The sequence below is a fragment of the Pleurodeles waltl genome, chromosome 12, assembly GCF_031143425.1.
Source record: "Pleurodeles waltl isolate 20211129_DDA chromosome 12, aPleWal1.hap1.20221129, whole genome shotgun sequence".
Classification (NCBI taxonomy): Eukaryota; Metazoa; Chordata; class Amphibia; order Caudata; family Salamandridae; genus Pleurodeles; species Pleurodeles waltl.
Genome location: NC_090451.1, coordinates 99984216 through 100272573, shown reverse-complemented (window position 1 = coordinate 100272573; position 288358 = coordinate 99984216). Strand labels below are relative to the sequence as shown.

The 288358-nt window shown below is 45.6% G+C and overlaps 1 protein-coding gene across 1 annotated transcript; it reads left to right on the top strand.

The window, feature by feature from the left end:
* The first annotated feature begins 80526 nt into the window (after window positions 1-80526).
* Window positions 80527-277707, top strand: LOC138267070 (NXPE family member 3-like). The gene is made up of 5 exons (XM_069215918.1): window positions 80527-80805; window positions 91749-92476; window positions 226860-226927; window positions 246211-246429; window positions 277169-277707. The coding sequence occupies exons 1-5, from the start codon at window positions 80527-80529 to the stop codon at window positions 277705-277707; spliced, it is 1833 nt and encodes a 610-aa protein (XP_069072019.1).
* Window positions 277708-288358: the final 10651 nt, after the last annotated feature.

The following is a 288358-nucleotide window of genomic DNA, read 5'->3' as shown; positions in this document are numbered from 1 at the left end:
CATTCGTTATCTAAAGTTTCCCCAGAGACAGAGACCCTAAATAGCCAGAAAAGAGGGTTTGGCTACCTAGGAGAGAGGATAGGCTACTAACACCTGAAGGAGCCTATCAGAAAGAGTCTCTGACGTCACCTGGTGGCACTGGCCACTCAGAGCAGTCCAGTGTGCCAGCAGCACCTCTGTTTCCAAGATGGCAGAGGTCTGGAGCACACTGGAGGAGCTCTGGACACCTCCCAGGGGAGGTGCAGGTCAGGGGAGTGGTCACTCCCCTTTCCTTTGTCCAGTTTCGCGCCAGAGCAGGGCTAAGGGGTCCCCTGAACCGGTGTAGACTGGCTTATGCAGAATTGGGCACATCTGTGCCCAACAAAGCATTTCCAGAGGCTGGGGGAGGCTACTCCTCCCCTGCCTTCACACCATTTTCCAAAGGGAGAGGGTGTAACACCCTCTCTCAGAGGAAGTCCTTTGTTCTGCCATCCTGGGCCAGGCCTGGCTGGACCCCAGGAGGGCAGATGCCTGTCTGAGGGGTTGGCAGCAGCAGCAGCTGCAGTGAAACCCCAGGAAGGGCAGTTTGGCAGTACCAGGGTCTGTGCTTCAGACCACTGGGATCATGGGATTGTGCCAACTTTGCCAGGATGGCATAGAGGGGGCAATTCCATGATCATAGACATGTTACATGGCCATATTTGGAGTTACCATTGTGAAGCTACATATAGGTAGTGACCTATATGTAGTGCACGCGTGTAATGGTGTCCCCGCACTCACAAAGTTCAGGGAATTGGCTCTGAACAATGTGGGGGCACCTTGGCTAGTGCCAGGGTGCCCTCACACTAAGTAACTTTGCACCTAACCTTTACCAGGTAAAGGTTAGACATATAGGTGACTTATAAGTTACTTAAGTGCAGTGTAAAATGGCTGTGAAATAACGTGGATGTTATTTCACTCAGGCTGCAGTGGCAGGCCTGTGTAAGAATTGTCAGAGCTCCCTATGGGTGGCAAAAGAAATGCTGCAGCCCATAGGGATCTCCTGGAACCCCAATACCCTGGGTACCTCAGTACCATATACTAGGGAATTATAAGGGTGTTCCAGTAAGCCAATGTAAATTTGTAAAAATGGTCACTAGCCTGTTAGTGACAATTTGGAAAGAAATGAGAGAGCATAACCACTGAGGTTCTGATTAGCAGAGCCTCAGTGAGACAGTTAGTCACTACACAGGTAACACATTCAGGCACACTTATGAGCACTGGGGCCCTGGGTTACCAGGGTCCCAGTGACACATACAACTAAAACAACATATATACAGTGAAAAATGGGGGTAACATGCCAGGCAAGATGGTACTTTCCTACAGCGCTGTTCACCCGCCCCCTCTAGAAAGCAATAACGAATACACCAAGGCACTAGGGGGGTCATTACGACCATGGCGGGCGGCTACCACCGCCCGCACTCCCGCGGCCCCCATTACGACATCCCCACCGGCCCAGCGGGGATGAGGCCGCAACATAGGAGCCGGCTCCTAATGGAGCTGGCGGTGTTGCGGCCCTGCGACGGGTGCAGTAGCACCCGTCGTGCTTTTCACTGTCTGCTATGCCAGTGGCATGGGCAGTGCAGGGGCTCCCAGGGGCCCCAGGACACCCCTTACCGCCAGCCTCTTCATGGTGGTGCAAACCGCCAGAAACAGGCTGGCAGTAGGGGTGTCATAATCCCCAGGGCAGCGCTGCTTGCAGCGCTGCCCTGGCGGATTATCACCGCCGGGGCTAAAACGGCGGGAAACCGCCGGCCCCGGTGGTGCGACCGCGGCGCTACCGCTGCGGTCGTAATAAGGGCCTCTGTACCGCCAGCCTGTTGGCGGTACGGACGCCACCACCTAGATCTAAAATGGATACTTCACACATTCTTACCTACTCTTATGGCAAATGAGTGATCTGGAGATAAATTAATATGGATTTTATTATAAGTAACGGCGCGGCATTACACGGAACTGAGTATAATACAATTAATTTACAGCCCAGAACTCCAAGGCAGTTACGGAAGAATTGTCTCCTAACGCAGAGCCACTTATGTAACTGTTGAGGTAGCAACTCTGTTTAACTTGCCCATTTTTGTTCATATTTGCAACCACTGGCCTCAGCTATCCATTGGCTTTTAAGTAAAAGAGAAACATGCAGTCAGCAACACGGTATGAGAGACACCAAATCAATGTTTCAGTGCAAATAAATTGAGTTATAGTATCAACTAATATTTTCAGTGCTAAGAATGAGCAGGAGTGAGAAGTGAAGCGCTACATTATTATTGTCATCAATAATAATAATTAATCATTTACATTCAAGCCAGCCTTTAAATGACATATCAGGAAGGCAGATGCAGATCACTCCCTGTAATGAGCCCACTGCTGTGATGTAGTTTGTATGTACTTTCCCAGCCACCATACATTCTGGGTGTTATGTAATGTTATGTACGCGTTCTGGGATGTGGAAGAGGGGTGAGAGAGGCAACGCGAGGTTGAGGACGCTTTCCTTCCTGCTCCCATGTCAGGGCTTTAAGTGGACATAAAGGGCCTCATTTATTAGGAAATGGCACAGCATGGTACTGCAAGCAATATTACTGGCCAGAGCTGCTTCATTTCCAACACGCAGAGATGCGCCGTATTTTCAAGGCTACCGCACATCCATATGTTTTCCCCTGCACCAGCGGTAAATAAGCTGCCTAGAGTCATCGCAGCCAACCTTGCATCAATGCCCAAGGATGACTGCATTGCCGGGTGATTGTTTATGTGCAAGAAGGCACAGGTTTCTGCACATAAACAATTTTTAATGGCGATTTGCTCCTCTGCAGCACACATAGAAAGAGCGAAAAATGAGTGGAAATAAAAGTATTTCTCCTTGTTGCGCCACCTGGGAAGGTGTTAGTTATTGGCGCTGCCTCAGGTTTATAATTTCTCGTAAATCTGACGCAGTGTCAAAAAGCAAGGGATGTTGCGTGGGTACGCCCACAGCAACACTGATTGCAGGCCCCTTTGCGGCAGAAAACTGCATGGGGCGGCTCATATTTACAAGGCGGCGTTGTTAGAAGGAAATCTGTTAATAAAATAAGACAGATCAATTTGACAAAGTAATATAGGTTCAATCGATTTTCAGCTGGGAACGACAGGCAGTCTCAACATAGAGGCCATGACTGAAGCTCAAAGTTCTAGTTCACAAGCAGTGGTATTTATACTGTAAAAAACACAAAAAACGACGGTCACAAGTTCAGTATTTACGTAAGCAAGAACAAGCAGTACAGATAAGATAATAGGGGAGAGGTACCTCTTGACAAGAGCACATGCATGATTATTGGTCGCCTCATGGGTGGGTAAGTAACATTGACGTCATTCAGCATCTCCATCTTTTCTGCACAAGTGATTATATGTTACATGATGCTCAAGGTTGCCCTGCCTTGTGCAAATGCTTATCTGACCCTTACACAGTTCCCCTCACCAAGATGTGAATGACTTGTGGTTTTTAGGACCCTTGCGCTAAGGCAGGATACACCCTTTTGTTCCACCCTGTTCATGCTAAGTGAAGATTTTGAAAGCGACAGTTGGTGCAGCTTTAAAGAAAAAACTCTCATTCTAATGTGGTTTGGGCCTTTTGTGTGTTTCAGCACAGCTAACTTAACAATGCATCATGTGTATAAGTTTCCTAAGTAATAAGTGTTTGTTTGTCCTAAATATGACCTGCCTTTTCTATTAACCCCACAGTCTGTCTTTTTTAACATGTCATGTATTAAGCCTTTCACTACTTACATTGGTTTACAACTATCCCTAGCCTAAAATGTTTGTATTGGGGTTTGGGAACTTATGTTTGTATGTATGTGATGTATATGATGTGTTCCTATTCTTCCTACATCATCCCCCCCTCTATTTGATTATTCAAGTACTATTCCTACCTTCCCATCTACTAATGAAACTAGGGGAATCACCACATACCCACTAATCTGGCCATCCCAATTTAGCTGTCATCCTTTTGCAACATGCCATTATTGCTGAAAAATAAGACACATCAAGAGCAACAACACGATCAAAGGCAACATGGCCTTGAACAACCCCGACATCCAGGACGGCACCCATTCGAACCAGCCCTCGAACCACCATTCAGGGCCCCCCCTCTTAGATAATTTTCTTTCTTTTGTAGATCATGCAATGTCTGAATGGCCTGAGTTAATGTGCCATTGTCCGCATCATTGGTTGGCACATAAGTACAACAGGCCGATCCAATCTGCTTACACACCTCTCCTTTAATGGCCATCATTAAATCAAGTACATATCTGTGTTGCATTACCATCAGCCTAAGGGCTTGGAGTTCTTCCTTAATAGCATTGAACCCATCTTCGGTTGCATTTATGGTCTGCATCAATTCAAAGCCCGTGATCTGAAGCCAGCGTGCAGTTGCTTTCGCCTGAATAAATGGTAGGATGCTACCAAAAAAGATTTGGGCATCATTAAATAGTCTATGTTCCTGTGGAACGTCTTTCCACACTGCAGTACCAAAATACTCAGCCGCTCTTTTTGTCCAGTAATGGTGAAACAAGGTTGTTGGACGGCTCATAGGATGGTCATGTAACTGAGAGATGTCCACACTTGGTATTACCAGGGAGGGGGTGTGCAAAGTCACTAGGGAGCAGAGGCCATTCCATTTCGGGGGTAGTTGTATGTGGAGCTGGGCCCCACACATCCAGTAGTGATCCATCAGGCTGGAGGTGCCGCCCAGCATATCAGTGTTGTAGGTGGTGATGTTACGGTTGAGGTTACTCCCCACCTTCACTGTCCCATTCCCTCTGAAACAAAGAGAAAACTGTGTTAATTTCATTGCTATTCTAGGGTGTATGGTAGTTCCTGTCCATGTATATCTCTGTATGTTTGCTTCCTATATTTCCTGACATTGGCCTATTATCTTGTTAAAACTTAGTGGACCTTGTGTCTCGGTGCCATTCCATAATGATATTGCTCTACATAGGACCTTGACCTTGGTATGCCATTTATCATGAGCAAATACTGATCCTGTGATACTAACAACAGGCCTGCCTGCGCAATCAGGGGGCAGGGGTTTAGCTAAATAGTTACTACATTCAGATGATGGGTAAGACCTTCCAAAAATACCTTGACGTAATACCCCTTTTTCCCAATCTGGGTGAGACCTTTTTTGCCCTGCTTTCTTTATTTTTGATATCTCTTCCATTATCTCTTGTTTTTCTGTCAGGACTTGTAGGACTTCTGGGGTCAAATCTAGTTGTGTTAACTAGTGCAGTAACATGACTAACGTGAGTTGGTTGTAGCTGTGCTCTCATTCTGCATAAAAATAGGTGCAGGAGACAATGTGTAATGTTTGGGGATACCTCTTTTGGGAGATGCAATCTATCTACTCCAGCAGCATGGGGGATGAGAGAGCATACATAACAACTGGTGTTGGACGTGGATGTGCCTATACTATGCATGTGCTGGTACAACATACTATCAAATAAAGCAGTATGGAGAGGGTGATGGTCAATATCATTATCAACAGTTCTACGCATGCGTGTAATAATTGATATAGGATCAAAAAAATAAAAATATCCAAGGGCTAAAAACATCAATATCAGTGCACCGAGGAGGAAAAACAAACATAAAATACATAACTGGAAAGAAGAATTGTCTAATATTGGAGCTTTAGAGGGAGGCTTTACTCCGGTTGCTTCTCCTGTTCTCCCCCCTCTTTTTCCTGCTCGGTGTCCAAAGGAATGGATGCCATGGTCGGGGCCAGGCGGATGTCCTGGAGGTGGTACCATGGTTTGTGGCCTTGGACTTTCACTGCTGTAGTCGTGCTGTCTGTCACTGTGAAGGGTCCATTGAATTTGCAGTCCATCCACTTCCTGACAAAATTGCGAATATATACTAAAGTTCCCAAAGGTAATGGTGTTTGTTGATCCTTTACAGGAGATGTGTGGGCGCGTTTCTTGGCTGCATGTGTAACCTGTTTAGAGAAGAACTTTGCAACTTTGGATAGCTCAGACATGTATTCATTCATTTCAGTTTGTACAACTTCAGGTGCACTCTCAGTCTCCAACGTATTTCTAGTTGATGGCACAAATGTGCTCATTGTTCTACCTGTCACTATTTGATGAGGAGTCAAATGGTGATCTGATCCTGGGGTATTTCTCAAAGCAAAGAGTGCTAATGGGAGACAGTATAGCCATTTATTTTTCAATGTCACACATAATTTACTTATTTTGTTCTCGAGGAGGCCATTAAGGCGCTCCACAGTTCCATTGCTTTGTGGATGATAAGCTGAGGACAATTTGTGTGTTATTCCTAACAAGGTGGTGAGGTGAGAAAAGATCTTATTGACAAAGTGGGTGCCGTTGTCAGATCTGATCCACTCAGGAACACCCCACTGCGGTATTACCTCACGGATCAAATAATTTGCAGCAGACTTGGCATCACAGTGAACACAAGGTCCTGCTTCAATCCATCTTGAGAATGGGCAGACTACAACTATAAGATAGCGATAATGATTGCATCTGTCAATCATATCAATGTAATCAATATGCAGTTCCTTAAACGGACCTTGTGGGCCAGGTATTGTGGAAGCTATTACCTTAAAGGTGGGACTTGGTGAATACTGCTGGCACACTGTGCAGGTGTGTATGTATATTGTAATCATCTCATGTAAGTTAGGGACAAACCAATCCTCACGTATTGGGAGGGACATATATTGTCTCTAGCAGTATGTGAAGGAAGATGTAGCTGGTTTAGAGCTATCAGTAGCAATTCTTGGGGCATGACAGGCTTCCCTGTTGATATCTGTCTGTATATTAAATTGGTTCCTGTCTGTGTGTATCCACTGGCTTCCCACAACTGTTTCTCATGCTCTGGGGAATTTGCTTGTATCCTCTTATATGCAGATGAGCTGTCTCTGTGTAATTTCTGAATGCATTTGAAGGGCCTGAAGGTGTCAATGTTTCACTAGCTAAAAAACTGTTGTATGTGTGTCACTAAGAGGGCGTGTTGCTGCATCTTTGGCTGCCCAATCAGCCAGAGCACTTCCACAGGACACAAAATCCTGACCATTAGTGTGGGCTGCGCATTTCACTACTTCAACTGCATGTGGCAGTGTTAAAGCTTGTATCAAGTCCTCTAAAAGGGGGTGGTGCATGAAAGGGCTTCCATCAGACTTGAGAAATCCACGTCTGTTCCACCGCATAATGCTGGAATGCACTGTTGTAGTGACATAGACTGAATCAGAGTATACTGTTATTGTTTCTCCTTCCCCTTGTTTAGTGGCTGCCATTAAAGCTACTAATTCAGCAGCCTGGGCTAAATATTGAGATGGCAAAGTTATTTGTTCGGTTATCTGAAGTGTGTCTGAAGAGTTGTGCTGCATTGCTCTGACCACTGCAGCACCTGTATCTCTTACCCCTGTGTCCTGATCTATTGTGGAAGACCCATCCACAAAATATACAACACTACCTGGAATGGGGTCTTCTGTTGCTTGGCTACACTCATCTGGAGTATATGTAGCACAATCATGGGTATAATCGTCAGTGTCTGAAATGGGGTGTGCAAAGAAGGTAACAGGATTGACTATGTGGCATTTAACCACCTTCAAGGATGGTAATGATAATATTATCTCGTAGCCTGATACTCTCTGTGTTGTTAGTGTTGTTTTAGTTTTCTGAATTATTGCAAACACAGCCTATTCAGCATACAGTGTCAGAGGTGCACCCATGACAATGGGGGCACTTTTCTCTACCGCAAAGGCTGCTGTGGCTAGTGCTTGTTCACAAGGGTAAGGGCTTTTCATGACAGAATCAAGTAGGACACTAAAATATGCAATTGGTTTGTGGCCTAAAGGATACTTTTGGGAGAGGACAGCCGTCATCACCTGGCCATTACAGTGGCAAAAAAGAAAAAACTCTTTGTTGTAGTCTGGTGTTCCTAACACTGGTGCATTTGTTATCTCTGTTTGTAGCTTACTGAAGGTTTGTTCCATCTCCGTAGTCCATGTTATCATGTCTTTCTGTGTTTTCGCCTGTTTGATAGATGCAAGCAGTGGGTATATTAAAGTACTGTAGTCAAAAACCCATTGTCTGACATAATTACACAAGCCTAGGAACTTCTGCATTCCTTTCACAGTCTCAGGCTCTGTCATCTGCCGAATGGATTCTGCTCTCCCGGGCATAATTTGGCGGCCTGATACTGACATAAGTACAACAGGCCGATCCAATCTTCTTACACACCCCCCCTTCCATGGCCGTCATTAAATCAAGTACATATCTGTGTTGCATTACCATCAGCCTAAGGGCTCGGAGTTCTTCCTTGATAGCATTGAACCCATCAGTAGTTGCCCCAAGTATTGAACTTCTTCCTGGCAGTACTGTAATTTATCACTGTCCACCTTGTAACCTCTTTGAGCAAGGGTGCACAACAGGGACACAGTGTCCTTTCTACACTGCTCCTCTGCTGGACTACAGATCAGTAGGTCATCGACATACTGTAACACTGTGCTGTCACATTGAAAATTGGTGAGGTCATTCTTGACCGTCCTGTTAAAGTAATGAAGGTACTGTGAACCGCGATAGGAAAATGCAGTCAAAAAGTGACTGTCTTGGTGCAGGGGAATGCTGTAAAATGCATTCTTCAAGTCTATGACTGAAAAGTATTTAGCATCTTGGGGTATGTTGGTTAGGATGATGGAAGGGTCAGGTACTACAGGGAATTCTGGTATCACTACGTCATTAAGGGGGTGCAGGCCTTGAATCATGCGCCACACATTTCCCTTGGCCTTCCTTATAGGGTAAATTGGGGTGTTGCAGGGGGTACACCTGGGTATATGACTCCCTGCTCCGCCAATGCCTGTATAACAGGTGCAATGCCCTCCTCTGCTTCTTTGGATAAAGGGTATTGTCTTACTCTTGGCAGTATTGCTCCTTCCTTCAAAATTATTCTGAATGGTACTTCTGTGCGGACGAGGCCTACATCATAAGGGCCTTTTGTCCACAAATTGGAGGGTACTTGCGCAACGTCATTATCTTTGATAGGACTGGAGACATGTATTGGTATCACAGGCTTTGTCTCCAGTGTGGTGCGTAGAGGTACACTGTTTTGAAAAACAATCTCTGTCCTTCTAAGGTCATCAGCAAACAAATGGTCATCTGATATGTCGCCCATCTGCATATTGGGATCATAAAAGTTGACACATGCCCACATCGCACCAGTGTGGTCACTTGCCATCAGTGTCCCATAGGTGGTGGACACTTCTAGAGCCTCTATTTCCAGAATTAGGTCTTTGTCTAATATTTCAAAATAGGGGCCATGTTGTCTAAAGAGAAAGCTCTTGGGTAATTCAACTAGCTTCCCTGTAAGTTCCGGTGATTCTGCTATGATGGTGTACAGTGCTCTAGTAAAGGCTAAAATGTCTACAGGTCTGGATCTAACTTGGTTACCATCTGGGGGGTGTAACCATTGTCATGATGCGTGTACTAGATACTCCAGGTGTTGAACAGATAATAGTCCCATCCTCTTCAAAGTGAATAGTCATGTTTAATTTTGCCATGAGATCACGTCCTAGCAGATTAGCTGGTGCATTCGGGGAGAATAAGAAACATCCATCAACATACCTCCCCCTTATTTCCATCTCCACAGGTTTAGTGAATGGAACCCTCATTACAGCCCCGGAGAACCCCTGTGTGTCCATTGATAAATTTGACAATGGCAGTCCCCTCTCACGGATACAGGACCTAGTGGCCCCAGTGTTGATGAGAAAGGTGTACTCCTTGTCATTTATGGCTACCATCACAGTGGGTTCCTCGTCTGGCCTGTGGGTTACCGATAAGACTGGACTTCCCCTTGGGCACCTTCATTGGGCATATCTTCCCATGTAGTTTTGCTGGAATGGGTTTCCTCCCCTGACAGTTACCCCTCCTTGTAAGTTCTGGTGCTCCAAGGTGGGCTGCACTGTCTGCTGTGGACCATACTGTATTTGGGGCACTGATTGCTGTAACTGCTGAGGCTGTATCTGTGGTTGAGGCTGCAGTTGTATTTGGGGCTTTGGGAGATATATCACTTGGGGACTCGTGGCAGGTTGTGCTACAATGCCACCAGGCGGTGCCATTTGTTGGCCATAATTTGCCCTTGTCTGGTTGCTAAGTTCATCTTCCTTTTTAAACCTACAGTCTCTAATGTAATGTCCTGTCATCTTGCAATGGTGGCATGTCTGTCCACTCTGGAATGTGTTTACTCTATTTCCCGAAACCTTCCTCGCCCTCCTCTTCCATTATTCCTGTTATTGCTTCTCTGGGCATACTGGTAGGGTTGAATTAGGGTGCCTGAAGGAGGCACTCCCAGTGACACTGCAGCTAACTGGGTGGTAGCAGTGGCAATTCCTTCCTCTGTTTTCTTAGCCAGTTTCTGCTAGACCAATTTAGCTGCTGCTTTCTCTATTTTATCTTTCTCACTCTTTTCTTTTTCTTGTCTCTTCTTACAAAAATGTATTATGTGTGCTTGTATCTCTGTCCATGGTTTTGGCCTCTAAGGCCACTATATTATCTAATTTATCCTGCACTTCAGCTGGCAGACCCTTTTTCACTATATTGTAAAATAGTATTGCGTTCTGTCCAGTTACATCCCAACTCTTCCCCACTTCCTGTGTCCATTTTTCCTTCATTCAGCTAAGGAATTGGCTGGGTTCTCATTTGGCTGCATTGTTTGTGCCATAAGGGACCCAATGTCTGGCCTGTCTGGATACATTTTCCTCAGTTGTTTCCAAACAACTCCCCTTACTCTATTAAAGGGTGCCCCATCACATTTTGGGTTGGTCAATGTCACATCCTTTACTCCTGCCTTTGTGAACAGTAGGTCTGTCTGATCTCCTATAAGGGTATGTTTTTCCAGAGCTGCTATACATTTACCAGCACCCTCAGCAAGTTGTGGCAACAGTTTTTTAAGATTTTCTTTGTCCATCTGGGGCCATGGTATATACTGAGGTGCCCCTGGGCCCTTGAATATCAAGGGCAGTTGTGACAGGACTGTAGACCTATTGCCAGTAGGGTGACGAGAGTCATACTTATGAGCATATTTCTGCCACACTCTTAGACTTTTCTGCATATAGGGATAATCCCAGTACGGATCCCATGTGCCCTGAAAAATTCACATTTCTGCATTAGCCATGTCTCGGGGTTCAAAGGTAGCCTCTCGCGGCCATGGTGTCATCTGTAATGCCAATCCTTCTGTCCAACCTGCTAGGTTGTCAGTAAAAGGGCCAACATTAGAACCAACTATTTTCATACTGAGCTACTATTTCATTGGGCGTCAAATTATTGCCAGGGCATACAGGGAATGCATGTGCCATGTCTTTCCTCAGTGTCATTTTTCCTGCCATATCAAATGTTCCCTTTCTCTCATATGGGCGTGCATGCGCCCCATCAAATATTATTCTCTGTAATTCCCTTGGCTTCTTTTGTAAAGTCTGTCCTGTCTTATTGTTTTCTTCTCCCTCACAGGCATACTGTAACTGTTCCCTGTTATGGTCCTCAAGAAGGGACATTCTTTTAACATGTTCAGTGATTTCATCTAATGCCCCCTCTGATCCTTTGTAGGATTTTTCTAAATCCAGATCTTCTTCACCTAAGCTGCTATGTGTGGAGACTGTGTCCTGGAGTCCTTCTTGTTCAATCATTTGTGGCCCAGTGAGGGCCCTTGACTGCCTCAAGGGCCCTTTCTCCTTTTCCCAAGTCGCTCTTTGGTCTACCTGTCTATCTTCCTGCACTGTGACCCCCTTGCATACACTATTCTCCTCTGCTCCTGGGTGCATGAACCTCCAGCACTCTGTGGGAGGACTTTCTGGTGTGTAAGCTAACTTTCTTGTCTCATTTTTAATGTTGGTACTTGGTTTTTGCAAAACACCTTCTTTTTTTCTAGCCCCATCCATTCTCTGTGCATCTCTTGACCCCTCATTAGGTATACCTTCATTTTTCCTAGTGGGGGGCATCTCGTCCTCTAAATGAAGTGTAAATGTGGCATCTACTGCCCCTATGTATTTAGTACTGTCCACACCTAACATTTCCCTTGGTGTACTGGCCATTTGAGCACATGGAGATGGGTGGACATATTCTCTATGTTCAGAAAAAGATTCTAATGGTGGGCTATACTCTGGGTCTGTATATCCCACAGCAGGGGGATGTGAAGAGATGGGTAGTGCGTGTGGTGTACCAGGTTGCATCGTATACATGCCCTGTACCTTTGCACTGCCTAACCTTAATTGCACGTCTTGATAGGGGGGTGGAGGAGCTGAAGAGAGGGTCTGAGGCTTTGTCTTTGACTCATTCATATTTGTTTCACAAAACAAAAGGTCTAGTGTGATCTTCCTTTTCTCTAGTTTATTTCCCTTGAATTTACTCTGTAGGAAGGTGGCCATGTGTTCTATTGTTGTATTATCAAATGTGCCGACTTTGGGCCACGCATGTGCAAGTTTTAATGTTGCTTTGCATCAATCCTTACACTATTTTCCTATCCTGTCCTTGTCTCCTGAGAACACTTTAACCATGCGTTCTAAAGGAGACCCCATGTCTGTTTAGTGAACTTAATCCTTTGTACTATGTGGTTTACACTCTAAATAGAATTGTATTTACTTCCTGGGGTATTGCCAGACTTTACTAGGCTGTGAAGGTGAACCTCAGATATATATATATCCCTAATCTCTGAAAGACTTTGTTCATTTATATATATATATGTTAGGTAAGTGCATTTATGTGTTGCCTAAGTGGCTTGTTTGCCTGACACAACAAACAATAATGTTATTGTGATATATATACATGTTTATAAGTTACTCATATCCTAAATTCCACACTGGGAGATCCCTAATAAATGCATACAGGAGGAGGTCAGTAGGAGGTCTAATGCTAAATATGAGTCTGTTATTATTGCAGGGAATTCACGCGACTGTTGCCCATGGTTCCACTGAAAAATTGCAGTGACTTCAATATATTCACTTTCTGGCCACAAGGTGGCACAAGTGTCAGACATAAAAAATTGAACTGAATATTTTAGAGGCCTTCAAAGGGGTGTCTCACTCTTGGAAAGACAACTGCAACAGGTTTTGTAGATTTCAAAACAAACTCTTTTATTCTAATTATGCAAAGGTCCTGTTCACATCTATATGAAAAGTATATATATATTTTTATGTAAAGTAGCTGATAATTCTTATTCTATCTGTATACCCTCAAGATATGTGTATATGTCCCAGTCTATACTGTTTGATAATTCATCTTGCTTCCAATCTTGATGCTCTATAGTTTCATAATGGGGATAATAGTTAGTAGTGTCAGTATTTGTTATGGGGTTCATGAGGCTACTACACGACATTTAACTTGCAGGCCAATGTCCTTATATTAGTTCTTTACATAATTATTTATAATTGTCTAACGGGCATTTCTCTTATGTCATTGTAGGTTGTTTTAAGGCCTAGAGGTAATATACTATAAATACCTAGACATTCATAAACTTCTGACTTAAAAATAAATGATTCTATGGTATTGATATTACTGGTCTACTAAGGTCAGTTCTGTTGCAGAGGGTGACAGCCTGACCGTTATAAAAATAAATAAGTAATTCAGGGATAAGGAATTAATTAGTTTACTTTTTTGAGACATTTGCTCAATCCAGTCAATTACTTTACTTTTTAGTATACTGTTATAATCTAACCTTCATAAGAATAGGAGGTCTGATACTTATTCCTAAATTATACACTAAATAACATAAACTTATATATTGACATTATTATGTTGCCACATTTCTATCAAACATGCATATACATACACAGTAATTCTTAATTTCATACTAGGTCTTACAAAATACTACTGGTCACTTCCCTCCGGATTCATAGAGGGGACAACTTTTCACTATTTGCAACTACAAATTGTGACTTCCAGACTTAAGGTCTGGGTTAGGTTGACTTGAGTGTTCTTTAGAACATACACTGATTGCTCAGCCCCAAGTCCAACACTACTCCGGACCACTTTTGACTACTTAGTCAAGCTCCCTGTATCTTTCGGACTTACCACCGGGATCCCTTAATATTGTATCAATTTATACACAATCTTGCATGCAAACACCAAAATTATTTACACTACAGTGTCAAAATTGTAAATGTATTTATAAAATAAAAGGAACAGACCTCGTACTTTGCCCACCTCAATGCCAACACCTGAGTCCCATCTGTCCCCACGAAATCAGAGATTTTTACTTAAATGTTGGCATCTCCCTTACCTCTTTAAAAAATGCACAAATCACCTCGTGGAGACAGGCAGGGCCCCCAGTCCAGCAGTTGGTGAGATCAAAGTAGAGCTCCTGGCTTAGCTGGCCAATATCTTAGAAGGAAATCTGACACAGTAATATAGGTTTAATCGATTTTCAGCTGGGAACGACAGGCAGTCTCAACATAGAGGCCATGACTGAAGTTCAAAGTTCTAGCTCACAAGCAGTGGTATTTATACTGTAAAAACCACGAAAAACTACGGTCACAAGTTCAGTATTGAGGTAAGCAAGAACAAGCAGTACAGATAAGATAATAGGGGAGAGGTACCTCGAAAAGAACACATGCATGATTATTGGTCGCCTCATGGGTGGGTAAGTAACATTGACATCATTTTGCATCTCCATCTTTCTGCACGACAAGTGATTATATGTTACATGATGCTCACAGTAGCCCTGCCTTGTGCAAATGCTTATCTGACCCTTACACAGTTCCCCTCACCAAGATATGAATGACTTGTGGTTTTTAGGACCCTTGTGCTAAGGCAGGATACACCCTTTTGTTCCACCCTGTCCGTGCTAAGTGAAGATTTTGAAAGCGACAGTTGGTGCAGCTTTAAAGAAAAAAACTGTCATTCTAATGTGGTTTGGGCCTCTTGTGTGTTTCAGCACAGCTAACTTAACAATGCAGCATGTGTATAAGTTTCCCAAGTAATAAGTGTTTGTTTGTCCTAAATATGACCTGCCTTTTCTATTGACCCCACAGTCTGTCTTTTTTAACATGTCATGTATGGAGCCTTTCACTACTTACATTGGTTTACAACTATCCCTAGCCTAAGATGTTTGTATTGGGATTTGGGAACTTATGTTTGTATGTATGTGATGTATATGATGTGTTCCTATTCTTCCTACATCAGCGTTAATGCCACCTTGTAAATATGAAGCAGGGCACAGTGCCACCGGAGCATCGCTATAAGTGACTCTGCAGTTTGCAAGGGCCTCATAAATGAGGCTCAAAGTATTTAAGATAAACTTGTGTGGTGCCCGTTCTTACACCCATTTTGGCAAACAGTAGTAATTCTATTTTGAGACAGCAAAAAGGAAAGGCGATGCAGCAAACTCAGCCTTTGCAAGCCCTTGGAGGAAGTGCTTGACATTTTGAACTAGTGGTTCCATAGTCATGCAGGCCTATAAGTGTGTGTGCACACATGGTCTTGAAGAAGTTTAGTCTAGGCTGCAGAAAGGCGACAGTAGTCAAATGTTGCTTGGTAAGGAACAGGACCGTTCCTGGGGGCAGTGAGGAGAAGCGCACTTTTATTGTTTAAATGTAGGACTCACGGCCGCGCAGTAGCGGCTTCTGTCGAGTGAGGTGGCAGCCTGATAATTATCTGTTTCAGATTTCATACTTGGTCATTTTAATATATCTTATTCTAGCGCTACAGGATGCGAGACTGAGTGCAGCACAGTGCATTGACTGTCACTTGTGTCATAATATTAGTATATTATCATCAAATGGCATTGAATTGTATGGTGGTGAAAGAGACTGGTCCAAAGTGATACAAGCATTGGCAAAGCCAATAGGTCTCCCTTATGCAAGAGCTGTTGGTTTTGCCAATATGTTTTAGCTTTGTTGTACACCAGCGTGACTTCTGTTCAGCATAGCTAAAAGTTAGTTGGGTAACGGAGAGTGATTTGGAGTGGTGTAAAGTGTTGTACAGTGGAGTGTTATTTAGTAGAGTGGCGTAGAATTGAGTGAAGTGAACTAGAGTGCTGTGTAGTGGAGTGATGTAGAGCAGTGGTTTGACTTCTGTGGAGCCCCACTTTATCATCACTGGAACCTGGTGACCCCCACTGAATCATTATTAGAATCTGGGGACCCCCCACTGAGTCATTACTGTGAGCGTGACACCCCAGCCTAAACCTTGTTGATGATTTGTAACACAAAACAATAAACAGAAAATACAGAAACAAGTATTCATCAAACACATGCATAAATGATAACTCGTTATTTAATTTGCAAACAAATATAAGTACAAAAAAATAATTTTAATAGGAAGGTTGGAGCTTTTCTAAATTCAATTGAAGCCACACATCATCCATACTATATTCTGTTAGATGCACCTGCACTACTCCCATGAATCAATCTGAGGAAACTAATTTATTTTTTTGCCTCCAATTTAAAATTCCTTGACATTTACAGTATGTTTTAACATTTTAAATTTTAAATTTGTCCACTTTATTTATATGCCCTTTATTAATCTGTTAATAAATATTATTTAATATTCTAAGCAGTGACGGACCCACTGAGGAGGCTTCGCGGACCCCCAGGGGTCCCCAAACCACAGGTTGGGAACCACTGGTGTAGAGTGTTGGTGACTGCTGGGGGGGTAGTAGAGTGTCGTAAAGTGAAAGGGGGTAGAGTGGAGTGGCATAGAGTATTGTGGTGTAGAGCTGAGTGGAGTGGTGAATAAGGTATTGCTTTGAGTGGAGCACAGTGTTGTAGAGTGGCGTAAATCAGAGTAGACTGTTGTGTAGTGGAGTACTGTAGGAGAGTAGAATGGCATAGAGTGGAGTATAGTGTTGTAGATTCAAGTGGCATACCGCAGAATGGAACGGCATAGAGAGTCATGGAGTGGACTGGCATAGAGTGGAGTGGTGTCGAGCGGAGTAGTGGAGTGGAATAGACTGGAGTAGTGTGTCGTAAAATAGAGTGGAGTGAAGCGGCATAGAGGGAGTTGCGTAGAGCATCATAGAGTGGAGTAGAATTGTAGATTTGCATAGAATGGAATAGAGTCTTGTAGAGTGGATTGGCATAGATTGGAGATGGGTATCATAGGGTGGAGTGTCATAGAGTGAAGTTGTATAAAGTACAGTGGTTCAGAGTAGATTTACGTTGACTGCAGTGAATAGAGTGCATTGGTTTTGACTAAAGTGGTGTAGAGTGCATTGACGTATAGTGCAATGACCTAGAGTAGAGTTGTGTATAGAAGAATAGTGCAAAGTAGACTGCAGTGGCGTAGAAAGCAGTGGCAGAGAGTGCAGTGGCATGCAGTAGATTGTTTCGGAGTAGAGTGAAGTGGCGTAAAGTGGAGTGGTGCAAGGTAGAATGGAGTTGTACAGGGTACAGTGCAGTAGCGTAGAGCAGAGTGGTGTAGAGTGTATTGGTGTAGGGTGTAGTAGAGTTGAGAGGTGGTATGCAGAATGCTGTGGTGGAGAGTGCAGTCTTGCCTAGTGTGGTAGAGTGCAGTAGCATAGGGTAGATTGGGGCAGAGTAGAGTGGTGCAGAGAGCAGTGGTGTAGAGTACACTGATGCAGAGTAGAAAAGAATAGCGTAGCGTGCAGTGATGCAGAGCACAATGGTGTAGAGTGGCATAGAGTGCATTGGTTTTGAGTAAAGTGGTGTTGAGTACATTTGCGTACAGTGCAGTGGTTTCAAGTAGGGTGGTGTAATGCACAGTGTCATAGAGTGGAGTGGTGCAGAATGGAGTAGAGTGTCCTAGAGTGCAGTGGTAAAGAGTACAGTGGCGTAGAGTAGATTATTTCAGAGTAGCATGAAGTGGCGTAGAGTGGAGTGTTGCAGAATTGAGTGCAGTGGCATAGAGTGCAGTGTTGTAGAGTGGTGCAGAGTAAAGTGCAGTAACCTAGAGTGGCTAGAGTGCAGTGGCATAGAGTATATTGTTTCAGAGTAGAGTTAAGTGTCTTAGAGTAGAGTGGTGAAGGGTAGAGTGGAGTGGTGCAAGGTTGAGTGCAGTGGCACAAAGGGCAATGTTGCAGAGTAGAGTTGTGTAGAGTGGAGTGGTGTAGAGTGGAGTGGTGCAGCGTAGAGCCAGTATCTTTTGCACTAGAACTATCTCCTAAATTTACTCTTTCTGGTGCTTTGGTATATCGTCCACCTGGCAATGCGGGTTGTTGTGTTAAGTCCGTACCCGATTTCTTAGCTCCTTTCCTCCTAAGGTCAGCCAACTTTGTTGTGCTGGGGGATTTGAACATTCATCTTGATGACCCTATGTGCATCACTGGTCAGGCGTTTATAGGCGATTTATGAGCTCTGAATTTGAATCTTCTCAGTTCTTCCCCCACTCGCCAAGCAGGACACCTGCTGGATCCAGTCTTCTCAAATATAAATATCCGACCTCTTCCTTTGGTGCCCCTTCTTTGGTCAGGTCATCGGGCTGTTCCTTTTACAATACCTACCCCAGTGGGTGTCACCAGGGAAAGGAATAGACCTCTGACCAAGACAAGGATTTGGTCAAAGCTGGATATCAGCGCTCTAAGCAGCCAGCTGAGGAATTGATTTCCTTATCTAGGGGAAGGCATTAAGGTTGATCAGCCGTGGATGAATGAGTGTTTGTGCAACTCCCTAGATCATGTCCTACCATTAAAAACCAGTCACTCTGCTAGGCTTCTTCCTCCAGCTCAATAGTTTACAGAGGAACTATAGGCCATGAAAATGAGTTGTAAAAGGCTGGAGAGACTTTGGAGACTCAGCTATGATGACACTGCCAGGAATAATTATAAACTAGCACTTAAGAACTAGCATAGCTTCTGTAGATTGATCCGTTCCACTTTCTTCTCTGATCAGATAACCGTGGCTCGTAACTGTCCTAGAATGCTTTTCAGAATAGTTAGTGAGCTTTTTGATCTTGGCAGGATTGTCCCGGCAACTGCTCTATCCCAGGCTTAATGTGAGGAACTGGCGTCTTTTTTGTGAGCAAAGGCAGGACATTCAGCAATCCCTGCTGAAAGGAGGCAGAGATCTCCCTCGGACAGTTACATTTCCACTGCCCTCTGATTCGATTGTGTCGTCTCGGCCAATTCTCCACCCAGACACCATACATTGGTCTCGAGGGACACTTTGGATTTGACTATATTTGTGTTGTTGGCACAAACCTTAAGATCGGGTCCCCCGAAGGACCCTCTTCCTTCCAACAAGCTTTGTCTTTTAGTAAAACTTCTCAACTGTTCCCTGCAGCAGGGCTCCATCCCCCAGGATTGGAAGCACACCATGGTTCTTCCTCTTTTGTAGAAACCTGATCTAGGTCCAGATAGTTAGTCTAATTATAGACTTATCTCCCGGCTCCCCATTTTGTCTTACATTTTGGAAAAACGTCTGTGGACAACTCTCTGACTTTGTAGAATCTCAAAATCTGTTACATGGCTCCCAATCAAGGTTCAGACCAGGACATTGTATCGAGTCCGCACTTCTAAGAGTTACAGAACATCCTAGACAGCTCCTAGATAAGGGGGAGCAGGCCACGTTGATCTTACTCAATCACAGCGCCGCCTTCGATACTCTGTCCCATGATAAACTTAAAGGGAGAAATATGCAACTGGGGATCCTGGGGAAAGCCTTGGTTTGGTTATCCTACTTCTTGAGGGGTCGTACTTTTCACGTTTCTTCTGGCAGAGCTTTGTCCATGTATTATGCTGTGGATTATGGAGTTGCTCAGGGATCGGCTTTAAGCCTGGTGCTTTTTAATGTCTATGTGAGCCCTCTGGCCGAGTTGGTAGAGCATTGTGGTCTTACTCTGTTCTCCTATGCCGATGATATGCAAATCATCTTCCCTCTATCATCTGCTCATGACCACAGCTCTGCCTCTCTTAACTCCTGTTTAGCTCAGGTAGCCTCCTGGATGAGTAATAACTCACTGAAATTGAACAGTGAGAAAACTGAAGTGCTGATCCTTGGACAAATGCTGAGCCTCTGCGGGCCACATCATTGGCCAGTGGTGTTGGGGGAGACTTTGACGCCCGATTCTAAAGTCAAGAACTCAGGCTTTTTGGTTGATAACAAGCTCTCCATGAAGCCACAAGTGGCAAAGGTATCTGGAACGTTTTGCCATCATGAAATGGTTACAGAAATTCATCTGGATGCTTCCTATATATGCCCAAAGAACTGCAGTCCAGGCACTGATCCAATCTCGTCTGGATTATGGTAGCATCCTTTACATAGGCGCAAACAAAACCTCTATAAAACACCTACAGGTGGTGCAGAATCTGGCGGTAAGGCTCATTTATTGACTGTCAAAATGTACCTCAGTTTCTTCCCTCCACCGCGAGTTGCACTGGCCAGAGGTGGAAATCGTATTAAGTTCAAGGCTGTGTGAGCTAGGGCAGGTACTGCCCCATCATATTAATGGTTTGATAACATCGTATCAACTTCTCTGTGCTTGCATTCTAGCAACCTCTCCTTGTGCGTACTTCCTAAAATCAAGTTCACCCATTTGCAGGCCCTAAGCTTTAGAATTCTAAGCCAGAACCGCTGAGGTCCTGTACTTCGCTACCAGCTTTCAGCAGACAATTAAAAACGTGGTTGTTTTGAAACATCTATGTCAGACACTTCTACCCGTAGGCTACTAGCGCCGGAAAATCCCGAGTGGGTAGCTGTTTTGCGCTTTATAAGCATTTTAACATAACAGAGAGAGAAATAGAGCATGAGGCTAACGGTGGGAAAGGCAGACAATATTGAACAAAGGCACGAGGAAATAGAAACGAAGAGGGGTGGTCAGAACATAATTCACATTTACATTTTCATTTTGCAATAACTACGCTGCTAATGAGGTTATCAACCCATACGGCATGAAGATCTTTTGGCTTTACCAGCCAGGTGCAGTGCTGGGGCAGCTGTGTATGCAGATAAGATAATTAAAAACCTTACTTGTTGCACTGTACAACTTCCACGCTGCAGTAGGTGTTGGACATATTTCATGCAGTAAAATATGGGGCAGTTTTCAATGCATTTAAATATTTCAAGACTACATATTCACAATTGCGTCATAAACCTTACATTCTCACTCAGCTCTTTGTTAACATTTACTTTGAAATCCACCATTTTCAACTCTTTTTCAAAATGTTCGGGCTAGAACCCCACCCCCCTCCGATCCTTGCTTCTGTTGGCCGGGCTCGCTGTCTTTACTTGCTTGCTATGTACAACTCAGCTCTACCCTTTACTGCGCACAACTCTGAAATGCCACCAGCCACCACTGCGCATGTAGTTAGCTGTATTGATTGGAAGTGAGCCCACCACGCCCCCAATATCCTGGGTTGTTTCCAAGCACATCCGCTTGCCTTGTCTCCTTTGCTACAGGTCGGATGTCCAGACCTCTAAGCCAATCATCGATAAGGGGGTGGGATCAACCTCCAATAACGAGCCTCTGACCAATACCAGGCCTAAAAACACCAGCTTCTGCCCCCGCGCTCCATCTATTTCTGACAGTATTAATAGTGCAACTCTGGGATCTCTCATCAGTGGTATGTCGGTCACCTGTTCTAGTACTGTGTGAAATGTGTGAATTTTGGCGCAGTAGTTGTGAATACAGGACAATCACATACTGCGAGGAAAAACGTACCTTCCTCCGATTGCCACCTAGGACATCCTTGTCCGAGCCACTTCCCGTTTTTGTGACCTTGCGGCCGTATAGTAAACACTATGGAAATACTTAAATTGAATAAGACATATGCGGGCTGGCACTGCCATTTGTCTGGCCACCATCATTGCTCCCGCCTATTCTTTTTCTCCATGGGGCGTAAATGACACTTCCATTTTTCTTTTAGTAGTTTTAGGGTGTCTGGTGTATTTACCACTAGGGCTCTGTATATTTTGGATATATCTTTCCTCTCCAGTTTTTTAAGGGTTAATTTGGATTCTAGTGGGTTGAACTCTCGGAGATGAATTTTATGTTGTATACTTCTAAGGCATTTCTATTTTGTAAGTATCAAAATAACTGCGATTTATAGAGGTCAAACTCTTCGGTCAACTGCCCCAATGTTTTGATGTGACTAACTACTCAGATATCTCCAGCTCTGGAAATCCCTATGTTTTCCCATGTGTGAAAACTGTCATTTAGTTGAACGCTGAAAGCCACAAACTATACTACAGGGAGGTTTAGTTTGTTATTTTCCAATGCCAACCAATTCGTTTTTAGTGCCCATTGCCAGCCCCCTAGTGGTATTCTGGTGATTGGGGATAGTGCCAGGGTCAGTTACTTTCCATGCATCTGTGACTTCAAATCTGGAATGCCCAAGGAATTTATTTCCAATCTTACAGTGGGATCTACCCAGTCACAAAGAGTAAAGGGGCCGCTCAGTAGTACAGCCTGAAGTCTGCAGTCCCTAGCCCACCACCGTAAGGCGCCTGTTCACATTTAGTGATGCCAACTCGCAGGGTCCAACCTGCCGACAAGCAGCTTGTTATTGATGAGTGTAGTGTTGCAAAGAAGTCGCGAAGGGGTATGTAGAGGTAGCATTGAAGGACTTAGAGCTGTTGGGTAGGGCTTTTATATTAAATAATGCGCCTTACCCCATGGTAGACATAGAAAGATTACTCTGCATGTTCATGCTTATTTTGATTTTTGTATTGGCGGGGTGATGCTTTGTTTCTGCGTGTCCTGGGAGATAGTACTGTCACTTCAGCATTTGCTTATTACTTTAATGCCCTTGTTCTGCTTCACCCCTCAGTGGAACTAGTATAGATTTCTATTTCCTCAAAGGCCAGAAGCTTCACCACCGACTCTAAGCATATGCATCAGACGTGGGATGGATTGTCCATGGCACTGCACATGTAAGCGGACATCATCTGCATAACGCGCAATGCGATCTTCATATCCTCCAGGCCATTTCATGCCCCAGACTTATGCATGTTCCTCGCCCATTCTTCAAGGTGAGGGCAAACAGAAGAGGGGAGAGGGGACAGCCCTGCCTTCTATCCCTTTGTATACTGAAAGGAATTTACGCCACCCTGTTAACCCGCTTCCAGACCCACTGTGCTGCGAAGACCAATTTCATATATGCTCTAAAAAGAGGGCCAAAGTTCATTGCCTCCAAGGCCTGTCCACAGAATCCAATGCTTTCTCAAAGTCTACCAAGAGAAGCACTATTGGGTCTTGAACCTCCTGCACATGGCTTCAAACAAGAAGGGTCCCCCCAAACATACTATTTTAGGTTTGGCAACCAGGGGGACAAAACATCAGTTAATAATAATCATTCCAGCTCAACCTGTCCACACTCCCAAATGGAAATAATTCAGTATAGTCTGACTGAAAAAAATCATTAGAATTTTTTTTATTGTTCACAAATTAGTTTTTTTTGCTTACAATGTTCATATATTTCATTTACTTAATAACCATTTTCTTCCTTTTTCATAAGATACTTTAAACAAACCCCAACAACTCATACATTTATCCCAAAATCAGTACAATAATAATAACAAAATCAAAACAATACCATAAAATCACTAATCATGTCACACATAAATCACTGTCTTTTATTCCTCACCATGCTCATACACACTCCATGCACACATTAAGCATGTCCCCAAAGACAGAGTTTTTTGACAGACAAATGAAGAGACCACGCCTGAGTAATCTTCCACTGTTGTGTCTTGACCTGGGATGATCAAACAGTATGTGAGTAATGAGAGATAGTGATATGAAAATTGTAAGCAAAAAAGTAATTTGTGAACTATACAATAAAAAAGAATCAAAAGAATGTTTTGGGTTAGACTATGTTGGATTAATGCCCGCCGCAGCCACATCACCCCCCCGAGATACCTGCACTGGCTCCCCGTCGACAACAGGATCACCTTCAAGCTTCTCACCCACGCACACAAGGCACTCCACAACACCGGACCAGCCTACCTTAACAACAGACTCAGCTTCTACACCCCCACCCGGCAACTCCGCTCTTCCAACCTCGCCCTCGCCTCCATCCGACACAAATCCTCCGGCAGCAGATCTTTTTCCTAAAGACCTGGAATACCGTCCCGTCTGACCTTAGACAGATCCAGGACCTGCTCACCTTCAGAAGACACCTCAAGACATGGCTCTTCAAACAGTGGCAGCCCCCTCCCCCCCTTTTTTGTTTCTCCCCCAGCGTCTTGAAACCCTCACGGGTATGTAGTGCGCTTTATAAATATTCTGATTGATTGATTGATTAATTACATTTGAGAGTGTGGATAGGTTAAGTGAGAATGTTCATTATTAATTGACCTCCTGTACGTGGGGCAATGCTGTATACAGCAGCTGAATGTAATATCAGGAACCATTACCCACATAAAGCTCTTTTGGTCTCATTGAATTCAGGTTCTAATTACTTTGACTAGTCTCTGCACCAACAATTTTGCTAATATTTTGACATCTGTGTTCATTCGTGACTTGCCTCGCTTAGAGATGAACACCACTGTGTCCCTTCAGAATGTTCAACAGTATTCCATTCTAGAGGGCATCTTCAAACCCCTTTAATATGAGGAACTATGCCAGATTAGGTTGAAAGAATTTGAGGGGAAGCTGTTAGGACCCGGCCTCTTCCGCGAAGGTATGTCCTTCAAGGCTGCTGAAATCTCCTGCTTAGTAATGGGAAGGTCTAGGTCATTCTTGTCCTCATCCTACAACCTAAGTATTGGTAAGCCTTGTAGCATAGGCCTCTCTGCATCTAAATTGTGAGGATTTCCCCTGGTCCAAAGGGCTTTTCTAAAAGTTGCTGTGTCTTGGGAGTTAGAGATCAGCCCGAGTTGTGGGCCTTGAATTCTGGAGCTGAGTCTGGATTCTGCAACCCTGTTTGTGAATCAGTAGATAAGTATGCTGGTCTTGTCGCCAGCTTCATATTTCCTGTGCTGTGTCACGTTTGCTGAGTTCTCTAACACACTTGAGCACACATCAAGAGGCAAAGCTTCACCCCACTTCAGCCATGAGCTGACTTCACTATGAGTTACAGCATGCTGCCCATTTACAAGGAGCACACCCCCACACACTGTGGCTCCCTTCAGTTCCAGGACCCCAAAATATGTTTGCCTTTAGCCAATGTGTTTTTTATAGATTCACAAAAGCCTGGAAACAGTACCGTTTTTTAAAAGCCGTGACAAAGCAAAAGAAGAATTGCCAAAAGGCTGGCAGCCGATGCCAAAACTATTGGCTTTGCCAATGCTTGTTGAAGCTGTTGACAGAAAAGTGCTTCGAAGCTATGGCAAGACGACAACCAGCGCTTTACAATGAATATTTACAATACAGCGTAGACGCTGGTTAACGTGCTGGTGTATCATGGCGGAGCGCAGCAGGCGTGGCTACACAGGGGGGCCACATCTGCACAGGGGGTCCCTGCAGAGAACCTGACATCGCGAGACAGCGGTTGACCAAAAGTGTTTGTGAGGGGAACACTACTCCTGGCGGGGTGCACGGAGAGATGCCGAGGAGAGATGCATGGGAAGCAGACAGGGCCTTACACATTACAATTAGCTGATTAAAAAAAAAACAGCAGGACTCCCGAAGATAGTGAGTGATTTCTGATATATTTCGTTTTGCTACTTTTGTCATTAAATTGACAAAGATAGACGTACGTTTTGATTGACAAATTAGCGGATAACTAAAGTTTCTGTAAACGTTTCCCCTCCTCCCCCATGGATTTTAAAATAGTTCCACAGATGTTCTATAGTGTACTGAAGATTTTGCCTGCCTCCAGTTGGGAGTTCACAGGCACGTGCAAACATCTGGAATAGCGTAAGGTAAATATAATATATTACCATCGATCTAATTAATCTCCGAGATACACGTTTACGTCCGGGGTGGTGTTCCCAGCTCCTCGGCCTCCCTTGAACTTGTCCTGCGTGCCAGGGGCCTCTGCTTCTGCTCAGCCCTGAGGCGGTGAGGAGGACCCCTGCGGCGCCTCATTCAGCCACTTATCCACTGTGGGGCGACTACCTGCCTGCCAGGGAAGTCAGCGCGCTGTAGGAGTGTTTGCAGGTTCGAGCTCAGGACCCGGCGAGCCGCAGTGCTTCATTTGTTACAAAACATAAGGCCAGTGGTCCCCAAACTTTTTCGACCCGTGGCTCCCTTGACCTATTGGCAGTTGGCTGCGGCTCCCCACTGTGTTATTTTTGTTTTGGCGAGTGGGGGGGGGGGCTTGTAAGCCCGGCCTCTGGAGTTCTTCCATTTTGTTCCCTCAAAAATACTTGGTATGAACTATGAAGGTATTATAATCATAGATGTAGCAAAATAAAAAATATATAACAGTTGTTTAATAAAAAAAAAACTTTCATTGGTTAAGACAGAAACAGTGCTCTTCAGCACTGTGGTCCACATAATGATTTTCTTTAAAACGATGTTTTGTTCCATAAAAATTGCCTCCAGCACAGAGAGCTCTTCTTCAAGTCATTCTAGTTGTCAAGGAGCCACTTCTGATATATAAGAATGCAACTCCACTAATCAGCTCTACTATATTTCACTTTCAAGTACTTTACTAAAGTACTTTACTAAATGTTCCAGCAGCCGCCATTATCTTAACTCTGCTTCAGTCTCTTCTAGCGTCTGATGGAGTCATTGCACTCTCCTGTCTCAGACCTCAGAATTTGTCTTCAGTCTCTGATTCTTTCTCACTATAGTCGTGTGTCACAGTTCGTGTCAATTCAGTTCTTAGTATGGTACAAAACGCCGATGGAGGTCCACATAACACCATATCAAAAGTAAAAACACATTTATGCATTAAACATGTTCCATACTATCATAGTTATAAGAACGTATTCATACACTATAAGAGATGTTAAAAAGTCTTCCCCCCAACTAACATTAACAAGACTAATAACAGTGCCCTTCAGGATTAAATAAAATATTTTATTAAAACAATACCACAATTTCCTTAAAAGTGACACCGTACATACCTAAGTCCAACACGTGCCTTTGTTTTTATTTCTGCATTGCTCATAGTTTGTGTTAACTGTTCTGGCAGATAGGAGCAATTCCTGTGCTATTTTGCATGTCGCACTGCCATCTAGTGGTACTAGAGGGAGTTTATCTTAGCAAAACATGTTTTAAAGCCAGCTTGAAAAACGAAAACACTGGGAACATTGAGGCTTTACGTTGTGGCGCCCCTCGGTAGTTTTGGAGGCGCACCAGGGTGCCACGGCGCACAGATTGGGAACTTCTGCATAAGGCCCTTGTCAGGAGGCCATTAAAGCTAGTGGGGAACTGCTCCCACGAGCGCTGTAAATGACAGCACCATCACCACTAGCGTCACACTCCTGCAGGTGTGACAATTCAGACTTCAAATATATATTAAAATTACTAATACTTTCCACACAACCTATTCTGATAGCTTTGGGAGGCCCGTATTCGTGATTTTAATGTTTATTAAATTATTAAACAACAGCTCTTGTGCGCTTCAAAAAATACGACAAACAGCGCCACCATGTGGCAGGTTGCCATAAGAGCCGCTGTTGACAGTAAAGTCCTAATGCAGGGCACCAACAACCACAGGCTCAAATTAAGAACAGGCGAGCTGAATCCTAATGTGATTCATATCTACCAAGTGTATTTGTAAAGCACACGTTCACCCAGAAGGGTGTCTTGAACAACAGATGTTTGCCTCCTCGCCTCGTTTCATTACTGTTGTAAAAGGTGAATATGTACACAGTTGGAGCTCACACTCTTTACCTGTGGGCTATTACACTTTTATGTAAAAGCAGGATGGTTGGTAGTGCCGGAATGCTCTGCTCACTTCAGCAGTCTGTCTTTTATCATTTGGGTGTGTTTGGTACAAAGGGTTATTGGCCATTACCTCTGTACTCTGCGGGTTCTAGTGGTTGCCTGCCACCCCTGCCTTGTTCAAGGTGCTCCATAAAGAATGCCTTCAGATAGCTCTGGAGTTAACACTGTTTTCAAAGGTAGGAGATAGTTTTGATGCAACTATCGTACACTAGACAGTCAGTCATGGCTCCTACCGAGTTACTTCCTCCTAGAAATTTTAAACCATGAAATCATTGTAAGTTGTTTTTTCAGCTGATACTGTGGGAATTTCAATTTAATTAATTTCAAAATCTACAATAGTATGACCACGGCACACAGGATAGTATGATCACAGTTCGTATTAAGGACAAGTGTCCCTGGTGTTCAGGTTCTGGACGTGGATAACAAATCTGAGAAGTCATCAGTTGGTGCTGTAAGTGTCTTTAATCGAAGGCCCAATTTGCCACAGACTTGCGTTGTCTTCAAGAAACAGCCAACACGTGTTTCGTCACACAAGTGACTTTATCAAGGCTGGGCCATACTGGCCAAGATTTGAGTAGATGGTAGATTTGATGGTGTTGTGCGCAAGTGGTATAGATATACACAGCTGACAGTAGGTGACCAGCGATCCAGTAAGAAGCAGGTGAGCAAGGTAGGCCTTAATAAGCCTCGGTTGAGGACCCTGTGAGGGTGGTGGAGCGGTCGTCAATGCAGCTCGAGCGCGTCATCTGTAGTTGTAACTCTTGACCTGTTTCTGCCCATGTGCCATTTGGGGAATTCATCAGTGCAGGATGCCTGCATGAAAGGTCCCTTTTCTGCTAGGTCTAGGAGTGACTGCTGAGGATAAGCCAAGCGCATACTGGTTTACAGCTGTCTAACACCTGCCTGCAAGCATGAGGCCTGTGCAGAGTGGTGGAGCTTAGAGGATGGCCCACATATAAGTACACGTCAGGAATTGATCCTAAAATGAACTAAAAAAATCAAGAAACGGCAGCAACGAAGCACGCAGGAGAAAACTGAAAAACACGAAGGGCTTAGTTTCCGAGGGAAGAAAAGCAAAAGCTCTCGACTGCCCTGAGCCTGAAGTGGGGAATGAAGTCCGAGGTGGGTGTATGGTGAGAGCCCGTTTTCGTGGGAGACATAGCGGCATATTCATTGAAGTAAAGTCTGTCCAGTATCCTGCCCATCAGTCTGGTTCCACTTTGGAACCTGCATTATAATAATTGGGGTAATTGTTTGGCCTGCGCAAAACACGGTCTTAAAATGTTATGATAAAATACATGACATTCTAGAAAACATTATATAGGGTGATGGAGAGAAGGTATGCAACTTGTGGAATAAATGAAGACGTACAGTGCAGTTTTTTTTGTTTTGTAAATATATTCGTTAACAGGTGACTACTAATGCCTTCATAATGTAGATGATATGTCAGGCCGGAGTCGAGGGTTATGTATCAGTTTTCTCCACTTTATTGTCCAGTATAGAACTACAACTCCCAAGATAATTGCGGCAAAAAAGTCAACATAGGCAGTCAACTCACACCATGTTTGCCTTTAAGAGCGCTGTCCGCCTCCAGCTTTCCCCTTTTTTCGATTCTACAGCAGACAAGTGCACTAATTTTACCCTCTTCTACTGTCCCTTATTGCAAAAAAATGAATTTCAAACTGTGCCTTACTCGGATTGACTTTCTTTGCCTTTGCAGGCCATCACTAAGGAGCACGGGGCTGGCTAGTCCGGACTCCTGCGTGGCTCTGCTTTACTCTTCTTGGCAGGGGGGTTGCACCTAGCGCAGTTCGCCATCTCACCACCACGGGGCAGCACAAGAGTGGACTCATCCTGCACTCCTCGTTAGGCCTTGGACCTCAGAGCAACTAAGGTCGCTCGAGTGGAGGGTGGCTGGGTAATTCTTGAGTATGCGCCGTCACGGATCCCGAACCCGTTACAGCAAAATCCAAAATACTATCACACCTGCGTCAGACATGCTCTGCTTCAACAGCACCCTCGTGGTGACTAATTTTGCACATTTCTAGCCCCAGAGAGCATGGAGGGGAACACCTCTTGGCTCGGGGCTCTGTATTAGAGGCACCAACAGTATAATATGTTTACCACAGGACACAGCACAGGGCACAAGTGTCCTTATTCCCGACTTGGACAAGTGTCCTATCATTTTCACAGTCTGTGCTCCATATCATTCTGTGTAACTATTACCAAAGCAACTCTGCATCCAAGGAGTTTTCTCAGCAACCTTTTTTTAGTGAAGGAGAAGGACAAGGGGTACAGCCTGTGAGCAACCTCGGGGAGTTCAACGAGTGGCTGGTTTACCGCCACTTCAAAATGCAGGACATTTATCCCCTCATGGACATTCTCCATCCAGAGGACTGGTTGGTGCTTCTGGATCTGAAGGATGCATACCATACCATTCCAATTTTCAAACTACACTGCAGATTCCTTCAGTTTGTCTTGAGAGGGCAAGCATGCAAATCCAGATCACCCTATTTCGGTCTATCTTCGCCCCTCTGGTGCTGCACCAAAGTTTTGAAGCAGATTGTATACTATCACTCAAGACCTATGGCATCTGGCTGGTAGTATAATTGGATGACATTCTACTGATGGAAAAATGCCTGGAGAGGCCAGCCGATCATCTGGCGAGGATGATCTCACTCCTGGAGAACCTGGGGTTCATTATCATGAGAAAAAAAAATCACTGGTGGTGCCTGCTCAGCTTGTAACCTTCCTAGGGTTAATCGTCAGCTCTGTCAAGTATGAGTCTGCTATGGAAGAAAACTGCACTAATCAGACAGGAGTTAAGTAGACCTGGACTTCTCTGGACCTGCTCTCCTCATCTATCCAGGCAATTTTTCTGGGTGCTTTTCAGTATCTGGCCCTTCTGAAGCTAAAGGCCTCAAATTGAGAACAGGCTTATCTACTCAGAAGTAGTGTCCTTCCTGAGGAGACCAAGGAAGACATTTGATGATGGGTAGCTCACATGGAGGCGAGGAACTGGAGAACCATCTTAGAGTGTGACGCCAGATATGATGGTAGAATCCAGTGTCAGCAGAGCTGACTGGGGTGCAAGGTGTGGAGATTTGTCTATAGGGGAAGGATGGACCGAAGAGGAACAAAAGCTCCATATCAGCTGCCTGGAACTCCTGCTGGTGTCCTAAGTGGTCAGATGTTGGACCATGGAAAGGTATGTCGTATGTTCACTACATAAACCATCTTGTGGGGCACCAGATAAAAAGTACTGTCGGACATTGCCAAGAACTTCTGCCACTACCTGGAGAATCAGTTAACAGTAGCCACAAAGTATCTACCTGGGTCAAGAAACATGGTGGCAAATTGGCACTCCTGACGCCTAGAGGGTTCGAGCCTAAGAAAGCTGGACCCAGAAGATTCCAACAGACTGCAGCGGATATGGACACTCATTTCAGTCAACCTCTTTGCAACCTGAAGAGGAGTGTAATTCCTGGGGAAGCATCTTTGTATGCACCAACTCCATATTTAGGAATTACATTAATGGGAAACTTCTCTACAGTTTCCTCTATCATTCTGAGCAGTATTAAGGGAGAAGCTTCCATTCTGGCTATACGTCAGAGACTGGAAGCGGTTCTGTTTCAGCACTGTGAACAGAAACTACCAAAAATAATCTCAGAAGTTGACACCTCTGGTAGAGATACCCTAGATACTCAACCTGTTAAACCACCTTTCCTAAAAATGAAAATGAGGGTTCCATTAAGGAGAAGTCTGCAACAAAGGGAAGAACAAAACGGAAAGATAAAGAGAGGAGAAAAACTGCATCACCTGCTTCTTGGGAATACAACAGTGGTGGCTATAACTTAGGAGACAGTGAAAACATTTAAAAAAAGCCTGATTGGTATCAGTATTCTTCACGTTCTGTTCAGGACACTGAAGGTAAAAGGACAGAAAGGGGAGCTGATCTGAGTACCGAAGGAAGGAGGAGTACAGTAGTAAAGGTGAAGGAGAACCCAAAAATGATGTGGGTATAAAGAGAGGAAAGAAGGGATTGGACTCTAAAACCCTGGTAAAAAGAAGGAAGTTGCAGGACTTTTTTAGGAACATGCCGATACAACTACGGGCCCTATTAAAAAGCAGGGCTTGGTAAAGAGTGCTTCTAGACAGCCCCACAGAAGTCAAGATAGTACATCAGACATTTCTGTGTGCAAATCCAACTGATGATTTTATATAAATCGGGACTCCAGATCAACACTTAAATCCTCCCAATAGGGTTTATAATTTAAAAATACAAATTAAAGGGTATATAGCATGTGAAATTAGAACAATTGCAGTACCAAGGCATAATAAAACTTTGCCTTTCATCTATGAACACAACTCTTTTTCTTGTTTCTAAACCAGAAGGAATAGTCTTAGACTATAGAAACTTGCACTCTCATATTTGTACATATGCAGTACAAAATGCACATAGCACAGGTTTAATGTCGAGCCTGGTGTGGACAAAATACAAAACAACCCTGGATATTTCCAAAGGGTTCTTAAGCCAAAACATAGAGCCTGAAAGTAAGTTTTTAATGGAATGCAGTTCGCATTCTAACAATTGCCAATGGGCTATAAGAGTAGCTCTGGCCTGATCTCAGCGCGAATAACGGAGAGCTTACAACCAGATCCTGAAATATTGTTATACATTGACAATATCTGTTTGACTGATGATAACTTGAATATATACCTCTCTAGAGTAGACAAAGTTGTGACTATGTTAACATCACATGGTTACCAAATCAATATTAAGAAATCAAAGACTGCCTGTCTTACCGTGACTTTCTGTGGATATGAGTTATCCAGTGAGAGCACATGTCTGGATGTTTGGCTCAGGACTTCCTCCAGAAGTGCTCTACGTTGCAGCCTCCCAGTACACTGAAAAGGCTGCAGTCCCTGTTTGGACATACTTACTTGCCTTACTACGTAGAGAGAGTGAAACCTCTGTATGACCTGGTTTCTTGATCGTTTTCTTCTAAACAGTGGCTGAGCACGCACACTGGTATCTTATGTGCTCTGCAAGCAAACATGCTTGAGACAAAATATTTACAAACTAGGGACAATAAAACTAACCTAGTTATCAGAGTCATACCCAATCACCATGGTTACACATACATGACTTTACAATGAAGGGCAGACTGTCCCATTTGCTTACAAATTACACTTGTTTTCTTTGGTTGAAGCATGATTTGCTTCCATTGAAAAAATACTAGCAGCTGTACTTACAGCTATTTTAAAGGATCGCCCTTTGGCGCAGGGAAAACATGTCATTATTGTTTCCCCCTTACTGGTACTAGAGGCAAGCATTCCTAATGCTCAACCCCTACACCCGAGATGGGTACAGTGGGCTTCTTCTTTAAGTGCTGTGGATGTAAAGTTTCAGTATCATCCCTCTCTCAGTACACAAGTATAAACAGGAGACTGTTCCAACTCTCAACACTTTACCTGTTGAGTCTTACCAGCGCATCATATACACAGATACCTCTGCCCAGCCAGCGGTGGGAACCGCCTGTGCAGCAGTACAAGGTGTAAATAGTGAGTTCATTCCACAACACAACCAGAATAAACTTTTGGGTGATAACACTGCACAACATGCAAAATTACATGCCCTTCTGGTTACATTACAAAAGGCTAACTCATCAGCAGGCCTGGGTGGAGTCCACGGAGTTCGACTCTGTGGAATTCCACAGAGTTTATTAAAAAGTCATTGGAATTCCGCTTAGGCGGACGTCCGTGACCTACGGAGTCCTGAATGCGCCCGATCTCGGAAGCGCTAAGCAGGATTGGGCCCAGTTAGCCAGGCCCCTCCCTGCTTAGCGCTTCAGAGATTGAGTGCATTCAGGCCAGGGGTGTAGGCAGTGAAAGCTGCTGCTGCAGGCCTCTTGTGCACCGCCCTGCCCCGTGTGCGTTGCACACAGGGCAGGCCGGTGCACAAGAGGCCTGAAACTACAGCTTTCACTGACTACGCCCCTGGCCTGAATTCAGGGCCGCAGGCAGCGAAAGCTGCTGTTTCAGTCTTTGTTTGAGTACCAGTGTGCACAAAAAAAAAAAAAGGAAATACTAAGAGATGAGGACTTAACTGGGTCCTCGTCATCCTTCCCCCAGCGGCCTGGATCGCTGCTTCCCTCTGCCCCCTGCTCCACTGCTGGCAGAGGGAGGCCTGGCCCTCCCTGAATTCATCACCAGTGCACACTGCAGCCCAGTTATGGGCTACACAGTGCAAGCGCAGACTGTCTGCATTTGCACTGTGTAGCCCATAACTGGACTGCAGTGCGCACCGGGTGACCTCCCCTCCATTAGCGCAGCTAGCAGAGTTTTTGGTGAACTCCGCACTCCAAGTGGAGTGTGGAGAGCCATAAACTCTGTTAGCTCCACCAGTGGAGCGGAGCTCCCCGCCCACCCCTGCTCATCAGTTCCCACACTCATAGAGTCTGCCGCAGCATTCTGTCTGCAAGGTTACAATGTCGATTTGGAACACTGGTGATTGAATGGATTCAAGGATTCGAAGCGAAAGCCTATAGAGAAATAACAGCTTTGGGGAAATGTAGCTGTGTTACAAGGCAAGCTGCTATTGGTCCAAGTGAGGCAAATTTAAGGGAACTGTGCAGCTGACCAAGCGACAAAAGCTGCAATCCAGACCACCAGAGCAGCAGACTTAACCAGATCTGAAATGAAGGTCAACAAATAAATATTAACAAAAAAAATGCAACTAAGCAAGCTGGGAAACCTCCAGAAGGTCTTCCTTCCAAATACAGCTACAACCTTAATTCAGAAAACATTCCAGTAGTTACCATACCGGGAGTAGGAGACAGAATATTATACAATAATCTGTCCTGAAACTAATTAATCAGAGACGCACATGAAGGGCTGCCTTTGCCCATGCAGGAATATATGCAACCATAGCAATGCTACAGCAACACTACTGGTGGCCTAATCTATACGAACAGACTAGAGACTATGTTAGACAACGTGACATTTGTTAACAGACCACGCCATGTATGGCCAAATACCTTCACCAGCTCCCCTCGTGATCTCAAACATCCCTTTCTGGGTGATTTACCTGGACCACGTCGTTCCCCTATTTTCAGGTAACTGATATAGATTTATGTTGGTAGATGTTGATTCATGTTCTTGATTCCTATGGGTTTGGCCACAGAGAAATGCAAATGCTTCAACACCTGTAAAAGGTTTGCAGTGCATCGTGTCAATAGGAGCAGTACTTTCATCTCCCTGAGATAACGGTCCTGCAGTTGCCTCTAAGGCTTACAGGGATTCAATGTCTGCTCTGGGAGTTTGTCTGCAGTTCAGCATATTGTTCAAAGCTGAATCAAACGGTGTTGTAGAAAAGACCAGTGGCACAATTAAACAAGCTTTAAGCTTCAAGCTGTTAGAGTGTTAAGTTCAGGTCTTAGTTGGTACAATAATCTTAATGGAGTTCAGAGAGCATTGCATAACTTGCTTAGATGAGTACTAGGAGGATGCACTGCTGCCTGTGATAAGAAGGTTGTCACTGCTGCTGACGGGTGGGTTCCCAAGGTTGGGGACCTAGTCCAATGGAAAATCCATGACAGTTAAGCTTTTAAGTAATCCTACAGAAATCACATCACTGTTTTTGGGATAAAAGGTAACAGAGCTGTTATCCTTCCTTCTCTGCTTAGATCAAGATGAAACAGACAGGTGTATACCGATCACGTTAAACAGCACTATGTGGCAAGTCCTATTCAGCAGGCCACCACAGAAGTCATCAAGGAGGACTCAGAGTAGTGCCTCACCGCCTCTCCCTACTGTGGCCCCTTTGCCCCATAAATAAAGCATAACATCCTTAGCTCGACTTCCCAGCCGGGAAACTTTGAGTGCAACACACACCGGTGACTCTGCAGAAGTGACAGTGGCTACTGTCCAACATAACTTCATGGTATAATATGAAATACCACCTGATGCTTGTAGGAAGCTGGCCTGGTGTGTGGTGGGTAACTATGGTACTTACACCTTATACCAGGTACAGGTATGCTCTCTCAGTGAAGTGTAGGCAGTGTCTAGAAGCCAGGCTCTTAGCAGTAGCTGTGGATGAGCAGCCAAGGCTTATCTAAGATACATGGCAAAGCTTATGCAATACCACTACAGTCACACAGTACTTACACGCAAGAAAGAAAACACTTGGTTGTACAAAAATAAAGGTACTTCATTTTTGGCACACAGTATCAGAAAATACTAGAGCGGCAACCCTCCATTAGGAGGTAAGTAAATCCACTATATATATATATATATATATATATATATATATATATATTTACTAATAAAGAGCAAGAGGCATAAAAAGGAGAGAAAACAGTGTACAATAGCAATAAGCAATAGTGGCCCTAGGGGGAGCCAAAACTATATAATAAGAAAGTGGAATGCGAACACAGGGCCCCCACCTAGGTAAGTAAATCATGTAGAGGGGAGCTGGGAGTACTAGGAAACCACACAGGTAAGTAATACAGTACCCCCCAGCGATTCGGGAATACAGGAGTCAAACGCTGGATTTCCCCCAAACCACCCTAAAGGATGAAAAGAAGAAAAAGAAGACACACAGAACAGCCTGCAAGAAACCAGCAATGGATTATCGAAGATGGAGACCTGTGGAGAAAGGGGACCAAGTCCAGAAGTGTCTGTTGAGTCCAGGGGGAGTAGAAGGTACTACCCACCCACAGGTACATTTTGGAGCTGGTCGACGAAGGCAGCCATTTCAGTACTGCAGCCCAGAAGCTGGAGAAGAGTTCCTGATAAGTGCAAAAGGTGTCCCACGCTGGAAGCTGGATTGCAGGTGGGTGTTGGTGAAGGATTTCCACCAACAAGCATTGGCAAAGGCAAATTTGTGGTTGTTGGAAAAGAGTTGCTGCCGGGGACCAGCAAGGTCCAGGAGGACTCTATCCACCAGGGGGAGTCACAAGGGACCCTACGCATCATAGAAGGCCCAGATGCAGATGCAGCACCTATGGGTGTCCCACTGGACAGGGATACAGAAGTCGCTGAAGCAGCCCACGCAGCACCACAGAAGTTGCTCCCATGTTGCCGGAGGACCGCGCAGAAGTCCAGGAGTTGCAGGAGGGAGTACTGGTGGCTGGAGCTACATGTTGCCTGAAGTTCCCCTTGGTGGTGAAGCAAACAAGGCTTGGCAGCTGCAAGAACTTACCACCACCAAAGTGCGACAGCTGGTAGAGAGGACCAAGGCGACCACTCCGGACCACCACCCGTGATGCAGAACCCACGTCACTCCGGATGAGGTGAGATCCATGCAGCTAGTCGTCGTTGCAGCCAGGTACCTGCGGATGCAGGGGAGTGATGCTTCACCCCAAGGGAGATTCCTTCTTCTTCGTGTGAAGGCTGAAGAGTTGCAGTCTTCTGAGGATCCATGACCAGGGAAATGTTGCAAAGCTGGCAGGAACTCTGGATACAATGTTGCAGAAGAGTCTTCCTCGTGGATCTGCAGCTTGTAGGTTCCTGGAGGCTTCAGTCGTGGTTCCGAAGGCCAGAAGTCGAAGCTGAGGTTGCAGAGGAGTCCTGCTGGAATCTTGCAAACTGAATCTGAGGACCCCACCCCAGAGGAAGACCCTATATAGCCCACTGCGGCAGTGAAATGCACGACGGGTGCTGCTGCACCCGCCGCACTGCTACATTGCCGCCGCTCCATTTGGAGCCGGCATCAGTGTTCAGGCCCTGCTTCTAGCTGGGCCGTTTCAGCCCACCGGCCCAGCTGGATGTTTATTATGAGGCCGGCGGGGGTTCTGTGCTGGCGGTCTTCTGTTGCCTGTCAGCGCCGATACGCCGAGATCGTAATGAGGGCCTATGTCCCTACAAGGACAATTGCCTCAACTGTGGTTCGTGAACTACAGCCCCACTCTTTATCCCACAAAGCTCAAAGAGGTTTCAACATTGCGAACATTACAGTGTATCCTCTGGCTGAAGGCATAGCCTGGGAGAAGATTTCATACCATATTATGGGTCGTACTGATACTTTGCAAGTGTCTTATGTGATAATGTTGTGATAAATGGTTATAATACCTGATTGTCTTTAAGATGATTGGGACATTGAGACTGTTAAATAAAAGATGTCTGACTTGCAGACATATGCTACTTTGAATAATGAAGATCCTTATTTGAATTCAGCAAAGAATTATATTGTTATCTTCACTAAGCACACTACTTCATGCACAGGACTAGTCATCCTAAAAAAGTTCGCAATTATACACAATGGGATAATTGGGAGTCTCCTCCTCCAGAGAGTCACTTGAATTTCTTAAAGAAATTCCTTTAGTTTACACAAAAGCCACAGCAGCTTCTGAAAAATCTAATCAACTACCAACACGCTGATTTACTTCACCCAGTTTAATCAAAGATTGCCTATTTTAGGATATAAGTTTTGGAAAGCAAATATTGAAGAAAAAAGCATTTGGGGAACCCAGTTTTGGCAAATTCAAGGAAAAGAAGCCTTATTCTGAGTCTGTATAATACCAAAATAAATGATATTTCTAAACAAGACTATTGAGCAGACTAAGGCCCTCATTACAACACTGGCGGTTGGTGAAAAAATGGCGGTAATACCGCCAACAGGCCGGTGGTAATTACCGCCAAATTATGACCATGGTGGTGTTATCTCCGATAGACCACCGATGTACCACACCGACAGTCAGGGCGGAAACAACAGGCACCACGGCAGTAGCCGCCTACAGCCAGGCGTAAGTCAATGTTCCGCCCACCATATTATGACCTAGGAAACCGCCACCTGTTCCGGGGCGGTACAACATCAAAAGCCTGGCTGAAACAGACCTCAGAAGGGAAAGGACTCACCATTGGAGACACAGGGAACAACCATGCTGCCATGGAGCCCGAGATGCATGTCTTCCCCATTGGTCTTCTACATGCTGCTCCACCACGAACACAGACGACGGCGAAGACGACAATGGTGAGTACAGCCGCCTACCACACACAGGAGGGGGGAGGAAAAAGAGATTGACACACACACGCACAACACCCCCCCAACACCATACACACAATCAGCTGCAGTACTAAAACATATTTACCCCATACATCGGATGAATAATGCAAGGACAAAACGTTTTAGAAAAAGTGAATGTAATGAGAGCAACACATCAAGATAAATAAGTGAGGCAAGATAAGAGCTATATACATATGTACATTAAAAGGGACACAGCCCAGTCCACAATGTATGTTGTCCACATGGCCACAGGCCAAATTCCAAGGCCACACATGGCACCTGCGTCAACACAGATAGAACACTGCAGGGGCATCAGTTTAGAAATAGGCAGGTACCTCAGGGGGACGGGAGACGGGGGGCACCTCAGCCAGCAGATGGAACAAGACCACTGGTTCTGGAGGGCGCAACATGCCCTGTGCTTGGTCCTGGGGAGTGCAAGGCCACAGTTTCTCACGTGGGTGACTTGCCCACATGGTCTGGAGGGAGCAGCATGCCCTGTGCTCTGTCCTGGGTAGTGCAAGGACAGAGTCTCTCAAGTGGGTGAATTGCCCACATTCTCTGGAGGGAGCAACATGCCCTGTGCTTGGTCCTGGGGAGTGCAAGGCCACAGTCTCTCAAGTGGGTGACTTGCCCACTGGTCCTGGAGGGGCATCGTGCCCTGTGCTCTTGATCCTGGGGAGTCTGGGTAGGTGGGTGTGTTACCCACTGGTTCTGGATGGGGCATCATGCCCTGTGCTCTTGATCCTGGGGAGTCTGGGGTAGGTGGGTGTCTTACCCACTGGTTCTGGAGGGGGCATTGTGCCCTGTGCTCTTGATCCTGGGGAGTCTGGGGTAGGTGGGTGTCTTACACACTGGTTCTGGAGGGGCATCGTGCTTGTGTTCCTGATCCTGGGGAGTGCAAGGTCACAGTCTGTCAGGTGGGTGTCATACCCACTGGTTTTGCAGGGGGCAGGCCGCACAGCAGTCCATGGAGGCAGGATTACATACCGTCTGCCGGCGGTGACGGCTGCTCACTGGTGGTGGTGGTGCTGCTGCTGGTGGGGGGGGAGGGAGGCTCCTGCCCATCCCTTGCAACTTCGGACAGCTGCTCAATGGTGGTGGTGGTGCTGCTGGGGGGGGGGGACGCTCCTGTCCATCCCCTGCAACCTCAGATGGCTGCTCAATGGTGGTGGTGGTGCTGCTGGGGGAGGCTCCTGCCCATCCCCTGCAACCTCGGACGGCTGCTCACTGGTGGTGGTTGTGCTGCTGGGGCTCCTGCCCATCCCCTGCAACCTCGGACGGCTGCACAACCATGGTGGTGGTGGGGGCTCCGTCACAGTTCCTGCCCCAGGCCCCTTGCCCTTCCTGCCTGCTGGTGCTGGCTCCTTGCTCTTCCTGGCTGCTGGGGCAGGCTCGTTAGTCTTCCTGGCAGCTGCTGTGGCAGGCTCCTTAGTCTTCCTGGCAGCAGCTGGGGCAGGCTCCTTTAACTTCTTACCCGCAGCTGTGGCAGGCTCCTTAGTCTTCCTGGCAGCAGCTGGGACAGGCTCCTTTGTCTTCCTGGCAGCAGCTTGGCAGGCTCCTTGCTCCTTCTGGCAGCTGTGGCAGGCTCCTTTCCCTTGAGGCTGCCTGGTGCAGGCTCCTTCACCCTCAGGACATGTGCCCTGGATCCACCACGAGTGTGTATGGTGACGACTGGGCCCGTGGACTGGGTGGCTGAGGTGCTTGGCTGGGTTTTTGATACCCTGGCCAGACGTGCAGCGATGGGGTTAGGGAAGAGGTCAGTGGTGGACAGGAAAAGTTTTTAGGGACATTGGGGAGGGAAGAGGGAGAAGGTTTGGGAGTGGAGGAAGAGGGAGTGGTTGTAGGAGGTGTCTGTGTGCTGATTTTGGGTGCAAGTGCATGGGCTGGGTGCTGTTGTGAGGTGGATGGCTGTTGGGTGTCTGAGTGCTGGCATTTGTGTACCTTGGGGGGGAGGACAGACACAGTGGAAGAGGACACAGGGGAGGTGTGCATGGCTGTAGTGGAGGTGTCTGCCAGTGAGGTGTGTGTTCTATTAGGTGTGGTGGTGATGCTGGTAGTGGATGATGGTGTAATGCACACAGGTGTGAGTGTAGACAGAACTGGGAGGGAGGAGGAGGAGGGGGAAGACAGTGGAAATTGGGGATGTTGGTATGTCTGCATCTGGATGGTGTTTGTGTGAGTGCCTGTGGAATGAAGTGTGGTGGTTGTGTTTGCCTGTGCCACTCTTGTGTCTTGTCTTGTGTGCATGCTCGTCTGCCTGTGTGTTTGGGATAGGTTGGGGTTGAGGAGAATGGGATTGAGAAGAGGAAGTTGGAGGGGAGATGGTGGAAACAATGGCTGCCATCAGAGAGGAGGCCAGAGCCTGGATCGATCTCTGTTGGGCTGCCAAGCCAGTGGGAATGCCCTCCAAGAATGCATTAGTCTGTTGCATCTGGGCTGCCAGCCCCTGGATGGCATTCACAATGGTTGACTGACCTACAGAGATGGATCTCAGGAGGTCAATAGCCTCCTCACTCAGGGCAGCAGGGCTCACTGGGGCAGGGCCTGAGGTGCCTGAGGCGAAGGAGATGCCCACCCTCCTGGGTGAGCGGGCACGGGCAACACGCTGAGGGGCTGCTGGGAGGCCGGTGCTGGTACGGAGGTGGTGGCTGTACCTGTAGCTGGGGTGGTCACCACCATGGAGCTTCCATCGGAGGAGGTATCTGTGTCAGAACTGTCCCCTCCAGTCTCCGCTGTGGTGCTCCCCTCGCCGTCTGTCTCACTGGTGCCCTCACCATCGATGGACTCTGCCTCCTGGGTCCTCTGGGATGCAGCTCGCTCTGTCGCCGGTGCCTCTGCTCCTCCGCCACATGATGCTAATGCACAAAGAGACAAAGGATACACTTGGTCAGTGGCTGTACCAACACCACCGTTGTCGTACACAGCACCGTCACACACAGGGAACAGGCCTACGCACTATGCATTGCACTACCAGTGATTTTACTAGCCTCTAACGTATGGGGAGGGGCACACACCAGCAGATCCAGCGCACCTGGGACCCACGCAGCCCTGACCAGTAGTGGATGCCTATGAGCTAGATAGCAGGATTATCCCTTCAGAACCCTAGCCACCAGGGGGCCTACGCTGCAATGTCAGTTCTGGCCTAGGGGCACCCACTGGCACACATCCACCACCCGGATACCACCCCACCAGGCATTAGTAGTAATGATGGGCACTGTACTCACCCCCTTGTGGCTGCTGTGATGCCCTCAAGCGCCCATCCAGCTCTGGATAGGCCACCGCCAGTATGCGGGCCATCAGGGGGGTCAGGGTTCGACGGGCACTCCTTCCTCATTGGGAGGCAATACCCAGCTGGGCCTCTGCAGTCTCCCGTGCCCAGCGTCTCAGGTCCTCCCACCGTTTCTGACAGTGGGCGCTCCGCCTGCCATAGACCCCCAGGGTCCGCACGTCCTTGGCGATGGCACGCCATATACCCTTCTATTGATGGGCGCTGACCTGCAGAGGAAATAGACACAGGAAAGTGGTATTAGTCAGAGTCCAGAGGTCTTCAAACTGGGGGGCGGGCCCCCCTATGGGGGCCTCAAGTGATCTCGGGGGGGGCGCCAGAGTCTGGCCAAAAGAAGCATTATACAGATAGCAGGCCTTTGTTTTAGGCAGAAGCATGTTATTGCATTTAAACAAATATAACAGCACTTAACTGCAATGTTTACATAGGTCTAGACATATTTAAACATTGCCATCTTTATAAAATATTTGTGAAAAGTTCTGAAGGTGGGCCCAATGATTTCTATTTTACAACTGGGGGGGCGCAGCATTAAAAAGTTTGAAGACCACTGAGTCAGACAGTCTTCGCTGTTACACTTATGGCCCACCAAACCCCTTCACATCACCATTTCCACACACATGGCCCAACTCACAACCACTACACCGCCCAGAGGACATCCACCCCCCCCTTACACAAGGCCTTCACACACCACTCCATGCATTCATGCCACATGCATCGAGCCCACAGTGTCCTCACCTGTTGGTCTGGAAGCCCATACAGCAGTCCGTAACAGCAGTCCGTACTGGGGTAGGACCCCATCCACCAGTCTCTCCAACTCCGCCGAAGTGAAGGCAGGGGCCCTTTCCCCAGTCACACGGGCCATGGTAGGTTCCAGAAACAGGTCACAGTAGCACATGCAGTGTTGGTCCTCTCCTGTTGAAGATCAGGTAGCAAGTGAGGAATCTGATAAAAAATGGCAGTCACGTCCGCGGCGGTGCATACCGTCACCGCCGGCTGGCCACTGCAACCCATAGGGCCCAATTATAACCAACGAGGAGTTGCACAGTGGTTCCGACCGCCTCCCGCAACGGCGCACAACCTCAGCGGAATTACCTCACTTCCACCTGTCCCTCCACACAGGACAGGCGGACGCCATTTCAGGGGGAGGCGGGCAGGCCCTGGATAATTGCTGCGTCACTGTTTAAATTTGGACATACTAGACAATTCACACTGACCAACTACAAGTGAACAGCATGCAATGTTCTGTTGTAGCGCCTTTGTTCAGTTTGTGACCGGCTCCTCACTCTTTTGCCCCACAAATTGCTACCGCTGCAGATGAATAGGAGATGGAGACATACCCCTGTGTACCGATCACTGGTGGACTTGGCAACCATGGAGGACAGGCACATCATCCTCACCTATAGACTTGATAGGGCCACAATCACAGAGCTGGGTGCCCAATTGGAGCCTGACCTGATATCTGCTATCCGTCACCCCACTGTGACCCCCCCTCTAGTGCAAGTTCTATCTGTGCTCCATTTCCTGGCAACTGGTTCTTTCCAAGTGGCAGTGGGCTTGGCAGCAGGAATGTCACAGCCAAGGTTCTCAATAGTGCTGACAAGAGGGTTGTCTGCCCTGATTAAACACATGTGCAGCTACATTGTATTTCCCCAGGTGAAAGATTTGGCCACAGTGAAGGCCGACTTCTATGCAATGGGACATATCCCCAACATAATTGGGGTGATTGATGGAACACATATTGCATTTGCCCCACCCCATCAAAATGAACAGGCGTTCAGAAATCGTAAGAGTTTCCACTCTATGAATGTACAGATGGTGTGTTTGGCGGACCAGTACATCTCCCACGTCAATGCTAAGTATCCTCGGTCGGTGCATGATGCCTTTGTCCTGAGGAATAGCAGCATCACAAATGTGATGGCCCAACTACAGAGGCACAGGGTGTGGCTAATAGGTGAGCCCTGATCCACACCCAGTAGATGTTGGTGTATGGGTATGGTGTGGGCCATATGGGACAGTGTGTGGCTAAATGTTGTCCCTCAATATTACAGGTGACTCTGGTTACCCCAACCTATCTTGGTTGCTGATCCCTGTGAGGAATGCCAGGACAAGCGCAGACGAGCGTTACAATGAGGCACATGGGCGAACCAGAAGGATTATAGAAAGGACCTTTGGCCTCCTGAAGGCCAGGTTCAGGTGCCTCCATCTAACAGGTGGATCCCTGTGCTACTCACCCAAGAAGGTCTGCCAGATAATAGTGGCATGCTGCATGTTGTACAACCTTGCTCTGAGACGCCATGTGCCTTTTCTGCAGGAGGAGGAGGCTGGAGATGCCCGTGTGGCAGCAGTGGACCCTATGGTCAGTGAGGATGAGGAGGCAGAGGATGAGGATGAGGACAACAGAACAGCAGTCATCAGATACTGCATTTCATTGTAATTATTTTGAATTTCTGTGGCACTTGCATGCTGTTATATCCCAATTCTATGCTCACTTACTGTACCCTTTGGCAATTCATTTTACAGATGTTGGTGCCTCACAATAGTTCCTGGTGTGATCACTGCAGCCAGCGACAGGTCATTCACATATGCTCATTTACTGCACAGTTGACTTGCAATGTTTAGAGCATGGTTAAATGAATACATTCTTGAAAAACTTGACATACTCCATACTTCTATTTTTTCCAAGGGTGTTGATTGAAGTGCTAAAATATTGGGGTGATGATGGAGGATTAAGTCCAGGGTATTGTTCCAGTCTGTAGCACAGGTGCATTGTCCAAGGGGACATAGGAAGGGGAGCAATGGCAGTTCAAGGTGGACAGGGTGACTGTGTGGGACACAAGAGTGACAATCAGGAGAGTCTAATTTCCTGGCGGGGGTCTTGGCAAGTGTCTCTGGCTTCTGTCTGGATCGCAGGGAACGTTTGCAGGGTGGTTCTCCTTCTGCAGAGAAAGGGGTGCTGGTGGCCTGTTGGTCCTGTGGCGGGGACTCCTGTCCACTAGCGGCAGCAGGGTGGAAGGCAGTTCAGATGTCTGGCTAGTGGCAGGGCCCCGCTGTTGCGTGACTGCCTCCCTCATAATATTGGCCATGTCTGCCAGCACCCCTGCTATGGAGACTAGGGTGGTATTGATGGCCTGCAAGTCCTCCCTGATCCCCTGGTACTGTCCCTCCTGCAGCCACCTGTTCTCCTGCACATTGTCCATGATCTGGCCTATCGTGTCCTGGGAATGTTGATATGCTCCCAGGATCTCTGCAAGTGCCTCCAGGAGAGTCATTTCCCTGGGCCTGTCCTCCCCCTGGCGCACAGCACTCCTTCCAGTTTCCCTGTTGGCTTGTGCCTCTGTCCCCAGAACCGTGTGCCCACTGCCACTGACCCCAGGTTCCTGATTGTCTTGGGTGTGAGGTGTGGGGTCCCTGTAGAGGTGGACACACTGCTGATTGACGTGTCCTGGGGACAGAGGTGTGGGTATGCTGGGTGGATGCTGTGCTGGTGTTTCCTGATGCGGGAGGCTCTGTGGTGGTGTGTGACTGGGCCTGGGTAACCGACTGTCTAGAGGTCCCTGATGGGCCATGTTGGTCATCCAGACACAGAAGACTGGAGTTGCTGTCATCACTGTGGACCTCTTCAGTTGGGGGACTGGATATTGCTGGCACCTCCTCTCCGCTGACATTGGCTGGGGTACCTGTGGGGATGTAAATGATGTGTTATGGTGTCTGTGTCTGACATATTGTGCATCCGTGACTTACCCTCTTTGGTTGTATTTGCCTTGGCATCTTTCACTTGAGTAAGTTGGTATGTGGTGAATAGCTGATTCTCTCTAGTGTGCATGCTTTTGTGATAGGTGTCCATGCAGGGCTGTGAGTGGTGTCCATGCATTGGTATGGCATGCAGGGCTTGGCACTGGGATGAGTGAGATGTGATGGTGGGGGGTGTGGGACGTGGTGGAGTGATGGGAGTGAGGGTGAGGGTGGGGCATGTGATGGCATGCAGGTAGGGGGGTGATAGTAGTAAAGAGTTGACTTACCAGAGTCCAGTCCTCCTCCTACTCTGGCCAGGCCCTCAGGATGCATGATTGCCAAGACTTGCTCCACCCATGCTGTGAGTTGCGGGGGAGGAAGCAGGGGTCCACTGCCAGACCTCTGTACAGCAAGTTGGTGTCCTGCTGCAATGGAACGTACCTTCCACTGTAGGTCGTTCCACCTCTTCCTGATGTCATTCCTAGTTCTTGGGTGCTGTCCCACGGTGTTGTGTGAGGTGTGTAGGTGAGGGTGTGTAGGGTAATGTGTTGGGGTGTGTGATGTGGTGTGCGTGGGTGGTGTATAGGTGTAGGTAGTGTGTGGCTCCAGTTGTGTCTGTGGTCTTGCTGTCTCTCTGGTGGCAACTGTTTGTATTGGTAAAGGGTTGTGGGTAATGTGGGTGTGTGTTTTATAGTGGTGTGAGTTGGAGGGTGTGGTGTGTGTATGGGTGTCAGGTGTGTGTTGTCCAATTTGGTGTTGTTTTGTTTGTGTGTGTGTAATTTGAGCGCAGCGGTATGTACCGCCAATGGTTTACGGCAATTGAATGTCCGCTGTGGTGATTCGTGGGTCATAATGTGGTGGGCATTATTATGTTGGTGTAACGGTTTGGGTTTCGATACCGCCAGTTCATCACGGACCTTTGGGCTGATGGAATTGTGTATGTGGCTGAATAGTGACGGATTGCTGTGTATGTGTCATAGTATGGTGAATGGATACCCGCTGCAGCGGCGGTAAGTTGGCAGCAGTCAGTGTGGCGGTAAGTGGGATTTACTGCCAATGTCATAATGAGGGCCTAAATGTCTGGAGCTTGGAAAAATGAAAACTTTAAAGAAATCTTCTTTCCAAAAGTTAATCTGACCATGTTCAATAATTGGCAGTTTCTCTACAAATGTCTTAAATAGACATAAATGATAGGATACAAAATGGAACCTATGATCCCACATAAATTCCTTTCAAGGGTTTGGCCCTATGGCCTTGTAGTTCAAAAACATACATACAGCGTTTCCTTTCCAACACTGCTGGCCCCAGATTTAATCATCCTAATCCATGCTACAATACACAGACACTTGTAGTGGTCATCACATACAGTGTAGGTAAACTATGTCAGTGTTGATAAGAACATTCTAGTTCAATCCATAAAGAAACACGTCACCTCCATTAAAGAGAATATGGATTTTTCTGATTTCCTGCTGGGACCTTGTCCTCATCGACATAAGAGATTCCTGGCTACAGGAATATATGTGATATACTGTGAATTAAACAAATACTCTAAAAAAAGAAGCTGCTGAAAGAATTACACAAGTAGACCAAGAAAACATGCAAACAGTTTTTAAAGGTATTGACAACGGAATGCACAAGTTTTCCAATAGAGTTTACTCAATAAGTCACATTCTATCCCAAGCTATAGACCTCATGAAATGAGGCTTGGGGCCTCATTATGAGTTTGCTGTCCCGGGACCACCAACGTGGCAGTCTGATGGCTATCAGTCTGGTGGATGTGACTGCCATATCACCCGTTTGCCTGTCATAACAACAGAAGACCGACAGTGGTCTGCTGGCACAACCAGGCAGCATAGACCATCACAGTCACACAGAAGCACAACCAGGCCGGCGGAGCCATTTGTTTCCGCCGGACACATTACGAGGTTGCACACCGTCAATGTGACTGTGGAGCCCAACAACCATGTATCAGCAGGTGGCAACGGACAGTATAAAGGGAGACATTCACCTGCAAGAAGCCTTACACATCCACTACTGCCATGGAGCCCTTCACACACATCATGCCACTGCTGATGATCATTGACAGACAACGTAGTTAACGACACCAACAACCATACATACACACACACACACCTACCTGCATCACCAACCTTAAAAACAGCTTGTAGCACCGGCAAACACATCATGAAGGGGCACGACACGGGCAGCAGGTATACATCGCAAACAACACACACTCACAAACATACATCAGCACGGACACGGACATGTACACAGTCACAATAGGTACACTTAGGCCAGAACACTCGCACTGCAGCACTACACAAATACACACAGCCACACAGCTCTGGCACAGAGAGACTGAAGGCTACAAAACATTGTCACATACATCAACAACACACCTACAGCACGTATACAGATACAACTCACATTCACATTCACTACTGGCCAGGGACTGTCCTTACATACAACACATATATGTAACAATGTGTCATTAAACACCAACAATACCACTAGCAAACAGCCCTGCAATGGAAATACACATCATAGCACAATGGAAACACAATGCCATGCACAAAACACAGAGACACAAATAGACCAAGAACAACATGACAACTAGAGCTACGCAATTGGGATGGGGTCACCGGGTCACCCAGGGAAGGAGACTACACCGGGACACATAATACTTTGAACAGCCACCCAAGCAACATGTCCACAGGAAATGGCTCTATATGAGTCTCAGGGACAACCAATACTAAAACCAATAGTCATGCATATCTGCACAAAGGGGAAGGGCAAGTAAAAAAAGCACATACAACTCATACTGCATGGGACTTCCCTCTACAAGAACTAGCTACAAGGGACACACACTGAAATGGACACAGGCAAATGGAAACACTGCTAGCACAATTTCACACATTCCATGACTGCACCAACAAAACTCAGGCTGACACACATCTGATGAATACATAAGATATATCGGGATAAGTCTAACATCATACATGCCCACATTGGACAACACAAAAAGAAATACTCAACATACCAAACAGTACAGAATGCCATTACACCACCCTTGCATTTACAAACACATGTCTATACACACAACATATGCTATTCTCTTGGAGGGCAACAGCACTGCACACAAATTCACAAACTGCAAACTACAGCACATGGAGCTGACACAAACACACAACTGCACGCACACAGCCAAAGTCACTCAGGAACATTAAGATCGAAAAGGAATTGCAGGACAAAGGTGTACCCAATAAACCAACAACTGATGGGGTTTTATTGTGAAAAATAGATTATGAATGAAGGCCATTGGCCAGTCCATGCAATTCTGCATCATAGCACAGTATTATCCCAAGAATTGACTCCTAAGTGCCAGGGAACCACCTCAGGAAGGGGCATCAAGGGGGCAGGCAGGCGGCACCTCAGGGATTAGATTATCCGGATTTGGGAGGAGGGGTTGGGCTTGGGAGGGGTGGGTTTCTTCTTAGGAGAGGTGGGCTTTTTCTTTGGGGGGAAAGGTGAGGCTACATGTGGGGGGGGGGGCAAGGGAGACCTTGGAGGTGGAGGGGACGGCATGGGAGGTGGGCTGGGTCCTTCTAGGTCTGGGATGGGGAGGGTGGAACAGGGCAAAAGTCAAATAAAAAACGTTTTTGGGATACACCGGGACGGTTATCAGAAGGGGGTCGGGATTTGGAGGTTGAGGGAGTGGTTGTCTGATGTGCAGGTGTGGATGTTGTGGGTGCGTGCTTATGGGAGGTATGCTTGTGTGTGGTGGGTGTCTGTTGGGTGGGTGAGTGAGGGCGTTTTTGTGTCTTGGGCTTGGGGGAGTGGAGGTGCTTGGGGATGCCAAAGTCTGTTGGGGTGGTGACTGCTGGTATGGTGGATGATTGTGTGTCTGCAGTTATGGTGTCTGAGGGTGTGGTGCTTGTGGTGGATGTCTGCGGGTCTGCTGGGGTGGTGTCTGCAGGTAGGATGGGTGTGGTGGCTGTGTCAGTGACTGTTGGTGTGGTGTCTGTGGTATGCTTGATGTTGTGTGTGTGATGCAGGGGGTGGAGGGGTGTCAGGGGAAGTTGTGAGTGCTGTTGTGTCTGCGGGTGGATGTTGTTTGTGTGCATGCCGGTGTGTCTTGTGGTGCTTGTGTTTGTGTCCGCTCCGTTTGTCTGTTGAGGTGGATGTGTGCGGATCTGTTTGTGTGCTTTCGGTAGGTAGGGGAAGGGAGGATTTGGACTGGAAAGAGAGAGGTGGAGGGGGGATGGAAGGTGGGGAGTGACTGGCTGCTGTCAGTGTGGAGAAAAGAGCCTGAAAAGATCTCTGTAGGCCAGCCACTGCACCATGAATGCTTCCCAGGCACGGCATTAGTCTGTTGCAGCTGACTTGCCAATCCCTGGATGGCATTCACAATGGCTGTCTGACCCACAGAGATCGTTCTCAGGAGGTCAATAGCCTCCTCACTGAAGGAAGCAGGGGTAACAGGGCTGGGGCAGAGGTGCCAGTGGCAAAGGAGATGCCCATCCTCTTGGGTGAGCGGGCACGGCTAACTGGGAGGGGAGCAACAGGCAGGGCAGTGATAGAGCGAGGGTGGTGGATAAGGATGGTACTTGGGGAGTCACCGGTGGGTCCGCCACCACTAGGGATTGGTCACCGGAGGAGGACTCCGAAGATGATGACGATGTCCCAGTCTCTCCTGTGGCACTCCCCTAGCCCTCCAGGCCACTGGGTCCCTCAGTGGTGTCTTGACCTGAGGTCCCATGGCCAGATGCTTCCCCACTTGGCTCAGCCCTGTCTCCTTCACTTGCCTCTGCTGATGCTGCAAATACAAAGAGAAATAGGGTAATAACATGTCCATTATAACACCTCAATCACAAGTCTGATTGCCATACAACACCAATATGTCAAGTAGGCCCCAGCAACAAAATACACATAAGTGGCACATACATGAGTCAAAACATATGAATGCGTGCCATCTGGATTTGCCATAGTTGCCCACAAGAAAATCAGGGCCTCAGAGAACTACAGTTGCATGGCTGAAGTTGTGCAATCACAGTAACTATTGAACTAATAGGAGACCTCTCCATCCTCAAAGCTGTGCCACATGCAGCAGACCAAAGTTAACATTTGGCAAATAACGGATCCCATAGTAAAGTCCATTCCCATTATATCGCCCACAAGGTCTTGCACACATCTATTTAGCACATATATAATGTACCAACAATTAGGAATGATGCCATGAAATTCTGTAATGTTATTTACAAAAGTGCGGCAATCCCACCGGGCAGGGGGGGTGAAGAAAATACCTTGCCATGCTGCCGAAAATTGTACTCTATCACCAATTGATGACCTAATAGAAGAAGTCGAGAGTATGTTAGCCACCAAACCGTCCAAGCACCCTAAGGGAAGACCTGATGCTGTGACTAAAGATATAAAAGCCGCCTTTATTCCTGTGACTCCTGCGAACAATGAGACCTTGTTTGTGCCGCCACGGGGGCCCCAATTAGAGCAAATCATGCCAGATACTCTGGCTAAACACATAGAGAGCTGGAAATTGTGTGTGGCTAATCAGCAGGACAGTGTATATCCCCATATAAACTGTTCTAATCGTTTCTTACCTTTGGCTTCGTTGGTAACCCCTAGCCCAGAGAAAGGTGCATCAAGGGAACTCGAGGAGCCAATAACACATCTAGCCACTCAGATGGAATGGCCTCTAGAGGCTCAGTTAGTACAAATAAGATCCGAAATAATGAGCTTAAAAGAGTATCTCACTTCCCTTAGCCATATGGTCCATGCGAAGCTCGACGGCTTAACAGCCATGATCGGGGACATAAGGAAATCTTCTCTTAACCCCAAGCTTAACTCTTCATCCACACAAACCCAGCAAACTGACATATCTATAAAGGGAACGCATAGGGGAAAGAATGCAGGAGTGGTATCACTACCCTATCAACGGGAAGAGTGCGTAGCTCCTGTTGCGACTAAATTAAATAAATATGATACCAAATTGACTAGTGGGGCTAACCAAGAGAAGCTCAGTGTTAATCCTCTAGCCAACGTTAATAAAGCCTCCCAGTCAAGCACCCTGTCTAGCCAGTTGACGTATGGTCAGTGTGACGTCTATATGACAAACATCCCTAAATTGAGACATGGAACAAGGGAACTAGAGGATTCACTGAAGAACAAAGTAATTCACTAGATAAGGGGTGTAAAAAAATGTAGGTCCATTATACGGGATGACATAATAACCGCCCAGAGATTCACAAGCAATACCTCAGAATCAGACCTCATAGGGTTGCAGCTGAACAGTCAGATTTTAGTAAAGGGCCTTTTAGCTCTTGAGTTAAGATCGAGACCAGACACCTTGTCTCAAGTAACTCTTGTCGAGTCAATCCCCCTTCCAATGGCCAATTTGTTCTTTAGAGGTAGTCCTTATACCAGACCTTCTCCCAATACATGCACCACAAGATGGGGACGTAAGAGTAGTCCAATCACAATTGTAGATTGACGTAAAGCCCCATCAGTGGAGGTAGGGAAGGATGACACTTCTGGCATAAAGCCCTTGGAACTGTGCGATCTAAGTACTCTACCATTGGGCACTGTGGGAGCAGAGTCAGCAGTATGTTGCAACGTCCATGTAGAAGGGAGGCATAGTGGAACTATACCCCCTAAAGACAAGCGAATAGTGAGACTGCACAACACTGGGGATAGCAACGAACCTTTAATTAATTTCTAATCCTGGAATGTGGCGGGTGTGTCATCTAAGACAACCAACCCAGAGTGGTGTAGCTTTATGGATCAACATCACATCATTTTCCTACAGGAGACATGGGCCCGTCTACAATTTATAGAGCAGGATATTGGTCCTTCCAGAAGGCTGCACTTCCATCTCCATCTGGTAGAGCATCCGGGGGTTTATTAATCTGGCTCAAGCATGATTTGTTTCCCAAGGCAAAGGAGTTGCCCTCCCCCTCTAGGGATATACTAGCTGTGGAGGTCGTATTTAGCGGCCCAAGGGGGCCAGTTCATATAGTAATTGTAAACATATATATTAGGCCTGGCCCTCAAAAGTCTCAGACCGTCCAGATAAAAATGCTTATGGATTTCTTGAACCATCTACCTGGGGGGCAGGGCTTACTTGTTGCAGGAGACTTCAATATGCAGTTGAATTGTGAGGATGATTTTCAGCAAAAAAGAATCCAGTTTTTCCACCCATGGGACAGATCAGGTCCGGTTCAGGTTGCAATAAAACCATCAGGGGGAGTATTAGATTTAGCGGAGGACTTGATAAAAACAATGGGGCTTAGAATAGTCAATGGGAATACGAAATCAGACACTCCTGCATTGCCTACATATAGGAAAGGCCTATATAAGAGCCGCCTAGACTATGTTCTAGTAGATGATTTTCTTTGGAATTCCCTTATTGACATGGTAGTTTCTCCACGTGATGACAGCGATCACCCAGCTCTTTGTACATCCTTCTCAATCTCCCCATTCAAATGTAGTCTTCTTTCCAAGTGGGTGAAGGGTAGTACCTTAGTTGCGACAAATGATTATAAAAATGTAAGGTGGGAAATGGTGGCAGATGACGTAAACTTTCAGGCATCAATATATAAAGTGGTGATATCAACGCTCTTCCCTTTGAAGTATATTGACTTGGTACCGGTTGACTTATTTAATTTGCACAACATTATGGTCAACCAGCTAAGGCCCTTCTTCCAGGTAACAAGGAGGCGGGCCGAAACCAGGGTTAGATCCTTGAGGTGGTTCTCTAGCTCTTGTCGACTGGCCAAATTACGGCTTTTGGAAGCACTGAAGGCAGGGAGTTGCTGTGCGGTAAGAGCCTCCAGGTCTGTATACAAAACAGAACTGAAAAATGCAAAAAAAGAGTGGGAATCTAAACACTGGAAGGCTTTGGTAGATGCTTTATAAGTAAAGGACACAAAATTGTTCTGGAAACTAGTGGCAGATAAAGGACATTCTGATAACGCAGAGACTCACCCAGCAATTCAGCCAGCAATCTGGGTGTCATATTTTGGAGCTGTGTATAAAGTGGCTCAAATTAGTAGTTCTACTCTCCGCCATCTTTCGAGGTGCCCCTCCATCTACCTATTTCTGGGTTAGCTACTGCATCTAAATTCGATCTGGCTCCTTTCTCCTTAAAAGAAACAACTCTGGCACTCCAGACGCTACGCAAAGGGAAGGCCCCTGGGCTGGATGGTATCCCCGGTGATTTGTATTTGTCCCGACCTAGAACCTGGTCCCTATATTTAAACACACTTAGCAATGAGATTCTGAGAGGCAGGGGGTTCCCTTCCACATGTCAAGGAGCGATTATAATTCCCTTTTTTAAAAAGGGATCAAGGGAACTTCCTTTCAACTATAGGCCAATAAGTTTAATCGATATTAGCCAAAAGGTTTTTTGTAAGCAAATCTTGACTAGATTGCAGGCGTGGATAGAGGACTCATATATCCTCTCTGACCTTCAGGCAGGTTTTAGGAAGGGCGTGAGCACAATCGATCAGGCTTTTAGGTTAAATCTTCTTTGTTGGAAACGTCTGACACTAAATAAGGGCCACTTGTACGTCGCCTTCATTGACCTTAAAGCTGCGTTTGACATGGTCCCAAGGGATCTACTGTGGAACGTCCTTGAGACCTATAAACTTGACAGTGAGATGCTGAAATTGATCAGGTGTCTCCACGAGGGCACTCTTGCCCAGGTACGCTGGTCCCAAGGCGGAGATCTGACAGAAGCCATACCTATTGACACGGGGGTCAGACAGGGGTGTGTTCTGGCCCCCACGCTGTTCAATCTCTATATAAATGGTGCGGTCGACCAGCTGATGCATTGCAATCATGACGCCCCAAAGTTAGCAGGAACTTCCGTTCCTATTTTAATGTTTGCAGATGACACCTTACTGATCTTACAAACCCAAATGGGCCTTCAAAACAAACTCAATGCCTTTTCTAAATTTTGTATTAAGAGGGGCCTAGAGATAAATTCTTCTAAGACTAAATTTATGGCTTTTAATCCTCACAAGTCTTTTAGGGGGAATATGACTCTGGCAGGTCAACTGATAGAGAGAGTTAGTCAGTTTGACTTTCTGGGGATTAAGGAAACATAATACATCCCTGCGGATGCTTGCAAGTGACACAAGCGACAAGGTGGTCTTTGCCGTTGCTAGGTACCTACAAAACGTATGGGCCATAAGAACCAGAGAAAACATTGCTGACCGATTGGATTTGCTATAATTATCCTAGGCCACAGTCGATCATTATGGGCATGAAACTGTGAAGGCTCTCCTGCTAAAGATAAAGGAATCTTGACGTTAGGTTTGTATTGCTGCTACAACTATGTGTACCAACAACTCATTTTAGCTTAAGTTATTGTAGGAAGAAACAGATCACTATATGGAACCAAGTCTAGATAGGCCCATAGGATTTTAAAATTAGATAGTTGCCATGTATCATTTTAACAATTGAGTTTTAACATTTTAATCCAGTAGAATCATTTGTTTTTCTTTTTAATGTTCTATGTGGAATCTGTATTTTTCACTAATTTATAATCTTATTGTATGGTTATTGGTCGTTGTTTATTAGACACTTTTATTGCTTTCAGCCGAAATAAAGTTATTTATTGATATTGATTGATTACAAAAGTGCAATATCCTGGAGTAGCTGACCGGGAAATACCCATGTCACACTGGAACCATTTCAACAATGTGCATTTCAACAAGTATCACCTGTCCCAATAGAGTCAAGGAGGTAGTATTCATGTTACTCAAGTAGGCCACACATGTGCCACTGAAAGGAACACTTCTGACGTCAGGTTCAACAAATCAGGGAGAGATGTCTCCAGAATACACAAATCAATGGATCAGTAAGCCCTAGAATAGTCACCACTAATGTCTGACACCCATTACAATGACATTATCTGAGTGTTACTGTAGTAACCATCTGCCCTTTGCATGTTGAGGTGACACAGAACTTTCAATGACTATTAGAAGGACCACATCTTGTTGCCTAATGAGAAACAACATCATTATCCACATCTTGGACATGCCAACCCAGGTGTCTGTCTGTGGATGAATGACTGTACCCAAACACATGTTATGTCAACAGTCAGAGCACAATGCTCAACCATTACACATGTGCAGTGCAGTTTTACAAATAAATCCACATCAAGGACACAGATAAACACAGAATGGTTCCACAGCCTGGGCCTAACTGCCATGTCCCTCATTGCTACTATGGTTCTGCATGCCAAGTGACATAATATGAGGCATGAAGGTATCTGCCAGACAATAAACAATGGTGACACACTCCTGTCTGTGGCACAGCATGATATGTACCACCCTTATAACTGTAAAATTCCATAAACAGTTTTCTATGAACATATATGTGAGGGAATGCAGACATAATCCCATCAACATAGGTATAACATGCATTAAACTTGCAGATCAAGAATGTTTCCCAAAGAGAAAAGGACACATGCTGACATGTAGGTACAAGGAATGTTGGCAAACACCATGGGACAGAACTCATGTCAATGGACATTCCCCAGTTACAAAGGGAAAGTAGATTGCTAGATCTGCAAATGATTAGCCATGTAAGCCATGCCACATCTATGATGGACACCTACACATCACAGAATGCAGTGAGGCACCAGTACGCATCATATACTGAGGATAACTAGCTCCTGGTTGGCAGATGTCTACATACACATATACCCAGACACATGGAAGAGGACAGTGATCAATAACTACTTACCTTTGGCTTGCAACATTAAGGGGTAGTGATCTGTAGGTTGGAAATTACAGCCACTACAACAACAAACAGTATATGAATGATCACTATACTCAGCCATTTGTGGTCCCAGTAGAGCAAGTGGTTTGAGGAGTCCCCTCAGTTTTGTACTAGGTCCCAGGTTCAAGAGGCAAGGAACACCATTTAAATAGACATGACATGAAAACACAAACAATCTCCTATCTACTGTGTGACACATGGCTCATCCTTAATGGTCTGGGGAGCAGTCAGTACCTCACTCAATCACCTGGCAATTGGGCAGGGAGGAATTTGCTGTTTACTCATATCCTTGTGGCGCTTGTGCTGTCCTCAAACACTCATCAAGCTCCGGGTTGGCCACCACCAAAATGCGGGCCATTAGGGGGGTCATTGTCCAATGGGCACCCTGGCCATCTTGGGAGGACAGCCCCAGCTGGACCTCTGCGATCTTCCGAGCCCAGCATCTCATGTCCTCCCACCTCTTGCGATAGTAGTCGCTCTGCCGACAGTGGACCCACATGGGAAAAATCTTGGAAGTTGCAAGAAGAAATAGTCGACATGTGTTTCGCCCAATGTGGTGTGTTCACCTAGGGTTTTCTCAAGGCATTAGGTTATTCATCTGAATATGTTCATGTTATAAATGCAGATGGTCCGAGTTCAGGAACCAAAATCAAAGAAGTAGTCATAGGCTCGAAGAAGCAGCGTGCTGGTTGAGCGCCATATTGGATGCGGCTCAACCAGCACGCCACTTCTTTGAGCCCGTGACTACTTATTTGATTTTTCTTCTTGCAACTTCCAAAAATTTTCCCATGTCTGGAACTAATAAATGCACCTGAATTACAACACGTGGATTTGATGAATTATTATCTGCTTGCAACTTGCAATGGCATCTCAACTTTTCAAAATGATTAAAGTGGGTTCTCAACTCTAGTACTTCCAGATATTTGCTTCTTCAGGGGATTATTGGTCCATACCCCCACCTGAGTACCCACTTCTCAAATTAATACCTTTCTTCGGGCATTCCATAGGAAGGGAAATCTGGACCTTCTCCATTTGTGGTATGACAGTACATCATGTAGCCAACAGGAATTTGTCATGTCATGTGTGTGGCAACCTGAAGGTCAGAGTGAGTCAGCATATGCCTTCAAAACAACAGTTTAGCAAAGCTAGATGTGGTTTTAAATTTCTGTGGCCACATGCACATAGCTCACTTTACACATAACTCACACATACAACATGAATGCACAGCTCATGCTGTCATGCAACTGCATGTTGTCTCACATTGACAACATACATATGGTAAGAGATGTATGGGGATGACTGTGATGTCACCTCACCTAGTTTTGGGCATCCAACATAAGATCGATCAGGGTACACTCAAACCACACACACACCAATGTATTAGGACTCAAGTTCTGGCACTGAACACAGAGCACATTGACTCTCCTTCTGATGCCATACCGACTGTGCCTCCATGGCCTTGACTCTACATTCTAGCACACATGGGCGCAATCTAGCCTGTGAGGAGGGAATATATGGTGAAGTACAGATTAAAATATGTGGACATGAGGCACTTACCTACTCTTCTGGTGTACCATAAAGCTATCCCTACATGAGTTGGACCTCGCTGACTAGCCTCTCCAGCTCCTCCGGAAGAAGACAGGGGCCATATCACCTACTGGATGTGGCATGATTGCTCCCAGAGGCAGTACGCAGCAGCTCAGGTAGTGGAGGTCTTGCTGGCAACAGTGTTGGGAGTCAAGTGTGGGATTTTGCAGAACATGGCAGTCACTTCCTCCACATACACGCAGTAGTCACTGCCGGTGGATACAGCCATTGGCTTGCGACCACAACTAGCAGCAACGTAAGCCTATGGCTGTGTTCGCAGCAGCTGCAACTGCCAAAAAGATTTCCGCCGGCGGTCGCGGGTAGTTCCGAATGTCCAGTGGAGTAGGTCAGGAATCCGCAATTTTAGATGCCTGAAATGCACTATATGCCCCAGAAAAATGCGTCACAACTCCAAAAGTGTTGTATTTTGCAGTGATGAGAGATTGTCTTTTTCTGACATGTAGGTCCCACTACTCAAACACCGTTTTTGTACTCAAACACCGTTTTTGTTGCTTTGGGGCACGGTGCTCCCCTGACAAAGTTCATTTCAAAGCTTTGGACATGAAGTAACAGTGGGAGCGGCAAGTTTCATGCATAAATTGGTGACCAGATAGATGATGTGTACATACGTGTTGCAGAGCAAGGGGGTAACATGTTACTTCTGTGTGATTAACAGTTGTGATGTGCACTGTGTGCCATGTCCTCAACTTACAACATGCCTTGTCACAGCTTGTCATTGACGTGCATCATGTATGTTGCATGGGACACATTAAATGATGGCAAAAATCTTTTCTTGTCATGCATAGGTACCCAGGGATAGGGAGGATCAGACAACCTACTGTCGTCCACTGCCAGTACTTTAGACCACGGAAGAAAGCCACATAATCCAGATCTACCGTATGAATAGGCAAACAATCATGGATCTATGTCATCAGGTGGAGCCAGATCTGATGCCTTCCATTCGTCATCCAAATAGCACTCCACTCATTGCCCAAGTCATGGAAGTGTTGCACTTCCGGGCCACAGGATGCTTCCAAAATATAGTTGCCCTGTCTGCAGGGGTGTCCCAGCTTATGTTCAGTCTTGTACAGAAGGATGTACTCAGCAATGTTGATATACCTGGACAGCTACATCAACGTGAGGATTTTGCACAGGTGAAGGCTGAGTTTTTTAGTTTGATACATATCCCACATGTGGTGGGAGCCATTGATGGTACATATGTTGCCTTGGTCCCACCGCATGGCAAGGAACAAGTATACTGCAACAGAAAGAACTTCCATTCCATCAAAGTCCAAGTATGTTTGGCAGACCTCTACATTTCACAGGTCTGTGCCCGTTATCTGGGTTCAGTCCATGATGCCTTCATTATGTGGAACAGTGTGATTCCTCAGCTGATGTCATGACTGTAGCCAGAGAGAGCCTGGCTGGTTGGTAAGTCACATATGTTATGTTTGTGTGTGCACTGTCTGCTGCAAAAATTCAGATGAGAGGGACTCATGGTTGCACATTCCATAACAGGGGACTCTGCATACCGAAACCATCCTTGGTTGTTTATGCCAGTGAGGAACCCAACTATGCCAGGGGAAGTCCGCTTCAAGAACACGGCTTGGCACCGAGTGGGCCTTTTAACCCTGAAGGTCAGATTTAGGTGTCTGGACAAGACAGGTGGAGCCCTCCTCCACTCACCCAAAAAAGTGTGTAAGATCATTTTGGCCTACTGCATGCTCCGCCACATTGCTGTGCAGAGGGATATCTCATACATTCCAGATGAGGGGGAGGTAGCAGTGCCACGAGCTGAGAATCCTGAAATGCCAAGTGAGGATGACAGTGATGAAGAGGACGAAAGTGAACACTTGCGGGCAGATCTCTTCAACCACTGCTTTACTTGAGTGTAAGTATGTTATGTTATGTGATCACTGTGCCTGTATAAAGAACTGTAGTTGTCAGGATGTGTTGATTAGGATGTTTTTTCCTATGCTTTGCAGCATACAGCCAAGATTTGATTGCTAAGTCAGACATGAACATTTCATTAGCTTGATTTTCTGCTTTGTTTGTGTCAGTCTCATTGCAATGTAAGTGGATCCATTGATGTTTGACATGTGGTTTTGGTCATGGATATGACATTTCCTGCCTAAACCCCTTGTATTCTCTTTTGACCAGGTACCTACCATCCTTATGTAGGCATTTTAGAGCTGTGACATTGGCAGATATCTGTTGCTGTTCTGACATATGAAGTGGACATGGATTGATCCACTTCATCCACTGTGTCCAACAAGTTGGACACAGATTTAAGGCGTATGAGTCCTCTGCCAATGCAGGCTGGACAGTGGATGGGTGCAGTTCTGAAGTGCACAATACACTGGTTTGATGTGGTGTGTTGGTCCTATTGTCTCATGTGTGTGATCATATGGGCTTGAAATATGCCCTCATCAAGTCCAATCCATGCATTCACCCTTCACATTGTGTTGACAATGATCTCATTTGACCTTTCTGTAGCTGTAGATGTGTTTTCTCATTGCAGTCCACAGTGCCTGTGCCACAACACTGACATAGGTTTGTGTCATACCACCATGCGCTTGGTCATTGTAATGGGATGGACCTATGATCAGCGACTGTTGTACTGCCCACTGTCTGTCATGGCGTATGTTATGTTGGCAAACCTGGTTTTGGTACGTGAAAAAGCACAAGCTGGTGACAACATCCACCAATCTGTTAGCCTATTCTACAGGAAGAGGTCTGACAAAGCCCTTTCTTGTGTGGTCTGAGGGACAGTACATTGGGATACCTAGCCTGACTCAATAAGGTTCAGCCATTTTGGTTATGACATTCCAGACATTTTAGCAGCCCATGTAGTGAACAGTGCAATAACATGTTTGGTGTAACCAGACACTGGTGTCATTGTATTGCTAGTAATCCTCAGCATGACATTACCTGAGACATATCCCTCCTTCCATTACCGTCCCGTGTTTTCCTCATGTGCTCACATGGTCTCACATTTCAACATTTCAAAATGTGGGAAATAAGGCAGCAGGCAATGGTTTAGTAATAGGTGAGTTTATTGACATAGGTGCAGGAAACACTTGAGAGATGCAACAGAAAAGTAGAGTGGAGGAATCAGTCATGGTGAATGTAATCATACTAGTTGATGCCACAACATTTCTAGTCCAAAGTCCATTGTCCTACTTCCATGGAAATGAAAGGTGGTCATCGAACAGTCAACAGAGTGAATATGTGGCACACAAGGGAGTTCATTCAGAAACAAGTCACTTGCTGGCAGTGGTTGGTGTCTTGCCATTCGCACCTCCTTGATGCTTAGGTGGACGTCTCCGCTTGCGGGAGGGGGTGCTGTTTTGCAGCTACAGAGGCAGGGGTGTCTGAGGTGGGTCCTTCCCCTGACAGGGCCTCCCTTCCAGTGGCTTCCACAGATGTTGAAGGAACTGGTGTTGCTTGGTCAAAGGAAGGGGTGTGGAGGTTCCTGATCAGGGTACTGTTGATCTCCCTGAACACCCCTGATAGGGAGGCCAGGATGGTGTTGGTGGCCTCCCACTTTTCCGGAGACTCACAATGGAAGTCCCTCTGCAGCTGCTTGATCTCCTTGAGTTTGGCAATTAACTGGCCCATCACGCCTTGAGATTCTTGATAGGCTCCCAATGCTTGGCTGATAGTGTCCTGGCCAGGACCATCCTCAGTAGCCTCATTTCGCTGGCCCCCTACATCCCTCCCATGCACTCTATCCCCACATGCCTGCACCTTTTGCACAGTTTTCCCCCCACCACTGGTTCCATGACCATCATTGTTAGGAATGGGATCTCTGGTTTGCAGTCAGTATTCACTCTGTCTAAGCAGGGACCCTCACTCTAGTCAGGGTAAGGGAGATACACACTGCGGAGAGCCCCCACTCACCTCCTTGGTAGCTTGACACAAGCAGTCAGGCTTCTCTTGGAGACAATGTGTAAAGTATTTGTACCAACACACACAGTAATACAGTGAAAACACTACAGAAGGGACACAACACCTGTGTAGAAAAATAGCCATATTTATCTAAATTAAACAAGACCAAAACGACAAAAATCTATGATACAGAAGCAAAGATATGAATTTTTAAAGTAAAAAGAATCTTAATCCAATGAAATCAATGGATGCATTGTTTTTACACAAAGTACCTGGTTTGCCTAAGAAATAAAGCCACACAGATGAGCGTGCATCAGAAGAGTCAGTGATGCGTCGATTCTTACTCACAAGTGAGGCCGTGCATCGTTTCTCCTCCAGTCGGGTAGGCGATCCATAGCTTTTCTCTCCCACAGAAGAGCGATGCATTGATTTCCAGATGGGCAACCTCGGATCCGTGCAGGCTCACAATGATTTTGACACCCAGCGGCAATGCGTGTGAAATTCCAGTGCCTGGTGGTGAAGAGCCATGCTGCGTGAGTGATGCATTGATCTCACAGCTGCACACGGTTTTGTGTGGATTTCCCAGCTGCGAGGAAGGTAGTGCAACAATTTTTCAGCCGCAAAGCAGGTGCTGTGTCGATTTTTCTCCTGCACAGCTCCTGTGCATGAATTTCAGTCTTGGTTCCACCAGCTTCTCCTTTCAAAGCCCAGGGACTGGATTAGCTACCATTTAGCAGGGTAGGAGTCTCAGCAAGAGAGTCCAGGTGCTGGCAGAGGAAGTCTTTGAATGACCTGAGACTTCAGCACAGGGGGCAAGCTCAGTCCAAGCCCTTGGAGTCACTTCACAAGCAGAAAACACAGTAAAGTCCAGTCTTTGCCCTCTCTCTCAGACAGAAGCAGCAACTGCAGGCCAACCCAGCAAAGCACACTTACAGGCAAAGGGGCAGTACTCCTCCTACAGTTCTTCTCCTTGGCATAGGTTCCTCTTGATCCAGAAGTAATCTAAAAATCTGGAGTTTGGGGTCCACTACTTATACTCCTTTCTGCCTTTGAAGTAGGCAAACTTCAAAGGAAAGTCTCTGTTGTTCACAAGATCCTGCCTTGTCCAGGTCTGGCCCCAGACACACACCAGGGGGTTAGAGAGCGAATTGTGTGAGGACAGGCACAGCCCTTTCAGGTGTAAGTGGCAGCACCTCCCTCCCCGCTCTAGCCCAGGAGACTCATCAGGATATGCAGGCTACACCATAGGTCCCTTTGCGTCACTGTCTAAAGGGAATTCACAAACATCCCAACTGTCAGTCTGACCCAGACGTGGATTCCACAAGCAGGCAGAGGCGCAGAATAGTTAAGCAAGAAAATGCCTGCTTTCTAAAAGTGAACACACTTAGGAGCAACCCAGTATTCCTCTAGGAACTGGGTAAATACAATGCCTCACTTAAAAATGCTCCTAGAGGAATTATTTAGATATAGTATGCGTACATATGATCGAGTCTTCAATTAATGAATAAGACAACTCCGTACTGTTAAAATCCAATATATTACTCAACTGGATTCAGGAAGTTCAAAGAAATGTACAACAATTCCAATGAATGTCCCTCTCATAAACAACAACACTGTATATAACCCCTCTAGATCATAAGATTGAATCCCAACTGCAGATCCAGGAAGGGGTCATAACCCTCCTCATGACACAGTTCTGCACAATAATTGCCTGTTTTTCAGTCCCAGTTCAAGTAATATCCTGGACTTTCAATTCAGCTTGTCAAACGAGAAGGTAATGTCGACGTTTCGGCCTGAAGTGGCAGTCAGAGGTCCATCAGACCATCATCAGGATTCAGTGTTGTTAAATAATACAACAGGTTTCAAAAATAGACTCTGTAGCAACACACCAGGGGACTTCAATCTACAAACCCAAGTAAACAAATCTTTTAAATATGGGACTGCTAGCGTCTGTCTCCATTTACATCTGCACCTAAAAGTGGCGTTTTCAAACTGGCAATCTAAAATCCAACTTTACTAAAAGCTGTATTTTTAAATTGTGAGTTCAGAGACCCCAAACATCAGATCTCTATCTGCCCCCAATGGTAAACTGCACTTAAAAGATATTTAAAGGCAGTTCCACATCAGTACATGTCCCACCTTTAACGTACGCTGCACCTTGCCCATGGGGCCACCAACGGCCTACCTTAGGGGTGACTTACATGTATAACAAGCATTTGCAATGCAACGGGTCTTTCGTTTGCTCATGTTAGAGTTGATAGCGTTGTAAACTCCTAACCCGACTTTTCACCTATCAGCAAAAGTGCATTTATGTATGTAACCGCAATTAACTATGTAAAGCGCTCGACTTCTGCCAAGCGAAATCGCGCTAGTAAATTAGAGAAAAAGTAGTCCACGAGCCGGACAGAAACCAACGAGCCCCGCATGTTTTCTGTACTTGGTCGTTGCGCTCGTGGAGGGCTCGCCACAGGAAAAGGCATGACGTATGCATGCCTTTGACTGATTAAAGCAAGCAGATTTTATTAGGCAAGCCCACGAACCAATGAAAAACACTGACATGACATCGATAGGGCTCCGAGCCCTTTTCTGAACACTAAAGCGTCTTGCTGCGTTACACATGCGCGAGCGCATGCAACGCAGGCTCGACCCTAAAAAGGGAAGGTTTAGGCCTGGCAAGTGGGTACACTTTCCAGGTTGAATTGGCAGTTTAAAACTTCACACGCAGACACTGCAGTGGTAGGACTGAGCCATGTTTACAGGGCTACTCGTGTGAGTGGCACAATCAGTGTTGTAGGCCCACTAGTAGCATTTGATTTACAGGCCCAGGGCACCTCTAATGCACTTTATTACGGGCTTACTAGTAAATCAAATATGCCAATCATGGAAAAGCCAATTACACATACAGTCCACACAGAGAGTACTTGCATTTTAGCACTGGTCAGCAGTGGTAAAGTGCCCAGAGTACCAAAACCAGCAAAAACAAAGTCCAGCACACAGTCAAAAAACACAGGAAGCAGAGGCAAAAAGACAGGGGAAACCACATCAAGGATGCCAGGTCTAACACGTGTCCCCCCAGCCGAAAGTGGGGAGAACTACCCAACCTCATGGGAATTCTCATCACTAAGGTGGAAGAATTTGGACAGATCATCAGCATTGGCGTGTTCTGTACATGGGCGGTGTTCAGCATAAAAGTCCATTCCTTGTAGGGAGATGGACCACCTCAACAGTTTTGGGTTCTCCCCCACCTCATCTGCATTACCCATCTGAGGGGCCTGTGGTCCATCTGATCCTGGAAGTGAGTTCCAAACAAGTAGGGTCTCAGCTTCTTCAGGGCCCAGACCACAGCAAAAGCTTATTGCCCAGTTGCACTCCACCTCCATTCCTGAGGAAGTAGACTAAAGGCTGGTCTAGATCCTTTTCGTTTAGCTGTGTTAGAACTGCCCCCACACCATGCACTGAAGCGTCAGTCTGCACAAAAAATTCCTTGGAGAAGTCGGGAGCCTTCAGCACAGGTGCCATGCACATGGCTGCCTTCAGAACATCAGAAGCGGCCTGGCAAGCCCCAGTCCAGATCACTTTCTTGGGCTGCTTTTTGAAGATAAGCCTTGTTAAGGGGCAACAATTGTGCCATACCTCTTGACAAACCTCCTGTAGTAACAGGTGAGACCTAAAAAGGCTCTCAACTCTGTCTGGGTCTTGGGGGGCTCCCAAGCCAGAATTGTGTCAATCTTTGGTTGCAGGGGTGCCACTCCTCACCTGGTGTCCAAGGTAAACCTCAGATACCTGCCCTATTTGGCACTTACTGGCCTTAATAGTGAGGTCTGCCTTCTGCAGGGCCTTCAACACTTCACAGAGGTGTTGCAGGTGTTCCTCCCAGCTGGAGCGGAACACTGCAATGTCATCCAGGTAGGCCGCACTGAAATCCTCCAACCAAGCCAAAACCTGGTTGACCAACCTCTGAAAGGTGGCAGGGGCATTTTTCATCCCAAAGGGCATACCGTGGAACTGGTAGCTCCCAACCAATCTATGAGTTCATCAGCTCTGGGGATGGGGTGCGCGTCAGTCTTAGTGACTGGGATGACTTCACGGTAGTGCACACAGAACCTCAGTTCTTGGGTGGCACCGGGGCAGCAGTTTTTGGCACCAAGAACACTGGGCTGGCCCAAGGACTGCTTGAGAACTCAGTTACCCTTAACACCAACTTTTAGGAAACCTCATCTATGATGCTGGCCCTGACCTTGTCAGTCACCCCGTAAACCTTGCATTTCACAGGTGGGCTGTCCCCAGTGTCCACATCATGGGTAAACAGATGAGTGACTTCTGGGATCTAGGAAAACATGGAAGCTAACTGTCCCAGCATTTGGCGACAGTCTCTCCGTTGCTCTGGGGTCAGTGTTAGGGAGAGGTTCGCACCCTCCACAGACCCAACTTTCTGCTGAGCAGACAGGAGGTCAGGAAGAGGCTCGCTCTCCTCCTCCACCCCATTATTTGTTGCCAGGAGCATAGTTAATTCAGACCTCTCAAAGTGAGGTTTGAGACGGTTCACATCTCAAACCTCAAAGGGTTCCTGGGAGTCTGAAAGTTCACCAGATAGGTGACATCACTGTAGCGCTCCACCGCCTCAAAAGGCCCAGTCCACTTGTCTCAGAGAGCGCAAGGCTCCACTGGGGCCATGAACCACACTTTCCGGCTAGGCTGAAACACCACCAGAGTGGCATTCTGGGCATACCAGTGTTTCATGTCCTCCTGGCTTGCTTCTAGGTTCTCCTGAGTGAGTTTCCTGAAGCGGGCAGTCTGGTTTCTAAAGGCCAACACATAGCGAAAAATGTCCTGGGGGGGACTTACTGGAGGTCTTCTCCATACCCTCCTTCACCAGACTGAGAAGTCCCTTCACAGGGTGGCCATATAGCATTTGAAAGGGGCCAAAGTCCCTTCTGCAGGTACCTCCCTGTAAGAAGAGGGAAGGCATGGCAAGAGGACATTCTACTTACACCTCAGGGGTTCTGACAGACCTATAACCATGCCTTTTAGGGTACGGTTGAATCCCTCAACCAAACCAATTCCTTGGGGGTAGTAAGGAGTGGTGAACTTGTAGGTTACCCCACACTCCTTCCACAGAGACTTCATATATGTAGATATGAGGTTGGTACCCCTGTCAGGTACAACCTCCTTAGGGAACCCAATGTGGGTAAAAATCCCCATCAATGCCCAGCCCACCACAGGGACTGTAATTGACCTCAGAGGGATGGCTTCTGGGTACCGGGGGGCATGGTCCATCAAGACCATGATAAACCTGTTGCCCATGGCTGTCTTGGGATCCAGAGGTCCTACAATGTCAATGCACACGCGCTTAAAGGGTGTGCTGACAAAAGGGAAAGGTTGGAGGAGGGCCTTGCACTTCCCCCCAATCTTGCCACTTGCCTGACAAGTTTGGGAAGGCCTGCAATGTGTGTCAGGGTGCCTGTGCATTTGGGGACAGTAAATGTGGGTTACAAGCTTCTCAAAGGTCTTGTCCCGCTGCAAATGTCCTGCTAAAGGCATATTATAACCGAGACCCAGTAGGAAGGGTCTGAAGCACTGGGGCACCACCAGCACACATGCTGCCCCAGGATCCACAACCTTAGGCTCACTATACAAGAGGTCATCCTCCCAACAGATCCAGTGTGATCCAGACTCCTTGCCAGATGCCTGGTCTGCAGCCTGCCGCAGCAGACCCTCAAGGGTAGGGAATGACTTCAGTGCCTCACAGAATTCTTCTCTGATGGGACCCCCTTCCTGCTGCCAATGGGTCAGCTCGGGCAGTTCCCCCAGTTCAGTCACTTGTTCCCCTGTAGGCTCTGGGGCATCCCCCTCAGGTTCAGCCTCCTCCCGGACCATGGGAACTTCTGATGTGGGTTTCCTGCCCCCTTGCCCTTCCTCTTCCTGGCAGGCACCTGGGCCATTCTTTCAGGCCCCACAGCCTCCTGATCATCCTGACGGGCTACCATAGACCGTCTGTTCACACACACCCAGGCAGACCCAACATCTGCAAGTGTGACCGGCGTTCCACTTCACTCCAAGGGGAATCCTCCAGGTCATTGCCTAGCCATCAATCAGCAGGCATGGGTGGACTCACTGCTACCCTCAAGGAACCTGAGACTCCCCACTCACTCAAAGGGAACCTGCGCCACCTTACAAAGGCGCTCTGAGTTGTCTACCGCAACTACTTGGTGAAGTACATGGTGAACTACCTGCTCTTCAGACACCAGGTGACACCTCACAGCTCCTGGGTCTCTCAGAGCCTCCACCCTCTGTCCACTGATGGTCACCCACTGCCTGTACTTCTTAGTGTTTTCAGGCACGAGGGCCCTCTGGACCTTCTCATTCTCTCCTAGTGAGACAAGGGTCATCTCAGCTGGCTCCCACCCTTCTCCTGGAACCAACTCATCCCCAAGCACAATACTGGCCAAACCCTGTGACTGAGCATCAGTGGTTGCCTGTGTTCACTTGGGACATTTGAGGTCCCCCTCATGTGAACCACCTGATCACATGCATAACATTTGCAGGGACCCTTCTCTGCAGGTTTCCCTGTAGAGATCGATCCATGGTTTCTTCTCACCTGGGGGCTGGAAATCCTTACCCTGGGAACTAGATTGGGGCCCTTTAGAGAACTCCCCCTGTTTATCCTTAACCCCCACTTCTTCTGATGGGGACCCTGCCCACCCTTGGGGGAGTATCCCCCATACCTCTTTAGGACCCTGGTGCTTTCCTACAGATCCGCTTCCTTGGCAAGCTTCCTGGGGTCAGTCAGCTTGCTGTCAATTAGGTGCTGGCGCAGCTCTGGAAGACAAAGATTATACAAGTGCTCCCATGCAATCAAATTGTACAGCCCCTCCTAAGTTGTTACCTTACTGCCCTTCACCCAGTGATCCAGTGACCTGCAGAAAGACTCTACACATTCCAACCAAGTTTGGGATTCCTTTTTCATATAGGATCTAAGCTTTTCCTTAAACTGCTCAGGGGTGAGACCATACCTAGCGAATAGGGTGTTCTTCATGATAGAATAGGTGAGGCCCTGGGGATCCCCTAAGCATGTCAGGGTATTCCTCCCCTCTACCTCAAAGTGCTTCCCCAGACCTGCCCCTAGTGTATCTCAGGGACCAAGTTCATGTGGAAAGCTGACTCGACCCCCTTAAGCCACAAGTATATGTCATCCTCCTTTTTGTAATCCTTCACTAAATCCTTTGTAATGAGTACCCTCCTTTCAGGCTGCACTGTGGTATTTCTGCCATCATCTCTGCTGGACTGACTCCTTTGGTCCAGCTGTCTCAAACTAAACTCATGAGCCAAAAGTATATTTTTCTCTTTGGCTAAGCTTTTCTCTTCCATCTCCATTGTAGGTTTCCCTAACTCAAATTGGAGCATTCTCTCTGCTTGCCTGTCCTGTAACTCCTCAGGGATCAGACCTTTGGAAGAAACTCTATTGCCTGCCCTGGAGGCCCTCCCTAGGCAGGTCAGGGGTACCAAACACAACATCATGTATGCTTTGCACTTCTTCATCCACATTCTCCTCATCTGTGTGCCCCCCAGTCTCCTTAGCTGCCAACCAGGCCCTCTGCGCTTTTTGCAGCTCCTCCTTCCTATCGGACCCTTTGAGTGGGCAGGAAAGTTCTTAGCAAAATTGTTTAAGCTCAGCCACTGTATACCCCTCCAGTTTCTCCAACTCAAACACATCTTTTGTAGCAACAGCTGGTGCATCCCCAGATTGAGACGTGCTTGTGGATGGTGTTCAATAAAAATGCTAGAGTTACAAAAAGGCACAGAGATCTCAAGGGAAAAGAACAAAAAGGAAGCAAAAAAAATACACAGAGAAAAACAAGTAGTATGTGGTCACGTAATGGTCTGCACTGAAAACAGTAGTGTACACCAATCACTGTACGTCAAGTAGAAATACAGGTTCTATCCCAACCTCTCATGACCAGTGTTAGAAATGGGGTCTCTGGTTGGCAGTAAGTATGCACTCCGTCCAAGCAAGGACCCTCGCTCTAGTCTGGGTAAGGGAGATACACCCCTAGAATAACCCCGCTCCACCCTTGGTAGCTTTGCACAAGCAGTCAGGTTTATCTAAGAGGCAATGTGTAAAGTAAATGTACCAACACACACAGTAATACAGTGAAAACACTACAAAAAGGACACAACACCAGTTTACAAAAATAGCCAATATTTATCCAAATCAAACAAGACCAAAACGACAAAAATCCAACATATATAAGCAAAGTTGTGAATTTCGACATGAATGAGAGGACTGCGAAACGGCTGATGTAGGACGCACATGCAGACACACACGCAGAGGCTGCCGAGGGGCTGGAGGAGCTGGAGGCCGGCCGGCTACTAGGATCGCGGCTGTGGGCTGCACAGAGTCTCGGGAGCCAGGGGCACTGATGGCTGACTACTTTTCCCCCCCCCCCCTCCCTCCAACACTCCCCCCCTCAACCGCTGCCTCCACCACGTGGTTCCCAAGGCCGACTGCAAGCCGTAAGAAACTGCAGGAAGATCCTGCTTTGCCAGGCCTGGCCCCAGACACACACCAGGGAGTTGGAGACTGTATTGTGTGAGGACAGTCACAGTCTTTTCAGGTGTGTCAGCTCCTCCCTCCCCACTCTAGCCCAGGAGACTCATAAGGGTATGCAGGCTACACCCGAGCTCTCTTTGTGCCACGGTCTAGAGAGAATTCATAAACAGCCTAACTATCAGTCTAACCCAGATGTGGATTCCACAAGCAGGCAGAGGCACAGAATGGTTAAGCAAGAAAATGCCCGCTTTCTAAAAGTGGCATTTTCAGACTGACAATCTGAAAACCAACTTTACCAAAGGATGTGTTTTAAATTGTGAGTTCAGAGACCCCATATGCCTGCTCCCAATGGGAAACTGCACTTAAAAGATATTTAAAGGCAGTCTCCATGTTAACCTGTGAGAGAGATAAGCCTTGCAACAGTGAAAAACGAACATGGCAGTATTTCACTGTCAGGACATGTAAAACACATCAGTACATGTCGCACCTTTAACATGTACTGCACCCTGCAAATGGGGCTACCTAAAGCCTATCTTAGGGGTGACGTACATGTAAAAAAAGGGGAAGGTTTGGACCTGGCAAGTGTGTGCAGGTCGAATTGCCAGTTTAAAACTGCACACACAGGCACTGCAGTGGCAGGTGAGCCATGTTTATAGGGCTACTCGTGTGGATGGCACAATCAGTGCTGCAGGCCCACTGGTAGCATATGATTTACAGGCCCTGTGCACCTCTAGTGCACTTTACTAGGGACTCACTAGTAAATCAAATATGCCAGTCATGGAAAAGCCAATTACACATGTAGTTTACACAGAAAGCACTTGCACTTTAGCACTAGTCAGCAGTGGTAAAGTGCCCAGAGTACCAAAACCAGGAAGCAGAGGCAAAAAGACAGGGGAGACTATACCAAGGATGCCAGGTCTAACAATCATTGTCAGAGGTGTTTTGCTGTGACTCAGGATCCAGGACTGGGGGGCACAAGATGGTTGTCACAGTCCTCTGGACACAGGTTGGGGTGCGAATGGCTGCTTCGGATGTAGATGCAACCGGGCTGGTAGGAGTCGATGTGGTCACGGTGAGGCTCACTGGTGTCACCTGACCATGTTGTCCTGATGGGCCAGAACCATCCTCAGCGTCCAGACATCCAGAAGTGTTGTCCTTACAGAGGTTTCATCCATGGGGGTACTGGCAGTCTCTTGAGTGGGCTTGGTGTTACCAGTGGCAGCTAGACCTGTTGATATCAGAGTTACAATGTTAAAGGTTGTATTGTGACATCTACCTCCAATAGTTTACGGTGACATTTAGCAAAGGTCATGTACACATTGGATTTGCAGGTTTTCCGTATGTGACAGGTACACATGCTATCAATTGTATTGACCTGACATTTGAGTAACATACCAATTCCATTTCAGTCAGGCAGCTGCAGAATGTATGAGTTCATTAGCACTTGGGAGGATGGTCATAGACTTATATCTTTCCAGCAGTGCAGGCCAAACAATGGTTGGGCAGATTTTGGTTGAGATCATTTTATGGCCTAGTTGACTGTTAAGCAGACAGGCCCAGAACTTTGTTGTATATGTGATTGTTGTCACCATGTAGTCAGTGCATTGTGCATGTGTCTGCTCCCAATACCATTCAGGTGATGCACATTGAGGCCTTTGATTTTTCTCTTGTTTTTGTTGCACACAGGTTGAGCTGTCCTTCCTGTCCACAATTTTTTCATCTTAGCTTAGCTGCTCAAGTTGGTTATCCACATTGTAAGAGGCTGACCCTCTATGTAGTGTGCAAAACTAGACACACTGTGCATGGGGGCAGGCAACCACACATTGGTTTCCAGAGGTAAAAATTAGACCACCTAATGCTCCAATTTTTAAGGTAGCTGGTCGAGCAGTTAGGCTACTCCAGGAGATGTGCTAAGCATTTGTTGTACTCACAAATCCAATCATGCACCACACACACTCACTGAATAACTCAAGACCCGAATTTATAAAAATAATTCAGACTTTTTTATATAAATTGTAAGACCAGGATCTTTAAGATACGTTACGTACTTGTTGAGATATGACTTTTCAGAGCATTAATAAAGTTAGTCTTTCTGTGCGTAATTGCGCACCATAGGAATCAATAGGCTGTCACTTTTAAAAATGTAATAAAAATCGTACAGTTGGGTTATCAGTCTCTTCTTTTGCAGGATAGTCAAGGCGGTGGACACACTGTGCCAGCTGGCGAGCCTCAGGCGGCTCCCGGTTCCGCGGGAGCAGAGCTGGACAGTCTCTTGGCACAGGCAGAGGGCCACCTGGAAAAGGAGCTGGCTTTAAATTTTAAAGATGGTGCATTGGGGTCCCCTTGGGCTGTCGAGGCACACAGCAGATTCCGCAATGCAGGGCGGCCGGATGCAGGGCAAGTTGAAGGTCTTGGATGCTGTGCGCAATGGAATCCTTTGGAGCTGGAGGTAACTCTTCTTCTGGGGGCCTTGCAGGATGACGAGAGTGCTCAGGTGGATGGTCTGGGGTGTCACTGAAGTCCCTTGACTAGGGCTTCTTTCTGCTCCAGTTGCAGCTCTGGGTGAGCTGTTTTTGGTGGTGTCCAACGTGCACTGACCAGTACCTGGGGTATTGGCAGAACTTGGCCACAGGAGGGTGGTATTCCACCAAAGTTGGCACACTTTCAGGTCTCATCCGGTCGTTGGTGTGTTGTCGGGTCCAGCTGCGACTTCCGATTGCGGAGATATCATCCGCACTGTGAAGTGACCTTCACCTGTTTGCTGGTTCTTTGTAGGTTATTCTGGTTTCTTGAGTGGTGCCTCCACCCAGGAGGGAGATCTTGGGCTATTGGCGAAGACTAGAGGCCCTCAGGTCTTTTGAGGTTGGTCCAGTGGTCAGCTCCTTCACAGCGGCGATTGTCGGGACTATGGTGCAGCAAGCAGGGGTCTTGGAGCCTCTTCTGGTGCAGCACGTCCTCTGTTCTCGCCCTGTCAGGTTCTTTGGTGCTGTCTTCTTTTCTTCCTTTAGTGGATACCTACTAAATACTGAATTTAGTGGGCGTTCTAGGGGGAACCTGGTAGTGTCCAATGAGACACTTACCCTTGGGTGGCTACACCCACTACAGTGAACACTTCCTGTGGAAAGGGTCACTTCCCTAAACCTCATTGGATATTTTTGTGCCATCCAATATAGAGGAAAATTAAGTGAAGGGTCCACTTTGCCTGCAAGCCCCTAGGGGTGGTGCATGCTCAGTGAGACCCTTCCTCTTACCCTTTGTGTGGTTTCCCACTTTTGCTCCCACCAAAAGTGGGGATTGACAGAGGGGGAAGGCATCTGCTGCTAGCAGCAGGCCTGGGGGCTCGGATTTCAAGGGTGGTAGCCATTTGAAGCTCACTGCCAGGGGAGTGCACATTCGTGAGGGAGGGGGTGTTAGCTCCTCCACCCAGGAAGGGCATTGTCTTACAAACCAGAGAGCCAGGGCTCTTCCCCAGGTTTGTATGTTGGCTGTCTGGAAATGGCAGGCTGGATGGAACCAGTCAGCTATGCCAGTTAGGTTAGCTTTTGCAGAGGCACCTCTAAGGTGACCCTTGGGTTCTTTGGGGGTTAAATCCAATACTGGTACCAGTTTGGATTTATCATCCTGAGTTGTTTGATACCAAACAACCCAGGGTGCAGAGTGGCCATCATGTAGCTGGTGAACTTGTGTTTGACCAGTGTCCAGTACATGTATTTAAAATGGCTGTTCTGTTCACTCACTGTGTTCCAGGTTTGGCAAGAACATAGCGGGGGCACATTACTCATGCAGTCATGTCCTCAAATATAGTATGGTGCTCCATGCCTTAGGGCTTTAAGGCGTACCAGAGGGGTGACTTAACCATACCATATGCAGTGTAGGGTGGACAGGGCACACAGGGAGTGTGCCATGTCTAGTTTGCCTTTTTAGGTTAGCACCAGTACACTCAGCCTGCCATGGCAGTGTTGGGTGCATCTGGGTGCAGGGCCCAAGAGGATGGCACAACCAGTGCTGCTGCCTCCAGGGGCCTACCCTTAATATCCCATGCCCTGGGTACTGGGGTATCTATTTAATAGCGACTTACAGTGATATGTAAGAGTGTATCCAATTGTGCCAAGCGTCACAACAGATTTAGGGAAAGAGTTCTGGCCCAGGGAACCTGGTTAGCAGGGGCCCTGGGCACTACAACTTTTAGGACACAGTGCGGGCTAGCCATGCAAAAAGAGGCCTCCTCTCACAGTATATTTGCAAGTGTACACTGGACTGGTGTATGGAGTGACAGTAAGGGGGCCTCCTGTGAGTTGCATGTGTGTAACTCAATGTATTACAATATACTGATGGTTTACTCCTAGGTGTATGCACTTTAATGCTGATTTGGTACACAGCTGTATTTTGGGGAGTTGTGTTGTATATAGTTAGGGGAGCAGTGCCTGCTGTGAGTAGCAGTCCTGTCACTCTCACTGCTTCACAATACCTGACAGATGCCAACTCCCCTAGTGAGTATACATCATTTGAGATTTGAGATACTGTTGTCTTCAGGGAAGGGGACACTGTTCTGGTGTTTGTGGTGATTGTAGAAGCACCTTTTGGCCTTAGCAGTCCTGTCAGGTTCTGTGCTACAATGACTATACAAATATTATCCTCCCAGGGGAGTACACTTCTTTTGGGAGTTGACTTACAACGGTCTTTCGTGCAGAGGACACTTGGATAGCTGAGTGGAGAAATAATATCAGGGTCTGCTGGGAGTTGTAGTCCTGTCAGGGCCTGTACTACACACGCACACTTTACTGATGTCATCCTCTCATCGGGTACACTTTAATGTGGAGTTGACAAGCAAGGTCATTTAGAGAAGGATACACTGCTCTGTTTTTTGGAATAGTAGAACAGTGTCTGCTGGGAACTGTAGTGCTCTAAATCCCTGTCCTACACATATTATACACAGTTGTTCCTCCAGGTGAGCCTACTTCACATGTAAGATGCCAGACCGGGGTCTATGGACAGGTGGACTCTGGGCTGGTGAGTGGAGTGACAGTGAAGGTGGCAAAAGGTGATCAGTGAGCATGTATGACAATACATTTTGGTGATATTTTTGTGTTGTGATTTACCAGACTCCACCACCTCAGCTATTCATGTCAACCCCACAGGGTACAGGATGCCTAAGACCTTCTTCTCCCAGGATGTGAGTTGTAAGGCAGGAGGGGGGGGGCACCGCCAGTCTTCTGGACATGCAGATGGAGCCTGGATGCTATGGAATGGATCTTCCCTCTGAGGTCGTTCCACCTCTTCGTGATTTTGTCCCTTATGCACGGGGTGCAGCCTACAGAATTCACTCTGTTGACTATCCTTTACCACATTTTCCTTTTCCTGGTAATATTAGTGTGCTGGACTTGGGTTCCAAATAAATGAAGCTCAACTCTTATAATTATGTGCTTAGGGAAAGTTGTGGGGGTGCCTAATCTATGGTCTGGTAAATTTTGTTTGTTCTCTGGATGCTGTGTTTGGCAATGTAGATGCAAAGGATTGTGGTTAGTGAAGGGGTGTGTTTTATGGTGTGCTTTGCAGGTGTTTTGGGTGTGGCAATGTATGTCAGCTGTGTTGTGTTCGAAGCCATCCAATGTGGTGTTGTGTATTACTTTGTTCACCGTGAAGAGCCATGGTTCAGACTGCCATTGGCAAACCACCATGACTGTCCACCACTGTGACTTTTGACTTGTAATACTTTCGGTGGTTGGTTGACGGGCTGTGAGTGCTGGTGCTTGGGCTGCCTATTTCCCATTGGCTGGTTTTTGGTGGTCCTGCCTGTTTAACTCGTAATGCGGCGGTCTGTATGACCGCCAACATGACGGTCTTTTGGCAGCCGCCACTATGGTGGTCTGACCACTAAAGTCATAATGAGAAGCTTAAACCGGTTACAACTGAGAGCCATTATACAACTACATTGGGCAATACAAACACTTAATTCAGGCTTTGCGCCTTGGCAATGTTTAAATGAAACCACCCTATTTGAACCTTATAATTTGACATGTACACAAAGAACAATGGCCAAGAAAGAGCCCTGCTATACTCTATTATAGTGGTTCCCAACCTGTGGTCCGTGGACCCCCAGGGGGCCTCTGACAAAAAGGTGCATGTGTGTTTTCATATTTATTACTTCCTTTGTTGAGCAGTTTTAAACGCACTGCAAGTTTCCTTGTACTGCAAAAATAAAAGCGTCAAGCTAACTCAAGTGGTTTATGTATCTGCTAAAGAGAGATGGGAGTTTTGTGCAGTGGCAGTTTTGACTCCAAGGTAGTGCAGATGGTTAATATGCCTGTGCAAAGAATGTGTATCATGCAAAAAACAGTATTTTATGTGCATGGCACAGTGGGTTACTGCTTTTGTCACAGATATTCTTTTGTTACTATGCAGTTCATAATCATAATCTAGCACAGTGAGCTGTGAACTGCCATTAAAGAGCTGCATGCAAACCGCATGGCACAAATTAGAAAGTTGTTTTTTCCCTAGTCTTTAATTTTCCTTATGCTGCTAAAAAGGTTTGCTTGTGTAGAAATACATTCTTATTGCTAACGCAGTGCGTAATTTATGCTTGTTGTTTCCGGTGCTGAGCACCAGCACTTATTTTTTAGGCCCGGGGCTTATTCTTCTGCCTCAAGCATTTGCTGCAAGCAAAAGACACATATGGGAAAGACGGGGACGGGAAAAATGAAAAAGCTTCACAAAGGGAGAAAGTAGAAAGCTGCTAGAGTGAGCTGAAGTGGCAGGGAGTGGCTTTATATGGATTGAAGAGGCCCGAGATGGTTTAGGATTATGCTGCCTCAGTATTTTGTGTACCCAGATTTAATTGCAGCAGCCACGTGTTTAAGAGGAGGGCTTTGGGCACCGGCACGTTTTTATTTACAAATTAAGCACTGTGCTAACGTCATCGCTAATCACTGTGCTGTGTTCTGAATCCTAAGTTTGTGCTTCCCCGGACCAAGCACTCTTAGAAAATGCCTACCAGTGTGGATGCCATGTGGATCCTACATCTTGTAGTCCCCTGAAAAATGCCCTGACACCCTACGGTGGTATGAGAGGTGCTATAAAACAAATGAAGTACATGTGACAGAGAGGCTAGGGAGAGATGAGAGGGCCTTATGGTTTACTTCCTTTCCCCTTCACTTATTTATGTGAAAAAGCTTTCTCAGATCTTGCATACCTAAAAAGTAAAAACAGAAATCGCTCTGGAACTGTAGAATCTGACCTGAGGATTCACCTTTCCTAAATAAAACCAAACATTGAAAAGGTAGCTGCCGAGATGTAGCGTCAAACTTCCCAATAAAATGTTTCGATTTGTGCATATTTTTTCAATATAAAATAATTTTATCTTTAGTAATTTGAGTATTTGTTTTGTGTGTACTTGTTATATTTTTTACGAATTACTGTTTTAATGTTTGAAAATTAAATCGTACAAATTACTGGGGGTCCCCGGCTTCCACTAATGATTCATTGGGGATCCTCAGGAGTCAAAAGGTTGGGAACCACTGCTCTATTAAATATAGAATAAGTTGAGGACACACCATTTACTGTCAGTGGCATACCGCCTCGTATCTGTTAATACATGCTAATATTTATTTATCGATAACCACTTTTCATTTTAATGAGTGTTAAAACTATAAACCTATTTGGTGGTATGAAAAGATGCTCAATTCACAATTGTTCCATTCATCAAAATTCCCTTTTACCCACATCTGATTGAAAATGAGGACAATCCTGTGTACATCAGTGTAGCTGATTTCAGGAACCCACTGGGACACTCTCTTTTGTGTGACACAATATCTCTGTACGGAATATGTAGCGCTTTAATGCCAGAGATAAGTTGTACCTTATTAGTTCCCCCCCTTACATTCAATTCCCGTCATCATGAGCTTTTGAATAATGGTCTTTGTTTGTTTCTAACAAATGGTACTTACTGCGGATTGGAACCTGGCCAGCCGTATTTGATAATAGTGTCAGAAACAAAACAGTGTTGTGCAAAGGTCTTGTATCCTCCATCAAGAAATGCTATGAGAAACATCCCTTGACCTAGTGTTAGTATGAAATCCATGCATTTGGGCAATTTGAACAAACTATTGTCTGTTCTACAAAAAGTAGTCCCTTTAACTTCAATGGTTGAAGTTCATGACTTCCACACAGCCTGGAAATCCAGCAACTGTTATATACACATGTACATTCTTCAGGTATTGTGCAAACAATATTTATTCCATCTGCAACAACAGGTGTTGTGAATTTGTTGTAGAGAATATTGGGACTGGTTGGTAACATGATTTAAAGCAGTATTTGGACATTCTGTATTCTCCAGCCTTTTTGGAGGATTCCCAGTCATAATACTGCTATTTCACCGAGGTTTCATCATCTTCCTTCTGCTTTGCCATGGAAGTCAACAACATGGAGCAGCTGTATCCGACTCAGGCCTTGAAAAATAAAAATGTTACTAGACGTGCAGGTCGAGTAACTTAAATAATCTACTCGACCTAACAGTAATATACTTGACCCATAAATGGGTCACAAATTTTGTGATCCTAAGCAAATAGTTTATAGTCACTTTTTTCTTCATCCCCACATAGTATTGCACCTTCAAATATGTGAGATCAGCACTTCTGCAGTACAAAAACCTCTTTTGTTTGTGGGTGGGAGGGGACCCCTTTCATAATTATGCCAAAGTTGTAACTTATGTAAGAAATTATTTTGAAAAATGTACTTGAAGCAACTGAATTAATAGTATTTAAAAATAAATGTAACACAATGGGAAACATTAAAGAAATATGTAAAATGCACAAGACTGTTTAAGTATAATTTCCATGTTTTATTTAATAAAAATGTATTCAAATATTGTTTGTCACTATGAAAATGTTTTGTGTGCGTACAAATATATATGTAAATAAATGTAAATATATACAGTAAATTAATGTAAAAAAATGAACTGTATGTATCTTTATTCTAGTAAAATAGCTAATTAATAATATTATATATAAAAACTGCATCACCAGCTCCTATGTAAACCATTCAGAAACTTGTGCATATTATTTAAATTACATTAACTACTCCTACTCCATACAAAACCTTACTAACAGAGGTGTTGGGCACCAAAGGTTAGATTTACTGGTCCCACTCCATGCTAAACCATTTTGGGGCAGGTTCTGGACACTAAATTGATTACATTTCTATTCCTGCTCCAATTTAATTTAAACCATTTTGGGGAAGGTGTTAGACACTGAAGGGGTTACATTTATTGTTCTCACTCAAAAGTAAACAATTTTGTGGAAGATGTTGGACACTAAAGGGCTTACATTTATTTTTCCCACTTCAAAGTAAACCATTTTTGGGAAGTTGTTCAACACTAAACGGTTACATTTACTATTTCAACTCTATTCTTAACCATTTTGGGAAAAGCATTGGACACTAAAGGGCTTAGATTTACTATTGTCACTCCAGTCTAAACCATTTGCAGGTAGGTCTTGGACACTAAAAGGGTTACATTTACTATTCCCACTCCAATCTGAACCATTTTACTGAAGGTGCTGGACATGAATGGAGTCAGATTTACTATTCCCAGTCCAATCAGAACCATTTTGGGAGAGAAAGGGAATCCAAGATGGTGGCCGGATTTCCCGGCTGATTGCCACTACCGCTCTAGCCCATCCCCAGACTACACGCGGCTCTCACTCACCCGCGGCCGCGGATGCCGCGGACGCTGTGCGCCGGCAGCACGGACCGCTGCGGGCACTTTTCGGCTTTCTGGTGGTCCCCGCCATGATCGGGGCCGCAACGGCAGGCACCGGAGGGCCCCGCAAGAATATGCGAGCGCGGCGCTCGCTCCAGACCCGCGCTCTTGTTCCTCTCGGCTAAGCGCGATTCCCGCCGCTTCCTGGCAATATTAGTTGGTGTTTGGGGCGTGTGGGACGCTCGGATGGCGCCGAAGATAATCAGGACCCCTCGCTCCTTACGGGCACGGCAGAACCAAGACCCAGGAGGAACCAGAAAGGACAAAAAGCTACCGGCCCCCGGATCAAAGGAGCACAGCAATCTTCATGCGAAAGGGGGCCCGCATAAAACAACCGACATGGAAAAAGACGCAAGGTACTCTGTTCCAACAATGTTTTCTAGCATGATGCGGCTTAAGCAAAGGTCCACGGAAAAGGCAGCTTGTGATGCGCAATCAAACGTGTTAGGAGTCAACGATGAGCATGTATCTGTTGCATTTACATCTCCTGAAGCATTCACTCCTATGTTCGATGCAGGGGGGAGGGAGCCACCCTGTCAAGAGACTGCCAGTACAAGTCCAGGAAATAGCGGGGAGGGGGTGGCCCTCCCCCCAATGGGGTGTGCGAAGCTATCTGAGCAGGAACTTAAGGAGTCAAATCAGAGGTCCCAGGAATCCATTCCAGAGAAATGTGTAGTACAATCTAGTCCATCAAGCTGCAAGTTAAATTTGCAACAAATTGAGGATATGGCCAAGTCCTCAACGATATATGAGACTACCCCCCCAGCTCCAGCCCAGAGGGGAAAAGAGGCGAAACCAACAAACACCGATCAGGGGCCATTCGATACAGCAGAAAGTTTTTTTTCTCTCTCCGATCAGTCTAAAGACTCAGATTTGGACGAAGAAATTCCTTTAACAGATTCAGATATTGAGAGTAGCTCTGCTGCAAGTATCTGGGTATCGAACTACTTAACATGCAGAAGAAAATCAGTTGAGCAAACTGAAGCCAGGAGCAGTTCAGGGGCCAAGCTTAGGAGAGACCCGATTAAGCCTCAAGAGGGGGATGGTGAAATGCAGTGGGATTATACGGCCACCCAACAGGCCTTTTCGAAAAGGGATTTGGCCTGTAGTACTCTGGTGCCCCCCCACCACAGGTGACCTTGCAGAACCTCCTTCTTTGGATCTTATTTACAGGACAATGGTTCAGAATCATGAACAGACTCAGAGGGAGAGCAGGAAAATGAAAGCAGCAAGCAGACAGCTACAACTATCTATTAAAAAAGTGGTAAAATCCTGCCAGGATATTGGTGTACGCATCGCCACCATGGAGACTCGAACGGAGGAGCTGGAAATTGAAGTTAAAGCAGCAACAGCACAGACGACGACACAAGGGCAGCAGATCTCGGATATTCAATGGAAACTGGAAGATGCTGAAAACCGTCAGCGGCGGAATAACTTGAGGATTTTGGGTATAGCAGAGGACCTCGAGGGGCAGGATACTAGGGCCTATATAGCTTCACTTTTTAAGAAAGCATTCCCAGACTTGAATGGGTGGGATTGGGAAAAGGAGATTCAGAGAGCACACCGTTTTCCGTTAATGAAGAAAAAACAAGCTTTGACTGCTACTAATAGAGACCAGAGTTACCCACGGGCTATTATAGTGTATTTTGGTAATTTTTGTCTGAGACAGGCTGTGTTTGAAAAAGCTCGCCCCAACTCAAAGGTGACGGTGGAAGGTGTATCATTCTTTAGTAGGCCAGACTTCGCACATGCCACTGTAGAAAGACGGTGGCGACTCAGGCAGATGATTGCTCAATTTCAAGAGTTGGGGGCGGAAGCCTACTTGCTAAGCCCTGCGCGTCTAAAAGTTGTCTACAAAACAACTACAAGATTTTTTTTTTCAGAAATTAAGGCAGGGGAATATGTACAGCAGCTGAAAACCGGTCAAGTGCAGGGGGTACGGGAGAAGGGGGGGGAGGGACTGCCGTGAATAGTTGTTTATATGTAAATGTATGTGATACTGATTGGGGTGGTCAAACTCCCCCTCCATTCCGCTCTTCACTCCCCTATTTTTTTTTTGTACTTCTTTTTTGCCTATTTTTTTTTTTTTTTTTGAACATTTATTGGTTAAGGGTTTTGATCGGGAGGGTGAAGATGAGGGGCCGCGTGTATGGATTGGCAAGCCATAAGTGTGTGAAGGTGTTTTACGTATGGGCGGGCTAACAGGACTGGCAAATACCATCTTACAGGCTCAGGAGCCTGGCGATTCCATTTGTAGGGGTAAGGGTTGGGGGTGGGTTAGAGGAGGGTGGGGGGGGTCACAGGGACAAAAAGGACAATGGGACACGCAGCAGGGGGAGTGGGGATGGCTCTTATCAGTGGAAAAGGTGTCAGGGTTTGAAAGCAGCAAAGTCGAACGAGGCATACAGGGGAACTAGAAGGACCAGCATCTATAAAAATGAGACAGCAAAGTGAAATACGTATTGCCACAGTGAACGTTTGTGGGCTCAATAATAACAAGAAGCGGCAGTTTGTAGGAGAGGTTTTTAAGTCATGGAATGTCGATATTATTTGTATGCAGGAAACACATATTCCAGGTACACAAAAGCAGCTAATGGAGTTTTATGGGTGGAAGCTAGCGGTTTTTACACGACAACACACAACCACTAGAGGGGTAGCGATATTAACTCGGATCAGTACTTTGGTTATACATAAACAATTTGCTGATAATCTTGGCAGGCTGGTTCTGTTGGAATGCTCGGTTAAGGGACTAAGGTTCACTCTATGTTCTATTTATGGATCTAACACAGATGATCCAGAGATACTGGATTGGCTTAATTTAGAACTTACGACTTGGGCAACACCTATCATAATGTGTGGAGATTTCAATATACATTTAGATAGTAAAGAACCCATTCAGGAACAAACACTCTACCTGGGTAGAAAAAACAAAGTTTTTAGGGCACTTCAGTCATTGGCCATTAATCATGGCTTGATCGACGTCTGGCAGTTGTGTTGCCAGCAGGATTCAGGGTCCACCTTTTCTCTGCTCCGCATAAGAAATTAGTCAGGTTAGACTACTTTTTTGTGACAGCCTCTCTACAAAACCAAATAGGGGTCAATAGACTTCCTAGAATCATATCAGACCACAACCCATTGGTTTTGGCTTTTGAGACTGGGAGAAAGGGCCCGCAGCCTAGATCTTGGACATTTGATAGGACACTATTAGCTGATCCAGGGTATATCCATAAAATGAAGGAATGGATCCCAGAATTTTTTTAAGATAAATCAGGGCTCTGCTTCTTGCCAGATAGTTTGGGATACTTTTAAAGCTGCTGTCAGAGGAGAAACCCTGAGTTATGGGTTAAGAAAGGAGAAAATACGCACGGATCAGCTAAAATTAGTTCAGACAAAGCTGGTTAAAGCTGAGCAGCGACTAGGGGAAGTGATCCGCAGTGGAGTAGATATTTCAGACATTCTGTGTGAGGTGAATATCATTAAGGCAGAAGCCACCAAGATTTTTATGGATAAGGCTGCGGCAAAATGTTTAGTATATCGTCAGAAATGCTTTGAGTATAGCGGGAAAGTGGGCCAACAGCTGGCCTTAAGAATAAGACAAAAGCAGGTATTTGGGAGCATTAAAAGCTTATTGAATGAAGAAGGGCGGATGGTACACAACGGTCCTGGGATTATGGAAGTCTTTAGACAATTCTATCAAAAATTATATACCCAGGAAGAACAGCCCCAAGAAGGGGAAGGAATCGATGCTGCGGGCAATGAGATATCAGGTCAGTTAAGAGAGGAAGATAAGGCAGCTTTAGAAGCACCTATGACATTGGATATAGCAACTCGTGCCTTGGCAAGCGGGAAGGCGGCAGGGGGGGGATCTAATTCCACTAGAATTCTATAAAGTTTTTTTTGTGGAGATATGTAAACAGCTACTTAACTTATTTATTGAAGTACAAGCAGGGGCTCCTCAACCGGCCTCCTGGGGGGAGGCTAAGATAGTAGTTTTTTTGAAAAAGGACAAGGAACCCACTCAGCCTGGTTCATATCGCCCAATCTCTTTAATTAACAGCGATGCCAAAATCTACGCTAAAATACTTGCTAGCCGCCTGAGTTTGGTAATCTCAGGTTTAGTATCTTCATGGCAGCATGGCTTCATCCCGGGGAAAAGCACGGCAGATCATATAAGACGAGTTATTACGTTACTTGATGTTAGTGCAACAGCCAGGCTCCCTATGGCAGTAATCTTGTTAGACGCGGAAAAAGCCTTCGATCGGGTCCATTGGCCCTTTTTATGGTCTGTCCTGCATAAAAACAACATCGGTCCCGGGTTTGTCAAGGCAATTCAACAGCTCTACCAAAACCCAACGGCTACGATACAAGTTGGCGGGCTAAAGTCGTCCTCAATCAATATTCAGAGAGGCACGCGACAAGGGTGCCCGTCTTCACCACTGCTTTTTGCGCTATATATTGACCCCTTGATCAGGAAAATGATCCGGAATGGTCGGATCATGCCAGTCTCATTGAAAGGAGGGTATACTAAGATTTTAGCATATGCAGACGATATCGCGGTGGTGACCACGGACCCCAGGACTGCTATATTGGAAATAGAGCAGGAAGCCCTGCAGTTTGGGAAAAGATCTGGTTATTTGCTGAACAAGAGTAAATGCCAAATATTGGTGAATGAATCAGTAGATTTTAAGGACGAGCGGGTGCTGACGCAGGTACAATATTTAGGTGTTAAACTTACAGTAAACCTTGACGAAGTGGTGAAAATAAACATGGGCCCAATTTTAACAAAGACTAGGAAAGATCTCGCTCGCATTAACAATCTACACTTGTCACTCATGGGACGCTGTAAGGTGATAAAAATGGTGTTTCTACCCAAAGTACTCTATCTCTTTAGAACAATCCCTCTAGAGATTGGGCAAGACTGGTTCAAATTAATAGAGGGATTGGTTAATAGCTTCATTTGGTCCTATACAAAGCCGCGTTCGGGCTTTCCATTATATGACTCTCCCAAGAGAGCAAGGGGGGTGGGCACTTCCCAATTTTAAACTTTATTATCTGGCAGCAGTGCTTCAGTATGCACAGATACTTTATGTTACGGATAGACCCGGGCAAGATGCTCTCCCTTCGATATATACCCTGATTCTGGGCAAAGAAGCAGACGCAGTCTTCCTGCGGATTCTGGAACCCAGCTACTACAAAAAGGTTAAATTTAAGGTAATTTATGCTGCATTTAAGGCATGGACTCAGGTTAAGCGTAAGATAGGTATAGGACGAATCTGCTACTACACTCCCTTGTGGATTACCCCCACGCTTCCAGCAATATTTAAAGACCACTATTGCTTGAGGTGGAGTAATCAGGGTATTCACAAAGTCGGGGACTTGTTTCACTCTGGCAGCCACCTCAAATCATTTGAGGAACTGAGTGCGGAATTTGCGCTGGAAAAATAGACTTTTTAAATTTTTTACAGATTAGAGCCTTTTTACTAACTAGTATGACCCAAGGTTGGCACACGGACAAGATTAAGCTAATGGAAGTCTCACGACACCCCCCTAGCTGCGGTATTAAAAACCTGTATCCATTGCTTTTAAATGCTATACAAGATGACCTGGCGTCACTGGTTAAGAAATGGGAAGCACGGGTTGGAGCTAAAGAGACAGAGGTTTGTGAGTCTATGGAAATGGCACGGACTGTTTTAGTGTCTGCTGGCCCGCAAGCTCAACATTTTATGGTATTGTACAATTTATATTATACACCTGCTAAGATTGCGAGCTGGGGCAAAACGGCGGGAATTATGTGTCCACGATGCGGTTGCCCGAAAGCAGATCTCTGTCATATGTTCTTTCAATGTGTAAAACTGGGAAGTTTGATTACCGGGATATCCGATATATTGAAGAAAATTTTGAAACAGACTATCTATCTGACACCTCAAATGGTTTTACTGGGAGTTGATCATTCAGTCTGCAATAGTCGAGATAGATACTTTCTGTTCATGGCAATGTCAGTATTTCGCAACTGCATAGCATCTCTGTGGCGTGATGTTGATCCCCCACGGTTCAATCAATGGTTTTCACAACTCTTATCTATGTATCACTTGGAGAATAGCCTGTATGAACTAAAAGGAGCAGCGGCCTGTAAAAGATTCACTAGAGTTTGGGCACCTTTCTCCGTATGGCTCTTGGGCCCCGAGAATGTGCCGACTAAATAAGTAAATTTATGAGATCCCTAAGAGTAGAAACTATTATCATTGACACTTGCTTAGAATGTTTGCTTCACCTGTACGACAATATTGATGTATTTACGCTTCCTTTTTTTTCTTTTTTCTCTGTTTGTTTTTTTATTTTTTTTATTATTGCAAACATGTAACCCGCTGCGTGTCCTTAAAAAAAAAAAAAAAAAAAAAAAACAGAACCATTTTGGGATAGGTGTTGGACACTAAAAGGGTTACATTTACTATTCACACTACAATCTAAACCATTTTGGGGAAGGTGTTGGACACTAAAATGGACACATAGCCAATACATACTCCATATTCAAACATAATAAATGTTTTTTTTTTAAACAGAACATTTACTTTGCTAAATTTTAGTAATGTAAAATGTAACTTTCAAAAATGTATTACATTTATATTAAACATACACAAATATTCATTTATTTCTAATTTCATTTTGCAAATGTTTAAAAAAAAAATTGAAATTAGATATTTAAAATTATTTTCTTATATTAAAAAACGAAAACCACCATTTACAAAATCTAAAACATAAAATGCATATTTATAAAAACTTAACACACAGTCAAATTAAAATGTTCACATTTTACAAATCTCACCAAATCTTACCACTCTTATCCCCTAAAAACACAACATCCCGCACTTATAACATAAAAATGTAAACATTAATTATACACATTAAAAACATTATGAAAAAATATATTTGACATTTTACAAAAATGAATAAACTTATTTACAAAACACACTAACCAAAAAATAAGCAAAGAATTAAAATAAAACACACTACAAAAAATATATATAAAATAACACTTAAAAACTTTATTATATACATTTCCTCTAACAATATTTTTTCACAACAATATTAAAAACACTTAAAACAATATTCTTACCTTCAATATTCCTGTTGACAATATTTTTTACATCCCAATATTCGTCAGACAATATTTTTTAATCACAATATTTTTTATTCTATATTTTGTACAAACACTCCTCTGCGCACATGCTAGATTAGGCCAGAAGTCAGGATATCAGAGTCAGCAGCAGTCGGACACGCCGGACAGGGATACATTCTATATCACAATGCAGTGGACATTCCAGTCCCAATGGGGTTACTAGGATGATAAATTACCCAGTGAGGGAGATGCAAGGCAAATCTGTGAATACAAAGAAGGTCAAGTACAGGAGAGCTGAGACCCTAACGATTGGGATTTGTTTTATTGGTATTCATTTGAATCAAGATTTGGCTTGAATATCATGCCATTGTTTTTTGCCATGAGTGTATAGGAACTGGAAAGGTTGCAGCATAAGAGATCCAGGTAAACCACATATTAATGAAGGTACAAGGTGGTTAATGAAAAGTAGATAAACACTGAGGGTAAATGAATAATAGTTATGTAAGAGGTGGAAAGGGACTGACTAAAGGTTAGCAGGTATAAATAAATGGTACTCAGTAGAGAATAATATCTGATAAAAAAATAAGCTAAGTCATGAGATTGAAGACATTCGGGTATAGGGTAGGAATCTACAACAGCCAGAACAATCTGATATTGTGCAGTCACTTGCATGTTTTGTATGCTGAACTAAGGAGTCAAAAGAGAGACAGAATGGACAATTAGATTGTTAGCAGGGATATTACCCTTCTCCTTCCTTACTATGTGCATTTAGACATATTTCAAAACGGTGTCGCAAGAAATTATAGAACGGTATCCTTTTGGGGTGTTTTGGTAGCTAACAGCTGCCAATAACCTGTTACTCCTGTGTCACTGCTATCACTCATGTTCTTGTGCTGTTCCCCCTCTGACCTCTCTCCACTATGATGATCTTCCTCACTTTTGTGTTCCACAGTGTGCCTGATCACACTTCTCCTGTGTAATTATTTCTCAGCTGCATTCTCACATTTACAAATAATATGTTAGCATGCTTTGCGCAAGTTCCCTGCTTGCAAAAAACCCCCACAATGTAGTTGATAGAGCGCCAGGGATCCACATTCAGTAGGTCTCATCAGCTACATATGGGATGATGTGTTAGGTAATTCCTTATCCCCTACCAAGTCCCCCAGTCAGGATTTGCTGGAAAGGTGAGTAGGGAAAAGGGAGCAGTGATTACTGCTTCAAGCGCCTCTCCTTACCCCATGCCGATATTTTGTTGACTGAGCAGCTGAGGGGAAAGGATGTGGGAGGACTCTACCCTACTCCTTCAAACCTCTCCGCGAGCACCAACAAGCTAACCAGAACTCTAAAATCTGGAAATCGGGCTCAGAAGTAAAACAGCAGAAAAAATATTTTAGTCATGCCAGTTCAATTCCCCTTGTCCCAGTTCTTTGGATACAGGTTGTGCTCCAAGGGTCTTTTTGGATTTTTTTTTGCTGTTTTTCTCCCTCTTTCACCTTCTTCTCTCAGATTGGGTTGCTATTGCCATAAACTCTTTAACTTCAAGCCTAGCGCATTATAACACTGGCTTTTGGAACAGCTTCAAACACAAACTTTGGGTCCGATTACAAGTGTGGCGGTCTATAGCTGAGTGTGATGGTCTATAGCCACATTATAACCCTGGCATTAAACTCCTGACAACCCTGGTCGGACCGTCAGGGAACCGCCAGGATCTCAGATCCCAGCAGTTTGGCGAATGGTGGAGGTCCTAAACCACCAGGGCAGCGCTGCCTAAGGGATTACCACCTTGTTCTCCGCCAGCAGTTTCATGGCAGTGCAACCGCCATGAATAAGCTGTCAAAGAATGGGTGCAGGGGACCCCAGAGATGCCACTGCACTGCCCATGCACTTGGCATGGGCAGTGCAGGGCCCCCTCTGTTTTGCAGACAGTGAACATTGTGAGGGTGCTGGTGCATCCTGCAGTCTACAGCATTGCGCCCAGCTCAATTACAAACCGGAGACAATGATGTAGCCTGTTTCCCGCTAGGACAGCGGGCGAAAACTCAGGTTTCCACCAGCCGACCTAGCAGGAGACTTTTAATAACTCTGGCGGGGTCATTGCCGCATAGATGGCGGCCACCCTGTCAGGTGTTTAGTAGACAGGCTTTCCCGTCTCTCAGACTCATAATAGGACCCATTGGGTTGATATGGTTTTTGCTATTGTACGCAAAATATGACTCAATATTAGGTTTTCTAACACTCTGGCTAAAGTGCAGGTGTAATGCCAGCTTACTAAATAGAGACATGAAACTTGCTGAACTATAGCCCACAAACTACCGAAGCATTACATGAGGATGGTGCTTTCTGGGTAATGAGCTTGAGCTAGAGTCACAGTATTTGTTGTTAGCAAGTTTTGAACCCCTTTTTAGTATGTACTAAGAATACGTAATTGTAGAGGTTGTTAACAGTTCATTATACCCTATTCCGAAGGCAGAGTTCAAGGACAATTTGAGGTTGTTGTCTAAGCTACTCTTGTTCATGAGCTTCGGCCAGTGTTTTCACTGATTTCTCTGTGAATTTCTCTGAGATGATCCAGTGGCTGACACTGGGTTGGTATCCTGTGTGCTCTACCGACCTATACCCCTTAAGTGCTATAAAATGAATACAGTGCGATGATATGAAGGATTCCAGGGACTCCTCTCCTTCATGCATCCCCTCTCTATGGTCTCTGATATAACTATACATGTAACATACCTAATTTAAGATTTAGAAAGTGCACAGGATTTAGATGCATGCCCCTTAATGGTGTTTTGCATACTTGGGCCCTCATTATGAGTTTGGTGGATGGGAAGCATGTCTGCCAAACTTCCTGAAGTGTGGCTGCCGCCGTAGTGGCGACCACCTCCCCACACCCATTAGGAGTTTCCTGCTAAGCCAGCGGGCGGAAACTGAGGTTTCCCCCTGCCGCTTAGGGGGAAACAGGCTACGGCATTGTCTCTGGCTCGTAATCGAATCGGCTGCAATGCTGTAGCCCACAGGGTGCACCAGAATCCTAGCAATGTTCACTGTCTGCTGCATTGCGTGGGTGCTGGGCAGGGTGACCCCTGTACTACCCATGCCTAGTGCATGGGCAGCGTAGGGGCCACCCTGTGGTCCGCTGCACCTATTCTCCGCCAGCCTTTTCATGGCGGTGAAAGTGACATGAAAAGGCTGATGGAGAACGAGGTCATAATCCACAGGGCAAAGCTGCAGGCAGAGCTGCTCTGGCAGTTTACGATCTCTGCCAGTGCCAAGCCGTCAGGATCACCAATCCCGGCGGTGCTGGCAGAACCCTGGTGGTCTGACCGTCAGGGTCTTTCTTTATGTGGCAGTCGTACCGCCACAGCAGCGGCAGTCCTGACCTTCAACGCGGGGCTGGCGGTCTGAAGACCACCAGCCATGTAGTGAGGAACCTGGTATGGTAACTTGGCATTTTCCTGGCAAATCGTTGCCCTCAACCAAAACCTTTGCTCACCGCCTATCGTTACTCCTCGAAGTGTTCTTATTTTGACTCATCAATGCAAGAAGGATCACCTGGGTATGATCCCTTTCTGTGGTAAGTATTACCATCCACTATAAACTTTAGGTTCAGACTGGAACTGCCACAGTTCACTTCATTAGTTTCACAGCATTTTCAGTATTATCCTTCATTTTCAAGGGGTTCTGGGGTTTCTACTGAGCTAATTTGGACTGCCGCGTTTATGGTACTATCTGTTGTTTCCAAGGTGTTCTGGACAGGTTCATTGGTGAAGCTTTTTTCATTTGAGCCAAATTGGACCCCCTTCTTTGTTTACCTCATCCTTTTCTCTGACATCTGCCTGTCTCTAGAGTTCTACCATAGAGCGAGAGTTCTCAGCCAAGTCCATCTAATTTGTTATTTAGTAATACAGTCAGCTTCCTACCCACTGTTCACTTTAAATTCAGTAAGGTTATGTTCTAGAGATTTCCTAGTAGGCTTGCATTGCAGAGGTGTGTGTAGACAAGGACGAACTGGAAGAACTTGGAAGAACTGTGCCACCTTGTGTCTTCAGGTAGGGTTCAAAATAAGTTCTGTGCCAATGAACCAGATGTGAGCTATGAAGCCAGGCTTCAACTCTTCTGCTGCCTCCTCCATGAGGTCCTTGTTAAGCAAGTTAAGTACGGCACCCTAACTTACAATACCACCACTAGTCTCCTTACCACGATGTTATTGTGAAAAAGCATGATTTGTTGATGCTTTCATTGTGACTGCAGGACGTTTCTGGTTTCCTCTGAACTTTTATTATTTTCCTTACAGATAACTATGAAAATGGGGAGAAAGGTGTGGACACCAAAGACTTTTTGTCCCCATTCAAGGACTGTTACCACTCTCTCATCTCCGTTCCTGGTCTCAAGTCCATCCCTTGAAGATGAGGAACTGAGGGAACTAAAGGAGTTGTTAAGGTGGCCGGACCCACATGGAATCGTAAGCTTAAACTCATCGACAAGTCCGCTTAACTTTGAGTGCCACATTCTGCACCCAAAGGCCAAATATTCTGTTGGGGATTATCTGGAGGTGGTCCTCACCACCCAAGACCACTGGAAGCGACCCAAGACTTATGGTGGAGACTTTTTCAGGGCTAAGCTCCATACCCCAAAGCTAAAGGCTGGAGTGACAGGTTTGGTGACTGACCACCAAAATGGAACATACACAATATCCTTCTTGCTGCTGTGGGTTGGGGAAGTACAAATTTCCATCCGTCTTGTGCATTCCAGTGAGGTTGTCCAGATCATGAAGAAAGCAAGGGACCTTCGACCAGATAAAGTTTACTTTCAAGGACACTTCCAAAGGAATGGGACAGAGGAGACAACTGAGTGCAACATGGAAATCCCAGGAAGACCAGTGTGCAAATATGAGGACCAGAGAAATGGAGAGACATGGGTCTGTGTACGACCCAAGAACCTTCCTTGTGACTCATTAGTGTACCACAGTGTCGGAGGCTACAGAAAGGTCACAAACAAAACAGAAGACTCTCTAATGGCTAGGTAATACCTCTGTTTTTGGTCTTGACCCTTGCTTATGGTGTCCCACTGTCTCTACTCGTCCAGGTATGTTTTCTCTCTATTGATCGGGCTATTCCTGTGCCTCAGTCTCTTTGCTTTGAAAGTAGTCTACTTTTCGTTGCCAAAGCTCTATCCAAGGTAACTTAGAACAACTAACCAAGGGCATTGGTTTACTGGGTTAAAACAGAATGTGCAGGTTCCCTCCTCGTACGACAGAATTAGGGCCCAGAGACAGGCATATATATGGGGCCTGATACACAAAGGTAAACTTAGCGTTTTGTCTAAACTTAGACCAAACATCTAAGTTTACTACTTTGGGAATTCACACAGGGCATTTACGAGTAGTATCTTTAGGTCCATACTCAGGGCGGAGATGCACTCCGAGTGAGAACCTAAAGATACTATTCATAAATACCCTTTGTGAATGCCCAAAGTCGTAAACGTAGACAGTTAGGGGCTCATTTCGAGTTTAGTGGGTGGGCTTTTCCAGTCCGCCAAACTCCTGACAGGGTTGCCTCTGCCTTTGTCATGACCACCCTGCCAGACCTATTAGGAGTTTCTTGGTAGGTCGGAGGGCAGAAACCGAGGTTTCTGCCCACCGTCCTAGCAGGAAACAAGTTACAGCATTGACTCCGGCTCATAATTGAGCCAGCGGCAATGCTGTAGCGTAGGGTGCACCAGCACCCTCGCAATGTTTACTGTCTGCAAGAAGGACAGTGAACATTGCAACAGTGCTGGGCAGGGGTCGCCCTGCACCTGTTCTCCACCAGCCTTTTCATGGTGCTATGAAAAGGCTGGCGGAGAACATGGCCGTAATCTGCAGGGCAGTGCTGCATGAAGCGCTGCTCTAGCGAATTACGATCTCGGGATCAGGGATCTTGGCAGTGCTGGCAGAACACTGACGGTCTGACCGCCAGGGTCTTAATGTGGCGGTCTGACTGCATCGCTAAGCTGAAAGTCTGATGACCGCCAGCCTCATAATCAGGCCCTTGGTCTAAGTTTAGACCAAACTTCTAAGTTTACCTTTGTGAATCGGACCCCGTGATATATAAAAGCTACAGAATGTAGGGCTGCGTGGTGGTGTGTCTAAAGCTAGTGACTTTGAAACCTGGGGACCAAGGCTGGAATCAACATTGAGAGATTATGGACAAATCACTAAGGGGGTCATTCCTACCCTGGCGGTCTATGACCGCCAGGGTAGGTGACGGAGGAAGCACCGCCAACAGGCTGGCGGTGCTTCCGGGGGCATTCTGACCGCGGCGGTAAAGCTGCGGTCAGAAAAGGGAAGCCGGCGGTTTCCCGCCGGCTTCCCGCTGCCCCAGGGAATCCTCCACTGGCATGGGCACTGCTGGGGCCCCCTAACAGGGCCCCACATAGATTTTCAGTGTCTGCGTGGCAGACACTGAAAATCGCGACGGGTGCAACTGCACCCGTCGCACCCCTTCCACTCCGCCGGCTCCATTCGGAGCCGGCATCCTCGTGGAAGGGGGTTTCCCACTGGGCGGGCAGGCGGCCTTCTGGCGGTCGCCCGCCAGCCCAGCGGGAAACTCAGAATGACCTCCGCTGTCTTTTGACCGCGGTACGGTCTTCTGGCGGTTCCCGCTTGGCGGGCGGCGACCGCCACCCGCCAATCTAGGAATGACCCCCTAAATCTCCCTGTGCCCAAAATTTTTACATGTTTTTATGTAATCCCCATTTTATGTACAATATATCTTGTTTTGTCTTCCAACACCCCAGTAATGTACACAACTCTGTTGCTTCCTAACTAGGTTTGCGCTGCATAACTGTCAAAAACCTAACTGCAAAGAGAAAAATAAAGCACAGTAGCACGGGGTGCGTCAAGGCACTAGCATATTCCAATGCAAAAGATGAGTTCCAACAGACAGCAACCAACAAGCTCACGGACATCGAACACTAAACAATCCTAGGAAGGAACTGGCAAATAGAATGGAAAGTAAAGTGACATTAAAACTTGAAGCGCTTTCAGGGCCTCATTACGCGTTTGGCAGATGCCAGAGGCCGCCCGCCAAACTCGTTAGGTCGCAAGACCACCAGTTCGGTCTTCCGCCCGCTGGCCCTGTTATGAGTTTCCCGCTGGGCCAGCAGTAAACTACCCACAACATTGACGCCGGCTCATAATCGAGCCGGTGGCAATGTCACAGTTGGTCAGGTGCAAGCGCACCCATCGTGCTTTTCACTGCCTGTAATTCAGGCAGTGAAAAGCGTGATGGGGCTGCCCATAGGGGCCCCTGCACTGCCTATGCCAAATGGAACTGCCATGCAAAAACTGGCAGACACAAGAGTCGTAATCCCCAGGGAAGCGCTACACTGCACTGGCGGATTAAGACCGCTGTCGGACCATGGCGCTTTTGCAATGGTCATAATGTGGCTGTCAGACCACCACCGCGAGTCTGGCAGTCCTAAGACCGCCAGACTCATAATGAGGGCCTCAGTGTGTCGGTGTCAATGGGTGACTTTACCACTACTAGTCAGAGTCAATCAGATAAATAGAGATTAGGGCTAAGTAAATTACTGTTCTGTAACCGCAGTGGTATTAAGACCAACAAACAGCAAGGTGTAATTATTTACAAGAAGATAAAAATACATGGTAAACTCTTAGTGCCAGATGAGAGTGTAAAAAAGCAACATTGTTACACTGGCAATGCTGTTATCTCAGCGCTTAATCACGGACCCTGGGTTTTGTTAGCATTAGAAAGAGACTGATGTTTTCTCTGCCTTCGTTCCATATAGAAAGGTTACAAAAGAGGGATTTCCAAACAACACTTTTTGGGCACTGAAAGACCTGTTGTAAAAGATCTACAGAATCATTTTAATTTTTCCAATGTAACTTCTGTCACTTTTTCCCCAGTTGTAACAGCTCACAGTTAATTTTTGCCATCAAAACCACATCATTTTGAAGGAAACAAAATAGGTCATTAACCGGGTACTTCATTGGAATCAAACAGGACAGGTCACCAAAAAAAAGCACAGGCCCAGGGAAAAGCTATATTATAGCTGTGGCTCAAAAAATGCTTTCATGATCTGACTAAGCACATCAGTGATGGCCTCGGTCAATATTTCACATAGAAAAGAGGCACATTACAAATGGAAGGAGGAACACATCACTGTAACCTTATAAGGAGCAATGAGTGTTTCACATAAACTAACACAGTAACATAGGCACTCATTGACTCCTAACATTAAGTGCCTCACGTAATTAACAGAGCAAGAAATGCACTCTTCGATTTCTAGCTATAAGTGAAGACTTGGACAACTTTGGATTTGCTGCGCAAAAGTGTTAGAAACTCAGGAGAATAAAAGAGTAATGCTGTGCAACCACCAAACCCAGCGGCACACACAGCCTTCAGTCATACGCGGCGGGGGGGTCTGCTGCAGGTCCCGGCCTTCAGCCAGGCCCTGCAACCAACCCTCCACAGGCACCTAACCCCCATGCATGGCCTTTAGCTGTGCTTGGCACCCCCCACATGCATTATAACCCAGGCGGGGGGCACACAGCCCCCCTCTACAGCCCAATTACAGCCCGAGACCCCATCCCCCAGGGCTTTCTATATTTATAATTTGGGAGGAGGACACGCAGCCCCTCTCCCCAGGCTGATATTTGTCCCTGGGACCGCATCCCCCAGGGTCTGGCCAACTACTTCAAGGGGAGGGGAGCCATGCAGCCCCCTCCCTGGGCCAGTTTCGGCCCCATGGTCTCCATCTCCTAGGGACCAGCCAGTCAATGGTGGGTACACCCTGGCCCCACCCAGGGCACCCAGTATCTTTTGGATGAGGGCTAAGGGGGAAAGCCCCAATGCCACACGGTCCCTTCCAGCTCCCTGCCTCCAGCAGGAGCCAGCATTGCTCTTACACTCAGGGAACAGAAAAAACTGCTTCTCCCTGCATGCAAGAGCAAATTTTTCATCTGTTTACCAGCCCACTTCACAGCCGGCAGGGAAGATGATGAACAATCCGCTCCCAGTGGGCAGGAGCATTTTTCCTTCTGCCTGCTGGGATTGAACTTACTGTTTTCTCTTGCTTGGCGAGAGCTTTAAATTGCTCCTGTAAAGTGAGAGCAAGGAAGAGTTTCCCTGCCTGCATTAGTGTGGGCAGGGAAACTGCTATGTCCCACGGGTAGGCACCCCAGGACATAGCAGGAGCCCGGTCGTGGGGGATGGGGTCCCCAGTACCATTACTGGCTCTAAGAGGGGGACCTGCCCACCCCCCCTTCTTTGAATTCCGCTGCCGGTACTCCCAAAATAGGTTCCCCTGGGCCAAATGCAACCAGAGGAGGGGGGCCGGAACTGGCTTGAGAGGGGGCCGCACAGACCCCCATATTATGCATATTGGCTGGGGACTGAGGTCCCTGAGGCTGATATCGGCCTGGGAGGGGGGCTGCGCCCCATTCTTACATTCGGCCTGGTCCTGAGAGATGGGGTCCCCAGGTCAAATTGGGCCCGGGGAACGGGGCAACAAGCACCCTCCTTCCCTATATTGCAAAACATTATTCCCCCAGGGCTTGACCTACCCAGGGGGGCTAAATAAAAAACAAGCATGGGAGAAGGTGCTTGTTTTTTTAAATAATTTACAGTGGATTTGTGGATTCTCTGTGTATGTGCGGCAACAATTAAAATAAAAAATACATTTTTGGGCCCTGCCATGGTCCTTGTGGGACCCCACTACCAGACCTATTGGGTCAGGTTATTCCTACCCAGCCCCCTTCTGTTTTTTGAGTCTGAGTCCCAAGATGGCAGGCAACACTTCCTGGTTGAACTCATGGCAGTCACTCAGCTCTCATTTCGAAATTACTGAGATCTGTGGAGCCTCCACATCTCTAGATGTAGAGTTTGGTTTTTTCTTTAATAACTCCAAAACTATTGAACAGATTTACACCAAATTACAACAAGTATTTTTTATGGTCCAAGATCTAGCTTTCTGCCGAATTTGGTGTAATTCCGTTAAGCGGTTCGGGCTATAGTTGTGTCTAAAATCCCTAGGAGAAATCGCATGGGGAAAATGCTTTTTGTGACCACCTTTTTTTCTCGGACCCTGCTTAATGAATCATTCCAAAACTTTTCACTCAGTAGCTAAAGTGATTACCATACTAGTTTAGAAAAGTTAGTGAAGATTCGTCAAATGGCACCAAAGTTATCGGCAAAACAGAAAACGCTTTGTCTATGGGAATTAGGTCCTAACTATATATATATATATATATATATATATATATATATATATGTGTAGTTAGGATCATGCATCCATAGAAAAGGCATTTTTTGACTTGCCTATATCTTTGGCACCGTTTGACGAATCTTCACTAACTTTTCCAAAAAAGTGCCTCAGTGATTCTTGTTGCGCTTGGAAGGTTTTGGGGTGATCCGTCTGGGGGCCAGTGAAATGGGGGGGGTTTAGAAAAAGTTTCCCATGTTAATTCCAATAGGACCTTTGAAAAAGGCTACAGCCCGAACCACTGGATGGAATTACACCAAATTTGGCAGAAAGCTATCTTTCAGTACACAGATTGTGCTTTCACTTCTTTGGTGTAAATCTGTTCAGTAGTTTTTGAGCTATTAAAGGGAGAACACATTTGTATAAAACTGTCTGCAACAACTTTGTGAAGATTGAGAGCTTGTGCATGGCAAATGCACAGCTCTGATTGGCTTTCAACACTTCAAACCAAGAAGTGTGGGCAGCCATGTTGGGAATTGGCATCAGCCGAGTCCCACAAAAAAAAGTCAACAAAACTCAAACAAGGGGCCAGGGTTGAGCCACTCTGCTCCCTTAGCTCTGGTGCTCGGGTCCTAGACCACCTAAGGACTGAAAAAGCATTAAAAAAAAAAAAAAAAAAAAAAGTTACTGCGAATTCCCAAAATTTGCGAATTCATGGCAAAAAATTAAAATAAAAACAAGCGGGCTCCCACACTTGTTTCTGTGAGGACCCCTGGTGGACTAGGTCCTGGGGGCATTAACTTGTTTAATTCGGGGGGCCCTCCGGTCTCCCCACACCCCCTGGGACCACCATCTCCCCAGGGGTTTAAAAAAATAAAACAGACCTGGGGACCACCACCTCTCCGGGGCTTCAAACAGTTGTAATGTGGGAGGCTCACCGGTCCCCTCAGCAGCCCCAGAGACCACCACCACCCAGGGACATTTCTCAAAATATGTGCAGAAGGCTGCTTGGCTCCCCCTGCAAACCCGGTGAATACCACCTCCCCAGGGCATTCCTCAAATTGTATGCAGGGGGGTGCGCGGACCCCCCGCCCCTGCAGTCCCAGGGACCACCACCTCCCCAGGGCATTTCTTAAATTGTATGCAGGATGGTTGTGCAGCCCCTCCCCCCACAGCCCTGGGGACCGCCACCTCATTAGGGCATTTCTTAAATTTAATGCGGAGGCCCCTCGCAGCCCCTGAGACCATCACCTTCCCCCGGGCATTCCTGTAATTATGAGTGGGGGCCTTGCTCCCCCCTCCTCCCTGTAACCACCTCGCCGGCAAATGTTAAAAAAAGAAATGGAGGTCTGTTTCAGACCCCAGCAGTCCTAGGGACCCCAACCTCCCCTGGGCTATGTGAGTAGGAGGGGGGCCGCTCAGCCCCCCTTGAGGAGCCACTGATGGTCCTGCACACCGCCATCTCCCAGGGCCAGCTCCTGCTATGTCCCAGGACGCCTTCCCCCGGGACATAGCTGTTTACTGTGGCTTGGCTGCAGCTTTGACAACTACTGCCAAACCATAGCAAACACTCTCCTTGCAGCGAGAGCTGTTAAACAGCTCTCCCTCACTGCGAGCAGAGGTTTCCTCTGTCTCCCTGCCCGCGGCCATGCAGGCAGGGAGACAGAGGAAACTGCACTCACAGGGAGGGAGCTGCATGTTTAGCAGCTCCCTCTCTGTGACAGCAATGCTAGCCCCCACTGAAGGCGGGGACTCAGCAGGCTCCCTCTATGGTCCCCAACATTGTGACTGGGTGCCCCAGGTCACATGGCCAGGCCCTGGGGGCAAGGAGGCCCCGGAGCCGAGATAGGCAGTGGGTAGGGGGGTTCACGCAGCGCCTCTCTGGGAAAAAAAAAACTAGGCCACACTCCGGATGATGGGGTTCCCGGGGCCGAAGTCAGCCTGGGGAGGGGAGCCACGTGGCCCCCTCCCAAAAAAATTAAATAAATGATTAGTATGCTGTCCCCAAAAATTAAATGTTTAGGCCTGTCTCCGGGGGATGGGGTAACTGGGGCCGAGATCGGCCAGGGAGGGGGGGTGCGTGGCCCCCCTTCCCCCAAACAATAAATAGTTAGGCCTGGCCCTGGGGGATGGGGTCCCCGGAGCCAAGAATGGCCAGGGGAGGGGGGAACTGCACAGCCCACCTTCCCTCAACAAATTCAATATTTATGCTGGGTCCCGGGGGAAGGGGCCCCTGTGGGCCGAGATCGGCCTGGGGATGGGAGGCCGTGCAGGTCTAGGTTGTTATAGGGTTTGGCCAGTACCTGAGGCCAACCTCTGCTGCGCAGGGTTGGGTGGTTATAGATGTTGGCTACAGGCCTGGCTGCAGTCCAGGTCCTGCAGCTAACACCCGCTGTGCACGGCGTTAAAAAAAGTTTAGAAATTCACTGAAGAAAACAAAGATTACAGGGACCTTATAGTTAGGAAATAGAATTAAAAGCAACTTTGTAGTTCACTGAAAAAAACAAAGTATGCAGGGACATTATAGCTCTTTCAAGTAACTATAACTCACGCCCTAAGGTAACTATGGCTCGCACCCAGGCCATGCACTGCTAATTACCCCAGCTATTACAGCAGTCATGAGAACTTAAGAGTATAAATGAAACAGTCAAATTTTGAAGAAAAAGCTGTGCATGGCGGGAGCGCGAGTTATAGTTACCTTAGGGCGTGAGTTATATTTATTTGAAAGAACTATAACTGCTGAATTTCTATGGTTTTGTATGAGTAAGTTCAGAACCTATCTATAACGTCCCTGTAAGGTATATGTAGATCTCTGTGTGTGTATACACACAGACACACCTTAACGTATGTTTAAAAAAAACTCTGACATTCACTGAAAAAAACACAGTTTAATTGTAGTTATGGTTACAAAATAAAACTTAACAACAACTGAAATTCACAAATTATGGTTCAGTAAACCTACCATAACCTGCACCCCTATTTTTCACTGTTTCTGACCTCACATATTACATTGATTATGATATGTTAATTGACATTAATGATGACATTACGGATGGCATCTCGAATGACACTGATGATAACACTGATGACATAATTTATGATACTATTGTTAATTTAGTCCAGACCCTAACAAAACTATAACAAAGAAAATAGGAAAAAGGGGTCCTATGGTCGTCAAAAGCATACCTAGTCTGCCTGCATAGTGGTGGGTGCATGGACTGCCCATTGGCCACGCTCTGTAGCCAACCCCCGCTGTGTACAGCTGAAAGCGCATGCTGCAAGCCTTAGCTGGCCGGAAAGAGTTGGGCACAGGCAGTGCTTTAAATGGAAATATAGAAGTGCAGGTACTTCCTCTTTAGAGTACCTGTTTGCTCCTGAGAAGTGAAGGTATTCTGCTACTAAATGTATTGCAGGAGTGCAGAAAAATGCAGGTAACATCCCTTTCAAATTAAAGAAGTGAGGGTTCTCAGTATCGGACAGTACCTGCCCAGTTAAAGCACGGGGCAAAGGCATTAACAAGCTAAAGGCCGTACTCGGCCACGGTTGGTTCTTATAAATATTTCAGTGCAGGTCCTGGAGTAAATCCAAGGCCTGCTGCCAACCACCACTGCACATAGCCAAAGGTTATGCAAAGCAGGATTCCTCACCTGTAGAGGGCTGGATGTATGGCCATGCCCTGTGAACAAAACTTGATGTGGCAGCAAAGGCTGTGCATAGTGGGGGTATGTTACCTGAGAAGAACTGGGCACAAGGCTGACTGAAGGTCATGCTCCACTGCACACAACTCAAGGCTGCACACTGGAGGGGTGGGCCACTCAGAGATGGCTTGACTCATGGCGTGGTTGGCGGATGATGTAATAAGTGATGTCATCAAATATGTCACTTTAGATGTTAACATCTTATGAGTGATATAAAATGTGAGGTAATAAGCAGTGCATGGCTGGCACACAAGTTATGGTTAGTTTATTAAACCATAACTGTAGACTTTCATTGGTTGTTAGGTTTTATTTTGTAATCATCACTGCACTTTAACTGTGATTTATACACTGAGTTTCAGAGTTTTTTTTAAACATATGTTTAGGTGTTATAACCAAACCCTACTATAAGTTCACTTTAACCTTCGGCTGTGTGTAGGAAATGGCTGTTGGGTCTGTACACAACCTTTAATACACAGCAGCGTTACAACACAAGGGATTTCACCAAGAGAAGCAAGAGTTTACCGCAGATCATGACCTTTGGGTAAGACTCTGAACCCCACCCTTAAAAGGGCTGAGTAGGAAGACCCTCTTCCCTAACCACTGCTTAGGGCCAAACTCCACTGTGCATGGTCGCACATAGCACGGATGCGTCACAAGGCGTTCAGTGCAACCAGATGCTGTTCCCCACTTTCTGTGCGTGCCCAACCCTTGCTGCACACAGCCTGTGGTTGTGCACAGTGGAGTTGTGGTCTACAGCCTGGCCTCCGTCCAGTCCTTTCACCCCACCCTCCTTGGGCATTTGACGCCCGATGGGCTTGGCCCTTGCCTTCGGATGTGCAAACCCTCTGCAGCTTCCAGAGGGACAATGCTACAGTGTTGTGCTAGTCTTGCCAGAGTGGAAAGGCAGGTCTTCCTTTCAAGGGTCTGCAAAGCCAAAATCAGGGGCGCAGTCCCAGTAACTTTTTACAAAGTTGAGTTTGATAAGAAAACAAACCCATTTTTATTGTTTGAGGCCAGTGGGTTGCTAAGAGCAAACTGAAATTCGGGACTGTATTGGTAGTTTCCGAACTTTCCGTGTTTTAAACCTTCTTGGGTCCTACCAGGGCATTGTCTTGGTACCGCCAAGGGCCAGCAGTCCTTGGAGACGAATGGAGGGATTTAATTGGTTCCCATGGTTTTATTATTTGATGTCAAGTCAGTTCTTGCCCTTATTATACATATCACTACACTCCTTTCTACAAGAGATCCACAGCAAGGGAGGCAAGCTGGTTTTTATTTTTCTTCTTTTTTTTTCTTTTTTTTGGGGCTAAAACACTTTTGCCCAACTTTAGCTATGATTACTGGGCAGCATGACTAATAAAAGGCAAATTCAGGGCAAGCTGCTCAGGACAACAGTGAAGATCAGGCAGCCCACATCTGGTCTCCTCCCGAGTCTACTGTGTGACAATCCTTCTCCATCCCTGCTAGAGAAAAACTCTGATGGTGAAGTATGCTACATGCACACTATGTAACAAGAAACTCAGTCGGGGAGTCGGGAAATATTCCTTTTGAACTTCATCGATGCACAAGGATTGTAATACTTGGCAAGAGAGTTAGAGGAACTCCAAAGAGGCGGTATCTGCATTACAGCATGCCATTCCCCCTGGAGGCAGCTTTCCACAGGACGTCCTGTAACAGCAGAAAGGTGAGTGGTGCATGCGTTACTGCCACTGGCTGGCATTGCCCAGACTGCAGGGCGGTGATTTCCGCTGCAGAACAGAGAGTATGGGCACAAAGAAACCAGCAGACATGCAAAAACAACTGCTCTTTTTGTTCTAATTCAATTTCCTATTCCACTGTTCCAGTTGATTTTTTTGTTTCTTTATCCCTAAAAAAGTAAAAACACAAAACAATAAAATCTTGGGTTAGTTTTCGAATCAAATTGTACCGTTTAAAAATAGATAAAAATGCATGTTTTATGTTTTGTATATCAGTAAGTGGGACTGAGAGTTAGTGCACGAGTGAGTGAGTGAAATGGAGAGTCAGTGAGAGATCGCATGAACATAAGGAAGTCCGTGAAAGGGATTGTACTCCTGGGGTTGTCACGGGGGTCTGTTTGTATCCAAGCTCTGGATCCAACCCACCATAGGTGGCAACCCTTGATGTGCCCCACTTTAGCAGGCCATGCCCGGTCAGACTCCTTGTACCACCTTCAGCCCACTCCTGCTGTGCACAGCCAGACCTGATGAAGAACTGGGGTGGGCTGCACGACCAGGACATACCCACCACGGGCATCACCCCCCTGCGGTATCCGTCGGACTCCTACGGCGCACAAACTGCAGCTGTGTTGTGAGCAGGTTTGGGCCATTGAGTCAGTGACGGCGTGCTCGTTCAGGTGTCTGAGGGTGCCCTGGAGTGTCTGGGTGAGTGGCGGTGTGCCGGTGCGTGTCCCTAGGTGTAACTTACTACGTCATAATCCCTTTGGACTGTCACTGATTCAGTGATGGTATTCTTGTTCAGCTTTCAAGTGTCTGGGTGAGTGGCGGTGTGTTGAAATGTCCTTAAAATATGAGTCTCTGAGTGTGCCCTGGAGTGTCTGGGTGAATGGCAGTGTGGTGGTGCATGTGTAACTTACTAGGCCATAATGCCTTTGGACTGTCACTGATTCAGTGATGGTATTCTTGTTCAGCTTTCTGAGTGTTCCCCCAGGTGTCTGGGTGAGTGGTGGTGTGGCATCACATGACCCTGGGAGTGACACTGAACACGTCATACCTTTCCCTCCACTAGAGTCAGAGTCAGTGACGTGTGCTTGTTCAGGTCTCTGAGTGTACCCTTGGGTAATGGTGTGCTGATGTAAGTCGTCGAGAGTATCTCTGACTATGTCATAATACCTTTGAATTCTCCTGAAACTTGCAAGTGCTGGATATTTCATGATATTCTTTATGGAAAAAAAAATAGTTGTAAGGTTCATGCACCTGCTGTTGTATTTCTCACTGCAGCAGTTTATCAATGGTCAACACTACAGTTTTTACCATGAAACTCAGTTTTCCTTTAAGTACTTTTTCTTCTTTGATTATTTCATTAGCTTGTCACTTAAAGACATTTAACCTTAATAATACATCATATATTCTCATACAGTAATACAATGAATCACTTATACAAAACAAAAGTGGTTCTCAAACTACACAGTCTCTAACACATTATAAAAAGTCTTGGAAACATCCCTATGAAAACCTCAGTAAAGAAATTTAACCACACATATTCTCTCCTATTTTCCAGTCTTATCTCATCTTTATTATACAACAGGACCCTCATATGAATCTCCAGACGCTAATCGCTGCTGCAGGGGAGACCCGGGAGAGCCGTGGAGTGACACTGCTGAGGGAACTACAATACCCATAATTACTCTTCCCCTACAGTGCCCCTGGTTGAAAAAAGAGAGCTTGTGGGGTAGGTAGGTGATATCAAGCCGAAAGGGGCCGGCTATGATGTTGGACATGGGTGATGTCCCCAAAGTTAACCTAGCCCTGGACATGCTCTTACCAAAGTTTGAGCCATTGCTCAAAGGTCTTCTGGGACCGTTATTAATACGCCTTGATGGGATTGAGGCAAAGTTATCTAATCATCTAAGTCACTGTGTTTCTAAGAGGGGCGATCTCATTGAGGTTCCAACTGCTGTGCCCCAGGGCTTGGCAGGCCTTTAGAGTACGCAACGCATGTGTGTATGGGTGCAATGGGGTCTCTGCCTACAGGCGCTCAGTTGGTGACAGAAGAGTCTAGTCACACTTAGTCAGTGGTGGTGAGTGTGCCACTAGCTTTGCAGGGGAGTGGGGGAGGGTCATATTGTGTACCTAAAGATAAAACAACCAATGGCCAGATGGCTGTTCAGCAAAGTAGGGCTAAGGAGCAGGACACAACTGATCATAGTAGGCTGCTGTCATCAAAGGGGTGTGATACCACTCTATTACACCTTCCCCCTGAATCTGCACCATTAGTAGGGGTTTTAATCTAGGTACCCCTTTTAAAACGAGTGCAAGGGAAACAAAGGCAGATGTTATGCGCAAGGTGAAACATTGGTGGGATCATACTCTAGTGAATGGGCCTTTTCTGTCACCACATATGGCGAGAAGAGTTGGTTTGGTGGGACGGAAAGGAAAAATATTAAAGGAGACTGTATCGTAGTTAATCTTAGGCATCCGAGATTTGGAAAATACTTTATTCAGGGCAGATTTATTACCCACGATAAGGTCACAGCAATTAGGGTCTGCCCCTCATCATACTTTTACCCCTCTTTCCGTTCCACTGAGATGGTAAAGGACGGCCCGTACAGGGGTGCGGAACCATGTAAGGAAATATCACTTGAGAATAGGTTTTCGCCTCTGTGTGGCCTGGATGATAATGTCTGACTGAGCCCACCGTCAGTAAGTGTCTCCCTCCCCCTGCCTAGGAATAGCTGAGCGAGTGTATTATTCTGAAGGAGCCCAATTATAGGGGCAGAACCCCCTGCTAAATGTTATGAGTTGGAATATTGCTGGGTTGAAAGCCAAAAGGGACGATGCAAGGTGTTTGGAAGCTTTTAGTGGGAACATATTGTGGCTATGCAGGAAACGTGGGATGTAGATAATTCTTTTTATTTAGATGGTTTTTCCTTCTTTTTTGAAGCAGCATCTCCCTCACCCTCGGAGAGTGCAAAGGGTGGTCTTCTTACGCTAGTCTCACTTAAAATTCCCTGTATCTCCTCCATGGTAAACACAGTCTCTCTTAATCTGCTGGCAGCAGTGTTAGTATTTGAGAGCAGTCCATCATTGCTGGTGGTACATTTTTATAATTCCTTTGCTAGAGGTGTACTGTTAGAACATATCCTTCATATAAAAAGTTTTGTGGAAGGCTATGGGGACCTCACTGTACCAGGTTTTAATGTTAGGTGTCTTTAATGTTCATTTGTGACAACTAGGCTACGGTTTAGATAAAGGGTTGTTTGACGACAGCCCCCATGTAATACATTTTGAACACACAGAGCAGGGTGATTTGCTGGAGGATACCGTGGCAAGTAACAATTTATACTGTATTGAGTAGACGGGGAGGGTGAAGCTATGCCTTCATTCATGGGTAGGGGTTGTTATTCCATCATTGGTTATATTATTGTATCGGCACCTTTGGCTTCTCTAGGTAAGTTATTGGGCGTAAAATGAAGCAATTTTATTGATCATAACCATGTAGTGTTGGAATTGGCCTGGGGCTAGATCAGGAAGAAAACCCAAGGACAGCCCTTTCTAACAGTGTTATTAGCACCAAGGATCAGGCAAGAAGACTCAAGAGGGATAGTGCGATTCCCAATGTATTTTTAGAGAATCGTTACCTGGTGAATGCGGTGGATATTGCCCTGTGTTTGGAGAATAATAAGCAGGAAAACGAGGTCCTCAATGCCTTTAATTGATTATGTGGGCAGATGTCTTCCAATCGTATGTCCTGAGGAAGATATGGTAACAACAAGGAGAATAAGCGATTCAATAGTAACTTCTCCAGGGCAAATAGAAACCTGCTAGATGCCCTGAAGCAAATACAAAGGGATGAGGACAAGATATAGACTTGCAGGAAAGCATATAAATCAGTGACCTTTTTGCGCAAAAAAAAAATTAAAGATCAAGCTTGGCAGCCTAGTGTCTTATGTAACAGTGCTAAATTTTGGGAAATTGTAAATAGAATGTTTTTTCCGGTTCAAGGAATTCCAGGGTGGATTGTAACATCGCCCTGATCGATGGGTGTCACACCTTCAGGGGATGTACAGCAGGGGGTGTAAGTAGGGGTGTGATAGCTCCTGGGAGCCTGGTAGTAATATTTCCCCCTTGAACTGCAGTGCAGAAGAGGTGTGTAAGGCCATTGTCGATATGGATGGGTGGAATGCGCCTGGCCTGGATGGGGTCCTCCCAGACCTTTATAAGGCTGATGCCCGAATTTGGGCAAGGATTTTGGCGCAGGTATTTAATGCAGCTTGTAGGAAAGTTTTTCCCATATGTTGGTCTAAATCAATTATTCTACCCATATTAAAAAAAGGATCGAGGGATGACCCCCAGTGCTACTGTCCCAAATCTCTTATAGATTGTGTTGAAAAATCCTTGGTGAGGATAGTTCTGGATAGACCAATACCCTGGCTTGATAACAATAATGTCATTTCGGACCTTCAATATGGTTTTAGGCAGGGGAGAGGGACTCTGGACCAGTGTATAATTTGGCAGATGATCGTTGGTAAATACACTATAGCTGGGGTCTTTATATGGCATTCGTGGACCTCACCTCAGCCTTTGATCAAGTTAACAGATCTAAGCTCTGGCCCCTACTTATTAAAATGGGCGTAGAGGTTGAGCTAGTGGCCTTTTTACATAGTTTTCACTCCAACCTCTCGACCTCCATGAGGTACAATGAGGATGGTAGTCTGCCCGCTTCTTGAGCAGTTCAAAGAGGGGTAAGACAGGGGTGCGTTCTGGCGCCTCTGTTATTTACCCTCTACATAAATCAGTTTGGTGATGTATTATCAGCTGCCTGTAGGGATGTTCCCAGGGCTGGATTTGAGTTAAATTCTGCATTATTGTATACTGATGAAGTGAATTGATTGCAAGGATCCTGGTGGGTCTTCAACGTCTTTTGGATGCTTTTATTGATTTTCTGGACTCACTGGACCTTGCAACAAGTAAAGCTAAGTCACATACAATGACAATTAGCCGTCAAAAGATAGGCAATGATGTGGTGAAATTAACTAAAGTAGCTACCTTTCCACATTTGGGTGTATTATTTGATGATCAGGACACCTGGACTCGGCAAAAGACCTTAAAGAAGAATATTCTATTGAGAGCGGTGGCTGTGATGATGGATTTTGTCAAGAGATTAAGTGCCAAACTGGTGCAGGCCCTGGTTAAGGTTTACCTTGAGAAATCTATCTCAATGGCAGGTTATGGGTGTGATGTGTGGAGGTATAAAGATATTGGAAAGCTCCAAGTATTAGAAAATAACTTTCTGCATAGGCTGCTAGCGGTTCCCGCATGTACCGCTTCTTTAGTGGTGCATGAGGAACTGGGTCTAGGTTACCTTTCAGATTTTATTGCACTGGCTCCTGCTATGCACTGGCTTGGAATCTAGACCAACTCTGCAGTTTCTCTTAATCAGCTAGTGATTGAGGATTGCAGATCACTTGAAGGAGTACTCTGCATCCACTAGGCTCAGAAATGTTAAAAATATGTTGGAGAGAGTGGGCTGTTCAGAGGGAAAACCCTGATGAAAAGGGATCTTATGGAGCTAAAAAATATGTTGCTTTCACGCAGGATGGTGGGTGGAGAGGAGAGGGAGCTTTCTAAAGCTAAGGTGAAACAATGGCCCTCATTATGACTTTGGCGTTCTATAACGTAGACCGCCGAAGTCCCGTCAGCCACAAGACCGCCGGGGATGGCGGTTATCTGACTGCCATATTATGACTGGTGGCGGCTCCCCGCCAGAATTTGGGCTCCGCTTGTACCGCCACGTCATCACAACACCCCCACGCCTATTATGAGTTGGTAATAGGTGTGGCGGTGTTGTGGTGACTGGGTGCTGGTGGCGGAGCAGGCCCCAAGGATCCCGTCTCCTCCCGAACGACCACTGAGAAAAGGTAAGTGCCCGTCCGATAGGGGAGGGGGGTGATGAGTGGTGTTTGCGTGATTGCGTGATTGGAGGGGGTTGGTGTTTGCGTGTATGTGTGTGATTGTGAATGTCTGTGTGAGTGCGTGAATGGATGCAGGGTGTTGGGTGTGTGTGCAAGTGTATGTGTGTGTCTGGATGAGTGTGTGAATGCATGATTGCATGTGTGTGTATGGTGCATGCATGCTTGGATGGGATGGGGGTGAGGGTGCTCTCTATAGGCTTAGGGAGGACCCTAGCTGTATGGAGGGGCTGGAGGGAGTCGCATACTGGTGACAGGAATGTAAATTCCTGTTGCCAGTATCCTTTCCGCCAGGGATTTCTTGGTGGGGTTGCAGCCAGGAAATCCCTGGCTGAAAGGAGGCTCCAAATACTGTTGGCGGTCCGACCGCCTGTTCACCGACGTGGTCATAATCTGCTGGTCCAGCACCGCTACGCCATTGGCGGAGTTACCACCACCACCAGCATGGCAGAGATGGATCGCCAATGTCAGAATGAGGGCCAATATATTTGATTAACGGCACGCTCACTAGGGGAACCATATTTGGTGATTGTTAATAACCCCCATTACCGTTTTTTGTATAACGAGGTTCAGGCTCAATCTTATACACTGGCTTTTAGCTGTCACAAAAGGGTTTCACGAAATTAGGGAGTTGCCACCCTACCCTTACAACAGTTTCTCACAGCAAGATACTATGCACTTTATATTTTTTTGTGATTTTTATCGGACATTAAGTCATCGATTTACTGTTCCATTGTTGAGAGGAAACCACTTTGTACAAGTTAAACCAGCATTGTTGTATCTTCAAATGCTTTTGTCTCCCAGAGTCTGCTCGGGGACCCACGTTTTCTTTCTGGGTCTCTTAGTTACTAGGGGGTTCCTACATAATTAGCTGTTAATCCCCTCAGATGCAAATGCTGACACATTTGTTTTTTATCGTGGCTTTTTAGTCATTGTACTGTGTTTTTAAAATGTTTTATGTATGTATTTTTTTTTATTTTTTATATTTATTCAAGTACATGCTTTAATAGCTTTGTCGACTTTATATAGTCTTGAGTTACCAAATGAACTGAATCTCCAGTCAGTCTGTAATTTATAATTGGAGGTAAACATATTTGTTACAAACAAAGGCATTGGTTGAACTGGTCATAACCTTAATATTTGTACTTTGATGTGTCACCTAACCTTTGTTCTACTTCATGGACAGTTGTCTCATTCTGTATTCACAAGGATTCCAGCCTCATGATCAGTGTGTGGATAGGTGGCCACTGCTTTAGAAACTGGGTTTGTTATTACACAAGATCTCGAAGCATTGACAAGAATATGAGGTTGCCTATATGAATAACATCCATGGAATGAAATGAAATCAAATTCTACCCTTTGTCAGAAAGCATTTCAAATTGTGAGCAACCAGATGTAATGATTGTGCATTGCAGAGGAAATGATTTAGGTACAGTTACTGGTATTGCTTTATCATTCAAAATTAAAGAAATATTTGTATTTAATACATTTTGTGCCCCACACAGCCTTTGTCCATTGCAACAAAGGTTAAATACAGAAGTGAAAATTGCCCAACTTTTTTTGTTCACAAATAGCAAAACCCCAGAAACACATCAAAAAAGTAATTTCTGCATACCTTGGGGACCACAGCATGAAATCGATCTACAACATTAACATCCAGCTTGACATGCCTGGACTTTTCTGAAAAGATTAAGAGCTTGATTTAGGTCTTGGCAGAGGGGATACTCCGACACAAATGTGACATATGTCCGATCCGCCATATTATGATCTCCATAAGATTTAATGGGATCGTAATACGATGGACAGAAGAGCTGTCACGTTTGCAACGCAGTATTCCTCTCCGCCAGGATCTGAATCAGGCCCTAAGTGTATTTGACAACAATGGAAATAAGATCTTTCTTAGCAACCTGAACATATGTATCAGTTCTATCAATAACATTGCACAAAACATATCATGAGCCGAAAGGCTCTTCTCAGATTTAAACAAATATATATTTTACAGTTTTTTGCTAATTTAAAGGGATTAACATAATGTCACAAACATCTCTTATTACTTGTTTTAAGTTCTTATTCATTACGCCATTTCAGTTAATATGAAAAGGAAAAAAAGCATAAATAGAACACAACCACCCAACTCCCTCTCCCCCTTAAGGTGCTTGTTATAATGTGAATATCATCCCAGTGCTACATGCTGTCCCTTCGTCCGGGTCACCAGTTTTATCTTCAGGTACTCCTTTTTGTGTGTGTGCATCCACGCCCATGTACTACCAATCTGACATTTGAACTAACATTGTTTCATATTGTTTAAGGAGTCAGAGGGGTAGCTCCTACACTCCCACACACTCTCACTCCCCATTTGTAGTTTCCTCCCTGTCCCCCCTTCATTATCTTTGCAATTCAGTAATCACCATCGCCCACGCCATTAAGTCATCAGCCAAACGATAATCAGTTGTACATGTTTCATTTTGACTTCCTCTGCAACTGCCCATTCATTCATATCTTGGAGTGACCCAGTGTGATGGGGGACTTTCTCATTCATCCATCTAACAGCAATGCGTTGCTTTGCCAATAGCATACCTAGGGGCCAGATGTATGAAGAATTTGCTTTGCAAGTCCCTAATAGCGAATTTTAAGAAATCGCTATTTCCGGCATGCAAAATGTGATGTAACAAAATTGTGAGTCGGAAATAGCGATTCCTTAAAAATCACGAATGCAATTTGCAACGTCCAAATACCGAATCGCAAACAAAATTGCGATTCGGTATTTGAAAATCGCAAATTGCGAAAGCGGTCACCTGGCACAGCCTGATGACATCACAAGCAGGAAGTGAGTTAGCCCATGCTGTTTCCAGGTACCACACCCACAGGAGCAGTCAGAGAGTCACAGACCAGCCCTAGGGAGCAAGTGTGTGAGCAAGCCAGGACCTAACACCAACATGGCCAATGCTGGCAATGCAAAGGAGAAGGGAGAGAGGAAGAGGAAGCTGAAATTCAGTGAGCAAGAATTGGAGGTGCTCACTGAGGGGGTGGTCAGGAGCCATGACCGGCTCTTTGGGAAGAGCTCACTTAAGTTACCAGAGAGTGAGAAGCGGAAACTTTGGGCTGACATCCAGACCAAAATCTGCACAGTGGGGGTTGCGCAGCGCTCGGTGGAAGAGATACGCAAGAGGTGGTACGACCTGCGTTCCCGTGCCAAGGAGAGGGTGGCCAGCAGGCTAAAAAAGGCAAGGAGCTCAGGAGGTGAACCATCCACCCAGACACCCTCCACCCCCATGGAAGACCTGGTGGAACCACACTGCTTCCAGAAGCTGTCAGTGGGGTCACTTACATTGACACTTCCGGCACACCCAGCACCAGTAAAGGTAAGTCCAATAATGATATGTAACCCCATATGTGCATGTACAAATGCCCCTTAGGAAATAGCAAGTAGTGCAAAGCATTGTGATAAGTAGTCCATTCCACATCTTACATGCTGCACAGCAATGCCTTATGGGAGTGGTAGTCCACAACCCAGAGCTGAAAATAGCACATAGATTGCAATTAAGTATACCGACACACAGAAGAACAAAACACACAGTTCATAGTGATACGATGTAAGTGTACATTTATTACCATTGTGCCACATTTGGTGATACATACATAAATGACATGCTGCACATTGTCATTGCAGATGGCTAAGGCCCAGCAGCAGCAGAATGTGCCAATGTGGGGGATGCAGAAACACAGCCTCTGTCCGACTCAAACACCAGCGAGTCATTGTGTATAGCATCAATCAGACGCAGGGTAAGGGTGTTGCCTCTCCACGATTTGAACCAGGACTCTGTTGAAATGCTGGATGAAGGCCACACCACCCCCAGAAGCTAGATCCACAGGAAGGCAGCAGTCCCTGCCCCAGCATCACTCAACTCCCCGCAGGAGGCCTCACGATGCAGGCACACAGCACACAGATGAAGGTGAGGGCCCATCATTCTTTGGTGGCCTTGAAGCGTCCATGCTCAAAGTGCAGTGCCTGCAATGCAAAAACATGAGGGCAATGCACAGGCAGTTGCAGTCACACAATGCCAATATGGGGGGACTGCACAAGCAGTTGGAGTGTCTGAATGCAAACATCTGCAAGCTGCATGAGGGACAGCAAACAGCTGCTGATAACACCAAGGAACTGACAAATGCCATTAAGGAACTCTGTACTGAGATCAGGCATGAGCGTGTAAGCCACCGCAGACGCGAACGGCAATTCATGGGACTGTTCAATGGTTTTTGCAGATCTGTAAATCGTCTTGCCACATCAACTACCCTGATATCACGGCGTGCTGTGGCCGCACAGGTGGAGGCAGCACATAGCAGTGGGGACGCTGCCCAGGGATTGGTGCAAATAACCAACGTTCTGGATGCTATGCTGACAGCACGCAGTGCTACACCCAGCGAACTGGGAGTTGGGGATACTGAGGAGTCATCTAGCCTCAGCAGTCTTGCAGTCCCCGTGATGGATCCTAGGCGTCGCAGTGCCAGACACAGTACTGCCTGTGAGCCTGATACAAGAGGTGCCGGCGATGCCACTGCGCACTCAAGTGGAATGCGTGGTCGTAAGAAGTGACATTGAGGGCTACAGGGGACTACCTTCACATGTAGCAATACAGTAAACTATGATGATAATAGTGTGACACTGTTAATGGCTCATGTCTGACACATGTGTATTGCTTTGTCCTAGTGACACGTATGTTACCTGAAGTCAAGGTAATAAAGGTGCTAACTACCGGAATACAAGTCAGTGAGGTGGTGTTGTCATTACTTACATCTGAAATGGTTGTGCGTGATGTCTGCACGCCTTTGCCTGTCCTCTGTTGCACTGGTCCTGTCTGATGGCTGTAGGGGTGGTATGGGATCATCATCCTCATCTGAGTCTGGCTCTGATATTTCCACAGGTATGCCCCTCATGGTAGCTATATTGTGCAAGATCGCACATGTGGCCACTATTCTACAGGTCGTGTCCGGGCTGTACTGTAGTGCCCCTCCACTTTTGTGGATGCACCGGAAACGACTCTTCAGCTGGCCAAAGGTGCGCTCCACCACATTGCGGGTTGCCCTGTGTGCTGAATTGTATCTCCGCTCTGCTGGTGTTGCAGGATTTAGGTAAGGTGTCATCATGTAGGTGCGCACTGCGTAGGCACTGTCTCCTGGAAGGAACAGAGGGTATAATGAGTAGCTGTGCCATCTGACGTCACACTGCCATCAATGCAACATTGTAAAGTTGGAAATTACCTAGTAGATATCCTTCACCAAATTCCCCAGCTAGCAGTCTTGTGTGAATCCCGCTGTGGCGAAAGATGTACGAATCATGTGTGCTCCCTGGGTACCTGGCCACGAGATCAGTTATGATGTAGGAGGCATTGCATATCACCTGTATGTTCATTGAATGTTGGTATTTACGGTTGCGGTACACATACTCTGTGGTCGATGGTGGAAAGATTGCAACATGTGTCCCATCTATGGCACCTAGGACGTGGGGGAACTGTGCTATCTGGTAGAAATCTATTTTTGTCTGCTGTATTCCCTGTGGGGTGTGGGGGAATCTGATGTACTGGTGTATCCTGCTCAGCATGGCGTTGATAAATGCATTGAAAAATCTAGAGAGGGCACTCTGTGATACCCCTCCAGCTGCTGCTATGACCCCTTGATAGCTCCCTGAGGAAAGTAGGTGCAGGGAGCATAATACCTGCACATGGGTGGGTATGCTATTGGTCCTGTGTGTTGTGCACTGCAGTATGGGTTGTAGCTCAGCGATCAGGTCAAGTATCATGGCTGAGCTCAACTTGTACTTATCAAAAATGCCCCCCCCTTTCTGGTCAAAAAGGGTAATGCGCACTCTGAAAATGCGCTCCTGTCTCCTCCTTCCTCTCCTCAAACCTGCCAAGATCCTCATTCTCCTCGCCATGACGTAGAGTGCAGCCATTGTGGAAAAGAGGCTGAGGCATTCTGGGCCTCTTAATATAGGTTGCACCTGGTTACCACCTGGTTTCAATCCTTGGTAAATTGCATGTGCAAAAGGCCATTCTGCGAATATTCACAATTTGCGATTTTTTGATGCATCGAATTGCGACATGGTTTTGCGTGTTGCATTCTTCGTATCGCAATTTGCAACAAGAAATACAGAGTCTGTATTTGTGAGTCGCTATTCGGGCTCGCAATTTGTGATATGCAAATAGCGATTCAGTATTTCATGTTGCAAATTGCGATACGCAGATTGCGAAACGCAAAACCACGTCGCTTCGCAAAAAATCAAAATTTTTGCGATTCCTTGTTTTTGGCCTGCGAATGCCTTTCATACATCGCAAAACACGTTTTTGCATTTGCAAATGGCCGATTTCTGCGAATCGCACCGTTTGCGAATGCAAAATTGCTTGATACATCTGGCTCCTAGTAGCAAGAACCTACAACTAAGTTTCTTCTTAGCCAGAACCAAAATCAACCTCAGTAACACCACTTGTGGAGTGTGAGGTATTTCCCAACCCATTGCCCTACTCAGGCTGTCCAATACTACTTCCCAGAAAGGCAATATCTTGGGACACTGCCACACCACATGTATGAAGTCTGAAACCAGGGCACTACAATGAGCTCCTCAGAAGTTCCTTTTCCCAGTTAGCTCCCTCACTCTGCCAGTAAACCACATTGCAATTGTGCGGCCATATAATAGAGTTCCATTTTAGAGAGCTTTATTCCTCCCCTTACCTACGTTTGTTTAAGCATTGGTAACCCTATACACTTTCTTTTATTGGCCCATAGCAGATCTGTTATTAGGCTGTCAATCTCCATAAAGTATTTCCGAGGTATTTCATAGATTGTACCCTGGAAAATGTATAGACATCTCATAAACAAACAATCACTGCTTTGCCCATTAACGACAAAGGGAGTTCTTTCCACAAACAAATGATGCTCTTATTCCCTCCAGCACTCTACCAATGTTGAGATCTAGAAACATTTACTTTGAGTGGGCTAACCTGATTCCCAGATAACGTATTCCCTCAGTTCCCCAGGGAAGCCCCTCCTCCGGAAGCAAGCACGGTTGTACTTGTACCAGGCCCCCAATTGGGAGCAGCTGGAATTTCTGTACATTATTAAAGAGTCCCGATATTTTTCTGAAAGTATGTAATATATGCAGCAACACTGAAAACCACATCTCCCAGGTCACGCATGTATATAAGGGCATCATCTGAGTAGGATGCCATATGTGTAGTCTCCCCAATTTTGATACCTCAGAGTCCCATTTCATGCCGCAGGGCGAACAACAGAGGTGAGATGGGGCAACCCTGTCGGGTGCTCTGATGCAATTGAAATCGTTTCAACACTATATCACCCATCCACAACCTAACCTCCGAGTCTGTGTATAGCAATTTCAGCCACACTATATATTGGTGTCCAAGTCTTACCTTTCCAGGGCTCTCCAGAGGTATTCTCAGTTAATCAAAAGAAACACTTGTTTGATATCGAAGAAGGCTAGTCCATAGGACCCCTCCTTCAAGTGTGGTGCATGCATGATATGGGTCAACCAATGAATATTAAACATGGCGGTCCTCTACAGTATAAAGCCACACTGGTCTGTGTAAGAGCGGGCAACAAAGAGGATGCTCCTTCAGGGTTCTTACCGTGCTTCGGTACTAACACCATTAGTGCCTCTCTCATAGTGTCAGGCAATCGTCTAGTGTATGTGTCTTTTGATGGACTTCTACCAATTTCTCAACAATCAGCATATTTATGATAAAACTCGGCCGGGAGTTCATCACCCACCGGTGTCTTAGCAGTTTCAAACTGGTTTTTAATTCTATCAGGAATTCCTCCTTCGTGATGGAACCTTCCAGTGCTGTCTTATCTTCTGCCCTTAGTCTAGGGAGTTCTATCCCAGCAAGTAGTGCCTCTCCATCATCATCTGATCCACAATTACATTTGGCATAGGACGCAGTTGGGCCAGAAAAAACTAATTTATTGCCGGTTGAGTTTTAACTAGTGTTCCAGTCTGATCCCGTATTGTCAGAATGGAATACCTGGATTCTTGTTGGGTCAGTAGGCCCACCAGCATTGCCTCAGTTTTATCTCACTCTGCATGTAGCCTTTGACGACATGCAGTGTAATTGTGTTTCTCTAATCTGCACCATTCATCCACCAGGTCTCTGTGTGCCCACCTCCATTCATCCAGTCTCTGCGGCTGTGATGGTAGTATCCCCTCAATATCATGTAGTCGAGATTCACCCTTGGTCAAATCTCACTCCAGTTGTCACCTGACGCCATATGTCGTCTTAACACAAACCCCTCTGAGCACTGTCGTCATGGATCGCCCCCATTCGGTAGCCCTAGTGCTTGAGCTCCCCCAGTTTTTCCAAAAATATTGAGTGAGGTCCGCAAACGGAGAATCTGTTAATGCCTCCACAGGCAGGTGCCACAGGGGGATCACAGGGCGAGTGTGTCCCATCTTTAAACTCATCAACAATGGGAAGGGATCCAATAGGTAACGCGCCTAATATGTAATGTCCTTTACCCTGTGTGGCAGCTCAGCTGATACGAAGCAGTAATCCAGTCGGCTGTGCGTCCCTGCAGCAAGTGCATAAAGGGTGAATGCTCTAGTGTCAGGTGGTCTTTCTCTCCAAATACCTAACAGGTGTAAGCCCCACAGTAAATCCCCCAATTCCCTTGTCATGTGTGGCTTTTCCTACATGGCGGTTCTTTATCAAGCATCCCATCTAGGTCACAATTGCAGTCACCTGCCAGCATTACTTTCACAAATAAGTACTTTGCAGCTGCAGTCACCACTTCACCATAACAGATCTCACAGTCATTATTAGGGGCATAAACATTAATCAGGCATATTTCACAACCATCTAAGTCAACATACATGATCACGTACTGTTTCTGCATCTAAGAAATGTTCTCTATGATGAAAGAGTACTCTGGGAGATACACAGATCATAGCACCTCAATCATATCCGGAGTATGAGGCTGCATACAATTGACCCCCCCCCATCTCTTGGGGAGACCAGTGCTACAATCTCCCCACACATGGGTTTCTTGTAGGAATCCCACAGAGACTTAATACCTATTTAGGTATGCAAACACTCTGTGCCTCTTTTCCAACTGCGCCAGACCCCTAACAATCCAAGTGGCAAATTTGTATGTTTCACCCGCCATCATATTTAGCAATTAGAGCCATCCCAGCGGCAGGAAATCAAGGTATTCTAGCCACAGACATATCCAAGGGGACCAATAGCACCCTGTACCAGACACTCCATACACAGAAGCAGCTTGCATCCTCATAAGTCAATAAAACAGGTAGTATAACTCCCCTTCCCAACTCCCTCATCCCATAGGCAGTAAAGAGACCTGGCCCTGCCTCAACCATAGTAGTGCTAGAACTAACCTTTCCAGCCCCATTCCCTTTCGTAACTTAGAAAGAAAAAGGTGCAAATTTAAGAAAAATTGTGCCTCATACAGTGCAGCACCACTTTTCTTGCGCCCCTTAGCGCCCCCTAATGCCACCATGTGTGCGCCAAATTCAAAATACTGCACACCATGACGGTAGTAAGGGAACACTTTTGATGCTAGTCCGGTGCTTTGCAGGATTAGCATAAAAAATTCTAACGCTAATCCTGCTAAGCACCCAGAGGCCCATTGTAACCAATGGAAGCCTCCTTTTAATGCCTGCTCTGAGCAATAACAATCAAATATACCCAATATTGTCCTCATATTCATCACTACTGCTTGGCTCATTTAATTAACAGTACCTAGTAACCATGGGACCCCGCAGAACCCCACAGTCCCTCCCATCAGAGTCATAAGTTCCATGAGCTCTCAGCACTGTGACAGTGTATTTAACCATTTTAAGTTTTACAGATCTTGGCATGGCATGCCACAAGGCCTATCATCCTCAATTTGTGTTGGCCGTATTCACTGTGCGCGGGGTCGTGGAACAAGCCGGGCCACCGTCCGTACTCTGCGTACCCGAGACTGGACTTCCCTAGCGGGTCTGGAATTTCTCCCGGAAGTCCTGTCCAGCCCTGGTGTCCCTCAGCGTGCCGTCCAAGCAGGTCTATATGCGGCAGGACCCCTCAGAAGGATCAGCTTGTCTTTTTCCCTTCTGCTTCTGCAGGAGGGCAGATTGTCTTTGCCCAGTCGATGTAGGGGTCCTCACAGTCGATGATTCATGGGGGGGTTACAGACAACCACGTCCAGCAATTCACTGGCCTCGTTAGCTGAAAAAAAGAAATGCACCTTTCCTTCGTGGACCACTTGGAGAGTAGTTACCTCTTTCTGTACTTCTCCCATGGTACCCTCTGTGGCCATGACATGGTCTACAGTGCCACGAAGATTCACTCTCAGGAGGTTTATATCACTAGCCACCACATCCATTTTTGTTGCTAACTCTGTCTTTGTATTTTGGATGGTTTCCATCAAATCTGAAAGCGAGGGCCCCCACCGTCTGTGTCTTCATCTGAGTCCCCAGCACTACCATAGATCACCAGCTCATTCCGTCATGAAGGTTGCCTGAGTATAGTCATTATCTTACTGGTCCGAGTTGGTTTTGGCGCCTTGTCTTTGCCCATTATGTCTGTATCCTTAGTCAAACGAATATCATACTCTTTTGGGGCACAATCACTCGGACCAGATCGTTTGCTTATACCGGGCACCAGTGGCATGTACACCACAACCCACGCGCCATTTATATCCAGTACCTTGTACTGTTCTGAGTGCATTACCCACAGGCATCTCAGCTCTCTGTTGGTCCACAGTTGGTGGAGGGAACCGGCGTGTGCAGAGTAAACTGGGGTAGTGAGCGCCACTCCCCTACTGCGAGTCGGCAGCAATGCCCCACTCCCAAACACTGCTCAGTCTGTAATTCCTTTATTACCATTCTATTTTTCACGTTTGCTGCACTGGCATCAGGGGGGGGCGATGCTCCTCTACCCTAATGGGGGGCCGCCTCTGAGCAATGCACAGCTAGTTAGCTCTCCCCCTGGATGGGATCCAATAATGCCTCTATACCGGGGGGCCTTTCAATTCCCGATTGTTCCATGGGGTCCCTCCACTGCCGCCTCAGCATGTAAGCGGCACCATACCTTCCTCCATGCCTCTACAATCACTGTCACTGGAGGCATGAGTATGTGCCTCACATGGGCCTGGTCTTATCGCATTGGGCCCGTATTCTCCTCGGGGAAGATGCACCTCCCGCCGTGACTCCCCAGCCTCAAATTACCACATAGCAGGGCGATGGCCTTCGCTTTCCACTGCGAAGATTCCAAAGCCACCTTTGAACGAGCGGCAGCCGCGCCCCCGGGCCCAGCGCCCCGTGACTCTGGCAACAGTTTGGGCAGCTCCTATGGATTTCCAGCCCACTCTCTTTTCTCCAGCACCAGACGGGGTCAGCACGTTCCGCTCATCCGACAAGCGGTCTCAAGGTGGGGGTCCTGTCCACTCACCACCCAACTGCGGCGGGGGCCGCTCAATATGCGGGCGTAGCCGCACAACTTTCACCACACAGTCACGTACTTTGCTGCACGTCTGCCCCATAGGCTGCGATCCAAGGTACTTAGGCCACAATCACCAGCTGCTCTCTCTGGGCCCTGTAGCCTGGTGATCCTCGTCCCACAGCTGGTTCCTGGAAAGTAGGACACAGCGCTTGACGGTGTCCCAGGAGGCTTAGCTCTCAGATTCTGTAGGTTTCCGTGGTTGGGCTGGTCGGAGCTCTGGCAAGAGCGTCTATGCAGCCACCTTGCTAGGCCGCCCCCCCCCCCCTTCTCAGATGGTTGTATGGTATTACAAAACATGTCTTTACTACACATGCCTTTACCATGCAGCCTGTACTTACCAGGCATTCCTTTACCATGCATGGTTAAGTATATTTAAGGTAAGTAATATGCTTGTGTGCATATATATATATACATACAGATATATACATATATAAAGGTTGAAGTGATATTATAGTTAGGTGAATATTTCAGTGACAGCATAATGTTTAAACTCAAAAAACCATTGGAATTCACCAGTTATAGTTATCTCTAGTAACTATAACTAATGCCCTGGGGTAACTATAACTCACACCATGCACAGTGTTGTCATCAATGATGTTATTTCAAATGTTGCAGTGATGCTATCAAGGCTGTTATAGTACATGTCATGGGTGACGTAATATGTGGAGTAATTAGCTGTGCATGGCATGGTTGTTTTAGTTTAAAATATTACTTTGTCACTGAAATTTTGACCTAAATATAATGTAATTTTAAACGTTGGTGTTGTGTTGATTAATTTATATGTTATTTAATGTAAGCTAATATTTTATTACCATACGTAAAGCCAACCACACTCTGCCATACATGGCCAAAGGCCGCTAGCCTGGCCCCACTCACATCTCCCTCCCCATATATATTTTATTGTAGACCCCTGGGGCCTGGCCCACCCTGGGGCGTCATATATATTAAATTGACAATGAAAACTGAAAATGGCGGTGCAAACCCGCAGATTTGCACCTTTTTTGTTTAAATAATTTTGGCATGGGGATGGGGGTGGTGGTCCCTCAAGTACACCCCCACAAGGACTAGTAGGTCTCCTGTGGGAGCAGATTGGCCCAAAGGAAGAAAAAAAACCCTGGGGCCAATCAGAACACTCTTTTTTTTAAAATGGGTTTGGGCACTCTTGAAAGTCCTTCAAAATCAACTGTCCACATACAGAAATATTATTCTCCCTTAATATCTCTAAAACTACTGAACAGATTTACACCAATCACACAAACGCGCTTTCTGCACCAACATCTATCTTCCGGACAAATTTGGTGTAATTCCGTTCAGTAGTTTTTGCAGTAGCGCTTCTTAAAAATGTCTACATAAAAATCATGGGGATTTTGTGTTTTGGTCACAACCCCTTTTTTTCTCAGCCCCCTCCTTAACGAATTACCCCAACGCTTTCCACATGCACAAACTAGGCAACAAATCAACACTTTTTAAAGAAAGTTTCATGAAGATTCATCAAACAAATTCAAAGTTATTAGCAAAACATAAAAGGCATTTCCTATGTAAATACCGACCTAACTATAACTACTTAGTGTATGTATCTAAATACAGAGAGAGAGAGAGAGAGAGAGAGATAAAGAGAGATATTGTAGAGCTGGCACTCTAGAGCATGACGTTTAGGTTGAGAGGTATTCATCTCTATTTACATTAATGAAATTTCAACATTCAGATTTTATTATATAAAACATCTATTTTTAATATGAATAAACAATAATACAAAAATGTGTACAAACAATGTTTTAAAAGTCAATTAACATTCTGCATAAGTAAGAGGAGCTGAGCCTCCCCATGTCGCTTATAAATTGTTCAAACTGGAAAAACCAACACGTTTAGTGGTATTAACCATCCACTTCTTTGGGGCTGTACAAATTGTAAAACACAAACGAATGGCAGTTACAAAATACATATACATAATCCTGCATGTCTTCAAGTCTACCATTCTAGCCTGACTGTAGCAGTGTAATAACTGCAGCTCGACCTGTCAAACTCTTTTGACGTGTCAAAACTTTTAAATATTATTATGTCAACCCATGTAGTCCTTGTAACTTACAATGTAGGGTGCATGGTATTTAAGGGTAGGACATGTAGAAATGTAATGTTAATATGTTCTTACAGGGACTAGCACCCAAAAGTATTTTCACTGTAGGAAGTCTGTCTGGCCTATAGAGAAACACTGAGAAGTGATATTAAATACTAATACTGTATTTTAGGAATGGAATCAGCTAGAACAATAATGAAACAATTATTTTTAATAGTTATTAAAAATCCAATTCAAGGGTGAAATCAGATTTTAATAAATACTAAGGAAAAGTAACTTTTATAAAGGTACCTTTTTCCTGGCTGAGCTGATGTTCCTTGAGGTTAATTTGCATTGGATCGCCAGCTTCTCCCAGCCAGTGATTAGCCTTGAATAGGTGTGAAATGCCTCCTTGTAGCAAAAATAGGCTGATCCAAATGGGCCGAGGTGACTCCTCTGTGGTCAACAGAATATGCAGGGTGGGGGCTGTCAGCTTCCTTTTAACATCACAGTGCATATCCTACTTGAGAGGTCTGTTAGGCCACATGCAACACTTGGCGTGCACTTGAAAAGGAAAGAACAGGACACCAAGACAGTTCTTATGTACTGCCTGTCTGGTTGCTGAAGGATCTTGACAGCTATCTCTGAGTTTGCTGTGGGTACCGTGCCTATTCCAAACTGAATTTTAGAGTTAGATGTGGGAGGACACTAGGATTACCACAGCACACTCCCCACTCACATCCTCCTCCTCAGAGCCCAAGTTTAGTGTGGCCCAGGACCTTCACCATATTGCATGTGCCCAGACACTTTGTATTTTAGGCCTATTTGCAGTAAAGCAAACAGGATCTACTGCAAATGTAGGTAGGTCAGGCTCAGGGAACCACATTGGTTAAGGAGGGATCACCCCAACCCATTAGCTAGTGTCATATATAAATATGGCGCCTCTAGGTACCCACTTTAGAACACTTTATGGATTTGCAGAAGATCAGGGGAAAACTGGACCTCCTGTCTGTGACCTGACAGGGGCCCTGAAGGACTGGAACTGTTCCATCTTGTACCAAGGGCAAATAAGTGAATGTCACAGGTCAGCTGGATCGACTTAAAAGCCTATGTTAGAAGGTAAAATCTTTGAGCAGGATGAAATTGGTTGGTGCCTACGTCCCATGCTTCATCACAGTTGGCCTCAAATTGCACCTAGGTCCTAGTCTACCATTTACTATCGGGGGGTTGTCCTTTTTGGCATAATTTCTAATTAAAACTTTAAAAATTCATATCTCCGGTTCCCCTTTTTGCATTTTTGTTATTTCTCAGTCATTCATTTTCTTTCTTTAATTTGGATCTATTTTTTTAATTCAGTTTGGAATTTTTATTGTTTTACATTTTACCTCTATCACTGTTTTGGTACTGCATATGTACTTTACATATTGCCCTGCATTAAGCCTGCATGCTCTGTGGCATAGCTACCAGGGGTAAGATTAATTTAGTGACTTTGCAGGTTCACCCTGAGAAGTGTTGTAATAATTCCTTGTGAATGATCTAATTTCATGCAAGTATACTTCATTAACAAACCAATACCTTAAGTGATGACAAGTTGCATTTCTCATTGTGATAGGTATGATTGTATGAGGATGATGTACACCTCTTAAGTTAATACTAGTCACTCCATCCAAAATGCAGAGAAGAAGCAAAAATGTAACGTATAACTCTCAAACTATAAACCTGTATCAAGCTTGCCTTATATAGTTATATAAGAAGGAAACCAAATTTCTTGTGTCTTTCATCATTTTTACGAAGAAAATTGTACATTTATCCCCAAAGCTCCTTAAGTAGTACAGAATTTGTATGAATTAATTACATGACTTCATTCATCTGCAAATTAAGCCTCTGAGGAGGCATATCTGAAAAGTGAAATAATATGGGAAGGAAAGAGTTAATGAGACTATGAATTCCCCTACACCTGTTTGTGAGTTACTGTTGGACCTGGCTGTTTTTGCAGGGTCATCCCCAAACTTTTTGCCTCCTCCTTCTAATGTTGTTCCCTCTAATTAATCCTCTGGAGTTGTCTCTTTCTCAGAGGGGATCTATGCTTGGTAGACTTCCTTCCAGGCCCTAAGGGCCTTCTCAAAATTCACCTTTGTTGGACCTGGCTCTTTTTTGCAGTGTCATCCCCCAAACTTTTTGCCTCCTTCCTCCTATTTTTTCTGACCAGTTTTTGTTGGCATTAGGACTCTGGGCACTTTACCACTGCTAAACAGTGCTAAAGTGCATATGCTCTCTGTCTAAATTGTATTGGTGATTGGTTTAGCCATGATTGGTATATTTGATTTACTAGTAAGTCCCTAATAAAGTGCACTAGAAGTGCCAAGGGCCTGTAAATCAAATGTTACTAGTTGGCCTGCAGCACTAATTGTGCCACCAACATGAGTAGCCCTATAAACATGTCTCGGACCTGCCACTGCAGTGTCTGTGTGTGCAGTTTTAAACTGACAATTCGACCTGGAAAGTGTACTCACTTGCCAGGCACAAACCTTCCATGTTACTACATATAAGTCACCCCTACGATAGGCCCTATGTAGCCCCATTGGCAGGTTGCAGTGTATTTAAAATGTAGGCCACGTACTGGTGTGTTTTACATGTCCTGACAGTGAAATGGTGCCACATTCGTTTTTCACTATTGCAAGGCCTATCTCTCCCATAAGTTAACGTGGGGACTGCCTTTAAATATCTTTTAAGTGCAGTTTCCCATTGGGAGCAGATAGAGATTTGGAGTTTGGGGTCTCTGATTTCACAATTTAAAAATACATCTTTTGGTTGAGTTGGTTTTTAGATTGTCTGTTTGAAAATGCCACTTTTAGAAAGTAGGCATATTCTTGCCTAATCATTCTGTGTCTCTGCCTGCCTGTGGAATCCCCAACTGGGTCAGACTGACAGTTGGGCTGTTTGTGAATTCCCTCTAGACAGTGACACAAAGGGAGCTGAGGAGTGTCCTGCATATCCTGATGAGTCTCCTGGGCTAGAGTGGGGAGGGAGGAGCTGAAACGTACACGTGAAATGGCTGTGCCTGTCCTCATACACTGCAGTCTCCAATCCCCTGGTGTGTGTCTGGGGCCATGAAACACTATTTTGGCTATTCTAATTTGAACTATAAGAGGGGTAAGCGAGTTCCCCAAATTAAAAAAATAAACTACCCTGATTGGCCAAGAAGGCCTTTTTACCTGTCAGCCCCCTCAGTACTGCAGGAACAGTACTGGTCTAGTATAATCGAGCAATCTGATTGGCTGGCTGCAACATCAACAGGAATGTTGTAGCAGCTATTTTAGGACTCTGGAACTCTGTCCCCTTGTCCTAAGTTTTGAAATAAAATGAAGGTATAAGGCTGCAGGATATGGGTACGGTGACACCCTCACCCTTTTAGGGAGGTCCCAGATGGAGTGTCCAAAATAAAAATAAGTGTGTTGCTGGTCTCAGGGTACTCTCATGGGTCCCAGAACGTTCTTCCATGAGGTCCCATAGGACTTCCACAGAGTATTGTGGGACTGTGCAAGTGTTAAGAATTGCGACTTGCACTGTCCCTCGATAAGGAGTGCTGTTTGTGCAACGTAACAGAGGAAGCATAGCAGTACAGCAAAACTAAAATTAAAAAATAACTGAAAACGTGAGGTAGGTGTCCATGGGGGCGTTGTGTGACTGTGGTGGGTTAGCCAGCAAGAGGGTGTTGGTCACCTTCAGGGGATTGGGCGCAGGCCCAGGCCGCATTTCAGGCCATGAAGCAAACTGAAGCCCTGGGTGGTGAAGTTGTTGTCCACCCACTAGAGGTTGGATGCAAGGAAAGGTCGCAAGCCAGGTACTACTTCCAGTCCCCTCCTGCACATGGTCAAAAGCAATGCTCAGTGTAGGAAAGTAGCCTCTTTCGAGCTTGGTTACCCCTACTTTTTGGCCTGTTTGTCAGTGTGTTTGACTGGGTTCAATGGGATCCTGCTAACCAGGACCCCAGTGACTGTGCTCTCTCTTCTAAATTGTACCTTTTTGTTCCCACAATTGACATACTTGTCCACCCATGTAAGTCTCTAGTATATGGTACCTAGGTACCCAGGGCACTGGGGTTTCAAGGGATCCCTATGGGCTGCTGCAGTTATTCTGCCACCCATAGGGAGCCCATGCAAAGGGTTCTGAAGGCCTGCCATTGCAGCCTCTGTGAAATGGGTGCATGCACCCGTTTTCACTACAAGTCACTACACCAGGTCACTATAAGTCACCCCTATGGTAGGCCCTCTAAGCCCAGAAGGCAAGGTGCAGGTACATGTGTGTGAGAGCACCCCTGCCTTAGTAGAGGTGCCCCCACAAACTCCAGATCCATTTTCCTGGACTTTGTGAATGCGGACGTCATTTTACGCATGTACTAGACGTAGGTCACTAACTATGTCCAGCTATATATTGGTACTCAGAACCTGGGCATTTTGGTATCAAACATGTCGGAATCATACCCCAATACTGTTGCAAGTATTAGAAGTATGATTCCATGCACTCTGTGGGCTCCTTAGAGGACCCCGAGCATTGCTACCACCAGTCTTACAGGTTTTTCCGGCCAGCCCAGCTGCTGCCTCCCCTCAGACGGGTTTCTGCCCTCCTGCTGCTTGATCTGATCAAGCCCAGGAAGGCAGAACAAAGGATTTCCTTTGGAAGAGGGGGGTAACACCCTCTCCCTTTGGAAATAGGTGTGACTGGCTTGGGAGGGGTACCCTCCTCACCCCCCAAGACACTGGTTTCCTTTGAAGGGAACATTTGGTGCCCTCCATTCATAAACCAGTCCACACCTGTTCAGGGACCCCCAGTCCCTGCTCTGGCGCGAAACTGGACAAAGGAAAGGGGCGTGACCAAGCCCATGTCCATCACCACCCCAGGGGTGGTGCCCAGAGCTCCTCCAGAGGGTCCCTGGGTTCTGCCATCTTGTTTCCAAGGTTGGCAGGAAACTCTGGGAGAATCTGAGTGGCCAGGCCAGGCAGGTGAAGTCAGAGCCCCCTCCTGATAGGTGCTTACCTTGTTAGCTGACCAATCCCCCTTTCAGGGCTTTTTAGGGTCTCTCTCTTGGGTTGGTCCTCAGATTCGGCTTGCAAGATTCCAGCAAGACTCCTCTGCAACCTCTGCTTTGAATTCTGGTCACTGGAACCGCAAATGGACCCTTCGGGAACCAACAAACGCTGCTACAACGAAGAAGTCTCTTCTGCAACTTTGTTTCTAAGTCTCCTGCCAGCTTTGCAACATTTCCCGCGCTGTGCATCCTCAGAAGACTGCAACTCTTCAGCCTTTACAAGAAGAAGAAGGAATCTCCCTTGCAGTGAAGGAGTCACTTCCCTGCAACCGCAGGCACCTACAGCAAGCAACGACCGGCTGCATGGATCTTCTCTCATCTTGAGCTGCGTGGATCCTGCATCACAGGTGGTGGTCCGGAGTAGTCCTCTTGGTCCTCTCTGCCAGCTATCCCACTTTTTTGGAGGTAAGCCTTTGCCTCTCCAAGCAAGACAGTACCCCCATGTACCGCATCCCTTGCAGGTACCAAGGCCTGTTTGCATCTCCTCCAAGGGACCTTCAGGCGACGTGTAGCTCCAGCCCCCAGCACTCAATCCTGCCAAGCACAGCCTCCTGCGTGGTTCTACTGTGGTGTGGGATCCTCTTTTGTAGTGCTCTGTGTGCTTCTTCAGCGACCCCTGTGTCCTCATCCTGTGGCACTCCTATGGGTGCTGCCTCTGCTCCTGTGGACTCTGCGATGCTGAGGGTCCCCTGTGACTCCACCTCCTGGGTAGAGTCCTTCTGGACCTTGCTGGCCCCGGCGGCACCCCTTTTCCACCAACGCGAGTCTGCCTTTGCCAAGACTTGTTGATGGAATTCCGACACCCGTCTGCAATCTTCCTTCCAGCATGGGACACCATCTGCATCCCTCAGGAACTCTTCTCCAGCTCCAGGGCTGCAGTGCTGACCTGTTCTTCATCCCTGTCGACCAACTCCTGCATCCACAGCTGGGTCGGCTGTAGCTCCTACTCCTCCTGGACTCCTCTGTGACTCTTGGACTTGGTCCCCTCTCTCCACAGGTCTTCTTTCTTCAGGAATCCACCACTGGCTTTCTTGCAGTCTTGCCTGGGTGTCTTCTATTTCTTCTTTTCCTCCTTTTGGGTGGTTTGGGGAAAAGCCAATGTTTTACTCCTGCATTCCTGGTTGCCAGGGGTACTGTATTACTTACTTCTGTGGTTTTATAGTTCTCCCAGCTCCCCTCTACACATCTTAATTACCTAGGTGGGGGTACCTCATTCGCATTCCATTTTTTTAGTATATGGTTTGTGCTCCCCCTAGGGACACTATTGGTTATTACTGTTTGCACTCTTTTCTAACCTTTCCTATGCCTGTTACTGATTACTAGTGTATATATTTAGGGCCATATGTACAAACACTTTTTCCCATAGACACAGAATGGAGAAAAACCTTTGCTACATCTGGCCCTTAGTGTATTACTTACCTCCTAAGGGTGGGTCACCTGTCTAGTATTTTGTGGTGATTTGTTCCAAAAATTAAGTACCTTTATTTTTGTACAACTGAGTGTTTTCTTTCATGTGTGTAAGTGCTGTGTGGCTACAGTGGTATTGCATGAGCTTTGCATGTCTCCTAGATAGGCCTTGGCTGCTTATCCACAGCTACCTTTAGAGAGCCTAGCTTCTAGACACTGCCTACACTCCACTAAGAGGGTATACCTGGACCTGGTATAAGGTGTAAGTACCATAGGTACCCACCACACATCAGGCCAGCTTCCTACACTCAGTGACAAAGTTAGGTGAATATGATCAAAAAGCCCAAGAAATTAACTGACTACATAACTAACTGGTTGTGTACAGCATAGAGCAAAGTTGTTGAGTTTACATGGGTGGATACACAACATGGTCCACACATGTAAACTGTAGGAAAATGGCTCCTTGTTGCAGTTACCCCTCCCTTTTTTGCCTGATATTGATGCTGACTTGACTGAGAGTGTGCTGGGACTCTGCTAACCATGCCCCAGCACCAGTGTTCTTTCACTAAAAATGTACCATTGTTTCTACAATTGGCACACCCCTGGCACACAGATACGTCCCTTGTAAAAGGTACCAGTGGTACCAAGGGCCCTGTGATCAGGGAAGGTCCCTAAGGGCTGCAGCATGTGTTGTGCCACCCTAACAGACCCCTCACCTAACAAAGGCACACTGGCATTGCAGATTGTGTGTGTTGGTGGGGAGAAAAAGGCAAAGGTGACATGGCATCCCCCTCAGGGTGCCATGCACACAAAACACTGCCTGTGGCATAGGTAAGTTACCCCTCTAGCAGGCCTTAAACCCACAGGTGAGGGCATAGCTGCATGAGCAATATGCCCTTACAGTGTCTGAGTCCGTTCTTAAACATTGTAAGTACAGTGTGGCCATATTAAGTATATGGTCTGGGAGTTTGTCAAAACGAACTCCACAGTTCCATAATGGCTACACTGAATACTGGGAAGTTTGGTATCAAACTTCTCAGAATAATAAACCCACACTGATGCCAATGTTGGATTTATTAAAAAATGCACACCGAGGGCATCTTAGAGAATGCCCCTGTATTTTACCCAATCCTTCAGTGCAGGACTGACTGGTCTGTGCCAGCCTGCCACTGAGAGATGAGTTTCTGACCCCCTGGGGTGAGAGCCTTTTTGCTCTCTGGGGCCAGAAACAAAGCCTGCACTGAATGGAGGTGCTTCACACCTCCCCCCTGCAGGAACTGTAACACCTGGCGTTAAGCCTCAAAGGCTCAGGCCTGGTGTTACAGTGGCCCCAGGGCACTCCAGCCAGTAGAGATGCCCGCGCCCCGGACGAGCCCCAACTATTGCCGGCAAGTCAAGAGGGATAATGAGAAAAAACAAGGAGGAGTCACCCTTCCAGCCAGGTCCACCCCTAAGGTGACCAGAGCTGAAGTGACCTCCTTGAGAAATCCTCCATCTTGCTTTGGAGGTGTAGGACCAATAGGGATACGGATGCGACCCCCCCCCCCAGAGGGAGTGGACACAAGGAGGGTGTGGCCACCGTCAGGGGTAGTAGCCATCGGCTGTGGCCCCCTGACCCAAACACACCCCTAAATTTATTATTTAGGGGTGGCCCTGAACCCAGATCATCAGATTTCCTGACGACCTCAAGAAAGAAGAAGGACTGCTGAGCTGAAAACCCTGCAGAGAAGAGAAGGGGACAACAACTGACTCGGACCCTGCCCTACTGGCCCGTCTCCTGCTCCCGATGCCCCCAGCCCGTGTCCAGAGAAACCAACTATCCAGAGAGGTCCCCCAGGTGAATCCGACAACGTGTCCACTCTGGGCTGACCTCTCTGCACCCCCACGATGACGCCTGCAGAGCGGAATCCCGAGGGCCCCCGGACCGCGACTGTCCGGGACGAAGATATCCAACGCCTGGAGAAGCACTGCACCTGCAGCCCCCAGGACCATGAGAAACTGACCACTGGTGCAGCAATGACCAGCAGGCGGCCCTCACCCTTGCCCAGGCGGTGGCTTGCCCGAAAGGCCCCCTGTGCCCTGCTTGCAGCGCCTAAGTGACCCCTGGGTCCCTCCATGGAGTTCTATTGAGAACCCAAGGCCCTGTTGGCACCCTGCACCCGGTTGCCCCCGTGCCGCAAAGGGTGTGGTTTTTGTGTCTAGTTGGGGCCCCTCCAGTAGTCCTCCAAACCCCCCTGGTCTGCCCTCTGACAACGCAGGTACTTACCTGCAAGCAGACTGGAACTGGAGTACCCCCTGTCTCCATAGGTGCCCACGTTATTTTGGCTCCTGTTTGACTTCTGCACCTGACCAGCCCTGTGTTACTGGTGCTGGGTGCTTGGGGTTGCCTTGAACCCCCAACAGTGGGCTACCTATGCCCCGGAGACTGAACCCGTGAGTGTGGTAATTACCTCAGAAACTGTACTGTACTTACCTCCCCCAGGAACTGTTGAAAATTGCAGTGTCCACTTTTAAAATAGCTTTTTGCCATTTTAATGAAAACCGTGTACAATATTGAATCTATTCAAAGCACTTAGGGCCATATTTATACTTTTTGACGCAAAACTGCACCGCCGCAGTTTTGCGTCAGAAATGTTACCGCCAGCTAACGCCATTTCGTAGCGCCGTGCGGGCATCAAATTTATACTTTGACGCACGGCGGCGCAATCAACAGGTGGGAGTCATTTTTTTTTACGCACATCGGGCCGACAAGTCGTAAAGGAAAACAACGTTAACGCGGCGCAAATGACTGTGGGTCGATTTACGACACCGCAACCCGGATATGCGCCGTTTTTTGACGCAATAGCGTAAAAAAAAAACGCGAACACTGCAAGTGCACCAGAGGAGAGTCAAAATGGATCTCAGATGCCACTACAGACCCCAGGAAGATGACAGCAGACCAGGAACCAGCCAGGACGATCCATACAAGAACCAGGACATTTATAGAAAGAAAAGAAAGTGTCGCTTCAGTGCAGAGGAGAAGGAAATCCTGGTTAAAGAGGTGACAGAACACCAGCACCAACTGTTTATCACATCAAAGTTGCCAATCAGTAGGAGAGAGGACATATGGCAACAAATTGTTGACAAGATCAACAGTGTGGCTGAAGTACGCAGGACAGTCACCGAGTGTAAGAAACGCTGGCATGACTGCAAACATAGGACAAAGGAAAAAATGGCCAGGAACAGGAAGGCAGCACTGCAGACTGGAGGTGGGAGTCCAGCACACCAGGTGGCCCTGGACCACATGGAGGAGATGGTCGCAGCCGTCATCCCTGAGGAGATCGTCACAGGGATTCAAGGACAGGACAGCGCAGACTACCACGAGACAACACACATGCAGGGTAAGTCGCATGGGGAAATAAAATACAATAATGTTGACTGTAAGCAGGGGGGGAAATATCTACTACACATTGCATGTAAGTCATCATATACATGGAGTGGCATGGGTAAAGGGGCACCGCAGGGGGGCATGGCCTGCACAGACAGAAGCTGGGGCACAACATTACACTACCAACAACAGTCCTTTGGGGGAATGCTGTCATGCCAACAATGGAGCAAAGGGAAAGCCTCGATAGGAGGAAAGGCCACTACGTCAAACTTACATCCTGGCACTCGTCAGCCAACATATCTCCTACATTAACTAGGGCCCTATTAGCAATCCTCTAGCCAAAACGACAACTGCAATGTAACTGCCACAACAGTTGACACTACCACCTCTGATCTGTGTGCAGCTCAAGTAGCCAATGGCGGTAACCTCCCCATGGAACATACATACCTAAACTAGGGGGTGACGATGACATCTGCAACAATCTCCTGAAACAAGACAAAGGCCCCAGTACACGCAAATGTCAATGCCCATAGGTGTCACAAACATCAGCCAATGTAAACAACAATAGGAGCTACACAGCACTACGGACACACCCATGCTGCATATGTCAGAGTCCATCCTGTGCCTGGGTAACAGTGCAACATCCCAAATGTCATACTGCACAGACAACAGCATTGAGGGGGCGACACATGTAACTGGTCACTGAAATACACCTGCACAGTCAGAGGACGAAATAGGACACTGATACGACTATCAGGGCAATCCAGTGTAACACACATTACCCAACATCAGCAGGACACATTAACAATATCAACATCCATATCACATCATAACATTGCCATGCATAGGATATGCTACATGTCAATTACATTTAAGTCAATGTGAACGATCAGGGATTGGGGCAGGTCCTGAGAGTCAATTGTGCTGCCAGGACCATCAGAACACCCACAGCCAGTGAAAGGTCTCACCATGAGAATGGATATACACGGAGGGCCGAGTAGGACAAAAAGGTGGCTGTTCTCTATTTGGTATAAAGCAACACTTAGAGGCGATGAGGCTGACAAGTCTGATAACTCGATAACATACATGTGACACACAGGTGGGCCATATGCCTATAACAATGCCCATCTGAAGGACAGCAGATACCAATACCAAACAAGATCACAAAGTGAATTCATCAAAAGGCAGGCACGTCACGTCAAAATTGTCACAACACAGACACACTAATTGTACCCTGTTTCATTGCAGAGGAAGATGGATCACCTGCCGATATGCCTGTCCCAGATTTCCCTGATGACATGGATGACGAGCCTATAAACATTCCCCAGGAGACCATCCAAAAGGTCCTTGAAACCCTCCAGACCCCACCTTCAGTCACAAGGAGGAGCACAGAACAAGCAGCCATCACAGAAGAACCACCCACCACCCCAATTGCAAGACCTGCCAGCTCCAATACAGCCGAGGACTCTGACGACACTGGCACCAGCTTTGAAAGAACTGTAGTTGGAGTACAGCGGGAGCTGGCCAAGAAGGTGCGGGTGGGGATGCAAACTATGGCAGCCAGCCTTGAGGGGGTGCGCTCATGCATGATGTCATCTGCAGATCAGGCAGCAGCTATGCAAGCCCTAACATCCATACTGCAAGGACTACAAGAAACTGTCAAGGAATTCACCACTGCAGTAAGGGAGTTGCCACAACACCTCGCACCCCAAACATTCCACTGCATGCACGAATGCAATCATGACTCCCTCAAGGGCCGACCTGGCTGCCTACCATCGTGATGTGGCTGCTATTCTCAAAAACCAGCAGACCCTCCTTGCTGCAGTACTGCCCTTAAGACCTTCACAGGGAGCAGCGACCCGGATGTCTGACTCCACGTCTTCTAACACTGAGGTGTGTGTTGCCCCTTCACAACCAACAACAACAAGGACAAAGCAGGCAACACACACATCAGAAGAAGAAGACATGGAACAGATCACATTCACACAGAAGAGTACCCGGAAGCACTAGTCCCTGCATCATGGCCTACTTTGACCAAGGTCCTACGTTTTGTCAAATGCCAGTCTTACTACAACTATACTCAATGACTGTTCTGCTAACCACTGTATAACTTGTCAGCATTGCCAGTGAATGTCTCTCTCCTACTAATCGGCAAATCCTGTCCCTCTGCACTGTCTGAAACATCACCCCAGCATGTCAGGAGCATTATCCACACCCCTTCTGTAGGATCACCATGTAAGATTGCAGTAGAACGGACTCAGCAAACATGGACAATGTACATATTGCACTACAGCACCTATCAATAAATTGCACGTGCACACCAAATATGTCTTTGTGTAATTTGACACATCAACTGTGCAGTAGATAACACAAATGTGCCTGTGTGACAACCATGTAGCTTGTCAATACAACTGTCCTGACATCATGTAGTCAGATACATCTGTGCAGTGGCCAGGATTGCATCCTAGCCTGCCCATCCTGAGGAGAATAACTGTTGAAGAGAGAAACCACACACAATCATGCTGTGTTGTACAGAATAATGCTTCATCAAGGGAAACCAAAGTCAACTAATAGTGGCTGATAAATGTTGTCACCATGCAATACTAACACATTGAATTATGCAGTCTAATCTAAGCAAACACTACAAAACACAGCATCAATCAACCTTTCTGAGTAAACATCCAAATAGGTAATCATGCTGAATTTTAGCACAAATGATCAATGTCAGTTATGAAGACAAGAAGACAAGAGTGTTAACAAGACCTCATCTTCAAAGATGTCCCTGAACATCACACTGCAGTCCGACCTAAATATTTCCCCACAATACCAAGTCTGGAAGCACACTTTGTGACGTAGAAAACATACTCATCAACACAAATCCTTTGCGATCCATGTCAACTCCGATTGGTGGTTGTAACAAATGGTGGATACTTACCAAGGTAGCACAGGGGTAGCTGCCGTTTTACACCTCAGTTTGTTTTGGTTTGTAGCATAGGACACAAATGTCATAGAACAACAATCACCTACACTGATGACAAGGCCATGATCAAGTAGCAGTTAACACATAATGCAAAGGGTTATCTATATATTTATTCATAACTAATCACACCAGAGGCAACTAAGGGAAAAGTCATACCTACACTAATCTAACCTGACTACTCATTACCCACAACTGTCCCTAACTAACCTAAGCTAAACTTACTCTACACATATAACGAATCGATCTAAACATCAACCACCCATCCACCATTATGAGACAGGACACATGCAGGACAACACATACTAACCTACACACATACTATACTATCCTAAACAATCATATATATTTTTTTAATGTTTTGCATTTTTTATTTTATTTTTCTTTATTTTTTAAACACACAGGAACCCCAACATTGACCCCCACCCACACACTTAATAATGAAAAGTAGAAAGAATCAGGACCCCCCACCCTCCTCCCTAACACTAACTAAGCTAACAACCTATACTAAACTAACACTAATCCCCCAAGCCCACTAATCATGATAACAAGGAAAGAGGAGGGAGGGGAGGGAATTGGGTACATTGAACATTTCAGTCCTAGAGTTTGGCCCTCCGGAGGTTCCGCCTGATAGACCTGACCCGCATCTTGATGTAGGCCACATCCTGGCTAAGCTTGTCCACCTTCCTCATAAATTTGTCCATTCTGCGTTCCAAAGCCTGGAATGCCGCAGGGTCGATTGGAGGTGCTGCTGCTGTTTGGGTCCCGGCAGAGGTGCTCTGTGTGGGTGTTGAGCCTAGCCCACTGGACTGTCCTGCAGCTGTCACACTGCTGGGGCCTGGGTGTGCTGCAGAGGCAGGGACAACTGTCCCCGCTGTGGCTGGGGCCACTTGAGGAGAACCAGTGGTTGTGGTGGTGGTGGCTGTAGTGGGCAACCTTGGGCCACCCTGTGGTGAAGCCCACCATGCTCCGGAGGCCCGATCCGACTGGTATTTACGGGCCATCCGTCGGAACCCCGACTGCACCTGCAGGATGTGTCGGTACCTCATGGCCCGCTTCTCAAATTCATGCCTCTGTGCGGCACTCATGTTTGCAGCTGTGAAGACAAAGGGCAACTATTTACCATAGGAACTAAATTGTGTGGAATAGCACAAGTGGTCAATCTGACAATACATTTACTGTACTTGTAACAGCTCATATCACCATACAGATCATTGAAAGTCTCAGAGGAAGTACATGGGAAGCCTGCATACAAAGCTCATCTCACACATAGCATGTACAATAATCTACATGATGGGTAACAACTGGCAATTACTTGTCATCAAAGTACTTACAGTTGCAGCTAACAATCATGCTGCACCTCCTCCGCCTATTGCCTGGACTACATATGTCAGTGTATGTGATAACAATCACAAACTTCAAGGTCTGCAATTTGTAATGGGATTTGCTAGTATAGAACTCATGTGCCATAACTGAGTGTGTACACTAGGTTCAAAACCATATTTCATATAATCACAAGTATGTGTAACATACTGGTTGCTTCAGTCCTAGGTACCCTATTCACAAACCCATGCCTATCTTTGAGGGGGGGGGGGGGCTGGAGGAACAACAAACAATCCCAAAATAGATGCACACCCAGGAGTGTATAGAAAGATCAACATGTTTTTGCCTCCACACACACACCACCAGTGAAGGACTATCAACAAATTGGAGTCAGCTAAACCTTGTCCTATCCAAGGTCCACACATGTCAAAATGTACTGACCTAGGCCAACATCACATACTTCCAGTGAGGCATATTGTTCTACAGACACAGAGGAGCAAGAACACCCATGATCATGAATAGCATGCACACCTAGGCCGTTGCACTCTAGTCCCACACACTTCTAGTACAACTTGTGTAAGTACATGCTCCCGGAAGATCCAACCTACAGTGTACTCAGTACATCGGTTAATAGGGAAGCAGCAGATTTCAGACAAGCCATTTGCAGAAGCTATCTGGGAGAATGTCAGTCTGACATGCAGACTCAGTCAGAGACGAGTCCCAGTGCAACTCTTAAAGTAACTAGTGTATTCCACATGACTCACCCCATTTCCCATAGCGGGCCCTACAGGAATTGCCTACAGACCCAAGATCAGACAAATGGATAAGCATAGGTCAACTCAAAATGAAGTGATAACTGAAATCCCACTAATGGAACAAGACTAATGATTGGGCAGCGCATCAAACCTTGCAATCTGTTCAACACACAGTAGTCCATCACACATCACTAGCAAACACAAAACATACCACACATGGCAACACTCACTGTAGGTGTCGGGGTCCTCAAAACGAGCCACCTCGCCCACTGTGTACGGTGCAGGTCCACCTGTAAAGCATGGAAGGAAGAATATGCTCAGAATCCGTGCACTGACAAACAATTTCAAATACAAACACAATGTGATAATCTGACATGAGTAATGAAACAATTTCACACATGCTCATACTGCATGGAATAATTCCTGTGCAACATTTACATAGGATGGGTCTCCTGCTACAGTTACACACACTTCTACACACATGCAGTGGCCCGGACTGTCATGTGGTGGCAAACATGCACCTCCATTAGTGTGCAGCAACAATATAGGTGTGTATTCATCTCATCATGTGCATCCAAGAGAGACATTCAAAAGCTGGTTACTTGAGGACTGCATGACCTGTCAAACAGCCTATGTGGTCATGACACATTTGTGACAGTTAGGTACATGGTACAGACGGCCAGGTACTTTGGCAATACCTCATGTTGTTACAGTTTCATAAATTGATGTGTCCAAACAATGGTGATTGGCACCAAACATAGATGTTTGTACCCTAGTCCATACCTTTGGACTGCCATCCCTATTCGGATTTTGGCACAAGTGACAATAAATACCTGTCTAATATGTTAGCTGAGGGCACCGGAGTCCTTTACAAATATGGTTGATGTTCAGATCTGGCATGTATCAATAAAATGTGAAGGAGCACATTTATCACGAACAAGCATGGCACTTCTGTGAACACTTTCCCTACACACTAACCAGACACACATGTGACATATGTGTGGGCCACATTGCTAACTTCAATTGACGTGAAGGCAGCACTCATTTTCAGCATAATGTAGGGTTTCAAATGTCAGTCTAGCTATAGCGTCAACATATGTAGGTATGATGTTACTACATCCATACTTCACTGGCTATTGTGACCTGTAGAGTCCTGATTGCCTCATTAATGTGTTGCTTGTCTGACACAAAGGCGGCACTACATTACATTCTGCTACAAGCAACCTGTATGTGTGGAAGACATGAGCTGCCTGACTGCTAGCATTTGTCATCCTTCACATAGTGCATCAATTACCCTGTATGTTTCCCTAGCATTACACACAGTCAGCTACTTATCTGGCAGATTGGGTACCAATCATCACATGTCACTACACAGCTTTAAATTGTGCACATTTACATTATCTGTACTCACCAACATGGCCACCAATCCTGATTCCCAGGTGGTCCAGCAGATCTTGCTCCCTGGAGATCAGGTCAGCCCAGCGGTGCTTCAATTGATGGTCATTCCGTTGGCTCCCATACAGACGCACCAAGTGATGGCGCACCTTCCCCCACCTGACTTTTCGGGCCTCCGTGTGATACCCATGTATCACCCTACCCCCAGCCTCCAGCATAAGTGGGAGGAAATGGCAAACCAGCCATATAAACCCCCCCAATTCCTCCTCACCCATCCTGGAAAGCCGTGGCCTACCAGACATTTAAGCACTGAAAAAGGGGAAAAAGTAGTAGAAAAAAAGAAAAGGGGGAAATGGGGAAAGTTAGAGTGAGGAAATACAAAGAAAACTTAACAAATAGAAGAGCCCAACTATCCCCTATATCACAGTACCCACAACAGACTCCCACAGACAAGAAATACAACACTGGACTGGACAGATTTATACAACACAGACTCAGACAGTATTCTACAACAATATATTGATGACAAAACAACAAGTAAGATGGCACTCTGGACACAAAAGCACTAATACACAGGACAACACTTTGCACACAGCCACACAGTCTAGAATAATCAGAGACTGCAAAGTGAAAGTGAAAGTACACCCACTGTACAGAATCTGTAAACAGGATATCCTATTACATCACATCCTGCATAACATGGCCGCCGTTTTTTCCCATTATGCGTCATATTTTCACGCATACAGGTTGTGCGTCATATTTTTTGACGCACAGGAGTGCAGATAATGCAGAGTCAAAATATTTTTCATATTTGGGAATTAATATTTGTTTGCGGCATATTTTACAGTTCTAGAGGTGAAAATTAAGCCGCAGCCAATTATGATATCTATTTATGAAAAATTATTTTGACTCTGCATTATTTGCACTCCTGTGCATCAAAAATTATGACGCACAAGCTGTATGCGTGAAAATATGATGCATTATGACAAATATGTATTTCATTTGTCCAAATGAGAAATGGAATTTTACATGACCAAACAGTGCTAAGTGATAAACTTTGGGGTTAGCTATAGCAAATGTCCCTTATAGGATGTATAGAAGGTATTCACAGTGCAATAGTAATGATTGGCCAGAATGGATATTACTCATAATTGTGCACATATGTAGGTAATTGCTGATTGCAAATTTCAAAATATGAAAGAGATACCAGGATGTATTCCTTAGCAAAATTGTGAGCACATGTATCAAGCTATTCCAAATTGCATAAAGGCCAATTAGGTAATGCAATTGTCGCCTAAACCTTTTTTGGGGGTAACCATGTCCTAATTACGAGTTAATGTAGCTAAAATGTGTTTCACTATTGACATGTAGGGCACACATGCGCCTTATGCATGTGTGTTTTCACATGTGCATAAAAAATGTATATTTGGGGTGCAGCAGAGGGGGACTTAGGCCCCCAGCACCCTGGGGTTTGCTGTTCCTGACTTGCAACTTTATCCAAGGTTTTCCCTAATTCAGTAATGCTAAACCATTGGCAGCAGGCCCATGGAAGCAAATCGAGTATGATTCTCTGTTTGCTAATCTGTAATCCCATTTGCCCATTTGACGTTTGCCCTGTTGATTCTTTGGAGAATTCTGACATACCATTTAGCATTGATTTATTAGCAAAATCTCAACGTTCCTTATGTCATGATAGCAAATAGGTTGTTGATGTATGTGGCCCTTTATGCATTACCTGGTTTAGTGGCATGTTTCATTCTTCCTGCTAGGTTACAACTGGGACACTACTGTGATAGGCTGCTTGCAACCATTTTGTTGATTGGATGGTACATGCACATGTGTGTGGTCCAATGTTGATCCAGTATCAACTGTTACGGTGTATGTTGTCACTGTAACGTCCAAGTCTCATCATGAATTATTGGCAGCTAATCGTGTATCTAATGAGTATCGTTTGTAGCTAAATGTGCCAAAAGTCATTGAGGACATGGTAACCTACACGTGGATGGTCCCACCCTGTCACTGAAGACGTGTAATGAGACTTTCAACTGGGCAACCGTGGTGTGCTGAGTGAGAGAATGTCTCGGGTGTCTGGATCCGGCATGTGTCATTGCAACATTTGTACTCAAGTTGGCCTCTGTGGATGGAAATGCATCAGGAAACATCATAGCCTCTGTGCAGAAGTAAATGGCTGGTATTCAGCACACACGACTCATCTCTATTATTTGAACAATGTTACTCAGCGTGTGAACTGTCAGGGTCTTCATATGTGTTGACTTTTCATGGACATTATCTGAGGTTGCTGGTTCTGCTGGAGGCCACATACACCATCAAACGCTATGGGCCAGTTACACTGTCACACTTTGTAATTTAGGCATTAATGAGGCCCAGACAACGGAAGGGCCATGATTTAGCTATTCAAGGGCACTGTCACAAATATGATACAAATAACAGTCAGATGATGCAATACAATGTATTTGAGTATACATTGATGAGGCAAATGACAAATTAGCCTCTGAGGTACGAGAGGTTTTGGACAGCAAGTGTGATCCATAGGTGGACACCGGGTATCTTTAGGGTGACCCACGGACAGGTGCCAGTCAGGCTGACAGGATGCTGGGTCAATCAGGAGCCAGCTCTTTCACAAATTACATGATCAGTGGTCTGACTAGGACTGGTCACAGGGAGGAGTAGACAGTTGACATGTCACACTGTGTATGTCCTGTGTTGTCTTGAAGGTGACACATGAACCCTGATAAAGTGTTACACGGCGACATTAGTAGCAATGCTTAATGGTGTAATTGCCCAAATGTCTACATCTATGTTGTAGGAGGCATCAGCAGGGACGGGGCATGTAAATTTGGGTGGTGTGCATGGAGGGGATCACTGGTGTGGCCTCCATCAGTGTCTCACTAGTCCTGTCGGATGAGATTTGCTTTAAAATGGCCTACAGTACCTTTCACACGAGAATCAATCTACAGGTGATATCAGGCCTTAAAAACTCCAAGCCAGTGTATTATATGAGCTGAGTTCCATGCAGTCAGATGGTACTATGACAATGGTAGGCATAGGAAAGGGTGTGGCACACTGGATGACTCTTGTGAGTGTGTGTATGTAGATGAGGGAATCTCAGGGTACACATATCAGCATTCCAGGGACCTCTTCAGACAGGTGGGGTGTGACCAGCCGCATGGGTGTGTAAGGCTTTTAGAAAAGGGCTGACATGTAGATGGGATGTGATGTGCTGGATGCTTGTCATATGTGTGGCACTTGTGCTGTGTATGTTCTGCTTATGTGTAACTCTAGTGACAGATAGTCATTGCAAAGATTGTAAGTAGTTGGAATTACTGCTGCCAAGAGTCTGGTAATGCATTCCTGTTCCTGAAGCAAAAGCATGTCAACTGCCTGATGTATTAGGCCTGTTTTCCCCTAGTTGAGTGATGGTGTTTTAGTTGTGTGCCATCTGCTGCGATGAACCATGTTTCCTACATGTATGTGTGTAATAGGTGTGGTCCTCAGCTATTGACCTTCAAAGGTGAACTGTACATGATGTCAGTCATTTACATTGTGTGTGTATGTGACCGTTGTATGATAGGCATTACATTTGTAGTGTATTTTTCTGTGTCCTGATTGTTATATCATTAATGCTCCATGAGACGACATTCTTCTTCTGATATTTAGAGCTAAAGGTGTGCAGAAATGAATAGCCAGACCATGATGTGGTGTTTGTTATCAGTGTTTATTTACAATAGTTCATTAAGTGGTGATGGTGATAATTATGAAAAGAAATTGTTCACAATGTGTTGGCGCCTACGCACTCCAGCAGCCGTGTTTGGTTGTTCCCCCTCCTGTTGCAGGCCAGCATCCTCCTCTTCCTCGTCTTCAGACATGTATGGGTCTGGTTCGAGGAGGGGAATGTTCCTTTTGACACAAATGTTGTGCAATATTGCACATGTGAGGATGATCCTACAGACCATCTCAGGGGAATATGGTAGGCTACCACCAGTGATGTCGAGGCAGCGGAACCTTGACTTGAGGATGCCGAAGGTCCGCTCGACAATGCTGCGTGTCCTCTTATGGGCGTCGTTGTATGCCCGCTCTGTAGCAGTACTCGGGTTGCCAAATGGTGTCATAATCCATGGCTAGATGCCATACCCCTGATCAGCTGAAAGAGAAAAAGAATGGGATCATGTTGATGTAGCTTGCACTATTGAAAAGACCTTCAATGGCAGTAGTTGTCTTGTGTTGTCTGTGACTATTTAGTGTACTAATGTGACATCCTATACTTGTAGGCTATACCATCTGCATTGTGTTGTTTCCTTGGCTGAGCAAGTGTTTGGCTGCTAACACTTTGTCATCAGTATGTTTTGGGATTTTCAGTGCAGTGTGCCCTCCCTAGCATTGTGACTTGTGATACAGGTGTCCTTGTGTCTTCACTTGGGGTGAGTAGATAGTTCAATGTAGAGTTTCATTTATAAGTGTTGTTAGCACGTTCATATGAAAGTACCCTGGACATCCCATACCTTTAGACTTAGGCAGTGTATTAATGTAAAGGTCATTGGGACACTTACAATTTGCAAGGTGACATTTGGCTCCCACACTCATTAATGTCTTCACATTAGGCTGTACAGTAAATTCCGATGTGTGACAGGTTCAATGGTGACTTAAGAAACATGGCTAGTGATGTCAGGACCTCTGTGTGTTCCTGTCTAGATGTTGCTGTTGTGGTGTATGTGTACATTAGTAGGTTTTAGTACTTACCAACAAGTCGTCCATTGCCATACCGTCCATCCTGGAAGTGTTGGTTGATGGTGCAGTGACGGAAGATGAATGAGTCATGGACACTCCCAGGATATTTAGCCACGATGTTGGTGAACATCCTTGGTGATCGACAATGGCCTGCACGTTGATTGAATGTGTGTGCTTCCTGTTGCGGTAGAGGTGTTCAGTTGCAGCAGGTGGCACAAGGCGTACATGTGTGCAGTCGATTGCACCAAGGACGTGTGGGAAGCCACTGATTGCATAGAACCCCTGTTTAGTTTCCTGCTGCTTCTGCAGTGTGTTAGGGAAGCAGATGTGGCGGGGTGTCAGGCGAATGATGGCATCCAGTACTTTGGGCAGAAATGCGGAGAATGATGGTTGTGATATTCCGCCAACCAGGGCACCAGTTGTTTGAAAAGAGCCACTTGCCAGCATGTGAAGTACGGCAAGCAGCTTTGTTTCTGTTGGTATGGTGTGGGGTGTCACCAAAGTGGGGGCCAACTGCTGTTCAATGTTTCTCAGCAGCTGCTGTATGGCCTGCCAGTTCAACCGGTACCTCTGTTTGATGTCGTGTTCCCTGAGACCCTGAAGGGTGGTTCTTGGGCGGAATATCCTCTCCTGCCTTCTGCGCTGCCTTTGGGGTCCCTGCTGGTGTTGTTGTAGCTGCTGTTGTTGCTGCTGGGCTCTGCGTCTGTGTGCACGCTGGATAAGAATCACCTCCATGTCTCCCTTTTGCTGCTCTGCTGCTCTGCTGCTCTGCTGTTTGTTCTGTGTGTTCTGATTAAATACAGGTGTGTTTGCCCCATTTTAACGCCTGCCCTGACCCAGGCGTTAAATTTTGACGCAAATCGGGCTGTGCGTAATTTTCTCGCTCCGCTTCCCGGCCATGCGTCATTTTTGCCCGAACGCATAAATACGACGCACGGCCGGTTAAGTCATTTTTTGGACGGGAGCGCCTACCCTGCATATCATTAACGCAGGGCGGTTGCCGCATCCAGAAAATGACGCACACTCGGAATTTTGTCGTCCGCGGGCTCGGGCATCAAAGTTTAAATACGGGGCAACGTTTGCGCTGATTGTGCGTCAAAATCTTTTGACGCACAATCGGCGCAAACGGAGTATAAATATGCCCCTAAGTATTACTATGCAAAGTACCTTTCATTTAATGTACTTACCAGCTAAATGAATCTTGTGGTTCTAAAAAAAAATTAACAAAAGAATATTTTTCTATATAAAAACCTATTGGCCTGGAGTTAAGTCATTGAGTGTGTGTTTTCACTTATTGCTTGTGTGTACAACAAATGCTTAAAACTACGCTCTGATAAGCCTAACTGCTCGACCACACTACCACAAATAGAGCATTAGTTATATCTATTATTGCCTCTGTCAAGCCTCTTGGGGAACCCCTGGACTTTGTGCACACTATGGGGGTCATTATGACCCCGGTGGTCAATGTAAATGTGGCGGTAGTACCGCCAACAGGCTGGCTTTACATACCGCCACATTATGACATTGGTGGGTTGGCTGAAGCCAACCTGCCAATATACCACACCGACCGCCATGATGGTAGCAGCGGCTGGGCTGGAGATAACAATCTCTAAACCGCTGGCCACTACTGCCCTGCTGGCGGCATTATGACCCTGCCTACCGCCATAGTTTTTGTGGCATTCGTAATGCCACGAAAACCATGGCGGTAGACCCTACCAGTGACAGGGATTTCCTTCCCTGTCACTGGTAGGTGGCCCACCCCCAACACTCCCCATACAATTCCCAGGCCCCCCTCCATCCATGCTCCCCCCTTCCAATTCACCCCCCCTTACAAGCCCACACGCAGGCACACACCACGCATTCACACACTCAATCACACAGGCATACACGCATGTATCCATTCATTCACCCACACATCTGTACACACATCCAAACTTACACGCAGACATACATGAACTTTTCCATTCATTCACGTATTCTCACACATGCACACACACACGCATTCATGCGCATGCAAGCACACACTCACAGTCATGCACACACCCCCACAAACACACACACAACACCCCCCACCCCTGTCGGAAACCCGACTTACCTGAATCCAGGGGGTCTTCCGTCAGGGGACTGGACGGGGTATTGCTACCGCCAGCAGCGCCCACCAGCAGAACACCGCCAGGCCGTATTATTTTTCATAATACGTCTGGCTGCTGTCTACTGGCGTGGCGATACTGGTGGTAGCAGCACCACCTTAACACCGTCCGCCAGTATGGCCACAGCTGGATTTCCGCCCTTCCTGTGGTGGAAATCCGGCTGTGGTCATATTATGGCGGACGGATGTTAGCCGCAGCGACAGTATTTTGGGGGCTGTCGCCGCAGCGGTAGGTGGCACTTACCGCCAATGTTTTAATGAGGGCCTATATCTCATTTTGATATAGTATATCAAGAGCCAGCTTCCTACATAATCTCAACAAGATCCAAGGTAACACTCCGGGATAAAAATGCATCCTGAGTTTGAATTTGCAGTCCCTGTTATCACACATACACACCTTATGGCACTTCAAGATTTGTCATATTTCCCTGGCTCAGTTTATAATCACAATCCAGACCTTTGTCCCCTCCTACTGGGCCAAGTTCATTACACAAAGGCCTCCCCACACAACTGGGCAATTGACAATGTTTGACCTAGTTCCTGGAAAAGGAAAGGGGCAAAGAGGAAATCTACATTTGATAATTAGCATGTCACACTGCACCTAAGCTGGGACAGCCCATGCGCACTAGAACAAAGGAGGAAGCCCAAACCTCTGGATCCAACACAGGAGAGGGTTCACCTTTGAAGTTTTGGTGGGAAGGTATCAGGCAGTTGCATCAGCAAGGGACGTAGCTAAGGAGCTCAGGAGGGCTCTGATCAGAAACGACTTGAAGTCACCATTTTAGATTGTCCCAGAATGCTGTGCAGGCCCTGGACTCTGATGACACTGGTTACGTTCAAGAAGCTGTGGTGCGAGGAGAGTCTGGCAAGGAGGAGTTTTACTGGCTGGTTACTGATTGGCTGCGCAAGATGCCCCCACTAGCACAAAGCACTAGAAGCTATGCAGATGACAGGTCTGGTGCAATGAGCCAGAAGATCCTGCTCCACATAATAAGTGTTAGAGACAAAAAGACCTGAAGAAAAATGCCTGATGACTAGTATTTTCCACCGAGAGCAAAACAAAAGAACATCAAAGTCAGCCCTATGGGGACAAAGATCTGCCTTTAAAAAAGTGTGTCCCCAGGGGAAGAAAAACGCAACACCAAGTGCTGGAATCCTTAAGTATATCTCTAGCGTGGGCCAGGGCCCGGGGTTTAGCGCATTGGACTTTTAAATTCCCTGGGGATGGGACATTTGTGGAGCCCCCTCTTTGAGCCAATCTCTGTCCCCCTAGCACCCTGGGAGTTAGCACAAAGAAACACAAAGAAGGTGCCACAGCGCACAATCCTTACTGGTTCCCCTCGGTCCCCAGTTTCTAGGTTTCAAAAACAAACCTGTCTGGGCTGTCCTGCCGGTATTAAGGTCCGTCCCCATGCTTGTGTTGAAGTGGGCGGAAACCAAAGACCAAGCTGCTGTCCCAACGGGAGCAGTAGGTTTGCTCACTCCGACGTGGCTCCCCGAGCTACCCAACAGCACAACGGGGGGGGTTGAATATTGATACTGTTCCTATTAATACCAGCGGTGTTATACTGACAAAGTACATGTGATTATTGTTATTATTTTCATAGTGACAAAGCCAGTAGCTGTGCCTTATATATACCCACTGATACCCCTTTTATTGGGATGTTGCATCAAATATAGGTATTGTAATTATAGGATTGAGAACTCACTAGGGGTGTAATGTGATATGAGGGTGTCACTAAAGAAACTTCAAGCTACCGGAATGTATATATTTGTAATGTACTGCATGTTATTTAGCAATGTGTGGGTAATACAAGTATTTTTCCTTTTTTTTTAAAAAAAGCACTGACTGGGCAATCATGTATTGAGTGTTTTTGGGTGTAAGTGAATTGGAATTGCTAGCCCACACAACCTCCACTGAGTAGGCCTTGGACTACTTTGCTTCATTACACTGAGTCAGTTGCTACAATGGGTACTCGGTGCCCAGTACGAAGAAACTGGCAGACTTATTATTCGCAAGGACATAATTAATTCCTGTCATGGACACTAGGCCCAGTCACACAAGTGAAGTCACATTTTTATCGGGACAGGTGGGGGAACAGGGTGTGGTAGGAATTTTGTGGATTCCTGTTGATTCCAGAAGTGTACATCACAAAAATGCAGCAAGGAAAATGTGCAATTTAGGCAAAGTTTGTGTTTTGCAGAGCATTGTGGGTATGAAAACACTGTGGGATCGACGCGAGGCTCACCACTCTGGACTCCCCTTGAAGCTAGTTTTCAGAAATGTCTGCGGTTTGTAGGTTTTCGTGAGTGACGCTGAGTGCGGGCCCAAATACCGCGACTAATCCCATTGCCAAATCAGGTCATTTTTTGCCACATTGGGCCCTTTTCTGTCACAGGCACTGGGCCATCCAGACAAGTGATGTACCAGATTTACAGAGTAACCAAAGGGAGCGCTAGGTGGTAGAACATTTGTGGCTCCCCACAAAGTCCAACATTTTCTGTCACAGAAATTTGAGGAAAATGTGTGGTTTCAGATACTTTTTGAGGTTTTCAAGACCTTTAGGGTAATAAACCTGTAGGAGCCACACAAGTCAAACCACCCTGGACATCCCCGGGTGTCTGGATCTCAGAAATGTCTGGGTATGGTAGGTTTTCCTGTCGCGTAGGTTCTCATTATCCTAATGAGACAAGTGGATTCGGACAGCAGAATCACCTGTACTGCAGGAGACTGAGGCGGTCATTCTGACCGCGGCGGGCCATTCTGGCTTTCCCGCTGGGCCGGCGGGCGCACGCCAAAGGAGCTCCCGCCGGCCCAGCGGGAAAGGCCCTGCAACATAGAAGCCGGCTCCGAATGTAGCCGGCGGAGTAGCAGGGGTGCGACGGGTGCAGTTGCACCCGTCGCGATTTTCACTGTCTGCCAAGCAGACAGTGAAAATCATGCTGGGGCCCTGTTAGGGGGCCCCTGCACTGCCCATGCCAGTGGCATGGGCAGTGCAGGGGCCCCCAGGGGCCCCACAACACCTGTTCCTGCCATCCTGTTCCTGGCAGTAAAAACCGCCAGAAACAGGGTGGCGGGAAGGGGGTCGGAATCTCCATGGAGATTCAGCCCAGACAGGGGAAATCCGGCGGGAAACCGCCGGATCCCCTTTTCTGACCGCGGCGGTATGGGCAGGGAAGCACCGCCAGCCTGTTGGCGGTGCTTCCGTGGTCATCCACCCTGGCGGTCGATGACCGCCAGGGTTGGAATGACCCCCTGAGTCTGATCCCACACCATGTGACACCTGTCCGGCTAAGTAGCAGTGCCTCATCTCCACCCAAGAGCGGGGATGATTAGGGCAACCGGGTACATGACATAAATGACTCCTCAGGATAATCGTGGTCACTCAGATCTCATCCGTTTCTCTCAGTTACATTAGTCTCACATGTGCAAGGACAATCAGAGGCAGAGTAAAGTTCAATAATGTTTCATTGAAGTAACTGCATCTTAGATAATAAAGCCTGTATTGCAATAACTAGGATGATGAAGCATAACAGGATTAAAATGGTTACAAAGAGTAAAACACAAGAATAATGCTACCATATTGTCACTAGGATTTGTAAAGATATTTCCTACCAAGTCTATGTTACAGCACAGCATGTTAAGTTTGAATATTGTCACAAATAGCTGTTTTTTTCCTAGTCATTTTCAATATTATTATAATTTCAACAGTTTCTCTGGGAACATCTTGAGGGACCCAACACTTGCTGATTTCAGAATGTAGTCTACTTTTCAGAAATGTATAATGTTCCGGGATCACCCATGGGTTTCACACTTGTTTCCACCACAAACTTAAAGTAGTTTAGTAGTTGTAAAGAAGTACAAAAAAATAGGAAAAATAGGCTACCTCTTAAAAAATTCCAAAACTGGGGGCAATTTTTTTTATTTTGATTCTGCTTTGCATGTTCCTTTAAGCTGGGAAGGTGGTGATTTAGCCACAAAAGGACTCAGCACTGTGGTGAGTAAGCATCAGCAGTTAAGGGGCTAAGACACAGCTGGTTTGGCAAGATCCAAGTGCAGTTGCTGCACAACATATAGTATGTTTTGCTGCATGCATGGGCCCACCGATTGAAGTCAAGTGCATATTGCGCAAAGATTTCTTAATCATATGGGTCCAAGGCAGCGTATGTGCCATAAGATCCTAAAAGGCTCATTTTAATTCCATAAAAGAACTGCGCTGAGGGCGTGTAAGTCCTTCCTGACCTCTCCGAAGTGAAAGAAGAGACACTTCTGCTACAGAATATATTTCATGTGCAATAATATTCATGCTATTGTGGACCACTTGAAAGCTGATTTCGGTATAATTCCTGTCAATTTCCATTCTGCGCTCCACTGCCCATTTCTGGGAATGGGCATTTCTCAGATCTACAGCCCTGCCAAGTATCATGCATCAGGGGTTAGACTAACACATTTTAGTGCTGGTGTCCACATCACCACACTTAAATGAATTAGTGTAGTATGCTGTACACTGTCAACACGTGCTGCCTTAGGACATCCTGTGTTCCATTAGAATGTTTGTGTTTAAACTGCCTGTTGGTCAAGGAGGGCAGTTCATTCTCCAGGGAGCTGTGAAGTTGTGGTCATTAAAGGAGCATCTTACATACACCTAAGTTTCTGTGCAATTACCACAAAATTGTCAACAAGTTTGACCGTAACTCCTTCCACATGTGCAGAGGAGCCATATTTATCAAGCAGATGAGCTGCATTGGTCTGGAGTTGAATTTCTCACCTTTCACCCTCACAAGTGTGCATATCCATCGTCTTCCTGGAAGGCTATGTGGTCTGGAGTCGAGTGGCTGTTTCTCATTTTTTGCAGAGCTCCACTGCGCACCCCCCAAGGCAGTCAGGGAAGTACTGCAGCCGAAGGAGCAGAGCTCTTTTCAGTACGCTGATCACCATTGGATTCGTAGTGGGATACGCAGTGACGTCAACATTTTGAGTGTCCGACAACGTGCAGCCCCATTAGATTAAGCTTACTGACTACACGTAAGACGTGCTGACGCCTGTTGTCATTGGAATACAATGCTCATCAACTATTCAGCCAGCGTCATTTTAGTTTGGTAAAGTGCCAGGGCACATTTTTTGTCAAGGTCACCTTGGCCTTTAGGAATAGAGGAGATGGACATGTCTGATTATGATGAAGAATGCTTGATTGCAGCTGTAGACGTATGCTTAGCTGGAGGATTCTCTGAAGAGAAATGGTTTGATGAGCTGAAAAATGATACAGTATTGAATACTTTAGTTGCATATATAGTACATGGGTAGCCCAAGAAGAAAAAATTACCGGGTGAAATGTAACCATATGTAAAGATATCAGATGAATTATCTTTAGAAGAGAAAAAGATGATTATGCATGGTGGTAAATTCATTCAGAGAGTATGAGAGCACGCATAATTGAACAAGGTCATGAGGGCCATCATGGTAAAAATCCATAGGGTTTTCTGGTGGCCGTTAATGGATGTATAGAAATCTGAAGTGGTCAAGAAATATGTAATTTGTTGCACCAGTGACAAAGTGATGAAAACATTCATGCTTCCTTGTCAGTCTGTGGAATTACCTGAAGGACCTTGGATGAAACTAGATTTCACTGGGCCATTCCACATTTCGCCTACTAAATACAGATATGATGTTGTGGTTGCAGATTATTACAGTAAATGGTGGATAGTATAGTTTATGACAGATCCCAATACAGGAGGCGTGTGAAGTTTTTTCAAATCGTTTTGGCTAGGAAAGAGATTCCTAAAGAAATAGTATCTGATAATGGAGTTCAATTAATTTCAAGGAAAATGAATGAGTGTTTTTAATAGTCGAAAGTTGTTCATTGTAGGGTAGCACTCTTTCATCCCCAACCCAATGATTTTGTCGAATGGATGAACTGCATGTTGGTGGAGTGTATACATTGGGCTGTGAGCAACAGGATGGATGTTATGAAGGCGATACAGACTATGTTGTGGGCACATTGCACCACACCAAGTAGTCTTAGGAAAGGGTCCATTTGAGATGTTGAGAGGGAAAGTAGCAGTGTTTAAGATGTGTCCCCGTGGATGGGGAAGTGGGGTTTGTGGGTTACGCCTGAAGAAAACAGTGACAACAATATTAGACTCAAATAATTAATGGACAGTAAAAGACAGAAGGAAGGGAAGCAGGATTGTGCAAGAATTGAAAGTACTAAACTGCTAAGACACCAGGTGCAAGTGGGTGATTGGGTTAGAATTAACCACCCACATAACGTTTCAAAAGGATTATCTAAATTTGGTCCACCTGTGAGAATTGATGCTATGTCTCAAATTGCTATCAGGGTCAATAGGAAGTATTGATTAAATGTATCAAGAGTGTACAGGTTGCCAGATCATGTAGCTCTCAAGATGAATGGTCAGGAGAAGATGAATAATGATGATTGTCAACTGAGTGAATGCTACGAAAAGGTTTGGATGGTAGTGTATTTTCTCAGATGCAATGCTCTGTATCAGGTCAATCAATGTATTTTTCTTTCAAACTTTTAGAAGTATAATTTTATTAAAAGTGTAATTTTATTAAGTATTGAACTGGTTTCGCTTATATTTTTATTCCTTATGTGCTATTGGTTTTTGCTTGTTTTATTCATATTGTTAAGTTGTTAATAGGACTATTTGTTTAGTGATACATATGCTAAAATGTCTTTTTTTATTTGTAAAGAAAGGAGCTGTTGTAGCATGCTGTACACTGTCAACATGTGCTGCATTATGACATTCTGTGTTCCATTAGAATGTTTGTATTTAAGCTGACTGTTGTTCCAGGAGGGCATTTGATTTTCCGGGGAGCTGTGGAGTTGGGGTTATTAAAGAGCCTCTTACATACCCCAACATTTCTGTGAAATTACTACAATTAGTGACGCAACTGTAGAGTCCTGACCACCTGAGGCACGCTCTAGGAATCCGGAGCACAGCATTAAAGTGATTGCGCTGACGTGCTCTACTGCTCTGGTGAGTGATGCTGTTAACGCGTCCCAATCTAACTAATTAGTTCACTCTGGGACTCGTTTTTGGGCGATTAATCTTTTGACCCTAATTGAAGACACCTTAGAACAAGATAACTAATCAACATGTCAATCATTAAGTCAAAATTGTCATTAATAAGACTCAGAAACCACCATGACCTTTCAGTCATGAATAACCACACCAGTTTAGTATGATTTTATGATATTTATTCCCTATTGATTACAATTCTTCTAGCAAGTTTATTAGTCTCAAAACCAAGAAACACATCAACATTCTCATAATATGGCAACTTGAATAAGATTTCATCAAAGCAAAGATCACAAACATTAGAACATAACACAACGTCAACATAGGTTAACCTTAGCAGAGTATCATTAGCACGTTATTCAACAAAGCATTGATTCAGTAATTTGTATATTTGCGTCCGTTCAGTGAACCCCTTAACTAACCTCGAATTAGCATTGGCATATTGAGCTTCATGCAAAACAATTTGGTAATACCAATTTGTAAAACATCTAACTATGTCCCTGTCACAAGAAGCAGTTGGTATCTCGAAAGGAAAGTCAAACAGACAATTACAATTCATCATCATATAGTTACCCTCCGTAATGGGTCAGTATACAAAGTCGATCTTCGTCCTCAGGACATCAGTTGATTCGCCATCAGTCAGGAAGCACTGCAAAGTTCAGTAAGACGAGGAAGGAAGAACACTTCCCTCATAAGGAGAAGAAGTATAAAACAGGCAAGGTAAGGATAGGGATGATTTAAGAATAAGACAGCAAAGTCTTTAAGCAAAGTGACGTAGAGACGGGGTACTAGCAAAAATAGTTCGCGATCTCCTCCTCTCTCCTTGTGTCAAAGGTTTTTATCCCTTTTCTGTGGTACAATGCCCTAATTCCTCATTGGTCAGGTTTGGCGCACCATTATCTCCGTCCAGTAATTTAGCCGTTATACTATTAAAGTTTGTCACCCCATAACAGTTCTCACGTAGTTTATTGGTTCTTGTGATTGACGTCTTCATCGGGTAGAATGTCCGGTATGATTTCATACTCTCGTGGTCCTTTTGCATCTTTTAGTCAGTAGTTCCATTGTCTATACCAGTTCAGGCGACCTTGTACCTGTAACTAGTCTACACTGTTGCATTCAGCAAGAATGTTTCTCTGAGCAAGTCGAATTTCATGAGAACGGATCCACTACGGTTACATACATCCTCTAGCTTTGGAAAAGTACGAGTTCATGTCCTTCAGCACACTGCACGTTAGAAAAACACATTTAATATAAAACCGGGCAGCTAGGCCTCGACTTATGCTTACTAAGGCCTCATGATTGATTAGCAAAGCCTTAAAACATAACCTTTAATACTAGTTCAAAATACATTAATTAATATGTTATTTCTTCATTATTAGTCAATTTATTAATCATCATGTACATTGGTGGCCACTCCCCGTGGGCACATTTTGTGCATGCGTTCAGCAACAACACATTAATACATTATCTAGGCAGCATTATTATACATTAGTACATAACCATATCATGTTACTTTTCATTATAAAGCTACACTCTCACAATGCTGAAACTGCAACTGGTGGGACTACATGTCCCAGGGTTCTCTGCTCAGCTCCTGATTGTGCACCAGTCGCGTTGAGTGGGTAAGCACCTACACTGCGCATAAAGCACTGCCTCTTCCTCTGCAGCCCGGGACGCATCTGTGCTTGGGGCCACATTGTGAAGGGAGGCATTCTTGCTGTTGTGGGATAGTCTGTCCAAGGGCGTATTCTCATCCCTTTCTGCCTGTGGCATTGGCTGACAGCCCATCGACATTGACATTGTTGCTGTAGCAACCCTGGTGGGACTACCTGTCCCAGTGTGCACTGCTCAGCTCCTGATTGTGCACCGGCCGCATTGATGGGGGAGGCACCTACACCGTGCATAAAGCGCTGCCTCATCCTCTGCAGCGCCGGATGTGCCTGGGCAGCGTCAGGGCAAAGCCTGGGCAAGGGCGGGCCCATCCACCCCATCGGAGCCTGGAGGAGGCTGGGCCAACCCTCTTTCGCCTGTCATTTGGGTGTTTTTAGATGACTGCCTTCTTTTGTCCTGGTGACACAACACTTTAGTGACTGTGGGTGCATATGTAATTTCAGGTACACGTCTCTGTATTTCTGTGCCAAGTCGTTTTCATGGTTGCTGACGTCTGTAATTGGTAACCTGTGGCTATTATATGATGAGTGAAGATCAAATGTAATTAATATTGAATAAGTTGGTTACACAGCATATGGGCAACATATCAGGCCCGCTGAAATAAGGAGGCTTGCTTCTAGGGCGTGAATTTCTGCGTGAGACATAGCATTGGAAGTGACTGTGGTAAATATAGGAAAGCGTAAGGCAACCAAAGTGTTATCTGGTAAGGGTAAGATGCCAAAAATACAGAGAAGTGCAGGGGATAACTGCACAATTTCAGAAACTGATGACTTAATAGAGGAGGTTGAGACAATGTTAGATGGAAAGGCCAAGCAGGGCAAGTCACCTGGTCCGAAGATTACTGTCTATCAGAAAAATAAGGGAAATGCACAGAAGGGAACGAACAAACGGCAGGCCCCAGCAGCTGCTGACGGTGAAAAGCTAGGAGATCCCCAGCCTTTGTTGATAGAAGAGAGTGAGAACGCTGTGCCACCTGTAAAGCGACCACCAGGCTCGCACCCAGTGGGGAATCCAATATATACAGGGGCAGATAAGGGGGGTGGAGGGCTCGAACTTGGGGCTTGTCTGTCTAATCAGATACTCCCCCTTGTCAACTGAAGACTTGATAAAGGAAAGTGAGCCAACATTGGAAGGATGTGTCTCTGTAAGTCAAGAAAGATTGAGCCTGCAAAAAAGGGATGTACTGCATGTTTTTAATGTGTATATAAGACCGCAAAGGAGTAATCAGGAATCAAAAGTTGTAGAAAGTTTAGATAATGTTCCCAAAGCTATCGCAGGCAAATAATCGGTTATTATAGGGAGTGATTTTAATTGCACCTATAAGCCAATAATGGGTTTCATTTGTGAGTCGCAAAACCAAATGCACAACAGCGTCAATGACACTGTTTGTGATTCCCAATGGGGTCACAAATGACCAACCTCATTAATATTCATGGGGTAGGTTGCAATTTGCGACCCCATTCGGAATGGCTGCGCTCACAGTGATGGTGGCCTGATGGGGACAGCAGACCACCATGTCTGTGACTGCTTTTTCAATAATGCATTTTTTTTTTAATGCAGCCCGTTTTCCTTAAAGGAAAACGGGCTTCATTACAAAATGAAAAGTTTTCTTTTAATTTTTTCAGAGTAGGCAGTGGTCCTTTGGACCTTCAATTCTGAAAAAATATTTTCGCATCCATTCACAAAGGGAAAGGGGTCCCTTGGGGACCCCCCAGTTCCCGTTTGCGGATGGGTTATCACCAATTTAAAATTGATGGTAACTGCAATTGTTTTGCGACTGCAATTGCGGTCACAAAACAATCATACATCCCCCTGCGACTCGCAATTAGGAAGGGACGCCCTTGGAACACCCATTCCAAATTGCAAGTCACAACCCCTATTTTGCGAGTCAGTATTTGCGTGCCGCCTCGCAAAAAAGGGATGGTACATTGGGGAAGGCCATTTTGAGGTTGAAAAAGGCGAAATTCGCCTTTTGGCACAGCATAACGACATCATACATTCGGCCCATTGCCTCTCTTAGACTGTCGTTTTAATAGGTAAGGATATGGACAGCCCATGAACTGACTAATTAGAGGGAAGGCCTCGAACTTGATAAATCTTTAACCTTTCCCTGGCTTCCTTACAATCAGGTCTGGTTTTATAAACTTGGTCTACCTGCTTTTGGGAACGAACCACACACATAGACACTGAGGTCAAAGCCCTTGCTTAAACAAACATTTTAGGAGTATACTCTAAAAGCACTACATCAGACTGCGAGTCTAGGCTGGCTGTCAACACAACTTCTCACACTCAAGCCGTACCCAGGCTACAAAGAATTCCTCGACTCACTGCTTAATTTGTAAATAAAAATGCGCCGGTGCCCAAAGCCCTCCTCTTAAACGCGCAGCTGCTGCAATTAAATGTGCGAACACGGAATACCGAGGCAGCGTAATCCGGAAGCTATCTCGGGCCTCTTCAATCCATTTAAAGCCACTCCCTACCCCTTCTGCTCACTCTAGCAGCTTCCTGCTTTCTCTCTTTTTGATGCTTTTTTTGTTTTTCCTTTCCTCTGTCTTTCCCATATGTGACTTTTGCTCGCAGCAAATGCTTGAGGCAGAAAAATAAGTGCTGGTCCTCAAAAATAAGTGCTGGTGCTCGGGACCGGAAACAACAAGCACAAATTAAGCACTGCCTCGACTTGATTCGACCGCAGTTAGCCAAGACCTTATATTTGAAACTCCTTTATGATATACTTCAAGTAAAAGCACTGACTGTAAAGTGGAAACCACATGATGACCCCAGAGAAGCTGCACTTTGCACACTATGCACTTTAGATAGTATTGAAAATTTTGCACATGTGCTATTTTCTGCACAGCTTATAGATGCATAAGAAGAAACGGATCCAACCTATCTGTCAGACCTTAGGGGTCAGGAAACATCTAGCAGCTTTAAGGATTACAAAGTACGAAGTAACCACTCATATAGTTTTGGGTGTGAGCAAATGTTTACTTGCAGTATGTTTTATACGCAGAAAGATGGGTTCGAAATCTTAAATATTTTTATATGATTTGATTGTTGCATTTTAGAAATTGATTTAGTGAAACATTATCAACTATTGCTTATTTTTGTATTGATCTTAGTGGTGAATTGGGATGAAAACAATGTTAATTGTTAACAGTTATTTATTGAAATATATTTTGTGGATGCTTTAATGGTTTATAACCAAAATAAAGTATTGATAAACAGCATCACTCATGTTAAGGTTTATACATACTTACCCCATGACTATACCGAAATGAAGTCTCACACCAGCAGGGCGAATCAATGCAAAGATAAGAACCACGTGCCATGTGAGACTCCTTCTTGTCCAATAATTCTGGATGGTATAAGGTATATGCCTCCAGCCCCATGTGGCTCTGGGCGGCGCCTGACCCACTGCACTGATGACTCCAGGTCTGATTGGCCAAAGACAGATTCACTGATACAGGCGGCGGGCAGCGTGGATTCTCCTTGCCCCACCAGCAGCGGCGATGATCCTCCCCCAGCACTTGCCGCAGCACATCCAGCCAGATTAGCGCTGCGAAGCGCCAATTTTAGCCCCATAAAGCGGCGACGGTTGAAAAAACTCTCTGCGGACAAGGTGCTGCGCTAGTTGTTGCTGAAGTTATTGGGCTCCAGAAGTACCTTGGTACCTACTCTCCTGCCAAGCGCCCCATGCCTGGCAGCGAACTTCTGCATGAGTCGGGCAGAACTCTGCTATCCATCCCCAGGGAACCACCAGATCCCACCACTGCGAGGTTGCCTTGGCTGCTTGTGTTCAGTAACGGCAAAATGAGGTGTAGGTTGGGCCTGGGCCTGTCATTTAAGTGTGGGCAAAATAAGTTAATATGGAAGCCACCTTTAGTAGTGGGCAACAGACTGACATTATGATATTGTGAGACAGAAGTTAACATTGGGCTTACAGCAACATCCAGGGCCGGACTTGGAACCCAAGGCAGTCCTGGCAAATTTTGTGAGACCAGACCCCATAGAGTGCATAGCGAGTGAGCCTGACCACTACTATGGGGCTTAGGGGGGTTCTCCTCCAAGAAAATTTTGGGGTAAATGGCATAACGGTGCATTCTACAATACATTTATCATAATATTGTCAATTGTAATAGTTTTTAAAGATGACCTTAGAGAGCACCAGGATACAGCAATGTTCACTGGGGCTCTTCAATGATTCCCTCACCATCACTCTGTAACAGTATCTCTCATCTCTCCATAGCTCCTCTCACATTTTTTCATTTGATTTAAAGCGCCTCTCTTATCAGCGTAGGGTGTTGAAGCACTTTACATCACACATGCAGGGACAATGAATCATACGTGTGTAAATCAGTCCAAAGAATATGTTACATAAGACAAAGGGGACTACAAGGTGTAGGATTCACATGTCATCCCTAATGATAGGCATCTTTAACAGTGCTTGGTCTGGGGAAGCATAAACTCAGGATTCAGAACGGAACACAGTAGTTAGAGTTAACTTTACTAGTAACAATTTATTTCTACCCAAACAAACCATTTTTAGCAAAATTAAGATAATCAAGGACTGGGAAAAAAACATAACTTTCTAAACTGTACCATGCAGTGTTCATGCAGCTCTTTGATGGCAGTTCATAGCTCACTGTGCCAGATTATAATTGTAATTTATGAACTGCACAGAAAGAATAGTAGCTCTGTGGCAAAGCAGTATCCCACTGATCATTGCACATAAAACTCTGTTCTGTGATCTGCATAGTACACGTTATTTGCAGCAGACATATTAACCCTCGGCACTACCGTAGATGAGTCAAAACTGCCACTAGACAAAAATCCAATCTCTCTTCAGCAGGTACATTAATCACCAGAATTATCTTAGCAAGTTCACTGTTGCCTGAAAGTTGTTGGATGTACAAGGAACTCTGCAGTGTTTTTAAAACTGCCGCACTGCTACAAAACCGTCCCTCAGTAACAAGAGTGTCCCCCTAGCCCCCTTTCAGCCTCCTGGGAAATGTTCAATGCCCGATATGGCCAGTTTGGCCTTGGCAACATCTAATGTGGCTGAAAACAAAAATTAATGCGTGTTCGTGTAATGTAACTGGTGCACTGGTCAAGCACTACAATACTTTTGGATTGAGGTTGCACTAGATGAAACTACAAAAGCGGGGGCAGCTGACAACCACAGAGAGTGGTGAGGCAAGAAAATGGGAAGGGGCGGGTGTATGCACACACGGGGGTAAATAATGAAATTAAAAATGACCTGCAAATTTGCTGACAACACGTCCTCCTCGCTCTGTTTTTCTCATCTCCAAGCTCCAGGGCGGTCCCTATGGAACTCTATTAAGCCAATCCTGACACTGCTCTCATGATGTTAACCAACATGAGAGAAGCACCAGGATTGGAGGGAGCGGCCTCTCTCTGGGCTCTCCAGGGCACTGGAGTCCTGTGCTTGCTCTCAGCTCAGCTATCTAAGACAGCTGAGTTCAGATGTTTAAAATGTGCATGTCTGACTGGCCCTCCAATCAGCCAAAGAGACATGCGCACTTTAAAGAAGCGCACAGGCAGCCCACCACTCTTCCCTGCTGCTGGGCACTGGAGTCCTGTGCTTGCTCTCAGCTCAGCTATCTAAGACAGCTGAGTTCAGATGTTTAAAATGTGCATGTCTGACTGGCCCTCCAATCAGCCAAAGAGACATGCGCACTTTAAAGAAGCGCACAGGCAGCCCACCACTCTTCCCTGCTGCTGGCACTCAGCTGGCCCTGCACCGCCTCGGTCCTGGACCGGTGATGAAAAATAAAATGGCAATAAATTAACTTTATTATCGTTTTGTTTTTCATCTTTGGGTAGTGTCTGGGGGCATTTTTGTGAGTGGGGTGACATAACGGAGGTGTCGCCCCTGTACAAAAGATCAAAACAAATCTCGCTGCGATAAGGAGGAACGGAGGGTGGACCGGCAGACTCAAGCGTTATCATTGCACCACCCAGCTTTCACATCTGCATCACACTGACGCTTCAGCTGAGAAAGAGCACAGCGAGACTGAGATGTTTTAAATCATGGGCAAAGTGGGCTCTGCCCCCAGCCCCCACACACACGTAGAGCCAGCTCTGTTCTGAAGAGAGTCTTGCCCTCATGACCTATTTCTAAAGGGGGTTATTTAAATATCATTTTCCTTTAATTTATTTTTAATGTGGACATGTGTGAGAGTCTTATTACAGACATTTTGCAAAGAGATGATGTGTTTTATGCTTCATACAAAATCCATAAAAAAGTTTCATTTAGATCAAAAGGACCTCACATATGAGAAATGGGATGGTGTCACAGAGATGATTTTCAGTAACATTAGTGATTCTGCTGCAGTGTTACAATATTGAAAACATGCATCACTATCCCTGAATATTAGATGTAAACACATTTAGAATTTGGACCAGTGAGTCTGTGCACTGTCAGCGACCTGGCCAAAGAGGGCAAGAAACAGCTGAAACTGGATCATATATTCAAAGCTGTTCCAAAAAGGGGTCCCCAAAATCCTTAAGATGTCCCTGCAGAGAGAGAGACTGAGAGTCTGTGTCAGAGGTGAGAGCGAGGGGGGAGCTGCACTGAGGGGGAGGGGGGGTAAAGAGAGAATGACAGGAGACACAGATGAAAGAGAAACACGGAGACAGTGGCGTAACAAAGCTTATGGGGCTACCCCTGCACAGTACATAGAGGGGCCCCCTCCAGACTCAGGACCTCTCAAGTCAGTGCCTTTGTTACACCAGTGAGTAGAGACATGAAGACGCAAGGGTGAGAGAGTGCAAATAAGAGAGCGAAAAAAGAGAGAGAGATGAAAACAGCTAGAGAGGATCAAAGAGAGTAGACAGGGGGAGAAACGTACAATGACGGGGGAAAGAGAGACTAAGAGTGAGATACAATGGGAAAAAGGGAGAGTGCCAGAAAGTTGTAGATCAGGAAGGAGAGACGTGAGTCGTACAACAGGAAGACAGCAAAAGTAGAGGGAGACCACAAGAGACTGAACTAAAATGCCCTCCATTAAAGCATTGGGGACCATCTGCATTCCCGCAGGTGTCAGAGAAGAGGGGGCGGGCACAGGTGCTGCTGTTTTCATGGCCAGGCTTGCACCACATCCGGGGAGAGCACTTATCGTCATTGTCATTGTCTATTTTATTGATCAGTTAATTAAAACCATTACAAAAAAAAGTAAGAAAAAGATAGAGTGGGTTCAAATTTGTTATAAAACTGATAAAAATAAAGAAGAAAAGAAAAACAATAAATAGTCTATGTATTGTCTCATTTGCAACAAGGGAATGCTTACACACGGTTAGAACCCTCGTGTATTCTGCTATTTAGCCCAGCTGCCTGAGCTACCAGCCTCCTGAGAGCTTTCACATATTTGGCACATCTTGCCAAAGCCCAGGGCGTGTAACGTGAAAAGCAAAGGTTGGATACCTCCATGCAGGAGCGTGCTCCCTGAGCCAGCACCAGTGGAATTATTAACTGTCTTCTTTCAGCTGCTAGTTTGGGACAGTAGCACAGAAGGTGTAGCCAGCTTTCTTGATGGTAAGAGCAGAGCCTACAGGTGCGTTTTTGCCTATGTGCGGACCAAGAAGGATTAAAGTCCTTAATTGGGAGGACTAATGTTCGCATATAAAGGATTTGATGCTGCGTGCCTGCATTTATTGCTGCTAGGAGGTATGGTTGGGGGGCTCCGGCCAGATAAGAATCATTTAACGCAGGCACTGTTGTAGGTGAGTTAGGTAACAATAAATCAGACTCTCGTGAGAGTTCCTTTGCTCTTTTGTTTATCAATGTTTTCCAAACACTATAAATCACTGTGTCTGATAGCTGGATAGAATCACCCATTTCGAAAGTCTTCTGTGCTTTAATTAGTTGTGTGTGCCACAGGTTGCCAGGAGTCTCGAAAATCATTCTCATGTGATGTTTTAACGTAAGCGAGTTGGCCTTCCTGAGACTGATGTAATATTTCAAGATTGCAGCTTGGCAATCTATCTGCTGTGACCTTAGGCCCATTTCCAATCTGATTCTGGTGCGACGTGTACACTTTAGTTGTTGGAAAATGTTTAAATATGCTCTGCAGTGGGCCTGTTGTATGGTGGATTCTAAGGACCCCGGAAATGCCAGGTAGCCATATTGCGAAGCAGGGAGTAATGTTACCTTTGTTACTCTCAGTAGTGGTGCAGCCGAGGCGCTTCTGAGTTGATTATTCAATTTAGCGAGCTCATATGTGATAACAGCAGCCTTATGTCTAATTGTGTTTTTCTGTGCCCCTACCGTGTTGTTTTCTGTGAACCACACCCCCAAGTAGTTGTATTTCCTGGCTGTGTGAATGGTCTGGCTTCCTAATTGCCAGGTTGTGAGTTCTTTATTCTTGAACCTTCCAAATAGAAGAACTTTAGTCTTTTCTTGGTTGACCTGCAACTGATTGGCCTTGTAAGTATTCAGGGCACTTAGGGCTCGCTGTAATCCGGTTTTCGTACAGTCCATTATCTCAATATCTTCCGCATACTGGATGATTTGGAGTCTTATGGGGCCCATCTTGGGTAGAACCAAACTACTAGCTTTCAAATGTTTCTCCAAATCTGCAGTGTACAGGTTAAACAGTAGTGGGGCCAAAACATATCCCTGCTTTAGGCCTCTGTTTGTTTCTATTTTCTGTGATAATGACCCCGGCCCTGTGAGGACCCAGACCCAGGTACTGGAGTACAGTGAAATGATGGCTTTTAAGAGGTGTGTGGGAATGCCCCATAATGACAGCTTCTTCCACAGGGTTTCACAGTCAACCCTGTCGAAGGCCGCACTATAGTCAACAAAACAGCAAAATAGCGGCTGATGACTAGAGTTGACTGCCTGGTGCTGTAAGTATGCAAGTGCCATGATACTGTCCACTGTTGAGGCCCCCAATCTGAAACAAGACTGAAAGAATGGCTGAATTTGGCACTCTTCTGCCCAGGCTTCCAATTGGTCCAACAGCAGTCATGCATACATTTTTGCCTCCACATCCAAGAGGGCAATTAGACAATAGTTTGCAGCTAGTGAGCGGTCCCCCTTTTTATAAATTGGACACAGTATAGAATCTCTCCAGGACTCCGGGACTGTGGTCAGGTGGTTCGCATTGTTAAAAAGGTGTGTCAGCTTCTCTTCCCAGTCCGATGGGGGCGCATTTGAACAGTGTAACTGGTAGACCGTTGGGCCCTAGCGCTCCATCCTTCCTAGTCCTTTTCATGACATTCTCTGTCATACTCGTGGAAAAGGTAGACAAAACAGTGGGAGAGGGGTTATCACTTTGAGGGATCAAAGGGCACTGATTGCTGTCCCGACAGCTGCTGGCGGAATTTGGAGTTGAGTCGACGATTGTGTACAAAGTTATCACGTGCGAGACCCATGCAGACTCTGAAACACAGTTGTCTCTTGCCTTATGGCCATTTCTTAACTTGTTTACATAAACCCAAAAGTGGGCATGATTTGGGTCTTTTAGGAGCTGGAATTAGGTACCCCATTTCTTCCTATCTTTTTCCCCTCATATCAGTTTCTTAAGGGATCTCCTGCTGTTTAATACATGCACCGCTGTTTCCGGTGTGGGCTTTTGCTTGTGCCTACATAGGGCCCTGTGGAGTGCCCACCTTGTTTTAAGCACGTTTTTGTCCTTTTGGATTGTAATGCTTCTTTGGACCAAGTGAGTTACTTGTGCGTGCTGAGAGTTACCCAGCAACAGCGTGTGAAGATCACCCACCAACTTCATCCACAATTCTAGGATCGAGTTTGGTTCCCCGGGCGAGGTTCTTAGTAATAGAATTATTTTAGAGGAATCTTCTGGTCTCCATTTGATTCTTCTCACCAGGTGTACTTGCTCTGTGCCTGTTGAGGCCCCTGCCACTACATGCTGCTCGGCTGCTTGAGCTTGTAATTCAGTTGTGCATTTCAGGGGTTTGTGGTCGCTCTCCTCCCTCTCAGTGATTTCAAAGTGGCTAAGTCTCTGCTTAAGCTTTTCCGAGAGGTACATGTAGTCGATGCTTGAGCCTCCCTTGAATGACGGAGGAAGGAGGCGCCCATTCCGATTGTCCCCTTGCTCTTGTTAGACTGATGATAATCTAAAAGTTGTGAAGAAATTTTGAAGTAGTTGACAGCCTCTGTCCAAGGGGAGATCCTCTGTTTTTTACATCAAGCCTGTGTACATTGAAATCACCTATCATAACGATTTCATGACTGGGGTGACTAAAGATAACAGTTTCCAGGTTTTTCAGGAGTTCGGGGATTGTTGCTACTTGAGATTTCCTTGGGGCATTTATGTAGCAGTTGATTAATATGAGATCCACATTTTGTTGGACAATGTTCACACCACTAATTGAGATTACTTGGGCCATTTGACTGTTAATGGTGAGCTCAATGGTTGCCAGACGGACCACCTGTTTAATGAAGATGGATAATCCGCCAAAAGGCCGACCAAAAATACTGGGACGCGTGGCTGACTAGAAGATTTCATGGTAGCCTGGCAGAAGAGAAGGAGCACATTCCCAGGTTTCTTGCATACAAATAATGCCATTAGAGTTTAGGTAGGACATGGCCTCGCCAGATCTGCTGATGCTCCTGAGACCTGCCACATTCCATGACAGGAATGACAGTGTTTCCGTGAAGGATGGGACTCTATGGTCCCCTTGGTGCTAGGACCGATACCTTGGATCTTCCCAATCCCTCTGCTTGCTTTGCGGGTATGTTTGAGTTACCGTATGAACCTCTCTTTTATTTTGTGCACAAACTGTAGTTATAGTCTGCGGGGTCACAGTTGTATTGGTCCCATGATTCTGCCCCCCACCTGAGCCTCTTAAAACAGATTTCCGCTTTCGAAAGGGAGCAGTGTTTAAGAGGATGAACGGATATTTATTGAGCGGGGGATATATAGTTCAATGCCCCAATCTGCGAAAGACTCCCTTGCATCCCAGACTGCGGCCCTCTGTGCCGCAGTTTTCCAAGTTGTTTTTGTGATGTTGTTTGTTGCATTCAGTGCAGGGGCCTCAAACCTTACCAATTCCATGTCTTCCAAAATGATGTGCCTGAGATGGAATTTGAATAAATAGACGCAATAAATTCCCCCTGTTTAGAATATCTATATGACCTTTTGCGGTATAATGAGGGATGAACATCAGGTCCAAAGAATCCCGCTCTACTGGGTCTGGTATAGCCTGTCCCACTGGCAATGCTTCCGAACTGACCCAGTGAATGGGATCTCTGCCACTTGCGGCATGATGAATTGCGTTTGTCACTGAGTGGAGGGCCTGCTCTCTGTCGACCACAAAGCCAGTGGTACCTGCTGTCTCTATGAGCTGGGGCGGTTGCAGGTCTTGGTAGTTGTTCTGTATACTCTATGGGGGGAAGTGCTCCCTTGCCTCTTCCGTGCGGGTGCAGTATGTCCTTAATGATATTGCTTGCGGGCAGGGCCTTGCATGTTGAATTCTAAGGTCCTTGGAAGGGTTCTGTGCCCCTTGGCTAATTGGTAAGACGATTGGGCTGCTTGTACTACTAGCTGAAGTCACAGATGACCTGATGGCTTCTCCTGCATCATGGTCCCTAGGGGTCAGCGTTATTGGCGCTACTATTTGATCTTGTGCTTGAACCGGTGGCGATGCCTGCAGAGAGACGGCTATCGACGTTTGTGTCCCAGATGTGACTTTCTCCTCCCTGCAATGTGGAGCCGTCGTCAGATCCACCGCGTGTTCTTGTTGCTGGGCTATTGGTAAAGTACGTGCCTGAAACATTGGGAAATACTTCACAGTGCCTCTGACTTCCGTTACTTCATGGGACGTTATTTATTTTGTGTCTTTTGGCTGATCTCGTTTGGCACCTATGTTTCCTGGCTTGTTTTTTCTGTTTCTTTCTTGCTCTCCTTGTAATGGCTGTGGGTTGATCTTGGGTGGACTTGACGGAAGAAATGCGTGATATTGTAGTTTCGCAGGCGACTGTAATTGCGCCTTCGGCATTAGTTTCCAGTTTTTCGCATGCACGGGATGCTGTGTCCCTGCCTGAACTGGTAACGATGACTGGAGTTAGGCCATCAGCCCCAGGAACTGAACACCATGAGCTGCATGAGTTTGTTCTTGCTGAAGCAGTGTTTTGACCTTGAATGAGGCCTGGTTGGGCGAATTGACACCTTTGAGGAGCACTTATCTCACCTGGCTCTTCCCTCATCCTGGAGAGCATCACATGCAGGGCTTTAAATGGGCAGGTACTGTCCGGTACTAGGACCTGCCCTTCTTTAATTAGGAAGTGAGGGTACCTGTACTTCTCAGCACTGCTGCGATACATTTAATGGGATAGTACTGTCACTTCTCAGCACTGCTGCAACACATTTAATGCACTTCTCAGCACTGCTGCAATTCATTTCATGGGAGAGTATCAGCACTTCTCAGCACTACTGCAATACATTTCCTGGGAGAGTATTGGCACTTCTCAGCACTGCTGCAATACATTTAATGGGAGAGAATCGGCACTTCTCAGCACTGTTGCAATACATTTAATGGGAGAGTACCAGCACTTCTCAGCACTGCTGCAATACATTTAATGCACTTCTCAGCACTGCTGCAATACATTTCATAGGAGAGTAGTGGCACTTCTCAGCACTGCTGCAATACATTTCATGGGAGAGTATTGGCACTTCTTAGCACTGCTGCAATACATTTCCTGGGAGAGTACCGGCACTTCTCAGCACTGCTGCAATACATTTCGTGGGAGAGTATTGGCACTTATTAGCACTGCTGCAATACATTTCATGGGAGTGTACCGGCACTTCTCCGCACTGCTGCAATACATTTGATTCACTCTCAGTACTGCTGCAATACATTTCCTGGGAGAGTACCAGCACTTCTCAGCAAGGCTGCAGTACATTTCATGGGAGAGTAAAAGCACTTCTCAAGAGCAAACAGGTACTCGGAAGAGTGAGTACCGGCACTTCTCAAGAGCAAACAGGTACTCAGAAGAGTGAGTACCTGCACTTCTCCAGAGTAAACAGGTACTCGGAAAAGTGAGTACCGGCACGTCAACATTTCCATTTAAAGCACTGAACATGACTGAACATGTCTGATGTTGTGTCTCATCTGTCTTTACCAGATCAGAGCCACTGGCCCAGCTTTGAACTGGCCACAGACACCAGCCTGCTGTCACAGATGAGTGAGCGAGGATCCGCAGGTGAGGCCGCTTGCCTGTGCGAGTTCTCATAGGACAGAGTAGCTCGCCACCAGTCCAGCGCCAGGCCTCTCTGAGCAGTACAGGCTGTACCCCCTGAACCACAGCACTGCCTGCAGCTCACTGGCACCAGCTGCCCAAGAGCCCGGGCTCAGCCTGGCACTGCACCCACGAGTTATTCACGGGAGTGCCAAGTGCTGGAGTGGAGTCAAGCGCATCGCGGCTTATGGGCAAAGTATTCTGGACCTATTTTGGTATTTGGTCTTCAATGTTTCATTAATTTTAACGTGACCCAATTGTTTCACTATGAGATCATCTTAGAAGGCGGTAGTAGGTTAGTGGCCTTCGATTTCAGGTGTTGTCAGACGTTTTGCAGCAGTTTCAAGATCTTTTTAGGGCTTGTAAATGCTGAAAAGAGAGTAATTTCGGATATGTATTGCTCATCATGGACTGCGCTGCTTGGTTTTACTTGTGGGACAAGTGTTGCCCCAAGTGTCACACATTTGGTTAGTAAATGTCACACACAGGTACACTAAAACCATGGAAATGTCACACATAAGCGTTCGGAAACTTGGCGGCTATGGATCTACCAAGGTAAGTCATGCAGCAGTGACTGTCACATTTTAGTTTACTTCGGACAGAAGGGCCTCCAAGACCTTGTTTGTAGTGTGCGTGACCAGATGACTGCCATTAGTGACCGACACCACTAGCTCGCTCCCGACGACCAATCAGGGAAACGGATACAGCTTTTGTGCGGTGGCAGCGGAGCTTGCAAGTCGATAGGTGTGGCAAACCTAACCAGGTAGAGTGATGAAGTGTCATTTAAAAATATGAAGTATTGAGAGATGCATTAATGCTGCATGCATGGAGGCATGGATGATAAAGACTTCTTCCCGCTGATTGTGCCAATTTGAGGAATCTTTGTGCTGTTAAAATATAACCAATCCATAGATCAGATGCAGAGTCCATGTAGGAGTCAAGAAATGAAAATGAGAATGTAGCTTTGTCTAGTAAACAGAACCTCTGGCAACCAGTCTAGAACATGTGCTTGTGCCCATCTGTGTTCAAGTGAGGGTCCAAGTCATCAAACAATGCAGATGATTATAAATCCAACAACATATGATTGACAGTACTGATATTTCACAAACTGGCACATGGTCCTGGTGACACAATACCATCCAAGTTCAGGCCAAGGCTATAGGGAACTTGAGCTGTCTCTGTTAGAGCAAACATGTGGTAATTAATCCTAGACAAAAATTCCATCACTGACTGGAAATGCAGTGACATTCACAGCAAAAATGAACATTGTGAGATGACAACTGCAGGTGCAGCAGCACAGGAAATGGTCAGGATACTTTGTGATCCAGCAAATAATAAAACTGTACGATTTTGGTAACGATCACCATGGAGTGATAAATGTCCTTCACAAAGCCACTCATTCATGCGACTGAACGCTGTGTAAAGAACTATTGAGAGGTAGTCTGATGTCAGCAATTCTGGAAAACTGATAAACAAGCTGCCACTTCCCTGCTGCGAAAAAGTGGTGAGGCATTTAGGATGGGATCGAACCAGTGCTAAATTTGTAAAAAGAAATAAGTGCCAGGGCCCTCGTCAGGAGGCCACTACAGCTTGCACCAGCCATTACCCCGCTAGTGCTGCCAATGAAAAACACCAGCACCGCTACTAACCATCAGACTCCTACAAGTGTGACAATTCACACTATTCCATGCCCCCAAAGCTAAAAGAATGGCTGTTGTTGTGCTCATCTCTAATTAGACAGGCAGCTCCACCATGTGGTAGACTGTCATAAGTGCAAGTGCAGAGCACTGGAAACTACCAGCTCAAATTAAGCACTGGTTTGGACACCTGCCGCAGTGAGTCCTTAGATTAGTCCATAAGCTGAGCACGGAGTGATGGTTCAGAAGCATAAGGTATCTTCAAAGAGAGGAATTCCCAGAGTCGCGTGAAGCTGGAGAGTGGAGAGTCAGGAACCAGTTGCAGCTGAACAAAACTGGCCATAGAGTGACAATGAAAAGAGCAGACTGACAATCCTGGTAAGTGGAGACAGGACAACAGAGGATGTCCTTGTACTTTTATTGCTGGAATACATGAATGAAATGAAGGGCCACCAATTAATTTTGATGCATTTTTTATGCATGAATCCATCTGTCTTTGAAATCCATGCAGTTGCAGTCCGCCATGAGAAGCTTCAGTAAAGGCTTCGGCTAGACGATGAAGAGTTATTGTCTGATGGCAGGTTATATTTAAACTTATCTGGGAAGACTTCTGGCAAGGCTTTGGCGCCTGCAATGCAGACACTAGGTCTTGATCCACTCTTCTCTGCGACCTTGTTATAGCTGCAACCTCATGAGTATTCATGGCTGCCTTCGCAGCTCTCTGCAGTCGCATCGCCTTAGAATGAATTCCTGCACTCGAATGTGCCAATGTGCGCTGAGCAGGGTGTGTGCAGGCTATTCTTAAGTAGCAATACCTATTGCCAAAAATGTTTGGATCCAATCAGTTCTCTTTTCCAATCTCAGTAAATATTTTGTGCCCCATGCTCAGTCCAGTGGCCTCCCTGCTAAGTACCTGGAATGGGCCCCATCCCCCTTGAACCCAGTCAGTGTACTGTGCTGAGGGTGCCCCCTTGAGCTTGACCCCTCACCCCCCGCACCACAGGGGCTGAGGGGGCCTTTGTTACGCCACTGGCTGAACCTTGTACAAAGAAGACAAAGTCGGAAAAGGAGGAGCCTGAGAATTCACTTTCTGCAGGTTAATAAAAACCTGTATCTCTGCCATTTCAGCAGCAGCCATCCAAAGTTTTGCTGCAAGTGTGGAGTGGCACCAGAAGAGACCTATCAAATCTGCCCTCAATTGATGAGAAATCAGCAGAATACTTCTGTATTGTGCATTTAGAGGGTAAGCAGAGCCGTCTGAAGAATCCCTCTATAGTGTTTGTATAAGGGCTATAACTGTACAGTGTATGTGGAGTAGTTTCTCAACAGTGTAAGAACTACTGGGAACCAAGCCGGGCAGGCTTTAGGGCGGTACGACCGCACCGGGTGCTGATCTGGATTGCGGGGGCGCTGACCTCAGGGGGGCGCTGTTTTTAGCAATGACTTACGAAACTTGCGATTTAAAAGCACCTGATGAAAAGTTCCTTGTGCATTCAGCCTTCAGGAAACAATTAAAATGTCAAGATACCTCTTGTGATTGATGTTCCCGCTAGGGAGGGAGATGGGAGTTTTGTCTAGCAGCAGCTTTGACTCGCCATAAAGTAGAGGAGAGGGTTAATATACCTGCTGCTAAGAACAGATCTGTATTGTTGTTGTGTTTTCCTGAAATACACTGACACAGTTCACATATGGTGTGAAAGTTTATTCCAAGAGAAACGGCTCCACGCAGCATCCCCTTACCAGCCAGTCATAGTAACTGACTCAGTGAGAGAATCCTACGTAGCGCCGCATACACAATTCCAAACATAACATTCTACAAAGCATTCCTTAAAGGTACGATACAACAATTGTATTTGGACAGCGGACTGGATTTGTAAAACCAGCCTTTACTAGCGCTTTAAAACAAATGTATGTATGTGAATGGGGCGCTATTGGGAGATGAGGGGCACATTTGCCACGTGGTAACGAGTGAATTCCGAGAAGGTGGTCATGGGGTGGGGGGTGCCCAAAAAAAGACTGTGGCACAGGGCGCCACCAGCGCTAAAGCGGGCCCTGGTACCAAGTGTGGGATCGTACTTGCATCGTATACCGTCAGTTGTGTGCACGTCCACTGTATGTGCAGGGGCATAGGAGACAATAAATTTCTGGGGGGTAAGGGACAGCCTTGGGGACTTTCGATCAACCCTATACAAATCGCTCGTTGTTTACGAACTGCAGGCTCCGATAAATATACACAATCATATATATTGGAAGTGAAATAGGGAGGAAGGAAGGCATGTTTTCACAGTCTGAAAGTATCTTTAATTGTTATTTACATTCACAAAGTAATTAGCTCAAATGTGAAAATAACATGTTGATTAACCTTGCATCTTCATGCACCAAGCAAATAAAGGCAGGAGGGTAAAAAGAAGAACATGCCCTTTGCGCCCCACACCCACCATGCCCTTCGCCTCATGCCAATTGGAACTGCACTGGAGATATCAAAAGCGATTATGTACAAGAGTTGTAAACTGTGCTCGGAAACCATAGTTCTAATAACACTTCTACTCCTGTGTGTGATCTTGGGCAGCTCAGCTCCACATCAGTCATAACTAGAAGCATTTCAACTGAAGAAGCTCTTGCAGTTACAGGCTATATAAACATGGATTCACTAATCTCTGTATACTAATTTCTTTAGAAATGGCTGTTTGTGATGCACCAAGGCACCGAAGAAAAGACATCGGAAAATGACTATGATAGGGTTATTACAGTCGAGTTCTGACATTACAGTGCCTTCTGCCAGAGCTAGCAGCCAAGGTAAAAGGCAGATCAGGTTACAGAGCATAATTAATGCAGCTGTTTAAAGCAAAAAATTGAATGTTGCTTTTCTTTCTTCTGCTCTACTTTAATAGCTTGGAATGACAGAAGCTATGCACTAAGGTTTTAAGTGGTTTGTGGGAAAGTTGGTAGTGTGACCATGTATTATATGGGGTAAAATACCCCTGGCATACATAAGGATATTGCAAGTCACCTTGAAGATCATACATTATAAACAAGCATTGGCAAAGCAATAGGTCTCGCCTATGCAAGTTCTATTGCCTTTGCCAATGTGTTTTAGCCATGCTGTACACTAGTGAGACTGCTATTCAGCATGGCTCAAAGTTAATGGCATAAAGGAGAATGATGTGTCATCGACTGGTGTCGCGTAGTGTCATGAAGTAAGTAGAGTGTCCTAAAATGGAGCAGTAAACTAACTTTAAAGGAACAGGGGTCCCTTGAATAAAATGCAACACCACTCCCATAAACAATGATATTAAAGTAGTATGCGAATGGAATGTTTCATACATTTATTCAATCAAAATATAAAAGATCAAATGTACTGGGAAACCATCAACAGGGGAAATCGAGAAAGACTGGTATTCGGGCATTACACAAGTTATCTGGATGACCCAATGTCACCAATTACAAGAAAAATGTAAAAAGTAACTTATATAGTACAGTGGTTTAGAGGAGGCTGGCCTGGTTTGTATTGGGTACCTATGGTACTTACACCTTATACCAGGCCCAGTTATCCCTTATTAGTGAAATGTAGGCAGTGTCTAGAAGCCAGGCTCTCTAGGGGTAGCTGTAGCCAAGGCTTATCTAGGAGACGTGCAAAGCTCATGCAATACCGCTGTAGTCACACAGCACTCACACATATGAAAAGAAAATACTCAGTGTTACAAAAATAAAGGAACTTTATTTTAGTGACACAAATGCCAAAAATACCATAGAGACTATACTCCCTTAGGAGGTAAGTAATACAACAATTATATACACTAGTATGCAGCAATAGCAATAAAAACAGTTAGAAAAGTGCAATTAGTGAAAATCACAATGGTTAGAAATGGGCCTAGGGGAAACACAAACCATATACTAAGAAAGTAGAATGCGAATGTCTGTTTCCCACCTAGGCAAGTGTGGTGTGTAGAGGGGCGCTGGGAGTATTCGAAAACACCAAAGGTAAGTAATAGAACCCACCTCAGAGCCCAGGAAAGCAGGAGTAAATCACAGCAACTTTCCTAGAACACACAATAACACGAGAAAGAAGATAATGCAAGAACCAGAAGATACTTCAAGACACAAAGGGTGGATTCCTGGACCTAAAGACCTGTGGAAGAATGGGATTAGGTCCAAGAAGCACAGAAGAGTACAGGGAGGACAGGAGCCCCTGCTAACCCGAATCAAGGTGCAAAAGAAGAACCACTGGTGAAGAACAACAGTCAGTACTGCACCCAAGAAGATGGATGCGGGTTCCTGGTTGGTGCAGATGATATCCCACACTGGATGGATGATTGCAGTCTGATTTGCGTCGCTGGATTCCACCAACAAACCTTGGCACACGCAAAGCTCACGATTAGAAAAATGGCACTGCCTGGGACCAGGAGGGACCTGGTTGACTCTACCTAGGAGGAGGAGTCAGAGGGGGCTCTCAGCAACTCATAGAGCCCAGAGAAGACCAGCCAATGCACACAGGAGTCCTCCAGCCCAGGGACAAAGGAGTTGCAAAAGGAGGCCCATGCAGCACAAAAACAAAGGATCCCACACCGCCAGAGAACCACTCAGGAAGCTGTGCATTGCAGGAAGGAGTGCTGGGGGCCAGAGTTACATTGTGCACAAAGAATTTCATAGAAGGATGCCAACAAGCCTTGGCAACTGAAAAACACATGGTGAACAGGGTTACTGTCTTGCGTGGGAAGGCAAGCTCTTACCTCCACCAAAGTTGGACAGTGGGACGGCCAGACCATCGGGACCACTTCAGCCCACCACCCGTGATGTAGGATCCATGCAACTCAACAGGAGAGGGGACCCAAGCAGATGGTCGTCATTGCAGAGAGGTGCCTACTGAAGCAGGGGAGTGACTCCTTCACTCCAAGGGAGATTCGTTCATTCTTCTGGTGCAGGCTGAAGACCGGCTGTCCTGTGAGGATGCACGACCGGTAAACAGTTGCATTTCCTGGTAAGAGCTGAAGATACAATGTTGCAGAAGTTGTCTTTACTTCGTTGTTGCAGTTTGTGGAGTTCCTGGAGGGTCCAGATGCAGTTTCTTCAGTGAGAAGGTGAAGTAAAGAATGCAGAGGATTTCTGCTGGAGTCTTGCAATCCGAATCTGAAGAACCTCCCAAAGAAGAGACCCTAAATAGCCATGAAAGGGGGATTGGTCAGCTAAACAGGTAAGCACCTATCAGGGGACGGCTCTGACACCACCTGCTGGCACTGGCCACTCAGATGCTCCCAGAGTTCGCTGCCAACTTGGAATCCAAGATGGCAAAACACAGGGACCCTCTGGAGGAGCTCTGAGCACCACACCTGGGGTGGTGATGGACAGGGGAGTGGTCACTCCCCTTTCCTTTGTCCAGTTTCGTGCCAGAGCAGGGACCTGAACCGGTGTAGACTGGATTATGCAAGGAGGGCACCAAATGTGCCCTTCAAAGCATTTCCAGTGGCCTGGGGAAGGAAGCTACCCCTCCCAAGCCTGTAACTCCTATTTCCAAAGGGAGAGGGTGTAACACCCCTCTCCCAAAGGAAATCCTTTGTTCTGCCTTCCTGGGCTTGAGCTTCTCAAGCAACAGGAGGGCAGAAACCTGTCTGAGAGGTGGCTGCAGCTGGGCCTGCCTGGAAAACCTCAGAAGGCTGGAATGGCAATACTGGGGGTCCTCTAAGGAGCCCCCAGAGTGCATGAAATCATACAACAAGTGCTTGCAAAAGCCTTGGGTTATGATTCCAACATGTTTGATGCCAAACATACCTATGTTTGGAGTTACCATTATGTAGCTGGGAATAGATAGTGACCTATTTCAAGTACACGTGTAAAATGGCATCCCCACACTCAGGAAGTCTGGGAAAATGGTCCTGGAGCTCGTGGGGGCACCTCTGCTAGTGCAGGGGTGCCCTCACACACAGTTACTCTGCACCCTGCCCTCAGGGCTGGAGGGCCTGCTATAGGGGTGACTTATAAGTGACCTGGTGCAGTGTAACTGGCAGTGAAAGGGTGCATACACCTTTTCACGCAGGCTGCAATGGCAGTCCTGCAGAAGCCTTTGCATGGGCTCCCTATGGGTGGCAAAAGAAATGCTGCAGCCCATAGGGAGCTCCTGGAACCCCAATGCCCTGGGTACCTAAGTACCATATACTAGGGACTTATAAGGGGGCACCAGTATGCCAATTTTGGGTGAAATACTGGGTTACCAGTATGCAACAACCATAATTTAAGGGAGAGAGCATAACTACTGGGGTCCTGATTAGCAGGATCCCAGTAGACACACTCAAACAAACTGGCAAACAGGCCAAATGTGGGGGTAACCAAGCTAGAAAGAGGCTACTTTCCTACAAGAATAGCATCCACAATAATGATTTACAAGCTTTTATACACCGACTTTTACATGAATTACTCAAATAGTGAATCAAGAAGTCATTAGCTCATAGTACCTATGCTTATGCCAACTTATGTACAATATCACAAATTCAAGTCAAGGTACTTTGGCCGAAGATATTTCGATCCCCTAGACAAGTATTAGGATCATCCTAAGCCTTCATTAAGCTTGAGTTAAAAGGGTTACAGAGTGCTTGTAACCAAAACGGCGAAGATAAATCGGACTCACTTCTCATATGAGTGAGAAGGCAATCAATGGAGATCTGAGTCTCTAATCAAGCGCCAATGCCATAAAGTAGTAGTAGAGTGGATTAGTGTCACAGTGTAATAGAGTGTCATAGAGTGGAAAGGCATAAGGAAGAGTGAACTGGAGTAGAGTGAAGGTAAGTAATGTGAAGTGGCATAGAGAAAGTTGGGTAGAGTGTTACAGTGAACATAGTACATTGTTGTATAGTGGAGTGGCATAGAGGGTTGTGCAGTGGTGTTGAGTAGAGTATCGTAGATTGAAGTGGCATAGAGTGGTGTGGAGTGGCATACAGTGGAGTAAAGTGGAATGGAGTGGCGTAGAGGGAGTTGTGTAGGGAGTTACAGAGTGGAGAAAGTGTTAGTTTAATGGAATAGAGTGTCAGAGTCTAGTATCATGGAGTGTAATGTCATAGTGAAGTGTCATAGAGTGGAGTTGGGTGGTCTAGAGTGAAGTGGCATAGAGTACAGTGGTGCAAAGTAGATTGGTGTAGAGTGTAGTGGTATAGAGTGCATTGGTTTTGAGTAAAGTGGTGTAGAGTGCATTGGCGAGTACTGCACTGGTTTAGCGTACAGTGCAGTAGCGTAGAGTGGTGAAGAGTAGAGGGGAGCAGAGTGGAGTGGCACAGCATAGATTGCAGTGGTTCAGAGTGCTGTGTCATAGAGTGATGCGTTGCATGGTAGAGTGGAGTGGTGCAAGGTAGAGTAGACTGGTGTAGAGTGCTGTGGTGGAGTGCAGTGATGCAGAGTAGAGTGGCATAGAGTGTAATGGCATATAGTACACTGGTGTAGAGTGCAGTAGAGTGGCATATAGTTGAGCGTTGCAGAGTAGAGAGGAGTATAGTTCAGTGGCAGAGTGCAGTGTTGCAGAGTAGAGTGTCATAAAGGGCAGTGCTGTTGAGTAGAGTGGCATAGAGTGTAGTGGCATATAGTACATTGGTGTAGAGTGCAGTAGAGTGGCATATAGTTGAGCGGTGCCGAGTAGAGAGGAGTATAGTTCAGAGGCAGAGTGCATTGTTGCAGAGTAGAGTGTCATAAAGGGCAGTGCTGTTGAGTAGAGTGGCATAGAATGCATTGGTGTAGAGGGCAGTGATGTAGAGTGATGCAGAGTAGAGAATAGTGGCTTAGAGTACAGTGGTGCAGAGTAGAATAGAGTGGCATAGAGTGCAGTGGCATTGAGTGGATTGCTGCAGAGTACAGTATAGTGGTGAAGGGTAGATTGTTGCAGAGTGGGGCATAGTGATGTAGAGTGCAGTAGCATAGAGCGGTGCAGAGCAGATTGGAGTGGCGCAGGGTACATTGGAGTGGTGCAGGGTATATTAGACTGGCATAGCGTAGAGTTGCGTAGATTGCAGTGGCATAGAGGAGCTGATTTCAAAGAAGAGTGAAGTGTCCTACAGTGGAGTGGTGTAGAGTAGATTAGAGTGCAGTGGTGCAGAAAAGAGTGCAGTGGGACAGAGCACAGTGGCACTGAGTGCAGTGGTGCAGAGTAGAGTGGCATGGAGTTCAGTGGCATAAAGTGCAATGTTGCGGATTAGAGGGTCGCAGAATACAGTGGTGTATTGAAGAGTGACATAGAGTGCAGTGGCATAGAGTGCTGTGGCGCAGAGTACAGTGGCATTGAAAGCAGTGGAATAGAGTGCTGTGGTGCAGAGTAGATTGGCATAGAGTGCAGTGGGATGGAGTGCATTGGTTTTGAGTAAAGTGGTGAACAGTGCACTGGCAGAGTGCAGGGGCGTAGTGTACAATGGTTAGAGTAGAATAGCATAGATTGCAGTGGCGTAGTGTAGAGTGCTGCAGATTAGAGTGGTGTAGAGTGGAGTGGAACAGCATAGATTGCAGTGGCGTAGAGTTACACAGAGTGGAGAAAAGTGGTGTAGGGTGCAGTGGCATAGGGTAGATTGTTTCAGAGTAGAGTGAAGAAAAGATAGAGAAAAGATAATATACTTCAATATGTTGAAGTATGTAACGATAACAACAACATAAATAATAATGCTAGGCATAACAGCCCAAAATGAAATATGGCTTCTCCCTGTTAGCCATGCTATAATCAAGCGCTTCATTACCTAGAAAACAAAACATTAAACATAAATGTTAGAAATATATACCCTTCTAATAGCTAAATTGTTGTGTGAAAAGGTAAAATCTGGGCTCAATCTCGACTTCACTGTTTCACCAACTGGTGTGATCTTGGGCAAATACAAAAATTGTGTCTCACAGAGTCTCCTTTCTAGCCTGCAGGTTTCAGGCTGAGTGGGACTCTGTTCTCTCTTTAGATCTTCCTCATTGTCTAGCAGCTCCTCTTGAAGGCCTCCTGCAGTGCTCCTCTTCAAGGCGGCAGGTGATGCAGACAGTAATCATCCAAAACTCTTTTCTCCTCCTCGTGCCCTTTGTTCTTATGAGCACCCTTAATGCCCACAGCTGTGAACAGGACAAATAAAAGGGCAGAGGACGCAGGGGGCCTCCTGACTCACCTTCATTCTGTTACCATCAGATTGGAGGATGGTCGGTACAGGGCTATTATAAGTAGCGCTTTTGTGCGCTAATGGCCCTCTGAATAATAGATGTGAGGGGAAATTATTGTGTCCCCTTGTCCCCCCACCTTCGTCCCCCGTGTTCCCCACCCTCCAAAATCTGGGGGGGATACATCCCCGCGTCCCCCACACGCCCGCCCATGTGTATGTGGCTCTCGGATGCAGCGTAGTTTCACGCTCAGTCTAAACTTTCTACTTGAGCATGAGACTTTGTTGGCGCCAGCTCTCTGGTGTGTGACTCGGTAAAGAAAAGTCACACCCAGTCTGCCGCTCTCTGCTAGCCTGTGTGGGCTCTGAACAGGACCCTCTCCTTCAGGCTCTGGCTTGTCAGACTCCCCACACTACTGAATGCTCCATCATGCTCTCTCTAGTGTCAGTGCGGTCCCATCAGTTCCACAGCTCCAGCACTGATAGAGCGGTCCGTACTAATAATTTACCTGTATTCGGACGCTCTTTAGGCCGATGAATCTTTTGACTAAGTGGAACTCTCCGTACTCTATATCGGTCAATTGCATCAAATCAATAATCAATAACGAACATAAGCAATACCCTGATCAACATAACACTTAACAATTAATCCAGAATACATTTCGGCGAACCCTGACCTTTCAGTCAGGAATAATCACACCAGTTTATTCAAAGTTAGTGAATTTATTTCCCTATATTAACAAAGCTAGCACAATATAAATGTGTCTCAACACCAAATGATAAACATAAATGAACTTTAATAGCTGTCCATAACGTCGAAACAAGTGTAATCTATGTAGCATTTGAATCACAAGGCATTCGATAATGGCAATGCAAATCACTAATACGATAATCTGTAATGAGCTAATTGCATACATTTAGTCAGCATAACAAGATCTCAAATTGCATCGTGCGACATATGGAATCCTCGTCTAACCTCAAATTAGCATCGGCATGTGGGACTTCATGCAAAACAATTTAGCAACATTAATTTAGAAAAACTCCTAACTAGGGCTCTTATCAAAATCAGCAGTTGGTTACCTAAAGGAAACACAATGCAATTTTACAATTTCCTTTCATATTTACCAATTACGATCAGCAATCAAGGAAGTCTTCGTCTCACAGGTACCGTTTCTCGATCAGCATGGGACGGGGCAAAAGGGGCAGGGGTGGACGGGGTAATTGCCTCACGGCGGCAAGGTAAAACTATTACTTCATGCAGAAGGGATCAAAGTTAAAGTCTCTGGGGCAAGAATCATTAAAGTCTCTTTCTCTCGATTAGAGAAAGCATCAAAGTCTCTTTCAAAATGGCGTCGCAGCAAAGTGGGCCATAATAGCTACGAAGTCTGCAAAATGGCGGGATGTCCAATAATGGCTACTTTCCTCTCGTGCACCTGGTTTTTATAGACAATAGTTCAAATCCAGTAGGGTCTTCCATTGGAGGGTTCATAGGTTAGCTTCAAATTGTCCAATCAAAAACAACAGTTCTCAAGCTTTTACTTAAGCATACATTATCCTTGGAGATGGGTACGCACGTTGCAACATTTTATACCAATTAACTCACTTTCAGAGCCTCCATTGTCCGCACCTGCAGATCGACCTTGGAGTAAAGAGAAAATATGCCAGGCTGGCACGAAACCTTAAGATAAGCATGTGAACGGTCTCAGTGGAAAAGTACAGCTTCAAGCAAAAATACACGTTTAATAGCACATTGGAAAAATACGAGCATCTAAACCGTGAGACCAGGCAACTAGGCCGAAGCCTCCACTAAAGTTATGCTAAGCTAAAGCATTTCAAACAAGCAAATCATAGCACACGTTTATGATTATGTCGGATTAGTGCAATTCTAATACACCACGTTATATAAAGCACGCTTATAAATGTTGGCAAACTACTCTAAGGGCAAATTTTGTCCCCGTACAATCTTTATTAGTTCGGTTAAAGTCACACATGATTATTTCACACTACGTTTATGCGTTAATAAATGTAAAACCTTCATTTTCTGCTTCATCAGCACCCGCTCGAGAGTTATTTCTGTGGTACCTGCAGAAAGTCCAAGATTGAAGTAAGATTATTCAGTCACTTACATAGGGATTCCATTTGCATGTTTCATTTTCATTTCGCAGTTTGGCGCCTGAAGGCTGCAGTTGGGACTAGTACGCCGAGCGCAGGGGTTCCCTAGTGTTACTGGGCTACAAACTCGGCCAGGCAGCACTTAGGCCTCACCTGGTAAGTGCGTCATTAGGTGTCGGCGCCACAGCGCCTCTCCAAGGCTCTCCTCTTCCATCAGTGCATGATGTAGTGCAGCGGTCCCCAAACCGTGGCCCGCAGACCCCTCGGGGTCCACAACACCTACTCAGGGGGTCCACCATTGTTTAGAAAAAGAAAAATATTAGTATACATAAATAATCAAATTTGAAAATTAACGTTTTAAAGCGCTCTCTTAATGTGAAAGAACTTGAAATGGGAGGCAAACAAGTCGATATCTTTAGCTTGGTTCAAAGGATCTGCGCAAGTACAGCTAACTGAATCCCATACCTCCCGTTGTACACCAGCACCACCTCGAGGCCTTAGATAAACACTACTCTAGGCTTGAGAAGCTGGAGCTAGGGGTTTTACAGCACTTCGGGACACTGTTCTTTTCCTTGACAATCTCAGGCATTACGGTAATGCACGAAAAATACCGGAAATGCGTTACTCTGATGCGAGATGCGTGAAACGTGGCAGGGCTGAGCCTTGCTACGGATGCAGATAGGCCCCTTAAATGAACGAGACGGCCTTGGAGGAAAATGGAGCGGTGGTGACCGCAGCACTGTTGTGCCCCATCTCACTGCTGCAACAACTGCGCACTTTCTCGTCTACCTGGGTGTTTATTCTGGGGAACCACATCTTGTCCCTTGGCCACACTTGGTTTTGATCTAGAATACCTTGGTTATGGGCTAGAATAGATCAATCACTCTGGTCCATAGATGTCAGGGCATCACGATCTGCCAACCTCTGCAAGACAGGCCTTCTTCGCTGGTACTTAATTCATCCCTAACTCCCCAGAGCTGGCCCCTTCCTGTTTGCTGCAAGTGTGTTAGTGACTTGGAGCGTCCAAGAAGTTGTACTACTGTTTTCTGGAAAACGCCTCTCGCCTTTGATCAGCTTTCGTCTGCCAATGTTGCTTCCATAATTTCCTCAATCAATAGTGCCTTGAGGCAAACATGGTGCACAACCATCCGCACAAACTCCTCAGCTCTTTTGTCATCTTCAGTTTGTTCTAGGCACGCCAGCAATTTAGCATGTCAAGACAGGGAGTCCGTAACTTGTTTGCTCCTGGGCGGTAGGTCACAATGAATGAGTATAGCTGCGGTTGCGCTGCCCACCGCTGGATCTGTGGGGGCACCAGTCGATACGTGCCTTCGAACAGTGGGACTAATGGCTTGTGGTCCGTGACCACTCAAAATTTCTGCCAACATAAGTACAAGTGGAAGTGTCAGCACGCCCCCCTGATGGCCAGTGCCTCCCGTTTGATGTGCGCGGATCAGATTTTAGAATCGGAGAGCACAGTACTCATGTAGGGGATGCACACCCATGACCTCAGTCTTTTCTTTCAGGAGAAACGCCCCTAGTCCTACAGGGCTTGCTTCGACCATGAGCTCATTCTGATGCCGAGGGTTGAAATACAGCATGGTGGTGATAGAGCGGAACGGGGTAACAGTTTACCTGCGTTCGGATGCTCTTTAGGTCGATGAATCTTTTGACTAAGTGGGAACTCTCTGTACTATTAATCGATCAATCACATCAAATCGATAATCAATAACGAACATAAGCAACACCTTGAACGACATAACACTTAACAATTAACCCAGAATACATTTCGGCGAACCCTGACCTTCCAGCCAGGAATAACCACACCAGTTTATTGCAAAGTTAGTGAATTTATTTCCCTATATTAACAAAGCTAGCACAATATAGATGTGTCTCAACACCAAATGATAAACATAAATGAACATTAATAGCTGTCCATATCGTCGAAACAAATGTAATCTATGTAGCATTTGAATCACAAGGCATTCGATAGTGGCAATGCAGAGCACTAATACGATAATCTGTAATGGGCTAATTGCGTACATTTAGTCAGCATAACAAGATCTCCAATTGCATCGTGCGACATATGGAATCCTCATCTAACCTCAAATTAGCATCAACATGTGGGACTTCATGCAAAAACAATTTGGCAACATCAATTTAGAAAACTCCTAGCTAGGGTCCTTATCAAAATCAGCAGTTGGTTACCTAAAAGAAACACAATGCAATTTTACAATTTCCTTTCATAATTACCAATTCCAATCAGCAATCAATGAAGTCTTCGTCTCACAGGTACCGTTTCTCGATCAGCATGGGACGGGACAAAGGGGCAGGGGTGAACGGGGCAATTGCCTCACGGCGGCAAAGTAAGGCTACTACTTCATGCAAAGGGGCAAATCAAAGTTAAAGTCTCTAGGGCAAGAATCATTAAAGTCTCTTTCTCTCGACTAGAGAAAGCATCAAAGTCTCTCAAAATGGCGTCGCAGCAAAATGGGTCATAGTAGCTACGAAGTCAAAATGGCGGGATGTCCGAAGATAGAGAGAGAGCTTCCCTCTCGTGCACCTGGGTTTTATAGACAACAGTTCAAGTCCGGTAGGGTCTCCATTGGTGGGTTCATAGGTTAGCTTCAAATTGACCAATCAAACACGACAGTTCTCAAGCTTTTACTTAAGCATACATTATCCTTGGAGATGGGTACGAAATTTGCAACATTGTTTCCCAATTAGCTTACTCTCAGAGCCTCCATTGTCCGCACCTGCAAGTCGACCTTGAGTTAAAGAGAAAATATGCCATGCTGGCACCAACTTTAAGATAAGCATGTGAACAGTTTCTGTGGAAAAGTACAGCTTCAAGCAGAAATACACGTTTATTAGCACAGTGGAAAAATACGAACATCTAAACCGTGAGACCAGGCAACTAGGCCAAAGCCTCCGCTAAAGTAATGCTAAGCTAAGGCATTTCAAATAAGCAAATCGTAGCACACGTTTATGATTATGTCGGATTAGTGCAATTCTAATACACCACGTTATATAAAGCACGCGTATAAATGATGGCAAACTACTCTGAGGGCACATTTTGTCCCCGTACAATCTTTATTAGGTCGGTTAATATCACGCATGATTATTTCAGCACTACGTTTGAGCATTAAAAAATCAAAACCTTCATTTTCTGCTTCATCAATCCCTCCTCTGATGACTACTTGTCATCACACAAATTTAGCCCACAAATTTTATCCCATTAAAATTCTGTCAGCTCCCTTTTCCTTTTAGTTCCCCTAGTTTGCGCTTTGTATTCTTCTGCCATTCTTTTCATTATTTTCTCCTCCTTTCTTCTTTTAATTCTCTCCATAATCATTATTATTCCCCTTTTTATTCCCCAAATTCCAAATACACATATTATCACTATTAATATTCCTTCTATTATTTTCAATAATATTCCATTCCAAATTCCCCCAATCCAATGTCCCACTGAAGCAAGTCCCTTTCCAACCTTTTCCCACACTCCTGGTTCTTTCAGTTCTTTCAAATCTGCACTTTCTTTGGTTAGATTAGCAAGCATAGTTTTAATTTTCACACTATTATCGGGTATATAGGTGCAGCAGTGACGTGCACCAATCATTTTGCAAACGCCTCCATCCTTTGCTAAAAGAATGTCTAAAGCAAGCCTATTTTGAAGAGTCATAGCTCTTTCCGCTGCAAGTTCAGCATCCATCAGGATTATAGCACCTGAAAACTTTGTCAACATGTTATCCACTATAGTAGACAACTTTCTTATTTTGATGGAATTCAGCACAACTCCTAATGAAGGAATCATGGCTCCAAATATATCACCTACCACAGCAGCTGCGGTCTCTCTTTTCTGGATACGATGGGATCCAGGTGTCTTTTCAATCATCGATATGTCATCCAGTTGATAAACCTTTGGAAACACTATACCCAAATAACATCTTCCCCACCATCCCTTTGGAAGACGATAATAGGCATTATGCCCACAAATGTAATACACCCCTGGAATGACAGGGTCAAGTCCGTCCATCATGAATGTCCATTTGGCCTTAAAGATAAACGTATGTTTGCATTCACTCGCTCCTACAAAAATATTGTCATAGTAAGATTCACCTCGATATATACAGAATTTCCCTACATGCCAAGCATCTAAAGCAATTTTCCCTTGTGTCTTTATAGCAGCAAAATCATAATTATCTACTGAAGTCCTCTTATGCAGTTCTTTTTCTAATTTCGCCTTCATTTGAGCCCTTCTATCATCTGTGCGATCTAAAAAGCTTATTTCTACAGCAGAGACGGAGCAAGTAAGGTTCTCCCTATGAGCATGAGCCGTCTCAAAAGGTTGCATTGGCTCGAAAAAGTCCCTCATAATTTTGTAATCCCAATATTTTGCAGTCTCGCTTAGCTGCGCTATTATAGGAACATAAGCAAAGGTAACATCATAATTTGAGAAAAAATACTGTATGTTAGATTGACCATAAAACCTAGACATTACTATACTACATGTAATCCCATATGTAAGAGGCATGTGGTGATAAGTCACCCCTTCCTTTACTGATGTCGGTATCTGGGTACACACATAATAATCTTTCGCATCCATAGTCTCAACATACTCTGTTAGTAAGCGATAGAAAACGTTATACGAAAGCTCTTTCTTATCATGCAAGAGCCTCTCATTCATTGCTAGTCTTTTCAATGGTGTTAGTTCAGTGACAGTAACAGGAACAATAGTAGAAGCAGCAATAGTCTCATTCTCACCCTTTCCATGCATTCCAAACACAATTGCCATTATTATTAGTACACATGTTAGTACCAGGCCTATACAAACGTATTTACAATATTTCTTTCTATTATTCTGCATAGCGTACCCAGGCATGATCTGTATAGAATCAGAAAGCTAGAAGCACTTATAAATGAAACTACTTAGCAATTCAGTTACAAAGCTTGAACGAGCACAATGTTCACACCGTCTTCTTCAAAAGGCCAGTCACTTATCGGTTAGCAGCATTTGTCTCAATTCGGTTTAGCAATGTCTCAGCTGGTTGTTTATCTCACGTTAGATTGCAGCAAGCAATGCCATTTACTACCGTTTCAATCAACAGAGTCTATGAAACTTTTCTTTTCTATTGGTATCTCTTCTTCTTCTTCATTCTCGATGCTTAGAGATACAAACTCATCAGTCCAATCATCATTGACTGCATATGCCCATTCAGGACCGGAATACCTCTTGTTTGGTATCCTTTTCCTTTTCAATTTTGCTTCTCTCTTTGATTCTGCTTCGCTGGCACTCTCCTCCTTCGCCAAGTCCTTTTCTTCACTTGACGATTGTTCCACGACGGTCACTTCCTTTCTTTTCTCTTTCACTTTCGGCCTTCCTCCTTCGTTCAAACCTTCTTTACCCTTTTCTTTTATGGGTGAGATACTTAGTCTTCTTTTTGCACCGTGTCCATTTGATGGACCTGCGACCTTTTCTGTAGAGTTTTGAGCTTTTTCGTTCTGCTCTTCTTTGTCCCCACCTTCAGGGGAATCAGTCACGTTTTCCTTCTCTTTTTCTGTATCGTCTGTTTCTGGGAAAGCCCCCTTCTGCTCAGGCTCTCCTGCCTTCTCACTCTCTTCGAGCCCTTCGTCACCGTTACTTTCTTCAGGCTCTGTATCACTTTCAGCTGCTTCAGGTTCCTTGTCACCTTCAGCTGCTTCAGGCTTTTTGCTACCCTCAGCGGCTTCAGGCTCTTTGTCACCTGCAGCTTCGTCGTCGCTGTCTGAACTTTCTCCTTGGTCTTCCCCAAGTGAGTCGGGCTCTTCGTTCTCCAATAATATCTCCTTTTCTTCTGCTGTTGCTTGTCCGCTTTCAGTTCGCTTTTGTTCTGTCTCAGCACTCGGCACCGTTTTATCAGGCACTGGTAGTTTCAGCGCTTCAACTTCCTCATCTGTGGGACACAACACCTTCTTTGTATGACTGGCGTGAATCCAGTTGGGAACCCCCGTGCACTTCACAGCGGTAGTTGTCGTCAGGATCACTTGGAAAGGGCCTTTCCAACGGGGTTCCAGACACGACTTCCTCACGTGCTTCTTTATCACGACCCAGTCACCTGCTTTCAGTGCGTGTCCTGGACCTTGGATCAGTGGCAAGGTGGTCGCCTCCACCTGGTGAGAGAAAGAGCGAACCACGTCAGCCAGACCTTTGCAGTAGTCTAACACCATATCATCTGTAATATTCAAAAGCATGTTTGCGGGAACTGCAGGAAGTCTCATAGCCCTGCCCATGAGAATTTCGTGCGGAGACAGTCCAGTTTTTCTATCAGGAGTGTTTCTCATTGACATTAGCACTAAGGGCAATGCGTCAGGCCATTTCAAATTTGTTGATGCACATATTTCTGCCATTCTCGACTTCAGCGTACCATTCATCTGCTCCACCAGTCCTGATGCTTCAGGGCGATAGCTACAGTGCAGCTTTTGCTCAATGTTCAGTGCTTCGCAAAGTAACTTCATCACCTCGTTATTGAAGTGACTTCCCCTATCTGATTCTAAAGAGATCGGGAATCCGAAACGTGGTATTAACTCCCTCAATAATAGCTTGGCAACTGTAAGACTGTCATTTCTACGTGTGGGGTATGCCTCAATCCAATGACTAAAAATGCACACAATCACCAACACATATCTTAAACCTCCATGCACAGGCATCTCAATGAAGTCCATCTGCATACGACTAAAAGGACCGCTTGCCCTACCAATGTGGCTCGCGTTCACAACTGTTCCCTTTCCTGGGTTCATCTGTTGGCAAGTGACACATCGATGGCAAACTGCTTCTGCAGCTTGACGAAATCTGGGGTTAAACCAATCAGTTTTGAACAATCTTATCATGGCATCTCTCCCTAAGTGAGCTTGCCCATGATAGAACCGCGCAAGCTGTGATAAGAGACTATTTGGCAGAACAAATTTTCCCTCATGTGAAACCCATAGCTCGTCTTGTCTCTTTATACATTGTGATTTAATCCAGGAATCTCTTTCATCCTCCCTGACATTATTCTGTAGTGCTTTTAGTTCTTCTATTGTATCTACGACCTTCAAGGCAAATGCTTCAGCTGGTTCGAGTTCTGGTTCACTTATTGTATTCCAATCATCCCTTAACAATATACAGTTCACGGCACAAAATCTTGCGACTTGATCTGCATAGGCATTTCCCAGAGACACATAATCCTGTCCTTTCGTGTGAGCACTGCACTTTACCACTGCAACTTCAGCTGGTACTTGAATGGCATGTAACAACTCCCTTATTCTCTCCCCATTTTTCACTGGGGATCCTGAAGAAGTCAGGAAACCTCTCTGTGACCACAGTTGTCCAAAGTCATGCACAATCCCAAACCCGTATTGGCTATCAGTGTAAATGGTTACTTTCATCAATGCAGACAATTGACATGCTCTAGTAAGGGCTACAAGTTCTGCTACTTGTGCAGAATAGACTCCTTGAAGCCATCCCGCTTCCAAGACCCCTGTTACAGTACATACAGCATATCCTGCTTTCAAAATTCCCACCCCATCTCTTAGACATGAACCATCAACAAAAAGAATTTGGTCATTTTCATCAAGTTTTGTATCCTTGATGTCCGGTCGGGGTTTTGTGCAAAATTCAGTCACCTGAAGGCAGTCATGCTCGACGTCTTCAGCGTTCTCAATTTCAGCATTTTCTCCAGGAAGCAAGGTAGCTGGATTCAACGTAGTGCACCTTTTCAGCTGCACATTCGGTGAGCCCAGAATAGTCGTTTCATACCTTGTGAGTCTTGCTCCAGTCATGTGCTGCGTTCGGGAGCGGGTCAAAAGTATCTCAACTGAGTGAGGGACCATGACTGTTACTGGGTGTCCCATCACTATTCCTTCACTCTGAGTGAGGCTGATACCAACTGCTGCTACGGCGCGCAAACACCCTGGGAGTGCTGCTGCAACCGGATCCAGAGTAGCTGAAAAATACGCTACTGGTCTGTTTACGCCACCATGGGCTTGAGTCAAGACAGACAAAGAACATGCATCACGTTCATGACAAAACAATGTGAAAGGCTTCGTGTAATCAGGCATACCTAACGCTGGAGCCCTACACATGCACTCCTTTAATTCAACAAAAGCATCCATCTCATCCCCTTTCAGTTCGATCTGGTCCAAGGCATCCTTCTGGGTCAATTTCAGCAAAGGCTTCGCTAGAGACGAGAAGTTGGGAATCCACTGGCGACAGTATCCCACCATTCCCAAAAACTTCCTCACCTCCTTCCTTGTTTTTGGTGGACTCATTTGAAGTACACTGGTAATTCTTTCCTTCATTATTTTCCGTGACCCTTTCTCTATCTGGTGACCCAAGTATTTCACTTTCTTCTGACAGAACTGCAGTTTGGAAGGAGACACTTTATGTCCATTCTCTCCCAAATGGTTCAACAGAGCAATGGTATCGGCTGTGCAGCCACTTTCTGTCTTTGATGCAACCAGTAAGTCATCAATGTACTGTACTAGGGTTGACTCGAATGGCAACTCTAACTCTTCCAAGTCTTTCTTTAGAACCTGATTGAATATCGACGGTGACTCAGAGAACCCTTGAGGAATTCGACACCAACTGTATACTCTGTCTAGGAATTTGAAACAAAAGAGGAATTGGCTGTCCTCATAAAGAGGCACAGAAAAGAATGCTTGTGACAAATCGATGACTGAGAACCACTCAGCTTCGCAAGGGATCTGAAACATTATCACAGCTGGATTCGGTACGACAGGGCAGCACTTTATTATGATGTCATTTATTTTCCTCAAATCCTGTACAAGTCGGACTTTCCCACTTGGCTTTATTAGTCCCATTATCGGTGAATTACATGGGCTGCTTAATACTTCTTTCAGTACTCCCTGCTTCACGAATTCGTCGATAAGTTGGGCAACTTTCATGAGGGTATCTTGTGGCATGTGGTATTGTGGGGTCTGGGGAAAGATCGCATTGGGCTTTACCATCACTTTTACTGGTTCTACTCCTTTCATCAATCCCACCTCTTTCCCTGTCATGTCCCACACTTTCTCTCCGACTGTTTCCCGTAGTTCTGCTGGGATATCTTCTTCAGTTATCATTGGTAGAAGACAAATCAGAGGATACTCTTCGTCAACTGTTTCTATTTCATCGCCCTCTATACTGTCCTCTTCTTCCCCATCACTGCTCGTCTGTATTGTTATTCCCTCGTTCGAGCACATTATCGAACAACCCAATTTGCACAATAGGTCTCTTCCTAACAGTGCTATCGGGCTTGAGTCACATACCACAAACTGATGTACCCCTTGATAGTTACCAATGTTGACTGGTATCGGATCTGTTATTGGGTTCGTCAGATGCCTGTTTGCTACTCCCACCACTTGAACTGTCCTCCCTGAGAGTGGCAAATTTGGTACTTCACTGCTCTTAACAGTTGAACGTGTGGCTCCCGTGTCAACCAAGAATGAGACACGATGACCCATTACTCTTCCTTCTACGTACGGACCCCTTTGATCAACTTCTAGAGATGCCGCAAGCACACAATCTCCTTCCTCTTCTGAGCTTTCACTCTCCCATACATTGTTTATTCCACTCTCACTGTGTAATGGGAACTGTTGTACTGTGCCGTTTGTGCTCATTACCTGACCCGTTACCTGTGGAGGAACCATCATTTGCTGCTGACTCATTGGTGCCAAAGGTATTTGCATTTGCTGATTAGGTACCAAAGGTAACTGGTGTTGCATCGGCTGCATTTGCGTCATCTGCACACGGGGCATCTGCATCTGCTGCGGCTGCATAGGTTGTAATCCCTGCAATTGATTTATGGTCTGAAAATTTGGGTTTAGACCTCTCATTTTCGGTCCTCTCATTGTCTGAAATGCATTGACATCATTGTTTTGCTGACCAACACCTACACCTGCACCTGCGCCTTCCTGCACCACCATCGGGCACTCGCGTTTCCAATGGCCTACGTTTCCGCACGCGTGACACAGCATCACTTTCTTCATTGCCTGCACACCTGTCACAACAGTGTTCAAATCCGGACCATTATTCACAAAACCTCCTCTGCCTCTGCCTCTGGCCTGTGGTTGAAACGCCATGTTTCCTTGCAACTGCGGTTGCTGTTGCTGAAACACCATGTTTCCCTGCAACTGCGGCTGCTGTTGCAGTACCTGCTGTTGGAACCCTTGCATCCCTGGCAACCCTTGCAGTCCTTGCAGACCTTGCAAGCCTGTCTGAGCCGCCTTAAGCTGCATCATCATCACCTTCTCTTTCAGCTTTTTCTGTTTCACCTCAATTTCGTCGCTACAGTATTTCGCATAAGTCAAGACTTCATCAATCGGTTTCGACTGCCAGCAGATCAAATGCGATTTTATCATCTGACTTATCTCTGGTCTCAGCCCTTCCACAAATCTGAACACAAAATGAAGCATATCTTTCGCCTCAATTGCTTCTGTGCCACTGTAATTCTTGAACGCCTTCAACAACCTCTCATAGTAACTATGAATCGATTCTTTAGCCTCTTGGGCAGTTCGATCAATTTTCTGCCAATCCACATTCTTCGCGGCAACCTTCGTCTTCAAATGCTCAACCACCTTATAGTACAGACACATCACCATAGGTGATGGTGCACCCGTTTCTCTGTCTCTCTCTGGTTCACTTGTCGGCCAACCTACAGCTCTTTTGCAATCCTCCCACAAATCTGCCGGAACCACAATCTCGAATAGAGTGTTCAGGTCTTCCCAGAGACATTTTGCAAGCTTCACAAACCTATCAGTCTGTTGATACCATTCAATCGGCTTCTCTCTCAGTTTGGGAAAATCATTCGTAAAGGACTGAATATCACTCCTGTGCCATGGTACATGTACTAACTTTCCTCCTGCTGTCTCCCTCATTGGTAACATGGTTACGGTCTCGCTGCTCTGCGGTCTTTTCTCATTGTGTTCTGTAACACTGTCCCTCCTCTTATCCTTCCTCTTTACCCATCTGCTTTCCCACTTGTCTAAGCACCTCCACACTTGGGCACTTTGCAACAATTCTCTAAGGTGTGCCTTCATGCCTGCTGATCTCATGTGTTCAAAATCTGTGGTCCCAAAATCCAACCTATAGCTCCTGCTCAAGTGTTTCGTCTTGCCTATGTCAATCCCGTTCCTGTCTGCTACTTCCTGCAAACTTTTATGTACCTTGTTTACCTCTTTCGTGATCTTTGGACATAGATACCTCAATTCCTCTTCCGTGTAGGATTCTAACCTGTTCACACCCATATTCCCTTCCACCAATTCTTGTGCTTCCATGTTCAGCCTCATCCTGCTCAAGTAATCGTCTCCTTTCCCACTGTCTGAACTTTGTGTGGAATTTAAACTGTTGAACCATTGTGTCAGCTGTTGCGCATTTACCTCCATCAGTGTAGCATTCACATCGACTGCCATCGATGGTTGCGGCAACTTTTCAGTATTCGATGTTAAAGGTATTATCAGTGGGGGGCTCGACCTCACCAGTGTTGATTGAGCGCATACGGGACTAAACTCCATCAAGGACCCAGACCCAGTTGGCTGAGCCACTATCGGGGTTATCCCTGGAGTGTTTTCTATGCACCTTCTTTCTGTCCCATTCTGCAGCATTTGTCCCTGACTGCTCATACCTAAGTTAGGCTGACTATACAAAGGTACCACTGGACCTACAGTAATGGGCAGTGATATCGCATCTGGATTTTGTCCATTTCCCATATTCTGAGGCATGTTCATCCCCATATTATGGGCCATCATTGCCGGCATGCCCATCTGACTCCCCGTCATTTGAGCATGAACATTTCCTCCCTGCATCTGCTTTTGAGGCATCATAAACTGAGTTGATTCAGCTTGTGCCATTGTTGGGTTGTAACCATTCTGTACGCCCCTTACGGTTGGATCTAGAATCATCCCTCCATTGTTGTCACTGCTGTAGTACCCTGGCATCTGCGGCTGATAGTGTTCTGCTGGTTTCAACACGGGCACATCTGGGTACATCCTCCTGACCTGCGGTATCTGTGGGGTGAGCAGTAAACTCGGATCCTTAGATCCCGATGGTACTCCTGTATTCTGCGTTTCACTGTTCTGTACCGATGCCGGAGGGGCAGAACTGGTACTTGGACCTTGTCCATTCTCTGCATAAGGTGGTGGACGGTCGTTCAAAAATTCCATTATCAACTCCTCATCCTCTAACTCCTCTTCTTTTCTCAACTTTTCCTCGTCCTCTCTGTCCTTGGAACACTTCCTGTCTGTCTTACAGGTAGCTTTCTTACCTGTCTCCTCTTCATCCTTAGTAATTGCGGGGAACAATTTTATTCCCTGCAATACATCTGACCTCCACACCTTCTGCGCATTATCCCACCTAGCATCCGCTAGTGTCTTTTCTACCTTCCTCATCCTTGTTTCAAACTTGTTTTTCTGTTGCTGTCTAGCCATGAGTTCCCAGATTGCTAGAGCCTCAAACTGTGCTGGCCTTGGAGGCACCTTCATGTCATACATCGTGAATCTCAAATTCTCTAGGACCCTTATATTGAAGGTCCCATGTATCGGGAATGCTACGCTCCCATGTTTCTCTGTCCACTTGTGCCATTGCTTTAGCCAAAGACACGGAGCTACCCCTTTTTCCTCCATTACAATGTAAGCTGGTGTACCCTCGGGCGGCGTTTCCTCTCCTACGCTCGCTTTAATGTAAGACTCTCCCTTCATCGCGCTCCTGAATGCTTTAAGGAATTTCATTTTTACGTCTTTTATTTCACCAAATTTATAGTCAATAGGTCACTTTTATTCCACAAAGTTTGTAATCAATAGGTGACTTTAATTCCCGGAATACTCTTCACCTGCCTTTCCCCTTCCAATCGAGTGCCACGGACTGCGTCCAATCCGTGCGCGACCCTTCTCTCCAACCAACCTATCCCAGCGCGGCTCTTAGTGACGTCACACTCACACACACTGCGGCTGACAAAGCCTCGCGGCTATTCCTCCTTCACTCAGGTCCTCCCGTAACAACTTTTTGCATGTATCGCGAGCTACCAAAAACCAAAACAGATCTGTCGGTTTACTACAGGAAGGGTAACATAATCGCTTCAGGACCTTAGGGACTTTTCACTAACCTCGACCACTATTCGATCTCTTTCACCAGCCTCGGCCGCTATTCCGTCTTTCTCAGTCCCCACATTCGCAAGCAAATCTGACCCGCAGACCTACTCTCAACTTGTCAATGATCTGTTCTAGTGCACTTAGAATCTTGTCAAAGCCCGAAGTCGAAGTTTCTATCACTCCCTAACACACTTACCCACTCGTTGACCACGCCCGATCAACCTACTAAACCGCCCAGACCACAACATGGATCAACATACTCCGGAGTCTCTTGACCTCGCAGGGCCCGTCTCAACAACAACAACCACGTGGACCTTTTTATGCACAAAGCGCCAGACGCACATGAAGTTCGACGACTTCCCTACTCTCACACTCGGAGCCGCACCTCCGCTAACTCTATGAAGTTCGACGACTTCTCTAGTTCTACACTCGGAGTCGCACCTCCGCTATCCTTAAAAGAAAACCCTCGCAACCTTTTCACACACTCTGCGGCAATAAGCTGTGCAAGCGCAAAACCCTAACTTCACTCATACCATCACTAGTACCGCCAACGCTGTTTCCACATCTCCTTTCTCTCCATTCGCAAGCTTCGAGATCCCGGGAAAGTCGCGGTGGACCTAGCCCATCATCATCTTGTCAATTATTTTCATCCAAGAAAAATCTAATTCAACTTCTCGAATGAGGCCTCAAAATGCGTAACCGTTAATTCAACACCATGTACTCTACTGTTACAGGGTCCCAAAAGACGTAACCGTCCTCTGCTACCATCTACTGATAGAGCGGAACGGGGTAACAGTTTACCTGCGTTCGGATGCTCTTTAGGTCGATGAATCTTTTGACTAAGTGGGAACTCTCTGTACTATTAATCGATCAATCACATCAAATCGATAATCAATAACGAACATAAGCAACACCTTGAACGACATAACACTTAACAATTAACCCAGAATACATTTTGGCGAACCCTGACCTTCCAGCCAGGAATAACCACACCAGTTTATTGCAAAGTTAGTGAATTTATTTCCCTATATTAACAAAGCTAGCACAATATAGATGTGTCTCAACACCAAATGATAAACATAAATGAACATTAATAGCTGTCCATATCGTTGAAACAAATGTAATCTATGTAGCATTTGAATCACAAGGCATTCGATAGTGGCAATGCAGAGCACTAATACGATAATCTGTAATGGGCTAATTGCGTACATTTAGTCAGCATAACAAGATCTCCAATTGCATCGTGCGACATATGGAATCCTCATCTAACCTCAAATTAGCATCAACATGTGGGACTTCATGCAAAAACAATTTGGCAACATCAATTTAGAAAACTCCTAGCTAGGGTCCTTATCAAAATCAGCAGTTGGTTACCTAAAAGAAACACAATGCAATTTTACAATTTCCTTTCATAATTACCAATTCCAATCAGCAATCAATGAAGTCTTCGTCTCACAGGTACCGTTTCTCGATCAGCATGGGACGGGACAAAGGGGCAGGGGTGAACGGGGCAATTGCCTCACGGCGGCAAAGTAAGGCTACTACTTCATGCAAAGGGGCAAATCAAAGTTAAAGTCTCTAGGGCAAGAATCATTAAAGTCTCTTTCTCTCGACTAGAGAAAGCATCAAAGTCTCTCAAAATGGCGTCGCAGCAAAATGGGTCATAGTAGCTACGAAGTCAAAATGGCGGGATGTCCGAAGATAGAGAGAGAGCTTCCCTCTCGTGCACCTGGGTTTTATAGACAACAGTTCAAGTCCGGTAGGGTCTCCATTGGTGGGTTCATAGGTTAGCTTCAAATTGACCAATCAAACACGACAGTTCTCAAGCTTTTACTTAAGCATACATTATCCTTGGAGATGGGTACGAAATTTGCAACATTGTTTCCCAATTAGCTTACTCTCAGAGCCTCCATTGTCCGCACCTGCAAGTCGACCTTGAGTTAAAGAGAAAATATGCCATGCTGGCACCAACTTTAAGATAAGCATGTGAACAGTTTCTGTGGAAAAGTACAGCTTCAAGCAGAAATACACGTTTATTAGCACAGTGGAAAAATACGAACATCTAAACCGTGAGACCAGGCAACTAGGCCAAAGCCTCCGCTAAAGTAATGCTAAGCTAAGGCATTTCAAATAAGCAAATCGTAGCACACGTTTATGATTATGTCGGATTAGTGCAATTCTAATACACCACGTTATATAAAGCACGCGTATAAATGATGGCAAACTACTCTGAGGGCACATTTTGTCCCCGTACAATCTTTATTAGGTCGGTTAATATCACGCATGATTATTTCAGCACTACGTTTGAGCGTTAAAAAATCAAAACCTTCATTTTCTGCTTCATCAGTGGTATCATCGAGGAGGGCATCTTTTACTTGTCTGAAGGCCATGTCTGCCTGTGTGCCCCACTCCCAAGGGACACCAGTCCTTGTTAGGGCTCTCAGAGGTTCAGACAAGGTAACTAGATTCTTGATGAACCGGCTGTAGTACTTTGCCAAGTCGAGAAAACTACTCACCTCTGTAGCATCCTGAGGGATTGATGTGCTTCTAATTGCCTCCATTTTCTTTGGGTCTACCCATAGGCTATCTCTCGACAATACATAGCTGAAAAAATCGATAGAGTTCTTGTAGAAAGTATTTCTGTTAGTGCAGCATTAACCTGAAATCTGCTAGCTGCCTCAAAGTAGCCTTGAGCCTCACATGGGTGTTCCTCAAGGGTATCGGAGAAGATCAGGAGATAGTCACTGATGTTTAATACCCCCACCAGGCCAGACAGAGTCTTTCGGATGGTGTTTTGAAACACCCCTGTGGCTGAGGATATGCCGAAGCTGAGTCTCTGATACCTCTGGAGACCTATGTGGGTCGAGAATGTGATAATGAAACTGCTGATGGCTCTAGCTTCAGTTGGAGATAGCTGGCATTGAGGTCGAGCATGGAGAACCTTTGGGCCACTTTCAGGTCCGCTACAATGTCAATAGTTGGTGGGATATGTTGCTCATGCTGGGTGACCATACTTGGGAGCCTCATGTCTACGCATAGTTGAATGGCCTCTGACTGCTTGGGCTGCAGCGCAATCACTGATGGGAATACCCAGGGCGTGGAGCCAGTGACCTTCTTTATGACCCCTCCCTGTTCCAAGTCCCACAGTTCCTTTTCCACTTGCAGCTGCAGGTGAAAGTGAACCCTTCAGTGATGAAGCGTTATGGGTTTTATAGCCTCATTGATATGCAGATGGATCTGTTTGCTGTTGAGTCACCCAAGGCCTTTGAATAGCTGCGGAAAGTCTTGCATGATGGCAGCGGCATGCAACTCGCGCACTTGTGTAGCCAGGTCCTCAGCAGTAAGGCAGCTTAGGAGGATGAAAGTGTCCTCTTCGGTGATGTGAAATCAGGCTTCCGTTGATCGTCCTTTACTCACCAACTTGGCCCTCACCATTCCTTTCAGGCGCAGTGGCTCCATACTGCTGTATGCGTAGATTCTAGCTTTGGTGTGGTCAGCCTGGGACGTGGTGTTATTTTGTCAAATTGCACTGAGTCCATGACATTGACAGAGGCACGAGTGTCTATTAAGACTTTTACGAAGGTGGCCTTAATCACCACAGTGCACATGGGTGGTGACCATTTTCGGTTTCCCTCTTCGCCAGCAAATGAGATCACAAATAATTTGTTTTCATCGTCCGGATGGGCACCCCACATGCCGCTTTCTGAGAACCCTTCCGTCTCCCTCTCATCAATTGACAGTTGTCGTAGAACAGGAGTTGTCCTGCTCGGGTATTCGGACCTGGGTCCCTGTCTCTCACTCCGGCACTTTGATGAAGTGGTTTATTTGCCCGCATTTGGAGCATGCATGCCTTCAAGCAGGGCAAACGTGCGGTGTCCGGTGTTCAAGGCAGCAGTTATTGCATCTGTCACTGTGCTGCCTTGACGCCTGAGAGAACGGGGCAAGCTGATCATCTCTGAATGGCATCAACTTGCTCTTCCTTTACCTTCATGATGCGTGTGGCTCCGCTGGCATCACATACCTCGCCAGGCCCAGATTCTTCACAGCTCATGGGAACGTGACAGGACTAGAATGTCCTCCAGGGATATCCATGGCTGGCGTAGGAGGAGACGTCTCAGGACAGCCAAATTGCAGCCCTGTATTAGTTGACTTGAAGTCTCTTCCAGCGGATTGATGCTGATGCACGTGCTCACCAGCTGCCTGAGCCATGCGTAAAGTACGTCAACGGACTCCTCCTCTGTCTGTCGGGCCTGCCGCAGTTTGAAATGCTCATAGTCGGGGTTGAGCTGTGGGTCAAAATGCTGATTCAGTACCACCATTGCGGTGTCAAAATAAGTGTCCCCACCTGTTTAGGGAAGGTTCTCATACAGGTTGTACAGTTCCGCCCTGCCAAAATGTAGCAAGAATTACCTATTATTACTGCTTCATCAGTCTTGAAGGTGGCCCAGAAATAGTGTTGTAATCATCTGACCCAGGAATGCTATCTTGGTGCCCCTGTGGTGGGTCCGTCTTTTCACTGAAGGGTGGTAGTGCTGTGACCGATTAATGAGCATAGGGGGCTGGTGACTGCGGTGCCTGGTTCTGCTGCTGATGTGTCATTTTTGTGGTTGCTGTTCATTGGCTGCTATGCGCCCTCTTTCTTGCAGTTTGCAGAATGGGTTCACGACCCCTGGTGTGTGACGCAGTGCTTGCTGGCTGGGGCTTCCCTTCACCCTGGGTACTCCAGGCTCCGCACTCCTCTCAGTAGGCCATGTTCTTCTCAGGGATGTGTCTGGCAACTGGGGTCCTTTGTGCACTTTTGCTGTCACATGTTCACCTGGATTTCGGGAAGGATCTGTGGCGCGGGGTGCCTACCCGTTGGGAGGTGGTACTATAGAGCGCTCTTCCTCTTTCACACTCCAGTCCTCTTCCTGGTACTTTTCAGTTTTGGAAGTCCAGTCTCTGGCAGCCAATCTCGTCTTGCCCCCACCCTCGCTTGCAGAAGTCCTTTATTCCCCTTTGTTTTTCGTCTCTGACTTCCAATTATGGCACATGCCCAGGTTCTTTCTTGTGTCCCCACTGCCTAACTTAGTTAATGGGCTGCGGTCTGCCGCTTGACTTTTTCTCTCATCCACACGATATGCCAGCCGACCAGCCGAAGGGAGCATGACTCACCGGCCTGGTAGGCGTGGTCTCCACGTGTGACTTTTCAGCCTGTGAGTCTCTGGGGGAGGAAAAGAAGGCGCCCACCTCTCTGCCTGCGCCCACTGAGGGTTGGCCGCTTCGGCACGGCTGGAGCTGGTTGGTCACATCTCACCAGCATTGGAAGCCACGATGGGCAGGGCGGCAATTTAAAGCTGCTGTTACAACACGCCTGGGCCGTGACCGCCCTCATTGCCTGTCTCATGTGCATTTTCGTGCAAGCATCCTGCAAAGCCCTTCAAGCTGTGCTGGAGGAACAAGGGAGTCATATGCTTATACCCGGTGTGGCAGGAGTGGCCTCAAATGACCACGCTGCCTTTTTATGGGCAAGCGCAAAGCGCTCCGTCCATAAAGTAATCTCTCTTTGGGCTTCAAACCATGCCCAGGTCACATCAGTCTCTTTCATTGGTTCCTGGGCTTGCTCTTTAAAATCTGCTTGCTTTCATTAGTGAAAGGCATGCATACCTCATGCCTCTTCCGGTGTTTAGCCCACCTACACAGCAGGTAAACTACTAGAAACATACAAGGCTCGATGATTTGAGCCTGGTTTCTGGACTACTTTATCTGTTAATTTTCCCCGGAGCGCGATCGCGCTAGGGTTTACATAGCGCGATCGTGCTCTGTTTTTTCGTTTTCAATTTCAGCGCGATCACGCTGTGTTTTTTTTCTTTTAATTTGTTGGCAAGAAAAGTTAGGTTAGGAGTTTACAACGCAAATAGCTCCAACTCGAGCAAATGCGAGCCCCGTTGCATTGAAAATGCTTGTTATTTTTGCCCTCGTGCCGCACCCGACCTCCGTTGTGCATGCTGATACATTTTATTGTAGAGGCCGGGTGGCACTCTACAGTGCCTACATGTCGGGGTCCCACCTGCTAGTGGATAAATAACGCCTGCCCGAACCCAATAAATCTATTCAATGCTCCAAATAGCTACTTTTTAAAAGTTTGTTTTATTGATTTTTTTATTTTTTTTAGCAAAAGTAGGACAATGGTGAGTTGCAGTCAGGATAATAAGAGCATGCATATTGCATTCGTAGTTCACTGCATCTCAAACATCATCTTCCATAGGCAAAAATAAAACAACTGTAACGGTGAAGTCTGCTACGGATATAGGTGATCCATTCTGTTTGAAGTTGCCGGAACATGCCGGGAGTTCATAAGTGTGGGAGTTCTCACAAAAGTGTGTCACTAGCATTGTGGTGCAATCAAGGGTGGCGAATACTGGTGCCTTTGCTTTGTGTCCTTCGCCAGAGAGTGCGGTAAATGCGAGTCGCCAGGCAGGGATGTGCGGCTTGTAGGTGTGTCGCTCTCTCTTATAGGCCACCCAATGGCCCCCCTGTATTTCTCCTTCACCCAAACTCTCGGGGGGGGGGGCTCCGGTTGGGGTGATGTTTCCCCAGGGAGTTGGTCTATGATGTGCCCTATATCCTCCCACGTGTTTCATTCACCAGTTCGTGAAGGTGTGTCCCCTCGCAGCTGGAATGCGGTGAGCGCTTCAAGGTAGGTGGGTGGGTGTTATTTTTCACTTCAATGTTAATAATGTAGGTCTCCCAGCATCCTCCACCTGTTCTATTGCCCCCCTCATACATAGCAGCTTGAGGACGCTTGCTTCTGCGTGTGCCCATCGCTGGGTATGTGGGGCCGTGGGAGCCTTCCATGACATCTGTGCAGATATTTGTCACCTTTAGCCTTGGGGTGCAGACCCAGTAGGCAGGAATCAGGTGTGGGTGTGAGGCTGTTTCACGAGTTCTGCAACTGTAGCTGTGACCTCGCTCCAGGCTAGCAGTAACACGGGCACTTCCAGACCATGTGATAAAATTCAGCTTCCGGAGACTTGCACCTGGGGCATTCGGGGGATGATGCTGGGAACATGCGCTTAATGCACTGGGGAGAGAGGTAGGCTATGCATAATTGAACTGTACAAAGTGAAATCTTGGATTTCAGGACTCGTCTTTCACGTGCTGGAGCTCTCTGGACCAAGCCTTATCTAACAGCGGTTGTGGAGGGGCACAGTTCCACCTGGCCCGCACTCCCACTGCGCTCCCGGGTGGGCATGAGTTCAGCCTTGTGTATAATGTGGTGATAGTGCGACGCATGCCTCCATGTGTTAGGATGATGTGTTGCGTAGGCAGTAGAGTAGGATCCCCTCCCTGACACTCCAGCTGGTGTGTATTGCATGTTGCATGGTAAGATATGTAATGAAGTGGCCAACTCTTATGCAATTAGTGTCCATAATATTCTGGAAGGACATAAGGGTGTCATCCTGAAAGAGATCTCCCAGGTGGTCAATCCCGGCTTCCCTCCACTCCGAATAGCTACGTAAGGACTATGAACAGGGGGCAGGGCTCAAAACTGCAACTTCTAGGCTCTTAGTGGGAAGACTCAGTGACACCTCAGCCTAGGGCCTCTTTTGCTGTAAAAACCCTGCCAGTGTGCTATCCTGGCCTCCCCGCCTCCAGACACCTCACGGGCTATAGGCACAACCCCACATTTGGGAGCCCAGCTTGCACCAGGAACATAGGGCACAGTAGCCCATTATATGACAACAGCTACTAGTCCTGCACTGCATGTGATTTGTGGCACAGTGTAATTATTATCAGCGGCACTGTGAAACACCAGCTAATTAACACATTCATCACTATCTAGCCATTGACACCACTGGGCAACACAGGGAAAGCAGACAGTAAGCAGGTCAAGCGTACTTTCAATGGAAATAGGAAAGCTTTGCAATCGCAGGACCATGAGGCAGATCAGGATGGTCCCCCTCCCAGCAACGAGCCAGAGAACAAGGCAGCTGTCTCATCTCTTCTGTTGCAAATGAGAGATAATCCAGCGATGATGGACACTAAAATAGACATCCCACAAGGTGATTAGTTGATATGAGAGAGCGCCTTGATAAGCAGCACACCGGTCTGGGTTTCAGAGGTGCATCTCTGATGAGCGCAAAGAAAACTTCAAAGAGAACTGAAGTGGCAGCTGGAAAAAATAAGGACTAAGAATGGAGACCTGGAGTCCTCTGCCCACTGGAGCAATCTACCCATTTTGTTACTACTGGAATTCATAAATGTATGCGATCAGAGTTAAAAAAAAATGTTGATTGATATCTTTGGCTGAGAAAACCTACAGTCAGGGATTGTGGTTGAAATGACCCATCGCTCAGTGGTCCCCAAACCAGTTCCCGGTGCGTCACCTCGCCCTTTTATTGTAAAACATCTAAATTATAGAGACCAACATAGAATATGACAAATACTGAGACACAGAAATTGAATCATTTATGAAGGAACCTCAATATCTTTTTTTCCTGATTTCAGTCAGTCATTGCAAGACACCAGAAGAAAATTCAATCTCATCATCTGCGTGATATGAAATTCAATATGCCACGCTTTGCCTGGCTAGTTTAAGGCATACCTTGAAAGGCAGGCCCCATGCGTAACACTGGGCAAGGTGAACACTTTCATGAATAACTTGGCCAGATCTAGGAGCTTTCGAAGCTTCCCACCCAGTCACCTGGGAATGAGTATCTAAGTCTGAGGAACTCTGCTTTCTCTGTTAAATGATTGCTTTATGTATCATAGGCCCTCTGAACATAGTAATTACTATGCTGTCTGCTATCTGGGATGCTGCGCCTTAAGGCAACTCGGACACCCCTGGTGGATCCAGGAATGAGCAGTATAAGCTGTCGCTGCAGGCCCCGATGCCACCTCTAAATTAGAAGCTGTCATGGTATATGATCGTTCTCACATAAGCCACTAATTTCACAGGTTTAGAATGCCCTGGATTACATTTTCCATGATGCCAATTTGCCCTCTCTGAGGTCTGGATGTGCTAGTTGTGATTGTTAATCATGAGATTTAACTGTTAGTATAAAGTTCACACAGCAAGGGGGCTGTTATGGGGATGCTCATCAAGGACTGGGGCTTGCTGTGGGAGAGGGGGGACGGGTGGGTAGTTCAGGTGTCTTCGAACAGAGCACAGATTGCAAGGCTCTTTAATTGTGATGACACAATCCATCGGAGGGGAGTGGTCGGGAGGAGAGTGGGAGTGAGCGTCCCTGCCCATCCCAAATGTTCCATTCTAGATTATCGTGCAGGAGAAGGCTGATGGCATGGAATGTTAGGGCGGTTAATAATTATCGCAAGGCCCGTCAACTATTTACATATCTTACCCGACATGCTCTAGATACTTCTGTAATGAGAGACTCCATAGCGTGCTCCGGATCCATACATGTGCTAGTACCTGGAGCTCTTACCGCTATTTCGCCTTGTTTTCCACTTAGTGCAGCTCCGGGGTATTCTGGGTACTACACGTCACCCTGACAAATGCATGTTACCTGAACTTTGACCAGGCTGAGTTTCTCGCTGTGGTTAGAGAAAGTCTCGTGGTTGCCGCCCCATTCACGAGCGTGGGGAGATTTTAAGACCCCTCTGCACGGTGAACTAGAGAGCACATGCAGCGGTTCAGGGAGTCACAACCAGGCACTGCTGCCCAGTCCAATGGCTGCCATCTGAGAATCAACAAGGACTTGATCAATAACTCCTTTACATTTTGCAACTAAATGAACCCTACAAACTCTTGTCATTGAAAAATATATGGGCTGATTCAACAAGGTTATGGACACATGAAAGGGAGCACTTTGGAAAGTATTTACTCACATAAAGATTTCTGTGTGAGGAAAACTACTCACAGGGACTGGAAGTTGGTGGGAAGTGGGGAGCCCAAGGCTAGAATGCCCTTTGAGTTTGTGCACACCTCAAAACTTGAATGGACAAGAGCATTTACTTGCCCGACTCCAATCCATTCCCATCCTGGAAAAGGTTGTAAACTTACTCTTGACAAGGGCAGGAGTAAAGCATTATCCAGGGAAGGTACCACCCCTTCAAGAATTAAGGAGGGGCATCGGGAAAGGAGTTTCGCTGTGGTGAAAATATGGTTTTCCACCCGTGTGCTCTGCTGTAGGGGAAACAGATTCTGTCAGGAATTGTTTTCTGTACAAGTGCATCGTAAAAAAGGGATGCCTCGCCCAAACACTACCCCAGGCATGTCTACTGCTGGAAGGGAAACATCAACACGTCTGACATGGGCCTATTACAAGCTATATGTCCATGTGCGCCTATCACAAAGAAAAAACAATGTCCCACCTCAACGCTACCCGCTACTGCAAAGAAGGAAAAAAACTAACTACTAATATTTTGGCTGGTTTCACACCCAACATAAGCGACTGTCAGCTCATCTATTATGTGGGTGGAGAACCCCACACTCTATCTACTATTTTTGAGGTGTTAACACAATATATACTGATTTTAGAGCAAACAGTAAATTTGACTTATTATTCCTACTATCTACCCATCATCTGCTTTAAAAAAAATTCTCTATGGCCCAGCTCAATGAAGAAGCATTGGCAAAGCAAATAAGTCTCGCCAATACGGTATCTATTGACTTTGTCAACTTTTTTTAGCCATGTTGCATACCAACCCAGCCACTGTGCAACATGTCTGACGGTAAAAAACAAAACAAAAAAAGCTCTATGATATGGCCAGTGTTTTCTGCATTGTAGCACTTTTATTTCCTTTACTTTCAGCCATTTTGCACAGCAGCCGCTTTTGACAAAGCCAAAGATAATAGATCTCTTAAGGGAGTGACCTATTGGCTTTCCCAGTGCTTCATTTTTATACCAAATTTGATGGATTTTTGCACATATAAACAGCATTTTGTCCGAAGTATTCGACATCGTACACTCTTTCATTGCTAGTTTCGGATTCTGACAGTCAAACATGTTTTATAATTGATAACTTAGAGAAATGGTATTTAAATTTGTCTTTTTAAATGTATCCATAGTTTTAGCAAACTTGGTCACCGATGCAAACTAGTTTTTTGGCAAAGGGCAGTGCCACAAGTCTTCTTGCTGAGCTGCCTTCCGTTAAAACAAAAGGGCACGAATGTGCAGTATTTATAATATACAGCACATTCCCCTGCACTGGGGCACACAGGGCAGCCATGTGCCAACGTAGGCATCCTTGCACCATGGTGCAAGGGTGTCTGCATTGCAGGGATGATTGCTTTTGTGAGGAAACAAACATGCAACAAAACACAATCACGAGAGGGGTTTTCCTATTTCTATGTGTACTTCAGAATTCAGGACATATAAAAAAAAAGGAAAAACTAGGAGAAACAAAAGTATTTTTCCTCGCTGTGCCTACCTTATGACTCCCCTTAGGAGACGCAGACTTTTGACGCATTCCCAGCTTTACAAAATCACGTAAATCTAGGAGTGTGTCAAGTGCCATGGGCGTTATGTGGGAACACCTACCGTAATGCCCATGGCACGCCTCCCTGTCACAGGGAGAGGCAAGGCAGGGACTTGCGCTGTGCTGCTGCAGTCCATATTTACGAGTCATGGTAAACCGTGCAGGGAGGCTTTACCTGGCCTTGTACATATGGCCCTGCAGTGTGCACCGCCAGACCATCACTAAAAGTGACCTTCCGGTGGCACAGACGGGCTTGTAAATAAGCCCGCGATTATAGCTTCCTGTATTTTCTTGGAGTGCCCACCCTGATAGCTAAAGCTTTGCATTGGTACACTTTATTTAAAGTTATGATCCTCATATAAATGTGGGTGCATAGCTTACCATAGCAGCAGGCAATCTTTTTACCATAACCCTATTGCACACTATAAATTGGCAGCCTAACAAACTTTGCTGTAGGGGTCTGGGTCAATTGAACAAAATAAACATGAAAATGAGTTGTTCTTGATCAGAAACAGTATGTTCTGCGTGTCGGGTAATAGGAATTACACACCCATGGACGTATATATTTATACAGACAACAGTAACTAAAAAAAAATGACAGCCGTACTTGACTTTAAATTTCTCACTGCTTGTCTACTAGTAACAGGGTCACTGGAATTATGCGGCAGGAGAGGGCCTAATTATGTGGCAGGGCTCAGTAAATTATGCAGCACAAAGCCAAGTGACGTGGCATAATGCAGCACATGTTGCAACAGTATTACTTCATTATTTTACCATTTTTAAACATGGTAACACTACATGCGCCTTCTAGCAGTTTAATACCCACATATAGCTATAAGGAACAGAAAGGTGACCGGTCTGGCTCTCCACTGCACGGCAACACGTGTTGTTGCACTTTGAGTAACTTTTGAACCATATGAGCTAGAAACACATTTTTTTGTTAAAATCAGCAGATTATGGAGGGGATGATGGATTATATGGCAGATGCATCAAATCTGTAACTATGCAAAAATCGCTGCAGCCACACAATCGAATACTTCCAGAGGCCCCGATTATTATCCAAAACTCCCCAACTCTCACTCTGGATACTACAATAACCACTAAAGTGTTAACAGATTCCTCCATACATGAGGATGCCCGCTCCTTATAATGCCCCCCAAAGTACTAGCCGTATTGTTTTACGTTTAATCTTACTTTAGTGTATTAATGTTTTTCTACAAATGACATGCAACCCCAATGTTCATCCAATGTTCACCCACACTGAAAAATGGAAAGATGCCAAGGGTTTCTGATTTGCCCTGCAGATGTCTGAGAAAATAGCCAAAATGTGGCAAAGTGTTCTTGCAAAAAATGTGCATGAAAGGGAGTTTTCCTAAAATTAGTATTAACAAAGATTTCTTGTGCCGAGATCACCTTCACATGTGTGGGTAACCACATCACAGAGGGAAGGAAAGGCAGCAGATGGCTACAATTTCAAGAATGATCTGGAACAGAAAAAAGTAGGAAATTCACATTCAGAATGATTGCATTGTTGGGCTCGTGGTCGACCAACACTTACGGAGCCCTATCAGCCGTAGGCACTTAAGAAACTCAAAGGCTTGGGAGAATTGAGGAAGAAGTGCCTTACATGAATCCCACTTTTGCACACTAAGCATGCCCTGTATTGATCATAATGGCTAGAAAAAAAGACAATTTCATCATGTTTCCCATGAGAAATGGATGCGGTGTTTGAGTCTGGGACGATTCTGCACCTAGAGAACACTACCAACCTCCGCTATTTCTGAAAACTACTTGCCAAGGAGATTTGCAAGGAGGGTTTGCTAATGTGGACACCACCATAGTGGTAGCCAAAACGCCCCACAAAAGTAAATAAATGGCTATAAAAACAGTTTTCTCAATTCTTATAGGGAATGACTGCAGTTATTGAATAATTGGACAGGCACATTTCTGTAAATCAGAGACCGGGGAAAATTCAAGGAAGTGTGATTTACACAGATCTCATACCCTTTTCAGACCCAGAATGCCCTGCAAACATCAAAGTGTGGCTCAAAAAACTCCTGATACTTAGTTGGAATTGGCAGTCAGTGGCAATAGTACTGCTACCCTACATACCCGCCCGTCTCCTAATCAGAGCAGTACGCCCGCATGCATGGGTGTGAAGCCGATGCGGAATAAAAAAAAACACATCAGAGTTGTATAACTATCAATACAGCCCATTCGTCACTCATTTCACGGGTTTGATTCACACACAGAAGATATTATAGAAATCTGCTGCAGGCCTTTGGTAAATGCAGTTCAATCAGTTCATTTTAGTGACCTATTAATAGTTTTAGCATTAAATCACTTGCTCAGCCCATGCTGAAAATCTCAGATGTTTTTATTGGTTGATGTGGCACAATAGAGAGGAGTATTGTTTTCATTTGAAGGTGCTTATACGTTGCTTTGACAAACTGTGGTGAAATTACAAAGCATAGATGTGTCATATTGTGGGAGCATGGTCTGGCACCAAGCTATCATGGCCACGTATGTGAGAGATCCCATTTAGAGAGCGGTGGCCGCTGCAAATATCAAGGGGAGGGGCAGGTGGGGGGTCTGGATTTTAAGGGAAAGGGGTAATAAAACATAATTAAAAAAAATGTTACTTCTTCCCTTTGCCGCCGTCATCTGCTGCTTCGATCATCTTCTGGTGTCCCAGCATTCACTGGGACACCAGCACAGACTCCCCAGCAATCCTGATGCTGCTTTCATGCTAAATCTAGCATGAAAGCAGCACCAGGACTGGTCTGAGCGACTTGGACTGCCGCTCAGACAGAACCCTGGCTTCGGTGCAGTTTCTCCAGCCCGGCTGTTCAACACAGCCAGGCTGGAGAAACCTAAGTGCTCATGTGTGTTTGGACGATCTGAGATGGCCTGCCAAACACACATGCACACTTAGGTGCACTCTCTTCTCCTCCTCCCACCTCCTGTGGCCCAGCCCGCCCCTTCCTTCACATACTGCTGGCTGAGTCAGCAGTTGAAAGAATATATCGTTTTATCTTTCAGCTCCTTTCTTAGCCAGGTGGGCGACGTTCCTTCACCATTGCGAAGGAGCCGCCCCTGCATTTAGATTGGTACTCTCTGAACAAAATTTTTACATCAGGAGCAGCTTGACCACCCAGGATGACAGCTGTGAATGGGGATACCAGCCGAAGCAGTGGTAGAAGTCTGGGGTCGCGCTGCAACACAGATAACAGGCTTGGGTTACCGCAGCCGGCAGGGGTGTAGCACAGGAGGGTGTGTGTTTGGGGTGTTACTCCCCACTAATAAATGTATTTTCTGGTAAATAGTTTGGTATAGGCAGTGCTTAATTTGAGCCGGTGGTTATCAGTGGGGGCACTGGCACTTATTTTGGGGGGCTGGCACCCTATTTTTCTGCATCAGGCATTTAGTGTGAGCAAAAGACACATATGGGAGGGTCGAAGGAAGAGAAATATGGAAAAGTGCATAAAGGGAGAAAACAGCAAGCTGAAAGGGTGAGCTGAAGGGGCAAGGAGTGGCTGTAAATGGATTGAAGGGGCCCGAAATGGCTTTAGGATTACGTTGCCTCAGTATTCTGTGCTTGCATATTTAATTGGAGCAGCCGCATGTTTCAGAGTACAGCTTTGGGCTCCGGCGTGTTTTTATTTACAAATTAAGAAATGGGTAAGTGTGCTCTCAGTTGGGTAGGGTGATGTGTCTGTGAGATTTCACCAGGAATTTTGACACACACACAGACAAAAGCACATGCATACACTCTCCCTCTCTCTGTTTTTAAAGTCTTAAAAAGTGTTGCCTAGTTTACAAAATATTGTGTTTTTCCTCGCTTAGTACCCCTACCAATCTGCGTTCCTCTCCCTTTCCACTGCCCCTTAAGCCCCTCTCGTTCACCATGCTTGTCGTATAACGTATTTGAACATTATATGCCAGCGTTATTGTTGGAAAGCTTGAAGCTCAGCCCCCTCCCACCCCCCATGTCTTACTGGTGAAACTACGCCCCTGGCAGCCAGACTCCCCTAGGGTGGGCTTGGAGAGCGAATGCGGTGAGTGTAGGCTGCCCACACAAAAGAGAGACAGGACCGCCAGAATTGACAAAAAGCTGCGGGTAGCGAGGAGGAGCCACTCATGAATTTGACAGAGGCTATGCACGCACATTCCTGTGTTAGCTTTGACCACTGAGGTGCATGGAACTGCTCACCCGCGGAGTGTTACAAGTGTGGGATGGGCATCCCAATGTGGAGCACCTGCAACTTTAAAACCCACGGCAGACGACTGAAAAGAGGAGACGAGTGAGGTGCCCCCGTTGGGAGTGGGGACCACCACCACACATCAACAAAGGCACCAAGGATGGTTACAGCACCCGACGCCCACAGCAAGATGATGCCATGCACGACCTGTGCCAGGTGAACAAGCCTAGGTCGTCTCACAGCGGAGCACATGCTAGCCTAATACCCATGGTGGCTGGTTTCAGAGAGAGGGAGAGTGGGTTGCTCCTTGTCGGTGTATGGGGAGTCCTAACCACCACATAACAAGAAAGGCACTGAAAATAATTGAAGCCGCCAATCTCTGAGGTGAACTAGAATGTGTCTTGCAGGACACTACAGCTGGGAGTGGCAGCATTTGGAAAGGAGGGAAGGGGACATCCCAAATCACGCAGCTGAAAACAGCCCCAGGAGCCCTGTATAAAAGCTGATCTCCAAGAAGATCGGAGTACAAACTAATCCACCACCCACAAGATCATATCTAACCCAGCTCCACATACAACAGAATAAGAGCACAGGCTCTTCCCTGACTTCCTGGATGAAAATGATGCAGACCACAGGCCCACACAACCCGCCTGTGGTGAGCGTGGAGAAATATGCCTTCCAAAATGACGTGAGTATCTCAAAGCACTACTGACCCCAGACATCATAGGGGGACCCCAAACCCTCCCTTAAGGACTTATGCACACAAATACAGACATTAGATCCACGTTAGAGTGCAAAATCAACATAGTGACCCTAGATGTTACCCTAATAGGAACTGATTTCAAAAAGGTCTCCGCGCTGCATACAAAACATGATGCTCTTCCTGGCGAAGCTACACCTTGTCACAGGTGGGCGGTCATGGTTCTTAAAGACCCCAGAATCAGTGTGAGAATTTGCTGAAAGGATGGAGACCAAGAGAGCATAAAAACACAGCAAGAATCAACAAATGACTTAGGGCCTGATTCTAACTTTGGAGGACGGTGTTAAACCGTCCCAAAAGTGGCGGATATACCACCTACCGTATTACGAGTTCCATAGGATATAATGGACTCGTAATACGGTAGGTGGTATATCCGCCACTTTTGGGACGGTTTAACACCGTCCTCCAAAGTTAGAATCAGGCCCTTAGTCTGCAGACCAGGGCCAGAGACATGATGACCAAGGGGAGGAAATACCATGGGCAGATGGGGGCGCTGGGTAAGGCTAAGAACTAGTGGAAAAGGACAGAGGAGGTCAACACAGAACTGCTACAACCTGACCCTTCTGTGCAGACCCAGAGAGTGCACAGTGGAGGTGCATAGTGCTCTTCGTTACACCACCACAGCCCCACACTTACCACAGGGAGAGGACTACAAGCAGTGAGTCGTTGTGAACACAAAGTTTAAAGTTTGATGTGGTTTACTGAGGGGCGACATACATCTCAGGCATTGGGGCAGCAACTAGTTCTAAGGCTGCAGCATGAGGCAGTAGGGTGGGGGAATGAGCTGGTGAGTTCCGGCACCACTGGGTCCACATAGTGACCCATCAAAGAATGACTGACACTTCTACATGTGCACATCTGGGGAGGCAGACAGAGAAAGCCTGAGGAGACACACATCAATGATGGGGATGACAATGGGAGAAGATACTAATGCTCAAAGACAGGGGCTCACTATTCTCTCCTGAAACAATAAAAGACTGGGGAACAGAATAAAGAGAGAGATGGTATTGTGTTTCCTACTAACACATAGCCTTGACAATATCCTGCTACAAGAAACCCACCTGTTAGGGATAACTTACCTTCCTGGGAAGAGGCTGCTACAAGGTTCTGGCTCATGTGGGATTCACCACTGGCTCAAAGGGGGTGGGCATATTTGTTTGTAGGTTGGGCCCACTGACAATCTCTAAGGTGTGGTTACATCCAGGAGGGTGCTATACAGAGATTTAGGGGGAGTGGAATAGGGAACGTATGACATTAGCCTGCTGGTATTTCCCCCAGAACTCCAGTTCTTGATGCTTCAGAAAATGAGTGAGTGGCTGGTACAGGTCCCAGACATGGTAACAATATTGTGAGGGAGGCCTCGACCTGAACCTCACCATGAAGAGTGAACTTGATAGACTTATCAGAGGTGGCCAATGGTCAGGGGGGAACACACGATTGTGGACATTCACCTCAGCCCCGGGGTTGATGGATCTGTGGAGAAAAACACACCGCATGGACTGATAGTATTCATACACCTCAGAGACCTCTGGTTCCATGTCCATACTTGACTCATTTTTGGTCCCACAGATACAGGGTGTAGGAAGCTAGCTCTGTATATACTATATCAAAATGAGATATAGTGTGAACAGAATCCAGGTGTTCACCAGATGCTTAATAGAGGCTAAAGTAGATAATACTAATGCTCTCTTTTGTGGTAGTGTGGTCGAGCAGTTAGGCTTATCAGAGGGTAGTACAAGGCATTTGTTGTACACACACAGGCAATAAATAAAGCACACACTCAATGAATAACTCCAGGCCAATGTTTTTTATATAGCAAAAATATATTTTATTGCTTTATGTCTAGAACCACAAGATTCAAGTTGCAGGTGAGTACATTTGGAAGTAAGTATCCAACATATGTATCAATACCACCTTGTTTTGAATTGGCAAGTTATACGTTTTTTGAATAAATAGCAATAAGCTGTTTTAAACGTTGACAGTGCAATTTTCAGAAACAGTTCTGGGGGGAAGAAAAGTTAGCACAGTTACAAGGTATGTACAAGACTTACAGTTCCAGTCTCCAGGGGTTAGGATGTCCACAGGTTGGGGTTCAAGTTAACCCCAAACACCCACCACCAGCAACACAGAGCCAGCCAGGAGAAGAAGTCAAAGTTGAGGTTGATTTAACATGGGCTCCTGTAGAGACTGGGGCACTCAGAATCAGGCCTGCTTGCAGGTAAGTACCCGCGTTGTCGGAGGGCAGACCTGAGGGGTTTAGAGGAGCAGCGGAGGGGGGCAGAGGTCAGCACCGAACACACACCCTGTGCGGCGCAAGGGCAGACGGATGCAGGGAGCAAACACAGAGTTGGGCTCTTAATGCTTTCCTATAGGGGGACCCCAGGGATCACAAAGATGCTGTAGGTGAAGCCCAGGGGGTCGGTTCCAGGAAACAAAACACTCGACAAGGAGGAGGGCTGCCCACTGCACGTTGCTGCACTGAAAGTCAGATCCCCCAAGGCCAGGGGCTGCGGGTGCAGGGATACATTTTGGCCTCTGGAATCTTCATCCGGTTCTGTTGCGGTCATGGGGTCCTCCGGATTCAGGCTGCAGATGTTGTCGTGTTAGACAGGAGGGGTCAACACAGGTCGGCACTTGCTTAGAATTGCCTGGGGACCAGCTCTAGTCAGTTGGGCCGCCTGGACACAGGCCATGGGGGTCGGGTGCAGAGTGGGGAGGACTCGCGGATCCGGGGCGGTTCTGGGGTACTTGGATGGAGTTTCCTCTTGGACAGGGCCGCTGTTCACGGGAGTTCTTGGTCCCTTGTGATGCAGACAGTCGTCTGGAGGCTTTTCAGAGGTTGCTGGTCCTCCAGGATGCGTCACTTTCTTTTTGCAGGGCTTTTGAAGCTGGAGACAGGCCAGTAGGGCTGGGGCCAAGTCAGTTTGCGTCTTCAGTCTTCTCTGCCAAGGGTCAGCTTAGCAGTCCTTCTTTCTTCTTGTGAAGTCACCAGGAATCTGACAAGCTGGGTTCAGGGGAGCCCTTCAATCCTGGAGCCAAAGACTACACTCCCCGAGGGTGGTTACACCCTTCCTGTGCCCAATCCCTTTGATTAGGGGGACACAGACCTAACCCTAATGGTCCATTTCCTCCAAATTTAGATGGAGGATTTTGCAAGGAGGGGATCACCTCAGCTCTGGACACCATAGGGGTGGTCCCAGCTGAGGTGGTCACTCCTCCTTGTGTGACTTGCAGCCAAAGGTGGGGCTTTGTCTGCTGGGCGGGCATCTCCACTAGCTGGATTGCCCTGCGACACTGTAACAGGAGGACTGAGCCTTTGAGGCTCACCGCCAAGTGTTACAGTTCCTGCAGGTGGGAGGTGTGAAGCACCTCCACCCAGTGCAAGGTTTTGTTTGGGGCACAGAGAGCATAAAGGCTCTCACCCCATGTGGCCAGAAACTCGTATGGAAGTGGCAGGCTGGCACAGCCTGTTTAGTCCTGCACTAGCAGTTTGGCTAACATACAGGGGGCATCTCTGAGATCCCATCTGGGTGCATTTCTCAATAAATCCAACACTGGCATCAGTGTGGGTTTATTGCACTGAGAAGTTTGATACCAAACTTCCCAGTATTCAGTGAAGCCATTATGGAGCTGTGGAATTCGTGATGACAAACTCCCAGCCCATATGCTCAGTATGGCTACACTGCACTTACAATGTCTGAGAATGAACTTGGACACTGTAGGGGCATATTGCTCATGCAGCTATGCCCTCACCTGTGGTATAGTGCACCCTGCCTTAGGGCTGTAAGGCCTGCTAGAACGGTGGCTTACCTATGCCACAGGCAGTGTTTGGTGGGCATGGCACCCTGGGAGGGGTGCCATGTCGACACAGTAAGCGCCACCATAGCATCATTTTATTTATGCTAAGGTGGCTTTTCTGCCACATCATAGTTACAAAGTGGCACAATGCTTGCCTTGCGCCACTCTGTAAACCCTTGCTCCACATTATATCTGCGTCAGGCATAATGTATGCAAGGGGGCGTTCCGACGCAGGGAGGCCCCGAAAAATGGTGCAGTGAAATCTACAAATTTTAACTGCACCATTTTTTCCGTCATTTTTAATGCCTGCTCAGAGCATGCGTTAAAATGACACACCCATTATATTCAGTGGGCCTCCCGTCAAAATTTTGGACGCTAGTGTAGCAAAGCGCCACAATAGCGTCAACATTTTTTATGCTATTGTGCTAACGATTGTAAATACGGCTCAACCATGGTTTTTGTTAGGTGCCATTAGGGGGTGCAAGAAATGTAGCGCATCATCTATGATGCGCCTCTTTCTTGTAAATATGCCCGTCTGAGAGAGACACCTCAGCTCTGGTGCTCAGTCGGGACGACTCGATATTGTCGTTAGGGAAATAAGCGAGAAAGAAGGCTGAGAAACAATACACAAACTTAGGAAGGGAAAATCTTCTGCACTCATCGACCCCACAAGAAAACCATGTCACACCACTTCAGACAACCAGTGACCTTCCCGGTGCTTAGAGGAAGTACTTTAAACATTTCATGTGTAGTTAACAAACTGAACAGCCTTCACCAGTTCTCTTCCAATGCAGTATGATAAATGCAGCTAAATTAGTTCTTTTTGTATGCACATTTAATAATTGTAGCCGTCAAATATTTGCTCACCCACTGCTGGAAATCTTCATGGTTCTTGATAACCATCGGAGAAGGGTATCTCTTTCATTTGGTGGTGTTTGTGTGCAGAAAGCTGATGCGAAAAAAACAAGGGATTGGTGTATGCCACTTGCTCAAACCACCAAAAATAACAACACGTTCTCCGGCACACCAATGACCAAAATAACAACACATTAGTCATTCCACGTACAACCTTACGTGCACAACATAAAAACAACCATGGTGCTGATAAAGTTATCAACTGCAACAGCACAACTCCATCTTCACACAATCACCCTCAGAGAGCCAATAGAACAAATTAGCTACACTGAGCAGCCCCCATGCACAAAACACAACACAACAGCATATCTATGGCAATGGGACGCTGCCTAGAGAGAACAACACAACTCATCCCCCAAGTCAAAGTGCAACTGTTTCTCTTGTGATGCGAAGTGACAGGACAGTAATATTTCAGACATCCGGCTTAGGCAGTGACTATTCCCTAAAATCAACAGAAATCCTTGCTGGTTACATCAGAGAACAGGTCCATAATCCCACAGACTATGCACATCAATATATTGACACAATATTTATGTCACCAGGAAACTCCAGAGTCAGGCAAAATGGCTCTCTAAACTAATGAGAGTGCTACAAGGCCACATAAATGACAAACACATTATACAAATGCTGATAACATAACACCATACCTACCCACAGTACAAGATAGGGAGGGCATGCCACAAAACCATACTTCATCTATAATACAGCATGCCAACCAACCGTATACTATGTTACAACACACCCCACTGTGCTACCTACTGCTCTATGCTAGAGCATGTGATACAGTCACACGTGGTACCATACTACAGGCACACTATAGAAGACACCACTCACCTAACATTACACGATGCAGTTCATCATCTAAAAGAACTTAGTGCCCATCATAATATATCACACTACACCACCTGATAATACACCACAGCTCTATCAAAAATAAATCACAACATACCACACCACAACATACCATATCTTCTGCATTATGAACCACACAGCCACCACTATTCATCTCACATCACCAGCGAGCATACCGTAGTGAAGCATAAAAAATGTAACACTAAAACACCCCAATGCACGTTCACACCAGTATGTGCACACCAACTCGTACTATGACTCACAACACAAGACCACCCATTGACTACCAAACTTTACCTCACCACACCACCAAAGACGTTCCTCAGCATACCTCTGGACATCATACCTTAAACACCACACAACCCATTAAACACACTATCTCATCTCAAAACATCACTTTAAACTACATGCACCACCCAAACTTACTACACCAAACCAAGATTGTAAACCAGGTGGATACAACAGCCTCATCACATAACTGTTGGGGCGAACAGATAGTTACACCATGTGCCGTGAACTGGATGCCCATTTCAGTCAGTGACTGCAACACAAGAAGTGCTGGCCCCAGTACAAATACAAACATATTTGTAGTACTGATTAGTCCAGTAATCCTTGATGATGATGAACTTGATCACTGCTAGACAGTACTAGAGTCCCCATGTTTAACCTCTAAATCATGTGCTGTACATTCAGACCTGCCAACTCACACCGTGCCCCTGTGTGTCACATGATTGTGTCTGCTTTCACCCAGTCAGGAGCCAAAATCACACAGTGGCAGACAAGGCAAGCTGGAAACCACTGCACAGAGTGGATTTCCAGCTTCTTGTTTGAGGCTGCAAGCAGGCAATGTCCTTTTAGGGGTGTGAAAACACCAAAGGCCAGGGGTCCCAACCTTTTCTTTAACAGGAGCTACTTATGTTCAATTAAATTCATTGAGAGCTACTAATATTATTAGTGTTGTAATACAGACCACATTAGACAAGATGGTGCGCCTCTGCATAGGTAGTACATACATAATAGTCATAGCTGTAATGTCTCTGGTACCACGGAGACAACATTTAAAAAAAGGTCTCCCCAGTGCCACATAATTTTTCAATCAAATTTCCAATTTAAATATATTTTGGAAATTCAGCCATTTTTCTCCAAATAGCGGATTAAGTGTTTTGAAAATAAGCACATTTTCGCCTGAAATATATGCTCTCAATGTTGGTATACAAAAATTAATTCAAATTAGCTAAAGCTTCTAATTTGGTTGGTTGGGCAGACAGGGGAGCTACTTAGAGGTAGCCGGAGAGCTACCAGTGGCTCAAGAGCTACTTGTTGGAGAAGCCAGCCCAAGGACTTCACCAGCAGTCTCAACAACCATGTGTTCTCATTTTTTTGTGGTGGAAGGAGGAGGTCGATGGGGCAGGGGACGTTGTTGGAATAAAGCCTCACTCCCTCCGAAGCCACGCTCCTTCCTCACACAGCCAATTTTCTTCTCAGGTTGGCAGGTCTGTACATTGGAACTCCCTATTTGTCCAGTTTACTGCCCAATAGATCCATTGTAAAAGGAGTCTAAAGTGCAGTTGTGGCATGGAAAGTTAAACGCCATATGTGGGCTGCAGTGTATATTTACACCACCCACATATGTGATAAAAAAATATTCCTGTCTGGAGTACCACTGTTTTCTGGCTAAGCTGTAGTTTAAAGGCACTGTAGTGAATATATGGCAATGAAAAGTGCATTTATTGTGTAGGAAAAGTCTATTTTTATATATCCACAAATCACAACTAAAGTATGTTTTGTGAGCCCAGAGGGCATGTTGTTTGTGTGCTTTCACCCTGAAATAAAACCCAAACGCTATTAACCTATGTAGGCCTGGATCACAGGCCTATGTGGGACTAAAATACTTATTTCTTCCTCCGCTTAGAAAAGGGGAAGGAAATGCTTTAATGTTATTTTCTGCTTACTTTTTATAATCTGACTTTAGAAATGAGTTATTAATTGGGGTGCACTCATGTCTTATGACAGGAAATAAGGCCAATCATTTGCCAGGGCAAAACCCATTCTCAATCATTTAAACCTAGGCTTAACACTCTGGTAGCTATGGCATAGAGCAGGCAGGCTTAAATTTGGAAAATATATAAAGTATTTGGCCGTAACAAAACAATTAAAGAGTGAAATCACAACACAATAAAAATCCAACAATCAATTTCAAGCAATAGAGAGAGTAGTAATGAGAAAAAAAAAAGACAAAATCCAGGAGAAATTGAGACATGATTTTTCAAAGATATAGGCAAAAAGTGCAAGGAAAAAGTAAAGAGGCAATCACAAGTAACTATTCGTGGTTGACCAGGTCCTGGGCACACTTTCAGGTCAACCGTGATGGAGAACATGCCAGATACACCAAGTAGATTGTCCTGGTCAAAGATTTTACCTTCTGATTTAGGGCCTGATTCATTAAAGGTAACTTATACTTTTGAGTAAGCTTACTACTTTAAGGCATACACAAATTCTGAATGTAAGTTAATACTAAAAAAAAGCAGTGGCAAGTCCAGCACTGAACATGGCCAACCACTGGTACTGCTACACTCTTCTATAAAAATAATGGAGGTAGGGACTTAAAATAAAACGCTGTAGGAAGTAATTGTTAAATTACATTATTTACAATACTTAACAATATAAATACATATAAATTAATGTTATAAAATATATAAATAGTATGCATTTATTATTTAATTACAATATATATTAATAACATATTTTGAATATAATAAATAATGTAACACATTTTATTACAAAAATAACTGCATTAATTTTAATTAATTCTATACACTCCACCACACCTGGTATGTGACTTCGTGGGAGCCCAAGCCATTTGTGAACACCTAAAGTATAACCAGTGTCATCGAAATCTGTGCACAGAGCGAGATAACAAAAAAAATACATTTAGAAAGAAGCAAACTTTGAACCCAGTCACAGCCCACTTTATCAGCAAACTTTAGAGTAAGTGTCATCAAAATCTGTGCTCAGAACCGGGTACCAAAAAAAAAATATTTAGAAAGAAACAAACTGAACCGAGCTACAGCCGACTATATCAGCTGGGTTCCCTTTGCTGGGGAGAACAGTGCAGGTCATGTTAAAAACCATAATAATTTTTTGATGGTGGCTAGCTCCATGGAGACGGGAGGGACCCCATCCACACAGCAGTTCACAATATCTAAACAAACCTAAAGGTGAGCCAACGCTAGAAGTTTAGAAATGCTAGGATAGAGAGAATGACCCAATCAGAATAATAAAAAAACAATAGTAGAGAATTTGTAAACTTTTACTGAGGAGGGATGAGGACTTTCTCTCTCTGTCCTGCTGTCAACAAAAGTGACAAATCTCCTTGACTGATGCCGTCGTTCTTGTAAATTTTCATTCTCCGCTGTTGTCACCTGGGGCCAACAAAGTGGCTCTTGGTCTGGCAGGAGCACTTTCTATAGACTGAGTGACCTCCTTTCCTCCAACTTCCTTGAATGCAGGGTGTTCACAATTGAAAGAAAAAGAAAAATGTAGGTGGATTAATAGCCCCACCTGTAGGGGATTCTCTCTAGTTGCAGCACGGCCTTTGACCTCTGCGTTAAGCTGGGGTATACAATGAAGTATACTGGAAGAGTGATAGTATTGCTTCTAAAAGTCATTATTTCCTGTTTGCGAGCTGCTGCCTGAATCTTTTTATTTTCCTGGAAGAAGTGGAGATCCGTCGGCATGTCTGAGGCATAAGGGCTTGTTCTTGGGGCCTCCAACAATCACCCCAAATTTCTCTCCTCCAGGCTCAGGGCTGCAGAGTGGCCAGCACCATCTTGGATTCGGAACAGGGAAAGCCGCATTTTGTGTGGTGAAATAAGGCTGAAAAGCCACTGCTACTCACTCCTGGGGGCTTCCCCACCTCCACAGACACCTCTTAAGCATCTCAGCGGTTCTGGTTTTAGAAACCTTCAAGGCTACTATTCTGCACTTCCCTGCATCAAATGAAAAGGGCAGGAAAGTGACGCAATAATGAAATACGCTGCATTCCTGTCCTTTCTGCCGGCGCACAAATTGGTGCCCAGCGCCAACGCAGGCACCCGTGCACCATGGTGCAAGGGTGTATGCGTTGTTGGCACGATTGTTTTTGTGTAGGAAGGAACACCTTCTTGCACAAAAACAATCAATGGAGGAGCTTTCCTTTTCTATGTGTGCTGCAAAATGCAGCACACATAGAAAGAGAAAAAACGAGGAGAAATAAAGTTATTTCTCCTCGTTACACCTCCCCTGGGGAGGCGCACAGTTTTGAAGCATTCCGAGGATTACAGATTCATGTAAATCTGGGAATGTGTCAAAATCCATGGGTGTTGCGTGGGAGATCCCACTGAAACACCCATGGAATGCCTCCTTGACGTAGATTAAGGCAAGGCAGCACTTTGCCCTGCCTTGCCTTACTCTATGTCAGTGAGGCCATGCAAAGTCAGGCCTTTTGTAAATGAGGCCCTCAGTTTTCTGTTGACGGACCTCGCCAGATACCCCTCGGTTGGCTCCATCTGCAAAAGCTTCCTCCAATGCCCTATGGCGAAGAGGCTATGGGAGAAAGGACATTAAATCGCCAGGAAAACTCAGGTGGTGAAGGGCAGATTAAAACAATAATAACATCTACACCCTGGAAGAAAACTCCCATGGTATGGGTATGTTATTTGTTTTTGTTTTTCAGAAACAAACTCCCACTTTGTTTCTCAACAACAAAAACTTGGGAAAAGTTTGGGGGATGGCCATCAGTATCAATGGCAGCCCATCCACCAAACATTTTGTACACTGAAAGGAAAAGCTATGTTAGCATATCATTTTAGTGTACAGAGATGATCACTAGACTAGACACAAGATAGTCTGCCAGGTTAGTGGAGGTAATGTCCTCTGTCATCCTGATGGATGAAGTGATGTTTGCCAAGCCTTAAATCAGGACTATAGTCTTTTTTATAGAGCTCAAACTCCTACTACAGAGCAAGTCTGAAGCTGTATCAGCCAGGTCCCACTGCCGCTCCGGAGCTCCTAAGTCCAAAAACATTGTAAGTGCCAACTTTGTATGCTTTGTAGTGTTGCACCTTTTGGTCTCTCCTAATGCTCCCAGGACCCTAGGCACAGCACTTAGGAGCCAGGACTCACTCCAGGAGAGGCCACCAGCAGAGTCCAGTTGCTACTGGCTGCAAATTGACCAAGGCACTCAGAGGAGTAAAGTCCAGTAAGATCAATGGGAAAGGGTATCCCTGGTGATGTAGGTCCAGAAGCGGAGAAGAAATCACCGATTCCAAGTTGGTGTTGATCAAAGTCTTTAATTCTTAGACAGCATTTGTCATAGGTGAGTTTTTGTTTTTGCAGAGAAACAGCCAACACGTGTTTCATCACACAAGTGACTTTGTCAAGGCTGCAAAACAATATTCAATGCTTACTGTCATATATGACTCTGAAAAATAATAGTACTTAGCATATATACAAGTGAAGGAACTTGGATTGTGCCCGTGATCCGCTTAACTTGAAACTGTGTGAGCATGCACACGCTTAGTGAAGAGAAAATGATTGGCATGGCGGACTAAGTGCTCATATGTGTCTACTCAGGGTTACGAGGTGAGGGATGAAAGAGGAGAGAGTAAATTGGACATCCAAGAGCGTCCAGTGAGAGTTAGAGAGCATTGGAAGTTCCAAAGGTTAGGTATCCGAGGTGCAGACCGAAATACACCAGGTGTTTTATGGTGGACTTGAAATCGTGGATGTTGAAAAGGAAGGCAAGGTTCCACCGAGGTTACTTAACCCGGACAGAGAAGAGTGTGCCGTATAGCGCGGTGGGGAGAGAAAACATGCTGAGAGTCACTGAACTTAATAGCGTACCTGGGCCAGTCCAGTTGCTACTGGTCAGCTGCGCACTTCGGGAAAAAGGCCTCTTGCGGCTTGTTGTGTCCCTTTAGACACACAGGAGGTCAGCCAGCTGGCCCATTGAATCCACTTCTTAGTCTTAGGTATAGGTGGGAGCAGGTCTAATACTTCAGGTCTCAAACAGCAAGTACAGTCTTCTGTTCATCAACAGATCCAAAGAGTGTTCTGATGAGCTTTGGGTGAAGTGCAACTTTTGTAAGTTTCACTAGCCAGTGAGTGGGGGTGACTCCTGGGACTACCTAACCAGTGAAAAAAAAACTTGGCAGAGGCAATCCTTTTATTTTTTCAGCACAGCCTTGTTGCGTTATTGTAAACTAACCCACTTTGCACTATTCTGAGACAAACCCAATATATCAGCACCTTTCTGCCCTTGGCAGCTGCTGCGTCAATGTAGGGATTTTTATTGTGTTGTCTCGACATTTTAACTATTTGCTATTGCTAAATACTTTATAAGTTTTCCTACGTTAGCATGTCTGCTCTCTGTCATAGCTACCAGGGGGCTAAGCCTAGGTTTAAATTATTCAAACTGTTGTTTATTCTGATAAGTTTGTGGCCTTATTTCTTATGACTAACTCACACCAACCCCAATTTATAACCTAGAAAACGAATGTTGTAAAATGTATTTAAACGATATGGCTTGAGACATAAAAGGCCTAAAAACCCTTCTGCCATTAATCACACCTCTAGAACTGGGCTACACATCCTTGGATGGAGGAGTTACCCACCCTGGCTTAGAGAAGAGTAGCCTGCCCCAGAGTCCAGGAAAGGCAAATGGTTGTTAAATGCTGACCACCACTAGCAGGGTTTATCTGTTTGAGAGTGGACGGGAGCAGCTGGCAGCACAAACTGTTGCTTTAGCACAACCTCTTTTGACTTAGAGATTCCAAGGAGGGCTTCTTCTATCCATTCTCAACCCTCCCTACCCCAAACAGCTAGTCAGAGGGAAAACCAATCCTGCCACCTATCACAGCTACAGAGCTTGAACACACATGTTAGCTACGAGAGTTAATGACTCTGGCTCAGGAAAGGACAATGGGTGTTAACTACTGACTAGTAAGCAGGGATTAGTTATCTAGGAGTAGACTGTAACAGTTGGCAGAGCAAAGGACAGCTTTAGTACTACTTCTTTTGGTTTGGAGATGTCAGAGGGAGATTCTTCGATTCATCTAAAGGACCCTACAAGACGGCCAGAGTCCAGACACAGTACGAGGGATCAGTTTTTACCCTATCAGGCAGGGGTGTGAAGACAGGCCTTGCTGGTGGCAGCTGGTCCTGCCATGTTGAAACAAAGGCTCCCAAGTAATTTCAAGGCAGGCAGACAAGTGCTGCAAAAGGAGGATGAGGGCTGCAATAAAATAGGATTGGGTGGTCAATTTTCTCCTGTCCCTGCATAAAGCACAGGATAAATCTGGCACCTCCACTACTGCCTCACCAGAACAGTCCTGGGCCTGGGAAGACTGTCTGAAACAGAATACCCAATTGGAAGAAGAACCCTGACTCCTCACTGCTAGAAAACGAAGATTCACACAAAGACTCAATGACTCCTGAATGCTTTTGGCATCCCAGGACTGGAACTGCTCTCCAACGGTCAAGGGACTGTCCTCCCGTTAACCTTCTCATGGATAAAAAAATCAGGACTCCTGATTTTTAAAGAACCCAGCAACTAGTCCCTGGAGGAACTCTCGCTGGAGACAGATCTTGAGCCCTGAAGCCCGCCCTGAGGAGCTGGGATCAGCAGGACTGACAAGATTTCCATGAAGTTTGAAACTTAGGGCCTTATTATGAGTTGAGGCATTATTTATCACCCCTGACAAATAACAATACCTTGGAGTATGTTATTTGTTGGGTGCAATAAATAACACTTATTGTGAGCTTATGTGGAATAACATGGGCCAGATGTTGGTGTTTAGTGCCCCAAAATATGCATGGTACTGTAAATACCATATGTTTTCCCCTGTTGAATTTCAGCAGGTTCCTGTTGGCTGACATTACATCTATTGCCTGGTCCACTGCAAACCGTTGTTTTTATTAGTATGGTTGACCTTTCCTATGCACGGTTTGCCTTAAAACTTTAAGTATTCATATCTCTGGTCCCCCTTAACCTGTGCTGATGATCTTGGTGTATTTTTGTTCATTACTGTTTTTCTCTATTTTTCTATATTGGTGTGGGAATTTTAATGTGTTGTGTTTGTTCCTTTACAATTGTTGGTACTGCCTGAGCTTAGCACAGACTTCCCTGGAAAACTCTTTCTGCTTCTACCATAGCTGCCAGAGGTTGGCAGGGGTACACCTCCCTCCTTCTCACAATAGGGGTACACCTCCCTCCCACAATAGTGGTACACCTCCCTCCCTCCCACAATAGTGGTACACCTCCCTCTCACAATAGTGGTACACCTCTCTCCCAAATGAATATTCATTTTTTTGACAATAACATACATGATAGCGAACAATCGAGGAAACAATCATAACAATTAGCAAACGCTGTGGTACAGTTTTCTTGTTTCCATTACGTGTTTTGTAGTTCTGTATTTCAATTGTAAAACTGTAATATATTTATTTCATAAACCACACATTGAAGAACTTGAAATCTCTAGAGAGAGAGAGAGAGAGAGAGAGAGAGGAAATGAACAGGGTGGAGAAAGGGAGGCAGGGCTTTAGGGTAGCAAGTCCAGCAGGGTCTCAGACTTGGGAATAATGAAACAATGACTTTGAAATGGTCCCTATGAGGCCCTATAATTGTGGCCTTCACTTTACCAGAGAAAAACACCGAAATGCTTAACATAATCTATTAGACCTGGCATCCTTGGCATGGTTTTCTTCCTAACTTTTTTGCCTTCAGACCTCCTGTTTTGCAGACTTATTTTTTGCTGGTCTGAAGACGCAGTGGTAAAGTGCTTGTCCTCTTTCCTTAAGACATGGTAAATTGGCTTATGCCCAATTGAAATATTGAATGCATTTGTAGGTCGCTAGTAAAGTGGCACTACCTGTGCTCAGGGCCTGTAAATTAAATGCTGTCAGTGTGGCCTTCAGCAATCACTTAGGTAGCCCTTTCAAACATGAGCCCTTTCAAACACAGACGTTGGCAGAGAACTTTAGGCCCACGTCCAAGGGTCCAGATCTGGGGTGACACCACTTGGCAGGGTAGACTCACAGGTGGCAGAGTCCATCAAATCAATACCCAAATTGATGTGAGGAATGTGAGGAACTGTGCCGGTGGGCTCAAAGAAGTGTGTGCCTTTTGGGAAATGTGAATGCTGCTATTTGCATGGAAAGAAGGAAAGGCATCTTTATGAAAATAGACCGATAGTTGGCAGAACGAGCTAACAAGGAAAGATGCCTTTCATATGCAGGCCTGATGTATGGTGAAAACTTTGTCAAAGGCATGTTAAAATATGTTGGCACTTTGAATTGTATTCAGTGAGGATGTAGACACTTCGGAGCTCGGCACCGTGCATCAGGGAGTTTTCCTCAGAGGCAGAAGTCACATAAATGAGGCAAAAGAAGAGAGATTACAATGAGGCCATCATCAGGTATGATCAGGAAAATGCTATATTTCTATCCCAATAAAACTGGGTGCCATACTTTCCCAGGTTCTAGTTTTGTGGAAGGAGATGTTTCTGGATATATGGATCTTAGAGACAGTTCAGGGGTATTGAATAGAGTTTACTGATGAGCCACAGCAGATGCAGCAGGCAGCAGAGGGAGTTACATTTTGGTGCAGATGAAATGGAAATGGTAGATCAGGAGGTACAGGCTCTGTTTCGAAAGATGCCAGAGTTGGTGCAATATGGTTCAAAGGGGTTTGTGAGCAACATTTTTCTGGGAAAAGGCAGTATCTCAGATTCTGGTGGACAAGAAAGCTATAGAGGTTTATATGTTTATCTTTCGGACTGACCTTGTTTGGAAACTTGTTTAAAAATAAGGTGCGTATGGCAAATTTTGTATTTGGATGACATTAAATAATGGCCCAGAAAAACAATAGGGGGGTTCTCCTGCTGACCTCATATGTTGCTAGTTTTTTACGCTACCAATGCCTTCCTGTAGAAGTCTTTGGAAGACATTGAACGTAACAGCTTTCCTTCCTTTCAAGCCAAAGCTGCACAAGACCAGGTGGCTTTGTAGTTGTAAGCACAGCACGCAGACCAGAGACACTGACAATTCTCTTCTCTGCCTTTATATAAACAATGCCAAAAATGGAGTTAGAATTACCATCCATGCAATCCGTTCTTTAGGCCCTAAACCTAGTACACCTGATGTATGTGTGAGCTCATGTTGGCATATGATCAGGCCTGGCTTGTATGTGGCATTTATTTTGTACAAAATGCTCTGCCACACAGACAGGTATACTTGAGGGTGTCTCCCAGCACTCCTGTTCTCCCTCAATATGGTTCTCAGTTTCGCTACTCAAACCCTTTACAACTTCCTAATCACACGCCTACCTCAAATTATCAAGTGAGCCAGCTCTGCATCAAAAACAGATCTATGCAAACTAAGGGCCATATTTACAAGGCCCATGGCCCAGGGTGATGCAGCAAGTGCCTTGCTGTGCCACCCTGCACCATTGGGAAAGGGCAGCAATGTACTGTATCTAAAAGATACAGCGCATTTCTGTCCTCTCCCCTGCGCTGGTGCACAAATTGCTACCATGCGCCATGCAGGCACCCTTGCACCATGGTGCAAGAGTGCTTGCATTGTGGGGGTGATTGTTTTAGTGCAGGAAGGGACAAAAACAAACACTGGAAGACATTTCCTCCTTCTATATGTGCTGCAGAATGCAGCACACATACGAAGAGGAAAAAAGGGGGGAGAAATAAAGATATTTCTCCTGTTGTATCACTCTTACGCCACCCCTGGGGTGACGTAGGTGTGACGGATTCCGAGGTTTACAAAACCTTGTAAACCTGGGAATGCATCAAAATCCATTGATGTTGTGTGGGAACACCCACACAGCACCCATGGAAACACCTCCCTGACGAAAAGTAAGGAAACGCAGTGACTTGAGCTGCGTTGCCTTACTCCATGTCTACAAGGCCTTTTAAAGCCATGCAAAGTGGCTTTGGTGGACTTGCAGATATGGATCAGCAGCCCGCGCCGCTGGTGCGCCACAAAAAGTGACACACCAGCAGTGCAGGCCACCTGTAAATGTGACCATAAATTCATGAAGTGTGTTTTCAGTATGAGATCTAGCCTAGTCTTTTTGGGACATCTTTATTGAAGATTAGCTATGTTCTTTGCTTAAAGTGGATTTTTACACACAGTTTATTCACCATTCTTCCTTTGTTTGTGACTCACAGAGAGCTAACAGATCAGGAATTAGCACTACAGATCCCACCTGTCCATGTCATCTCAAGCAACAGCCTTGGTAAGTGGATGCGACCGTCACCTGCAAATCAATGTGTCAATGATGATGTTCTGCCCAAAGCATTGGGCAAACCATCTGTGGCTCATACATCCATGAAGAGGTGTGCTTCTATGGCTCTGCAAGGATCTTATAGCTGCCCACAATCTTGATACTGTCCTCGGAGAAAGCGGCCTTTGCAAGATAGAGCACATAGGAGGGTAATGGACTTGTAACCAATAGGGCAAGGTTTCTGAACTATCTGGGCCTCCAGGAATACAAGAGGGTAGCACTGATTTTCTATACTTGTTCATTTCGGCTGTGATTGGTTGTATATGCCTGGATCTGTCTTTCTGCCTATGTGTGTCTGCTGTTGCAGTTTAACAGTTGTGTATTTGGTAGGTGTTTACTCACTAGCTTAGTTTCTCTTTGGTTCCTCAAGCTTCAGGTTTTCAACATTGGTTTCCCTGTGGTTACTCTGATGAATGAGTGTTGGATCAAGGGTAGAATCCTCTAGGGTAGAATCTCCTCTTGTTCCTTCCAATTTATAGATGTGCATTGTGGCTAAATCTCCTCTGTTTATTACATGTTTTTTGTACTGGAAGTTCTGTACTGCCTGAGCATTCCCACTATTTGCTATATTTTTACACTTGTCCTTCACATATCTCTCACATGTGGGTACACTTCCAAGGCCATACCACCGGATCTCCCCTTCTGTGTCTCCATGGTTTACGGCTGCAGGCATTGTCCTGCTGGTCATGTCTAAGCTGAGTACTTCCAGCTGCTGAAAATAGCTGTCCTTCCTTTGTTTTCATGATCTCTTAAACATTCAATTAAACCGCACCCCTGTAATCTCGCAGGTTGAGATAACTTGGTCAGGGAACCTACATGAATAAGACAGTCTTTCCCCAAGAGGTATCTCATAGATCACTACTTGATAGCTTGGCAGAGAACAATAAACGCTGCCCAGAGACATGCTGGGATGGTGGTGTACCAACACATGAAATAGAAATGTATTAAACATATAAAGAACTTACACAGCAAAAAAGGCAAAGTGTATTGAGGGAATAAGACTCAAAATGTACTGAAATAATATGACAACCACAAAAAAATGGAAAGTGAGGTCAAAAAGGGAGTAAATAAGGTCATATCTTACCATTGAAACCAATTTAAATCACTACTTCAGTAGAAGTCAGTTAGAATAAACGATATGTGAGTCCCCGGCTCCTGAGTGCACATGGATAGAACTGGGAAGTACTCAGTAGAACCAGTTGGAGATCTTGCCTTTCCATTAAGGGCTTCATTTACAGATTGGCCGGATGGAGCACCATCAAAAGTTGGTGTTGTGTCCATCCTGCAAAAACTGTGGTTCCCCATCTTCATTTAGAGCCGGAAGGGCTGATGGTGTCTGATGGTAGGGCCTCAGCTGGCTCCTCTACTGCAACCTCCTAACCCTGAACATCCACCACTGAACTGCTGGGTCCCAGTTACCTCACTCTGGTTCGGTCAGGCTTCTGTCAATGATATTTACTTACAGTAACACATTCCTAGGCAGGGAAATGTGAAAATGTCCATGATGAATTTTGTCAAAACTCCCTGTGCATCAGAAGCATTTTTCTTTGTTGTTGAAAAGCAAAAAAGAATTGTGAGTGGTTCGAAACAACTTAGTGACCCTCTTGGTATTCAAGTGTGATAAAAGGGTGTTCACTGCACCAGTGGTTGCATTTTCATCACAGAGATCCCGTCAGATGGGTAGGGACCTCTAAATGTGGACAATGGTCCTCTGGCTTGGAAGTAGAGGCCAGTACCTCTATTGGACTCTCCAAAAGATAAGTGAATCCCCTTTGTTTTCAAGAATAAGCAGATAATCAGTCCAATACATTTGAAGACAGTAAGATGGTAAGCTGCCATAGCTCCGACTGTGTTGTGTGGTAGTCATTGGTGAAGCAGGAAAAACTGAAGTCAACAAACTCCTTGTGAGGAGGAGGACCTGAACAACAGTCGATGCATGACACAAGGACCAGCAGTTAATGCCTAAAAGTTGTTTCCACACAAGGTTCCATGTGCCAGGACTGTTCCTGTGGAACACATGCTAAAGACATTTTGCAGGATGGGTTTATCTCTGAGTGTTGAGAGTTGCTTCTCCAATATGAGTTTTTCCTGTCTTTATGAGATGGCCCTCCTTGGTTCTTTTGACACATTTTGGGAAAAAGTTAAAAGTTTCTTCAAAGAAAACAACCTCTCTGTGCTGCTTCAGCTTTAGTAGTGTTACTACCTAGGTGGGGTTTGAGTATTGTTCAAGTCCGGTTCTAATGAACCTAGTTTGCTTGGGCCTGATTCAGCTCAGCTTTTCTTACTTTCTTGCTCAGCTTGTTTCTTTTTTCCAGGCACATGTGGATAAATGGCACTGTTGACAGGCATGGTAAATCAGACATATCAATCCCCATGATCCTCATTGGCAACAAAAAACAAATATGATCTTAATCAGGGATTGGAAAAAGTTATGGGATCAAAATCTTTTTAAAATGTGGCAATCGGAAAATCAGAAGTTTAACCCAAAATATGGCAAGTAACAGTCACTGAATATATATGCAAGTACAACAACACCAGAACAAAATTACATGTAATAAATGCATGAGTTAAAAATTCAAATTAAATTTTGTAAAAAAATAAAAAATAAAAAAATAAGGTATTAATTACAGTGATACTTAATTGAAAAAAATTGGAAGTCGGGATCAGGAGTTATTAAACAAAATGTTTTGGGAAACAACCGGAGCTCAAAATTAATGTCAGTCAATAGGGTGCTGTTGATCAGGACCTAATTAGACCCTGTCCTAATGCGTATCTGGATACAAACTGTTGGTTCCGTGCTGTTAAAAGTTGTAACATAGATCAATATCCTGGAGGAAGACAAACCTGTTTGAATCTTTTTGGGCAGACTGGACATCTTATCACAGTATTCTAGAAAATGTTCAGTTTTTCTTACCTCTTGCTCCAAAAGACTGCATACATGCAGGAAAATAATCTTATACACCATGACATAGGTTGAAGTTGTGGGAAAGATCTTCTCTTCTCGCTGTCATGTCCACAGCAAAATGACCAGTTGCAACTGGTTTCTGAGGATCCTTTGGAGCTGCTGTAGATTTCCCTACTCACCAGAGATAGGGGTAAAGGTTTGTATGGGATGGATACTGATGCCCTTGTCTTTCTGGGTGTCTTCCAGGTGTACACAGCCTCACTCTTCTTCACTCTCCCTCTTGAGTACAGGACATGGACTTCTTTGTTACTTGTTGGTTAGCAAGAGGCTAGCCACATAGCCCTTTCTGCAGCTTACTGGCCCCAGAGATTCGAGATAAAGCTGGAGACAATTCTCATCACAGTCCTCTATCAGGCAGAGAAGAAATATTCCAGCAAAGACTAAGCAGTCTTCATCTCCTCTTCTGCTCCAGTTAGATTTTCTTCCTGAGAGTGTCTTTCAGCTCAGCTGTGACTGATGACAACACACACTTAAATCAGATTTCTGGGAGGCATGAACTGCAGATACCCAAGTAGATTCAGATATTGACCGGTCGGCATTGACAGCTAATAAGCATCAGATGTTTCTTGCACTCTCATATATGTCTTGCTAAGCAATCAGTTCTTTCTATGGCACACTCTGTTTCTATCTCTCTCCTGCACATGCACACATACACACACACACACACACAGGGGCGGCTCCTCCACTAAGGCAGAAGAGAGTCACCCCACTGGATTGTGGAGAAAGGAAAAATAAAATGATAATAACGCCACATTATAATCATTTTATTTTTCCTGGGAGAAGGAGCTGGGCTGGAGGGAGGGGCATGGAGGAGGCCTAAGTGTACCACAAAGCGTGCATGTCTGTTTGGTCAGCCATGTTGGACCGGCCAAACAGACATGCGCACTTTGCATGTTCTCTACCCGGCTGTACTGTGGCGGCTCGCGGGAGGGGGGCACGCAAAAAAATAAATATATATAATAATAAAAAGGAAAACGTACCTTTAGCGCCGAGCTGTGCCTTACCGCTCCTCACTGGACTGCAGGCACAGGCCTGCCCTATGTCCAATCCTAATGCTGCTTTCATGCTGCTGGCAGCATGAAAAGAGCATTAGGATTGGACAGAGTGCCCATCTAGGGCACTCCGAGGCAGAGTGGAAGTCTCTGCCTGCTGTCTCCAACCCAGCAACACAGTGCCTGCTTTGCTGAGTTGGTGGGAGCCCAGTGCACACGTGTGTTTAGCCAGCCTGAGATTGCTGCCAAACATACATGCGCACTGAGGGGGAGTCCTGTTCACTCCCCCTCGTCCCTTTCACAGCCCCATGGCCCGACTCTTTTATTATAAAACAATAATACATTTAGTTTATGATCGTTTTATAGCAAAAATGTTTTGCAGCTGCTGCTGCTGCTGGCAGTGTGTGTTTGGGGGGGCGGGGGCAAAGCTCCTTCACCATAGTGGAGGAACCGCCCCTGCGGCTGTATTGCACTGCCGAGCGGAGAATATGCCCTGGCTCTCACTCCCAGTCTGAGCGGCGAAGCAGGCCACTCAGACCAATCACGACGCTACTATCATGCTGGTGACAGCAGCATCGTGATTGGCTGTGAGTCTGTGTGCAACCGGGAACAGGAAGAGGACGGAAAGGAGATGAACGTGTCTTTCCCACAGGTAAATGTTTTTTTCTTTTTCTATTTTTTCACCTCCTCTCCACCACCCCCGTTGAGTGGCAGCCGCCACTGCACGCACGCACGCACACACACACACACTTCCTCTTCCCTTAAGTGGGAATACAATTCTCTGCGCACCAGAACACTTCTCATGTGTTTGTGGTACGACTGCTGATTTATATACTCTCTGCCCACTCATCAGCAGAGAGTAATAAATTGCTCTGAATCGTGCATATTTGCCTCTGCCTCTAACAAAATACTCCTGTCTGTCTTTTCTGGCAAGGTTTACATGGCACCAGCCTTCCTGCAAAGTCCATTAGCTTACATGGAACCTTGATGCACCACAGGGGCCGGCTCAGGTCGCTTCTACTACCAATGTCCTAGGATATCATTACAAATCCACATTCCTAGTGGGATTCCTATACAAAATGTATTTTACAAAAACACTTATCTTAGTATCTGCTGTATTATCACAAAAATATGTATTTGTTCAACAACACAAGGTGGCTAGAAATGTATTCTGACCTATTTCAGTAAATCGTTCACTAGCTCACATTTTTAAATATATTAAATGTACCAGCACACCTGATGAAGCAGAAAATGAAGGTTTTACATTTATTAACGCTTAAACGTAGTATAGCAATAATCATGTGTGACTTCAACCGAACTAATAAAGATTGTACGGGGACAAAATGTGCCCTCAGAGTAGTTTGCCAACATTTATAAGCGTGCTTTATATAACGTGGTGTATTAGAATTGCACTAATCCGACATAATCATAAACGTATGCCACGATTTGCTTGTTTGAAATGCTTTAGCTTAGCATAACTTTAGTAGAGGCTTCGGCCTAGTTGCCTGGTCTCACGGTTTAGATGCTCGTATTTTTTCCAATGTGCTATTAAACGTGTATTTTTGCTTGAAGCTGTACTTTTCCACTGAGATCGTTCACATGCTTATCTTAAAGTTTCGTGCCAGCCTGGCATATTTTCTCTTTACTCCAAGGTCGATCTGCAGGTGCGGACAATAGAGGCTCTGAAAGTGAGTTAATGGTTATAAAATGTTGCAACTTGCGTACCCATCTCCAAGGATAATGTATGCTTAAGTAAAAGCTTGAGAACTGTCGTTTTTGATTGGATAATTTGAAGCTAACCTATGAACCCTCCAATGGAAGACCCTACTGGATTTGAACTGTTGTCTATAAAACCCAGGTGCACGAGAAGAAATTAGGCCATTACCCGGACACTACACCCATTGCGCCATTTTGCAGACTCCGTAGCTATTATGGCCCACTTTGCTGCGACGCCATTTTGAAAGAGACTTTGATGCTTTCTCTAATCGAGAGAAAGAGACTTTAAATGATTCTTGCCCTAGAGACTTTAACTTTGATCCCTTTACATGAAGTAGTAGTTTTATTTTGCCGCCGTGAGGCAATTGCCCCGTCCGCCCCTGCCCCTTTGCCCCGTCCCATGCCGATCGAAACGGTACCCATGCTGATCGAGAAACGGTACCTGTGAGACGAAGACTTCCTTGTATGCTGATCGTAATTGGTAAATATGAAAGGAAATTGTACAATTGCATTGTGTTTCTTTTAGGTAACCAACTGCTGATTTTGATAAGAGCCCTAGTTAGGAGTTTTCCAAATTAATGTTGTTAAATTGTTTTTGCATGAAGTCCCACATGCCGATGCTAATTTGCGGTTAGATGAGGATCCCTTTTGTTGCACGATGCAATTTGAGACCTTGTTATGCTGACTAAATGTATGCAATTAGTTCATTACAGATTATCGTATTAGTGATTTGCATTGCTATTATCGAATGCCTTGTTATTCAAATGCTGCATAGATTGCACTTGTTTCGCCGCTATGGACAGCTATTAATGTTCATTTACGTTTATCATTTGGTGTTGAGACACATTTATATTGTGCTAGCTTTGTTAATATAGGGAAATAAAATTCACTAACTTCGAATAAACTGGTGTGGTTATTCCTGACTGAAAGGCCAGGGTTCGCCGAAAATGTATTCTGGATTGATTGTTAAGTGTTATGTTGATCAGGGTATTGCTTATGTTCGTTATTGATTATTGATTTGATGCAACCGATCGATCTAGAGTACGGAGAGTCCCACTTAGTCAAAAGATTAATCGGCCTAAAGAGCGTCCGAATACAGGTAAATTATTAGTACGGACCGCTCTATCAGTAGATGGTAGCAGAGGACGGTTACGTCTTTTGGGACCCCGTACTATTAAAGTACATGGTGTTGAATTAACGGTTACGCCTTTTGAGACCCCACTCGAGAAGTTGAATTAGATTTTTCTGGGGTAAAATAGATTGACAGAATGATGATGGGCTAGGTCCACCGCGACTTTCCCGGGATCTCGGAGCTTGCGAATGGAGAGAACGGAGGTGTGGAATCAGCGTTGGCGGTACTAGTGATGGTACGAGTGAAGTTAGGGTTTTGCGCTTGCACAGCTTATTGCCGCAGATTGTGTGAGAAGGTTGCGAGGAATTTTTTTTATTTTTAGAGGATAGCGGAGGTGCGACTCCGAGTGTAGAAGTAGAGAAGTCGTCGAACTTCATAGAAATAGCAGAGGTGCGACTCCGAGTGTGAGAGTAGGGAAGTCGTCGAACTTCATGTGCGTGTGGCGCTTCGTGCATAAAAAGGTCCACGTGGTTGTTGTTGTTGAGACGGGCCCTGCGAGGTCAAGAGACTCCGGAGTATGTTGATCTATGGTGTGGTCTGGGCGGTTTAGTAGGTTGATCGGGCGTGGTCAACGAGTCGGTACGTGTGTTGAGGGAGTGAAAGGAACTTCGACTTCGGGCTTTGACAAAAATTCTAAGTGCACTAGAATAGATCATTGACAAGTTGAGAGTAGGTCTGCGGGTCAGATTTGCTTGTGAACTTGGGGACCGAGAAAGATGGAATAACTGCCGAGGCTAGTGAAAAATCCCTAAGGTCCTGAAGAGATTGTGTTACCCTTCCTGTAGTAAACCGACAGATCTGTTTTATTTTTGGTAGCTCGCGATACATGCAAGAAGTTGTTACGAGAGTAGCTGAGTGAAGGAGGACTAGCCGCGAGGCTTTGTCAGCCGCAGTGTGTGTGAGTGTGACGTCACTAGGAGCCGCGCTGGGATAGGTTGGTTGGTGAAAAGGGTCGCACACGGATTGGACGCAGTCCGTGGGGCTCGATTGGAAGGGGAAAGGCAAGCGAAGAGTATTCCGGGAATTAAAGTCACTTATTGATTACAAACTTTGTGAAAATAAAAGACGAGAAAATGAAATTTTTTAAAGCACTAAGGAGTGCGATGAAGGGGGAGTCTTACATTAAAGCGAGCGTAGGAGAGGAGACGCCGCCCGAAGGCACACCAGCTTACATTGTAATGGAGGAAAAAGGGGTAGCTCCGTGCCTTTGGCTAAAGCAATGGCACAAACTGACAGAGAAACATGGGAGCGTAGCGTTCCCGATTCATGGGACATTCAATATAAGGATCCTAGAGAATTTGAGATTTACGATGTACGACATGAAGGTACCTCCAAGGCCAGCACAGTTTGAGGCTCTAGCGATTTGGGAACTGATGGCTAGACAGCAACAGCAAAATAAGTTCGAGAACAGGATAAGAAAAGTAGAAAAGACACTAGCGGACGCTAGGTGGGATAATGCACAGAAGGTGTGGAGGTCAGATGTATTGCAGGGGATAAAATTGTTTCCGGCAATTACTAAGGAAGAAGAGGAGACAGGTAAGAAAGCTACCTGTAAGACAGACAGGAAGTGTTCCAAGGATAGAGAGGACGAGGAAAAGTTGAGAAGAGAAGAGGAGTTAGAGGATGAGGAGTTGATAATGCAATTGCTGAACGACCGTCCACCACCTTATGCAGAGAGTGGACAAGGTCCAAGTACCAGTTCTGCCCCTCCGGCACCGGTACAGAACAGTGAAACCCAGAGTTCAGGAGCATCATCGGGATCTAAGGACCCGAGTCTACTGTTCACGCCGCAGATACCGCAGGTTAGGAGAATATATCCAGATGTGCCCATGTTGAAACCAGCAGAAAATTATCAGCCGCAGATGCCAGGGTACTACAGCAGTGACAACAGTGCGGGAATGATTCTAGATCCAACCACAATGGGGGGACAGAATGGTCACAACCCAACATTGGCACAAGCTGAATCAACCCAGTTTTTGATGCCTCAAAAGCAGATGCAGGGGGGAACAGCACATGCTCAAATGACGGGGAGCCAGATGAGCATGCCGGCAATGATGACCCATGGTGTGGGAATGAACATGCCTCGGAACATGGGAAATGGACAAAACCCAGATGCGATATCGCTACCCATTACTGTGGGTCCACCGGTACCTTTGTACAGTCAGCCTAATTTAGGTATGAGCGGTCAGGGATCAATGCTGCAGAATGGGACAGAGAGGAGGTGCATAGAAAACACTCCAGGGATAACTCCGATAGCGGCTCAGCCAACTGGATCTGGGACCTTGATGGAGTTTAGTCCCATATGTGCTCAGTCGACACTGGTGAGGTCGAGTCCCCCACTGATAATACCCCTAACATCGAATACTGAAAAGTTGCCGCAACCATCAATGGCAGTCGATGTGAATGCTACACTGATGGGGTTGAATGCGCAACAGCTGACACAATGGTTCAACAGTCTAAATTCCACACAAAGTTCAGCCAGTGGGAAGGGAGAAGACTATATGAATAGGGTCAGGTTGAACATGGAAGCACAAGAATTGGTGGAAGGGACTATGGGTGTGAATAGGTTAGAGTCCTACACGGAAGAAGAGCTGAGGTATCTATGTCCCAGGATAACAAAAGAAGTGAACAAGGTACACAAAATCTTGCAAGAAGTAGCTGACAAATATAGATATAGGTTGATATAGACAAGACGAAACACTTGAGCAGGAGCTATAGGTTGGATTTCGGGACCACAGATTTTGAACACATGAGGTCAGCAGGCATGAAGGCGCACCTTAGAGAACTGCTGCAGAGTGCACAAGTGTGGAGGTGCTTAGACAAGTGGGAAAGCAGATGGGTAAAGAGGAAGGAAAAGAGGAGGGACAGTGCTACAGAGCTCAACGAGAAAAGGCCACAGAGTAGCGAGGCAGTAACCATGTTACCAATGAGGGAGACAGCAGGGGGAAAATTAATACATGTACCATGGCACAGAAGCGACATTCAGTCATTTACGGATGATTTTCCCAAACTGAGAGAGAAGCCGATTGAATGGTATCAACAGACTGATAGGTTTGTGAAGCTTGCAAAATGTCTCTGGGAAGACCTGAACACTCTCTTTGAGATTGTGGTTCCGGCAGATTTGTGGGAGGATTGCAAAAGAGCTGTAGGTTGGCCGACAAGTGAACCAGAGAGAGACAGGGAGACGGGTGCACCATCACCTATGGTGATGAGCTTGTACTATAAGGTGATTGAGCATTTGAAGACGAAGGTTGCCGCGAAAAATGTGGATTGGCAGAAGATTGATCGAACTGCCCAAGAGGCTAAAGAATCGATTCATAGTTACTATGAGAGGTTGTTAAAGGCGTTCAAGAACTTCAGCGGCACGGAAACAATAGAGGCGAAGGACATGCTTCATTTTGTGTTCAGATTTGTGGAAGGGTTGAGACCAGAGATAAGTCAGATGATAAAGTCGCATTTGATTTGCTGGCAGTCGAAACCGATTGACGAAGTATTGAATTATGCGAAATACTGTAGCGACGAAATTGAGGTGAAACAGAAAAAGCTGTAAGAGAAGGTGATGATGATGCAGCTTAAGGCAGCTCAGACAGGTTTGCAAGGTCTGCAAGGGTTGCAAGGGTTCCAACAACAGGTACCGCAACCGCAGCCGCAGTTGCAGGGAAACATGGCGTTTCAGCCACAGGCCAGAGGCAGAGGCAGAGGAGGTTTTGTGAATAATGGTCCGGATTTGAACACTGTTGTGACTGGTTTGCAGGCAATGAAGAAGGTGATGCCGTGTCACGTGTGCGGAATTGTCGGTCATTGGAAACGCGAGTGCCCGATGGTGGTGCAGGAAGGTGCAGGTGCAGGTGCAGGTGCAGGTGTTGGTCAGCAAAACAATGATGTCAATGCATTTCAGACAATGAGGGGACCGAAAATGAGAGGTCCAAACCCAAATTTTCAGACCGTAAATCAGTTGCAGGGATTACAACCTATGCAGCCGCAGCAGATGCAGATGCCTCGTATGCAGATGACGCAAATGCAGCCAATGCAACAGCAGTTACCCATGGTACCTAATCAGCAAATGCAAATACCTTTGGCACCAATGAGTCAGCAGCAAGTGATGGTTCCTCCACAGGTCTCGGGTCAGGTAATGAGTACAAATGGCACCGTACAACAGTTCCCATTACACAGCGAGAGTGGAATAAACAATGTATGGGAGAGTGAAAGTTCAGAAGAAGAAGGAGATTGTGTGCTTGCAGCATCCTTGGAAGTTGATCAAAAGGGTCCGTACGTAGAGGGAAGAGTAATGGGTCATCGTGTTTCATTCTTGGTTGACACAGGAGCCACACGTTCAACTGTTAAGAGCAGTGAAGTACCAAATTTGCCACTCTCAGGGAGGACAGTTCAAGTGGTGGGAGTAGCAAACAGGCACCTGACGAACCCAATAACAGATCCGGTACCAGTCAGCATCGGTAACTATCAAGGGGTGCATCAGTTTGTGGTATGTGACTCAAGCCCGATAGCACTGTTAGGGAGAGACCTATTGTGCAAATTGGGTTGTTCGATCATGTGTTCGAACGAGGGAATAACAATCCAGACGAGCAGTGATGGGGAAGAAGAGGACAGTGTAGAGGGGGATGAGATGGAAACTGTCGATGAAGAATATCCTTTGATTTGTCTTTTCCCGATGATAACTGAAGAAGATATTCCAGCTGAATTACGGGAAACAGTCGGAAAGGAAGTGTGGGATATGACAGGGAAAGAGGTGGGATTGATGAAAGGAGTGGAACCAGTGAAAGTGACTGTAAAGCCCAATGCAATCTTTCCCCAGACCCCACAATACCACATGGCACAAGACACCCTCATGAAAGTTGCCCAACTTATTGACGAATTTGTAAAACAGGGGGTACTGAAAGAAGTGTTAAGCAGTCCATGTAATTCACCAATAATGGGACTAATAAAGCCAAGTGGAAAGGTCCGACTTGTGCAGGACTTGAGGAAAATAAATGACATCATAGTCAAATGTTGCCCTGTCGTACCAAATCCAGCTGTGATAATGTTTCAAATTCCTTGCGATGCCGAGTGGTTCTCAGTCATCGACTTGTCACAAGCATTCTTTTCGGTGCCTCTTCATGAGGACAGCCAATTCCTCTTTTGTTTCAAATTCCTAGACAGAGTATACAGTTAGTGTCGAATTCCTCAAGGGTTTTCTGAGTCACCGTCAATCTTCAATCAGATTCTAAAGAAAGACTTGGAAGCATTAGAATTGCCATTCGAGTCAACATTAGTACAGTACATTGATGACTTACTGGTTGCATCAAAGACGGAAAGTGGCTGCACAGCCGATACCATTGCTCTGTTGAACCATTTGGGAAGGAATGGACACAATGTGTCTCCTTCCAAATTGCAGTTCTGTCAGAAGAAAGTGAAATACTTGGGTCACCAGATAGAGAAAGGGTCACGGAGAATAATGAAGGAAAGAATAACAAGTGTACTTCAAATGAGTCCACCAAAGACAAGGAGGGAGGTGAGGAAGTTTTTGGGAATGGTGGGCTACTGTCGCCAGTGGATTCCCAACTTCTCGACTCTAGCGAAGCCTTTACTGAAACTGACCCAGAAGGATGCCTTGGATCAAATTGAACTGAAAGGAGATGAGATGGATGCTTTTGTTGAATTGAAAGAGTGCATGTGCAGGGCTCCAGCTTTAGGTATGCCTGATTACACAAAGCCTTTCACATTGTTTTGTCATGAACGTGATGCATGTTCTCTGTCTGTCTTGACTCAGGCCCATGGTGGCGTAAACAGACCAGTAGCGTATTTTTCAGCTACTTTGGATCCGGTCGCAGCAGCACTCCCAGGGTGTTTGCGCGCCGTAGCAGCAGTTGGTATCAGCCTCACTCAGAGTGAAGGAATAGTGATGGGACACCCAGTAACAGTCATGGTCCCTCACTCAGTTGAGATACTTTTGACCCGCTCCCGAACGCAACACATGACCGGAGCAAGACTCACGAGGTATGAAACGATAATTCTGGGCTCACCGAATGTGCAGCTGAAAAGGTGCACTACGTTGAATCCAGCAACCTTGCTTCCTGGTGAAAATGCTGAAGTTGAGAACGCTGAAGACGTCGAGCATGACTGCCTTCAGGTGACTGAATTTTGCACAAAACCTCGACCAGACATTAAGGACACTAAGCTTGATGAAAATGATCAAATTGTTTTTGTTGATGGTTCATGTCTAAGAGATGGGATGGGAATTTTGAAAGCAGGATATGCTGTATGTACTGTAACAGGTGTCTTGGAAGCGGGCTGGCTTCAAGGAGTCTATTCTGCACAAGTAGCAGAACTTGTAGCCCTTACAAGAGCATGTCAACTGTCTGCATTGATGAAAGTCACCATTTACACTGATAGTCAGTACGGGTTTGGGATTGTGCACGACTTTGGACAACTATGGTCACAGAGAGGTTTCCTGACTTCTTCAGGATCCCCAGTGAAAAATGGGGAAAGAATAAAGGAATTGTTACACGCCATTCAAATGCCAGCCGAAGTTGCAGTGGTAAAGTGTAGTGCTCATACAAAAGGACAGGACTATGTTTCTCTGGGAAATGCATATGCGGATCAAGTCGCAAGATTTTGTGCCTTGAACTGTATATTACTCAGGGATGAATGGAATTCGATAAGTGAGCCAGAACTCGAACCAGCTGAAGCATTTGCCTTAAAGGTCGTAGATACAATAGATGAACTAAAAGCATTGCAGAATAACGTCAGGGAGGATGAGAGAGATTCCTGGATTAAATCACAGTGTATAAAGAGACCAGACGAGTTATTGGTTTCGAATGAGGGAAAATTTGTTTTGCCAAACAGTCTCTTATCACAGCTTGCGCGGTTCGATCATGGGCAAGCTCACCTAGGGAGAGATGCCATGATACGATTGTTCAAAACTGATTGGTTTAACCCCAGATTTCGTCAAGCTGCAGAAGCAGTTTGCCATCGATGTGTCACTTGCCAGCAGATGAACCCAGGAAAGGGAACAGTTGTGAACGCCAGCCACATTGGCAGGGCCAGTGGGCCATTTAGTAGAATGCAGATAGACTTCATTGAGATGCCTGTGCATGGGGGTCTGAAGTATGTGTTGGTGATTGTGTGCATTTTTAGTCACTGGATTGAGGCATACCCCACACGTAGAAATGACAGCCTTACAGTTGCAAAGCTATTGTTGAGAGAGTTGATACCACGTTTCGGATTCCCGATCTCTTTAGAATCAGATAGGAAAAGTCACTTCAATAACGAGGTGATAAAGTTACTTTGCGAAGAGCTGAACATTGAGCAAAAACTGCACTGTAGCTATCGCCCTGAAGCATCAGGATTGGTGGAGCAGATGAATGGTACACTGAAATAAAGAATGGCGAAAATATGTGCATCGACAAATTTGAAATGGCCTGACGCATTGCCCTTGGCGCTAATGTCAATGAGAAACACCCCTGATAGAAAGACTGGATTGTCTCCGCACGAAATTCTCATGGGCAGGGCTATGAGACTTCCTGCAGTTCCCGCAAACGCGCTTTTGAATATTACAGATGATATGGTGTTAGACTACTGCAAAGGACTGGCTGATGTGGTTCGAGGAAGTTGAAGCGCTAAAACTACCAGTGCCTGATAAAACAGTGCTGAGTGCTGAGACAGAACAAAACCGAACTGAAAGCGGACAGGCAGAAGCAGGAGAGAGAGAGATATTATTGGAGGACGAAGAGACAGACTCACTTGGGGAAGACCAAGGAGAAAGTTCAGACAGCGACGAAGAAGCTGAAGGTGACAAAGAACCTGAAGCAGCTGAGGGTAGCAAAAAGCCTGAAGCAGCTGAGGGTGACAAGGAACCTGAAGCAGCTGAAAGTGATACAGAGCCTGATGAAAGTAACAGTGACGAAGGGCTCGAAAAAGGTGAAAAAGCAGGAGAGCCTGATCAGAGGAGGGCTTTCCCAGAAACAGACGATACAGAAAAAGAAAAAGAGAACGTGATCGATTCCCCAGAAGGAGGGGACAAGGCAGAACAGAACGAAACAGTTCAAACTTCTACAGGAAAGGTCGCAGGTCCAACAAATGGACATGGTGCAAAGAGGAGACTAAGTATATCACCAGTAAAACAAAGGACTGGAGAAGGTTTGAACGACGGAGAAAGGCCAAAAGTGAAAGAGAAAAGAAAAGAAGTGTCTGTCGTGGTACCAATCTCGAGTGAAGGAAAAGACTTGACAAAAGAGGAAAGTACCAGCGAGGCAGAATCGAAAAGAGAAGCAAAATTGAAAAGGAAAAGGATACCCAACAGGAGATATTCCGGTCCAGAATGGGCATATGCAGTCAATGACGATTGGACTGACGAGTTTGTATCTCTAAGCATCGAGAACGAAAAAGAAGAGATACCAATAGAAAAGAAAAGTTTTATGGACTCTGTTGATTGAAAGGGTGATAAATGATATCGCTTGCTACAATATAACGTGAAACAAACAACCAGCTGAGACATTGCTAAACCGGATGAGACACTTGCTGAACTGATAAAGACTGAGTTATTGCCGAATTGAGACAAATGCTGCTAACCGATAAGTGACTGGCCTCCTGAAGAAAAATTGTGTGAACATTGCGCTCGTTCAGCTTTGTAACTAAATTGCTAAATAGCATCATTTGTAGGTGCTTCTAGCTCTCTGATTCTATACAGATCATGACGCAAAACAGTAGAAAGAAATATTGTAAATATGTGTGTATAGGCTTGGTAACTGCATGTGTACTAATAATAATGGCAATAGTGCTTACAATGCATGGAAAGGGTGAGAATGAGAAAATTGACGCTTCTACCTTTGCTCCTGTTACTGTCACTGAACTAACCGCATTGAAAAGACTAGAATTAGATGAGAGGCTCTTGCATGATAAGAAAGAGCTTTCGTATAATGTTTTCTATCGCTTATTAACAGAATATGTTGAGACTATGGACGCGAAAGATTGTTATGTGTGTACACAGATACCGACATCAGTAAAGGAAGGGGTGACTTATCACCACATGCCTCTTACATACGGGATTACATGTAGTATAGTAATGTCTAGGTTTTATGGTCAAACTAACATACAGTATTTTTACTCGAATTATGATGTTACCTTTGCATATGTTCCTATAATAGCGCAGCTAAGCCAGATTGCTAAAGATTGGGATGCTAAAATAATGAGGGAATTTTTCGAGCTAATGCTACCTTTTGAAACGGCTCACGCTCATAGGGAAAACCTTACCTGCTCGCTCTCTGCAGTAGAAATAAGCTTTTTAGATCGTACAGATGATAGAAGAGAACAAATGAATGCAAAATTAGAAAAAGAGCTACATAAGAGGACTTCAGTAGATAATTATGATTTTGCCGCAATAAAGACACAAGGGAGAATAGCTTTAGATGCTTGGCATGCAGGGAAATTTTGTATATATCGGGGTGAATCCTATTATGACAATATTTTTGTAGGAGCCAGTGAGTGTAAACATACGTTTATTTTTAAGGCCAAATGGACATTCATGATGAACGGACTTGACCCTGTCATTCCAGGGGTATATTACATTTGTGGGTATAATGCCTATTATCGTCTTCCAAAGGGATGGTGGGGGAGATGTTATTTGGGTATAGTGTTCCCAAAGGTTTATCAACTGGATGACCTATCGATGATTCAAAAGACATCTGGATCCCATCGTATCCAGAAAAGAGAGACCGCAGCTGCTGTGGTAGGAGATATATTTGGAGCCATGATTCCTTCATTGGGAGTCGTGTTGAATTCCATCAAAATAAGAAAGTTGTCTACTATAGTGGATAACATGTTGACAAAGTTTTCAGGTGCTATAATCCTGATAGATGCTGAACTTGCAGCGGAAAGAGCTATGACTCTTCAGAATAGGCTTGCTTTAGACATTCTTTTAGCAAAGGATGGCGGCGTTTGCAAAATGCTTGGTGCACGACACTGTTGTACATATATTCCTGACAATAGTGTGAAAATTAAAACTATGCTTGCTAATCTAACAAAAGAGAGTGCAGATTTGAAGGAATTGAAAGAACCTGGAGTGTGGGAGAAGGTTGGAAAAGGAATTGCTTCAGTGGGACATTGGATTGGAGCAATTTGGAATGGAATATTGCTAAAAATAATAGAGGGAATTTTAGTAGTTATTATTTGCATATTTGGAATTTGGGGAATAAAAAGGGGAATAATAATGATTATGGAAAGAATTAAAAGAAGGAAGGAAGAGAAAATAATGAAAAGAATGGCAGAAGAATACAAGGCGAAAACGAGGGGAATTAAAAGGAAAAGAGAACTGACAGAATTTTAATGGAATAAAATTTGTGGGCATGATTTGGTGTGATGACAAGTAGTCATCAGAGGAGGGATTGATGAAGCAGAAAATGAAGGTTTTACATTTATTAACGCTTAAACGTAGTATAGCAATAATCATGTGTGACTTCAACCGAACTAATAAAGATTGTACGGGGACAAAATGTGCCCTCAGAGTAGTTTGCCAACATTTATAAGCGTGCTTTATATAACGTGGTGTATTAGAATTGCACTAATCCGACATAATCATAAACGTATGCCACGATTTGCTTGTTTGAAATGCTTTAGCTTAACATAACTTTAGTAGAGGCTTCGGCCTAGTTGCCTGGTCTCACGGTTTAGATGCTCGTATTTTTTCCAATGTGCTATTAAACGTGTATTTTTGCTTGAAGCTGTACTTTTCCACTGAGATCGTTCACATGCTTATCTTAAAGTTTCGTGCCAGCCTGGCATATTTTCTCTTTACTCCAAGGTCGATCTGCAGGTGCGGACAATAGAGGCTCTGAAAGTGAGTTAATTGGTATAAAATGTTGCAACTTGCGTACCCATCTCCAAGGATAATGTATGCTTAAGTAAAAGCTTGAGAACTGTCGTTTTTGATTGGATAATTTGAAGCTAACCTATGAACCCTCCAATGGAAGACCCTACTGGATTTGAACTGTTGTCTATAAAACCCAGGTGCACGAGAAGAAATTAGGCCATTACCCGGACACTACACCCATTGCGCCATTTTGCAGACTCCGTAGCTATTATGGCCCACTTTGCTGCAACGCCATTTTGAAAGAGACTTTGATGCTTTCTCTAATCGAGAGAAAGAGACTTTAAATGATTCTTGCCCTAGAGACTTTAACTTTGATCCCTTTACATGAAGTAGTAGTTTTATTTTGCCGCCGTGAGGCAATTGCCCCGTCCACCCCTGCCCCTTTGCCCCGTCCCATGCCGATCGAAACGGTACCCATGCTGATCGAGAAACGGTACCTGTGAGACGAAGACTTCCTTGTATGCTGATCGTAATTGGTAAATATGAAAGGAAATTGTACAATTGCATTGTGTTTCTTTTAGGTAACCAACTGCTGATTTTGATAAGAGCCCTAGTTAGGAGTTTTCTAAATTAATGTTGTTAAATTGTTTTTGCATGAAGTCCCACATGCCGATGCTAATTTGCGGTTAGATGAGGATCCCTTTTGTTGCACGATGCAATTTGAGACCTTGTTATGCTGACTAAATGTATGCAATTAGTTCATTACAGATTATCGTATTAGTGATTTGCATTGCTATTATCGAATGCCTTGTTATTCAAATGCTGCATAGATTGCACTTGTTTCGCCGCTATGGACAGCTATTAATGTTCATTTACGTTTATCATTTGGTGTTGAGACACATTTATATTGTGCTAGCTTTGTTAATATAGGGAAATAAAATTCACTAACTTCGAATAAACTGGTGTGGTTATTCCTGACTGAAAGGCCAGGGTTCGCCGAAAATGTATTCTGGATTGATTGTTAAGTGTTATGTTGATCAGGGTATTGCTTATGTCCGTTATTGATTATTGATTTGATGCAACCGATCGATCTAGAGTACGGAGAGTCCCACTTAGTCAAAAGATTCATCGGCCTAAAGAGCGTCCGAATACAGGTAAATTATTAGTACGGACCGCTCTATCACACCTCTATGAAAATCTGTGCATTGTGGAAACATAGAGGCATAATCAAGTACTTAATTTACTGTTGCTTTTGTGCTGTAGATTTGTGGATGCTACACGTGCAACTGCCTCGTGTCTACCACTGTCAGTTGTACTGGTTGTGCATGACTGTTTATGCCTGCCTGTGTCTGCCTTTTTGTTTCTATACATCTCTGAGTGTATTGTGTAATGTGAGCCTACTTGAGCTTGTTTCTGCCTGCATCCGCCAGACAGGCTGTGCCCACCTGTGGTTGTGTCTGCCTGTGGCCTACTGCTCGTGTTTACCAACTTGTTTGATTTGTTCTTTGTATGTCTGCCTGTTGTTGTATCTCAACTTCCTTGTAGCTGTGTTTTCTGTTCAGATTGGTTGAAATCTTGTCATGCCTTTTGTTGTAATTTCCCCATTTTTGTTGTCAGAATTTACAGGTACAAAACAACTACAACTGCCAGCGTGCTGTCCAGGAGTGGTGGCCACACAACCCTCTGGATTCTATTATAATGACATGTGGATGACCCTGGCTTGCTCTCACAAGAGATTTCCCACATCCGCCGAGGCCAGCACCTGTCTGAAGGGGAAGATCATCCATATGTTCGGGGACTCCACCCTAAGGCAGTGGTGGGAATATCTCTTGCGCTTCATTCCTAGTAAGAGAAGCTGTGCGGACAACAACCTCCCAGGAGGCATTACTTTGATAGTCTGTTCTTAAATGAAACTCTGATAACACCTCTTCCCTCTCACATCTCCTCCAAGGCCTCTAACTTCTCGTGAACTCTGCTTTCTCTTTCTCACGTCCTTCCTTGAACAGCTCTTTCCCAGATCCTAACAGCATCTCATTTTCAGACAATTGCGTTCCTCGTACGCCTGATCCCTCTCTTTCTGTCACAGACTTACTTCCTTAAAGAACTCCTTTACAGCACTTTACATCTCATTTTCAGAAAACTTTACCAGGAAATCTTAAAGGGGGGACATAGCTTGGCAGGATAGGAGAGGCAAACTATGTAAGGTCCTGATCGTGTTCAGGCTGGTGGTGTGCGGGCCCCCAACACAGAGGGTCAGCGTCCGACAGTGGTGGTTCCTTTGTGTTCTACCTCATCTTCTGTGCTTGTGCCAAAGAACAGTCTTGACTCTCTCCTAACGCCAAGCTGCACTTAATTAGATGTAACTTCACTCATGACAAAGTGCATGTTTTTAAAAAATATTGAATCCCCCAAACTATTGCACTCTGCGGTAGCAAAAGTATCATGTAGCGCATCAGTTTGTAACGTTTTGACTTCTGCGGAACCCCAATGATTCATTGCTAGACTCTGCAGACCCCCACTGAGACTCTAATGGAATCTGTGACCCCCCACTGAGTCATTACTGGAATATGTAGTCCCCCACTGAGTCACTAGTGGAATCTGTAGACCCCCTCTGAGTCATTACAGGAATCTTTAGACCCCCACTGAGTCATTACTGGAATCTGTAAACCCCCACCTGGTGATTACTGGAATATGTAGTCCCCCACTGAGATTCTAATGGAATCTGTAGTCCCCCACTGAGTCATTACAGGAATCTTTAAACCCCCACTGAGTCATTACTGGAATCTTTAGACCCCCACTGAGTCATTACTGGAATCTGTAAACCCCCACTGAGTCATTACTAGAATCTGTAAACCCCCACCTAGTCATTACTGGAATCTGTAGACCCGCACTGAGTCACTAATGGAATCTGTAGACCCGCACTGAGTCATTAATGTAATCTTTAAACCCCCACTGAGTCATAACTGCAATTTGTAAACCCCCACCAAGTCATTACTAGAATATGTAGTCCCTCACTGAGTCATTAGTGGAATCTTTCGACCCCCACTGATTCATTGCTGGGCTCTGCAGACCCTCACTGAGTCATTCATGGAATCCGTAGACCCCCACCGAGTTAAACCCCTACTGAGTCATTACTGGAATCTGTAAACCCCCACTGAGTCATTACTGGAATCTTTAGACCCCCAGTGAGTCATTACTGGAATCTGTAAACCCCCACTGAGTCATTAATGGAATCTGTGACCCCCACTGAGTCATTAATGGAATCTGTGACCCCCACTGAGTCATTAATAGAATCTTTAAACCCCCACTGAGTCATTACAGGAATCTTTAAACCCCCACTGAGTCACTAATGGAATCTGTGGACCCGCACTGAGTCATTACTGGAATCTTTAAACCCCCACTGAGTCATTAGTGGAATCTGTGGACCCCCACTGATTCACTGCGGGACTCTGCAGACCCCCACTGAGTCATTAATGTAATCCGTAGACCCCCACCGAGTCATTACAGGAATCTTTAAACCCCCACTGAGTCATTAGTGGAATCTGTGGACCCTCACTGAGTCATTAATGGAATCCGTAGACCCCCACTCAGTCATTACTGGAATCTTTAAACCCCACTGAGTCATTGCTGAAAACTGTAGACTCCCAGTGAGTCATTATTGGAATCTGTAAACCCCCACTGAGTCATTACTGGAATCTGTAAACCCCCACTGAGTCATTACTGGAATATGTAGACCCCCACTGAGTCATTAGTGGAATCTGTGGACCCCCACTGAGTCATAACTGCAATTTGTAGACCCCCACCGAGTCATTGCTGTAATCTGTAGACCCTCCACTGAGTTATTACTGGAATCTGTAGACCCCCACCGAGTCATTACTGCCACTGAGTCATTACTGGAATCTGTAGACCCACACCACAGAGTTATTACTGGAAGCCAAGGACCCTGGGCCATATGTACTAAAGCATTTTCCCATAGACACAGAATGGGTAAAATCCTTTGGTACATCTGGCCCCCTGATCTTAGCAATGTTTACGATTTGAACCTAGAAACAATACACAAAATAAAGAGATAATTATGTATCATACATAGACACAAAAGAAGCAATATTTTATTTAATTAACAAACTACTATAAAAAATCTGAAGGTTGGAAAGTTGTAGCTTTTCTACATTTGTTTTTTAATTCTAAAATACTAAGCAATGTGCTAGACTCTAGAATGTCACTAGTCTTCTTTACTCGCAGTGCTGGCTCTCTGTGTTTTTTTGTGCTTCAATTGACACCACTCATCACTCTTACTACATTCTGTTCGCTCTATTTGCACTACTTCCATGAATCAAGCTGAGGTTACTAACTGATTATTTAGAAATAATGCTACAAAGCCATTAAGAAAGCCAAGAAAGGCACATCTTGCACAATATTGCCGAAAAGACACAGACACAAAACACACAGTGGAGATTGTCAAATCCACCTAGAGTTGAACCAGGAAAAACAAAATAAATCTTGATCCCATCGCCAATCGGAAGTCCTTATCTCGCCCACCTCCCACCCCACATCCACTTTTATGTTTTGTCATTACCTTTCACCAAGGAAAAGATGTACAGTTCGGCTGAAAACAATAAAAATATTTGATCGGCCAATTGGTGCCTGCTCATATGTGAGTAGGAAACAATTCTTCCTCTCACTTGAAGTGTACTTCACCTCCTTTACCAATGCAACCTGCCAACCTCAAGTCACTCCTGGCACCTTGAAACAGGCCGTCATTACACCTCTTTTTAAGAAACCTCCTTGTGTAGCCATCAAACAATCTCTAAATTATCCTATCCCAGCTAATTGAAAAGGAGGCAACCAGGGAGTTGACTTGGCGTTATAAAATCTCCCCCGCCAATATCCGAGAAGAACTGTTGATATTGTCAGATGAAGGTAAACATTCCATCTTCATATTCATACACCACTCAGCAGCCTGTGCCACAGTGACTAATAACCTCTTGTTGAGAAGGCTCCGGAGCGGGGTGGAGTTTATGAATCCATTCTGGGATCGATCTGTTCCTTCCTCTCTAACTACGTGCAAGAAGTTTGGATTGGGCCAATGGAATCCTCGTCACGAAAGGTTTCTTGTGGAGTGCCAGAAGAATCAACCCTGTCCTGACTCCTCTTTAAAGTGATGTGTGCCCGCTGAAGTTTTCCCAAGTTCAGAGGCAGTGGTTGAGCCACACCTCAGCAAATATATAATCACTATTGGCACTGCATATGGCACAAGGGTAAGCAGGCTATAATAGTTCTGTATTAGGCCTTCAGTGAGACACACGTAATTCACCTCTGCCTTTAGATGCAGTTCAATGTGTTCCACTGTGTGGGACTCTCAGTTCAATTTTATATCCAATTTGACCACCCAAGTGCTGTTCCTGAGGTCCCAGGACCCTTGGCTGGAACAAAGTGCACTCCACCTAACATCCTGAAAAACCTGAAACTTAGAAACTTCTTGGCTGCAAAGACCTCTGGGGAAGATGGACAAATCTGTAAAGTCAATCTGACGGAGGTATGTAGCTGCTGGGCCAAAGATTCAGGTTGCCCGAGCTTTTTTCTGCAGCAGAAAATCTGTTTCAGTGGAACTTTGGGAAGAATGTATTTAGGGCTTGCGGAATCCTGTACAGCTATAGTTTGCAGTCTTTCCCTGCTGGAGTAATCCAAACTCCAAAAAAGTGACAGAATTTGCACATAGAAATCTTCACTAGGCTACAGTGCCAAACATATCCGGTCTGTGAGGGACCTTCCTTGGTCACAAATTTTGAACTTCTTTCGCTCTGGTCTTTCTGGCCAAAAGTCAATGCTTCATCTGGAGCTTGCCCAAAGGCTAACTAGTTCTGTAGATCCCTTCTCAGCGACAGCCTGCTGCTTTGCCCTGCTGTTTATTTTGGACTTCCATTTCAGAGACTAAGGGCCTAATTTGGAGTTTGGTGGAGGGGGCTACTACATCACAAACGTGACAAATATCCTGTTTAACATATTACAATTCAATTGTAGCCTATGGAACTTGGAATAAGGTAGCTGGGATATCCATCATGTTAAACTCTAAATCAGGCCCTAAGACAGGAGGTAAAATGTCCGTCTGGGACAAACATGTTTTCTGTATCTGACCCATGCTTCATTGCGATCAACCTTAAATCACACCTAGGTCCTGTTCAAGTGCAACCAGATAACTGCAGATGGCACTTTACACTTTTCACATTATTTCTATTTAAAAATGTACTGGTTCATGTCTCCGGTTCCCCTCAATTGATAATTATTGTTTTGGTGTCATTCTGTTTATCAAATTATTCTCAATTTTTATAAATTGAAGAGGGATTTTTTATTGGGTTGTTTTAATATTTAACTGTTTTGGTAGTTTCAAATCCTTCATACACTTTATGTTAACCCTCTCTGCTTTGTGTCAAAGCTTCCTGGGGTTAGGTTCAGGTTTAAATTACTGAAATCTTTACTGGACCTAACAAGACTAGTGACATTACTGCTTGTGGTGGACTACCATTCACCCCAACTAATAATCCACTCTCTCACAGGAATCAGCAGTAAGTGCTGCAACCTATTAGTTGTCTCATAGATTATTCAGCAGGGCAGAGCGATGGTTAACCTCTGAGGCCTAGCTGTCTTCTACAGGCTGGAGCTTTGCAACTTGACACACACAGCAGCGCTGCAGAGGTATGTGACCTGCCTTCATATACACATATTCATATATGTGTGAATGACCTTATGCGGCAATAATGATGACGTTGGCATAAAAATGAAGCAGGTGTGAGGCTTTATGTCTATTTGTATCTGTTTACTAAAATAAATATTTGTAAACGTAGTATGTGTGGTAAAAACGCAGATCACAGTAGTACAATTACTTTTTAATTTACACAATTTCACTTGGTGCTCAGCTTTCCCTACCATGCACTTTCCACACACTCAATTAAATTAATGTGACAATGGGAGGGAGCACTTTATTCTGAAAAGTACACACAAGGCTTGAGGGTCATTAAATGAATCCAGACATTGAGATCTCCCTGCAATGTATGAAAAGATCCTATTAACAGCTAGCCATATGTTGGTGAGTTGGGCACATACCTTGGAAACTGTCACCTGCAGGTTGCAAACTTCAATCAGAATGACAGCTCAGAGTTAGTGCTGCAGTGAAGTCAGAGCAGATGGTTTGGCGGTTTTATGCACAAATATGTATGTATGGCGTTTGTGTCTAATAATGTATTGCTTTCCTGCTTCGTCATCCCACATGCATAATGCATCCCTTGCACTTACCTTCCACCACTTAGGCCCATTATGGAACATTTGTGAATGAATGCGTTAATTTGAGGGAACTGTCCAGCGTCCCACCCAGGGAATTATGGGCATATTAGAGATTTGTGCATTTCAGGGTAAAGGCATAATCCAATCTCCCTCGTTTAGAGCAATCCTGTGGAGAATTCCCAAGTAGAAAATGGGTCTCATTGTTTTTTCTTGATTAGTAAATCATGGGGATGGAATCCTTTCCCCTCTTCTGCTGCACTAACCAGTTACACAAACCCAGAAATTAAGCACACCTTCACCTTTGTTTAAAACAGGGGTAGAAGGAATGTATCCTCACTTATAAAGGGAGACGAAAAGTGGCTATAAAAACTAGAAAAAGTGTTTTTGTTCTAACCTCTCTACAGATCTAAAATGTTCGTCCACTAATGATTTTATTTGCACGGTAGCTGCAAGTGCTACCTGAGACACTCGTGTTTTTGTTTTTTAGTTGGCGCACACATTGTTTTTTACTGGCCATCTGCCTTTTTTAGAACATCAATTAAACAAGCATTGGCAAAGTCAATAGGTTTCATCTCTGCAAATTCTGTTGGTGTTATAATTTTTTTTTAGACGTGTGCATGATGGCTTAAAGTTTGAAAAAAAGCACTATAACGCAGCCAGCACTGACCGATCAGAACAACTTTTTTTCCTCTTAAGACATGTTGCACAGCAGTTTATGCTGCTGTGCAATATGTATAATATGGTTGTATGATGGAACAACGCATGCGCCAACCACGTATGCCTGAACAATTCGATTGGAACAACAACCGTGTTGTTACCACGCATGCCTTTACAACGGTTTTTCATGCCTCCCCCCTAAAAACACAATTGCCCCAACCCCCCACCCACCCTAAAAACACTAGCTGACCCCCACCCCTAAAAACAAGGGTACCCAAACACCCCCCACCCATCCTGAGCCCTAAAACCTTCCCCAGCCCCCACCTGCCCTAAAAACAACCACCCCCACCCACCCTAAAATCAAAACTACTCCGACCCCCATCCCACCTCTAAAAACAAAACTGCCCCGATCCCCACCCCTGAAAAAACTAAACCACCCCCCACCCCGCCCCTAAAACAAAACTACCCCGACACACCCACCCCCGCAAACAAAACTACCCCAACCCCTGCCGCCCCTAAAAAGAAAACTACCCAGATATCCACACCCACCCTGAGCCCTAAAACCTTTCCCAACCCCCCACCCGCCCTAAAAACAACAGACCCCAACTCCCTCAAATTAAAACTACCCCGCCCCCATCCTCCCCCTAAAAACAAAATTACCCCGACCCTCACCCTTAAAAACACAACTACCCCACCCACCCATAAATACAAAACTACCCTGCCCCCACCCTAAAAACCAAACTACTCCGACCCCCCAACCCTGCCCTAAAAAACAAACTACCCGACCCCCTACCCATAAGAACAACTACCCCAATACCCCCCACCCACCCTGATCCCTAAAACCTACCGCGACCCCACCCCCAAACATAAAACTACCCCACCCCCCTAAAAACCAAAGTACCCCCCATAAAAACAAAATTACCCCGACCCCGTGCCCCTTAGAAAAATAAATAACCCAACCTCCCCACCCCTAAAAACTACCCCGCAACCCTGCCCCCATCCTCTCCCAATACACTATCCCTTTTTCTCTGCCTTAACCACACATGTGAGTTGTTCAGCACATGCATGGTTAAGGCAGAGAAAAAGGGAATCGTTGTTAACGCAAGCGTGGTTCTGCTTGCGTTAATAATGTAATCGTTGTTCTGGATTTTTCCCGTACAAAAAGCTGGAAGAAGGGGCCTGGGAGAAGCTATGCAGAGGGAATACAGGGAAAAAGAAACTAAAATGAATTTTATGTTATCAGTAGAGTGGGTGCACAGTATGACCACTGATGTCTTGACACGTGTTCTTCTCCGAATAAAAACATTGGAAAAACAGTGGCTCCTTATTTTAGTGCTTTTCCTTTGCTTTTAGCTTTACATGGGAATGTGTGTTGTCTTGCTGTCTCTCTTTCGTGTGCTGCTTCCCCCTGTAAACTCGACCCTGCTCCCTCCTGCGCTCTCTGTGTTGCTCATCTTTGCTTCCCCCACCCTAAGTTCTGCTGTTTTTTTCAAACCCCAGCCCAAGCTCCTTTGTTACTTCCTCCCACACTCCCTCTCTGTGGCAACTGCTACTCCATTGAACCCCTTCCCCTTCATTTAAAAAATAAAAAATACATGTTTTTCTTCTTCTGGATTGGCGGGCCCAACAATCAAAGTTTGCTAATACGATGCTCCTTTTTCTTTAATGCCCTTTTGCACATTTTTGTTTAATTTTGCTCTATAATCGACATCTGCCATCTTGGAACAGTAAATTAAAAGTTAAAATAAAGGAAAAAATGTCCACCATGTCATGGCCCATGAATGCACATGCGTGGTGAAACATGAACACACATCACATATGTCACCCGCTGCTGCTTTTTTTCCGATGCCGTTCCACGTCACCAACCATATCTTTAAATATTTATTTTTATTTTTTGGCAGATGTGGATCAGCATAAGCCGAAAGCATCGGCAAAGCCAAAGGTCTGGTAACAATATTGTGATGTGACACCTTTAGGCTTAGCCAATGTTTTTTTGTACATGTACACGGTACTGAGAATGTCTTAATTAAAGTCTTATTTTCCCTAAAGCTGCCTCTGTTCCATTCTCATTTGATCAAGCACAAGATCTGTGCATTGTCAGATAAAGTCGAGGTTCCCCGATCCACATCTTCATTTATCTCACAAGTTAATTCGTCTAAAGGATGATATCAGTGTAACAAAATGCCTCCTTGGCATGATTACCCCCTGACTTTTGCCTTTTGTTGATGCCAGTTATGATTGAAAGTGTGCTGGGACCCTGCTAACCAGGCCCCAGCACCAGTGTTCTTTCCCTAAACTGTACCTTTGTTCCCACAATTGCCACAGCCCTGGCACCCAGATAAGTCCCTTGTAAATGGTACCCCTGGTACCAAGGGCCCTAATGCCAGGGAAGGTCTCTAAGGGCTGCAGCATGTCTTATGCCACCCTGGGGATCCCTCACTCAGCACATGCACACTGCCTCACAGCTTGTGTGTGCTGGTGGGCAGAAAATGACTAAGTCGACATGGCACTCCCCTGAGAGTGCCATGCCCAACTCACACTGCCTGTGGCATAGGCAAGTCACCCCTCTAGCAGGCCTTACAGCCCTAAGGCAGGGTGCACTATACCACAGGTGAGGGCATATGTGCATGAGTACTATGCCCCACAGTGTCTAAGCAAAACCTTAGACATTGTAAGTGCAGGGTAGCCATAAAGAGTATATGGTCTGGGAGTTTGTCAAACACGAACTCCACAGTTCCATAATGACTACAATGAAATCTGGGAAGTTTGGTATCACACTTCTCAGCACAATAAATGCACACTGATGCCAGTGTGGAATTTATTGTAAAATGCACCCAGAGGGCATCTTAGAGATGCCCTCTTAATACCAATCCGACTCCTAGTGCTAGGCTGACCAGTTTCTGCCAGCGTGCCACAACCAGACGAGTTTCTGGCCACATGGGGAGAGTGCCTTTGTAACTCTGTGGCCAGGAACAAAGCCTGTACTGGGTGGAGGTGCTTCTCACCTCCCCTTGCAGGAACTGTAACACCTGGTGGTGAGCCTCAAAGGCTCATGCTTTTTGGTACAGCACCCCAGGGCATCCCAGCTAGTGGAGCTGCCCGCCCCTCCGGCCACTGCCCCCCCTTTTGGCGGCAAGGCTGGAGGAGATAATGAGAAAAACAAGGAGGAGTCACCCACCAGTCAGGACAGCCCCTAAGGTGTCCTGAGCTGAGGTGACCCCTGCCTTTAGAAATCCTCCATCTTGAGATTGGAGGATTCCCCCAATAGGATTAGGGATGTGCCCCCCTTCCCCTCAGCGATGAGGCACAAAGAGGGTGTAGCCACCCTCCAGGACAGTAGCCATTGGCTACTGCACTCCTGACCTAAACACACCCCTAAATCTAGTATTTAGGTGCGATCCAGGGCCCAGGATATCAGATTCCTGCAACCTACAAGAAGGACTGCTGACCTGAAAAGCCCAGAGACGACGGAGACACCAACTGACTTGGCCCCAGCCCTACCGGCCTGTCTCCAGACTCAAAGAACCTGCACAGCGACACATCCAACAGGGACCAGTGACCTCTGAAGCCTCAGAGGACTGCCCTGGACCCGAAGGACCAAGAAACTCTAGAGAGCAGCGGCACTGTTCAAAAGCAGCAACAACTTTGTAACTTTTTAGCAACTTTCAAAGACCTTACTCTTCCCACCGGAAGCGTGAGACTTCACAGTCTGCACCCGACACCCCCGGCTCGAGCTCTAGAGAACTAACACTGCAGAGAGGACTCCCAGGCGACTGCAACTCCATGAGTAACCTGAGACGACCCCCCTGCACCCCTGCAGTGACGCATGCAGAGAAGATCCAGAGGCTCCCCCTGACCGCGACTCCCTGGAACAAAGAACCCGACGCCTGGACCAAGCACTGCACCCGCAGCCCCCAGGATCAAAAGGAACCAAACTCCAGTGCAGGAGTGACCATCAGACGACCCTCTGCCTAGCCCAGTCGGTGGCTGGCCCGGGAAGCCCCCCAGTGCCCAGCCTGCACTGCTAGAGTGACCCCGGGTCCCTCCATTGACTCAAATTGAAAACCCGACGCCTGCTAAGCACACTGCACTCGGCCGCCCCTGTGCCGCTGAGGATGTGTTTTGTGTGCCTGTTTGTGTCCCCCCTAGTGTTCTACAAAACCCCCCTGGTCTGCCCTCCGAAGACGCAGGTACTTACCTGTTGTCAGACTGGAACCGGAGCACCCCTGTTCTCCATAGGCGCCTATGTTGTTTTGGGCCCTCCTTTGACCTCTGCACCTGACCGGCCCTGTGTTGCTGGTGCAGTGACTTTGGGGTTGCCTTGAACCCCCAACGGTGGGCTGCCTATGCCCAGGAAACTGAACTTGTAAGTGCCTTACTTACCTGAAAAACTAACCAATACTTACCTCCTCCAGGAACTGTTGATTTTTGCACTGTGTCCACTTTTAAAATAGCTTATTGCCATTTTAACTAAAACTGTGTATGTTACCGCTCTAATTCAACTTTGGTTACTTACGTGTGTGGAGTAGCTTGCATTTTATGTATTTACTTCAAATCTTGAATCTTGTGGTTCTAAAATAAATTAAGAAAATATATTTTTCTATATAAAAAACGATTGGCCTGGAGTTAAGTCTCTGAGTGTGTGTTCTCATTTATTGCCTGTGTGTGTACAACAAATGCTTAACACTACCCTCTGATAAGCTTACTGCTCGACCACACTACCACAAAATAGAGCATTAGAATTATCTACTTTTGCCACTATCTTACCTCTAAGGGGAACCCTTGGACTCTGTCCACACTATTTCTTACTTTGAAATAGTATATACAGAGCCAACTTCCTGCATTGGTGGATCAGCGGTGGGGTCTAAGACTTTGCATTTGCTGGACTACTCAGCCAATACCTGATCACACAACTAAATTCCAAAAATTGTCATTAGAAACGGATTTTTGCAATTTGAACTATTTTTCTAAATTTGTAAAAGTCCTGCTTGGGGCTTGTGTAAGTCCCTGTTAGCATTTCCTTTAGAGTTTAAACCGTTTGTAAAAGTTTGGATTTAAGTTCGAGAAGTAGTTTTTAGATTCTTAAAAAGTAATCCCAACTTTTAGAGAAATAATGTCTAGCACAGATGAGATGGTGGTGGAACTCAACCTCACCCCTTACCTGCATCTAGGGATGTCAGAGTTAAGGACTCTCTGCAAGCTAAAAAATATAAAGACTGGGTCCAACCCTACCAAAGTAAAGCTCCAGGAGCTTTTGGCAGAGTTTACAAAGGACCACACCTCTGAGGATAATCCTACAGATGGGAAAGTTAGTGAACGGGAGGATGATTTCCCCCCTCCTGTCCTAACCAGGGATAACAGGGTCTCTCAAACCCTTATTCCACAAGTCATAGTCAGAGAAACTGGTTCTTCCACAGGGGAGACAAGTAACTCTGGAAGCATTGAGGGCAGCCTCAATGAAGATGACCTCCTGTTAGCCGCGATGGCCCAAAGATTGGCTTTGGAGATGCAGCTCCTAGCCATAGAAAGGGAAAGACAAGAGATGGGTTTAGCTCCCATCATTGGTGGCAGCAACGTAAATAGGGTCAGAGAGAATACTGACATCCTAAAAATACCCAAAGGCATTGTAACAAAATATGAAGATGGTGATGATATCACCAAATGGTTCACAGCTTTTGAGAGGGCTTGCACAACCAGAAAAGTATGCAGATCTCACTGGGGATCTCTCCTTTGGGAAATGTTCACTGGAAAGTGTGGGGATAGACTCCTCACACTCTCTGGTAAGGATGCAGAAACCTATGACCTCATGAAGGCTACCCTGATTGAGGGCTTTGAATTCTCAACTGAGGAGTACATGATTAGGTTCAGGGGGGCTCAAAAATCCTCGAGCCAGACCTGGGTTGATTTTGTTGACTTCTGAGTCAAAACACTAGATGGTTGGATAACTCGCAGTGGTGTAAATGATTATGATGGGCAGTATAACTTGTTTATGAAGGAACATCTGTTAAGTAATTGTTTCAATGACAAACTGCATCAACATCTGGTAGACCTAAGTCCAATTTCTCCCCAAGAATTGGGAAAGAAGGCAGACCATTGGGTCAAGACTAGGGTGACCAAGACTTCCACATGGGGTGACCAAAAGAAAGGGGTCAAAAAGCCTCCCAGGGGAAGAGTATTGAGACATCCAAGGGAAAAAGTAAAGAGTCTTCTACAGGGCCCCAAAAACCTGCTTAGGAGGGTGGGCCCGAGCCTCTTCACAGTCCTCAAATGGATGTAAGGGTAAAAACTTTGATCCCAAGAAGGCCTTGTGTCGCATCTGTACTCAGCATGGACACCAAGCTGGAGACAAGGCCTGTCCCAAGAAAAGTCCCACGACTAATACTACTCCAGTTAGCACTGGAATAGCCAGTCTCCAGGTGGGATCAACAGTGTGCCCAGAGCAAATCAAGGTTCACACTGAAGCTACATTAGTCTCTGTGGGTGGGGTGGATTTAGCCACACTTGCTGCCTGGCCACCTAACATGCAAAAATACAGTCAGCAGCTCTTAATCAATGGGACTAGAGTAGAAGCCCTGAGGGATACAGGTGCCAGTGTCACAATGGTGACAGACAAACTGGTTTCCCCAGGACAGTACCTGGCTGGACAGACATATCCAGTCACCAATGCTGACAATCAGACTAAAGTCCACCCCATGGCAATGGTAACTTTAGACTGGGGAGGGGTCACTGGCCTGAAACAGGTGGTAGTCTCCTCTGCAATTCCAGTAGAATGTCTGCTAGGGAATGATCTGGAGTCCTCAGCATGGGCTGAGGTAGAGCTCAAGACCCATGCAGCCATGCTGGGTATCCCTGAACTGGTGTATGTCAAGACAAGGGCACAGTGCAGGGCTCAGGGTGAAAAAGAAGTGTTGGAGTCTGGAATAATGGCCCAACCGTCCAAGAGAAAAGGAAAGAAGACTGGGGAACCAGCTGCAACACAGCAAAAGAAACAGAACCTCTCTTCCCAGGAAGGTGTTCTATCCCCTGAGGGAACTGAGTCCATGGAGCTGGAGCCTTACCAGGTTGAGCTCTTGGGCCCAGGGGGCCCTCAAGGGAACAGCTGTGTAAGGGGCAAGAAACTTGTCCCTTTCTTGAAGGCCTAAGACAGCAAGCAGCTGAGCAAGAAAAAGGAAATGTCAGTGGAACTCACAGGGTCTATTGGGAAGATGGACTCCTTTACACTGAGGCAAGAGATCCCAAACCTGGTGCCACTAGGAGAGTGGTAGTGACTCAGGAGTTTAGGGAGCTCATTCTGACCTTCGCCCATGACATTCCCCTTGCTGGGCATTTGGGACAAACCAAGACATGGGAGAGATTAGTCAACCATTTCTACCGGCCCAATATGTCCCAGAAGGTAAATGAGTTTTGCACCTCCTGTGTCACCTGTCAAGCCAGTGGTAAGACAGGTGGCCATCCAAAGGCCCCCCTCATTCCACTTCCAGTGGTGGGGCTCCCCTTTGAAAGAGTGGGAGTGGACATAGTGGGTCTACTGGAACCTCCCACAGCATCAGGGAACCAGTATATCCTAGTAGTAGTGGATCATGCTACTAGGTACCCTGAAGCAATTCCCCTTAGGTCCACTACTGCCCCTGCAGTAGCAAAAGCACTCATTGGTATTTTTACCAGAGTGGGATTTCCTAAGGAGGTGGTTTCTGACAGAGGTACCAACTTCATGTCAGCTTACCTGAAGCACATGTGGAATGAGTGTGGGGTGACTTATAAATTCATCATGCCATCCACAAACCAATGGTCTTGTTGAGAGATTTAACAAGTCATTGACGGGCATGATCATGGGGCTCCCTGAAAAACTCAAAAGAAGATGGGATGTCCTCTTACCATGCGTGCTTTTCGCCTACAGAGAGGTGCCACAGAAGGGAGTAGGGTTTTCCCCCTTTGAGCTTCTGTTTGGCCATCCTGTTAGGAGACCACTAGCACTTGTAAAAGAAGGCTGGGAGAGACCTCTCCATGAGCCTAAACAAGATGTGGTGGACTATGTACTAGGCCTGCGTTCAAGGATGGCAGAGTACATGGAAAAGGCAAGCAAAAACCTTGAGGCCAGCCACAGCTCCAGACGATGTGGTATGACCAAAAGGCTGCTATGGTTGAGTTTCAACCAGGGCAATAGTCTGGGTTCTGGAGCCTGTGGCTCCCAGGGCACTTCAGGACAGATGGAGTGGCCCTTACCCAGTTCTTGAGAAAAAGAGTCAGGTCACCTACCTGGTGGACCTACGCACTAGCAGGACATCCAAGAGGGTGATCCATGTGAACTGCCTCAAATTCTTTCATGATAGGGCAGATGTAAACATGTTAATGGTTACAGATGAGGACCAGGAAGCTGAGAGTGAACCTCTCCCTGATCTCCTCTCCACTGGCCCTAAAGATGGCTCAGTAGATGGAGAGATCTATTAAGACACCCTCTCTGGCCAACAGCAGGCTGACTGCATTCAAGTCCTCCAGCAGTTTGCTGAGCTCTTTTCTTTAACCCCTGGTCAGACACACCTGTGTACCCATGATGTGGACACAGGAGACAGTATGCCTGTCAAGAATAAAATATTCAGACAGTCTGACCAAGTTAAGGAAAGTATCAAAATGGAAGTCCACAAGATGCTGGAGTTGGGAGTGATTGAGCACACTGACAGTCCCTGGGCTAGCCCAGTGGTCTTGGTCCCCAAGCCTCACACAAAAGATGGCAAGAGAGAGATGAGGTTTTGTGTGGATTGCAGAGGGCTCAACTCTGTCACCAAGACAGATGCACACCCCATCCCAAGGGCAGATGAGCTAATAGACAAATTAGGTGCTGCCAAATATTGAAGTACCTTTGACTTAACAGCAGGGTACTGGCAAATAAAAATTGCACCTGAAGCAAAAGAGAAAACAGCATTCTCTCCACCTGATGGGCACTACCAATTTACTGTGATGCCCTTTGGCTTAAAGAATGCCCCTGCTACCTTCCAAAGGTTGGTGAATCAAGTCCTTGCTGGCTTGGAGTCCTTTTGTGCAGCTTATCTTGATGATATTGATGTCTTTAGCTCCAACTGGCAGGATCACCTGGTCCACCGGAAGAAGGTTTTGCAGGCCCTGCAAGCAGCAGGCCTCTCTATCAAGGCATCTAAATGTCAGATAGGGCAGGGTACTGTGGTTTACTTGGGTCATCTTGAAGGTGGAGGCCAAGTTCAGCCACTCCAACCCAACATCCAGACTATTCTGGACTGGGTAGCTCCAAAACCCCAGACTCAAGTCAGGGCATTCCTTGGCTTGGCGGGGTACTATAGGAGGTTTGTGAAGGGCTATGGATCAATAGTGACATCCCTCACAGAACTGACCTCCAAGAAAATGCCCAAGAAAGTGAACTGGACCATGGACTGTCAAAAGGCCCTTGACAGCCTGAAGCAAGCTATGTGTACAGCACCAGTTTTGAAAGCTCCAGATTATTCTAAGCAGTTAATTGTGCAGACAGATGCCTCTGAGCATGTGATAGGAGCAGTCCTGTCACAAACAAATGAGGATGGCCTTGACCAGCCTGTTGCTTTTATTAGCAGGAGGTTACTCCCCAGGGAGCAGCGTTGGAGTGCCATTGAGAGGGAGGCCTTTGCTGTGGTTTGGTCCCAGAAGAAGTTGAGACCATACCTTTTTGGTACTCACTTCATATGTCACACTGACCACAGACCTCTCAGATGGCTGATGCAAATGAAAGGAGAAAACCCTAAACTGTTGAAGTGGTCCATATCCCTACAAGGAATGGACTTTGTAGTGTAACACAGACCTGGGACTGCCCATGGCAATGCTGATGGTCTTCCACTGAGAAAATGAAGTCTCTCTTGGGAAAGGTTAGTCTCATCCTCTTTCGTTTGGGGGGGAGGGGGGTTGTGTAAGGAAATGCCTCCTTGGCATGGTTACCCCCTGACTTTTTGCCTTTTGTTGATGCCAGTTATGATTGAAAGTGTGTTGGGACCCTGCTAACCAGGCCCCAGCACCAGTGTTCTTTCCCTAAACTGTACCTTTGTTCCAACAATTGGCACAGCCCTGGCACCCAGATAAGTCCCTTGTAAATGGTACCCCTGGTACCAAGGGCCCTGATGCCAGAGAAGGTCTCTAAGGGCTGCGGCATGTCTTATGCCACCCTGGGGACCCCTCACTCAGCACGTGCACACTGCCTCACAGCTTGTGTGTGCTGGTGGGGAGAAAATGACTGTCGACACGGCACTCCCCTCAGAGTGCCATGCCCACCTCACACTGCCTGTGGCATAGGTAAGTCACCCCTCTAGCAGGCCTTAGAGCCCTAAGGCAGGGTGCAGTATACCACAGGTAAGGGTATATGTGCATGAGCACTATGCCCCTACAGTGTCTAAGCAAAACCTTAGACATTGTAAGTGCAGGGTAGCCATGAAAAGAATATGGTCTGGGAGTTTGTCAAACACGAACTCCACAGTTCCATAATGGCTACACTGAAATCTGGGAAGTTTGGTATCAAACTTCCCAGCACACTGATGCCAGTATGGAATTTATTGTAAAATGCACCCAGAGGGCATCTTAGAGATTCCCCCTGAATACCAGTCCGACTCCTAGTGCTAGGCTGACCAGATTCTGGCAGCCTGCACAACCAGACAAGTTTCTGGCCACATGGGGAGAGTCCCTTTGTCACTCTGTGGCCAGGAACAAAGCCTGTACTGGGTGGAGGTGCTTCTCACTTCCCCCTGCAGGAACTGTAACACCTGGCGGTGAGCCTCAAAGGCTCATGCCTTTTGTTACAGCACCCCAGCTAGTGGAGATGCCCGCCCCTCCGGCCACTGCCCCCACTTTTGGTGGCAAGGCTGGAGGAGATAATGAGAAAAACAAGGAGGAGTCACCCACCAGTCAGGGCAGCCCCTAAGGTGTCCTGAGCTGAGGTGACCCCTGCCTTTAAAAATCCTCCCTCTTGAGATTGGAGGATTCCCCCAATAGGATTAGGGATGTGCCCTTCTCCCCTCAGGGAGGAGGCACAAAGGGGATGTAGCCACCCTTCAGGACAGTAGCCATTGGCTATTGCCCTCCTGACCTAAACACACCCCTAAATCTAGTATTTATGGGCGACCCAGAACCCAGGAAATCAGATTCCTGCAACCTACAACAAGAAGAAGGACTGCTGACCTGAAAAAAGCCCCGCAGAGATGACAGAGACACCAACTGACTTGGCCCCAGCCCTACCGGCCTGTCTCCAGAATCAAAGAACCTGCACAGCGACACATCCGACAGGGACCAGCGGCTTCTGAAGCCTTAGAGGACTGCCCTGAACACGAAAGACCAAGAGCAGCGGCACTGTTCAAAAACAGCAACAACTTTGCAAATTTTTAGCAACTTTCAAAGACCTCACTCTTCCCGCCGGAAGCGTGAGACTTCACACTCTGCACCCGACGCCCCTGGCTGGAGCTCCAGAGAACTAACACCGCAGAGGGGACTTGCAGACGACTGCAACTCCGTGAGCAATCTGAGACGACCCCCCTGCACCCCCACAGCGACGCATGCAGAAAGGATCCAGAGGCTCCCCCTCACCGCGACTGCCTGGAACAAAGAACCCGACGCCTGGACCAAGCACTGCACCTGCAGCTCCCAGGATCAAAAGGAACCGAACTCCAGTGCAGGGGTGACCATCAGGTGACCCCCTGCCTAGCCCAGTCAGTGGCAGGCCCGAGAAGCCCCCCAGTGCCCTGCCTGCACCGCTAGAGTGACCCCCAGGTCCCTCCATTGACTCCTATTGAAAACCCGACGCCTGCTAAGCACACTGCACCCAGCCGCCTCTGTACCGCTGAGGGTGTGTTTTGTGTGCGTGCTGGTGTCCCCCCAGTGCTCTACAAAATCCCCTTGGTCTGACCTCCGAAGACACAGATACTTACCTGTTGGCAGCTCCTGTTCTCTATAGGAGCCTATGTGTTTTGGGCCCTCCTTTGACCTCTGCACCTGACCGGCCCTGTGTTGCTGGTGCAGTGACTTTGGGGTTGCCTTGAACCCCCAATGGTGGGCTGCCTATGCCCAGGAAACTGAACTTGTAAGTGCTTTATTTACCTGAAGAACTAACCAATACTTATCTCCCCCAGGAACTGTTGATTTTTGCAGTGTCCACTTTTAAAATAGCTTATTGCCATTTTAACTAACATTGTGTATCTTACTGCTCTAATTCAAAGTTCCTTACTTAGCTGTGTGGAGTACCTTGCATTTTATGTATTTACTTCAAATCTTGAATCTTGTGGTTCTAAAATAAATGAAGAAAATATAGTTTTCTATATAAAAACTATTGGCCTGGAGTTAAGTCTTTGAGTGTGTGTTCCTCATTTATTGCCTGTGTGTGCACAACAAATGCTTAACACTATCCTCTGATAAGCCTACTGCTCGACCACACTATCACAAAATAGAGCATTACAATTATCTAATGATGCCACTATCTTACCTCTATGGGGAATCCTTGGCCCCTGTGCACACTATCTCTTACTTTGAGATAGTATATACAGAGCCAACTTCCTACAATCAGTTATTCCATATTACTTATAAGCCATTGGTTAACAGCCCACTTCCTCACTATTTAATGCTTGCTATTAATCCACTAAGCTCATATCTCCTGGTTATGGTGTTACTGTCCTAGTAAGAACCACAGTCTCTTTGTAAATCTGTCCTGACCTATCCTTATCCTCATCTACTACCAGGTTTTGGTTGCCCCCATTTTGAGATGGCCTGAGACAAAATTAAGGGCCCAATTATGAGTGAAGGTGTTATTTATCACCCCTGAAATGACGATACCACAGGGTTCGTTATTTATCAGGTATGACAAAAAGAACAAGTTATTTACCTTCGGTAACATCTTTTCTGGTGGATACACTAGCTACCTGTGGATTCCTCACCTAATGAATTCTCCCAATGCACCAGCATTCAACGGAAATTTTCTTCCCAGCTCTGCACGTCGACGAGGACGTCACAATTGCCCGACTCCCACGCGACACCGTCTGACGTCATCAAGGCAATACGAGGTCCTCGCTGGCATGCTGACGTCATTTTTTGCCATTTTTTACGTGCCTTCAAGGCGAACAGGTGACTACCGACAATATATACTTGACATGAATACATCAGTCCAGTCAAATATAAAACATAACCTTTAATCAAATATAAACAGCAAAATATCAAATATATATATATATATATATATATATATATATATATATATATATATATATATATATATATACATATATATATATATATATACATGTATCTACATATACCATCAAACATATATACACCTCCATATATACATATACACCCTAGGATATCTTGGTAAGACCAACCAGGAAACGGGGAGGCGGGTGGGACTGTGAGGAATCCACAGGTAGCTAGTGTATCCACCAGAAAAGACGTTACCGAAGGTAAGTAACTTGTTCTTCTGATGGATACAACTACCTGTGGATTCCTCACCTAATGAATAGAGTCCCAAAGCAGTACCGCACTCGGTGGCGGGTGCCTGAATGGTCACACCAAGAAATCCTGCAGCACGGACCGTGCAAAATGGCCATACCTCCTAACCTCTGAGTCCAAGCAAAAATGCTTTTCAAAAGTGTGGAGGGAAGCCCAAGTTGCGGCCTTACAAATATCAGCCACAGGAACACCTCTAGCCAAAGCCGAAGAGGCCGACTTAGCCCTGGTGGAATGTGCTCTAATTCCAACAGGAGGTACCTTCTTTGCCAAGGAATAACAAATTTTTATGCAAAGAATGACCCACCTGGACAGTGTTCTTTTGTGGATCACCTTGCCTTTCCTCTTCCCCACGTAGCTGATGAAGAGCTGATCTTCCACTCTGAACTCTCTTGTTCTCTCTATGTAGAAGCTTAAAGCCCTTTTAGGGTCAAGCCGATGGAGTTTCTCCTCCTCTTTCGATGGATGGGGAGGAGGATAAAAGGATGAGAGCAATATAGACTGTCCTAAATGGAAGGGTGTAACAACCTTCGGTAAGAAAGCCAGCCTGGTCCTCAGCACCACCTTGTCCACATGAAAAGAAGTGAAAGGGAGCTTAACGCTAAGCGCTTGAAGTTCACTCACTTGCCTAGCTGATGTGATGGCTATAAGAAAAACAGTTTTTAACACCAAAAACCTTAATGGACATGAATGCAAAGGTTCAAACGGCGAACCCATCAAGAATGTGAGCACTAAATTCAAATCCCATTGAGGTATAATAAAAGGAGAGGGATGGAACTTATTAGTAAGACCTTTTAAGAACCTTATAACTATAAGAACTATAGGGGATTTAAACACAGAGGGTTGATCAGAAAGGCCGACAGCACAGACAAATAGCCCTTAAAAGTCACAACTGCACAACCCCTCTGTGCCAAGGATAATGCAAACAATAAAATGTCCGACAAATGGGCACTTAAGGAATCAATTTGGTTCTCTGCACACCAAGCCACAAATTTTGCCCATCTACCAGCATAGATTGATTTGGTAGAGTGTCGCCTGGCCGATAAAATAACGTCCACCACTTCCGGCGGGAGAGAAAAGGAACACAGATTGCCCTGTTCAATCTCCAGGCATGGAGGTGCAGACTCTGGAGGTTGGGGTGTAGAACCTGCCCCTGCGACTGCAAGAGGAGGTCTGCCCTGTGAGGGAGACGGAGTGGAGGGCACAGTGAGAGTTGGATAAGGTCTGAGTACCACACCCTTCTTGGCCAATCCGGAGCTATAAAAATGAGTTGGGCCCAGTGTTGGCGAATTTTCCTCATAACCCGAGGAATCAAAGGTATGGGGGAAAATGCGTAAAGCAACTGGCCGTACCAGGACATCTGAAACGCGTCCCCCAACGCCCTTTGCACCAGATACTGGAGGCTGCAGAACGACAGGCAGTGCGTGTTCTCACAAGTGGCAAAGAGGTCAACCTGAGGAAATCCCCACATCTGGAAGATGTAAAGGATCAGGTCCTGATGGAGACGCCACTCGTGATCGGCTGAGAAGTGCCGACTGAGACTGTTCGCACGTACGTTTAGAACTCCGGCCAGATGGTTTGCTACTATGCAAATCTGATGGTCCTGTGCCCAGGACCAGAGCCGCAGAGCCTCTCTGCAAAGAAGGTACTACCCTACTCCTCCCTGCTTGTTGATGTACCACATCCCGGTAGTGTTGTCCGTCAGAACCTGGACCGACTGACCGCGAAGGGAGGGTAGGAAGGCCTTGAGAGCTAAACGTATCGCCCGCAATTCCAACAGATTGATATGAAACATCTGTTCCACTGGAGACCAACGACCTTTGATCTCTAGGTCCCCCAGATGAGCTCCCCACCCTAGAGTGGAAGCATCCGTTATCACCGTGGCCGCTGGAGGCAGCAGTGAAAACGGCCTTCCTTTGGAAAGATTGCTGTCCACAGCCCACCATCGTAGATCTGCTGCAGTGTCTCTGGAGATCGTTATCGACTCCTCGAGATCCCCTTTGTGTTGAAACCAATGCCTGCGGAGGCACCACTAAAGAGCCCTCGTGTGCCAGCGTGCATGAGTGACCAACTGAATGCATGAGGCGAACAGACCGAGCAGACGAAGGACCTTGAGGACTGGAACGACCGCTCCACTTTGAAACATTGGAATCAACGCCTGAATATCCTGAATTCGCTGAGGTGGAGGAAAGGCCCGGTTCAATGTTGTGTCCAGTACTGCCCCTATGAAAAGGAGGCGTTGAGAGGACTCCAGGTGAGATTTGGGCACATTTACCGAAAAGCCCAGGTCGAACAACAACTGGGTTTTCAACTGCAGGTGAAGCAGCACGAGCTCTGGAGACTTGTCTTTGATCAACCAATCGTCCAGGTAAGGGAATACTGATATTCCCTTCCTCCTGAGATGTGCTGCAACCACCGCCATCACCTTTGTGAAGACTCGAAGCGTGGAAGTAAGACCAATAGGAAGGACCGCAAACTGATAGTGTTGCGACCCCACCACAAACCGGAGATACTTCCTGTGCGACTTGAGAATAGGGATATGGAAGTAAGCATCCTGCAAGTCGACAGACGCCATCCAATCTTCTTCGTTCAACGCCAAAAGCAACTGCGCTAGTGTCAGCATTTTGAACTTCTGCTTGAGGAACCAGTTCAAAACCCTCAGGTCCAGGATAGGCCTCAACGATCATCCTTCTTGGGGATCAGGAAATATCTTGAATAACAACCCTGACCACTTTCCTGCTCTGGAACCAACTCCACTGCACCTTTCGACAAAAGGACTAGAACTTCCTGTTGCAACAATAGGAGATGGTCTTCTGTGCAAAAGGAGGGATGGGGAGGGATGGAAGGGGGAAACTCCCGAAAGGGAAGTACATAACCTTTCTCCACAATATTGATGACCCAGGAAACCGATGTGATCAGCTTCCACATGTGGAGAAAATGAAACAACATTCCCCCTACAGGAGAAGTGTGGGATGGAATGGACAGAGGACTAAGGCTGTTTTCCCTGTTGCACCCCCCCGGAGGAAGAGGCGGGGTGCTGCTGGGTGGCTCCTCTGGTTCGAACTCTACCCCTCCCTCTAAATGACCTATAGGGAAGCGTAGAAGGTTCTTGGCCTGCTGGCTGGAGTCTTCCCCGAAAGGAAGAGCCTCCCCCAAACCCCCTGAACCTTCTGAATGATCTGAACGGGGTAGTGGTTGAAGCCTGCAAGCCTAGGGACTTGGCAGTAGCCCTGCTCTCCTTGAAGCGCTCTAAGGCAGAGTCAGCTTTAGAACCAAATAGCTTGTCCCCATCAAACGGCAAGTCTAAAAGAGTCGTTTGTACATCCGATGAAAAACCAGACGATCTTAACCAAGCATCTCTCCTGGTTGCAATGGACATGCCCATTGCCATGGCCACCGAATCCACGGTATCCAGCTCTGACTGAATGACCTGAGTCGCTGCTGCTTGCACATCAGTCAGAAGACCCCACATGTCCTGGGGCAAATCAGGCAGCTCAGCCTTGGCCGCATCCATCAAGGCATGGATATACCTGCCTAAGACACAAGTGGCGATAGCAGACTTCAGGGCCATACTGCATGAAGAAAAAATCTTCTTGGCTGACTGCTCCATCCTTTTTGATTCCCTGTCCTACGGGGCCCAAGGGAAGGACTCAGGAGCTGAGCGCGAGGAGCAGGAGGCCTGAACCACCAGACTCTCCGGAGTCGGATGCCTAGAGAGGAAACCTGGGTCCCCAGGAGCCACTCTGTATCTCCTCGCCACTGATCTGCTAACTGCAGTCGAAGACACTGGTTTTCTCCAAACCTCAAGAATCGGTTCAGTGAGAGCCTCATTAAAAGGAAGGAGTGGCTCTGCAGCAGCCGAAGTTGGATGTAACACTTCCGTGAGGATGTTGGTTTTCACCTCAGTTGCAGGTAGCGGGAGATCTAGGAAGTAAGTCCGCTGCCTTCCTCACCACTGAGTGGAATGAGCAGCCTCTTCAGTAAACTCCCCTGGAGAAGCCAAGTCCCATTCTGGGGAAGTATGAGACCGCTTGCATATTCCAAACCCTGAACGTCCCCCAGGGGCTCTGTGATCTCTCCTTCTTCCAGGAGCACCTCCGATACTACTGCTCCTCCAATAGAATCAGAGCCTTCCTTCTCGAGCGCAACCTGGCCTCTATCCTCGGCATCAATAAGGAATTGGCCGACGTCGACGACCTCGGCTGAGGCGGATCTTCGGATTCTTCAGACGCCGGATCCATCGGCGCCATGGAAAGGCGAGCCCTCTTCACCGGCGTTGATTGGAGTCGTGGTGAAGTCAACGGCGCCACCGGATCAGCAGAAGCTACCGGCGTCAAAGGTCTTCTCGGCGATGCCAAAGGCACCAGCGCCAGACCAGCACTCTCTACTGGGCCGAAGGGCATGAATGGCATTGGCTTGTATGGAGTCAGAACACGCAAACCAAAAGCCAATGGACCTGAGGGACCAGCCGGTGCACCGCCAGGGGCCATGGAGCTGAAGATGCTGTACATAGCATTCAAGAATGCCGCCGAATCCGCACCTGGAGCCGGGAAAGCAGGATACCCCTGCGGCATCGGCGCTGAATATTCCTGTGACGTCGGCGCTGGATCCGGCACCTCTGACTGTGCGGGTGAGAAGCCAGGACTCTGGGAGGCTCGTCCACTTCAAAGAACGACGGCGTCGGAGAAGCCTGAGGGCTTTGTGGCTCACTGTCGGGCTGACCTCCCACGTCGTATGATGCCGAGTAGATGGAGATCTCGAACGGGATCGGCCTTTCTCCAAACGATGTCGGGAATCATGCCGACGCCAAGAGTCATGACGACACCGTCTCTTATGAGACCTTGAAGATTTTGAGGATGACCTCTGATGTCGATGCTTTTCCTTCTTTTTTGATTTAGCCAAAAACAGCTTGGCCTCACGCTCTTTGAGAGCCTTTGGGTTCATCTGTTGGCACGAACCCCGCTCCTCCACGTCGTGCTCAGAGCTCAAGCACCACAAGCAGTCATTATGCGGGTCCATCACCGACATACGGCCCCCGCACTCCCTACAAGGTTTGAACCCGGACTTCCGAGGTGGAGACATTTTTACTACAAAGTATCACCTCCGAGAAACAGTAGTTCCCCAAGACCCAGGAGAAAAAAACATTACTTCGAAGGCACGGAAAAAAGGGAACTGACGTCAGCACGCCGGTGAGGACCTCTTATTGCCTCGATGACGTCAGACGCGTCGCGTGGGAGTCGGGCAATCGTGACGTCCTCGTCGATGTGCAGAGCTGGGAAGAAAATTTCAGTTGAATGCTGGCGCATTGGGAGAATTCATTAGGTGAGGAATCCACAGGTAGTTGTATCCATCAGAAATACCTATTACTAGTTTGTGGGGAATAACATGTGGAATTTGGTGTTTAATGCACCAAACACCACATTGCCGTAAATACCACCTGTTACATTTCTGCAGGTTTGACCTGCCCATAGTCTTCTCAGGTCTCCGTACCACTCAAAGGGAGCAGGTGCATCAACCAGAGCTTGTCAGCTCATTAGCTCAAGGATGCCTTTTAAACAAAAAGAGGGTGGAGCACACGGCCTCACATCCCAGCACTCAGCCTGCCCCAATGCATTATGGTAAATGCAGTGCATGATAACACTTACTTCAGTGACAGACTTTAGTTTTTCACCCTTGTTGGTGCAGCCAGTGCTGTGTATTTGTAGATGGGGTCGCTGGTCCGGATTTCCAAGGCCAGGCATAAATCAGGCTCAATGGGGATGATTCGGCTTGAGTAGTTATGACCGCACTAACGTGGACATTGTTATTGGACTTCCTTTGTGCAGTCAGCAATTTGGAATCATTTATGCCCTGAAGAAGTCTACTTCTGTAGACGAAACACATTGACTGGCTGTGTTTAAATGCTGCACTGCTGGAAAAAAAGGATCATAAGATACCTATAATGTGAAGAATTGAATAAAAGGATGAACTACAAGATTGGACATTCTTAGTTGATTTCTTACATTTTTGGATGGTGCATCACTATTTGAGTTTCTGGACAATTTCGAGACACTTGTTTCAAGATAGTTGCCATCTTCAGTAGAGAACAGTGTTAGTTTTGATCATTGAAAAAAATGTCAAGTTCTTTATGAGGGTTATTCTAGTATTTTGTCCATGTGCTCATTTTGGCTATTTCATGCCATGCTATGTGCACAGGTCAAGGAAAGTGAAATGCATTATGTAGGGGAAAAGCATTTGTGGTGTATATCAAATGTGATTAATCTTATCCGGGACAAGGGTATTTCCTTTTAGCCTGCCTGTAATCTGCTCATGTCTTATCCGTATGGTGGGCTTTGTTCACATGTACTGCATTTCTCCTAATGAAGTGGGGACAAAGTGTTGTTGTGAATGCTGATGATATGCATTGCTCTATTGTAGGGTTCCATGTGCTATATGTTTGTAAAAAAACACATTCTTACTGCTTGTTTTCATGTTTACGCAGATGTGATGCTCTGGTGGATTTGCCTCTGAATGAGTATGGTTGCTAAATTGTGTTCTGTGCATTTCTGAGCCTCATGCTCGTTTTGATGCTGTTAATGCACTTGAATACATTATGTCAGAAATGAATGAGTGTCGCTAAAGCCTTGAACAGTAGGTAATGTTTATGGTGGATCGAGCAATGTCCAGGTTTGTGCTTTCAATGCCCAAGTGACTAAACTGTGACTGGGTACAGGATCGCTGCTAATTTATGTTTGTCTCGTTACAGCTTTTGAGAGCCAGTATCATCAATAACTAAAATATTATGCCTAAAAGAGAGAGAGCGAGAGTTGCTTTTGGTCAGCCCCCTTCAGCCACTGGTTTTGATGTGTTTTTCATGGGCTATCATAGCTTGGACGGCTGTGTGTCAAGGCTATAGTATTTTGAAAATGGTTGTCCCATTTGTGTTCCCATTAGATTTTTTGGTGATGCCATCCTGTGGCCTTTTGGTTCACCTACAGATCCAACAGGATGTGTAGCTTGAATTGACAGCCTCTCTATCATTGATGCATTTATTTTGCTGGCACAATCATATTTCAGTTGCTGATTTATGCTCTTACTGCTTGCTCTTTGTGTGGAAATACCGGTCATATAACAAAGGATCAGGGCTATTCACTAATTGCCTCTGGCTGTTCATTTGCTTTACTTTGCTTTCTTGATAACAAATTGTTGAACTACACAACATGGCATTTGCAAACACAACGCACATTGCATCACACAATGCAGCAACCATCTTGAAATTGTAGAAAATAATGTTTTTATTGTATTTTATATAATTTAACAAAGACATTCGGGCATTGGCAAAGGGCATCGCGTCGCTTGATGAACATTGGCAAGGAAAACAGAGTAACTTTTACTATTATTGTTATTATTATAATTGAGGAAAAATACGTACAGGCGCTTGTGCTAATGAAGAATTATTTTTCTCTTCCTACTGAAATAGATTTTTTTTATTTTTCATGCTGTCAATTGTAAGCAGCAAGCATAAACAATTAACAGCTTAAATTTAAAAAACAAATTTGTAAGCAAAAAGTACACTTTAAAAAAAAAAAAACACTGCATGTTTGTGCTTCTCATTAACAATGCTATGATTTGTAAGCGAGAAGCATCCAAAATGCTTCAATAGCACAAACGTTTAAATGTTAGGCCGAAATATTATGTCCTAATGTACTATACCTAGCTTATCTTACCTACTCTACCTAATTTGCCGCACCAACCCGCCATACCTGCCATACTCAGCAAGCTTACCTACCACACCTTTCATACCCACCCATCATAATTAACATATCTAACATACCTACAACACGTACCTACCTGTCCTAACTTACCTATCTAGCTATCATAAGTAACCTGGATTATTTTGAGGAGTCCTTCATCGGAAACATGGTAAGGGATAAAGCCCCATGAAATAATTAACTACATTTGTATATGGCCGTTCTGACTACTTTTACCTTCACCTTCTTGTAACCTTTGCCTCAACAACCAGATCAATTGATAAAAACGCAATATATTCATTCAATATGATCGATGTAACCTTTATCATCACTATACCAGATACAGTTGATCACTGGGCACCTTCTCCGATTTGATATGCTCGTTCCCCCACAGACTATATTCTTTTGCATAACACCTGGAAAGCCACATATGAGCTATATATTTCTAATCTGATAGGGATCCATGCTGCACAATGTATGTTGTTTTTTCCTTACTTCCAATTGCTATGTGAATTTCGGTTACTGAACACTTCATTCAGTGGATATACTATAACTTTGTGAACTTCCAGTGGGGAACTCGTCTATTCGTTGTATATTTATATATGTTTTCATTCGGCTAGCGCGGCCAAATATTTCTTCTAATTGCAATAGAAAGGCTTCAGAACATGTCATTTACAATTTTTCCACCATTAGATTCTGCCTGATACATATGCATAGTTTATCAATAATCGGGTAAATGTACATAGTGTTTTCATCTTACCCTTGCTTCTGCTTAGACTATCTGCACTAAGAACTGAGTTTGCCTTGAAGAACAACACAAATGGTATGATGTCTTTTGACTAAAATCTTTGACACAACATCTTTAATTATCATACATAATATACTAATGGGTTAATCTTTCTAAATTTCACAGTGTCAGCACCAATTTCACTCTGTTTCTTGCAGCTTAAATTGAAATTTACATTTAAATTATAGTCTTCAAATTATATTTCTTTCCTGTTCACCTTTGTCACAAGTCTATGAGCATGTATTTTCGACACCATCTGTCAGGGATTTCTTACTTTTTGATCTTGACTATGAGACTACTACTTGGATAAGATCACCACTCAACATTCTTTCCCCTTTTCTGGAACACCTTTACCCTGCACCAATAGATGTTATGTCTCTAGGGTTCCCACTAACATTTCACCTATCAATCTTGATAGTAATACTACTCTGGTCTGATTACCTTTTATTATTTGTAGCCTTGAAAAAAGCCCCAGGTGAACACACCACAAGGGGGCGTAACACGTGTCGGCTGTCTCTTCTTGTACTCTCTGAAAAAACCCACTATGGATTGTACCAATAAATGCACTAAATTTGAAAACGTAGATCTGACGAATCATTGCATGAACGTAATAATAGCTTTGATCTTTTTAAAGTGGGTGTTCGATTTTCTTGGATCTTCTTCTTTGATTTGGGGCTAACTGGTCCATCCTCCTATTGATTACCCACTGTCAAACATTCTTATCTCGGCATTTTTGAGGAAGGGAGAATTGGTCCTTGGCTATTTGTCTTTGAACCATAAGTAACCTGCAATGCCTAACATATCATGCATAACCTACAATACCTAGTCTCTAACACCCCACCAAACATACCTACCAAAATTAAGCAACCATACCTATCTCTCAAGCCTAACCTACCATAACTCACCCTCTGCAGTGCATATATCTTACAACCATCCTGAAGTGGCAGGTGGTGGAAAAGGCCCAGTTATACCCATGCGGCATCTAGTGATACCTTAGGTTACTACAGGCTGTGACAGAAAGCACTTAACATGTTTACAGCCAATAGTAACAAGAAATCCAAGTAACAAAACGATCCAGGAGGGTGTTTCTTTAGAAAGATCTTAGGAATACCATCCTTAAATGGGGCGATCTAGAGGGCTAGGAGTGCAGGAAAGTAATACAAAGCCTTTACTGAGGAAAAAAGTGCTGCAGAGGTTAAGGGTATGCAAGCATTCTAGGAGGAAAACAGGTGGAGTACTGAGTGGCTGGAGCACTACTCTAGAAGCAAAGTATACTCGAGTACATCAACCTACCCTCAGTCTTCATTTCACTCAAAATTGCCGCTCTTGCGTTCCTCTTTTCTGCATTCTCTCGTGTAGAGGTTCTCCTGAATTCTTTATCCTAGTGACCATTTCACCTCAAGAAACGAATGCTGCTCCCCCCATCTGGCTGCTTTTTGAGTATTTTAATCTAGGGTGCTTTGTTTTCACTTCACCCTTTCCTTTACCACCTTAATGCTTCCCACTTTCCACTTTTTTCTGCCCCTGTTGTGTTCAGGAACTGATTACTACTCTTGTCTCCTTTTGACCGGTCTATTGTCTCTGGTACACAATGATTGCTTTTTCAGTTCCCCGTTGATCTTTTTGCTGCCTTGCCCCTGCTCTTATCTTGCGCTAAATGTGTGCTCCCTTCCCTCCCTGTTTATACTTCCAGAAAGCCGGTCTCTAGCACCCAAGCTGCTTCATAGCATCATTAGGCACCTGAAACACAAATTCTGATGTTCGCTTGTATCTTCAAAATGGGCTTTTACCTGCGATGTGGGTTTTTAATGTGGTCAAGGTATTGTAGTCCCCGGAGAATCCATGTTGATAAATATATAGTCACAACCGTGACACCACCTGCCCGGACCTTATATCTGTTTCACCTATTTGTACACCAATCCCAGTGAGTCCCCGTACACTGCGACGCCTCTTCTTTCGAGATCCATGCCTCCTAACCTTCACTCTCTGTGACACTTTCTCCTTCTGATCTCACTCTTCCAGGTTCCCCTCTCCCTGGCTGTCCATTCCCTCAGAATTCTTATTATTTCCTTCTCCACTTTCTGACCTCCTCAGTCTGTCATCACCAATAAAACCTCTATCCTCTCTGTTAATGCATTATTGTCTAACAGACACTCCCTCCCCCAGGCTATCTCTTAATGACCTCCTACCATTGGTTTCCTCTGCCTTTTCTGACTTCATCCCTAATTCACTTTCACTATCTTAGACAAGCTTTCTCTCTCACTGATAATCTCTTTGTTTGACTTCCTTACTCTCACTCCCTACCTCCGATTACCTCTTCTGCTGACTCCCTCTCTCCATCTGTGGTCCCTGCTTGTGCCCTCATTGCATGCTCACCTATCCCTGTTAATTTTTGCCTCACTGACCACCCTGATGCAACCTTCTCTTGACTGTTCTCCCTCTTCCCTTCTTGACTGACATTCTCACACTCTATCCTTGACTTATTATCACCTCTCCCTCGCAGCTTTCACCCTCTGCGCAGTTCCACTCTAACAACTTCAATCTTTATACTCTGCCGGCTGACTTCCTTCCTCTCTGATCTGCACCACTTCCCACAGCTTCCCTCTTGCACATTTTCCATCTCTGACCTCTCACACTTCTTTTCTTTTTTATTCCACAGCCATCAGGCAAATCGACTTGCATGTGGGATACAAGTCAGGCCCCCTCATGGCCGTTGACCCGGGCAACGGCTTGGTGATTCACTGGAGAGCCCATGGGAGCCCACTGAGGACAGACAAGACCATGATAGCAGACCTCCACTACATGGCAAATGACATCGCTAACATTGGTGGTGGGCCCGATGTGGTCATCGTGTTCACCATCTGGGCTCATTTCACTACTCACCCAGTGGAGATGTACATCCGACGGGTGAGGAACATCCGAAGATCCATTGCAGAACTTCTGACGAGGAGCCCAAAGACCACAGTGATTATTAAAACTGCCAACACAGGCTATAAGTCAATATATGGGAGTGACTGGCTGTCCCTCCAGCTGGACATGATCCTGAGGAAGATGTTCTCCGAACTACCAGTGGCCGTAGTGGATGCCTGGGACATGACCTCCTGTCACTATCTGAGAGATGATATCCATCCTGGGAAGATCATCATCCAAAATGAAGTGGACATGTTCCTTTCCTTCATCTGTCCCCACTCAACATGAGGGAAAGATGGGCGCCAAACCATTTTAGAAATGGCTCAGGGAGTTTTTGACATGCCAAGGTACTCTTTTCTGCCTGTCCATAATTGTTGGTTAAATTAAGATTATGCTTGGAAAGACCATCAAAGCCAAAATAATATCCCCACGCACACTAGCACAAGATGAGTATATTTACTTATTCTGTACATTTTGTAAAGGCAGCTAAAAAAGATAGTCATCAGTAAAGCACAAGTAGCTTCAATACCCGTAAAACATAGGAAAAAGTCTACCATTCACATGGTAAGAAAAGATCCAAAAACTGAACAGTTTCCATAACTTGTGAAGTTATTTTACCACAGCACTCTTTTTCTTTTGTTGCACCGCTGCTTTAGTTGGTGTCATTATGTTTTTTTTCGACTTATAACTTGCTTATATTGAATCGGGATATTTCTCTTTTGCTTATTTAACTGGAGATTTATTTTCCATGAGCTAGTTGGTTTGTTCTCTCCAATGCAAAGTCGCTACGACCATGTTGAGGTCCAGCAGGTATTATCTCTGGGAATTTCTCTCAATGCATGGGACTTCTCTAGACACAGACCTCATCCTCTCTTGAGGCAGGTTATTAGCATTATCTTTCAGCTCCTGGCTCTGATAATGGATGTGGATCTGACTGTGTGACGGGCCATCTCTACCTAGCCGTGCCACTGCTGTTTTGAGCAGCATGTGTGGAGAATACCTTTGCTGCCACAGTGTCCATTCCTAGCCTTTCGCTTGCCACATTCCGGTCAGTTCAGACAGCCTGTGATGCCACAAGCATCCCTTATGTACACTGAGCCCCACAGCCCAGGGCCACCCCTTCCCTCCTTGCCCCCATTCCACCATTGACCATACCACTATTACATCAGTTCAAGCAAACCCCTCATGAAAGAGGATGGGTGATAGTGACTAGCAGAGAACTGTATTACCCTTTATGCTGTTGCATGCTTTGACCTATGACAAATGCGGTTCTTCTCCCTAACTGCTGTAGTGGAACCATAGTTTCTTTGGCAATCAGTCTTCATGGCTTCCAGAGGCTCTTTAATGGTAAGGGTGGAGTAGGCAGAGGAGGAGGAAACCTCATGTACACTGGACCAGAATCTGTGTGCAGCTGTAGTCTGCTCGGTCCAAGAGCCAGTTCAGCTGTTGGTGTCTAGCTTTACCTAGTCCCCCAGGGGTATTCTACATCTAGCTGTTACTCCTTCAACAGAGAGAACAAAGCCCCAAGTCATTCGGTTCATACAAGCCTTCTCCGCCACCCCTTCTGAAGCCAAAAGCAGATTCGGCCATTCCGTCTGTCGTGCTGATCACCAGAGATTAAGCACAGGTTATCTAGGAGTTCCAAAAACAAAGATCCTTGTATGGGGGTGCACAACCCGTGGCTAAAGATACATCATTCATCATGAAGGCAGCAAGTCTTGCTCCTATCGAACTCTAACCAAAATACACTCAGATGAATCAAATGTATCCGAGGACCAGCACCCTTGGCTACATACCTCCATACCTTTAATCCAGCAGCAAGTGGGAGTCTGAACTTGGACTATGAAGAGGACCTTTTGGAATTCAAGATCCTGACACCCATGTTGCCTATTTGCCATGATCAACACAAGGAGATAATTCATCTTAGCTCCACAGACGGGACCCAAGGTGGGTGCGTATGTAATAGCATGTCTTCATAGGTCATGCTGCAAAGAGACCTACAGATGCCTCTGTGCTAAATGCCCTAGACCTTTCTCAGAGGGCAAGGCCAGGATTATAACTGGCATAGGCCCAAAAATTGCTCACATTTCTTGGCAACCCCGAAAAGGGATTTATTGCTCATGAAGGACCAGTCAGGGCAAGCTCTTCTATTTGGCCAAGATTTAGATCTAGAGGGCCCAGTCTCAAAGATGTTGGATTTGGCATTTGTTGCAAAACAGGAAAGTCTGACAATCGATCACAACATCTTGGCTGGTGGTGTGCATTTGAGTTATGGGCAATGCTAACTGTACCATCTACAGCAGAAAGGAGACAATCTACCCTAATTAGAATAGATACCATATTATACGTCAAATCTGGTGGCAGAGGATCCCACATTTGAGAATCCTTTCACAAAATAATTAGGGACATTTGGAACTGTGGACAAGGCTTATATCTCTCATGCTGGTGTTTAACTAGACAGAGCCAGCTGTTGTCAGGGTGCTGGACTGGCCGATTCCAACTGCAAGGTTTTAATACATACTAATGCCCATGTAAGCATGGGGGCTAGACTAGTGTATTCTCCCCTTCTCCTACATGGGGTGGCAATACTTCAGAGGGAACTCCAGACGAGTAAGTAACATCTTTCCAAGTATATCTGGGGGCATACTCAGCCACTTCTTACACAGCTGGCACCTAATGCTTGAGTGAGGTCAAGATTTTCATACATACTTTATTTGGAACTCCGATTCAACCCATCCATCCTGAGCAGGTCTCTTTAGAGGAGCAGCAAGCCACCAAGAGAGAAACGAAGTCATCAAGAAACAGGAAATGCGAGAGTCCTCCCTTCATAAAGAGGGTTTCTCAGCAACTTTTTCTTGACCAATGATAAAAGACTATGGGCCTGATTTAGAGTTTGGCGGATTGGTTACTCCATCACAAAAGTGTTGGATATCCCATCCACTGTATTATGATCTCCATAGGCTATAATGAGATTGTGATATGGCGGACGGGATATCTGTCACATATGTGACAGAGTAAACCACTCTGCCAATCTCTAAATCAGGCCCAGAGTATTCTACCTTATGGTAGATTAATGCAGCTTCAGTGTCTAGATTCTTCCCTGACACTTGCAGATGGAGAGCATCCATCTACTTCTAAGAGAAGGAGACTGGTTGAATCACCTTGATCTGAAAGATGCAAATCAGATTGCCAGTTTTTCCACCACACCGGATTACTGAAGTTCCAATTGTAAGGTCAGGCATTCAAATTCACCGTGCTTACTACCAGCCTCTTTGTGAGTCACCTAGCTGATGACGGAATTTGTGAAGGCCCAGAGATTACACAAGCATCTATATTTAGACAACATGATCCTGATGTCAGAAGATCGAGGGCTGCTTCAATTTCAGGATACAATTGCCCTACTTCCGGACTTGAGTTTCAGCCTCTGTGTGGCGAAATCTGACTTGACCCCAAACACTCATATGGAGTTTTTAGGATTCAGCTTTTGCAGATGAAGTTAAAACTGATCAAAAGGAACTGAAGAGAGTGATTTTTTTGGAGCAGCTTCACTAAGGATACCAGCAAGGACTGCTGGCATCCCTAATCAACAGTGTTTTGCCAGTCTCCCAGCATTGCTTAATAGCTTGTTGCAGGGTTTGAGTTGTTCGAGTTCTGGTTCTAACAAGTAGGATATTTATGTTGGAAGGTGCTTCTTTAAATTTAGCTAGGAGAACTAAGTCCAGCACAAGGTCATCTGCCTACCTCCATTTCCCTCACAGCCATCAGCTGTATGTGATGTGTCACTTGAAAAAGTATGAGGGAGCCACTAGAGAAGTAAAAGTAGATAGAAAAGGACAACCACTAGTTATTTTCAGAAACACTTTGCTCCTGTCTTCGCCAGCCTTAGCACGCTGGACCAGGTGACTAGCGGCCGAGGTGGACACATTGATTTAGGCACACATTTAGTAACAGATGCTCTGCCATCAAATTCTTCTGTCTCGGAGTTTGTTTATTGGACATTATAAGGGCCCCCTGATTGGTTGGACAAATCAACATTCAAAGAGGTCTGTTTCAACCTTGTAATTTGTGTGTCTTCTTTGGCTATTGACAAGTTTTCAGCAAGCACAATACTCACCTCCAGCCCTAACCAAGAATGAAAAATGGTACAGCTGTTGCGAATAAAAATGTTCTGTTCCATTAAGAACATGAAAGTAGGGATTAGCCCAGCCAGAAAAGAAAGTAAGGTGAAAATGCGATGATTCAATAAATTGGGACTTATTGCTGTGTCTTCATGTCTTGATGGGTTTATTCCATTTCCCCTTCTCCCTGCTCGATTGTTGTTTCTTAATTGTTTTGAGATTACTTGATTTAAATGGAATCACTTGTTTTTTCTGTTCATTTTAGAGAATGGATAGAAACCTCCATCATTTGAGGTTTCAAGCATATAAGAATTATAGCTTTGGCAAGATAATTACAAACGGTACAGACTCTGTTCAAGGATTGCTTTTAGTATCCATGTGTTTTTTTCTCTAAGGGTCATTGGTACTGAAGTTTATTGGTGGTGGTATTTCATGGATGCTGCTAAAGTAAAGAGATATTACAGCCTAATTCTTGCCTCTGAATTCTTATTCAAACTGAAGATTCTTTGTTGGATAGCTAGAAGATGTTTCATCCCGGAGACAGAGTACTGCTGCTATTCATCTCTCTGATCAGTGATCTTCCTTAATGGACTGGCTGAAATTCAAGCCTTCACGTTATGCACAGGTGTGTTCAGAGGTTGAAGCTGTCAACTGAGTTATTGTAACAGGGTTGATCTCTTGCATCAGTTTCCTGTGATATGCTCCTAGAAATAAATCTTGATGGTGTTAGAGAGCAGGATCCCCTGTGTGATGGAGAATTCATGAAATTGTGCTTGGCAATATTTGGTAAGCAGATCAAGCAGGGCCAGTGCATGAACAGAACACGAACTCTTCTTGAATTAGGGTCAATTTAGAGATAAGATGTACACTGCCAGGTGCAGCATCCTCACTTGCTTGGCTGCCTTTATACCTACATGAAATGTCCACTCTCCACAAACAAAGAAGCAACAACAGATATAGGAAGGAGAGGAGGATGCCCCACAACTCATCTCAGCTAGAAGACCACCTTTAAGGTACATAATTAAGGACATTAGTAACGGTGGACAAGGCTTATATCTCTCATGTTGGTGTTAAACTAGACAGAGCCGGCTGTGGTCAGGGTGCAGGACTGGCCGGTTCCAACTGCAAGGTTTTAATACATACTAATGCTCATGTAAGCATGGGGACTAGACTAGTGTATTCAGAGGGAACTCCAGACGAGTAAGTAACTTCTTCCCAAGTATATCTGGGGGCATATTCAGCCACTTCTTACACACTTGGCACCTAATGCTGGAGTGAGGTCAAGATTTTCATATAGAATTTATTTGGAACTCAGATTCAACCCATCCATCTTGAGCAGATCTCTTTAGAGGAGCAGCAAGCCACCAAGAGAAAAACTTAGGGCCAGATGTACCAAAGGATTTTACCCATTCTGTGTCTATGGGAAAAAGCTTTCGCACATATGGCCCTAAGTCATCAAGAAACAGGAAATGCAAGAGTCCTCACTTCACAAAGAGGGTTTCTCAGCAACTTTTTCCTGACCCATGATAAAAGACTATTGGCCTGATTTAGAGTTTGGCAGACGGGTTACTCCATCACAAAAGTGACGGATATCCCATCCACCGTATTACGATCTCCATAGGCTATATTGGGATTGTAATACGGCGGACGGGATATCTGTCACATATGTGACAGTGTAACTGACTCTGCCAATCTCTAAATCAGGCCCAGAGTCTTCTACCTTATGGTAGACTAATGCAGCTTCAGTGGCCAGATAAGTTACGTTTGTCACCTCTCAGGCCCTCAGAAGACATATGAGCTATCTAGGGTCTGGGGAAATTGTTGTCCAAAATACTTGGCCTTTCATTATATGGTAAATCTTTGTTTTTCTCTCACTCTCACATGAAAGGTTTTCTGTGGAGATCTGTTTTTGGGTTAAAAGCAGGTCTCTCACACCCCCACCCAACCTTTTATGCAAGCTAAGAAGCTCATACATTTAATTAGAATTAATGTTGGGATTTTGGGCCTATTTAACAGCTTTAGACATTGGATATGGATGTAAGTAGATTGACTCTGTCCTTAGGTAAAACAGATCTAAAATCGTACCCTGGTCATCTTTGAGCAGTGCCTTGCTGTCACTGTAGCTGGTGGAAATGAACAGTTTGAAAAACAAAAGAATCAATGCTACCAATGCTGTCCTGATTCTTTTGAATGCTTTTTAGGTTGAGCAGCGCTTTGACCTGTTGTAAGTATTGTGGGCTTTTAACCACGCCCATCTTACACCCATCACTTTCATTCGTTCCTGAGCTTGCCTTTCAAAAATCACTTGATGTCATTGGTAAATGCTTTACGTTTGTCCCGCCTTGAGACTGTTTTTGTCATGCCTTGCAGACTGCCTCTGTTACATGGATTATTGAATGATTGCCATTATACTTCAGCCTGGGCAAACATTTTTTTTTTCTTTTGCCACTCTCCTTCCCGCCCATGGTGGCCATGGCACTTTGAAACTGTAAGCAGCGCTAACTCGATCGGCGGGATTGGATTGCTTTGAATGACCACAGTTAAGTCATACTCCGGGCACCACAAGCATAATAAAAGAAGTGGGAAATGCTGTTTTAGAATTCTAAGAGAATTAGATGAATGCCGATTTGTAATTGCTTGTTTCTTTTGCCTCAAATGCGATCACCTGTTTCCCTTTCCTCTGCTGGCCACTACAAATCAGCATTTAATTTATTAATCTTGAAATTCTAAAACAGCATTTCCCACTTGTTTTATTACGCGTGTGGTGCCTGCTTCACGCCCCCCACACTTCTCATTTTCTGACCCTGAAAAAACACATGTACCACCGTACTTTGAACTGTTTCTCTTCAAAACGGGTACTGCAAACAGGGATAGCAAGAAATATTCCATTGATTCATTTCTTTATATCAACTGCCACCTACTGGCATAACTGCAAAAGACAAAAGTGGGAATTGTTTTCAAACGTAATAAATATGACGGTCTTTTCTAGTTCCGGTGTGTGTTTGCATTGTATTCTTCTTTGACATTTTCCTGGTCTTTCAAAATCTGTAGATCGGTCGGTCCTTCAGAACTGCTTTACTTTTTTGTGCCACATACTGAATAAAACAAAGTCGCAGGCGTGTCCTTGGGACGGAACTGACTTTAAAGATGCGATGGTCGCATTTACTCCCTATTGAAACCCGACGTTTCAGCAAAACGGTAAACAGTGAATTGCTTTGTCAGCAAGTATGATTTTCTTAGTAAGATGGTTTTGGCAAAAAAATTCAGAAGTTAAATATTATTTATAAGGTAACTGATTAGTAAATTACTTTTTAAAGGTGCTTTCGGTAGTCTATCCTAGGTTCCAGTAACCTTCCTTCATCTTGGAATGCTGGTGCGCAACAGGAGTGAGTTTTTGCATCAATGTCACAGTTACTCTATCATTCATGTGCAGTTAAGGGTGGGGGTTTATTCATTATTTCTGTTTCTTCACTTCTTTTTGCAATAGCGGCAGAGCCATGATGTAGCTTTTTATTTGTATAGTCATCTTGTGAGGTAAAAGTCTGGTGTGAACAGTGATGTGGCTTGGATAAGGGCGTTTACTGTGGGGCCAGCGGCTGCCTTGGGCAAGCTCTCTTTATGGTTTCTTTGCAGCTGCCTGGCACTGCTTTTATTTTTACTTACAAGAACCGCTGGTGGTGCCAAACAAAGTTAGGTGATCAGGCTTACAGTGCACCATATACAGACAGAGGAAGGATGCAAATGGAAGTGCTTTAGTTATATGCAGGGCCACTGGAATTATGTGGCAGGAAAATACCAAGGGTCACATGTACGAATAATTGGAATTGCTATTCCCTAATTGTGATTACATGTGAATCGCAATTAGGGAATCGCAATTTCAAATGCAAGAAACTCTAGTAAGTTTCTTTTGCCATTCCCGGTGGGTCGCAAATAGACCTACCCCATTAATATTAATAAGGTAGGTCGTAAATTGCGACCCACCAGGAATCACAAAAATCACAGGGATGGTGGCCTGCTGGTGTCAGCAGACCACCATGTCTGTGATTGCTTTTAAATAAGGTAAGCTTTTTTTTTTTAATGCAGCCGGTTTTCCTTAAAGGAAAACAAGCTGCGTTTAAAGAGAAACATTTGAATGTTTTAGTTTCATTTGTTACGAGTAGGCAGTGGTCCGTGGGACCACTGATTGCTCTCAAAAAACGTTTTCGCATGCATTCACAAAGGGGAAGGAGTCCCTCATGGACCCATTCCCCTTTGCAAATGGGTTAGCACCAAATTGAAATTGCTGCTAAGTGCGATTGTTTTGCGACCGCATTCACAGTAACAAAACAATCATACATACCATTTAGATGCAGTATTAGGAAGGGAAGCCCTGAACACGCCCCTTCCTAATACCGAATCGCAAAACCCAAATAGCGATTCAGTAACAAGTTACTGAATCACAGTTTGGGCTTTGAACATCCCAAAAAGCATTTATCTAGTCGCAAACGGCCAACTCTGTGAATCGGCTCGTTTGTGACTAGAAAAATGCTTTGTACGTCTGGCCCCAAATTACGAGGCAGGGCTGACCAATTTATGTGGCAAGAAAAGTCCAGTTATGCATTTAAAACACCAGTAGCTCTAACTCAGGCAAATGTGAGACCTATTGCATTGCAAATGCTTGTTTAGCTATTTGGTGGGGTTTCTCTCCCATTTGCTTGCAATCCATGACTATACTCTCGGAGATTTTTGTTTAGAAGCTTACTGGTTTTGTGGTGGGTGACAAGCTTAGATCTCACTGTTTCAGAGTCCCACCCAAATCCTTAGCCTCTTCTCTCTACCCTACACCTGCAGAGCTGTCTGTGGTAGAAAGCTCAACATTTTTCTCCTATACTCGCCTTTGTATGTCCGATATTTAAATATGTCTAGTAGAAGGCAGCCAACTGAACCCCACACTGCCAGCCAGTAAGCTGAGAGCATCTTTCAGGCCACATTCTTTAGCTTTATAATGCTCCCATTGAAGTGAAATAGCTTTTTGAGTAAAATCAGGGAAGTAGAGTTAACTTTTTCATGAAGTAGAACATAGATGCATTTTTCCACCATGTATTTCAGATCATCTTTTGGGATTAGCCCATTATCACATTTTCTTTGAGAAAGAGTTCTCAGTTGCTACTACGTAGATTTAATTTATAATTTTTAAACTTTGCAAGTCAATTTTATTGAAAATATTTTACTCATTTAGCTCTGGAAGGACAACTATACACAGATCACATTTTGTTCTTATGAGACTAGAGGAATACATAATAAAGTGTTTTTTTCTGTAGATCTTCAGTAACTTCTAAGAGTAAGAAATACCAAGTATTACTGGTTCACTATTTGATAGTACTCCGTTTACCAAGCCCAAAGGGATGGAAGACTGATCATCCATGCCGGCTTTCAAACTTGTGATCTGCAGATAACCTCATGTTTCAGCAGTGAGCATTTAATTCACAGTAATATCCTGCCAGCATTCCCTTTGGCTGAATTTCAGACTTAGTGACCTGAACACCTAGACTGAAATTAAGTCTTTCACTCTGTGCCATTTTGTGTCATCCTGGCTGAACAACTTTACATCACTTTACCTATTTGTCCTGAACTGCAAAATGTGGGAGCGGTGGCAAGTAAATCGGCTGAGAGCTAGCCCTAGCCGCACTTTCATATAGTGAAATTTTGTTTGATAATATGGACTATTTACATAATCTGTCCTAGAAATGTAAATGTCTCTGTTTGCACGTATTGTCTAGATCTTTCTTAAATATTTCAAAAATGTATGTTTAGGAACTACACAATGTAATAAATGCCACTGAATGAAGTAATCTAATTTAATGCATGACTTTAAGGCATGTTAAAAAAGAAGTAACTTTGTTTAGACTAGCAATCTTATGTATGACTTGTGGTGCATGATCCACACGACTCGTTTCGATGGCTCAGATTGTGCGTTGGTCTCAGCTTTGTCATAGGTCTCTTATGAATGCAGCGCACTGATACACTGTGTATATGCCATCGGAAGCCGCAGCTAGGGCGCAAAGCAGTTAGATGCTCTTTTCCTCCCCCAGTGCCCAGCTTAAATAGCTCATCGTCAAAAATATCTGTGTAGGTACATATTCACCTTCCTGCAGATTCCTCACCTTATGAACATCCTACAGGAAAACGTTCCAGGAACTGAAGCCAGCGTGCTGGTCCTCGTCTGATATACTCAGTATCGTCACATCCTGAGCGGGTGAGTTATTGCTGGATCCAGTATGGCACTTGGAGGAAATTTATTAGGTGAGGAAGCTGCAGGAAGATTATGTATATGCCAGAAATATTGCTACCTAAGGTTAGTAATTTGTTTATTTTAATAATGAATTATATTGCATACAAAACAAACAGATTTTTTAAAACCCTTAAAAGATTGAAATACTATTTAATCCAAGGGTACTGGTTTTACTAACCATGAAGAAGAATAGAAGATTGATTTGATATCTATTGTTTGACTCTAGTTTGTGTTTTAGGTATAAGCCTCACAAAATCTTTGGAAGATCGGCCTCAGTGAAAAGACTCTGGATAGCTTTTGTTGCATTTCTTTTTACTCAGCCTGTGAGGTAGGGTGCTTCTCGTTAAATGATAGAGACATTGTTAATGCAGATCCTGTGTCAAATACAGTAATGACAAATGAACAGGGAGATTAACATCTTGAATGCTTCTAAATGCAGTAGCAAAGATTTTACATTACAGGTTCTCTAACAAATGCAATAGGAAGGAGTTTTACATTATGAACTTTGAGACAAATACAATACGAAGAGAGTTTGCATTGTGAATTCTGT

Coding starts and splice junctions, on each gene's coding strand:
- LOC138267070 (XM_069215918.1), top strand. CDS start 80,527: ATGGCGCCGAAGATAATCAGGACCCCTCGCTCCTTACGGGCACGGCAG. Junction 92,477..226,859: donor GAAGACTCTCTAATGGCTAG/GTAATACCTCTG, acceptor TGTGACTCACAG/AGAGCTAACAGATCAGGAAT. Junction 246,430..277,168: donor TCTCTTGCGCTTCATTCCTA/GTAAGAGAAGCT, acceptor TTTATTCCACAG/CCATCAGGCAAATCGACTTG.